This window comes from Diceros bicornis, chromosome 33, assembly GCF_020826845.1.
Source record: "Diceros bicornis minor isolate mBicDic1 chromosome 33, mDicBic1.mat.cur, whole genome shotgun sequence".
Lineage (NCBI taxonomy): Eukaryota > Metazoa > Chordata > Mammalia > Perissodactyla > Rhinocerotidae > Diceros > Diceros bicornis.
Window position 1 is genome coordinate 22,979,804 of NC_080772.1, and position 288,358 is coordinate 23,268,161.

General features: G+C 38.2%; 1 protein-coding gene across 5 annotated transcripts; it reads right to left on the reverse strand.

Moving 5' to 3' along the window:
- Positions 1-55,612: 55,612 nt before the first annotated feature.
- Positions 55,613-220,022, reverse strand: EYA1 (EYA transcriptional coactivator and phosphatase 1). Of its 5 annotated transcripts, none has more exons than XM_058528875.1 (18): positions 219,699-220,022; positions 214,616-214,665; positions 212,922-213,049; positions 191,089-191,166; positions 179,839-179,908; positions 179,370-179,512; positions 175,193-175,315; positions 158,011-158,093; positions 157,405-157,591; positions 128,010-128,149; positions 126,572-126,655; positions 104,288-104,377; positions 76,520-76,578; positions 76,247-76,407; positions 75,122-75,236; positions 74,892-75,013; positions 70,996-71,096; positions 55,613-57,623 (listed from the first exon to the last, which is right to left on the reverse strand). In XM_058528875.1, the coding sequence occupies exons 3-18, from the start codon at positions 213,043-213,045 to the stop codon at positions 57,543-57,545; spliced, it is 1,761 nt and encodes a 586-aa protein (XP_058384858.1). In that variant the 5' UTR covers positions 213,046-213,049; positions 214,616-214,665; positions 219,699-220,022; the 3' UTR covers positions 55,613-57,542. The 5 variants fall into 5 exon arrangements, with proteins under 5 accessions (XP_058384858.1, XP_058384857.1, XP_058384856.1 ...); XM_058528874.1 differs by having other exon boundaries at positions 179,370-179,515; XM_058528873.1 differs by having other exon boundaries at positions 175,193-175,330; positions 179,370-179,515.
- Between the last annotated feature and the right edge of the window lie 68,336 nt (positions 220,023-288,358).

The window sequence follows — 288,358 nt, forward strand, 5'->3', positions numbered from 1 at the left end:
TAACCATTATGCTACCAGGTTGGCCTTGAATCTGCTGTATTTTTTCAAGGAACATCTGTCTGTCTGTCTGTCTGTCTATCTATCTATCTATCTATCTATCTATCTACCTACCTACCTACCTATCTACCTATCTGTCCGTCCGTCCATCCATCCACCTACCCACTCACCCACCCACCCATATACATCTCACTTTGCTTCAAAAAGAATTTAAGGTGGACTGTTAAAGGGAGTATGATATTTTTAATCTGAAAGTTTTAAAATACAAGTTGAATTTAACTCAAATAGGACCTTATTTATGACAAATTAACTACTTGCCTCATACTTTAAAGCAAAGTGTGAAACAAGATATTTAATGATTCAAAACGTGAATGTAAGAATGATTTTTCTTTTATTAGTAACAAACCTGATACTTTTTGATTTTATAGGGGAGTGAATAGCACCCAAATGTGAAGATAGCACTTTTGTTCTGTAAATAGAAAATTCCAACGCTGACCTTTGGTTTGAAGGAAGTACAAATTAGGAATTTTAAAAAAGGGTTTGAGATCAGTCATTCAGAGAATAAAGGAAGTTAGGAGGAAAAACGACAGCAAAATGGTGATTACTGCAAAGGCAAGGGACATCTAGGAAATTTGCCTATTGCAAAGGCAAATGACATAAAAGGAAAATTTTAGTTCTCAGAAGGTAAAAGAAGTCAGCCCAGAGCAGCAGGAGCAGCAAAAAATGGATGTGTCAGACAATTGCACCTGGCATACAGCAACAGAATGCTTGATCGCTTGCCATAGACATAAGCAAATATATCTGTCCTTGAAGAGACTATTCATTAAATGAAGGTACCTAGTACTACAATTTAGCTGAATATCTATTTTCCTCTCTAATCATACCAACATTGCTAAGAAAAAAAACAAAAATTCTATTAAAGGGATGAATGTAGATTTTTGACAGGTTGGAAACTGCTACCGTGCTGGGAATTATTATAGCTACACCCAACCAGTATGTACCACTCATTACAACACAGCATAAGTAATTGTTTAGCACAGCCTATCATTATCTCTAGAAGAACGCATAATTTGTTAATATTCATAATGTATAAAATACATATAATGTACATATGCATTCACATGCATAATATATAAAAACAGATATGGACTATATTGTCTAGGACATGTCAGTATTTGTACCTTCCCAAATGTTCCTCAGAAAATTTCATTTCCATAATTCAATTATGTTCAAAACAAAAGAACATTTGCTTTTAGATATTACATGTTTATGTTTATCATCTGGCACCAAGCAAGCTTTTTTTCAGTCTGACTTGGCTCCAATAGAGTGATCTTACCTGCATGTCACAGCTTCTTTCCTTCCGTCATCCAGAAGCATCCGTGGCTGTGTGTTCGGGAGAGAAGCCTAGAGGGGAAGATGAGGCGGTTCTGGCCGATGGTTTTTCCTGTTGCCTGCTAAGCCTAGATTATCTGTGGATCCAAAAGAGAGCAATTGGAGAAACAGAATCCTTCCAATTCCTGACGCTGGTGCTGTTCATCATTTCCTAAAACCATTTAACACTTAGCACCCAGAAAATTGTCCATTAGATTATGATAGAAAAGTAATTCCATTCCCTCTCTTTCCAGTCACTTTAGCCCCTGATTTAGTCATTGGCACAGCAGCACATAAAATCAGATAGTCTAGGGCATGTGAAAAAACAGCAACACTTCTGTGGAGATGGCTCTCCTTGTCACTGCTCTAAATATGGACATTTCTAAACATGACAGGGAAATCTTAGCACAGGCAACTCAAGTAAATGTGAAATGACAGTATCAGTTAATTTTTTCCACGTCTATTTAATGTTGGTCCAAAATTAGGCGAAGATTAATGGATTTAAGATCAAAATGCCTACAGACACAAGCTCTTCTTTGAGAGCCAATGACTCTTGACTCTCCCTCAGATGAAATTTTCATTTTTGACCCCTGGGGAAAAAGTGATTCTCATGCCTTCCACAGTTCTTGGCTCACTTTATTTATGTGTCAATGCCAAATCTTTTTACTATGGGCTGTTATGTCTACCATTCTAATGTGCTTGTGTTTACTTTTGTACCACGGATTGAAGAAAAATTTAGGATAAATTTCTGAAAGTTATCTGGTCAGAACATGTCTTCTTGAGAGTATGTTCACACCAATGGAGGAAAGTAACTCTTTGCCTTTGATTTTTCATGCTAAAGGAAAGCCAGTAAGTCTGAAAAGATCCTTTCCTCCCCCCAATTCCTGGTAAAGTAAGAGGAAACCAGATTGATTTAATAATTGGCAATTGGTAAATATATCATAAATCAGTGAAAACTACAGAGATATCTCAAGTAGCATTAAAAACAATAGGTTTGTGTTTCTCTATAAGGTTCTTCTACTATGTATGTTTCAAAGTTTTCAAAAAACAATGAATAGAACAACAATATGAATTGGGATTTACCAGGATTTTGCAATCCTCACCTTCAGATTTTTGCTGAATATTTTGCCATCCCGGCTACCTCATGTTATTCAAGTACAACTAGCTGGGTCAGCTAAGAATACTGCACGTACGGTAGAACTAGGGGAGAAGCCCAAGACCGCTGTGCCATTGCACAGTCGTTAAAACAAGTTTGCATATAAAATAAGAAACCGTAACTAATTAACACCAGGCAGGTGGTCTCGATGGAAATTTAAAATCCAAACTGAGTCAGCAGGAAATACAGACTTGGCAGATAAAATTCTAACTGAAATGATCCCCCAAGACCGGCCAAATGAGCCTTGAGCCAACTGCCCTTGGAGAAAGCTTCCTGTGCCAGTCATTTCTGGGAAAATCAAGCCAAGGATAAATGACTGTAGATCTTAAAATGAGTATGATTACATTAAGACTTCAGCCCCCCTGCCCCCCACACTCACATAGAGTTTTCTGAAATGCCAGTGTCATTTTGTGAGACAAGCGGGACCAACATGGCTGCTGCTCCATATGTACTTATTAATAGCAGGGAGGATGCAGCAGGGAGGGGCAGGCTAAGCTTTCAACAAAGGAGATGGTATGAAGTTTTGCTGCTGGAGTTGAGAGGATTTAGACCCTCATTGAGTGCCAGAGCAAAAATCAGATCCCAATAAGAATTAACTATCTGAGTAACAGCCAGAATTTTTGAAGTGTTGGGAGTGAAAAATAAGTTTTACTGCTACATGATTGGCAGGAGAAAGAAGGCTGAGAGGGTGAGATGAAATAGAGAGGAGGAGGTCGTCTGAGGTGTGATTTCTATCACAGTGCCATGATAACATGACTCAGCAATGTTTCTCTGCTTTGCTTTCTTTTCCTCCCCAAAGGGGCACATAAAATGGAGGATATCAATCTTAGATGGGCCCTTAGAGATGATCTGGTTCACTGCCCTTGTTTTATAGCTAAAGAAGCTGCAACCTGGTGGGGAAGTGTCTCACCAAAGGCCACACCGTGAATTCTTGAGCAGAACCATCTGGAAACCTGAGTCTCCAGTTTTTCCATTTGTTGCCCCTTCTACCTCAAGACAAGCAAATGCTATTATTGACTTATTCGTTCACTTTATTTGTGTTTAAATTCAAAAGCAAACAGAGGTTCTGAAGAATATTGGGACTTGTGTAGCAATCAAAACAATAAATGGATAATTCCACATGAATGGATATTAATTTGCAATTGGTAGGTTTTAACTGGTCAGCATTGTTTAGAACTGAGGATGGACTCAGAGGAAAATGGCTGTCTTTCAGGAAGATTTTACTTTTTCTGACTATGAAAAAAATCAGTATACTTATTGTAGGAACTGGAAAACACAAGGCTCTTTAAAATAAGCATCATTTACAATCCTGCTAAGAAATAACCACTGCTAGTATTTTGATATTTCCTTCCAGGTTTTTCTAACATATTGTGTTTTATAAAAATTAAGATCATAATACACATATAATTTTTAAAAATCAACTTTATTGGGTAACAATTTACACATAATAAAATAAACTGCTTTTCAGAGAATACTTGGAGGATCTGGCAAGTGCAATTAAAACCCCCTCAGCTCTTCCTGTCTCCAAGAACTCCTCATTGTCTGTCCTGTTGAGCACAGCTGTGCCCACCCCAGGATCCTTCATTTCTTTCCTGGTCTCTTAGTCGTCCTCCATTTCAGGCTCTGTCTGCGTCTGATTGTCTATCTGCCTGTCTCTGTGGGTGCCTCTTTCCTTGTCTCCAGTCCTCCAGATTCTTAAAGTCTTCATGTTGGGAAATCCTTGACATTTCTTCTTCTTCCTTCATTTTAATCCAGAGTTGTCTTTGCGTGGGCTGGTGGGGTGAGTGAAAAGGAAGAAGAAAGAGGCTCCATTATTCACAACTAAAGACGTTATTTAGGTATTTTGCTTATCAAAAGACAATTCTGCTCCCTAAGAAGAAGTTTGTCTCTCTATTGCATGCTCTATGGAAATAATTTAGATATTTTCAATATTTTGACCTTCCATCCAAGAACCTGGTATGTTTTACCATAGTTTTATTTCTGTTTTTTTTTTTTTCTTTTCCAGAAACAATCATTTCTTAATTCTCTTTTCACTCCTACGTTACAGACTTACTGTTGCCCTCTTCTGAGTCACTGCCTTATCTTAATACTATTACAAGTGCCTTTCCAGTAATAATACTAATACTGACGATGATGATATTTAGAATATAGTGCTTGTAACATATCACATCACTTAATTCCTTTAGCAACCTTGTGAGATGGCCCTTGTCATTCTCATTTCTGAGTTGAGAATATTATAGCTGCTAATAGTTACAAATATTTCTTCCTTATTTTGTTAACATGTTTATATACATATTAATTTTTGTTTTTTCTTTCTCTTATTCTCTAAGCATCTAACATAAAATTTATTAACAATAGTGAACTTTATATCATAGTATTTAAGTAATAAGATATCAAAGGAGAAGTGTGAACTTTACCTAAGAACTTTGCATTCTCTTCTGGGGAGAGAGTTAGTGTGTTTTCAGTTGTATGAAGGGTAGTTGCATCATGGTAGGCAGAGGTATGACTTTATTATTCCCTTTATTTGATTTTAGGAGAATTATGATTTTAGGAGATCTGTGTAGGTGCCAAGTTGACAAGGTGTGGACTGTGATGGTCTTTTGATATGTCAGCTTGGTTAGGCTATCATCCCATTAGTCAATCAAACACTGATCTAGGAGTTGCTGTGAAGGTGTTTTGTGGGTGTGATGAAAGTCGTAATCAGTTGACTTTATTAAAGGAGTTTATCCTAGATAATCTGGGTGGGTCTGATTCAATCAGTTGAAAGGCCTTAAGAGCAGAGCTGAGGCCTCTCTGAAGAAGAAATTCTGCTCATGAACAGAGGCTATAGCCCATGCTCAAGACTTCCAGGTTGCCTTCCTGATGGCTTGCTCTATGGATTTCAGACTTGCCTAGCCAGACCCCATAATCACATAAGCCAATTGCTTGCAATAAATCTCTTAATACACATCTCCTACTGGTTCTGCTTCTCTGCTTGAACTGTGACTGATACAGGGGAAAAGAAACTCATCCACGGCCAGCCGGCCAGTAGGTGGCCTCGATGGGACTAGCACTCCACATCCTGGTTCTTCCTATCTAACTGCTTAGATGCCTTCTCTCTCAGTTGGTTTCTCCTCCCTAACCTGGCTCTCCTGGATCCTGCTTCACGTGCTGCTTGAACAATGTCCTCTTTGTTGAGCCATGACATAAAGGAGAATTTTACTGTTTATCAGGAGTTTATATTAAATACAGATGTCTTCCCAAACAGCTTAGGAATGAATTAGCTTGTACTCTTCACTTTAACCAATGACTAGCCAATGATTGTTTTATTAATGTTTGTGAATAATTTATTGCATCAAAGTAGAGAATATGAGATTTTCAGAATCTTAGCATGAAATTAAAGTTACTAGTGTGTGTGGAATTTAATTTGTTTTCATTAATTTCACTATAAATAACCATATATATTTTTCTATCCTATGTGGTGAGACTCTCATTGGGTATGGCTCCTTGAGGAAGTATTCCTCAAATTCATCAGACTGATGGGGACTCAAAGAATCTCCTACCCTCAAAAGGCTTTCTCCAGAAAATTGTTGAGGAAGAGGGTTTTCACCAATGGCTGAGTACTTAAATGGTTAAGGAACTGATTCTCAACTTATCAGATATAGTGTTCTCTCTTTACAAGAAAGGAGCATTTATTTTTATATCACATTTGCCATCTTGAAATGAGATTCATTGATAACATAACCAACCACACACACATTAAAACAACAACAATATAATACCCTAACTAGAATGTAGCTGAAACTAAAGGAAAGCAATTTACAATAAGATAATACCTATTACTGAGTGTAAATATTTGGGCATAGCTAAGCGAGAAAACTTAATGAAGGAGTCAAATGTTTGCCTAGTCGTAGAGTCCCTGTCAATGGCACAGCTACAAATACGGACTGGATAGACAAGTTATGGTGGTGACTTAGCTATCATGAGGAGTGATATGATTAATGATGTGGTTTTCCAATACAATGAACAGTTTTTGGTGGACTTCAGAACAGAATTAATTATAATTTTCCCTTGATTTGCATGGTGGTTGCATTTCAGGAAATGGTATCTTAAGACAGTGCAAAAGTATTTTCTGCTCATATGTAAAACTGAATTAGGTTCCAGGCTCAGAAGATTAAAATAGGTTTTTATAAGCTCCAGAGAGAAGAGAATTTCATTCACCCAGAATCCCTGAAAGAGTGGTTAGCACATGGGAGGCAGTTAGTTGATATTTGCGTGAATGTATGAAAGTTTTTTATCTCCGTGAAGTCAGGTGGGACATTTGAAAATCATGCAGGGTAAGGGACACTTAACCGTTGTGCAGGCCTGCCCCAAACATTGCAGGATGACTAGCATCTGTTGCCCTTGCTCACTAAAGCCAGTAGTGCTTCTAATTATTGTGAGAACCCAAAAAGCCGCCACCACAAATTTCCAAATTGCCCCTTTGGGTAGTCCTGCTGAGAACCACAGAATTAAGTAATGATGTGGGTACAGTGTCTGTCCATCAGATGCCAGAGAAAACCCACTCACAGAAATCATGCGTTAGCCGGTGGCAATGGGGCAGCCCTGTTAAAAGGACTGTCTGCTTTGGAATATGGGCACAATAGTGTGGATGTGGCACTGAGGGAAATGGAGAGCCTCTCAAGGCTTTGGGAAAGGGTGTGTGGTGCAGGGCACAGCTATAGTCACCTCGCTAGGACCTTTGTGTGAATTAAAGAAAGATACTCCCTCTGAGCAGACCAGTTGGTAAAAGGGCTCTGTCTAGTAGCTGAAGAGAGCACATGGAAGTCACGTGTCCTGCCAAGTGGCGTGCTGACTAGATGTCAAGTGTGTCTCCCGACCTCTCGGCCCATGTGCCTTTTTACAGGACTCAACTTGCACACACCTGTGCTGGGTTTCCACGTGAGACAGAAATCAAGTGATAAGAGCAAAAGATAAATTCCACACTGACTGCATGGGTGATTGGCTCAGGGTGGCACAGGCAGAATTACATTGTTCTGGGACAGTTAATCATGGTCTCAATAAGAGGACTTATGGGTACTAAAGGGAGTGAGAAATGAATAAAAAAGTACAGGCGAAAAGAAGGTAAGTTTAATGAATTCTACCAACAAGTTTAGGGACTTGCCTCCCCCATACTTTGTGTAGTAAAGGTGGGTAATGCTGGTGGCTTATTCTAGGTGGATTTCCTCATGGAGGTTTGGAACTTCAATGATCAGCGCTCTTTGGAGTGATGAAGCCTTGAGGTATTTGTCAGAATTTTGCTTGCTAAATACACACTTAATTGACACGTACAGGGAAATCTATTTAAAGTTTTCTATGGTAGTATATATTTTTGTGAGAACAGATATTCTTGTTGACTATCCAGGAAATCAAACTCCTAGGATGAAAGGGCCTTCCTGGTGAGAATGAAACCAGAGAAGGTCTTGAAGGACGTTTTCTTAATGCCACAATGGAACCTGTTGACCTGTCCTGCCTTGTGCCAAAACATATACTTTTGTGCCACTCACTCCTCATAACCTCAAGATTCTCTTCCAGCCCGACTAGCGTACAGAAACGTTGACAGATTCTTATTCTTCATCTCTGGTTTGTTAAGACTCCACATGGATCAGACTCTTTGTTTAAACTCTTCATTTCACTGTCAGTTTGTTTCATTTTCTCATGACTTTGTTAGGAGAATTTTCGTGTCATAGACGGCCCACAAGGAGATACCCCAGTAACACCTGGAGGTGTGCTCCTAGATATCTGTAGGGTGAGTATGTCAGTAACGATAGGCTAAGCTATGCTGTGTAAAAAATAACGTTAAAAATCTCAATGGCTTAACAGAACAAAGCTTATTTCTCTTGCACATGGTGTCCCCTGCAGATCCAGGCCAACTCTCCAGGGAAGTAGTGGTTTGGAATTCTGGGCTACTTCTATCTTCTGGCACCTCTATCTCAACAAGTTCTTTGATCACCTTGGTGTACAAGCGAGTTATAGAGTGTCTTGACGCAGCAATTTAGTGCTTTGGCCCAGAACTGTAATATGTCACATTATGCTTATAATTAATTCGTTGGATTGGAGGAATTGTCCTTCTGTGCCCAGGAGAGGAGAATCAGGTATGAATGAGCACTAGGAAATGAAGTAATGCCTACCATGTATACCATAGCTGGTATATTAGTTTGCTAGGGCTGCCATAACAAAATACTACAGACTGGGTGGCTTGAACAACAGAAATTTATTTTTCCCATAGTTCTTGAGACTAGAAGTCCACGATCAAGGTGTCATCAGGTTTGTTTTCTCTAGAGGCCCCACATCATCTTTTTCCTAAGTTGCAGGGCACAGCTAATTTTGGGTTTGTCCCCATTTGTACAAGTGGGATTCCTTCATTACGTTATTTGATGACAGCTGGCTGGACCAAACTGTACTAATGAATAACCTGGATGTAGGCTCTAGTCATGTCCTTAGAGAGTATGGTTGGGTTTTGGCAAAAACTGAAGATTGCAGAATATTATCTTTCCTTTATTCCTACTGCTCCCATCAGCAACCTTTTCCAATTTTCTTGTGCTTCTCTCTTCTAGTGTTCCAAAAGTGGGCTCATTCTTGTCCCTCTCCTGCAAAGAGGTTTAAGTTTTCCTAATGATTAGCCTCACCATGAAATTTTAATACCACAGACATATACTATATATCTGTTTATGTCTGTGATTTATACAAAAAGGAGAAAGGTTTTTTTCATCCCTCAAGGACCAATTTTTGCCCCCTTTATCATGCCCCCTTGAGAATGCATGTTTTAGGGCCAATTAGACGAAAGAAAGCTGGTCCAGGAGTTGATCCAAATTAGTGAGTGAAATTGTCAGCCCAGTGCCTTTCTTCTGCATTCTTGAGGTGCCAGCCAAGCACATCATGGCCCTCCACTGGTGCACAGATCAGCCTGTAGGTAGAATGCCCACCTTTCGTATATTTTGTGAAACAGAGCAGGGACTTGTCATGGGCCAGGATGTGGCAACTTCAAGAGGGGTTTGCAAAATCCCTTCTTCTGAAATTGATTAGCTTCATGCTTCAGAGTATGGTAGCCTCTGGCGCTCCAGGAATGGCGTGGTTTATGTGAGAGCAGTGCTAATGAATGGTCGCAGCCGCTCTGGGCTTCATTTATGTGGGCCTAGTTTCTTTCTCACGGTTTCCTTCTGGAAGAGCTCTCATTATGTTTAACCAGCTTAGGCAGCAATTTCAATATTAACTGCTCAACATCAAATGGCCCCGCCCCGTTGCCCAAACCTTGGATAGTTGATGCCTAAAGCGATGTGGGATTTTAAAAACATTTTCATCAAATTTCTTGTATTTGTTTTCCTGAAGGAATTAATCCAGGAGCAAGCTGCCTCCCTTTATTCTTTTGTCTCAGCTTGTATCTTCTTCCTCACACACCATGACCTCTTCCGACAGCTTGCTCTCCAGTGCCTTCACGGGTCTTTACCTGTACACTTAAGCTCCATCCGTGAGGGGTCATTTTATCCACAGACATCTTCCCGTGCTTGGAACTACCTCTGCAAACACAAAAGTACAGGCTAAAGATAGATATTACTCTCTAATGTCAATACTCTCCTTCCACTCCCTTGATGGTAGCACAAGCACAGGTTCTAATGGCATTTGGTCTCCTAAAGGAAGCAGCCCAGTTCCTGTGGCGACTGGTGGATTGCAGGTACAGGAACCTTTTCTGAGGTTCGGCTGGACTGATTTCCTGACTGTAGGGGGACAGCACAGTGTCCAGACTGTCGCTGTTTGCCATGATATATAGAACGCACGGGCTCTGGTTCAAATCTCTGTTCTACCACTTCCCGTGAGACCTTAGAAGTTACTTAATTTTTCTCTGCCTCATCTAAAAACAGAGACAGAATAGAAGCCATCTCCCATTGGTTGGTGTGAGGATTTAATGAGTTAACACACGTGAAGCATTTAAACTATTGTCTGCTACCTCCATCAGTGCTTGATCAATGTTGGCTGTTCTTCCTACTACTATTACTACAGTGATACTTCTGCCACTGCTGCTGTTCTCCTCAAGCATTGTGAGTGCTCCTTCATCCAAGTGTGGGAAAAGGGAGGGGTGTCTTGAGAGTTTTTCTTTCCTCCAACTCTGGCTGTGGCATTATGGACCCCGGACCCTACTCATATAAGTAGACAAAACAATAATCTGGAAGTATATACGTGTTTGCCTCATTAAATTCTTGCTGTGATTTCATTCTATAATTACATGGAGCTTTGGTACCAGTTGTAGCCTAATGGGTTTTGAAATTAGATTGGAATCTCCATCATGTCTGTCATTCATTCATCAAACATTACTGTGTGCCACCAAGCACAGTGGGGATAGAAGACTGAGTAAGGTATCCCCTTCCTCAAGGAGCTATGATCAGAAGACAGAACAATGCATGGATACAAATCATTTTAATAATAATTATAATAAGCATTTGAAACTTTGCTCCTTGGCAGACTGTGCTAAGCACTTTTCCACTTATTACATAACTAAATCCTGAAAACAATCCTATGGTGCAAGAAGACAGAGGTCCTAGAGTTTAACTCACAAGTGAAAAGTGAAGAATTGAACCTTGTCCATCTGACTTCCGAGCTTGTGGTCATGCCATTCCATGACACAAGCCATGAGAGAGTGTCACAGGCTGTTTGGGGATTCAGAGGAAGGAAAAATCACTTCTAGCTGCTGTGTTAGGTGCTGCAGGTGTGCTTTCAAGGAAGGTTTGGGGACAAAGGTAGCTTTTTAACATTTCAAGTTTGGGGACTGGTGGGTGGAATTTATGTGGGAAAAAAGCATCCTGAGAAGTAGGACCAGAATAGAATTCCCAGACACAGTGTGGGGCTGGGCATTTCCAGGGACATGCATGTAATTTGTTTTGACCAAAACAAAGGATATGGGAAGACATTCCCATACATTTGAAGGTCCATTTGTTGGACTGAAGATATTTGTTGAGTCCAGATTCTGGAAGGCCTTGAATGCCAGGGAAAGAGCTTGCTTTTCTTTTCCGTGGGGCAGTCTGGGAGAGTAGAGAGATCCCCAGCATTCAAACTGGATAGACCTGCATGTGAATACTAAGGTGACCACTCACTAGTCACTTTGGGAAGATTGCTTAAACTCAGATCTTCAGTTTTCTCATTGGTTACTTCTGTGAGGATTAGTTTATGCTTGTTTATTGAATGGATGAAGGGGCTACTCCCTACCTTAGGTTATCCTTGTGAGAATGACAATAATCAAGGCAAAGCATTGAAACCTAGTAGTCAGTAAATGGCAGCTATAATTGGTATATTAGGTAAAGACGCGTCCTGGAGGATGTTGGACAAGTGGGTGTCATGAACAGAGTCTGGCTTTTAGAAGATTACTCTAACAGTGTGTCTATGAGGAAGAGGAAATACTACAAGTGGGGAGATCAGGAGAAAGCTACTGAGTAACAAAAGGGAGAGAGAATGGGGACCTGCAGGAAGGTGCCTGGCGTGGGGCCCTTGACATGCTGGGGGCAGGGTGAATGCTGTTGGTTGCCTGTTGGTGACCAAGAATAAGCCCAGGAAGCCTCTGTGTCATAGTGTGTCAGGGTACCCCCAAATATTTTCTCAGTCCTTTTTAACCCATTGGATGTCCACAGTAAAGTGGGGGTAAGTCTCAAGGCAGAATCGAGTTCTGGATGATTCTGACTTCCCAGGCATTGAACGTCCCCACTTTAGCATTCTGTCTCATATCTATCACGAGACAGATTTCCCTTTGTGCTAATGAAGCTTCAGCAATATGGGGTTTTCCCAGCTCTGTTTTATTTAATTCAATGGAAAGCCACATAACTATCATGACTCAATGTTTATAATGGGGGAAAAATCATATGAATGTCTTAGATCCACTAATAACCCATCACCATGACCAAAGAGTTTACCCCAGCACTTCATGATTTCCTCACAACCAAGCTCCTATCCAGCCTGTCCCTTCCCACTCTGTGTCAATAGAAATCCGTATGTATTGTTTGTTGTGCACAGTTGCAAGCATCAAAAGGGAGACAATGTCTTTGATCCCTGCCATGTTATTAGTACTATCCATCAAGGTTGCATATTTTTGATGAGAAGAATAAATTCCAAATAATTGTTTAGATTTACTTTATAAATGCATCTTTATTGCTCGTGTTGTGACATAGCCACTGCATTTCTCTTTGTGAATGGACTGTCCTCTCACCACTTCAACTGTTTTGCTCATGACTCGGTCACAGGGAGCTCTTTTGGCAAAAGCGAGGATGAGGTTTGCGGGACAGGCCCAGAGCGCTCTGTGCGCCACCAAACACGAGGAGACGATGTTGCCAGGGAGAGGTCAAGCCCTGTTTCATGATGAGGCATGAAATACCAACAGCTGGAATTGCTGCTCCTAAGCCAACCAGGAAGGAGGCAGGCATGTTAAGACAGTTTTTTTTTTTTTCTTTCCTTTTTTAAAAATAAGACTGGGAATGTAGAAAAGCAGCATCCTGGACAAATAAGATGGGAGAAGAATAAACATATCCCAGGAAGTCAGGAGCCTGACTTGCCTGCTAGAGCCTTGCTGCGGCAGCACTTGGATTCCTCTAGCTGAAACCACTTACAGTTATCCCAGACTTTAGGATCTGCAAAGGGAGCTAAAAGATTCCCTGAGTCCACAGCTGTGTCTTCAGTATCCCAAACCTCCCGTGAGATCTCCTCCTGACCATTACTTTTATCAGCTGGTTTACTGTTGTATTATCAACCCTGACCGCTAGAATCAACACCTGACATACAGCACGTGTTTAGTCAGTGTTTTCAGTGAAAGGTCCCAATGCCTGCACTCTTGCTTTATTTCTCATGACCAGACCCTGTCCTCACACTCTGATCCAGGATGGAATTCTCTGGCTTCTTTCTCTTGCTTTGCTTTGGACCATTCTTTGATTCCTTGTATTGAGCTCTTCCTCTGGGACTCAAATCCTGTTATCCCAATGGTCTCCCTAGGGCTTGATGTTCTGCCTCTGAAATACATTTTCTATGGCCGTTATATGTTGCTTGACACCAGTTCCCCTCTTCCTGGCTGCTCCCCATGCTCGTCCACACATGTCCACCTGCCATGTCTAGGCATCTCCCTCTTCTCCACCACTGGAGCCTGCTCTTCTTAGCTGCCCTATGGAGTGGGGCTATCTAACTCCTGGCTCTGGCCTTGCCCAACCCCCTGCTGACCATGACCTGACTTGGCAGTTATGTAAAAATCTGTGGGAGGCAGTTGGACCTGGGGAGATGGGTTGACCAACCAATGTAAGACCTTTTGATTAAAGAGATTTATCTATGACTTCCAAATTAGAGAATATTCTAAACCCTTACTACATGACCTTTTCAGAACATGTGCTACGGGTCCCTAGAAGTGAGTACAACTTGGTAATCCACAATCTCTCTTCAGTAGGCTTAAAAAGGGCCTGACCAGGATTAGTATTGAGAGATGGAGTTGAAGGAGGAATTCTTATCCTTCTTCTCATTGCCCACCCTACCTACCCCTCTCCATCAGCAGGGCAATATCTGAGGATAATTTTCAATCACTTAGTTGAGGAAGTAAATAAAGGCCCTTGAAGGGAGCACCGAAGTTTGACTTTTTCTCCCATGTACCATCTCTGAAACAGGCCAAGGATAAAGCATCCCATACTTCTCACTGAGCCCTGGACGGACAGAGGAAGCTGATTAATATGGTCCTTTGGATTGGTAACTAGGATCTGGAGAGTTAACCCAGCGTGGCAGGGGATAGGCTGAGTTTTATGCTTTGACCTGGCAATTGCAGCCCTAATTGGGCACACAGTTGCACTTTCATGGCATTTAAACACTTGAAAGAACCTGTACTCAAGACAGAAGGCTACTGTGTGTTTTCCTGAGGGTGTAGTCAGGGAGTATAGAATGCAGGGCTCTTTGAGCATAATTAGGCATTTAATTGCACATCTAGACTTCACCAATGGTTTTACACATGCATGTGATTAGGATTCACTTGAAAACACTCCATTGATGATAGTCTGTATTCCATTTCTCTATAAAGCAAATTACGAAGGAAAATATTCGAAACATTTAATTCTTAAGTCCTATTTCTTTAGTTTCTTTTTAGTTGTAACTTTCCTTCAAGTTTCTAGAGAGTTAAAACAACCACCACCACAGGGAATTCCACATCTGACTCTTATAAAGCACATAAAACAGAATGTACATAACTGTGGGTAGTTTGCAATTAGAGCGTAAGTATCGTACAAATGTGGTGTCTCTCATCTACCAATATGCCCCTTCTTCCACTCTACCCACATTCTCAGATTGAGAAATCAAGGCATTGGAGTCAAATCTTTTACCTAAGTCACTGAGTAGCAGAAACAGGTCAGGACTATAAATTACCCTTGGCATCATGTTCTTTTCTATCGTCAAGTCATGAGACCAATGTAATATGTTTAACTCCATTCTTCTACTGCATATTGAAGACAGTAAACAATGGCTAACCTCTGAGACTTGAGGTATACAGAAATATGGACTTGGATATTTTGGCCCAATTTCTTTTTTAAACCCATCTCCATGGTAGCAGCACCCAAAAATTTCAAATGAAGATTTTGAAAATGGACCCATCCATTTTCTTCATCCCTTTTGCCTTCCTGTTTTGAGTACTTTGTAGAGATTAGTGTTGTTGGAATTTTTGCTTTTTGTCCAAGTACGTGTCCCATACTTTTAAATTTATACATTTCATTTCCCAAAAGCCACTTGAGTTGTGTTTGCATTGCTGCACCTACACCACTTGCTGCTGCTTCTCCCCTCCAGTTTTTTATAACTTGGCCACCCTCAGTGCATTCTGGAAGGAGTGTTCTTTAACCTGGTTCTGGCTTAATCTGACTTTGGCTTATTGCAATAGTCAAGAATGTGTCACCCAGAGTAGACATCAACCAAATATAAAATCAAATGGACCATTCCTATTATTATTCTGATAAATTTACCCCCCACACATCTTGTCCTTCCTGAAATATGTTTCCTCTTGCCATGGTGTTATGTTGGGAATCATGGAATTTAAAGACTTGGGTTCAATCTGGGACTGCATGATTTATTAGAAGTTGTGTGAACTTGGTCAAGTTTCTCTTAACGTCTTTCATCCCCAGTGTCTGTACCTTAAAAGTGAGACAATAACGGGGCTGTTGAGATTAAGAGAGGATATATGCAAGGCCCTTCGCAGTGTGTCTGGTATGTACCTGCTATGAGTAAGGCTCATCAAATGGACCATTCCTATCATTATTCTGATACATTTATGCCCCACACATCTTGTCCATTGCTATTCTGTGTTGGAGTAGTCAAAGTCTTGTATCAGGGTACTTATTTATATTTTGCAGAGATGTGCTACACCTTATTCCTAATAAACAATGTGAAAGTAACAAAGAAGCATAACTTCCCTCAAATATGCTCTGTGAAGTGCCTGCTGCCTGCTTTTACTCTTTGCCTCAGCTCTCCTCTGTCTTACACTAACCCCAGCATGGTTTTGTCAACCTAGGTAGGAGGATTAACTTCTTGATGGGTCTGAGCAGAAAGTGAATTTTCCCACTCGGAAGAGGCAAGGACATCTTAAAACTTCCTGTGTAAAATCATTCCACCTTCCTCTTGTAGGACAAAGGGCCAGCGAAGATGACCATTTCATGTCAATGAACACACTGCTCTGTGTGAGTGTGTTTGGATCTTAATGTTTTGTTTCCCAGCTATATTGTTGGTTCCTCCAGGACAGCCTTGTCCTGTCCAGGGCTTCGCAAGCTCTGCGAACAGGGAATGTGTGTGCCAGGCAGCCCTCTGGCATAGGCACGGCTTGTTTACCATTCTGGTTTAAATTGCCTCTCTTATGTACCGGTATTTATATGTATAACAAATGGGAGCTGGCTAATTATGTGGTTCTTAGGAATCGAGTTCTCTGCTGGAACCAGCCCAGTCTCTGCCCACTATTTATAGCCTTCATATGTCCCAAATTTTCCAGTTCTGATTTCAAATATTCTATCTCACTGTCTCCAGAAGTACACTTTATGCTTGTCAGACCACATGTCAATTTATGGTTTGAGAAATATAGTCACAGTATTATAACCACCACCCTAAACACCACATTTTCTGACTGTGAGATTGGAATCCTGCCTTTTAAAAACAAATTGGACATACTTAGGAAGTGTAAAAAAAATCTTTTCTTCTTCAAATGTTCTTGGTAAGCAATTGAGTCGAGGCTTCATCTAAAAATCGTGCACATCTGGAATTAAATGACTATGTAATAATAAAGAGCCTGATGATAGTTGTCCTTCTTGAGACACTACCTTTCACATGGAATGTGACCAATAGACAGTAGAATAAATAAGTAGGTTGAATGGTTATATGGAGACTTTCTTAGTACCATAGACTACAGAACTCTGATCTGGATCTTCCATTTCTTCTCAATCATATATGAAGGCAGAAATTTATTAAGTGTGAAAGGGGCAGATTTCTAACACTGTTTAGTCCCTACTTTGTGTCAGGCACTATGACAGGCACTCAATTTTTCTTAACCCTTAGAAGAGCACTAGGGCATTGGTAGCATAATCTTCATGTCACAGGTAGGAGAACTAAGACTCAGAGATGAAGGAGATTGCTCAGGACACTTAGGTGGCAGGCAATGTACTCAGAATTAGAACTCGGGCCAGTGTGACTACAAAGTCTCTTTATAAATCAGTGTTTCTCACATTACTCTTCATTTTTCCCAGAATGATAATAAATGAAATTTAACTAAACTCATTTCCTGTCAGCCCCAAGCTCACCGTTATTTGTTAATAGATATTTGCAAATGTAACCAGCATGATAAATGCCCTGCTGCCTTTATCATGGCTCCCTAACCTGTGTCGATGCTGGGGCAAACATGTGCGTGTTTGGGGGCACGCACAGGTGGGAGTGTTTAGAGGCCATGTGGAGAGACTGCCTTCTGCACTCTTGTGCCTAGTCCTTGACGAAGCCCTCCAGTGGCTCTGGATGACGGGACTCGGTCTTCAAAACCAGTATTTCCAACGGCACATAACCAAGCCCTAGTCAATGGAACTGTACCTCCACGTGTCTCAGAGACCAAGGGATGGCTTCCTATATGATTTCTCCCTATCCCACATATCCTGACAGGTATCACTAATAGAATCAGTACCAAATGGCAGTTGCTGGCTCCAGAGAACCCAAAGTCTTTTCAGATATGGCAACCTCTGTCCAGTCTGTGGAAAATGATCTCAATAAAATGCTTATATGTGTAAAGACGTGGAGTGCAGGCTCTGTGAGAGGAATGGCTCTAGGACCTAGAACAGTGACTGATCCAAAGTTGATGCTCGGTAAATATTGTTGAGTAAATGAATGAATGAAGGGCTCAATGGCTCTCTTTCAAAATTTATTACAGAAAAGCCCACAAGCGATTGCAGCATTTCATAAACTGGCAGACATGATGCCCAAGGCAGAGAAGAATCTTGATTAATCCCTTGTTGGTAATAGTCAGAGGTTGTGCTAGTTTCAGAGGTCCCTGGCTGCTGTGGCAAGCACACTATCTGTGAAACCCAAATATCACCATGCACCTAGCACGGTCCTGACATATAACAGGCAGGTGGTAGTACAATATATGATCCATGGCTTATCAATGGCTAAGAATAGGAATTGGAATCCTTCTCTTGGTTATGGGATAGCCATAAACAGAAAAACTATCTATTAAAAATACTGTTTTAGACTTAGCTGTGGAGGGAGCCAAGGCCAATAATATGTGTTCTTTATAGTTACAATGATCACCCAATTGATACTGCTGGAAGCTTTGCTTCATGTATAATTTTCTCCCACCTCCCTGCGAGGATGCAGTGAAGTGGCTTCTTGGGAAAACACTGGTAGTATTTAATGCTCATGACTTTCAAGCTGCTGGAACAATCTAAATAGAGTAAGTTACCATTAGATAATCCAAAATATTCTTGGAGAAACTGGGGCTGCATCTGGATTCAGCCATTATATCTTTTCATTTTAAAACTAAAAGTATGCCTGACTCTGGGGAAGAAAAGAGAAAGAATTTGAGCATGAAGTCCGATAGCGTGACCTCCAATGAGTCAGATGGACTTGAGGTACCGCACTGCTTATTTTAGAGAAAAAAAATCAAACAAATAGGGGCTTGTAGCTATTGTCCTTTGTGGAACTGTAAGATAGATTATTTGAAAAAAAGAATCATAAATTCTTGCCTTTCGAATATGGCTGACCTTCCATTATCAGACTGAAAACCTGTCCCACCATGTGGCATTGTGCCGGTAAGCTTTGGAGTGAGTTGCTGCTCAAAAGACAGAGACTCCAGCCTCCACCAGGTATGGCAAAGATGGTGATTTAAAAAAATGGAGGCAGTGTCCTGTTTTTATTTGCTCTGTATTTGGTATGGCAAGATATATTTTAAAAATCATCTTGCTAGCGTGAAAAGTGAGGAATTGTGGATTAACTCTTAATAGAAGATAATTAAACTTTCCCTTTACCTCCTGGAGAGCTGCCCCCACCACAAGATGAAGAAGTGATCATTTACCTTGGGTTGGGCTTGACAGCCGCTAAAGGGTAGACATCTTTTTGTTCTGTATCCAGTGGTCTCGCATAGAGGCGGTCACAGGATGGAGTTCCCTCCTGCTGGTAAACTACTATTCCATCTGGCAAGGAGGTTAGAAGGAAAGAAAGAGAAGTGGAGGATGGACACCAAGAAGGTGGGGTTATGTGTGTGCCAAACTGCACTGTGCACTGGTCCCCTTTAATGTCCCCCTTAAATGGACAGAATCAGGATCCCTGGTGCTCATTAATCATTTCCATCACTATCCAATCCACCACAAACCACAAGTTTGGGGGTAAGGAAGGGAGATGAGCAAGGAATGAAAAAGGTGAATGTTTAAAGGGAAATTTATAACAAACTGGTTTGGTTCTGACCAAAGACACTGAAAAAGGATTGAACAATTTTACTGAATTTACTGAAAACTGAATTTCCTATCACCCAATTTCCTTTTTCCTCACCTTCATAATATTTTGAAGCTGTCGTATAGATATGTAAATGACAAATTGTCTCAGATTGCATTTCTCTTTTCTAAGTTTGATTCAATGATGCCTCTATTAAGTGTAAGATTTACAAAATACGGCCCTTGCTTGATGCTTCGGAACTTGAAATGTGGGCTTTTTGAGGAGGAACGCTATATAAATGATCCAACGAGTTCTACTTTAAATTATTAAACAAAAAATGGGCCTTCTTTTCTGATCCAGAAAGACTAAATTCAGATCTAAAACACTGTGTTGTGTTTGTGGTACCCAAAAGGAGTTTGGAGGAAAATCAAATAAGTTAGGTTATAGGCTACCACAGTGCCTAGAATATAGTTGGTGCTCAATCAATGTTTGTGGAATAAATGAGTGAATAGCCCGGAGCATTTAGCATTAATTTAAGGGCGGAACACATCAATACTCTTGACACAGCTATGGAACTCAATCAACTGGTGGCCTGAGGGAACACTTTACCATTATAATTTGTTACTGATACAACTCACAGGGCAGATGCTCATTATAAGACAGGGAATTAATGAGGCCAAGGATCTCAGTTTAATGCCTCGAGGGGCCAGTTATCTTTGTTCTGTTCCATGGCTGCATCCACAACCCATAACCTTTGCCAGCTGTCACACACCAGGGCATGCTCTTTGTGACACAGAGGCCCAGAAAGGAGATTGTGAGTAGAATAGCTCAGAACCACTACCACTTAGGAAAAATAAAACTGAAGGCATGTGCTCTTTAGAGAAGTCAGTTGCAACAATTGAGTAAATGAAGAACAGTGCATTTTGTAGCCAACTGGACAGAGTGCTATAACAAGTTGTGGTTCTGTGTGTATAGTGCCCTGGCATGGTTGACTATAGACAACCTAGCCGCATTTGCTGAACATGGAGTAGTTCCAAAGCCCCAAGTCTAGTGAAATGCTCAACCCACAGAATTCAAAATGGACTTGGGCGTATTACAACCACTTACCCCTTCCAGAAACCCCCTTTGCTAAACCCATATATTTCAGATTATTCCAACATTACCTAGTAACATTCTTTGAATAATAGACTAGTATATTTTCTTCCTGGCAAGCCTCATCTTGATCTGTATTATCATTTAGGCCCCATCTGAAAACACCATTCATTTAAATAAGCAATAGAGACTGAAATAAAATTCCATTCATGCTTAACTCTCCAATGTGGTTTGGAAAGGCTTTCTTCTTCAGCCAGTCTTATGTTACATGCTGGATGGTCTTTTCTTTGACCACCTCATAAAAAAGGGCTCATAAATACTTTTCATGTGTTATTTAAACTAGCGGTACTCCCCGAGGCACTGTGCTCCTATTTTTTTTTTAAATCCTTTGTGTATTTCTAAAGCATTTCTAAACCAGTAGCAGAGGTAAGAGCATATTCTAACTTGAAAGGGCCATGTTCTATCAGTATCAGGCCACAAATTTCCTTTACTGATAAAAAGAATTCACTTCTCAGCAAAATGTTGCCTGATTCATATGCTTTCTTTCTAAAAATAATCCTTTGTGAGATACAAGTGCCAGAGTTAGAATATACGTGTCTTTTCTTGATGCTTCTGATACTGGAATTGTGACTTTTTAGCACACTTTTCCATGATATTCTGATAAACAAGAACTTTATTTTCTCATAACGATCTATTAACTTCTGCATAATGAGGCAGAGAAGACAGAAGAGTGGTTGCCTAGGGAATAAGTTTGTTATGCTGTGTGGTACTGTCTTGGCTAGGAGCTGAAATGGTCCAACCATTCTTTCTAGAAGGTTAGGGTGGAGTCACGACCAGCAGTTTTCCAGTGCCCTGACTCACACATGTTTCTTTTCCCTTGACTATCTTAGCTCTTGACTGTGTTTTTATTATGCTTGTCTTTCCCTCTCTGAAATAAATTTTGGTTAGCTCTACTGCTGCATCCAACTGCTATGTTCCTCATTTCAATTTTGCACGAGTCCACCATTGCTCCCTACTCCTTACTTACATCATAGATTCGTTATATATATATATTCGTTATATATATACACATGATATATAATAGAGTTAGAAGGGAACGGAGAGATCATCTAGTCCTGCTTGTCTCTAGGCACAGAAATTCTTCCTCCAATATTCCACATGGATACCCCTTCGATATTTGTTTCCCTAATTTCAGGAACAAGTAGTTTTCAGCTTTGCAGGTTGTGTTTTTGTTGCTCAAACTGAGAGATTCTAAACATGGATTGCATCTTCACCCCTCTGTTGGCACTTACCTATAAAGTTTATGAACTCAGTGGAATATTCTATACCTAACTTTGCTAGTCTTCTTAAGGATTTGAAAAATGTCAGCTCTCATGATTTTAACTGCCTTGTTTACAATCACTCTTCTTCAGTCTATATATGGCAATCCATATGAACTGACGCGACTTCTCTCCAAAATTCATGGACCCATATTTCCAACTGCCTCCTGGTCATCTCTACCTGGATTAATTTAACATTCTTTTATTCATTTAGCAAATCTTTACTGAGCAGCATTGTGCTAGACACTGATGGTACAGATGTGAACCCAGCAACACCCTTGCTTTCTTGGAGTTTACATCTAGTGGGGTGATGGATCATAAAGAAATATATAAATGTCCCATAGGTTCCTCAAACAGTAGATGCTTAGAAGTTAACCTATCAGCTTACTTCCTTTTTAAACTAACTCTCCACCCCCTAAATTTGTACATCAGTGGTTCTCAAAGTGTGCTCCCAAGAGTTGCAACAGTATCTCCTGAGAACTTGTTAGAAATGCTGACTCTCGGGCCCACTCAGATCTACTGGATTGAAACTTTGGAGGATGGGGCCCAAAAATCTGAGTTTTAATAAGCCCTCCAGATGATTCCGATGCATGCTCAAGTTTGAGAACCCCTGTCCTTATGGAATCACTATACAGCTTCTCAAATTAGAAATTCCATAGCCCCCTTGATTTCTGTCTCTCTTTTTCTTCCCAAGTCGCAAAGTCTTGTTAATTCTCCCTAAGAAATTTCTTCTGCCAGGTTTTAAATTCAGAAATTTCTCCTGCCATTAAAGTCTTCCAGGTTTTAGATTCAGACCTTTGCGTCTTGCCTGATGTAACGTCCTAATTGGTCTCTTAACCATTATTTACTTTCCGATCCAATTCATCCTGCAAATCAGCCAACAGAGTTATCTTCCTGGGTTAAAAATCTTGCCCTCCCAAACAACAACAATCAAACAAACAAAAATTCCTGTTGGCTCCTTGTTACCTTCTGGATAAAATCTAAACTGATGAGGCACATAGGCCCTGAAATTGGAATGGAGCTGATCCCACAACTTTGCCAAGCAGCCTTTGTGCAGTAATTCACCGCTTTTCCCTAACCCCTGAAGACACCATCACACCATCCCCTTTCGTGATCATCTCTGCAAATAGCTCTTGATTGTGACTACACAATCACCCCAGCCCCTCTTATCCCCACATTCCTGTCCCTGTCTTTTTCAGCTGGCAAAACTCTACTGACCCTTCAAGGAGTAGACCAAATCTACCTCCTCTGTGAAGTCTTCTCTGACTTCCCCTGGGGGAGTTATTCCTCCCACCCCAACTCCCCACAGCACTTTGTTTATACCTAATGGAGGCACACTTATGGTCAACATCTCTTTTGATAAATGAGAATGTGAGACCCAGAGACATATGATTTGTCCAGGGTCACACAGTTAGACAAGGACAGAGTCAAGAATTAACCAAGATCTCCTGGCTACTAGTCCAGGGCAATTTCCTCTGTGTTTACAAAATCCTGTTTGATGTGTTTAGTAGTGGGAGCAGTGGGTAATTTTTCTTTTCTTTAGACATTACCAGCCAAATCCAGGAGATTCTTCATAATCCCACTTAAAGTGGGAGCGTTTGTTTTTGCTAAATTGAGAGCGGGGGAAACTTGAGGATCATTTTATGCTGTTGGAGTCTCCTGCTGAATTCCCATACTATCAAGATTCTCTTACAACATCTGGCCACTTTACAGGGCATTTCATGGAGCAAATCAATTAACATTAAAAAAGTCGGGGCTGAGAGAAAGAAAGAAAATATTTGAATGGTAGCATAGCACACTCCAAATTCCCTAAGAGACAGTTGATGGCTGAATTGTACAAAACTTTATAACTAATCACTTCTATGTGACACAACTCACTCACACAAAAATATAAATATTTTATTTTCAAATTTAGAACAGGGTCATCAGATTCTTTGGACCATTGACAAAACTTAATAGACATTATTTAATATAAATACCCTTAGCTTTACCACTGACTTATCCTCTCTCTGAAAGTGGGGTCCGAGACTAAGACTGTGGGTTGAGAAATTAACAGTCAGCCATTAAGGCCCTGGATGAGTGGAGTTTCTTTCAAGATGTAGTCATTGGATTCTGGTGAAACAGCACAGGAAAATCTTGGCAGTGGCTACTGCAAGCACTTGAGCGGTGCTCGATGTACTGAAAACGTAAAAGCTGTTTCAACTTGTGAAATTAAGTCCTGGTAAATTCGCTTCAAGTGGTTCAAATTGGTTGCTCCCATGGGGCCTCAGTAGGTATGTGTGTACACACACACACACATAGAATAGTGAAGTCATTCATTCATTTATCTCCATTTGAAAGTGTGAACACCACAAGATGATACTATGTCTAAAGCACCTAGAATAGTCTTGACACATAGTAGGTGCTCAATACGTAGGTTGTTGAATAAATAAAGGAGTGTCTTTAAAGAATAGTGTTGATGCTCTGATGGTCATATTAACCTAGTGTGATCACCATTCTATAAATTCTGTGATATTTTGGAAAGTACCTAATTTCTCTGATTCAAAGAAATCCTCATCTGTAATGAGAGATGATAATGCTTGCAGCGCTGGTGTAAGAATTAAAAGAAAAACACTTACAAAGTGGCTCCATCACTAACTAGCAGTTCTATGGAAATAAATGTATTTAACTTGAGTCTGTTTATTTATCTGGGAAATGGAGCTTAAAACATCTGGCTTGTGACTCTCCTAGGGTGTTGGTGAGGGTCCCATAAGTCGTAAATGTGGACATCCTTACTAAATTGTAAATATTGTCACTGTAAGGCGCTGTCATCCCATGCCTTTGTTAGGGGGTGTCAAGCGAATGCCCCTCCCAGGCACTTCACCTTATTCTAAGCAAAGTGAGGGTCTTTAGGTAGAATGACTTTGAGATCACAAGATTTGCTCTGTCTTTAATCACCTCTCAAACATAATCAAATGAATCTACTATTAAGTACCTTTTTAACATAGAACGGTCTTCTCTATCATTTCACTTATATAAACAATACTGAGAGTAAAGGACAGAAGAAAGATTCAGGCGTCTCCAAGGAGTCCATAAAATGGGGGAGGGGTGGCCCTTTTTTTATCCATTCGGAACCTCTTTGGACCACACTTTTCATCTAGTTATTCACCACACTCCTTTCCCAATCCCTCCCCACCAGACTCCCCAACCCCAACATACGCACACACAGATATCGAGGTCATACAGGCTTCAGACTTTATTTTCTCTTTCTCCTTTCCCTAAGTATTTTCCCATGCTGTGGATGGTAATGGGCTATGAACTGTTGGAAATGGGAACATAGCAATAACTCCAACACAGAGCCTCACAAGTTTGAAAAATTGAGCCAAGCTGCATGATTTTCTAAACATTCCATAGCATTAATACCTTGTGGGTCTATGGGGACCTTCATCCAAATCTCTCCAAACACTTGCCCAAGTTTGGTTAATCCTCAGTGTAGCCCTCGTGAAACATTCCCACATTTTGGAGGGGCCGTGAATGAAGCCTCCACTACGCCAGGAACCTGGGTGAGAAGAGGAAATGTCTACCCCAAGCTCTGCTGTCTCTCAGCACATGCAGGCACGCCCAGCAAATTCGTGGAGCAGGACGTGGGGAGTAGACAGGGAAGTTTGTTTCAAATCAAAATAAACCTTCAAATGGAACAAGAAACATATTGCTTTATTTTTCATAGCTGAACGTTTCTGTATTTGCCAAACAATGGAACCAAAAGGATATGTCTATAATCAACTGTTCTCTGTGGCCTCTGTCTGGAATTCTCTCCATGACCAACTTACTTATTAATAAAGTTATTCAATAAACATGTACTGAGCACATTCCAGGTACTTTCATAGGTATTAGAGAGAAAAAAACATAAATGTGAACAAAACAGTGCCCTTGCTTTCAAGGAACTTGCTGTGTAATAACTGAGAGAGACACACAAATTACTAAAATACCATGAAGCAATATATATACATGGCATATATATGTTTGTGAGCTCATTTTTCAACCTTAAAAAATGATTTCTTTCAGGAAGCCTTCCCTGAACCTCGTTTACCTAAAATTATTTCTCTGAATTGCCCTAGCATTTTATCTGTCCTTCCCTGTGGTACTTTTCTCTTCTCACCTTGCTTTGTGGATATGCACATGCATTATTTTTCTTAGAAATCTCTCACTCTCTTGAGTGTAAAATTTCTGATTTATATTTATATTCTGAGCACCCAGCACAGAGAGGCACTTAATAAACGTTAGTTGAACGAATGAATAAAGAGTGAACAAGTCAAAACTTCACCAATAACGTAAGAGATGTCGTGCTTTAAAACACAGCAACTATAAACCCCTGTTCAATAACTATCACTAGAAGCTGGTCAAGTGTGGGAAGGGAGGGAAAGATGAAGGAAGGAAGTTTAAACTTCCTTCTTACATAGACCTGAACTTTTAAAGGGAGTTCTCAACTATGTTAATGAGAAGTTTAAATAAGGCAGTACAACTGGTTAAAATGGATTTTTTTCCTTATAATTCGTTTCCGTAAATAAATTAAACAACAAATGGTGAGATTCCTAAATCATTCAAAGCTCAAACATAAACCCATGTTGTGTGTGTGTGATCTGTAGTGTTCTTTTGTTAGTATGACAAATGTAAAAAATAGAAGCTTGTTCCCAAAATTCTCCCCTGCTCCAAACTAGTGTCTACTGAGTGGGCTGGTGCTACTCTAAGTTTCTCGTGGTAAGTCTTTGGTGCTACGTGAATCAATGTGGACCTCTGTAAATTTGGAGGAGAATTTGTAAATAACAGATAAAAAGGTAGGAGACAGTAGAAATCGCAAAATTGTATATATGAAGCAGAAAAGCTAAGACATGCATATGCAAATAGGCATAAACCAAGAAAGATGCTAACTGCTAGGAAATAACCAGCAGGATCCAAGTGAACAAATACATGCAGAGCCTGAGCGTGTGGGTGATGACATCATATTAGCCATAAGAGAGTAAGCATGCTCAAAAAAGTGTCAATTCATTTTCTGGAGTGCCTCACCAGTCTGGAAGCATGCTTGCATACAGCTTAGTAACCAAATGTCTAATTTTCCTTAGATAGATGTAGGACACATTTGGAGCATAGAGCTATTGCCGCCTACTCTGCTGGGCCCTTCTCATCTTATTAGGCTGAGGAGTCAGCTTTGTAATAGGTTTTTGGCATGGCGGACTCTTATACGAGATTGGGAGAGAAGGGGGCTGCTCTTTCCTGCTGTGAGAAAGGTTGGAGCTACTTCGTATACTACTGGGATTCCCTTTCAAGGAATATCTTGGACTAAACTGTCTTTTTCCTGATGGATTATGGTTTTTGGATCATCCTTGACCAAGGATATAATCATGGGCTGTTAACGTGTTTTTGGACATTGATTTGGCCGGTAACTACAGTGTTTTGGGAAACCTGTTTTCATTTAATTTCATTTCCTTTTTCCTGTTAAGCAAATCATTGGGCTAAAAGAGAAGAACCTCAGATTTTTGGAAGTCTTTGTGTTTTGTGCTGCTTCTCAATTCAGATTGGATACCGGAGGAGAAAAGAATTGGAACACACTCATGACTTCTGTGGTTCCCTCCACTGGAAAGCCAGAGTCCACACCCTGACCTGCCTTAGGTGGTTAGCACTAACATCGAAACAATAGTCATTTAATACTATCATAACATTACATAAGTCATTTCCTCCCCTTCTAGAATGTGGAGGGATATGTGAGAAGCAAAGAAAAATCTGTGACCCTACTACTCATATTTTCCACAGGCCTCCAATTACCCTTTCATCTGTACCAAAATATGGAGGGTGATGTTAAAAACTTGTGTGAGAACCTGGCAGAGTTTTGTATGTTAATGTTGTCTCTGGTCCGGTTTCTAAAACCATTCTGGTAATTTGGAAGATTTGCCAGCAAGAGCTGATTGTTTAACAGGAATTGTCAGTTTAATTCTTAGACAGTGGCTTTCTGTGTTTGGTTTGGTGTTGCTTTTAAAGAATACAAAACATACACAGCAGGATTCCTGATTACTTGTTTTTGGCAAATGTGTTTGGTATCCATGTGACAAATAAATTAGTAGTATCTAGAAAACACGGGAATTTTATGATACGAGAGAAACATGATGGAAAGGAATGGAGAAAAGTCTTAGGGAGTGAAATTCCTTCTCAGACATAACCTTGTGAATCTAATGGGAGATAGCTTTTACTTTTCCACCAAACAAGGGCTAAAATAGACTGATTTCATTTGTTCATTCGTATAACAAATATTTATTTGTTATTTGTCACCTACTATGTGACAGCATTATTCTTAAATTAATGATGTAGAAATTAATAAAACAAACTACTGCTGTCATGCAACTTTGTTAGTGAAATCATGTAACAGTGAAGCTCTGTTCGATTTGAATAGAAACACATTATTGTCTTGAAGCTTCCTTTTCAAAAGCCACCATGAAAATAGTCTGAGTGATATGGTTTTTTTTTTTAAAAAAAATGTGACAATGACATGGTTACTGGTATTCCTTTTATTCTCTTCAATTTTAAAGCTGAGATCTTCCAGAATAACTTCTGGAAGAGGTGGTATGCATTATGATGATAAAAATAAAGTGCTAAAAAGACAAGAGGTAAGAACAGGTTGTGCATGCGGCAGCATGACGGCAAGCACACTTTGGGGAAGGATTTATTGGTCTAGCCAGGTGTGGGTCTCAATTCCTTAATGTGCCAGCTGGACCCCTCTTACCGAATCTTGGCCCCAAGCGTTTGTTTCCCATCAGTGGGCTTTGCTATACTGACAGACGTGCTCCATGCAAACGCTTATCACTTGCAAAAGGTGGGCAATCCACAGTGGAGCCCACCATCTTCCACCTTCTGCCTTCTCTCAGTGCCCTTGATCACCACCATGCCCCCTATAAACCCCGAATCAAACAAATAAAGCCCTATATATTTATCAAACTCTTTAGGTATATGTAGACCATTAACAAAGTGATGGAAACATCTGGTGCTAAATTACAGTATGAATGGCATATCTTGCCTGAGCTAGCCAAGGATCAGACAGTAACTGGGCTTTGTAAATAGCCTCTCTCAGCATCCCCATCTTCCTGCCCCATACACGTAAAATAAAAATTAATAAATAAGCCCACATGTGCTCACAGATTTTCCCCCCTTTCTTTTTTCACCATTTGATAGATATTGGGACAGATTTGGTGTCCAACATACTTACCAACCAACCATTTCAGTGCTGACACAGGTTTAAGAAAGATTGCTGGTATATAACGGATTTTACTTAAATATAAATAACACCCGTCCTTCCGTAACATTATTCAGCAGAGATGAAAGTTAATGCCATTTTTTCCCATCCTTGTGCTCAAGTCAACATGATCACTAAATTGAATTTTTCAGTAGATCAAAATAGTCAACATCAGGCTGTGTAAATGGTTTTTAACATGTAATTTTCCACCTTAATCTTAGCGAAGCAGAGTCCTACCAACTCTTTTCCACCAGGAAAAAATTGTTTCCTCATAAAAGGGAAGGGGAGGAGTAATTAAAAAAAAAAAAGCTCTTAAATAGCATACTATCCCTTTTTTCCTATTGACAAGAAATCGGTTTCTCAGCTTGTTAATTAACTTATAAATACAGAATTTTCCTGGTTATTCTCTCTTCAGTTGTAGAGTGTTTGTGACTTTGAAGTAAGTCTCTCTGTTGAGTGGTTGGACGTTGAGCTAATGAGATTTTACTGTTTGGAACAGCTGGTCAAATTTGGAGGCCCCTTGAGTCTAAAGGCAACTGCTGATTTACAAGGATCCTGTAATATACACAGTCTTGGCTGATGCTTTTGTTGTTGATTTAAGCTGGAGCAAAGGTGTAGATTTTGTGATGCCGTAAAAATGTCAAGTGATTGATTTGAGAATATGTAATACCTATAGGTAGCCCCCACTAGGAGCCAGCATCTTGTGTGGCTCATATTTGAGAATGTTTTAGGAAGGTTTGGGTTTTCAATGTGGCAATGTGTTTTAGGGAAGAAGGGTTTGGATGAATTGGCTGTTTATGGCTGGGTGGAGCCGAAAAGAAATCTTTGAAAATTATAACTCCTGTTTGCTCCTTCCCTCCCTTCCTTGTTGGTATGTTAAAGCAAATTCCAGGACTCATATCATGTTACCTGTACATGTATCTCTAAAAAATATGGACTTGTTTTTCAAAACATAAACATAATTTTTTGGTATCATCAAATCTCCAGTCCATCCTCAAATGTTTTTGATTGTTTCAGTAGTATTATTTTCAGTTGGTTTACTCATATCAGATTCTAAACAAGGTCACAAATTATCTTTTGGTTGTTAAATCTCTTAATCCAGAATAGTCTCCCCCGAGGTAAGTGCTTTTATTTCCATTTACATACAGGAAAACTGAGGCGAAAGAGGACCTACAGAGAATGAAGGAGACTGGTCTCTGAGTGCAAATCTGTTCCTACACTGCTTCCCTCTTTTTCCTACAAATTCATTCTTTCTGTTGAGGTTGAGTTTATTTCCTCTCAGTATGCTTCTTTCCACCTTACTATTTTATCCTAATTGCACCTTAGTAGGATTTCAGAAGATTAGAATTCGGCTCGTGTTGCGTTCATCTTACATGTATTTGTAGCTTTCTTCTGAATTATTTCAGAGTCAAGAGTGGCAGAATCACAGGAATTATGCAGTGAGTCCTATAGCCTGGAGGTGAGATCCTGCTGTTTCCTTGGTAGTTTCCAGAATTCTCTTGGGCACTCTAGTCAATTCCTTGGCTCTTTGTGGGAGAAGGGAAGGCCTTCTTCCTGATAAGGAGATAAATAGGACGTTTATTTTTCTATTCTTTTAAATAGTTAGAGATAAGGCTTTAGTATTTAAGCCAGTATGTAGTCTAGGTACATATCAGGGACAGAATTTTTAAATCGTGTTTTCACTAGCGTAAGTCTAGAAAATATAACTTCCTTTCAGGTAGCAGTGAGAGCACAGAGGAATCCCCCACTGGTCCCCTTGCCTTGGTGGGGTGGTGGGATCAAAGAAAAACACAGGAAACATTTCACACATCCGTAAAAACCTATGTTTTCCCTCTGTTCAGCTGGCCCAGCATTCCATCTCTCCCAGACACACGCCTACCCCAATCCTACCCTCAGCCATATGCCCTCACATCCTGCCAAGAAAGAATGGTTTGCTTGAAATCACAATGCCAGTGTCCACCTGGCTCAATTCTCAGCTTTGCTGCTGCTTCTGGGACTCCGCCTCTGACGTCACTTCCGCTCTCAGATGGTGCCCTCGGGCCTCCTGGACACTGAGCCATGCCGGAGATTGCTCCAGTGCTAGGGCATATTGCGCTTTGGACTGGCTGTGTGCTTTTACATCAAACGGGCCTGAATTTGAATTACCAGTCAGCCACTTACTCCCTCTAGAATGTTGCACGAACCCCTCAGCCACTCCGGTCATGGTCATGCTGTGCCTGCTTTCTGGTGATAAAGCCAGGGTAGGAAGATCCATGCTCTTGGGTGAGGGCAGCTAGCCCTCTCTGATTGTTAGTCTCAGTTGTCTTAGGGAAACTCTGGTATAAATAAAGTTGCTTCCTTCCTTTGTTTCTTTTTCTCTCTCCGGAGCACTAATATCCTAAGTCTCTTCTTATCTAGTTAATGCTATTTCTTTGTATTGATGATGGTTTTGTTATTTAGGTGATCCAAAACCCTAACTCTTCCATTTAAAATCTGGCACTTCTTCTGTTTACCCCAGAAGAGAGTAAACTCTCCCTCCTATAAATTTCTGCAAGTTATTTATTTGTTTTTGATATATTCCATATGGTCTCCACTGTATCCTGCTTTTCTTACATTCCCAGGTGTGTGTATCCTTTTTCTCTCGGCCAGAATCCTTCAGAGCAGGGTCCTATCTGACAGTCTTGAACCAAAGCTCCTGCCCACCTCATAGTGCCTAGCATGGTATTTCAAGCACACAAAGTATAAGGAATGCATGAATCCTCAAGAACACTTTAGGAGCAGACTGGTATTGATTTCCACTGAATCGCTAGCTTTGACTCACATGCTAGTTTGGGAGAAGGGATGAAAGAAGTGGGTTGGAAACAGTTGGACAGTTACCTGCCTCTCCACCATTCTAAGGTTTCTTACTAGCTTATTTCATTTGCTTATCTTGTTGATTAGACATTTGGGTTTCTTCTTCAATAGGTAATAAAAATGGATGTACCTATAAAAAAGCCAGCTCCTTTTAACAGTGAATGCCATGTGCTCCTTTTAAGATCTCATCAGTCCATATAAACTCAGAAGCAAACGTTCTGAAGGATTTCAATATGTATCAGTTGTTGGTGCCTACCTCGGCAGACATTTCCTTGGTCCCAGAAACTGTGAGCCTGTTGTAAGCATGTTCTAGAGAACAAGACAGGCCTCTGCTGCACCTGAGCTTCCATTTTTGATAAGCTTTTTCTGCTCTTGCTGTGGTGAACTTGGGTGTGAATGGCTCTACCATGGGAAAGGTTAACTAAGGTATTGACTTCCCTTGATTTGAGCGTTCATAGGTCCCACCCCACCACTGCACATCAGGAATCAGGGGGCCTCCCATAGTTAGGCTTGCCCTAGCACAGAAGGTCCAGAAATCCTCAGACAACTTACCAGCCAACCCTTGGAGAGCTGATTGCCAAGGGTCCTGGGTGCTACTGAGCTCTGCTTGAAAGTGGCTACACAAAGGTCGCCAACTGTGAGGTTAAGGCACAGTCCTCCAGACTGCCAAGTCTAACCAAGACTTCTGACATCGACTGCAAGGAGTTAGGATCTAACCACAAAGTTAGAGGGCACAGTCCCAGGACTGCCTGACTTCTGACACCAACTGCAAGTTTAGCAGGGGGTGGGTTGGGGTCCCCAAACCACCTTCGGGTTTAATAATTTGCTAGAAGAACTCACTCACAGAACTCACCAAAAGCTATTACATTCATAGCTGTGGTTTGTTACAGGCAGAGGATACAGATCAAAATTAGTCAAAGGAAGAGATGCATATGGCAGAGTCTGGGAAGTTTTAAACACAAAGCTTCCTTGATCCTCAGGGACAGGTTACCCTCTGGGTATTGACGTGTGACAATATACATGGAGTACTGCCAACCAGGGAGGCTCACCTGAGCTTCAGTGGCCAGGATTTTAATTGAGGCTTCATTACATAGGTATGATTCATTCATTGCCCATGTGGTTCATCTCAGCCTCCAGGTCAACTGCATGACCCAAATCCTTCCCTCTAAAGCACATGCTTGGTCTCTTCTAGGTGGCCGGCTCCCACCCCACCCTGAGATCCTATGTGACCAGCCTCGTCCCTAAACAAAGACCCTTCTATCAGGTATGACATAGATTACCTCCCAGAAGCTGAGGGCAAAGGCCAGACCTTTCTTTGGACAAGGCCTAATTCTTTGCTAGACTGTGGCTTAGCAAATCTCTTCACTGTCCCCAAGTCTTCCACCTCTGGAGCTCTTTTCTCTGCAAATGCATTAAAATAAACCAGCAAACTTGTCACTCTGCAACACCTCTCTTTAACCCTTGGACCCAAACACATCACTTGCCAGATTAATGTATAATTTACCTAGCACGGTACAAAGTTGGCACTCAATCGACCAAGAGTTCTAGTCTATGAACTCCCTGAAATCATATGTAAAATTCTGCAAGTATGTTTGCATTTGGGTTTGGGTGGGGGATCAGAGTTGACATGTGTCATCAGATTTCAAAGAGGTCTTTGTCCCATGAAAGTTTGAGCCCTCCTGGTCTAGATAAAAGTGAATTCTCTTCCTGACATCGCCACTGCTGGACTGCTCCTTCATGCTCTAAGGGTTTTGTTTGCTGAGAGAAGGGGGCACAGCGGAGACAGTGCCTGGGCTGGTGGTATAAGGGCAGTTTTGCTATCTTGGTTTCAAGGCCTCTTGGGTTAATTGTGGAAGCATCAAAGTAAGTGTTTCTTCTGTCTTTCCTTTGCTCTGCAGGCCAAGAGTTTCTTGTGCTAAAATAAACAACTGGCAGTTTCATTAGACTCCACAGAGGGAAGGAAGAGGTTTCTGTTTCATGCTTCTTATATTATACAACAACATTAGTATGCGAACTTTGATTTGTCAATCTGTTTATTTATTTAAACTTAAAAAATAGTACAAAGGCTATAAATAGAATAGACCATGTCCAATCCTGAGCATTTACAGTAAGCATGCAGTGGGTAATATAGAACCTGAAATAATAAACCACTTATCCCTGATGGTCAGGCTTTATATATATATATCACCTTTAGATTTTCTTAAGCTACAGCTGGCTAGGGGGAAAGAGGTTCTACTTATTTTAAACTATAGAAAAAAACCCCACACTTTATTTTGCATCTGTCAAAGCTCTTATATAATCATGGAAATTATGACGTGTTTGTGCCAGCCAGGACCCAACTTTGTTTTATTTTACTGAGAAATTTGAAGTGTGATCATAAAGAAGAAACCTGTTTATTTTCAGTTCATTTTGTTCAGTTCTTAAAACATCTTGGTTCTTATCAGAGAAGGAAATAAGTATTTGATGCTCTGTAATCCTGATTCTTTCACAGCCATTAATTGAATTCTACCCAGCCTGTGATTCAATACTGGATTCTGAGGGGGATACAAATACGAAATGATTACCTTTGGAATGCTTACCGTTTAGTGGGGAAGATTAGTGGCTCCCAACACACAGTATTTTACCACAATTATCGATTTGCATGTCTTTATAGTGGACTCTTTCAAAACCCCAACAACTTTTTTTGCAGAAATAGAAAAATCCATCCTAAAATTTACATGGAATCTCAAGGGACTCCAAATAGCCAAAAAAAAATCTTGAAAAAGAACAAAGTTTGGAGTTCTTACACTTCTTGATTTAAAAACTTAATACAAAGCTAAAGTAATCAAAACAGCGTGGTACTGGCATAAAGACAGAAGTACAGACCAACGGAATAGAATAGAGAACCCAGGAATAAACCCTTGCATATATGGTCAAATGATTTTCAGCAAGGGAACCAAGACTATTCAATAGAGAAAGGACAGTCTTTTCAACAAATAGTGCTGGGGAAATGGATATCCACATGCAAAAGAATGAAGTTGGACCCTAATCTAACACCATATACAAAAATTAACTCAAAATGGATCAAAGAGTTAAACGTTAAAGTTAAAATTATAAAACTCTTAGAAGAAAACAGAGGAAAAGCTTCATGACATTGGATGTGGCAATGAGACTGTGTTTTATGTTTTAGTGGAGAAGAGCAGTTAAGTTGGGGGCTGGTGTCGGAGACTTGGGTTTGAACTCAAGACCACCACTCCCTACTTGTGTGATCTTAAGCACCTTATCTATCCTCTCCAGGTCTCAGCTTTCTCATCTGTAAAAAGATGACAGTAATAGAATGATAGTGGAAATTGGATAAATTAACGCATGTAAAGGGCTTAGCCCAGTGCCTGGCATATGGCTTACTATCAGCCATTACTATCCATTTGGGGGAAGTGGGTGGGTGGGAAGAAAAGCATAATAGGGTAGTTAAGTAGGTAGGTTTTGGAGTCAAATTTTCTAGGGTCATATCCTAGTTCTATCATGTATCATCTCTGTGACTTCAAGCAAGTGCTTTACATTTCTGTAACTGGGGACTTTTTTCTTTTTTATTCTGAACAATGGAATTAATAATAGTATTCATTTTATAAAGTTTTAAGGATCAAATGAAGTAATCCCCTTGTCCAGCTCTTAGAAAAGTAGTTAGCACTCCCCAGTGTTAGTTCTTACAGCTGCTACAGTGCTTGGTACAGCATCTGGCAAATAGTACATGCTTGTGTAATGAACTATCATGCTTCCCTAAACAATGACATTTAGGAAATGTGTTTGATGACATGGGTAAATTCTAATCATAAATTGTCATGAAAGCAAGATAAAAAGTTGAATATGCAATTTGATCTCAACTATGTAAGAAAAAAAGCAGACAGAAAGGGTTGAAAAGAAACTTGTTGACATAGTAACAGTGGTCATGCTCTGGATGGAAAAATCAAGCATGGCTTTATTGTTTCTTTAGATTTTTGTGTACTTTTCAAAATTTCTACCATGAGCATGTACTTTTACCATTGGAAAATATTAAAATTCAATTAACAAAGCTGGAAAGAGTGACAACAGTCAATGCTATCTGGGCACACTGGCTTCTAAGAGTAGATAGCAATCACCAGAATAGTGAGAAGACCATGGCCTTGAGGAGGTGGGACATAGACAATCCTCCTCTTTACTGCCCCTGTGTGTGTCCGAGTGTGTGTGTACCTTGTTTCCCAGGGAGTTTGAGATCTCCTCAAGGGCATGGGCTCTTTGCCAGCCAATCTCCCATGCTTTCTTTCTAATTTAGGATCTAGTACAGATATCCAAGGTCTACACACATAGATATTCACTGAGTACATGGCAAAAAGGTACATGGTATTGGTGGTGGAAAGAGAGGTTCAAGTGAAGGCTACCATAGCAGGGGGCTGGCCTGCCTGGGTGACCCAATGTTCTTCCACCTCACAGACTGGGCAGATGCAGGAGAAAGCAGAGATCATGGAAAATCAGAAAACTTCACCCCTTGGACTGGGTGTGGCCCTCACAACACCCAGCTTCAGGGAAGAAATTACCTCTTTGCAGAAGACATGGTGTTCGAGCTGAATCTTGGCTAAATCTAGTGATTTGAAAATAGGGAAAATTTTATTTAAAAATTAAAATAGCTTTAAATTATTTTAGATATATCATTTGCTCATTGGAAACTTCAGAAAATAAAGACATAATCAAGAAGTTAAAATACTTCAAAATTCCACCATTCTAATGATTATCACTGTATATATATATTCGTCTAAATCTTTTACCACGCGTGCGTGCGTGTGTGTGTGTATACACACTGTTTGTACCTATATTTTATTTTTCCTTGACTAAACAATATATTGTGGACCGCTTTCTAGGACTACAGGTATAGCTCTATATTATTCGTTTAATGGTTGCATAGTATTTCATTGCATAGATGTACTTTAATTTTTTTAAATCAGTTCTAACATGTGCTGTGTGTTGGAGATGCAGTGGGTGCTTACCCTCATAGAATCAAGGAGCTAGAGGGGACTTTAGGCAATTAAACCAACACAAAGTATGCTAAGTGTGATGTGGAGGAAATAGAAGGTTCTCCTAGAACGCAGAGACAGAAGTCTCCAGTTTATAGGCACATAGGACTTCTATATTTCTCATCAAGCATTCATTTTTTTATTGAGGTATAATTAACATATAGCATTATATTAATTTCAGGTATACAACAGGATGATTCCATATTTGTAGGTATTGCAAAATTATCACCACAATAAGTCTAGTTAACATCCAATACCATACATAGTTAAATTTTTTTTCTTATGATGAGAGCTTTTAAGAACTGCTCTCTGAGCCACTTTCAAATATGCAATAAAATACTATTAACTCTAGTCACCATGCTATACATTACATCCCCATGACTTACTGACTCTATAACTGAAAATTAGTACCTTTTTGATCCTTCACCCACTTCACCAAACTCCCAGTCCCTGCCTCTGGCAACTATCAATCTGTTCTCTGTATCTATGAGCTCTTTTTTTTTAGATTCCATATATAAATGAGATTATGAAGTATTTATCTTTCTCTGTCTGATTTATTTAATTTACATAATGCCCTCAAAGTGCATCCATGTCGCAAATGGGCAAGATTTCACTTTTTTATGTCTGAATAATATTCCATTGTGTGTATACACTATATTATCTTTATCCATTCATGCGTTGATGGACATTTAGGTTATTTCCATGTCTTGGCTATTGTAAACAATGCTGCAATGAATATGGGGGAGCATATATATTTTTGAATTAGTGTTTTCATTTTCGTCGAGTAAATACCCAGAAGTGGAATTGCTGGATCATATGGTAGTTCTATTTTTAATTTTTCGAGGACCCTCCATAATGTTTTCCATAGTGGCTGCACCAATTTACATTCCCACCAACAGTGCACAAGGGTTCCCATTTCTCCACATCCTTGCCAACACTTTTTGTTTCTTGTCTTTTTGATAATAGCCATTCTAACAGGTATGAGGTGATATCTCATTCTGGTTTGATTTGCATTTCCCTGATGATTAGTGATGTTGAGCACATTTTCATGTACCTGTTGGCCATCTGTATATCTTCTTTGGAAAAATGTCTATTCAGTCCTTTGCCAATTTTTTAATTGGATTGTTTGGGGTGTTTGCTGCTATTGAGTTGTACGAGTTCTTTATATCCTTTGGATATTGAACCCTTATCAGATATATGATTTGCAATTATCTTCTCCCATTCAGTAGGTTACCTTTTCATTTTGCTGATGGTTTTCGTTGCTGTGCAGAAGCTTTTTAGTTTGATATAATCCCACATGTTTATTTTTTATTTTGTTGTTTTTGCTTTTGGTGCCAAATCCAAAAAATCATCACCAAGACCAATGTCAAGGAGCTTATCATCTACGTTTTCTTCTAGAAGTTACATGGTTTCAGGTCTTACATTTAAGTCTTTAACCCATTTTGAGTGAATTTTTTTGTATGGTATAAGATAGTGGTCCAGTTTCATTCTTTTGCACGTGGCTGTCCAGTTTTCCCAACACCATTTGTTGAAGAGGCTGTCCTTTCCCTATTATATATTCTTGGCTCATTTGTTGTAAATTAATTAACCATATACACGTGGGTTTATTTCTGGGGTCTCTATTCTGTTACATTGATCTATGTGTCTGTTTTTATGCCAATACCATTCTGTTTTGATTACTATAGCTTTGTAGTATATTTTGAAATCAGGGAGCATGATGCCTTTAGCTTTGTTCTTCTTTCTCAAGATTGCTTTGGCTATTCAGGCTCTTTTGTGGTTCCATACAAATTATAGGATTGTTTGCTCTATTTCTGTGAAAAATGTCATTGGAATTTTGATGGAGATTATATTGTACCTTTAGATTGCTTTGAGTATTGCTTCTTCCAATCCATGAGCATGGAATATCTTTCCATATATTTATTTGTGTCTTCAATTTTTTTCCGCTGTCTTATAGTTTTTGATGTACAGATCTTTCACTTCCTTGGTTAAATTTATTCCTAGATATTTTATTCTTTTTGTTGCAATTGTAAATGGGAGTGTTTTCTTAATTTCCCTTTCTGATAGATCACTATTAGTGTATAGAAACACAATGGCTTTTTGTATATTAATTTTGTAGTCTTCAACTTTACTGAATTAGTTTATTAGTTCTAACAGTTTGTTGGTGGAGTCTTTAGGGTTTTTATATATAATATCATGTCATCTGTAAATAGTGACAGTTTTACTTCTTCCTTTCCAATTTGGATGCCTTTTATTTTTTTTTCTTGCCTCATTGCTCTGGCTAGGACTTCCAATACAATGTTGAATAAAAGTAGTGAGAGTGGGCATCCTTGTCTTGTTCCTGATCTTAAAGGAAAAGCTTTCAGCTTTTTGCCGTAGAGTATGATATTAGCTGTGGGCTTGTCATATATGGCCTTTATTATGTTGAGACATATTCCCTCTACACCCACTTTATTGAGAATTTTTATCAAAAATGGATGTTGAATTTTGTCAATGCTTTTTCTGTGTCTACTGAGATGATCATATGATTTTTATCTTTCATTTTGTTAATGTAGTGAATCACACTGATTGATTTGCAAATATCGAACCATCCTTGCATCCCCAGAATAAATCCCACTTGATCATCATGGTGTATGATCCTTTTAATGTACTGTTGAATTTGGTTTACTAATATTTTGTTGATGATTTTTGCATCCATGTTTATCAGTGATATTCGCCTATAATTTTCTTGTGGCATCCTTGTCTGTTTTTGATATCAGGGTAATTCTGGCCTCATAAAATGAGTTTGAAACTGTTCCTTCACTTTCTTTTTTTGGAAGAGTTTGAGAAGAATTGGTATTAATTCTTCTTTGAATGTTTGGTAGAATTCACCAGTGAAGGGATCTGGTCCTGGACTTTTGTTTGTTGGAAGGTTTTTGATTACTGATTCAATAGCCTTACTAGTAATTGGTCTGTTCAGATTTTCTGTTCCTTCATTATTCAGTCTTGATAGGTTATATGTTTCTAGGAATTTATCCATTTCTTCTAGGTTGTTAAATTTGTTGGCATGTAATTGTTCATAGTAGTATCTTATGATTTTTTTGTATCTCTGTGGTATTAGTTGTAACACCTCCTCTTTAATTTCTGACTTTATTTATTTGAGTGCTTTCCCTTTTTTTCTTGGTGAGTCTAACTACAGGTTTGTCAATTTTATTTATCTTTTCAAAAACCAGCTCTTAGTTTCATTGATCTTTTCTCTTGTCTTTTTAGATTCCATTTCCTTTATTTCCATTCTGATTTTGTTATTTTCTTCATTCTATTAACTTTGTGCTTCATTTTTCCTTCTTTTTCTAGTTCCTTGAGGTGCAATTTAGGTTTTCTATGTGAAATTTTCCCTGTTTCATAATGTAGGCATTTACTGCTATGAACTTCTCTCTTAAAACCGCTTTTTGCTGCATCCCCTAAATTTTGGTATGTTGTATTTCCATTTTCATTTGTCTCAAGGTATTTTTTGATTTCTTCTTTGACCCATTGGTTGTTCAGTAGTATGTTGTTTAATCTCCACATATTTGTGAATTTTCTGGTTTTCTTCTCGTAATTGATTTCTACTTTCATACTGTTGTGGTTGGAGAAGATGCTTGATATGATTCCAGTCTTCTTAAGTTTATTAAGACTTGTTTTGTGGCCTAACATATGATCTATCCTGGTGAATGTTCCATGTGCCCTTGAGAAGAATGTGTATTCTGTTGCTTTGGGATGGAATGTTCTGTATATATCTAGTAAGTCCATTTGGTCTAACATATTGTTTAAGGCCAATGTTCCTTATTGATTTTCCGTCTGGATGATCTATCTGCTGATGTAAGTGGGATAATTAAAGTCCCCTACTATTATTGTGTTGCTGTCTATTCCTCCCTTTCGGTCTGTTAGTATTTGCTTTATATATTTAGGTGCTTCTATATTGGGTGCATAAGTATTTACAACTGTTATATTCTCTTACTGGATTGACCCCTTTATCATTATGTAATGCCCTTTGTTTCTTATTACAGTCTTTGTTTAAAGTCTATTTTGTCTAATATAAGTATAGCTACCCCAGCTTTCTTTTGGTTTCCATTTGTATGGAATATCTTTTCCCATCCCTTCACTTTCAGTCTGTGTTTTTCCTTAGATCTGTAGTGTGTCTCTTGTAGGCAGACTATAGATGGGTCTTGTTCTTTTTATTTTTTTATCCATTTAGCCACTCTATGTCTTTTGATTGGAGAACTTAGTCCATTTATATTTAAAGTAATTATTGATAGGTATGCACTTATTGCCATTTTGTTAATTGTTTTCTGGCTGTTTTGTAGTCCCTCTCTCTTCCTTTCTTCTTCTCTTGCTCTCTTCCTTTGTGGTTTGACAACTTCCTTTAGTGGTATGCTTAGATTTCTTTCTCTTTATCTTTTGTGTATCTAATATAGGTTTTTGCTTTGTGGTTACCATGAGGATTACATATAACAACTTACATTTATAACAGTCCATTTTAAGTTGATTACAACTTAAGATTGAAGGCATTCTAAAGCTCTACATTTTTACTCTACCCCATTGTTTTCTATTTTTGATGTCACATTTTGTATCCTTTTTATCTTCTGTATACCTTAACCAACTATTATGGTTATAGTTATTTTTACTATTTTTGTCTTTTAACCTTCATACTAGCTTTATAAGTGGATTATAATTGATTAATCCACTACCTTTACTATATATTTAACTTTACCAGTGAGATTTATACTTTCATAGATTTTCTTGTTACTAATTAGTGTCATTTCTTTTCAGCTTGAAGAAGTCCCTGTAACATTTCTTGTAAGGCTGGTTTAGTGATGATGGCTCCATTAGTTTTTGCTTTTCTGGAAAACTATTTATCTCTCTTTCAATTCTGAATGATAACTTTGCTGGGGAGAGTATTTGTTGGCAGTTTTTTTCTTTCAGCACTTTGAATATTGTGCCGCTCCCTTCTGGGCTGCAAAGTTTCTATTGAAAAATCTGCTGATAGTCATATGGAGGTTCCCTTGTATGTAACAAGTTATTTTTCTCTTGCTGCTTTTAAAATTCTGTCCTTTTCTTTAACTTTTAGCATTTTAATTATAATGTATCTTGGTGTGTGGGTCTCTTTGGGTTCATAGTCTATGGAACTCTCTGGGCTTCCTGGATCTGGGTGTCTGTTTCCTTCCCCAGGTTAGGGAAGTTTTAAGCCATTATTTTTTCAAATAAGTTTTCTATCCCTTTCTCTCTCTCTTCTCCTTCTGGGACCCCTGTAATGTGAATGTTAGTCTGCTTAATGTTGTCCTATAAATCCCTTAAGCTATCTTCACTTTTTTTCATTCTTTTTATTTTTGCTGCTCTGATTGGGTGAGTTCCACTGCCCTGTCTTTGAGTTCACTGATCCTTTCTTTTGCATCATCTAGTCTGATGTTGAACCCCTCTAGTGTATTTTTCAGTTCAGTTATTGTATTCTTCAGCTCTTTAACTTCTATTTGGTGTTTTATTATATTTTCTATCTCTTTGTAGAAGTTTTCACTGTGTTCATCCATTCTTCTCTTGAGTTTGGTGAGCATCTTTATGACCATTATTGCAAACTCTTTATCAGGTAAATTATCTCCATTTCATTAAGGTTTTTTCCTGAGGTTTTATTTTTTTCTTTCATTTGGAAGATATTCTTCTATTTTTTATTTTGCTTGACTCTCTAGGTTGGTTCCTATGTATTAGATAAAACAGCTGCCTCTCTCAGTCTTAAAGGAGAGGCCTTGTGTAGGAAATGCACCTTATCATTCAACCCTGCCCTAGCTCTTGGTTGTCTCTCAAACCTTTGTGATTGTCTAAACAGCCTAGTTTATTTTTAATGGCTCCCAGTAGTTGAGGATGTTCTAAGACCTGTCAGTAGCCCAAAGGGGAGGAGGACTCAGTCAGCACCTAGATTCAGGCTGATGAGAAGCCACACCCTCAGACAGCAGCTTTTAAAGTATGCAAATATATATAGTCCTGTGGGACTGAAAGTATAAGCTCCACTAGCTGCCACAGCCAGGTGATATAGAGGTGTCCCCAGGATGGCAGTTGCAAAAATTAGGGCTCCAGACAAGTGTATAAGCTCCTTTCTGGATGATACCAGTAAGCTGTAGCAAGGCAGACGGATAGTGCAAAGATGGCATCCACCAGCTTATGTTCCCTGAGAGCCCCTCCATTGGCCTCTAGATGTGTGCGAAACCTGAAGCTTGCCACTGAGGCCAAAGCTCCAGGACAAGCAAATAGGCCTTTTTCACAGAACAACTGGGGATATCTTTCTGTCTGCCATATGTGCAGCACCCTGGGAGTGGCAGCCAAGAACTATCTTTCTAATTGTTACAGTCCTGTGGGACCAAGGAACACAAGCACCCCTGGCACCAGAGCCAAGTGATCAAGGGGCATCCCCTGGGCAGCAGCTGCAAAAACTGGGGCATCAGATGTAAAATCCAGGGCACCATATGCAGTAAAATCTCCCCTCCAGGAGATACTGGTGCTCTACAGTATGGTAGAGGAAGAGTGCAAACGTGGTGTCCACTGGCTGGAATGAGGCAGAAGGAGAGCGCAGTGATGGTGCTCGACACCCAGCAAGCCCCAGATGTGTGTTAAATTGGATGCCTGCCCCTCAGGCCAATGCTTTAAGATTAGCAAATGAGCATCTCTTGAAAGTCTGGCTGTCTCTCCATCAGCTGCCTCTGTGCTGAGCCCTCGTGTGGGTGAGTCCACATGAGAGCTCCTTAAGTGACCCATCACTAAAGCCTGTGGGTCTCATGGACGCAGGCCCATTGGTTTCCAAAGCTAGATGTTTTGAGGACTTGTCTCTTAGGTGCAAGTTTTAAAAATTGGGGTGCCTGATGAGGGTTCAAACCCTTCACTCATCGGAAAGAAGCTCTGAGTTTTGAGTTCCCCCAATTGTGCTGAGGATGTCGTTCATGGTGAGATTGCGTCCCAGCCTCTCCTACCTTCTTTGATGTGGGCCTTGTCTCATTCACTTGATGTGTAGGAGTCACTCAGCCAGTTTTTAGTTTCTTTTCAGAGGGAGTTGTTCCATATGTAGCTGCAGATTCAGTGTCTCTGTGGGAGAAGGGGAGTTAAGGATCCTCCTATGTTGCCATTTTGAATTGGAACCCAAGCATTCATTTTTATGCTCTGGCCATGATTATCCCAGCCAGGTAATCATTTTTGCTCCCCATTGTGTCCTCAGTGCCTGGCACAACTTCTGGTGAATAAATAAATCAATTAATAATATTCTTCTGAATAAATTCCCAGAAATGGAATTATAGCAGATTATTGAAATCTGATACTAGCATATTTAATATACAGAGGATACCAAAGAAAAATGAAACAAGGAATGAATCAGAGAGAGTTTTTTTTGGTAACATATAAATGTACCTGTTGGTCTACAATATAAATCAGTAGCACTTTCAACAGATACTTCCACATATTTACCATGTGATGTGCTAGATACTCTGGTGGTATAGGAAGTGGGGCACGATTCCTGCTCCAATAAGTTTAAAATGTTCAGTAGGGGGTTAAGAAATATATTTGTGAAAACCAGTCATTGATTCTCAAGGCAACAGGTAATACTAAATAAATGGCATATAGAGTACCTTCCTCAGTAATTCAGAGGAGTGCAGCATAATCCAATTTAGTAGACATTGTCAAACCATTTTACAAAGAGGCTGTATTAATTTATACTTCCACTAGTACTAAGTACATGTATTATTTTTCTTTTTCCTTTCAGCCATTCTGGTGGTATGTGAAGGTTTCACATTATTGTTTTAATATGCATTTCTCTGACAACCAGTGATGTTGAGCAACCTTTTCTATGTTTACCAGCCAGTTGGATATCCTCCTATACAAAGTATTTGTTCAAATCCTTTGCCCATTTTTTATCTTGGGATTTCTTGTTTTTCCATATTGATTTGTAGGAGTTCTTCATTTATTCTCTGTATGAGTACTTTGTCAGATATATGTATTGCAAATACCTTTTCCCACTCTGGCTTGCCCTTTCACTCTCTCTCTCTCTTTTTTTTTTTTTGGTGAGGAAGATTAGCCCTGAGCTAACATCTGTGGCCAATTCTCCTCTTTTTGCTGAGGAAGATTGGCCCAGAGCTAACATCCATGCCAATCTTCCTCTATTTTATGTGGGACGCCTGCCACAGCATAGCTTGATAAGTTGTGCATCGGTCCATGCCCAGGATCCGATCCTGCAAACCCTGGGCTGCCAAAGTGGAGCGTGTGAACTTAACCACTACACCACTGGGCGGGACCACCCTTTCACTCTCTTAATGGTGTGTTTTGATGAGCAGAACATCTTAATTTTAATATAGTCTAATTTATCATTTTAAAAATGATTGATGCTTTTGGTGTCCTCTTAATAAATCTCCATTCATCTGAAGGTCATAAAGATATTTTCATATTTATTTTTCTAATATCTTTATTATTTTACATTTGAACCTACAATCTGTCGGGATTTTATTTTTATGTATGCTGAGAGGTAGGGGTCAAGATCCATTTTTTTCCCAAATGGAAATACAATTGATCAGCACCATTTATTGAAAAGGCCATGTTTTCACCACTGTACTGTACTCTCATCCTAGTCATCAGTGACAGTGTATTTGTAGTTCCATTCTTCATCTCTTTCCATTTTTCTTTCTGTCCTTCTAGTGCCAATACCACACTAATTGCTATAGCTTTGTGATCAGTGTTGACATCTGGTTGTATGAGTCTTCCTGCTGATTGTTTTAAGGAATCAGCTTCTGTTCTCTCTCTCTGTCTCTCTCTCTCTTCCTGGACTTTGATTGGGATTACATTCAATCCACAGATCAATTTGAGGAGAATTGACATGTTTGTAATACATGTCTTCTATTTCATGAACATGGTATATCCTTCCATTTATTTAGGACTTCTTCAATTTCTGTCAACAATGTTCCTTAGTTTTCAGATTTTAGTTGCAATTAGATGATACACTATTTGATGTTCAGCTTGTGCTTAGATCAGTGGGTCCAAGAGCTGGCAAATATTAGAATTCCCTGTAGAGTTTTTAAATAATATAAACCTCCAGACCTTACCTCAGAACTGCTGCATCAGGATCCCTGGTATTAGGGATCTGGGAGTCTAAAAAGCCTTCCAGAATCCACAAAACTTTTGGTGGAAATATAAAAGTGGTGCAGTCTTTCTTTTTGCAGAACAATTGGCAAATTTTATTGCATTTAAATATTCATACCTGTTGACTTTGCAATTAAATGTCTAGGAAATTAACATATGAATTATTTGTGCACATTTATAAGTACATATATAAAAGAATGCTTATTACAGCATAGTTTGTAAAGGGAAATTATAGCAAACTACCTCAATTTCTATCAGTGAAAGAGGTATGCTACTTACATATAGTAAGCAGAATACTAGGAATACTAGGCAGCTATTGAAAGTGAAGAACTACATCTATAAGTACTAAAGTAGATAGATAAGGTAGTCAAAATTTTAAAAAATCAAGAAGCAGAAAATTAGGTAAAATAAGCCAATATGGTTAAACATACACATGCACACACACATTACACACAAACGTGTACATACATAAAGGCAGTCACATGACTGTATCTTCTGGGAAATCTGAAGCTTCTCTGCTTCCTGTCATCCCTTTCTCCCTAAATCCAATAAATGATCAGTAGGATAATCAGTGAGTTAGAGTCAAGCCATATGAAAACCAGGATGATTGTAGCAGAAATAGTTGGGGTTGTTGCTTATGAAATATCCAACATTGGGATGTAAGAGCCCAGTGGGATGAATTCCAAATAGTTTCTAAGGAGACTGATGGGAAAGAATTGGTTGGTTCATTGTACATTTATTTGGTGGCAGGTTGAGAACAAAAATCCTTTTTTAAATTTACAAATTTCTGTTTATAATAAGTAGGCATGACTTAGAGTACATAAACTTTTCTTTTTTGCCATGTTAATGTCTTTTAAGTGTACGATTTAGTGGCATAAAGTACATTCAAAATATTGTGCAACCATCACTATTGTCCATCTCTAGAACTTTTACATCATCCCAAACAGAAACTCTGTACCCATTAAACAATAACTCCCCATTCCTCTCTGCCCTCAGACCTTGGTAACCTCTATTTTACTTTCTATGAATTTGAATTTGCCTAGGCTAGGTACCTCATACAACATTAGAATCATACTACATTTGTTTTTTTGTGTCTGTCTTCTTTCACTTAGCACAATGATTTCAACATTAACCCATTATTGTAGCATGTACATAAACATTTTAAAACAAATAATAAGTTTGGGGACAAAATTCCCATGTTTGATTTAGTGTATAACTGTAGAGGAAGAAGACAAATCCTCTACCCTCTGGGTCATTCTGGCTGGTGTACGAATTAAATTGACATGAGACAGAACAACAGGAGAAAATCAAACAAAGATTTATAACATGTATACATGGGAGAGACTCAGGAAAACTGAGCAACTCAACAAAATGGCGGAGGATCGCATCTTAAATACTATCTTCAGCTAAAAACAAATGAGGATGCTGGCGGTAGTGGTTTGGGACTTCAAAGGGGAGGAAGGCAATTCACATGGAAATGGAAAACAGAACTTTGATAAGAATGGGCTTAGCAAGGACCCTCCCAGTCTATCAATACCCAGAGTTATCTATGGTGATGGCCCATCCTGGGGACAGGCCTTTTATCTTAAATTCTTTTAGCCAGTTAGGCGGAAGGCCAAAGTTTCTTTCAGAGTCTTTTGTTCATAAAAATAATCAAGCCAAGGCAAAGAGAACACCTTGGCATGGCCAGTGCTGATCCCTCATATAGCCATATGTGGAATTCCTGAATTATATGACTTTCTAAAGTATGAATGATGCTGTCACTTCAGCCCTTCTCCCTTCAGGCTCCTATGAGAGGCTGTCAGTTCTGCCCATAACCTCCTCAAAGGCCCAGCTTAGACATCAATTCCTCCATGAAGTTTTCCTAGACATTCCAGACAGACATATTTCCCATTTTCTGAATGTTTTCAGCTATGCCCAAAGTCATGTTTTAATCCATCTACAAAATTTTTGTTTTGATTCATAATTTACAAAGTTTTAGATTCCCACAATCAACTTTTCCCAATATCAGGATATCTGGCTTCTCTTAAAAACTAGGAAACCTGACACCCCGAGCCAGCATTCCCAGGTGACAACAACTGTTTAGAGTTGAGGAGCAGCTGTCCATGTTGTAGGGCCACGTTCCTTTCTGTCTGACACGGTCCCCACTACTTTTTGGTGCCTCCTTCATTCTGAGGATGAAAGCCTATTGCTGAGTACAATATACTTGTTCTGATGTTTTTCTTACAGTGTAGAAATACTTTTCTGAAATCCTGTCACTATCAAAAGAGGAATTTTTTTTTTTTTTACTAAATGAGAGGGCCCTGGGATTCCTAGTCTGGGCCTGTATCATTCACTCATTTATATTACTTACTGGGTTCTGTTGTCGTTTGAGTTTGCAACCCTTGGTGAACTTAATCCTGGGCATTTATGTGCATGGCACATCTCTTGGTAGTCTATGAATTTGTAGTGTATGAATGTGTAGAAAGCACTCCATAAATGGTTATAAATGACTATCTTGTCATCCCACATCATGCTTAATTTTTATGGCAACTTTAAGGCTCCGTTTCTGAAACTGTTAGACATTATCTGCTTTTCCCCCAGCTACATTCTTCTTTCATTTTTTCTTCTGTGAAACTCCCACTTGTTCTTCACAGGACAGATTAAGGTTCTCTGAGGAGTCGTCCCAAATATAGCACCTCCCCGTCACTCTGCACCTGAAGCCTTCAGCACATCCTGCTCCTTACTGAGGAGGTCCACATCACCCACTCACTGCCTTTATCTTTGCAGCACCCCTTTCCCCACCTGGAGAAACATGAAATTCTCAGGGCACAGACCCTGTCAGCACCTAACACAGGGCTGGGCACATAGTGGGTCTTCAGTACGTGTTGAAAGATTACATGTCTATTTTTTCAGCGTCTAACTTTCTTTAAAGTCTGTTGATCTAAGGCTGTTTGGAGCAGTCTGTTGTTTTTCCTGATTCCTGCATTTTCCTTTGTTTTTCATGGAACACGTAGCACCGATTTCCTGTAAGGCTTTGCAAATAAATATCAGGGTCAGGGGCTGGAAGCATTTCTGGAGCTTTCGTGGCACCTCTTTATTCCACTGGGCCAAGAAATGCTTTCAACCCCAGAGGGCAGAAGTTTTTCAAAACAAGACTGTTCCAATAAGGGCGTGTGCTTCCTCTGTCAACTTGTTCCCCACTCGCTTGCATTTTAACTACTTTGGGAAGAATGGAAATTCTGCAAAACCTTTGGTATTTTTGAACTACTAAGTAAGCTAGGTGATGGGGCCTGTGGTGATTTCTCAGTGAGAGGTTCCTACAGACAGGAGCATGGGGAAGCCGTGAAAGAGGTCCTTTCTGAAGAGCCAGGGGAGGGGGCAGGGCCTCCTCCCGCTCAGACCCCCTTCCCCCTTCCTCCTCCTCCCCAGAGGCTGTCTGGACGTGTGTTCACTGGAACTTTGAACTCTGCGACTGTGGGGGCGCCTGTCCAGGCCTCCAGCACATCAGGGTAGAGCAAGTGTGTGTGTGTGTGTGGGGGGGTCCTGTTCAATGGTTTAGTCGTTTCTAATGCCTAGGTTGACATAACAAACCTTCCCCCTCTCCTCGCCCACACTCTTTGTCTTGGTTTTTCTTCTCTTTCTTCCTTTTCTTTCCCTCCTCTTCAACACTTTGCCATTTGTCTGAGGTGGGCTCTGTGCTTGTAAACAAGGATGTGCAAAAGGATGTGCAAGGGACACCCTCAAAGGGGTCTTGCATTAAGGACTTAGGAGCAGCCTCTGGGTGCTTGGTTCATCTTGAAGGATGCAGCGTCCCTTAAAGGAGATGCGAGGAGTGAGTGTTTGTGGGGACCCATGTCCTCCTGGTGAAACTACAAAGGCCCTTCCTGGGATCATGGAAGTTAGGCCTGGGTACCCCTCTTCCCCCCACTACCACCTCCAGGTTATGTTTTTAGACGGTGGATAATAAAGACCTTCATGGGGAGGGTTTAGCTTCTTTAAAATCTCCTTCCACCAGCCCCCCTTCCCCCAATTTGAAACGGAAAAGTGACATTTCTCAATTATATGTAAAGGGCTTCAAACTGATTACTGCACTTTCTGGAACCATCAGAGAAACCAGGTCACTATTCTTGCTCCTCAAAACAGTTCACTGCAACACACACACACACACACACACACACACACACACACACACACACGTTCGGTGATATATAAAATTAGTTCCAAAGACAGCAAAGGCTTCCAGTTCTGGGTTAGAGAGAATATTTAGAACAGACCAACACCTTCCCCTCAGCTGTAAATTCTGACTTCATTATATACAACTTTGTACACGGCTGGATCCAGCCAGATCCTTTCTAGTGTTGGATGGAGAATCGGGGAGCAAGAGGATGTTGGAAGCCCACCCCACCCACTCATGACTAGCTCTGCCTCTGCCTCTACCTCTGATGGGCTATGTCAGTTTCATGTTTCTATCTCCAGGGCTGCCCTAGGACAGACCCTCCTTATATCTTGCTTGGATTATTGCAGCCACCTCCCATATGTCTCCCAGCCTGCAATTACTATACATTTCTCTCTCATTAATCTGGGGAAGGACTAAGTTTAGGAGCCTATCAGCATCTTATTCTTTTTATTTCATCTAGGCCAATGAAAGTGTCACCCCCTCAATGAGACTTCTCCTGTTTCTCCAGCCAACATTTGTTGTTGTATCTTCTGGGCTTGCATCACAAATTAAAATTCTTTGCGACTTTTGCCCCCATAGATTGTAGGTGTCCTTGCAATCCAGTGAGGCTCTCATCAATCTAGTGAGGCCCTTTATCACGTACCTCTGTTTCCCCGCTAATGGCCAGCCCGTTAGTGACATCCACAGTAGGAACTCCCCAGATGTTGGAAAGGAATTGAGTTGGGGTCACATGGATTTCGGGGGCATAGGCATGGCCAAGTGGGAATCAGAAGGGACTGGAAAGGAAAGGCAAAGAGCTGGAAAGCACACTTCCCAAATTGCCCAGCCCTGCGGGGTGACTAACAATGGAGGTCTTGGTCACATACCTGGTTGGCACAAAGCAATGGCTCCTTACCTTGGCTGCTGCTCCAGCCCCATCCCAGACAAGTCAATTAGAATCTCTGGAGCAGGGCTCAAGCACCCAGTGATTTCAATGGGCAGCCAACTGAGAACCCCTGGCATAAGGAAATTAGAACTTGCAGGGACCTCCTTTCTTTTATGCAGTTACACAGAGGTCAGTGCAGAGTCCTGCGCAACAGACAGCAGACAGAGGGAGGGAGTGATGAAGGTGAATTGGTGGATAGGACCAACGTGGAAGACATTGGGTAGCTTATCTCCTTTTACACCTGGTATACACCCTGTCCTGTACGGGCCTTAGAGCTTTATGTCAAGCCGGAAGAGAGACTTCAATTTCAGCTAACTGGAGGAAATCCATTTCCAGGGTTGTCTGTCTAGCTACTGTCCCAAGCAGCAAACTCCCCCAGTCAAACCAGCCCACAAAACCAGAACAGAACCGCCATGCAGTTGTGTCGTCACACACTCAGTGACTCCAGGCGTATCCTGTTCTCTTCGAAGGCTTTCCTCTGACAGGGCATCCGTTTTTCTTCTGTTGCCAATAAAAATCCCCAGCACTGTTCTTTCTCCTCCGCTTCCTTCTACTGCTTCTGACAGAGTTTGCCAGTTAGCCGAGGTCAGGATTTCCTTTTTACAAACAACCTGCTTTCAGTCAGCGGGGCCAAAGGTTTCCTAAATTACAAAGCCTTTCATTTCTTCTGCCACAAGTTATCCTGTCAGTTTGTATAATTGCACAGAATGGAGAGAAATGGAAACATCCTGAGACACGCAGAAATAAAGAAGGGCTTTTACTAACTCTGTCCTTTTGGATTGTCAAAAAACTATCCCGAGTTGGATGGACAGGATTATTCCAGCCGAGGCTTTTCTAGCTACCTATGTATGGGTGTATTCCCGCATCTGGAAGGAAATTTCTTACAGGTCGTAAGGGACCACAATGTCCGGGGCATCATCTTTACATTCTGTTAAACAAATGGCCTCCTTTATGTTCATCTGAATTGGGAAACATCCATGTCATATTCAAATGTTTTAAAAAGCAAATTTGAAAGTTATTACAAAATGTGTGTGTATTTTGACATTCGTAAATACTGATTGGAAGAGAAATTTTAAACCAACCTCTGGAAGGATGACATAGCACGAAGGAGCTAAGGTTAAAAAAAAAATTCAGACATCACTGGACAATTGTACTAACTGTGGACAGGATGTGAAATACGTCTTGAAAATGGCAGGGCTGCGGAAGCACCCCCTGTGAATGGTGATAGAGCAGGGAGGCAAGCCAGCTTTCACGACCCGAGCTCGTGATCTGTTCACGATTCTGTGTTGTATCCAAGAGTTGGTTGGGGTCGTGACACTGCCTTATTTGGCTGTGACCTCTCAGGCAAAGCATTTAACCCAAGTTTTGTAATCTGTAAAATCAGAGGGGCTCCACTAGACACTACTTAGACCTAACATTTTAAGTCTAGCTTAGTGTAGAATCACCGCCCCCGTGAAAAGTTCCAGGCTGTGTGTCTAATGCGGGAGCCTGAATGAAATTTCTCTTCCTTTGCTTTCTCCCGTGAAAGGGGAATGGTCATGCTCATGTATAAAAAAAGCACTATGCCTGAAGCCTTACTCTGAGAGGAAGGACAGTTAAAGCCCCTACCCCTCTGCTGGCAAGTCCCTCGCCGCCGCCCCCCTCTCCTGCCCACTCCGACCCACACTCTCTGCGCTCCAGTCCCATAGCCATGTGGCTCATCTTCCCTTGCCACACTCCTTCCACACAAGGCCTCTCTCGTGTTCTTCCTTCTCCCCGCTCTCCTCAGGCCAACTCCAGCCCTAAGGTCTCAGCTCAGACATCAGTCCTTCAGGGAAGTGTTTCCTGAAGAGGCTGCCCCACCTCTCAGTCCATCAATACTTCTCTTGAAGCCTGCTTCGTCACTGTAATTAATTCTTTTCTAATAGCCATTGTCCAAATGCTTGAGGCCAGGGACTAGACTGCCTTTTTCATCTTGTTTCCTAGACGAGGCCAGAATCATTCATTGCCCTTATGAACGGTCTGTGCAGTCAAGGAGCTGGTTCTCTAGTTGGGGAGGAAAAATATATGTGAATACTTAGCCAGCATAATAATAGGCAGCATTAAATAATATGCCAAGCAGCGTCCAAGTACTTTGTATATGTTAACTCACTTTGTCCTCATAATAACTCTCTGAAGTAGAAATTGTTGTTATCCCAATTTTACAGATAAGGAAACTAAGGCACAGAGAAGATAAATAACTGGGCTAGCAAGGACAGGGAGGCTGGGATTAGAACCCAGGCAGGCTGCCTGCAGAGGCCAGGCTCTTAACCATTAGGCCACACCATCTTACAGTGGGGGTGAGACCCCTTACTTTGGAGGTGTCCAGATTCCTCTTGTGTCTCACCACTCCCCCATCCAACCCATTAGCAAGTCCTGTCATTGCTATTACTAAAAATAAACCCAGGTTTCCGTTTCCCCATCCTAATCTGGATCTGGCCATTGCTCGCCTGGACCGCCCTACTAGCCTAGTAACTTGTTTCCCTGCTTCCCTTCTTGTCCTTCTACAACCCACTCTCCACCCAGCAGCAGAGCCATCATTTCTGAGTATATAGATCGCGTCACACCCCCGTGTAAACCCCTCAGTGGCTCCCAATTCCATTTAGAATAGCATCCAAATCCCTTACCTTCAGCTCAAGGCTTCCCAGTCTCTGTTCTTTTCCAAAGTCATTTCTTCTTGGACCCATGGGTGTGATTTCCACTCCTGGAACACAATAAATACAAGTATTCTCCTCTGAGGACCTTCGCTGTTTGCCCCCGATCTTCACATGCTGCCTACTTCTTAGCAGTTGGTCTCAGTTCAAACGTGTCGCCTCTGTCCATTCTTTCCAAGGAAGCTCATGCCCTGTCACTTACCCATATTCCCTGTTGCAATTTTTCATAAAGAACGTTTCCGACGGAATGTATCTTATTCATTCAGTAATTCATTTCTGGTCTGTTTCCACCTACTCCAATGTAAACTTCATCCTCAGGAGCAGGATAGGTGCTGCTATCCTCAGCACCTAGGGCAATGCACCCCATGGCAGGGGCCCCGCCAGTCTTTATTGAAGGGAATAATATGAACTGCCAATAAGCCTATGGACATTAGGTGGGAGAAATTCAAGAGAAGGAGCAGACACTGTGTGCCACGATGGGAAAGAAGGCTCTGCAAAGAAGGCACTGGAGCTGCACATGGTTCGGGTGGACTGAGAGCCAGGGAAGTCGATGGGAGTGCTTTGAACGAAGATGAGGTAGGATGCTTACGGGCTGCTGGGTCCATTAAAGAGCCCAGGTAATGTGTACTGAAGGTTTGTTCATAACAGTGATGACAGCTAATTTTGGGGAGAATGTAGAGACTGTATTTAGAAACTCTAGAATGCCAGGTAAAAAAATCTGGGCTCAGGCTGGCCTGGTGGCGCAGCCGTTAAGTGCGCACACTCCGCTGTGGCTGCCCTGGGGGTTCAGATCCCGGGTGCGCATCGACGCACCCCTTGTCAGGGCATGCTGTGGCAGCATCCCATATAAAGTGGAGGAAGATGGGCACGGATGCTAGCCCAGGGCCAGTCTTCCTCAGCAAAAAGAGGAGGATTGGCAGATGTTAGCTCAAGGCTGATCTTCCTCACACACACAAAAAATCTGGGCTCTAATCTATGGTCAAATGGGAGCCCTTTAAACATTTTGGCCAGCGGGTATCAAGTTAGGGTGATGTGTTAGAAAATTCATCATTTGAGGGTTTGTCCTTCATTTTGCCTATTTTTCAAACTTTCTTTACCTAGGAACTAAAAATTCCTCCGCTCCCCACCTCTGCCTCTCTTTAAAGACTTTGCCCAAACTTTTTTCATTCTTGGGGTGTCTGAGTATGCTCAGACACTTCATTACTCAAGCTGCTTGGCCCGGTGTGTGCATGTGAAAAATGATCTTCACGGGCCTAATAAATGAGTCAGACAACTGCATGTGTGATTCTTACATGTTTGTATGTATGAATGCTGTGTTTCTAAGATTAAATCCCAGGGGAAAGTAAGTTGTGCTGTTTTATAGCTCTCTGTCGGTGATTGATCTGGCCAAATCTTAGAGGTATATGTTGTAGGTGTTCTTTATAGATGAAACTGCTTTATATATATTGTCCCTCGGATATTGAAGTGGCTAAATCTATGCTCTGCCATCCAAGACACTTGATGCTGAATTCTGTTCCATCGTAGATGAATTTTTTGAGTGAGGGTCCAGTTTATACAGCTCTGGAGGAAGTAAAGAGCTTTTCCATCCTTCTGTTCATACAGTGATCAGAGAAACAGCTGTCACTCTTCTAGTTTAGTCCCCTCAAGGACTGATAAAGCCATTACTACAATTGCTTCATACAAGTTCCTTTTGTTGGACGACGAGCATTCTAATGCAACCAAGATCCTGCTCTTTCTTGTAAGCAAGAGCTCGAGAAGACAATACTGACACTCAAAAAGCTTACGGGACTTCACAAATCAATTTTATTAATTTAAACAGGAAATTAATGAAGAAAAATTCTGTACACAATTGTGGACACCACACACCTTTATACAGTAAGGTCAAGATAAGACTTTGTCTTGTCAATCTTCAGAGGACAAAAATGAAAGATGAAAAGGCTAAAAAATTGTCAACTTTCTGCTTGCTTCAAGCAAAAAAGAAAAACGGATTCAGTTGGGCTAATTTAAACAATTTGGAGAATTCACAACTGACTAATTCTAGCAGCAACATAAACTTCAGAAAAGCAGAGAGTAGCTCATTAGCTACTTTGGGTCAAAGCTGGTGTTTCTTTTTTCCCCAATGTAATATTAAAAATTCATTCGAAAAGTAATTTCATGAGAATAGAAGGCTTAGACGACAGAAACTAGAGCCCAGACAAACTGATCAATTTTGGAGAAACTTTCTTATGGTCTAACAAAAGTGACAGTTTTTATTTCCCACATTTATGCTTGTCATGTAATACATAACGGAGGTGAAGAGTAACATTATTTCCTCGGTGATGATGGCTGTGCCATGTCCACTGCCAGCAATGAACTTTCCTGGGAGCGCAGGGAGAGAGTGTGGAGGGAAACAGAAGGAACCTGAAAGTAGGTGTAATGCAAAGTTGTGATTTCCAGAGATGTGGTAATGTCCTTCTTTATCTAAACAAGAAAATGCACACACTATAATCTGAGCACATGAAAACTCTGCTTTGCTAGTCTCCAACTCATGAACCATTTTATTAATAAAATATATCTATCATCTACATTCTTTCTGTGGGAAGAAGCATTTGAATAATCATTTTTTTCCAAATAGTTACATATAATACATTAGTGTTGAAAATGAAAAAGTGAGGTTGTAAGAGGACTTTTTTTTTTCCCAAATCATTTAAGACACTGTTGTGTTATTTTACCAAGGCCCTCCAAACAGCATAAAAAAAGAATTGACAGGAAAAGAAAATTTGGAAAACAGAATCCTATTGACACTTGACATCCATGCTTTTGGTCTTGACACCATTATCCAAAAAAAAAATCCATTATCTACATATTTATACCCAGTACTTTGATAAGGCACTGCACAAGTCTGTGCACATACTGCCTCATACTTCACTATCAAGGCATTGCTACCTTTTAATATCATTTTCCTAAACAATATGTAAAAGAATCATCCATTATTACAAATTTACACCAAAAATTCTTTCTGTACATGATTGTCTCAGTGATGTACATATTATATGTTTAAATTAGACATACTTAAACTACTTTGCAATGTGCTAAAATTCAAAGTACTTGCTGTGTCGTGAGGCAAAGGCCTTTAATCGCTTATTTCTTATGCTATTGTCTCTTCAATTATTTGATGTCAAAAGTCTGTTCGAGTGAATTGTATGGTACTTGAATTATACCTCAATAAAGCTGTTTTTTAAAAAAGTCTGTTCATAAATAAGTAGAGATGTACAGATTACCCTGGGTATGAGACACCAAAAAGTAAACCTTCTTTACAAGAAAATTCCCCCACTGGTATTCAGGAAACACATTTCAGTCTTCGTTGTGCAAACAAGTTTGCTGTATTGGAGAAGCTGTTTATGTCACATTGAAGATGCTAACAACTTAAGCGTTTGCAGGTCCTTTCTTCACAGGTTTGAACCATGTAGTTAATGTGGCGAAGACACATTACGCTGTGCTAGAACATTCTCATGGCTTATTTTCATTGGATTCACAGTACTAGAGTCAACAGCTGTTCTGAAGAAATAGATGTGGTCCTTCATGTACCACAAGGGCAGACGTGAAGACCAACAGCAGCCGTGCGTCAATATGTTGAAATCACTAAGTTGGGTAGTCCGGCGCTGACTCGAGACTCAGGCCTGCTGGATTTGTTCCTGGTCACTGGGCAGTTGTGTGGTTTCAAAGTGCTGTGTGGCTGTTACAGGTACTCCAGTTCCAAGGCATGATGGAGGGCCATGAGGTCCGAGTGACTGGAGATCCTCCAGAAGGGCATGGCATGCTGCGAAAGGGGCAGACATATGGTGAGGACAGAGAACGCTCCCAGTGCACGCCCTTAACACTGCTCTTGAAATCCACTACAATGCTCATCTCTTTTCAGTATCATGAAACAGGCCAGTTAAGATCTTAACATTACATCTGTTTAAAACGAAAATTCAAACTTAATCCTCCCCTAAGAATACTGGACTGCATTTAAAAATGTAATCTGGGGCCAGTCCCGTGGCTTAGCGGTTAAGTGCACGCGCTCCACTACTGGTGGCCTGGGTTCGGATCTAGCTTAAATGATAGGAGTGTTTGAGACTAATAGGAGAATTTGGCATGGAAGTCAATGAGGGGTTTTTTGGAGGATTATCGTAGAAGCTACGATTTGGATGTAGATCACGTAACTGTTACTTTCTGGGAATGTAAACTATTAAGTTACTTATTAACAATGTCTTTGTCTCATGTAATCTGCTAAAAGCTTATTCCACAGTCCAATATCATATGTAGACCTTCCTGGACTCTCTACTATCTTGGAGTATCTCTAGATCTTTGTTACCCTTCAAAAACAGAATAGTCCAGAACTGAGTACTAGAGATCTCTTTTCAAATTTTTAGGATGATCCACTTGGCAACTTTAGACTATAAAAATAGACTGTACTATTTTGCATTCATGAATGAATGAATTTTTTGAGTTTACAGGCATGATGTAGAAGATCATCTCTCCTTGCCTGCCCTCTCATAGTCTGTGGGTGAGGAGTAAAAATGTACAACAATCATGAGTGTTTACCTGTGAGTTACAATAGGGGTAGGAAGGGGCCAGTTCCCATTGCCTGGGGATCTGGGGCAACACTTGATAAGAGGAGGTAATAGTTGAGCTGGGTATGAAAGGATGACCATTCAGAAGAGCACACACTTAATGGCTGTGTGTGCGTGTTGGGGGCAGAGGATAAAGAAGAAATCCATTATTAGGATACTGGCTGTGTGTAAGAGAATGACATGGTTGGTGGCGTGATGGGCTACAGGAGCCAAATGGTGCAGGGCCTGCTAAGCCCTGTTAAGAAGTTTATTAATAATAATGATAGGGGCCGGCCCCGTGGCTTAGCAGTTAAGTGCGCGCGCTCCGCTACTGGCGGCCCTGGTTCAGATCCCGGGCGCGCACCGACACACTGCTTCTCCGGCCATGCTGAGGCTGCGTCCCACATACAGCAACTAGAAGGATGTGCAGCTATGACATACAACTATCTACTGGGGCTTTGGGGGAAAAATAAGTAAATAAAAAAAACTGAAAAAAAAATGATAGGTAGGATTCATTGAGTATTGTGTCAGGCATTGTCCTAAGAACTTTACACAGTCTCTCTCATTTAAGCCTCTCTATAACCTCAGAGACAGATAAGTATTATTATCATTATTTTCCTGGTGAAAAACTGAGGCTTAGAGAAGGAGTAGAGAGGTTTAAATAATAGCTGGTGAGGAGTGAACCCAAGATTCATACCAGGTCTGGTCTGAATTTGGAGCCCACATGCTGTCATGCCTCCTAACTGTTCTCCTGGCTTTCTTATTCAGCCATGTAAACTATCAGCACCATAGCACACTTCAAACACACACATTTCCTTCCATGCCCTGTTGGGTAAGGGACACTGAAAAAATTGCGTTACTATGATACATAGATCGAGTTTGAAAAATAATCAATTACAATATAGAAAGCTTTCCTTCTTTTCCTCTGACTAGAATAGAAACCTATGCGTATTGTGAAACATTTGTAAAATGTAGAACTGTACAAAGAAATACAAATCACTTCTAACCCTACTACCCAGGCAACCTCCGTAAATATTTTTCTATGTTTCATATACGGACATATCTGAAATTTTGCATGTACAGTACATACAATTCAGCATCCTGCCCATTTTACTACTCAATCTCAAGTCCATTTTAACACATCGTTTTTAAGGAAAATCATTCACTCATTATTTTAAAAGTTTTCAAGTATTCAACTGTACATAGTGTTCTTTTATACTTAACCATCCACTTGGTATCTCTTTTAATATCCTTTTTTAATTTCTAATTAACTTGTGTGTTTCTTATTTTCTTTATTTTTGTATTTCTTTTCTCTAGTTTTCCAGAGATTCATTGTCCCTCCCCAAAGCTGCTTCTCCTGAACAGCTGAATAAAGGGAGCTGTAGAGTAGTTCTACTGACCTTAGATACCATTATTTCAGGCTGTAACAGAGGATGCTGAAGGCTCTTCAGACAGCCATGCAGAACCTTTCAGGACAACTATCTTCATAAATACATAGAAATGGAATGCTTTTTATCAGAGTAGAATGGAATGCTTTTTATCAGAGTAGGTTCATTCAAATTCTTTTGCATGCTGATTATCTGAAGTTAGATATGTTTCCCACAGACAACAATACAAATTTGAAAGCTATTCGCGCACAAAGCTATAAGCAGCATGTATTGTAGAATGTAATGAATGGCAGAGACTGAAAAGGGAACTGAAAAAAATCCAGCTATTCTTTGGGACATGGCTAAGGTATAAATTGGGCATTTAATTTCACAGTAAACAAAGGATCCATGCAATAGCTATGTGTCAACTTATCTTTACACATGTAGGAGTTGATGCTAGCTTAGATGTGCATTTAATTTAAACTGTTTCTTTTAAACCACACTCAAAACATGTTACGGAAAGGTGAGATTATCCACTAAGAGCCCTGAATTGGTTTGTTGACTGCACCAAAATTTTAATGGCTTTAGTCTTCCTAGATAGAATATTAATAAAAACGACATGGTGAAGCAGCACCCTGAAACGAGTTCAAATGATGAAATACGCCCGTGTGTATTACCGACAACTCATCACAATGCAATGATGATGGGTCATTCATTTGAGCAGAAGTGCAAAAGGTCCTACAACGATAACTGGCTAACCTTACGTGTATCAGAAAGAACAAGCGGTCTTGAGGACTCGCCCACACAAGGGCAGCACCTCCATCCTCAGCACTGTTCATCACGTGAAGGGTGCTGACCTCTGCTATCCTCAGCAGTTCCACTCTCACAAAAATTAGTGGGCGTCTTCTCTAAAAATGTACATTTAATATTAAGTGAGTGATTATAAGAAGATTGAGTCTAGGGGAGATGATAAGGGACTCAAATTTGTGTTAACAAATAATTAGAACTAATATTGCAAAATAATATTTTCCCTAAGTAGGCACATACTGATGTGAAGATTCTATGGACCTACAAGAGCTTCCTAGGACAAGTGGGTTGAAAGGAAACAATTTTTTTCACATCAGTGTTTAGCCTGGAACAAATATTTCTTATATGAAGTCAGAGAGTTATGGTGGCTAAAGAGGAAAAGAAAAGCAGGTCCTAGAATGAGGAGACCTGGGTTATACTCTCAACTCTGACATTAGTTATGTGACTTTGAATTACAACATAGTCTCCCTGGAGCCCCAGTTTATTTATCTGTAACACGAGGGTTTAGAGGAAATGACTCAGGCTTGCTTCTAGGTTTAATAAAGGCTATGGCCTGTACAGTACCGTAGCCACAGCAAGTGTGTAAAATAAGACACATACGAGACATATGTCCCCACTGCCAAGAACCACCAGGCAAGATCTATCTGCTGAAACTATTTCATTACAGTGTAAGGCAGTGTGGGATTAAGATTCAAAATGACCTAGCCAGAGCAATCAGGCAAGAAAAAAAAAAGGCATCAGAATTGGAAAAATTGAATATTCACACGTAAAAGAATGAAATTAAGACCCCTATCTTACACCACTCACAAAAATTAACTCAAAATGGAGTAAAGACCTAAATGTAAGACTGGAAACCATAAAACTCCTAGAGGAAAACATAGGAAAAAAGTTCCTGGATGGGTCTTGGCAATAATATTTTGGGTATGACATCTAAAGCATAAGCAACAAAATAAAAAATAAACAAGTAGGACTACATCAAACTAAAAAGCTTCTGCACAGCAAAAGAAATAATCAACAAAATGAAAAGACAATAAATACTTGCAAATCATATACCTGATAAGAGGTTAATATCCAAATGTATAAAGAACTCATACAACTCAATAGCAAAACAACAAATAATCCTATTAAAAAATGGGCAAAGGACCTGAATGAACATTTTCCTAAAGAAAACATACAAATGGCCAACAGGTACATGAAAAGGTGCTCAGCATCACTAATCGTCAGGGAAATGCAAATCAAAACCACATGAGATATCACCTCACACCTGTTAGAATGGCTTGTAAAAAGGACAGGAGATTACAAATGCTGGGGAAGATGTGGAGAAAAGGGAACTCTTGTACACTGTTGATGGGATTGTAAATTGGTACAGCCACTATGGAAAAACAGTATGAAGGTTCCTCAAAAAATTAAAAATGGAACTACCATATGATCTAGCAATTCCAATACTGGGTATATATTCAAAGGAAACAAAATCTCTATATTGAAGAGATATCTGCACCCTCATGTGTATAGCAGCATTATTTACAATAGCCAAGGCATGGAAACAACCTGTCTACTGACGTATGAATGGATAAAGAAGTTTGGTATACATATACAATGGAATATTATTCAGCCCTAAAAAGAAGAAACTCCTGCCATTTGGGACAACACGGATGGACCTTGAGGGCATTATGCCAAGTGAAATAAGTCAGACAGAGAAAGACAGATACTGTACGATCTCACTTACATGTGGACTCTAATAAAACAACAACACAAAAAACCAAATTCACAGAAAAAAGAGATCAGATTTGTGGTTACTAGAGGCGGGGATGGGGGGAGGGGGAATTGGATGGTGGTGGTCAAAAGACACAAAATTCTAGTTATAAGACAGTGATGACTATAGTTAACACTACTGTATGGTATATTTGAAAGTTAAGAGAGTAGATCCTAAGAGCTTGCATCATAAGCAAAAAAACATTTTTCTTTTTTGTATCTATATGAGGGGATGGATGTTAACTAAATTTATTGTGGAAATCATTTCACAGTATATGTAAATCAAGTCGTTATGCTGTACCCCTTAAACTTATACAGTGCTGGATGTCGATTACATCTCAATAAGACAAACAAACAAAAAAGAATCAAAATGATAAATTCAGAGAGAAGAGACCTCAGTTGTAAGCTGGAGAGGGTAAGTTGGGCCTGCAATGAATTTGAAGAACGGGTAAAGTTGGTTAGGTAGATGGGAAAGAGATGGGACTCCCAGTCAGGAGATGGTATGTGACAAGGCTGACAGGCGGGATGCACAGAGCACTTAGTGTGGAGGTGATGGGGCTGGAATGGTGTGTTCATGATAAAGGCTAATAAGGAAGAAGAATTCTCCAGGTAGAAGCACTTGGAATATCTAACTAGGAAGGAGGTATGTTAAGCAATTTAGTGCAGCACTAAGGGAAGGATGGATTGGAGGTGTGGCTGGCTGGTAGCAGAGAAACTAGGCAGAAGGACAGTGGAAATCAAGTGAGCGCAATGGATGGGAGACATTGTGAAGAGAGAATTCATGCAACTTGGTGATGGGTTGGAGGTAGAGAAGACCACAGCAAATCTGAGTGGGTGAACTGGTTTGGGACAGCTGAATTCATCTGCTGACATGAGATACCTAATGGAGATACTCCATTAGGAGTATCAGGTAACTAGAGCCATGGGACTAAAAGCAGAGCTAACGACAAATCTTAACAGAACGATAGCTGAAACTGTGATGTGTGTATGATTAGTTTATCAAGATTAGGTACATATTGAGAGAAGTGGGTACCAAGCCTAAATATTGGGAAGTAGCACATGTTTTAGGTCATTAGGACCAAAATATTCCCTGACCAGTGGGGAAAAAATGACACATCCTTCCTGCTCCTCTGGTGCACACATGCAACCTTCCAAATCCCCTCATGCCACCTCTCCTCCTCGTCTAGTGTTTTGCATTTCTCTTTTCTGGCTACACATAAAATCCAAAACATAAAAAGCTGGGTGCATGGACCCTCACATGTAAATTGAATTTGGCTGAATTATTAAAAATATATCAATAAAATGTTTCAAAAACATTAAAGCACATAACCTCTGGCCCAGGTTTTGCATTTCTAGGAATTTATCCCATAGATACACTTGCCCATGCACCACGCTCATAAAGACCATTCACCGCAGAACTGTTTGTAATAGTCAATACTGGAAACCATCTAAATGTTCAGCCCCAGGGGACTTGTTAAATTATAGCACATCCATGTAATGGAACACTGATGTGGCCATTTAAAACAATTAGAGACGCAGAGCTCCATGCACTGATATGGAATAGCCACCAGGATATACTGTTAAGTGAAAAAAGCAGGTACAGAAAAAAGTGTATAGTTACCATTTGTACAAAAACATAAAGAACATATCTGTGCTTTCAGATGCATATATTATCTCTAGAAAATTTGTATATGGAGGTAAAAATGCTTCCCAAATTATAAATAAAGAGATATCGGGAGATAGATTATTCTAAGAACTCATTATAAAACTTATTGCACAGCATTGCTATTTTATTGTTTGTATGTCTGCTTCCCTTCTAGACAGAAGTGAGCTCTTTAAGGATGAAAATGAAATCCAATTCAAGACCTGGCATACAGTATGTGCTCATTAAGTACTAAATGAATGTAATGGCTTTAGAATAATAAAATTCACTGTACGTGGTGTTAGTAATCCCTATATCTCACTTAAATAAATCTAAAAGCAAAAAGCTGCATTAAAAATGTTATCTTTTTTTTTTTTTTTTTACAAAAGCAGTTCTTATTTTTCTCCTGAATAAGCTTAGAATTGAGCATCATTAATCTGGTTCTCAGCTTCATCCGAGATTTCAGCACGCTTTGGAGTATACATTTAAAAATGGACATTTTTTGATGAAGCCTTTGTCATTATGCAGAATAATGGATGCTTGCCCTTTCCCCCTGGTGTTATTCAGAAGAGATTTATTTTTAGTTCACTGAAAAGTAAATAAAGTCAGTTGAGTTGTGTAGTTACAAAAAAAGGCCACTTTTACTCTAGAAACAGAAACTGCTATCAGCGTGCAGGAGACTATTACTTACATTTTGATTTTTTTCTGTCATACATATGCCTAATTATTTTAAACCGAGGTATTTTGTATTAGGAAAACAGAATTTTATGGTAAAAAAGAAAGCCTGAACAGCATTAAAAGCCCAGAAATAAAACCACACATGTACGGACAGCTAATTTTCGACAAAGGAGCTAAGAACATGCAATGGAGAAAGGAAAGTCTCTTCAATAAATGGTGTTGGGAAAACTGGACAGCCACATGCAAAAGAATGAAAGTGGACCATCTGCTATCGCCATTCACAAAAGTTAACTCAAAATGGATCAAAGACCTGAAGGAGAGACCTGAAACTATAAAACTCATACAAGAAAATATAGGCAACACACTATTTGACATTGGTCATAAAGGAATCTTTTCGGATGACATGCCTACCCAGACTAGGGAAACTAAACAAAAAATAAACAAGTGGGACTTTATCAGATTAAAGAGCTTCTACAAGACAAACGAAACCAGAATCAAGATGAACAGACAACCCACCAGCTGGGAGAGAATATTTGCAAAACATACATCTGACAAGGGGTTGATCTCCATAATATATAAAGAACTCACACAACTGAACAACAAAAAAACAAACAACCCGATCAAAAAATGGGCAGAGGAAATGAACAGACACTTCTCCAAAGAAGATATACAGATGGCCAATAGGCACATGAAAAGATGTTCAACATCATTAATCATCAGGGAAATGCAAATCAAAACAACACTAAGATATCACTTCACGCCCATTAGAATGGCTATAATCACCAAGACAAAAAACAACAAATGTTGGAGAGGATGTGGAGAAACAGGAACCCTCATACACAGCTGGTGGGAATGCAAACTGGTGCAGCCTCTATGGAAAACAGTATGGAGATTCCTCAAAGAATTAAAAATAGAGGTGCCCTATGATCCAGCCATCCCACTACTGGGAATCTATCCAACGAACCTGAAATCAACAATCCAAAGAGGCCTATGCACCCCTATGTTCATTGCAGCATTATTCACTATAGCCAAGAAGTGGAAGTACCTAAGTGTCCCTCGACTGACGACTGGATCAAGAAAATGTGGTGTATATATATATACAATGGAATACTACTCAGCCATTAAAAAAGACAAAATTGTCCCATTTGCAACAACATGGATGGGCCTGGAGGGCATTACGTTAAGTGAAGAAAGCTAGAAGGAGAAAGACAAACACTGTATAATCTCACTCATATGTGGAATATAAACCAACACATGGACAGAGAAAACTGTATTGTGGTTACCAGGGGCAATGGGGGTGGGGGGTGGGCACAAGGAGTGAAGGGAGTCATATATATGGTGATGGACAAACAAAAATGTACAACCCAAAATTTCACAATGTTAAAAACTATTAAAACATCAATTAAAAAAAAAAAAAGCCTGGCAGATTTTGACAACAAAAGACATATGTCAAAAAAAAGACATCTGTAGGTTGTTGGCTTCCAATTTTCTCTCCACACAGTCTTTCTAGGAACAAAGAGGTGCTCACAGAAAACTCTTACAAGAGATCTTTTTAGAATAATATTGTTCTCTTAAATAAGCAAAGGTATTTCTAACCTCTTCTCTTTGAAGGGGTGTTTTTTAATGATACGAATTATGGAATTAGATAAAATTACTGATGGAAGCCCTGGGACTATATTGGCAAAGAGAACAAGGATGACAGAAGAGACTTCAATGGACCATAACAAGACAGGCAACTAGCAGAATACTTCCTGGTTTTCATTTCTAGGCTTAAGAAAAGTAACTACCTCTAGCAAAAGAACATTATCTAGGGAGATGAAAGCCATCTCTAGAGAGAAAAGAGGAGACACTGTTGCACTAGATTTTTAAAAGACATAGGAAACTAGGAGAGACAAACTAAATGGTTAAAATCGATTTAGAAGAAATGCAAAATGTTTTGATTTTGCAAAACATTTTAGTGCTCAAAGTTGCAGAACTTCACTGGTTCACTCAATTTTATTCAATAATCTAAAACGCTCATGAACTAAATTATATATCAGAATTAATGATTTGTTTTTAAAATTTCAATCATGAATGTAAAATTAGGAGAAAGAGTGGGGCCGGCCCGGTGGCACAAGCGGTTAAGTGCGCGCGCTCTGCTGCGGCGGCCTGGGGTTCGCTGGTTCGGATCCCCGGCGCGCACTGGCGTGCTGCTTGGCAAGCCATGCTGTGGCGGCGTCCCATATAAAGTGGAGGAAGATGGGCACGGATGTTAGCCCAGGGCCGTCTTCCTCAGCAAAAAAAGAGGAGGATTGGCGGATGTTAGCACAGGGCTGATCTCCTCACAAAAAAAAAAAAAAAATTAGGAGAAAGAGGACTCTTACACAGTTATATCTACCTCCCAAAAGGAAAGAAACAAACACTGCACACTTCTAATAATTTAAAAAATAAGCATGAGGGCCGGCCCTGTGGTGTAGTGGTTAAGCGCACGCGCTCTACTGCTGGCGGCCGGGTTCAGATCCTGGGCGCATACCGCCGCACCGCTTGTCAGGCCATGCTGTGGTGGCGTCCCACATAAAGCGGAGGAAGATGGGCACGGATGTTAGCCCAGGGCCAGTCTTCCTCAGCAAAAAGAGGAGGATTGGCAGATGTTAGCTCAGGGCTGATCTTCCTCACAAAAAAAAAAAATAAATAAAAAACCATGAAAATTCTTTTTTGTAAATCAAATCATATTTAAGATATGTAAATAAAGTCTAAAATTTGAAGGAACTTTGTGCTAAATCTCATGGATACAGTTGGCTTCAAATCCTAGTTTGGCCACTTTCTAGCTGTGTGATCTTGGCCAAATTACTGGCCTTCCTGTGCTTCAGTTTTCTCATCTATAAAATGGATCTAAGGACTCCTTTCTCATAGAATTGTGAGAATTTAATGAAATAATGGATAGAAAGTGACCAAAAGAGGGTCTGGGACATAATAAAGGCTTTATAATCGATAGTAATTGTTGTTACTTATCATTATGATTATTAGTCCTTCTATAGCATGGATAACGATCTCTATTTCTTTAGCTTGAATTTTTATATATAGTTTTTAAAATGGGATATTGCTGAATTGTAGTCTTTTCCCCCTAAATTAAATATTTCTCCACAGTTAAGTATTAAATATTCTCTATTTCTGTGTAGAACTCCCCTTTAGAGATAACTCATTCTTTATTGTGAGTTATTAGATCCTTGTCTCTTCACTCATGCACCAAGTACTGCTATTTAAACACTAGTTCACCCATAAAAGCTATGCAAAATATAAGAAAAGAATGGTCAGTTTGTCACTCTGGATGATAGATTGATGACATCTGAATCTTATGCAAGATTATTAGGAATCTGAACCTTCTGAAAAATCTGTACATATTACATACACACAAAAAGAGTCTTATAACTCCTGGTCACAGTTTGTCTGAGATCCCACACTAGGAGGTCTCAAGGTGCAAAGAGTTTATTCGTAACAGATACTATTGGATTCTTTTTTAAAAATTTTTTTTGCTGAGGCAGATTAGCCCTGAACTAACATCTGTGCCAATCTACCTCTATTTTGTATGTGGGTCGCCTCTACAGCATGGCTGACGAGTAGTGTAGGCCTGCGCCCGGGATCTAAACCTGTGAACTCAGGCTGCCAAAGTGGAGTGCACTGAACTTTAACCACTAAGACATGGGCCGGCCCCTATTGGATTCTTATCACATAAATTCGTTCCATGAAATCAAAATAGAGAGTTGAGGCTAAGAGTACTCACTCACAGTCAAAAAATTCAAAGAGCACGTTCTTCATGGGCAGCTGTCTAATTCTTTTTGGTATAGGTGTGTGCGCACACACGTGTGTGTGTGTGTGCCCCGAATAAAAAGAATAACATGTCGAAAGATGAACAGTGAAATTTTAACTTTTCTTCAGAGAGAGCAAATACTCTTAGTTCTATTACTACCTTCAGTTCTAATATCAAACCAAGAATTCATTTACTTTTTCCATGTTTTGTTCACCCATGCCAAACATCTAAGAAACATACCTCTCAGAAAGGTTTAGGAGGGGACTCACCCACAGAAACCTTGCTAGGGCCCAAAGGATTTCACCTGTGTTCCTTGCAGTTTAAGTCATAGCTTTCATAAGCATTCTTCTGCCTACCACAAGCTTAAAGCCACATTTCAGCAACATTCTCCTGAAATTAAAACTTCTTGGGGAATACTAGAGGGAGAAGGACCAGCCTGGAGGACAGATTGACACGTTGGGTCTGGGCCACATTGGCATGAAATGCTGCTCTTTAATTCTACACTGCTCGGAGGTGCAAATCTATTCCATGCTCCCCTAGACACTAGGAGGTCCTGTCTAGGAATGGCAGGGGGGTTCCAGAGGCTTCCCAGGAAAAAGACTTGAGTCTGGATTCCCACCAAACACTCCCACTAACTTTCCAGAGTTGAGTTTTGGATATTCTAATTTAGTCTGGGAAAGACTTCATTTTATGAGGTCAGCCCAGAGGGCTAACAGATGTACTAAAGACAATGGTGGTTGGTGAAGCTGGAATGTCAGAGCTGGTGCTTAAATCACAAATATTGCTTAGCATCAAGCTCTACTGGAAGTGAAGTGTGTATGGGTTTCCACCAGCATCCATCACACTTGGGGAGCTTGTAATCCTGGGAACATTGTGTATCTATGAGTATAAGTGAAATAACCTATTATTTACAGATTTAGGGTCAGCTTCTATGCTTTTATTGGAATTCAGAGGCATTGAAGGTAAATTAAGTCATCCTTAGACTCTATAAGAAGGCTGGCCATGTGTCATGCTTAGTGTTGCACCTCTGATCTGGTGACTTTATTGTGCCATTTCTGGTATATACTGGAATATTCCAGAAGGGTTAAATTGTTGCATCCTTTACGGAAATATACAGTGATTTCTATGAGTAAGCATGTAGGAAAGGAAACTTATTCTATTGGTTAATCTCATAAAATAGTCAGTGCTCTTCAATTTAAGAAATATTTTTGGAGTACAACTCTGCCAAGATTTAGGGAGTCACAAAAAAAATTGAAGGCAGAGTTTCAAACAACAAACCAAGCAAAATAAGATCCCTACTTCTCTGGAGCTCACATTTTACTGCTGAAACAGGCACATACACAAATAATTAATAAAAATGGTTACCATTTGTTGCACATTTTATATGTATCAGGCTCTGTTTTATGGGTTTTACATATCTTAACTAAATCTAATCCTTAAAATAGCCCAGTGAACTAGGTGCTATTGTTATCCCCATTTGTAGATAAAGAAAGAGAAGGAGAAGGGTTAAGTACCTTGTTCAAAGTCACAGAACCAGTAAGCAACAGAGCTATAATTCAAACCCAGGCTGTCTGGCTCAAGAATCCAAGCTATTTACAACAGCTTCTCCAATTAAAGTATAAGTGAGTGCTACCAAATTGAGCTCTTATGAATAAGAGAAATTAGAAAAGGTGGTACATGAACTCGATTTTGAAAAATGAATATGACAGTAGGGCATGGGGAAACAGATTATTCCAAGGAGAGGCAACAGCAGGGAAGTAGTGCTGGGCACGGCCAAAGGAAGGTAAGGAGACTAATGTGACTGCAATGTAAGGCGCGGAATGACAAAGACTGGAAAGGTAGGTTGTTACTAGATTGTGAAGACCCTGAGTGCCAGGCTAAGGAGTGTGGTCCCCTTCTCCTTTTAAAAATGCAATGAAACACATTAATGAGAAAGCTTTTGCTAAGGGAATTGAAGGAATTACACTTGCAGGGATTCAGAACAAGACGTACAATGGGCAAACAGAGTCAAGGGACCTACAGTCGGGTCTGCTCTCTTCCTCCTTTCCGAATGTCCTGAGAGAGGCAAGGCTCATGACAAAAAGAAGGCACTGTACTCTACTCTACAGCAGCAAACACTTTTCATCTTGCAAGCCGTCTCGGCCCAACTGGTAGAGTCTTTCTGGACTGATGTTTGGAAGGTTCTTAGGCTGCATCTAGGCTCAGGTAACAAGGTTTTAATCACCTGGCAATGTCTGCCATGGGTGGAGAAAGGGGCATGTTGGCATGAGCATGGCACATGAGTTATCTCTGTTCTGGATGACGGCTACGGCGCTAAGCCTTCTTTTCTGCTCCCAAAGTCTTCTTTCTATGAAGACCAGCCATCCATGACCTTTGAGCTTGTCTATCCACTTTTCAAAAGTATCATATTTATTTCCTTCTACTCTGCCCCTTTTCAGCTTACAGTTCTGACCACATTCATAACGTTTCAGAGAAATGGCACTTGTTTAAATGACCCAGTTATGAGAATTTTGAGGACTAAGAAAAATTAAATGGCACAATATACACCATCTAGGAACACTCACCTTTTTTGCTCCTTGCTCTTCTTCCACACCATCTCCTATAACAACATAAACCACTTTTCTTCCAAACCTTTGAATTATCCTCTCAAAACAGCTTTCCTTTCCTAATGAACAAAAATAAATTATAAAAACTGTAAAGTTTGGGTAACTCAGTACTATAGCACTGGAACTTTTTATATGAAATGCTTTCTTCAGGCTTCTGATGCAACTCTCTCCTATCTGTGGAAACTAGGGGAAGGTTCCTTTTATACGCCATTTGGGTAGTATGTGCAATAGCATGATAAACAAAAAATTGTAAATTAATTAGCCATGTGGGGTCCTCTCCCTTGGAAATTGACATTTTTAATGCTCTTTTCCCAAGGACTCATTTATTAAAAAGTAGGATCTAGTTAATCACAGTACAGTATTTGGGGGGAAAAGTACTGTTTTGCAGCATTACTTTCTTTCCTACAACCTGACACTAAACAAAGGCATGCAATTCTAGAAACATATTTTACCTTAATTTAAAAAATGTTTTATGATATATCAAACCCTGAAAATAATATCTGATCCAAAGGCTATTAAGAAAGATGAAAAAAAGTGGGACTGGTTTTGTTATAGCAAGAGAAATCAAACATTGAAATGAGTTTATCCCTTCATTTTCAGCCTGGAATTCTATTTGAATTAAAGACCCCCCAAAGCCTAATGTGTTTACCTGAAATATTCTCGTAAAACTGTTTCCGAAATAAATGTCAGATAATTTGGGGCACTACTGAGAGATCATGCTTGCCTTACCCAGGCATCTAATGTTCAATAAAGCACTTTCCTAGAGGAAAAGTGGGATACAGGTAACAGAATACCTTTATCTTTCTATTATCTTTCCCATGTCAGGACTTAGTTTGGGCTCCCATGGCAGCTACGCTGTCAGCACATCCCAGCAGTTAATGCAGCCATTGTGGCTGCGTTGAGAAGAAACTAGTGTTCCAAGTCCTGGGCTGCCAATAGGGTCATTTTAATGGACAATGGGACAGTTTATACTTTTCAAATGTGAATGGCTGAGCGGGGCCTGCACCTCTTTCAAATAAGGATCAGATATACACACGAACAAATTGCTTGTTTGCTTAAACAAATGTCTGCTTTATATTTGTATTTTGCACTAAAATCTCTAGTTTGCATCTGACAGAATGAAATAGGGCCAGCCTTATTCAAAGGATGTAATTTCAATGCTTCTTTAGTTGCCCACTAAACTGTGAAATATTAAATCACTTTAAGAAACAAATACAAAGTATAGGTTTCACTGCAAAAATATACAACCCCAAACTTAGATGTCCTGAAACTTTTTTTCCCTCCTTACAGGGGAATGTTTATGTGTTTTTGCAAAGTTTCCTTTTCATGGAAAGAGGAAGGTAAACTCGATGTTATTTAAGGGTGAAGCTTTGGTGGACAAAAAACTTATATACTATCTCCTATAGGCTTCATTGCGAATTTTGAGTCATACAGAAATTTTCCACAATAAAGATTAAGAAACTGAAGCTGCTTTTAGAAGTTACAGGTCTTATATGAAGTTTTCATTTTGATGAATCCATTTTGTCTGAAAGAATATCATAGCTTTGCTAAATGACCCACTAGTCATCTCTTCCTATGACTTTGCCATTTTGCCTACAAGGAAAATTCCTGGGTTTTCTGCATTGATTTCCAAATTAGATTTCATTTGGTGGCAAAATTAGCAATAACCACAGGAGTTTCAATCTCTACTTTTCTTATTAAAATTATCATAGAAAAGTGATCCTACCACTGGTTTTGAGATAATTTCTACCACCACACATTTGTAACTCTAATTCTTATTCTGCACTAAGAAAAAAATCAAAGCCCAATATTGCAAACAAAATACCCATTAAAAATACTTAATACTTACTGAATTGCTATTGTAATTTCCTATTATCCTAACATTTTCAAATTATTTGGGATTAAAGTTCTACATACATGACGTATAATACACTGCTTGCACTTTGTTTCTGGGAAGTTAACTACTACCCCTTCTGTATGATATATTTCTTGGGAAACAGTTCTTTCATGTGGTGATAAGTCTTTACTATGGATCTCTGTTTATAAAACACAGTATGATTCCTCTTTATTGCTGGAGATAGGATAAACACCTGACTACATAAACTGATTGCTATTTTTATGGAACACGAGAACATATTAAAATTCTGGTTATATTGAGCTACTAGGAATTCTATTCTATTCTATTTGGTATATTCCTTTCATTTTATAAGTATTGGAGTATTATAAGTACTCCAGATATTTCCAACTTGACAGGGCTATCTGAATATCCCATAGGCATTTCAAACTCTACATTGATAGGATCAAATCCTTGTCTTTACCAACAAACCTGATTTCCCCATCAGTTAATAGGGTCATTACTGACTCAATCGCCTAAAAGAAACCTCTGTGTCAGCCTTCTTCAGAATAACTAACCATTTATTCACACATTTCATTCAACAAACACTTACTGAGCACCTACTATGTGCTGGGCACTGTAGCTACAATGATGAGCAAGACAGACAGACTCAATTAACAAGGATATTACAGTCCGGTAGGAAGTCCGACTATGAACAAATAATCATACAAGTAAATTTTAGTGATAATTTAGTAAGTGCTTTGAAGGAGAAGTATAAAATTGTAGTCAGATGGAGAGTTAGACCTACAGGGATTCCATTTTTGCCCCTTTTTCTTTAGATGGAGTTGAGCAGCTGGAAACAACCTTCTTCCCACGTACAAGGATACTCACTCTCTTCTCCAGGACTCACTAAAATAACACTCATCTCACTAGGATGACACACAAGGCCATTTATGACGAGACCTAAGTCTACCTTTCCAGCATCAGCTTTCCATGAGCATGGCACATTAGTCACCCAGGGCCACTCCCAAGTCCCTCAGCAGGGAACATGTTGTAACTCCTCTGTCCCTTTGCTCTCACTGGCCCATCTGCCTAGTAAACTCTTATTTACCCTTCTATACCCAGCCAAATGTCATTTCTTCCCCTTAGCTTTCACTGACACTTGCCCTCTGCCTCCCTCTGGTTGGAGTGAATGCTTCCTCATTCAAGTGCACATTCAGGCACTTAGTGGTAGGACCCCCTAAGGGGTGGAAAGGTGTTTGGACCTCGGAATCAGAGACCTAGTTTGACCCTTCTCTTTACCAATTATTAACTTGAACCATTTACTTAAGTCTCTGAGCTTTAGTTTCCTTATTTGTAAAAGGGAAAGGTTGTGAAGAATGATTTTAATATGTAAAATGCTTAGCACAGTTCTGGGCATCTAGTAAATACTTGATAAATGCTCATTTACATACTTCTTTATCATATTAGAGTTTATTTAGATGTCTGCTTCCCCTGCCAGACAGTGAATTCTCTAAGAACAAGAGCCATGTATTCTTTTTATCCCACTTTTATTTTGTCTTGGTTTATATTCTAACTAAATTTCACATTAGTCTTCTTTCTCCAACTATGTTTCCTTCTTGCAAGAACTTAATTTTTTTTGTATACATAACAAAAATGGGAACTCAATTGTTTATACATGTTGAATGAAAATAATAGTTCTAGTAATAATAAACAAAGCCATTATTAGAGTTCATTTCCACTTTGTGTAGCTCTACACTACTATTTGTTTTAGCTTATAAAATAAGATTTTTCTTGATGTTGCCTAAAAGAATAAAATCCAGACTTGACTACATGGATAATACTTTATATTTCTCTTGATGTCTAAAGCCAATTTTGACAATAAAATTGGTTAAATTATTCTTCTAGTTTTCTGACATTTAGCATTCTGAAAAAATGTCTTATTTACTGCTTTTCATTTTTTTTTACTAGCTGGAAAGAGAAAGGTTGATTGTTTTAAAAAAAAAAAAAAGCATCTCACCTATTTTAGTTGCACTGTAAATATTTTCTATTGGAAATACAATTCCTAATCCATACAGCAGAACTTTGGCCAATGCTGGGATGAGCTGAGTAGTTGTTACTAAAATATTCACACAGTTTGTTCTATGAGAAAGAAAAAAAAATGTTGAAAAATACATCTCCAAAATGAACAAGCACGAGCCAAGCCCGTTTTCCAGCAAAGGCACCATGGTATGACTTGGGGGCGCTTACCGGGAGTGGATGAGTGTGAGTGCTTTCAGGGCCAGTGTCAACCAGGAGTCCGTCAGGGCTTCGATCTCGGCCCTCAACTGCAGCCAGGCTTCCCTCTTGGCCGGACCAAGCAGACCTGTGAATTTAAAAGCAATGATTAACTATTTCCTTACCAATGTGTCTACTTGACTTCATAAATAACAAACATTTAATACTACTAACACTGCCCTCCAGCTTTATAGTACACTAAGTAATTTTTCACATATTATCATTCATTTGACAAACATTTATTTAGTACTGTAGGAAACATCTATTGTTTTTGTATTCCTAGCATCCCTTCTTCTGGTTACAGAAGTCATCATTTCTCTTTGGAGAGCCTACTCGCACCCATTCCTCTAACCATGTAGTCTGGGCAGAGCCGACCCTACTCTCTGGCTCCCAGGGTAGGCTTATGACCATGGCTTGGCCAGTGAAAGTCAGTCTTGGAACATTTGCTGAATCTACTGGGAAAGATGTTTTTCCACCCCACAAAGCTGTTAAAACTGGTAGAATACAAGCCTGGATCTCCCGTTGGTCATCTTTGCCACCTTTTCGGAGGGACTGACCTAGAATGACTCCAATGCAAAGGAAAACACAGGCCAGAGATTACTGATGGAGTCATTTGAGCATCTAGATTTAGCCGTGCCAGAAACCAACACCACCTCTAAACATTGCATCATTAAGTCAATATATTCCCTTTTATGCTAAAGCCATTTTGAACCACGATCAAAAGATCCCAACTAATATAGGCATCTACCCAGTAAAGAAGGAGCTTTACAATCCATCTCAAGTCATTTGGGCAAGGACTGTTAATCCTACTTTATTGGAAGGACAACTGAATGTCAGAGAGGTCAAGAAACTCACTCCAGGTCACACCACTACTGTTAAGTAATGGAGCCAGGACGAGACCAGACTAGCCAGGACAGCTGGCTCTAGTCTAATATTTCTGTCACTTAATCACAGCAGAGTAATCACTGGTTCAATGAAACTGCTTTAAAAAAGCTATTATGTCCAAAAAAAGTGTGCTGCAAAAGCGTGTGGTACTTTGAGAATTTTACCTAGACCGTCTTTAACTAACCCACTAAGATACTAGTGAGAGTCACTTGCCTCCAACATTATTTTTGTAGGTGTTGTAGATCTCTTTTACTCGTCGATAGCGGAAAGCCAACTTTCTCATCCAGTCTACACCGCCCCGCACGCCGGTTGCCAAGCATAAATTAGCACTGGTTGCTGCGGCAGGAAAGCCATCTGTTCCAAAGTTATATGTGCTATTTAGATGCAAGAAAAGCCCAAAGTTAACTGAATAGAAAGTTCATCTTAATTAAGTGAGCAATTAAACTATAAAACGGAGACAACCACGTCGCCTTTCAACGTGCTCACCTTAAGTCTTGCCCGTTATCATCGGAAGACACATCATCTATATGAACTTGGTCACATTCCTAAAACGCAATTCAAATGACACGTTGATTTTCAAAAAGCATCCACATTTTATTGAAAAACCACACATGGCTATTAAAAAAAGCCCACAACTTTAATTGGAGTGTTTTTCAACTATGTCAATCAGTAGGTGGCAGTCTTGTTAAATCGACATCTTTCCCTCTTTCAGGTCCACTTTTAACGTAAGAAATGAGCAATGTCATTAACGACTACTGTTATTCAGCTTCAGAAAACACATTTTTGTGTTTAGAAAGGAAAGTGATTGAAAACAATTAGCATATGTGTTCCATAAACCTCAGGTACCTGAAGACATCATGCTGCTCAAAGCTGATTCAGTCAATGCCTGAGCATAACTGAAACCAGACATTTCAGTAAATGTAACATGCTAGAAAAATTAAACCTGATGCTAACTGCCAATGAAATTATGACCTCTGATTGCTGTTGAGCCACACACCAACACAGCCTGAGGCCAGCGTGCTGAGGAGCCCAGACAAAAAATCTGTTACTGGTTTGCTATTGATTTGAGAGATGTGAATTTTATGCTTTCCCTCTCTCTCTCTCTCTCTCTCTCTGTGTGTGTGTATGTGTATGTTTGTGTGTAGGAGGAAAAAAGCATGGGAGACTTCAAAATCTAAATAAAAATAATCAAACCATGCAGTGTTTTTTAAATTTTTTTTTAAACTTTTCACTCTTATTTTTTACTGTTTCACTATTATTACACATTCATTTTAAGTATTGGGTTTATAGGTTTATCATAGAATAACATTATTTGAATAGACCCGACTTTCAAATCCCAAACCATGTGTAAACTGTTTAGAATAGGAGGCCCTAATTGTGGGCTAGAGCTTTACTGGACCGAGTTCATGTTTATGCACCTGTCTGCATATGGGCACCTCTGCATCTTACTGCTGTGTGCCCAGCCCTTGGCATAGCTGTGGGAAGAGCAGGCATTCAATAAACATTTGCTGAACGAATGAAGGCATACCAAGTCAGGGACAGACAAGGTCTCTAGTCCAGAAACAAGTAATACACTCTTGGCACGCTTTAGTATTTCAGTCATGATTCTTTTCTTTGCAGTCAGGCTCCAAATACCCCAGAGGCCTTTATTATACTCATTTCCATTAAAAGTTTTAGTTAAAAAATATTATTAAAAGAAATTTCCAGGCACGCATCCTGTATTTTAAAAGGTTCTTCTGACTAAAGCTCTGGTCATGTTTCTATCTAGTTAATTTTATAAAATCTAGCCTATCCCTCTAGTGCTTAACATTCGATTTGTAACAAAGATGACAGACGTGGAGCATCACAGTCATAGAAGGTGCATTTCTAGGCGGCCAGTTCCCTTCTAAACAAATTCTTTTCTCTCCATGGATTTGTGAGGAAGGGAACAGGAGATAGAAGTGGAAAGAAACTCAAACCAGCTGTTGCTTAACAGAATTAAAATCGTGACCCCTCAACCTCTTCACTAAAGCATCTATTTTTCAGGCCACCCTCTCCCAGCAAGCAGCAAGTTCCAAGGAGGAAAAGACTTTGACCTTGTCACCCTGCCCTGCTCTCCCGAGGTCCATAACCTCAGATAAGAAAAAAGGAAAAGCCAGTCCAGGAGGCCTCACAGGCGGACTGTGAATTTAACATTTTGAAAACAGGTCATTCCTGGAAAACGTGGTTGGGAACTTCTCAGAGTTATGAAATTATTCGTATTTTGGAAGATGAACGGTTGTTGTGTTTTTTCGACAACGTACTTATTCTGGGTTTAAAGAGTTGCTAAATCACAAGTAGAAATTTCTACCATTTATCTAGCCAGAAATAAAATTTTTATGTTGCTGGTAAGTGACTTTTTTAGGGTGCGTGGTTTGTGTACAAAACAAAACAAAAACCCAAAGAGCCATACCACCCTCTGAACTCCCCCCTAAAAAAACAAAAAAAAAGCCATAGTGTCACAATAGAGGATTTTTCTCTCCTGGGAGAAAGTATAGAGAAGAGGAGGAAGTTGAGGAACTAGACGAGGAAAAGATATATTAAAAAGAATTTACTTCAAGGAATCAAAGCTGACCTCAAGTTACTTGGTTAACTCGAGGGGTGGGAAGAATTCTTTGGAAAAGCAGTGTTAAGAGGCTTTTCTTCAACTGATGCAGTGGTAAATCTCCATTACCAACAGAGAACCCAGCTATCTCCTAATGACTGTTAATGACGCCACTGTTGCTATTGTGCTCCCACATCCTGTATTTGTTTTCTCCTGCTGGCTTTAGCTAAGACTTTTTGTTCCCAGGCTGAGGCCCTCATTTGAAGTATTGTTCAGTATCTTGGTTAGCTCTAATTAAGTGTTAACAGCTTCAAGCTTTTACCTGCGGATTCCACTCACTTCACAGTGATCTGATTAAAGCCAAGTTTGGTGTGGTGGCAACAAAGAAATCCTAGTTCTTTATCAGGAGAATTTTTGTAGAGCGATTTTAATGAAAATAGATTTAAAAACCAAGAGGACTTTTTAAAGAACCTAATGAGCACCTTTAGGAATAAAAAAGAAATCATTAAAATGTCTATGTAGAATGTGTTTTTGGAATTGCTGCTCATTTCACTTAGAAAAATACTATATTGCACAAACTTTGAATTAATAAGATACATACGGAAGATTCATTACCTATAAGTCTTTGCATGAGTTTACAAATAATGGTATAAACGTTTTGGGAAATAAGCTGTGTGGTTTTCAAAAATTTTAACGAGAAACTGTAATATGACTATCTAGATGCTTACCTTTTAAAAACTAATTCGTCAAAGAATGGAGAATATTAAGATACTGAAATATCATTTCACAGCAGAGCTGTGTAACGTGTGAACTTGTGCTAAGCGTATTTACTCTCAAATCAGAAATTGTGGTTCCCTGCATTCTGACATCCTGACATTCTGTCTCTTCCATGGGGATGAGACTCCCTTCTCCCACTTTTCAGAAGCCATCTAGCTTTTTGCTTGTCTTCTTAAGAGCCTAATTTTAGGTTTTCATTTTTGCTCTCTGGACTTGGTTGTTTTCAGTTTCCAAATTTGTTGGAAACCCTGAAAATTAGATAACTGAGGGCAGGGAGCAGAAGGGACTTTGGACCCATCGAAACAACAACAGCAACAAAGTTTAAAGCTCCACTGGAAGAATCTGTAAACATAGAAGAACGGAAGTCCCTATATTTTCAGGTGCCAAAATAGATTCCTAAAAACCCTAATTTGGTGCTTAATACACAGAGGGAAGAACATATAGAATTCCAAGGGAAAATAAGTTTCTATTCCAAAAAGACTGAATGTGCTGACATGTACTTTGGAAATAAACTTCCAAAAAGCACGTGAGGGGGTCTTAAGGAGTTCAAGTCATTACCGAATCCAAGTCTGGCGACAGCAGTCACACGTCCAGGAACCACCACTGCCAGTTCAGCCAGTTGAGCATATTTTATGCATTAATCTCAAGCCTCAGCTTGAGATGCCCAAGGGACCCCAAATGTGTTTGCGTGTCTGGCCTGAGGCTTCACTTGGGGCAGAGGTAGCGATTCCCAGGAGTTCTGGTAGATTCTGCACTCAACACCCCTCGTGCTGGCTAATGTGTGCCTTAGCTTAGAAACGTGGTCATTTATTCATTCATGTATCTGGCTATTTATTAAGGGGCTACTGTGTTCTAGGTACTGTTCTAAATGCTAAGGACATACCACTTAACAGACAAAAATCCTTCCTTACCATCTTAGAACTAACATTCTAGTAGGGGAGATACCCAAACCAGAAAATATGCAAAATGCACAATATGTTAAACAGTGATAAGGAGAAAAAAACATAGCAGGTGAGGAGCATATGCAGTGCTGTGGGGGTGTCTGGGGAAAGAACCTTGTGAGCAAGGAAAGATCAAGTTCAAAGGCCTTGAGGCAGGAGGGGAAGAGTTATATGGGCTAGCAGGTGACAGCAGGAGCCTGCTTTGCCTTGGAAGTATCATCAAGTTATCAGTCCCTGCCCTCAAGGCACTTCCAGTTTAGCAGGAAAGACAGAAGTCAATTAACTAACTACACATGTGATTACAGTTGTACATGCTGCAGAACCTCCCTGGTTCTGAACATCCTCTTGAGGAATGGCTGAATTCTATTTAGTCCAAGAGGGCTGTGGAGGTCTGAAAAACTGAAATTTGCTGCATCAAGGAGGGCCAGCATGCCCCTTGTTGCTTTTGTGATGAAAGCAATCAAATACAAAGATAAACGGTGGACTGCCAGAGAGAGGTCACAATTACCGAGCTGGAGTAACAGAAACAAAACAGAGCTTTTTGATCCCAGACTGTCAATGCTGGCCCTCTACTTTTGAATGCGGGAGGGGCACTTATTGGGCAAGCTGTCATTCTCTCTAGGAAATATACCCGAGGTGGAGATGCAAAGGAACTCAGTGGATCTAGTGAGCAGGTCCCAGGGAGGTGAGAGGGAAGGCTCTGGAAGATACTATTTCTTTTACTCCCCAAATTACAGATGCAAAAATTGGTATGGGAGCTGGAAAGGGATCAAGAGGTGGGAAAAGAGTTATTTTTTGTTAACAGCTTTGCAAAGGGATGTCAAAACCAGCAACATTTTTGCATAAAGGCTCTGTATCAAGTCAATACTGGAAGAATACACAATTAACATTTTTTTAAACCAATTTTCATATATATCCAGATAGCACAAACAGATGTGAAGGAGTCATGCCAGCGCTCGGCAAAGTTGTGATTATCCTTCGCTAGGAAAATTTTACAATTTATTACGGAACTTAGATATTGTTTGGTCTTCAGCCCACTGTTCCTACCCTCAGGTCAGTCCCTCCCTTTTCAGAACTCCTGAAGCGCCAGGGATACGCCACTTGCTGACACCTGTTACCAGAAGGTCCTATATTGACACTTTGCATCCCTCTACGAGTATATTCCTCCTTCCCCCAAAGCGCTGGCAAACTCCTTCAGTCAGAGTCCTTTCTTACACTTCTGTGGAGTTCTGCAGAAGCAGGCACATAGTTTCTGTAACTCACGCAGACTCCTATTTCTTGTTGAGTCTTTGCCAGGGTGGAGGGTACACAGCACAATTGTAGGCGGTGAGAGCGTAGATGTTAGCATGACTTTGACACTGCGTGTCCTAAATAGGAGATTTGAGGCCCAGGAACAAGGATTTGTGCACAGTCACGGTAGAGGAGTTGATGAGGGCAGGTGGCAACAATCAGAGAGGCGCAGCCTTGAGCCCACAGGTGCTAGTCTGCAAACCTCTGTTCTACATGACAGGCTCGTACAATTATCTGTCAGATAAACGCCACAAACCAAACGACCAAGGTTTACCTTCGCCTGGCTTCCCTTTATGTTCCACGGCCTGTGCTTCACAGAGGAGCAAAATAAATAAAATTAGCAAGTTTCAGTTACTACTGGCCCTCACCTCACAGACATCTAAGCGCTCGTGGGGCTGGATTATAAAACACCCACAGGGATGGCTGGGGAACATTGCCAGCCCATGGAGCAGCTGAACACCAGCTCTGGTGCTGGGACGATGAAGAAAGTCACATGGGGTGCCATCTCGCCGCCATGAGGCCAACGCACATTCGCCTCCAGAATTCTGGTTGCACTGTTTTTCTGCCTTTTTGGTCCCTTCTGTCATTATTCTTGGCTTTGCAACTCCAGCTGACCTCTCTCTGATCCATCATCTTCTCTGGCCTTCCAGGGCCGGGCCACAGACACGTTCTTTTGGACCAAGCCCCAGGAATAACTCAGATTTTGTACAGGGGCTCATATGCAAAATATTAAGTTATGGCAGAATTTTTCTGCAAATATTTATTCTGCTTTGATACTGTAGTGGTTGTACATTTCCCCCAAGCCCTTCACTTGTACCATAATTATGTAAAAATACACCATGCCATTCAAGTTAGTTTAGGAAAATTAATAAAAAAATTAAGACAGTTACAATGGGTCTTATTATCTGTGCCAAGCCCAGCGACGTAATAGCCAGCCAGCGCTGAGGCGTTATACTTCTGAACACGACACTAGAAACACAAACGCCGAGTAAACCTGAAGTCTTTGAATAAACAGAGACTCTAAGACGACTTTGAGGCAGCCTGCATGTTATGAAAGGGAACAATATGAAAATATTACAAATGCGTCTTTGGAGAAATTGAGTTACACAAGCCCGAATTCTGCTGATTGAGGCTATATTTGCTCCATTTTCCAAATTTACCATGAGAAAACTAACACCATACTGCCAACTAATTGTTTCAATACCTTCCTTTACAGAGTAAAAATGGAAGGAAAAAAGAGTCATTAGAGAAGGAGCTATTTTCATTGTCCTCACGTAGGTGTGCCTATTGAGACCAGCTGGGGTTGGCCAGGGCAGAGGAAATGATCATCGGGTTCTCTGTCCCCTCCTATCTGTCATCAAGCAATTACATCCACTGCTCTGACCTCCCCACTGAACAATAAAGATACTTGCTGGATACCTCAGACATCTAGAAGTCACTAGACAGAAGTTTTCCTTTTATTTGTAAACATGAAAATGTTTAATCATACAGAGTACAGGAGTATTTCCAGTACTTTTGAGACAAACTAACACAAATTGTCTGAAAGTTTTATTTTGATAAGTGATCAGCAGTGCTTTAAAAAGTAAAAAAAACAAAAGACATCCCCTGTGGATCTGCCCACACTCCCCTCTTTCTCAGGAAGCCCAAACTGTACAGATGGCATTACAGGGGGACCTGCATGGAGTGACAGAGGCTTTAAAGGGAATGATTTCCATAGCTTGTGGAAATAACTCCTGATTCCCTAGATATTTTTATAACTTCTTTGGAAAAATTAGGTAAAAAGGGTCATCCCCAGACATCCTCTGTGATGCAGAAGTTCTATGTAGGGGGAAGGGGCGGTCAAGAAATAAGGCAGTTGATGGGAAAGATGTGAAGAACACTACTTCTAACACACTGACAATTAGATTCAGTACATCAGTCTCCGTGGTTAAGAAATGCTGTCCATGAGTTGGTCAATTTGCGGAAACCAGGCTTTTACTTGCATATTTCTCTCTGTAAAAAGGAGACTGTCCAACCAACGTATTATGTATTTATACTTACTGATGTGGAATAACATGATTGCAATGGGCTTTCTAAAGGTATATCAAAGCCTTCACTGCACTTTCAAATGGGTGTAATAAAGAGCTTAAGCGCTGCTGTGCCCTTGTGCCCATCATTGTGGGCTGGCGGCTAGCCTGTGGGAATGGGCTGTGTGGGCAGGGAGGGTGTGTGGTTTGCAGCCCCGCAACTCTGACGCTCGGCGGGCAGGACCTGTCATGCCTGTCTGGGGTGCACTCATGGCCTTCCGACTGCCCTTGCTTTCCCACCACAATGCTTCCTGCAGAAGAAAAGGGTGCAGCTTACCCGTGGCTAAGACACAGGAGAGGAAGAACAAAGGGAGTTTTTGCAATTTGCCTCATTCTGTTTGAAGATTTGGGGAAATGCAAGTTAAGGAATTAAAACATACCTGGACAAATTTATCTTTAAATTCCCACTCTAAACTATCTACTCAGCAAGCATCAGCGCCAAAGTGTATTATAAGTCAATATTTAAATATCCCTATCTGTTTTGATACGAATAAGATGACACAGCTATAGAAGCCAACGGGGAAAAAACCCAGAATTTCAAATCTCAGAAACTGATAAGAGGAATTTTAACACCTATTTTTGAGATGTGGAATAAGATGCAACTTGTAGAGACACATGCTGCTTTAATTATTGTTTCTTACTTACAAAAATGGTATTTTAATATATTTAATGTTACAGTATGCTATAGGGATTATCTAAATGAGGGAGATAGTTTACTAGAATTATGTTTACATTAGCTAGAGACCTGGTACTTGTATTCGAAATCCAAGATTTGAATTAAGCAATTTCAACAAAGGTAAGATATTAGCTATTTCAATCTGATTCTATTTAGACAAATATTCATAAAATATTTAGAGAATAAAATTTTTACTGAAAGTACCTGAAGATGGCATATTAAGACAAAAAATACACTGAAGTGTTTAAGCTATGTATTCATATATGTACAAAGTTAAGATAAATTTTTAAGATCACTAAAGAAAGATTTACAGGACTCTCAAGATTATGATGAATAATAATTAAAAGATGAAAACACATTTTAATTTTAATATTTTCTTATAATAGTAATTCCTTTTCAAATGTGCTCATTAAAAATAAGATGTCGTGATAACATCACTTTAGCATGTCACTCAAAGAATCCCAAAGGAAGTAACATGGAGATGATTCCTTCTTAGCGAGGACAGTATTAATAAATATGGTATGTCAGTTCCACTCTGCTTCGAGTACTTTCTTTTCACCATGAATACCTTCTTTACCACATGATTATATTAAGTATATTTGTCTTTACTCACACTCTCAACCTTAGACTGAGCAAAAGAAAGGCTTACTAATGAAAGGCAGAAAGAACTGAAAATAAGCCTTTAAAACAAAATGGGCTTATTTAAAATTGTTTAGCACTGTCTCTCTAAATGTAATGGATTAATTTACTTGATAATTATGGCATATATTACATTTGATATAATGATATCAACACTTATAATTTTCTTTACTTTTTAAAAAGTTAAATATACAATGAATACTTAATATCTAATGCTACAAGATCCATCTTTTATTAAGTTAGGTTTTGTGCAACAGCACAATATATTTCAGTGCATTCTCTACCCCTACCACATGATGCTATACAAAAAACGCTTATGCTCAAATCCTTAGCTTCATTTACACTTCAGCTAATATAAGAAGATACGGCATTTTACAAATTTGCGTAGGAACCAGTGAAAATGTTGCATACCTTCAAATACAAAGTGAGCCAGTGCAATAGTGTTTGATAATATGTCGAATTGCGTTATATAATTTTATCATTAAAATATCATACATTTTTATTGTATAACATAATTTAAAATAAAGTATTAAGCTAAAAGATGAAAAGCTGACAATGTACAAAATAATAATTCAAAACAAAAAAAAAGAAAACTCAGCACACATCTAATCTAAATGTCATTCTTTACAATGTCGAGTCAGAACTACTCTTAAGAATAAGCCTTTGATTTACGGCTGAACTGATTTCTCAGTTTTCAATGGGTTTGCTCATCATTTTGCAAACATAATTTGTCACTGGCTACAGTGTTCTTTGTAACTCCTGTTGCCTTTCTTTTAGATCTATTATTCCTGCTGAGAGTATCTACTAAAGAAGAATTTTTCATAGTGACACCAACTGTAGTCTTGCTGTGAATAATCACATTCTCATAAAAATCATTCTTTTTATTGCAAACTTGCTGCCAGAAGCATGGAAAAATACCCAAACCAGGAAACCTTTTATCCTTTTCTGTAATCACTTTCCTTTAACTCTCACGGCCATTTGAAGAAAATGAATCACATACCAATTTATTCACAAAGCACTTAACTAGAGGTTTTAATTTACACAGAATATTTCTTTTTCGATCACATATAAAATAATGAACCACAAGCTGTAATATTAAATAGGTCATGTTTTCACAGAGTTTTTTTCAGGAGCAATTTTTCACTCTAAAATTAAATATTTGCAACAAATATAAGTTCCAGTTTATCACCACTCTATCAATTCATCTTTATTTAACTGCAAACCATATGTCATTACAATTTTTAAAGAAATATTTTAACGTAATTGGCTTTTTAAATGTCTCTTTGTGGGGGTGGGGAATGAAATTTGAAAGTTTAAAAGAAATCAACTTATCAATTTTAGTTAACATATCATACAACCAGGTGACTTTATAATAGTAAGAAATACTCAATTTTGCATAAAAGAACATATAGCTCAGAATAACATCCTTAGTTAATGTTAAAATTCTCCAAGCCGATTTCCTCTGCCATATAATTATTACTGACTCCGGAGAGAAAAGTATGCAGAACCGGACATAAGCGCTTAAAAAAAAAATAGGTTCCCTGTGAGCTGCAGGAAGGTTCCATCATCACCTTCCCCCACTGTCAGCCCGTCGCGGGGGAATGAGGACCTCTGGGGGGGCACGATCTTACTCAAAAAGTTCTCTCTTTCTTCCAAGTATCAGTGGGTCTAAAATTCCACTCCCTGAAACCATTCCTTTTGGATCTTCTTTTATAAGACAAAGACTTCAGGTAAGTAAATTATTTAAGCTCCATTATTTTGGTGTGGACTGTCCTATCTGATAAATTTCCTCCAGCATAGGGAGCTCTGGTGTGCCCCAAACCATTGCGAGTCAGTAGGAGAGAGGGAGAAGGAGTGGGTGCCTGAAGGGAAAATTAAAGAAAAATTTTGTTCATAGTTATATTCTCACTCCCTATAAAACCATTCCTTTTCCCAAGAATTAAATATTTAAAATGACAATCATGTTTTGGTTGTTTATATATTATTCAGGAAAATACAATATTATATACCATTAATATAGCATTAATATATGTTAACATATTAACTGTGGAAATATCTCTAGAAAATATTATAGGACACACATTCTGTATTCTTTCATCCATTTTTTCATGTATTCAACTAATAATGACTTGACCACCTACTTATATACCTGGCAGTAAGCACACAAAAATCAATGAGATGCAGATATTGCCAGAAAGGCTTTATAAACACGGGGAGGGCTGGAGAAAGAGGGTACAGGTGAGTGTCACTATAATCTTCTCTCAGGGAAGGAACTAGAGTTTTTGCAAAGCTATGAGAATGGAAAGTGGATTTCATCATGCTTCTAGCCCTTCTCCTTTCAATCCGTTCTCTGCATTAGCTTCAGATACATTTTTCTCAAAGTAGGTTTTGCTCTAGCAGGAAATACAACTTCCAACATGGAGTATAAGCTTCTTGGGGGCAGGTAATACATATCACTTCTGCTTCTGTCTAGCTCTGCCTTTTAACCAGAAGGTGATCAACAGAAGAAAAATTACATTGGAAACACTTAATATATTCCAATGCAAACGAGCACCCAGGGCCTCTATAATGAGCCTTAACCTCACCTATCCAATGCCATGTCTATCACTCTATCCCTCACATCCCATCACAAGTCACAAGCTCCTGCCAGGCTAGTCTCACTCAGCCTGGCCTGCACTCCCCTCTTTCACCAGACAATAATTGTGTCTATTGCTTGCTGGAATGCCTTCTCTCTCCTTTCTCTCCTATCAAGGCAATGTTCCTCTGTTCAGCTTTTATTGGTTTCTTTCTTTCTCAACCCGATGTATGCTCTGTAATCCACTGTCTGAACAACAGTAGTGACAATTAAGAGCCTACTATGTGTCAGGCACAGTCCCACATGTATTACATGTTCTTTCCAATCCTCCCTAAAATTCTACATTTGATGGATAAGGAAGACTTACACAGATAACTTCTAGGTATCCCACCAGATAACAAACTCTTTGAAGGAAGAGAGAAATTTTTATGTCTTTTTCTCCCTATTTATTTTCTAAATAGCAGTCTATTTCTCCCTATTTATTTTCTATGTGGACCAAGCACATGGACGATACTGAATGAAATCTTCCAGATTATCTGATTGACAGAATTTAATAGGAAAGAATGGATGACCCAACCAGAAGTCAATTGATAATATTATTGCATTTTGTCATTGCAGCATTAAAAAGTTTGTAGTTTTTTGGAGAAGTCCCGGTGGCACAAGCAGTTAAGTGCACGCGCTCTGCTGCGGCAGACCGGGGTTAGCCGGTTCGGATCCCGGGTGCACACCGACACACTGCTTGGCAAGCCATGCTGTGGCGGCATCCCATATAAAGTGGAGGAAGATGGGCACAGATGTTAGCCCAGGGCCAGTCTTCCTCAGCAAAAAAAAAAGAGGAAGATTAACAGATGTTAGCACAGGGCTGATTTCACACACACAAAAAAAAGTTAGTAGTTTTATGAAAATAAATTATTTTGTCTGATTATAAAATTATGATCATGTAGAAAATTTATGCAAAACAGAAAAACATATAGAAGAAATAAATTTCAACTGCATCTCTCAGAAGTAACCACTGTTAACCTTCTTCCATCATCCTTCCTGTTCTCTGTCCACTCAATTATCTAAAGTTCCTCACGTTCCTCACAGAGCTTACATGTTAGTAGGAGATACGCACCAAAAAAGCAGGTAAAACAAGATACGTGTTTTGTAGCTATTTCCCCTCCACTCAACAATACGTAATAAAAATCTTTTTATATCAATTGATCATCTATATTATCTTTTAAATTGCTGTATACTATTCCATTTTACACACATTTCATATTTCTTTTAACCAAGCAATGGCTGATGATTTCCAGTATTTTCTTGGACTGTTAACTTTAGTAGGGCAACAATCGTCAATCCTCCTTACAAGGCTATTTTAAGCATCTAAAATGACGCTTGGTGCATAGCACAGTCATCACTTAATAAATGTTTAAGTGAATGAGCATTGTGATGAACATGCTTGGACAGATTTATGACATTTACTTACCTCCTTAGGCTATATTACATTTTTCTTAACTGATATTTTTAATCACTCAGATCTCTGAGCCTTGTTCATTATATACCCTCTGCTTAGAACACTCTTTTCTAAAGCCTACCCCAGACAGCTCTGTTGATTCCCGTTAATCCTTTGTGGCAGTTTTGATGTCACCCTCATCTTTCTGAGTACTCCTACTTACTCTGAGAGTACGTGATTTTAATCTCCTTGAGAACATGAATATCTTCATCTTGTTTACTATCATCTCTGAAAACAGTTTTACAAAATTCATTTGGTTCTTACTTCAACTTAAATATAAAGTTTTAAATTTTCTCTTGGATTTTGGAAAAGCCCTTGTCAATTTCCTTAAGGCCTTAGCCAATTATGAGGAGTGACTTCTGCTTATGACCATTTGAATAGGTGATTGTAAGTAGAATGAAGTATTCATTTTTGCCATTTAGAATTTAAATAATTTTCCTTATATTTTAAAGAAAGTAAATGTTACAATTACTACTTTAAAAAGAGAAAATATTATTTCACCACACCTCTGCATGTTCTTATTACATACACGCTAAACACTCCCTTTCAACTGTTAATTTTCCAAGCTACCTATTTTTTTGCTTAGTAGAAACATCTTATCTGCAAGTCCAGTAGGAGTGCATTAATATGGGTTTAAAACAAACAATCCCACCAATTGAAAAGGATGACATCTTGGGCACCAGAGCTCCCTTTCAATCTCTGACAAAATGCCAACACCAGAAGATAATTCTTAGTCAATTATTATCGAGGAGGCAAACAAATTTACAAAATAATGTTGATCAAAAACAGCATCCTCTCCCCTGCCCCGGCCCTCCACCTGCCTTACGAAGGAGTAGCACAGAATTAGCAGCTGGAAGAATCCAGGTTTTAGAAAGCGTTTCCTTAGAAAGGCCGTTAGCATACTGAGCTGAGCTCAGCCCAGATAGAGGCCCTATTGTAACTGCACCGAAACGGGAGAAGTCGCCAGGGACTGCAACTTAAACACATTTTGGGGAAGTTGAAGTTACAGGCTTTCTCTTGCACTAGTCAATTTAAAAAAAAAAAAAAAAAAAGAAGAATTCCTTTCTCTGCTAAGCAGACTTCCTATGAAGGTAACCGAGTCAAATCTCGCTTTATAAAGTAATGACTCTCTCCCAGCTTGAAGATTAGTGAGCACCTGTCAAAATCAAGAATCTAAACGAAAAGTCTGTCGTATGTGACACCGACAGGTCAATTTCACAGGATCTTTAAATAAACCGACAGCCACCCAGCCAACTATGTGTAAGCTGAAGTGGCATTTCTACTCAACAAGAAGGGACGGCACTCCTGTTGGTTGAGGCCCACCATGGGTTATCTCCTAACTGCACAGCACCCCAGGGCCATCTCTGAGGCTGGTTCGGGTTGACTGCGTGAAGGTCGCACATTATCGAAAGCAAGGACTGAACTTAACGTCTCTCCATTTCTGAGGCGTTCACTCTTTCCTCAGACCACACCGCCTCCCTGCTGCTTCCTCCACAGAACAAAGAGACCACAGCAAACCAAGAAGACAGCTGTATGGGTTAATTATCAGTTTGCTAGAATGACCTCTTTTGCTTTACGTGAATCATTTAATTTTCTGCATCAGGAATCTTCAATATACATTTAGATTCTGTGTTTCCAAACGAAAATTTCACAAAGGGACCCCCGCTCTGAGATAACTTTTCTTTTTCATTCAACACATTCTTCCTGGGAAATTGTAACCAATTTCATGGATGATGACTTCAAGCTCAAGTCTCTCTTCTGCGCTTCAGACCTGCACACATAACTCCTTGCTGGACTCCACCTGTATGTCCATTACACACTTCAAATTCAACATTTCCAAACCAAATTTAGCGAATTTAGCATCTTCCTTCCAAAGCCAGCTGATTTTCCTGTTTTTTTTTTTTCTTATCTCTACCTTATTGCTCAAGCCAGAAACTAAGATTCTTGCTTCCCTACCCACTATGTTGAATATCTTTCCCAATCCTTCCAGACGACTTTCTTAATTACTTTCACATCTGCCCCTGTACTCTTCCCAGTACAAACCCTGGTGATTTCTAGCCTAGATTATTGACATCTCTGACTTCACGATTCAATTCATTTCCATAGTAATGCTAAACATTTTTTAACGATTAAAGAACCATTAACAGCATTCAATATGAAATCCAGCTTCCTTAGCAGAGTGTACAAAGCCTTTCAGGATCTGGCTCCTGTCTCCGTTCCTACCCTCTTATCTCACAACTGCTCTGCATGCACTCTGTGCTTCACACCTACTTGAACTCTGTTCCTAATGCCATGCTCTCTCAAGCCAAAGATCACTTCCTTGGGAAGTCATTTCTCTAACACTCACAGCCTTGCCACCTCTCCCTCACTCTGGGTTAGCCATCCTGCCTTGAGGCTCTACTAATGTGCTTATGTGTCTCCATCATTGCAGATATCATACTGTGATATAACTGTTGTTCTGCTGTCCTGTCTCCACCTGGCATCTGGGCTCCTCGAGGGCAGTGAATATAGTTCATTTCCTCTCCTCAATGCCTAGCATAGTGTCCAGAATGGAGCAAGCATGCGTCAATTTACAGCACAGCAGCTCTCTTTCTCTAACGTAGGGGCTGCTAATATAATACTTCTGTCTAGTCAACAACAGGAGTTTATAAGCACATGTCTGTCTGTCCACCGTCTGCCTGCCTGCCTGCCTGTTTACCTACCTACCTACCTATCTCCAATCTTTTTCAAAACAGATTTTACGTTGCTGGAGTGACTACTTTTTGTAAGACGTAATGAGAAACAAACAAAACTTGCAAAGAATACCCGTTATTGGGCTCTGCTGCATTACATCAACGAGTGACAGCACCAAGATGCCACAACTTCTTTTACGTTGCTGAAGAGGAATAGTCAAGAGAGGTTTAGTGCACTGATATCTGTGACAGGAAACCCTTATTTCAACCTTAGCTTTACCAGTAATTACCTAAGCAAGTGGCTTTGGGCAAAAATCACTTCACTTCAATTTCCCACGTGTATAAACTGGAGATGGTAAGACTGAGTTCATAGTGTTGATGGAGAATCAAAGTCAATGTTTTTTTTACTGACATGAGAAGAGTTTCCCTAATGCCTGCTGCCTTCTTGCCTCCCACCTTACCAAAGGAGGAGAGCAGGCTGACCCAGCCAGTGCAAGGGGCCTGCTACCACGGGATGCATCCAGGGAGGGGATGCTCTGCACACACTGCAAGGCTCTGCTCCACGCTGCAGACAGCAGCAAGTTCCACGAGCCATCCTTCAAAACACGAGGCCGGAATTGGACAAGGAAAGGAAAACCTAACACAACGAAAGAAACACGTGTCTTTCTGACACTCAGCCAGCATCCTCATTTTCTACGAAGGGACAGCGCAGCATGATGAAAGCCAGATACAGTAGCTATTTAACTGCCAACAGTAAACCTGCCCTCCTGGAACCGGGGGCGAGAGGAGGATGTGAATGAGGAAAGGCCAAGAGAAGTACTCTGTGATATGCCTGGAGCCAGCTGCATTTGCAAACTAAACACTGGCAGATTTTTTTGTTGTTTCTGGTGTGATTTCTGTCGGAATTCTACATGGGAATTTTGGCAGCAAACCACTTATTGTCTCTTACCCTTCATTCCCTAACCATTCCCTAAGTCACCCCTCTTCTCCATCCACAGCCCTGCTGTGCAGTGTTTTGCATCAGAAGATGCTCCACAAACAGTAATAGCAGCTGATCCTTCCTTCGTGCTCACTGTGTGCCAGCGCTAGTTCTACGCGCTTAGATATTAACATATTTAATCCTTGCTCTGACCCTATGAGGTGGGTACTGCCATCATCCAATTTTACAGATGGGAAATCGAGGCACAGAGGGGTTCCCCAGGAATGAATGAATTCATGAGTTCAACCTCTGGTACCTCAAGAACTGTAGGATCAGAAACCGCAGAAATCTAGGGCTTTAAGTTGGAATAGGTGAGTCATGACTACATTCAATTATTTTCTAGTTATAAGAAATATTAACTATAGAAAATCAAAATATAAAGAAAACTTATCGTTTAGTTAGTGATAGTGTTATCCTACTACCCAGAGGTAAATCTTTTATTGCAGAAATTATTTATTTTTTTAACATTTTTAATGTAGAAAACGTTTATCTTCTTTTTGATGTACGTACCTTTTTTTTTTAACCTTAAACTGGAACCACACTGTATATCAGTTTATATCATACCTCTTCCATGTATATTGTGTTTTGGCCTTACGGATTTTGAAAATATGACTTAAGAAAAGATAACATCAAAATTTAATATCTTGGACAATTTCATTTGTTTTTAAGATTGTGATTAATCATTTACTTTTAAAAATTAATGATTGTAAATTATAAAAGCAGTAGTTCACATTGTAGACTGTTAATTTGAAAATTTGGGAAAAAACTAAAGAAATATATGAGGGCCTTCCATGTACCAAATCGGGTGTTAAAAGCTTAGGATTCAAGCAGGCAAGTCATAGTCCCTGCCTCAAGGGACTGCCTAGTGGGGGATAGAGAGAGGCAGACGGAAAATCGTAATATAATGCGGTGAGTATTTCTACGGTGTGAACAGCCTCCTCTCATCACTACTGAACCCCACCTACCTGCCTGCGTCTGTGCCTGTCGATTCTGCCTTCCTTCTTATCCAGACCAGCCTGTAACTTGTGCTCTGCATCCCATCCTCGCTTGCCACCCAAGGACTTCATTCCTACGGTTGGTCCCTCTCTTTGCCACACCATATATCTTTTTGCTACCAAATCATTCCCACTGACATCCAAACATGCCTAAATATCTTCTATATAACTAAACCACTTTCCCTGATCCTGTGATCCCCTCCACACACCAGCCCATCTCTTCGCATTTTGTCACCATGGAAACACTCAATCCTTCCTGTCTTTACCTGGTTGACCCTCATCCTCTCCTCAACCCATTCCAATTGGGCTAATATCTTCCTGCTTCATTGAAATGGTGCTCATAAGAATCATTAACAACCAACATTCTTGCCAAATCCAAGAGTCACTTCTCTGTCCTCATCTTACTCACTTCTGCAGCATCTGACACAGTAGTGCCCCATTCCCTTGTTCTCGAAACACTACTCTCTAGGTTTCTCTGACACTTCGTACTTTCCCACCTACTTCATTGTCTATTCCTTACCACTCTCTCTTGAAGGATCTTCTTTCTTGGTCCTATTCTCACTGTCAGGGTGTCTAACGCTCAACCTGAGGCCTCTTCTCAGTCTGCACTCTTCCCTGTATGATGTTTCATATCAGACTCAAGCCTTTACGACTCCCAAAACCAAATCCTCAAATTCGCGTCTCTCCTCTGAGGTCCAAACCTACACCTACATAATCTCCTGACTTGGATGTTGAATATGTATTTCAGACTTAATATGCTCAATGCAGAACACTTGAGTACAACTCCTCTCCCTACCTCGCCACCCCAAACCCACTCTTCCTCATCTCAGATAACGTGACCACCCATCCAGTGGCTCTGGTCAAAACCTAGCAGCCATCCTTGATTTCGCTTTCTTTCTTCTCCATGTTTGATCCATTAGCAAATTCTGCCAGTGCTGCCACCAAATTATACTGTAAATGCTGCAATTTCTCACTGTGTCCAGAACTGCTACAGCCTCAGCCCAAAGCTCCCTGGCTGGCTGCAGCAGGCTCCTAATTGGTCTCACTAGTTCCACTCTTTCCTCGTATGATAACCTGACTGATCTTGTCAAGTGTAAACACTAGCCTATCATGTCCAATTAAAACTCTCCAATGTTTCCACTGCAATTACAAAGAAAATTCACCTCCTTTACCACAATCCACAAGGCCCTTTATGATCTAGACACTGTCACCTCCACTGTCGCTGTTCCAGCCACACTGATCTTCTCGTTTATTTCTTGAAGGAGCAAAATGCATTCCCACCTCAGAGCCTTTGCACTTGCCATTCCCCTTCCAGAATGCTTTCCTGCCATGGCAGCTGCTTCCCTCCCAACTTTCTGGTCCTCTCCTCAGAGACATCTCCTCCTGAACATCTCAGCTAAAGATGCTCCACTGCGATCCATCCCCTATCCAATTACTGTCTGATTTTCCCATAGCACTTATCTGTAGCTAAAATTATTTTATTTATATAGTGTTTATTTCCTACTTCCCCTCCAGAGTGTTAACTCCATGAGGAGAGTAACCTTGACTCAACCATTGCCATATCCTCAGCATCCAGAACTGTGCCTGGCACTTGATAGTTACTCAATAAATATTTATTGACTACTGAATGAAGGACAGAAGCAACAAAGTATAAAGTGATTACAAAATGCTATGAGCATCTCAGTTTTGGAAAATCACAGAGAAACAGCATTTATAACTCCATCATCCAGACTGGCAACTTTTGCTATATTTACCTCCAGTTATTTTTTAATATGTCATAGATGCTAAAATTAGGATCACATAGTATGATTCATTTTGTAGATTGCTTATTTTTAAACTTTAAGTTATATCATGGTAGCTTTTAAAAATATATTTACCTCCATTTTTTTAATATGCCATAATTTAAAAAGTAAACTTTATTTTTTAGAGAAGTACGAGGTCTACAGCAAAAGTGGGCAGAAAGTACAGAGATTTCCCACATATTCCTTAACCCCACACATACATAACCTCCCCTACTATGGACATCTCACAGCAGAGTGGAACATTTGTTACAATCAATGAACTCACATTGACACATCATCATCACCCAAAGTCTGTAGTTCACAGTAGGGTTCACTCTTGGTGGTGGACATTATATGGGTTTTGACAAACGTATAATGACATGTATCCATCATAGTAGTATCATACAGAGTAGTTTCATTGCCCTAAAAATCCTCTGTGCTCCATCTATTCATCTCTCCTCTTCCCCAACCCCTGGCAACCAACTGATCTTTTTACTGTCTCCATAGTTGTGCCTTTTCCAGAATGTTAAATAATTGGAATCATACAGTCTGTAGCCTTTTCAGATAATACGCCATAAATTTTAACATTAAGGCTACAATGTATCATACAGCCTATTTTTTAAACTTGAAATGGACCATGAATATTTTCCCTATATTTAATAAATACTCTTAAAACAATTTTCACTGAGGATATACTGTAGTTTATTTCATTACTAATCTATTTTTGGATATTTAAAATATTTCTATATTTTAGTGGTAAAAAAACACCATGTGGGAGATATAGTGTGGCATTGAGTGGACTTCTAGAAGGCATCAGACCTGAGTTAGAATCTCCCACTCAGTAGCTGTGTGACCTTAGACAAGTTTTGTTTTAACCACCCTAAGCTTCACTTGGCTCCTCCATAGAATGGAGATAATAGCGTGCTTCTATCATAGAAATATCAGAATATCAAGTGGAATAATGTATATAAGGCACTTAGGACAAGTGTTCCAGGAATGCTTATTACTATTATATCAATTATCTGTCTATAACTCTTTTCTTAGAATAGAAGCTAAAAGTGAAATTACTGAGTAAAAGAATAGCATATTAAGGTTCTGAACACATATCATTAAACTGCTTTCCTAAAAATTTACATCCTTATCAGCAGTGTACACAAGTGTTCATCTTACTGCATTGGAGACCATATTATTGATTTTAAATCCTTGCCAATTTGATGGGCAAGTCGCTGAACATTTTCTCTTTGACATTTCTGATTACTAGAAGTGAAATTCAACATTTTTTCATTTCTTTCTGCAGGTTGACAATTTGAATCCTTTTCTCTTGTGAATTGTCTATTCATGTCCTTTGCTCATTTATTCTATTGAGCTATTTCTTTATATTTCTCTTAACGAGTTGCAATAATATTGATTCTTTATTTTATTGGTTAAAAATAGTTTTGTCTTTTAATACTATCTATGGCTTTCAAAAATAGTATTTGTTTTCTTCCTTGATTACAAAAGAAATAAGAATATGTTACAGAGAATTTGGAATACACAGAAAAGTACAATTAAGAAATAATAAAACCCCAAATCCCAGATAAAATTAATGTTAAAATTCTAGAGTATATCTTTCCCATATATTTTTTCTTCCTCCATTTATTTATTATTCAACATATATTTACTGGGCGCCTTCTATGGGTCAGGCTCTGTGCTAGAGAAACGTAGTGAATGTATTATATATAGAACATATAATTTTTTAACAGAATTGAGAGCTAACTACATATGTGTATACTCCTCAAAATATTACTTTTTAAAAGTTAACTTTTTATTAAAAAAAGTATATATTACAGCTCAATGAATTTTCACAAATGGAACATACTCATGTAACCAGCACCTAGGTTAAGAAACATTATCAGAATTCCATAATTTGGAAATATTGATTATAAATATTTGCCTTCATCTCTGATTAGTAAAAATTGCTGGATGTATAATTAGTGCAAATGGTATCAAGCATTTTTAGGCTCTTGATGTTTATTGCCACAGGCTACCCCAAAATTTGCTTCCCATAAGCAATGTGAGATCTCCTCTTGATCTACCTACATTTTCTCCTTGCATTTTATTCTTTCATATTTTGACTCTTTAATTTACCTATTTCAGCATATAAACTGAATAATCCCTTCCTTCACTGTTAATTTGTTTGGTTTCCTTTAACACACAAAAAATTTTCTACAAGTTCAGTCTGTGTCTGAGCTCTCTCTTCTCCCCATAGTTAATCCAATGTCCACATTAGGCCAACATAAATGTTCATATTATTGTGGAATTATAAAACACTTAACATTTGGTTGAGCTGGACACTCACTATTACCACCTTTTGTAAAAAATTTCTAGGTATTTTTGCCTATTTATCCTTTCAAACGGACCAGAGAACAATTTTGTCATATTACAAAAGAGAAAACGAAAGGAAGAAATCTCATTTATTCAAATCTTCATTTATATCCCTCAGTAACATGTCATAGTTTTATTCATATATTTCTTACAGATACTTCTCACATAGGTTACTCCTTATCTTTCCTTTTTTGATTTTTTTGTTTTTGTCTTGTAGTTATCACTATTTTAAAATTATAGTTAAATTTTCTGCATGTTATGGCTCTAATATAGGAAGGCTATTGATTTTTAAATTTAATTCTACAATCTTTCACTTTTCTGAAGCCTACTGTAAATTCCAAGACTATTCCAGTAGATTCTCTTCAGTTTTCTACATATAGCAAATCTTCTGCAAAAAATAATAATTTTAGGGGCCAGCCCAATGGCGCAAGCGATTAAGTGCACGTGCTCTGCTGTGGTGGCCTGGGGTTCGCCGGTTTGGATCCCGGGTGCACACTAACATACCACTTGTCAAGTCATGCTGTGGCGGAGTCCCATATAAAGTAGAGGAAGATGGGCACCGATGTTAGCCCAGGGCCAGTCTTCCTCAGCAAAAAAAGAGGACGTTTGGCAGATGTTAGCTCAGAGCCGATCTTCCTCACACACACACAAAAAAATAATAATAATTTTAGGGGCTGGCCTCGCGGCCTAGTGGTTAAGTTCGGCACTCCACTTCGGTGGCCCGGGTTTGGTTCCTAGGCATGGACCTACACCACTTGTTGGCAGCCATGCTATGGCAGTAACCCACATACAAAATAGAGGAAGACTGGCACAGATGTTGGCTCAAGGCAAATCTTCCTCAAGTAAAAAAAGAGGAAGATTGGCAACAGATGTTATCTCAGGGTGAATCCACCTCAGCAAAATAATAATAATAACAATAATTTTCATCTCTTCCATTTTATTAATTATAGCTTAAGTCTTCTTGCATTGCCCCAAATTCCTAGAACAACGCTGAATAAAGTGCTGACAGAGGATATTCTCATTTTGTTTCCATTTGTAATGACAATTTGCCTCTATTATTTTATTGCTAAGTACAATGTTGGTGTTGGTGTAAGGTAAATGTCTTTTATGTTAAACAGCTATTTACTTTCTGATGAACATCGGAATTAAGTCTTTGAATGTATTTTTGTATTCCTATTTTCTACTTCGGATAAAAGAAAGATGACAGAATCTTGCGAGAAATGATGAAGAAATAGGAAGAACACTTAAAATTATTCATTTGCAATAATAATGGATAAAATATGGGCATTGCTTCTTTTCAGCCATCAGTTATGATATAGTTAAATTCAATACACATTTATTATATCTAATAATCATTTAATGCTTGAAAAACTTATTTATTTTGGCCCCTAAATGGGGGGTTTTGATGTTACTTTCGTTAACTGAGGAAATGGACAAGGCCAGCAAACCTACCCTAAAACCTAGGAAGGCAAAGTCAATTCTTTGTCTTCCTCGGGGAAGGAAACAGAAATCGCCACTCTATTCTAATGTAACAGACGAGAACTCAATCTAACAAATACCCATTTCATGGTCCACTTGTATAAGCCAATATTCTGCACGTTATGAAGAATGTTAGTAGGATTTAAAAATATGTGATTCTTGAGGCCAGCCCAGTGATGAAGTGGTTAAGCTCGCACACTCCACTTCAGCGGCCCAGGGTTCGCAGGTTCGGATCCCGGGCGAGGACCAACGCACCGCTTATCAAGCCGTGCTGTGGCAGGCATCCCGCATATAAAGTAGAGGGAGATGGGCACGGATGTTAGGCCAGGGCCAGTCTTCCTCAGCAAAAAGAGGAGGATTGGCAACAGATGTTAGCTCAGGGCTAATCTTCCTCACCAAAAAAAATAATAATAATAATAAATAAATAAAAAACATGTAATCCTTTATGTTTGCTAAATTTATCAAGAGAAAACAAATAAGCATACAAAAGCCTATGTACAGAGCTGAAAATGACAAGTGGCATATATGTGTGTGTGTACCTGTCTATGGGTACATTAATGTTTGGCATGTAATTATTGACATGCCGACACACTTTTTTGTAGCTATTCTTGGCTTGCAGAAGGGACAGGAAGCAGAAAACAGGTCAAGCTCTCTTGTTACTACTGTTACTACAAGATACTGTGAAGTATCTTGTTCACAAGCACCCAGGAGACCCTTTCTCTGGCAGCAGAGAACCAGAGCTCCCAGCAACCACACAAAAGCTGGATGCTGGTCATTAGGGTTTCTTCTTATTTATTTATAGACAATAAGGCACCTTCTAGGTGAATTATATTTATTCAACTCAAAAAATCAACTTCTGAATTAGTTTAAACTTTTCATGCTTTTGGAAGTATAATTATTAGGTTACTACAGAACACTTGAAATCAAAGCTACTTAACATTGGCATGACTGATATCCTGAGAAAGGGTTTTTTTTTTCTAGCTAAAAATAAACTTATAAACAAGATATATTATAATTAACAGATGATAACCTAAGTTTTAGAGTAATAAAATATTGCAAATTTAAAGACTGAATTAAACCAAGTGGCAAACTAATTTCTTTGCTTTGTAAGAAAAATCCTTACAGCTTACTTCCTTTAAATGATGGCATTACTGAGGGACTGCCCACAGCTCCTTTCCTTGGCCTTTGACTCATCAAACCCAGGCTCTACAGAGACCAGAACCTTCTGTCTCAGGCCTTTTCTTCATGGAAAAGGTGAAAATAAGGAACTGTAAGAGCAGGTGCTTAAAAACCAGACCTGGGGTCTGGCCCAGTGGCATAGTGGTTAAGTTTGCACTCTCTACTCTGGTAGCCTGGGATTAATGGGTTCAGATCCCGGGCATGGACCTACACACTGCTCATCAAGTCGCTGTGGCGGCGTCCCACGTACAAAATAGAGGAAGATTGGCACAGATGTTAGCTCAGCTAGATTCCAACGCAGCTTCACATTTAACTAGGTGGACGTGGTGTGTACAACACCTTCAGGTGTCTGTGTCTCACAGAAGACAAGAGGAAGGTTCTCACTACTTCCCACCCCTGACCCCTGCAGCGGGGGCGTGTGGCTGGAGAGCAGAGACCATGTCAATAACAGTGGTTAGGATGACCACCATAATGCCGGTGAAATGATATTACTTAACACCAGACCGAAAGAGGAAATTCAACATAAGCTTGCACCTTATTTTTATTTAGACTTATATCCATCTGATGAAACGTTTTCCTTTAACCGTGGAAAAATCCAGCAGGGGAACTGACCAACTGCGGCCAGTTAAACTGAAACACTACCGTGTACTGAAGGCCTTTCCTCACTCTGTTTGCAGATTACCTTTCCACAAAAAGCCCACAGAAAGAACTCTTTCTCCCTTCAGTCAGAAAGAGTCATACTTTACTAAAGGAGCTGAAAAAAACTCCATTTCCACACTGTCATTCATAAAAAATGACTTCCATGTAAGCATCATCGTATTGCACGTGGAGACCTTTTGGTAAAATGATATGCAGGACGTTACTCAGACTTGGAAATAGGAAAGCCAGAGGTACACTATGCAACTAGAGTCTAAACCCTTCTCTGGTGGGGAAAATATGTTTTCCTTTGATAATTATGTCTCCTTGTCAATCATGTTTCTTAACATGTCAAACATTTTTAATCGCACAAAAACCTCCAAATTTCTCCTTTTCATTTTTTTCTTAAGTGTCAACAGAATTAATTTAAATTGTGATTGTTTTTATTAAAACTTATCGTTAAGCAAGATGACAAGACTTTTAAAACTAAAAATGGTTAACTTTTTTATTTCCTAAACTTCAATTAAGATATTTCTAAATTACTTTAAAATCATCTCCTAATTTTCCTAAATCATATCCTAATAGACATTTTAAGCATACAGTTTGATAATACAGGAATTGTTACTGGAAGCCCCTCACATAGTGTATTGCATTCTTCAGAATCTCTTATAAGCCAAAACTGTGAACAAACCAAATCATACAGAGGGGTAGGTGGCAAAAAGTTAAGATTTGAAAAGAAAATGAGGCCAAATGTCAACAATTACATTTCAGAAATCTAATCGCCTTGAAATTATTCGTACCATAGATCTTAAGAAGTTAAACACATGTAATTTAAATATATTAAAATATGTATGTCCTCTACCACAGCACATTGCTAATTGGAGTGTGAAATCAGGCATTACCACATCATTTCTGCCTGATGAGATAATTTTGGTTTTCTTAGGAGTATTATGCCAATACATTTATTTTTGCCGGGAAATTATTTTACTTTTTATGTTGAAAGAAACGTATGCGACGACCCAGGTTTGTTGTCCCAGCTTTGTTGAATTTAAAAAACAGAAAATGAAATATTGAAATAAACATAAGAACCAATTTATTTTAAAAATATTGTATAAATCTAGAGCAAGTAAACAATTTCCAAAGACAGAGGCTAAACGAATCTTTCATTTATACTTCTGCTGATACCTTTATACCATTCTCACGTAAAATAACCTAAAATCAACTGTTGTAAGGTTATAAGCTTAAATAATTTTTCCGCTATTGATTTTTATATTTGCTTGGATTATATTTTTATTCTCTTTTCTACTTTAGTTTTACGAGTCCTCATGCCAAGCACAGAATTAGATATTTCAATAACTGCGTAGATCTCTAGTTATTCTTTTTTTTAACTCGGGCTTATGGAAAAACTACATCACCTACATTCCTAAACGAGAAACTTTTAATATATACTCTTAATATATTTGAGTACTATTTCAGACACTGTCTATATATAGTTCAGTGTGATTAATGTCAGCAAACAAATAAAAATCTGGCTGTATTACATAAAAACTATGTTTGGAAGTTTTTCAGTCAATATTACACCAAGTTATTACTTTGTGCAACTTCTCACTTTCACCACATAGTTTTGGCACTGTATAGCCAAGCTTTGGCATTTTTTCAGAAGGTAGACTTTAAAAACAATAACAAATTACTGCTAATTTCTTCTTGATGGATGCTATTAACACCTATTAACATCAATAAGCGTAACAAGGTTGTACCCAAGACAAAATATCAGCCTACTCTGTATCATTAGAAACAAATGGAAACTTAGGGAAGGAATTTTAACTTACTGGTAAAATATGGAATTTTTTGTGCTGTTCTCTTATGAAGTGAATCACAACCATAAATCAGAAGCAGCTTTTGAAAATAAGTATGATTACCAAGCTTTTCTAAAGGCAATTCTGATCTTGTCACTCACTTGGAATATTTCTACCTTAAATAGGAATGCCTTACACGTAATTTCCTTAAGGAAAGCAAACACTTTAAAATGCAAAAAAAAATTTGTATTTTACACTAAGTGTAAAAATAAATATTCACTAAGGAATGGAAAAAAAAAATGAAGCACATTTAAATAATTTTATTGCACTGGAAGTTGCCAATTCGTCTGCGAGTAGTTTCATTGCAGATGAAAAGAAATCAAAATACAGGACAGATGTTGAACAAACCGCATTTAGGTTCTGTCACACGCTGGCATTTTTCAAATGATTTTGGCTCATCTATTAAATAAGGTGCATTTTGCTTGATTTTGAAAAGGGAAACATCAGGAAATATTTAAAGGCCAATTGCTGCCAATTAACTTTGATCAGGAGAAGTTCTATCCGAATCTTTCAGATTCTTCTCCTGTCTGAAATAACATACATTTATAAAATCTAGCAAAACAACAACTTGATGATTAATGTCTGTTGGCAGCCCTACCACAAGCTTGCCCAACAGCAGGATTTAAATAAACAACTGTCTCTATTAAGAAGGGAGTGAAATGTAGTTATAGTCATGTTTTCTTATAATGGAGATATGAAAAACAATATTCTTTATTCTTAAGAAGGCTGTTAACTGAGATCATCATGTTTGTCATTGCTCATAACACATTTAAGCAGCCATCTTACAAAAGTTTCCCCTCCAATTATAATGGACAAATAAAACCATTAGCAGTTTGACATAAGAAATCCTGGCAACCCAAAGAGCAGAGGCATGATTAAGATGTCACCCAACTACTTGGCCAGCCAGAAAGAAAAGCATTCAACCCAACGTGATGAGTCCGACACAGACCGCATACTCAATTATCAGGAATTCCGTTGGATTCTAAAGGTAATCCACTCAACAGTGATTCTGCAACTGAGAAATCTGTACCTTCCAATAATCAACATAGTTTAATGTTTAAGATCAAATTTTAATCGTAATCAACGGTCACGTGGAATCTTAACTTTGAAACACAACAGCCCAAGTAAAGCAAAGCAGAAATACCGTGAAAGTAAAACGCATTACGGTATAATCAATAATTACTTTACCTCATTATTCCAATGATATATTAAAAAAATATCCCATTTTTAAGACCAATTGCCCATTTTCAGACGTGCAACATGAAGTGTGTATAAAATAATCAGAACTTACTTCTAAGTCATTAAAAAATAGATGTGTGTCTGCCAAGTTGAAAATCATTTCTTCCATTCGCAGTCCCAGGGAAACTGAAGTAGGTGGATCCTAAAAGAAGAAATTTACAGGTCAAGAACACACATACTTCAGGTTACAGGACATACAGTGTCACATTAAGAAGCAGTCAGCGTCAGGAAAGGCCGAAAGCGACCCACTGGGTGGCGTGGGCTCCAGCTGGTTTGGGTGTGCATGCTTTATTCTGTGTGCAGACTTCAGTGACTCTATTTAAAAAGTGCCCTAAATGTTGTTGGTACTTTGCATAATGAAGAAATAACTTGCTGCTTAAAATCATATGAAAAAATATAAAATCTAGGGTTACTGAGATATATAAAGTAGAAGAAATTCAGTTTTACATGTCTGTTTCAGGAGCAAGAAATTCAGTGAATTGAGATGTTGTTTATGTTACACCATGTTCCATAAACAGTGTCTAAATGCATTACCACAAATAGCAGAAAATAGATACAATGTGGATTAATTTCAAAAGGGTAGTAAATACTCATTTTACTCCCAATGATAACCATCATTTTTTTTTTTATTCATTCAGACTGCTTGCCAATTTTGAGTATACTCAAAGTAGGAAGGGATGGCCACTCTGACCACCCGGCACCATGCCCAGCTCAGGGAGCTAATCTTGACATTCATGTGACACAATCCAGTCACTGAACAGCCAGTACCATACACAGAGGGGAGGACCAGCATTCTGAGGTGTACAGTGGCTTCTACCCAACGCCTCAAGCCTTGAACACTAGTGATGAGCAGTCTGTCTGTCCCACACAACCCATATCTTGAAGACATTTACTGGCACTGAGACAAACCAGGGGGATATGGAGATATTTGCAGTTTTTATGGTGTTATTGTATTCGTAATGTATCAAATCTAGGAAGTGCCATGGTTTGTGGTGAAGAACTTGCATAACTAGTGAAGAAGAAAAAAATTTCCATAGAGAAAGCATACAAGGATATAATGTGAGTTTTTGAAAGTTTTATTGTCATTCTAATAACAATACCAACTTTTACATGTTTTACATGCATTTAAATTTTTCCAAACAACAACAATTTCTGATATGCTATTGTATTATCACAGCAAACCTTTGGAATAAGTATAGAATCTACCTGTATCATCATTTAACCAGGGAAATTATAACTAAAGAAATTATGCTTTCCCATAGGCCACCCATTTGGCTGGGGTGTACCAGTCTTTGAGTCTTATATTACAGTCAAAAACATAAAAGACAGAGAAAACAAGATCCTTACTATTTAATACTGTCCAATATAAACCTTGTATGTTTTCTGTATTGTCTTCTGAACACACTATTTTGATTGCAGAGCTCAAGACTTGCCTGTGTCTTACTCCCTACTCTCCATGTATCTAAAGTCCATTATGCCCTTGAGTATCTACCTCAAGTCCCCTCTCCTCATGGGCTTTGGGAAGCAGCTGGAAATGCTAGAAGAAGAGCCCTTGACCTGGAAGCCAGGCCCTATCCTTGCTCTCCCACTTTGGTGTCCTTATTTCGTTGAGATTCAGTTTGCTCATCTAATAAATCAGACGGCTAGATGGCACACATGTCATTCTCACATAGAATAATCAAAAAAATTCTCATCTCTTAATTTGGCACAGTCATATGTGTTTGCACACCTGGGGGAAAGCAGGGGGCCTGGGATGGAGGGATGAAGGCAGAGAGTCCCAGGTGTCTGTCACTGGCCAATCGGCTGTGTCCACAGAGGCGGAGTCAACACCACTCCCATCACTAGCACCACCCACCCCACTAGTACCACCCACCCCCTCTCAGCACCAGCACCGCTCATGGTTTATTTTTCAGGAGGCACAGAGGAGGACCAGAGGTCAGCTTGAGAAAACATGGCAGATGGTACCACTGGCCTCAACTCCTCTCCTACCTCGGTCTTCTCTGACAGCGGACTGACAGAGGAAAGGAGGCAGAGAACACAATATTGCCAAAAGTAGGGGGTTAGACTGGCAAAGGGGCAAAGCAAACACCCTGGGGGTGCTTAGGGAGGGACAAATGAAAACACTTCCTTCAAACGTCCTGTGTAATGATTCATACTCCTCAGCATTCTTAACTTGTCCCTGTTTCATATTACCTAAAATCTATGAAATTTCGTAAGTTGTAGAATAATTAAAAATACTTTACAAATAAGTAAAGAAAAACTCATTTAATCTCAGTTTTATAGGAAATTGCTCACTCACAAGGATTCTAAATATCAGTAAGCACTGGAAAAAGCAAATGCTCAAATACATGCTAGAGCAGAATTGACCAGAAAAGGAAGTTCAAACAGCTGTTTCTAAAACGAAACACCTGACTAAGGTGTTTACTCCTTCTAGTTCAGGCCAATAAAAATATACCGACCTGTCTCATAACCATGTCAATGAATCTTTTTATGTGGCAAAGGGGAAGAGACTCACCACATTTATTTAATTGCCAATTCTGGAATTTATGTGCCCTGGTATTGTTACTTTTGAAAAAGTATTATTTCTCCCTGATATGGTTGCTTATTTATACGACCATCAAAAGAATTACTCCATTGTTTGTTAATATATAGTATACTTTAACTTTTCTTCATAAATTACAGTAATGACTTGCTAGTTGGAATACTAATAAATTTTAAAGGCTTGTTCAGTCTTGTGGTCAAATACAACACAGATGTTGGCCTTATTTACCTTTTAATGTTTTTCTCTTTTGTTGTTAGCTGTCATTCCTTAGCAGTTTTTATACCTTCCACTCTAGGGTATTGTTATGAAACATTTACTACACCAAAGAACAGTTTGACAGTTGACCGGAATGAGGAAATTTTAGACTAGGAAGGGGCTCCAGTCAAAAGCAATGTTTCTCAAACATTTTTTAACAGCAATTCACAGTAAAAAATACATTTTACACCACGATCTAGAAATCTCTCTCTCTCTCTCTCTCTCTCTCTCTCACACACACACACACACACACACACACACACACACAGCTGAAATGTAAGTTTGGCAAAACAAGATTTTGCTCACCATGTGGAGTGTACCCTGATATTTTCCATTTCATAGCCCACTAATGTGTCTTGTTCTACAGTTTGAAAAGCAGAGCTCTCAAAGACACCTACTTTTGCATTTAGAGATAGGAAAACTGAGTTGCTGCAGCATCCTGATTTGCTTGTGGTAACAGCGCTGGCGAGTTGCAAAGCCACCTCAGCCCAAGTGTTTTACCTCAGAGGAAACTAGCAGGAGAGCAGAGAGATAACCATGTTCCCAGATTCGCTTACACATTCTAGCAAATGCAGTTCTTCTCAAATTGAGGTTGGATTTTATTTTCTTATTATAATAATCCTTTAATATCTTTCAAATTTTTCAAAGATGTCTGATACAAGTCAAATGTGACAAAAGCTAACATTGAATAGTTAATAAATTGGTTGTAGCTTGATGGCTTATTTTGGCAAATTTAGTGGAAGAAAGAAAAAACACATTTTTCAGACCCAAACTGAGACATTAAAATCACCATGCCTTTGGCTTAATCTTACTTTTCTTGTGCTTTGCAATAACAAATTCCAGAGCTGCTGTTATGAAATGGTTGGTTTGAAAACCAGTTTTTGTTATATCACTTTTGAAAAATTATTTAGAACTTCGCCTCCACTTTAAAGAAACATCTCATTTTAAGTAAACCTCACTGTCAGATGTTTTCATTCTTTTCTGAATCTGACCCCTCCTTGGCAGCTGCCAATGCTCTCTAGACTTTTCTTGACATTTCTCCTTTCCTGTTGTCTATAACATTATCAGTCTTTCCTGGGCATCTTCCTAGAATCTGAGTACTATCACCTATCCTTTACATGATGTTGGTCCTTAGGATGGTTTCCATCCATTCCTCACTCTAGTCACACTGCCTTACAGATTCCAACATGCTCACGGCTTTAACCACCACCCCACTCTCTTCTATTAAATCTTAGATCTTAACTGTAGGCCCATTATATCAATTAAGTATTAGTCATTTCTACCTGGATGTCCCATAGTGCACCTGAAACTCAATGTGCTACAAATTAGATTCATCATATTTCCCCTGGAAACCCACTGGATCCCTTCTTTAGGAGAATGCCACCCAACAACCCCAAACCTTGGCATTCTTCTAAACAGTCTCTCTTTGCCCCCACATCAAATCAATCACGATACCCTGCCCCTTGGACTTGGAATTCATGCCTTCCTTATACTCACCACCACTTTTTTCCCCAGCCATGTGTCTCCTTTGTGGCCATCTGCAGTAGTCTCCTTCACTGGGCTCTATGCCCAGGGTCTCACTGTGCCCATTCCATCCTCCCATCTCTTTTAGGAAACATCCAAACACTTTCATGCAAACAAGCATGAAAGGCCCATAAATGTCTGACTCTTGCTTACCTCCCCAACGTGTGACCTATTTATAGTTTTTCAAACCACCTCTTTTTTTATCATGAAATCTTTTCTTCAAGAGATAATTAGGCAGAGGCCAACTATAAAAGCAAAGTGGCTCTGGTGGAAGTTCCCACCAAAGACCTGTAAGAAAACTTGGGCAAAGGATCAGTCTCCCCCGGTTACTCACATTAATACATTGAGGTCTCTGATCAAGCCAGCATGCTCACATCCTACATCCCGGCACAGTGCTTCTCCCACTGCCCCTTCATCGACTCTTCCCAGCCGGGCTCGTCGTCTGCTGGGCACCACAGCTGTATGTGTTCTTGTCTAAGGAGGGCAGAGCCACATCCCTATATCTTTATCTTTACACCCTTGGGACCTAACACAATGCCTGGCACAAGGGCTTTCCCAAAGTTTGGTGGAGGAATAAATAAATGAAAGCAATAAATAGAGAGTACTTCATATAATTCCAATGAAGAAAAAATAATAAATATTAAATTTGGTCTTTAGTTAGTTGCTAGTGCTTGGTGTCAGTTAAAAAAAATCCTAGATAACTAGCTTAGGAAAAAAAATGGACATTTGAATCCTAAAATCATTCTATCTAGATAATATTGTATTAAACGTGTTCATTAGTAATGCCTGATTAATTTGTATCTGATTAAAGAGCAGCCCATTCTTAGAAAAGCTGCTTACAAAGCCTTACTTATTTAATGAAGTGGATAAGATTAGCATAAGATCAGCATACAATGACTTATTTTTTTAAACCTAGCAGTGGTATGTATTACAACATTTTGCAAAATATGTTCTTATGTGCTCTGCAATTTAGTTCTCTAGTAAAAACTGAAGAGTACAGTGAGGAAGCTCAAAAAGAGACAATACAATCAAACACATTATCATGTTTCTTGTTCAATGAAGAAACAGTGTAAATTTACTACAGCCCGTGCCCAGGAAATTCTGCTAGTGGAGACCTTCTTCTCAAGCTATTCCTTCCCCAAACAAAACAAATATCATCCAACACCACACACACAGAGACACACGCACAGACACACACACAGAGAGAGACACACACACACACACACAGAGACCCACACACAGATACACACACACAGAGGAACGAAATTAACCCTGCTCCTAGATTATTTTGATATGGTATTAAGTTGCAAATGTCTGGTTAAAGTCATAAAAGTAAAGTGAGGGAACTTGTTGCCATGTGAGGCTACCCATGGCTGTTTCGTGTAAGTCAAAGACAAATTCTGTCTACTGAACAGAAAGCAACATTATACAGAAAAACTAAATAACAATGAAATCTGCAGAGTGTAGACCCAGGCCTAAAACAACTGCTTTGCTTTCATCCTCTAGTAAGTGATCTTTAATTATCCCATTGCCTCCAGATCTTTTTCTCCTGTTTCTAGAACACAGAACTGTCCACAGAGATGAAAGTTGTCATCATCCTATGCTCAAATCACCAGTATCATCTCCGGCCCAATGTCATTCTTTCACCATTTCTTGATTTTTTTCAGCCTGATCACTGCTATTACACTATGTTTTCACGCGATAAAAATATTTAAAAAGGAAATTCTAGATGAAATAAATACACAGAAATGCCAAAATGCCATTAAATTCAGCCTCTAGAGAGACTTATGTCTGTCAGTCTTGAATTCACACGCTGAAAATCTACAATCTGGTTGACGTAAATAAGAGAAAAGGGTGTCTATAAAGGCATGTGGGTACTGGAACATTGGAAGACCAGGTTATGGCCTCTCGTTGCCTTGTTTTGTTTCACAGATGAGCTAGGGCATTTGAAAAACTTTAAGGCTTATTAAAAATGCACTTTTTAGTAAGCACAATCCATAACAATTCAGAAATGTGATTTTACCAAGACTCAACCACCAGTTAAAGGCATTATTGCTCCTGCAGGGCTCTGCCATTTGCTTCTACACTTGAGTCTAGGAATTCTTTCAGGATGACAAGTAATGAAGCTGCCTTGTAATCAGAGCTTACGACAAAGCCACCCAGCTTGTCTCTTGACTGAACTAGGTCTAATACTAGTCCCCATACGAGCCGTTAGCAGGGGCACTCTTGCCACATATCACAGAAGTTAAAGGAGTTTCTTCTAAAATAATTGTGTTCATAATCTGCAGGCAAAGAACTTTTGCATACAAGGTAGAAGAACACCGGAAGTGCACACTCTCCTATTGGGCACACCACAGGCTCTGCAGGCGTAGAGTCTGGGTTGGAATTCTAACCTTGCCATTTACTAGCTGTGTGTTGGGCAAAAGCTCAGTTACTCAACCTCTGGGCCTCAGGTCCCTCCTCAGTAAAACAGGAAGAAAACAGGTTTGCTTTAAAGATTAAATTTGGTGATATATTTAAAGTTCTGAACATAGTGCTTGGCAAGTATTACGCTGCTGGTGCTGCTGCTACTACTACTGGTGGTGGCGACGGTGTTATTGCTACTATTACTGTAGTACAGAAATGGCTGCTGGTCAATCCAAACATGGGACTCCATGTCCCAGCTACACCAAGACGCATTAACATTCTGCATTCAAACTGGGCGTGAAGTTCACGCTATTTAAAGATAAGGGCAACCCTCGGGGTCGGCCCCGTGGCTTAGCGGTTAAGTGCTCGTGCTCTGCTACTGGCGGCCTGGGTTCGGATCCCGGGCGTGCACCGAGGCACCGCTTCTCCAGCCATGCTGAGGCTGTGTCTCACATACAGCAACTAGAAGGATGTGCAACTATGACATATAACTATCTCTGGGGCTTTGGGGAGAAAAAGCGAAAAAAAAGGAGGAGGATTGGCCATAGATGTTAGCTCAAGGCCGGTCTTCCTCAGCAAAAAGAGGAGGATTGCCATGGATGTTAGCCCAGGGTTGATCTTCCTCACAAAAAAAAAAAAAAAAGATAAGGGCAACTCTAAATTCCTCATGCTGATATTTTTGAGGTGACTGTTTTTAAGAGCCCAGTCATCAGTAAAGCTGATTTGTGTGGAAGCTAAACTGGAACACGCAGTGTGACCACTCCCAGGAGGGGCTGTCATCGGTTCTCCCAAAGGATGTCAACCAAGCTTTTTATCACTAAGAGAGACAATCCACCTCTAGGACACTGGCGTAAGCGTGCCATACTCTGAAGATCTAGGAACTTCAGGGGAGACAGTGCCATTCGGGCAGGATTCAGGCACTGCACCAATTCAGTTGAACCCTAGAAGCGTTCTTTAAAAAAACTGCTTGTACAGCCAAGCAGTGTGATCTCCTTGGGTTAGTCACATATACCTGTTAGCTTATACCCTGTAACCATCACAAGGTCAGACTCTGTAAGCAGGCACTTAAGCACAGCCCAAATCCATTGGTTACAGTTAATTAGACTTGGGAGAACAGGTCTTGGCAAAATCTTGACCCTGCCCAAGTTTATCAACAAATGGCTGGTAGTGACACATGGCAATAAACAGTAATTATTGAGGTATATTCCAAATTGAGTAACTTCAATGTACAGTCCCAGAAAATTTTCAGTGCTCACAAAATGATGCTGTACTCTAGCATAACGTAAGGAATAACGTAATATTTTGAAGAGATCTTGCTGGTGGTAGGGTCAAAGGATACATCTGTGGGAGCACTGTAAGAATATAAACATAATATAAAATTATCAGCTATCATAATAAGAAAAATGGGGTCTTCTAGTATCAGTTCTTCCACAAATAGCAACTCTGATTGAGTCATCTCACTGACTATGGGGAAGAGGTATTCCACTCCTCAGCTCCCTGATGTGAGCATAGCATTCTTTCCCTAATGTAAATAGTTAATTACTTCCAAGTCAAGATTACACTGTACATAAACCTCTATTAAATATTATGCTTATGTTGGATTTACAAGGAAACTACCTGTAGGGAAAATGCCTAAGGCTAGACTCAAGCCTCAAGGAAGACAATGGGATCTACCTTTGCAGTTACCCGCCAAGCATCAAGCACACCTACAGATTAATCACATTAGTCACTGACTTGAAACTATGGCAGGTAAACTGAAATTCACTAGGCTGTTGAAAAGATAATGAAAGAGTGTGGCACCTGCCAGATTACTCAGCATGAGCACTGAGGATACCTATCTGTCCACTAGAGGTGACCAGGGAGTCTTAATCAAGGATCTGCAGTAATACTGTAGAGCTCTTCAAGGAGAAGAGATAGTTGAGAAAAACTCAAAATTCAGAAAGTGCTTTAGGTTCATTTCAAAACTTTGCCTCAACAAAAATAGCTACAGCCTAGTTATTTACAACAAGAACTATCAATCCTTTTATTTCTGACAGTGGATCTACATATACTTGGTTCTGCTGAATTAATAAACTTATGGTTTAAACTTCCTCCTTCCCAAATTCTTGAGTTTTCTCCTTCCTAATCAACAATCTTTGAGCCAAGAAGAAAGGATATACAGGATAAGTAAGAACACTCTATAATGGATTGTTTAAAGAGACTGTCCAACCAGAATACTGAAGATTAAAAATGACAGCAACCAGACATTTTGCATCTCTTAACTGAAGGATATATCCCATCTATAAAGTCTTGACTGAAAAAAAAAACTCAAATCTGAATCTAATTAAGCTTCTGGATCTAGCTACTAATTTGTAGGAAATACAGGGGACAAAGGAATATGTGACAAAGGAACACAATGGGGATATAATCAAGAAAACTCTGACCCTCAGAACTCTACAGGGCAAATGGTCTGGTTATTTCAACAGAAACCTTATGTAGGTTAAAAAAAAAATATTGAGAATCTACAAATTAAAAGACACTTAAGAGACATACAACAAACTGTAAAAATAAGTTTAAAAACCACTGGAGAAAAACACTTTACAAACTAGGAACAGAAGATAAAAAGAAACTATCTTAACACAATAAAGGTCATATATGAAAAGTCCACAGGTAATCACACTCAATGGTGAAAGTCTGAACACTTTTCCTGTAGGATCAGGAACAAGACAAGGATGCCCTCTTTCACAATCTCTATTTAACATAGTACTGCAAGTCCTAGCCAGAGCAATTAGGTAAGAAAGAAAAAGAAATAAAAAACATCCAAATAGGAAAGGAAGAAGCAAAATTATCTGTTCACAGATGAAATGATCTCACATGCAGAAAACTCTATAAAGATTCCACAAAAAAATTGTTAGACTAAATGAATTCAGCACAGTTACAAGATTCAAAATCAACACACAAAAATAAGTTGTGTTTCTATACACTAACAATGAACAATCCAGAAAGGAAATTAAGAAAAGAATTCCATTTACAATAGTATTGAGAGGAATAAAATACTTAGGAATAAACATAACCGAGGAAACAAAAGACACGTACAGCGAAAGCTACAAAATGTTGCTGAAAGAAATCAAAGACGACACAAATAAATGGAAAGATTCCATGTTCATGGATGGAAGACTTAATATTAGGATGTAAATACTACCCAAAGTGACTTATAGATTTAATGCAGTCTCTATCAAATTCTCAATGGTGTTTTTGCAGAAATAGAAAAGTCCATTCTAAAATTCATATGGAATCTCAAGGGACCCTGAATAGCCAAAAACAATTTGAAAAAGAAGAACAAAATTGGAGATCTCATACTTCCTGATTTCAAAACTTATTACAAAGCCACAGTAATGAAAACAGTGTGGTACTGGCATAAAGACAGACATACAGACCAGTGGAATACAACAGAGAGTCCAGAAAGAAACTCTTACATATACGGTCAAATGGTTTCCAACAAGGGTGCCAAGGTCATTCAACAGGGAAATGATAGTTTTTTCAACAAATGGTGCTGGGAAAACTGGATCTCCACATGCAAAACAATAAAGTTGGATCCTTACCTTACACTATATGCAAAAATTAACTCAAAATTCCTCAAAGACCTAAACGTAAGAGAAAAACTATAAACTCTTGGGGGAAAACCTTCATGACACTGGATTTGGCAATGACTTCTTGGATATGGCACCAAAAGCATAGTCAACAAAAGAAAAAATAGATAAAGTAGAATACATCTAAAACTTCTGTGCATCAAAGGACCCAATTAACAGAGTGAAAAGGCAACCTATGGAATGGGAGAAAATATTTACAACTCATATATCTGATAATATCCAGGATATATAAAAACTCCTATAACTCAACAATCAAAAAAAACAAACAAGCTGATTAAAAAATGGGCAAAGGACTTGAATAGGTATTTCTCCAAAGAAGATACACAAATGGTCAACAAGCACATGAAAAGATGCTCAACATCACAAATCATAAGGGAAATACCAATCAAAACCACGAGATACCACCTCACACCCATTAAAATGGCAATTATCAAAAAAAAAAAAAAAAAAAAAAACCCCAGGAAACAACAAGTATTGGTGAGGATATGAGAAACTGGAACCCTTGAGGGCCCAGGCTGGTGGCCTAGTAGTTAAGTTTGATCCACTCTGCTTCAGCGGCCCGAGTTCACAGGTTCAGATCCCAGGCGCAGATCTACACTACTCATCAAGCCATGCTGTGGTGGCGTCCCACATACAAAAAATAGAGGAAGACTGGCACAGATGTTAGCTCAGGGACAATCTTCCTCACCAAAAAAAAAAAAAAAAAAAAAAAAAAAAAAATTTAATATAGTATCTGGGATTTGCTTTGAAAAAGGACAGAGCAGGGCAGAGGAGGGTAAGGATACAGGTGAAACAAGCTGGCTAGGACTTGATAATTATTAAAGATGGAAGAGGTTACACTGGGTTTCATTATACTATTCCATCTACTTTTGTAAATGTTTGGAAGTTTCTATAATAAAATTTTTAAAAAATATTCAGTGAGACAAAACTGGTTGTCTTTTGGTGGTGAAACTGTGGATTAAAAATATTTATTTTGAAAATTTAAAGCACACCCAAACCATACTTTTAAAATGCCAAAAAAATTTTAAAAGTCAAAATTACAAAAGCCTTGCAAATTTCCTCAGCATATCACTTTTTACAGCTTGTATTAACTCTACTAATTTTTATCATACAGGATGTTCTTTTTCAGAAAACCAGAGGAACTCCTACATTTATAATTGAAGCCACAGGACCTACGTCTCATACATTTAAGAGTAGCAGTGTCGCACTGCAACGTTGATCAGCTGCAAAGGAGAATTCCCAGTGTAATTTAAGAATAGTAGAAACCCTAGAAGCATCTTATTTAGGGCCTCAGCATTTATTTTTTGGGTGTTCAGCTCCTATGGATCCTGATTTCTTTTTCTGATGTACAATGCTAGTGTTATCATCTGACATCCTATAATTGGCTATTTCTTACTAGTTAAATGATTGTAGCTACTAGAGAATGCTTGTCATGAATAATACAGGGACACTTGTTTCCTTCTTAATATTGTTATTCCTTTGGAGATTCTGTGGTTTCACCCTTTGTGGATTTAGAGTGGTGTTAGTTCAGAATAGCTTTGCACCAATGAAGGAATGCTGTTGAGGATTCCTTCATCCCCTATTAACAGCCTTCTTTATTCATTTATAAGCTCCCTGAAGGCAGCAATTATGGCCAGGCACCTACTACATGACTAGGTATGTATTCAACACATTATGGAAGACTGACTTTCTGAATGACTCGTTAGCGTCAGGCCAGAAAACAAATGGTGACTCAGACAGGAGAGGGCTGCATCCCCAGGTGTACGTCTTGGTACTATAGCGCACATAAGACGGGAGGTTTTGTGTGTGCAACTTGAGAAGGGTACCATTTGGCGTACAATTTTCTAAATTACTTCGGGGATGTTTTCAATGATCATTACCCACAACTAAATTACTATATGCTAGAGGCTAAAGTACTGAGTACCATCTACTACTACTCTTATGACAAATCCTTTTGATGGAGTCTTGAATGTGGGGTAGGCCTAACATGGAGACCACATGGTATTAGCAGAGGCTGTTACCCAATAGGGACACCACAGTGAATTCCTCCAGGTCCCGAGTGAGGAGGGGCAGTGGGTACTTTCTTACATGACTTTTGTTTTGTCCCAGTGACCAGGTTGAAGTTCATGCTGCTCAGATTATTTTCTTGCCCATTTATGTTGAGAAATATTATAATTACATCTGCATTGCTAATTCCAGTGTTTGTACATGATCTTTTATCTTAACTGCCTTTTAAGTAAGTCCCGAAAAAACTGTGTTGAAGGGGGGTCTGCACTCATCCGCAGTTCTCACTTTCTAGCTTCCAATGGCAATCTACTTTTAATGGCAAACATGACCTCCTCACGCAGAACTGAGGATGATTCAAAAATGATTTTCTTAACTCATTTTCATTTACTTTCTCAAAAATTCTACTTTTGGCTCAGAGTGTCCACGGTCCTTTGAGCCTCAAAAGAGAAAGTTTTAGGAAAACCTGCTTATCTTTTTTTGGGTTTTTAGAATAGGATCCAGAATGTTGTTCTGCGTATAAAAATAAACCACTTTCTCTTTTCTCTAGAAACCTTAAAGCTAACCATTTATCTAACCATAAAAATATCTCTTTCTTTTATGTAACTGTTTTAAAAGATACAGCCCAAGATTTTTAGCTTTGGTTTAACAATGCCACAAATGGCAAATATTACATTAGATCTTGTGTAGTCCAAAGAGAATAATTATAAGTCATTTCAGTTTTACTTTAAGAACTAAAAATAGCACCAAATGTTAATAAGAAAGCAATTTCTCTTTATTGCTTAGATATACCAGTAAAGCATCAAAAGAAAAATTGTTCCTATTTTTACGTGGCTCTGGTTTCTATTTATACACCTTGTACATTTTGCTCTTTTATTCCTTTGCTTTTACCATCTTATTTTTCTAAACTGAAAAGAAAAATATTTAACAGCAAAATAAACCAAGCAAACACCTAAGCCAATATAAATTTGTCCAATTTAAATTTTTTAAGTTGAGACCTTTAAAAAATATTTTAATACCTAAGTCAGTGTTCCAGTTTTAGACAGCTGCATTATTAGGTGTTACAAAGTAGCTATGGTGTTGGGGTTTTATTTTACTGAAAGCCAAAAAATTTAATTCTGCTTTTTGATTTTCACCTATTACTTTTTTCAATTTAAAAGTACATTTTAAATACACGATAAATGTCTTTTGTATCTCTCCTATTGGAATACATCCCCTATTACATCTATGAGATCAAATCTATACAAACTCCAAGCAATTGCTATTTTACTTTGGATCAAAAAGTAGACTATCTCATGTTTAGGAAATTGATATTTAAAGAATTAATCTTAGGCTAGAAAGAGCTATTAGAAGATGGTTCAATTACTTCAGAAAGTATGCCTAGTTCCTCAGGATATGTTACTGACGTTTTGAACTTGTGGAATAAAAGATAAGGTTCCAAAATTCTGTCTGCAGCCATCCTATCTGGGCCAGCTAAGCCTCCACTGGCAAGCAATTACCAAGAGTTGTAGGGACCCAGTGAGGTGTGATGCTAACAATGTGAGCAGGTTTACGAGGATTTGCTGGTCAATGTGAAAATCTTGTAAAGTATGCTCAAACCAACAACAAATCTTTGGGTGGTATCAATCAAATGAAAGAAAAAAATACCCTGTTTTGGACCCCTTAAACAATTCCTTATTTAGAACGCTAATATTACAGCCACAAACAGGGCCTGAATGTCATTCAAAAAAAAATGCTCCCCATTCAGGATCTTTTGTTTTGGGGAAAAAGAAGCTAAAAAGCAGGAGCTGGCACTCTGAGTACAGGAGTGGCTTGTTTTCAAGGCCCCATGGTTGGCTGTTCACAAGAGAAGGATTAAAGATAAGATTAGAAAATTAGCTCCCTCATTGGAGAGAAGAAAAAAATATATTCCAAATGTTATTTCTTTTAAAAAATACTACTAAAAGCATTATGTAAATGATATGTACAACCTATGAGACCCAAAGGTTCCATTGTTTTCTTTCCACTTACCTAAAGTTATCAATACCATCAATGAACATTAACTTTTGGCAAGTTTATAAGGCCCTATCACTGAACAGTTGGCATGAGATGCCAAGTTTTAGGAGTTGGGTGTAGTTCTCATGCCAATTAAGAAATAATCTGGATTATCACGAGAGAGAGTATACACACGAAAAATAAATCACGGTTCAACTACTGGCTGAACGATTTAAAAAAAAAAAAAAAGTCCAAACCTGGGGTGAGGCTAATCAGGTCATTTTTACTGATTAGATATGTGACACCCGACTGCTTTAATTTTCTCCTTACTTAAGGGACTCCCTTTCAACATCATGAAAATAATACCTAAGTAGAGAATGAGAGAAAGAACTTCACCATTCCAAGGATTAATTTTGATTGTGGAGAAAACCCAATGAATCCCAAACATGGGACGACTGCCAAGAAGTGGTCCAAAGAGGGAGGAGGAAGAGTAAAGCCAGAGTAGACCCGGCCAAATCAGCCTCAACATGAGGGGCCCACGCAGTGCCAACGAAAGGCCTCAGCCGCTAAATCCAATCAAAAGACCTATCTAGATTTCATTGGTAACCACTCTCCTATCTCTCTCTCCTTCTTAGTGTTACAGCCCTTTTCTTAGGCCTTGATTATTTCCTAACAGGAGGACTGCAATAATCTTCTCTGCTATCAGATTAAGCTCCAAATTGTACACTTCCATCATGTCGCTCCACTGTTTTAATATTGTTCACGGCATCCTCATGCCTACAGCACAAAATCCTGGCCCTCCAGGCTCCCTGCAACCCTCCTGTGAGGGCGACGGGCCAATGAGAAGAACAGATTATATTCCTGGTGTTGTCAGTTAATAGATGTGCTTTCTTGGGCCAATCATTTAATTTTTCTGAGACACAGTTTCCTCATCGTAAAAAAAAAAAAGGAACTAATTGGATAATAAATGTGAGATAGATGTGTAAAGCGTAAAAGCTGAAAAAAGGTGTGGCATTTTTACCATTTCAACTCATTTTCTGCTACTCATCTTTGCAAGCCTGATCGTCTAAATATACTTTATCAGTCTCCAGCCACTTTCCCAATCATTTCCCTAAATGGTAATGCTCTGCCCTCACCTCTCCCTCTCTGCTACCTGGGACAACAAAATAGTCACTATTGCCCCATCCCTCCTCTGAACCCCCAAAGTGAGCAATAATAGCTCTTATTTACAGAGTGCCTATGAGTATTTTTCTAGGTACTTTAGATTGTCCTCTTAACAGACCTGTGATCGCTTCTATTTTAGAAGCGATAGCAAGATTAAGACTGAACAAGTGAGACTCAGAGATATAAAGTGCTTTTCCCGGGGCAGTGGCAGGCCAGTGTGGTGGCTGGGAAGCTGTGATGATTCATATTTTTGTTTACTGCATTCCCTTTTACATGTATGAATAAGAAAAATAAGGGTTTATTCAATAAGGTAGCAAGAACATACATTTCAGTGATATATTACTGCCAGTTAGGAGGAAGGGGCTGGCAGTTAAAGGGAAAGGGAGCAACTGTCAGGATAAGGGCAAAGAAAAGGGACGAAGGAGGCTCTTTCAGCTGGAAATCCTTCTGATAGTCAAAACCACAAAAACAACATGTTTTTGTTTGTTTGTTTGGAGACTTTAGATTCCACGTCATTCCACAGTATCCAAGAGTTATATGTGGAACCATAAGTTATTTCATCATTTTGATCTAACTTGGCACTGATATAAAAAGAAGAAGATAAAATCAGGGAACCATCCTTTGGGATTGATCGGCTGCTCATCACTTTTCAGCACACCCGTCACACAGCCTTTGGACCCTGCTCTGCTGGGATGGCCAGAGCCACCATGAGGGTTTGAAAGTGTGTTTTGGGTTCCACTCATTTGACAAATAGTTCTTCACTGAGAACTGTGGCTGCCACTGCCACCCGTCTACCAAAACCCATTCTCTGTTTCTTCCTGGGCACACAACTGGGTTACATTTTCTAGCCTCCTTTACACTGGGCCGTGTGAGCAGAGGTTAGTTCCCCTTCTAAGCCTGGGTCAGAAAGATTCCCACTCATGCTCCTCCTACTTTTTCTCCCTGTGGGCTAGAAAGCTGATGACCATGACCACAGAGGCCTCAGAAGCTATATGGTGAGATGGCACAACCATTATCGGCACTACCAAAACTTGCCTAAACCAAGCAACCTGGGAGATCCACTTGAAACCATTAAATAAGAGAGAGAGAAATTTCTAACTTGTTGGAGCCCTGACATTTGGGCCTATTCGTTACAGCCCTTCACCTACCCTAAAAATCACGTGCTGGCTTATACTTCATGGGGACCCCAGACGCAGACACACGATACCTGCATTGAGTTTAGTCTAGTCGGCCACAGTGTGGCTGTCATTGAATTGTCCTGGTGCCCTGAAGGCAGGAGTAAAATTAATCAACACGAAGTTCAGAGCGTGATCTAGAGCAGGGGCAGGCAAGCTCTCTCTCCAAAGGGACAGACAATAAATATTTTAGGCTTTGCAGGCCATATACAGTCTTGGAGACACATTCTTCTTTTTTTTATATAACTCTTTAAAAATTTAAACAACATTCTTAGCTTGAAAGCCCTACAAAAACGGGCCACGAACCAGATTTGGCCTATGGAACATGATCTGTCAATCTCTAGTCTAGACCCCTCGTCCAGATTTTTAAAATCCAAAGGAAGAATAATATTACATGACACATGAAAATTACATGAAATTCAAATTTGGGAACTATAAGTAAAGTTTTATTGGAATACAGCCACATTTATTCGTTTACAGATTGTCTGTGTCTGCTTTTGCCCTAGTAGGGCAGAGCTGAGTATTTATGACAGGCATATGGCCCACAAAGCCTAAAATATTTATTATCTGACCCTTCACCAAAAACGTTTGCCAACCCCTGGTCTGGAGGTTCCAGAAGAGAGATCATTTTGTTTAAGTAACCAGATGCTCTACGGTCTGAGGAGAACACTCGGCGTCTGGCTGCTTTGGCGCCATGCTAAGAATTCAGCATCTATACCAGTCACCACTGAAGAGGGCCATTCCTCAAAAGATTTCAGAGTTTAGAATTGTGCCCTACGACAGGGTAAGAACAGCAATCTTGACTGGCTAACTGGAGTGTTCTGATGAAATGTGCTAGAAAAATTGCTGTCAAATTTTCCTTTCATCAGTGAACGAAATGATCACAGTAGTACACTTACTAAGGAGGTTTAGTTGATCTAAATTCATGGTGACAATTGGGATCCCTCTAGAAGACTGCTACATTATAAAACAAATGCTTAGACAGCAGATACAAGATCAATCAGTGACATGGGCTGTTTTTATTATTGGCTTATTGTTATTAATAAGACAGTGCCGGGCCTTTAAATTCATAAAACAACTTAAATCTTTTTCTTCTCCATCTTTATTGAGATATAATTGACACAATTTAATTTTTAAAACAATTTTGCAAGTCAAGTAGCCAGCTGTACAGATGAGGAACTTGAGGCTCAGTATGAATAAACAATTTGCCCAAGGTCAAAGAACTGAAAAGTCAGAGCTTGGATACGAGTCTAGATCTATTTGAATTCAAATCTGATGCTCTGTGTATCACACCATAAGGTGTATCACATATTGGTACTTCACAAATTTAACATATTACTCACTGGCCACCATGCCAGATTCAAGTATTCTTTTTGACAATCAAGGTTCAACTACGTTAAAATACAACTAATATTTATTTTGTGCCAGACATGGTGCTAAGTGTTTTTCACATTTGGTCTCTAACCTCTTATAGGTCTCAGTTTCCTCATCTGTAAAATGGGCTTTGCAATAGCAGTTTCAGAGCATTAATGTTGAACTAAATGAGTACTGGGCACATAGGAAATTCTTAGTAAGTAGGGCCTACAATTAAACTTTATGCTGTCTTAAGTGTTCATGTTTAGGTTTATTGTGTAAAATGAGGAGTGAGGCTCAATACTTTTAAGACCTATTCTAGCCCAAATTTGTATAAGACACATGCATTAAGCAACAATAAAAAAATAAGTACGAAACAGTCCAGACATTTGGGTGTAGATATCTTGGGGAGTCTTCTCATAAGAGGGGAACGTGCTTGGAACATCAGCAAAATACTTATTTGAAATATAAGTTTGGGGTCTGTGTGTTGATGTTAACAAATGGATTATATTGTCTATTTTAAAGAGAGCATTCAATGAAAAAAAATCAAGAGTAGTTTTCTTCAGTGAAATTGGGGACTTTGGATTTAGTTTGAAAGCAACTTTTAAAAGTGCGTTAAACGAAGAAAGCTAGAACAGATATTATTAACAACAACTTAATTTACAGTAACACCCATGGACTTCATTTTCCTGCTAATATGCTGTTTCTTTTCTCTTCCCTAGCCAAACCTGTACTGTACCTAGCACCCTCTTTTTGTTCCCATCACCTTTGTTACAAAACAACACTTCCTTATAACACCAACATGCCTGCTTCCCACAGCTAGGATTACATGGAAGGTGGGACATTCTCAAACTTTTTTTGTACATGTTGCTGTAACATGCCCTAATTTTGCATTAATATCAAATAGATCCTGTATCCCCTTACTGAATGGCCTACTCATTGGGTTGCCTAAGCTACTGTGACTAAGCTACTTCTCAAGTATCTGGTTCCCATAGAGACAGAACAGCTATCACATTGTCAGGCATTCATTTCTTTATATGCCTGTAGAACAAGGCCCAGCCGCACGCTTCTTTGACAACGCTCAGGAACACCACTAAATCTGTGCTCCAAGAAAGGGAACTTGCCCTTGAACTGCTTTAAGACTTCTCTCCTCAGTGCCCTGGGGAAACGAAAAGCATATAAGACATTCTGATCAGCTTGGTTATTATCTATGTTTGGAAGAATCCTTGTTGAACCACACGTTTTTACAAGGCATGATTATCAGATTTGAGAGCAAATTCGGCCTAACTCTAAAGTTCTCTAATAAAGAGAACATTAAGCAAGCTTTCTTGCATGCTTCAGGCTATAAAATTCAACGTTCTCAGCAATGTGTCTTCAAAAGTCAACCTGACGGGAAGAAACGCCTCCCAGCAATGGGACAATAGGCTGACTACAGTGTCCAGCACAAAGAAGGCACTCATAAACGTTTAGGAAGAAATCAAGCTAAGAGTGTCTGAAGAGCTACTGGTCCTGAGCTGTGCGCTGTTGGCTCTAAATCTGACATCTCTAGCCCTGACCACTCCCCGGACCCCGGGCTCACCTTCCAGCTGCCTCCTTGCCTTGGTCCAAGTGGATGTCTATTAGGCATCTCAAACTTGTCCAACACTGAACTCTTCATTTTCCGTTCAAATTAGTTCTTCCCCATCTCAACAAATAGACGACTATCCTCCCAGCCACTCAGGACAAAAATCCAGGAATGATCTTTTTACTCCTCTCTATTACTTATTGCCTACCAGCCCAACCCAAATCATTTACAAATCCTATTTCTCTACCTGCAATAGAATCTAGATTCTGATCAGTTCTCTCCATCTCTGCTGCTAGTGCATCAGATCACTTCTAAAATCTCCCCCCTGTTCCCCTACTCCTCTCTTCCTACCATTAATTCTCCACACACAGCCAAAGTAATCTAAAAATCTAAATCAAGTCTCATCACGTCCTCCCTTGAAGTCCTCCAATGACTTCCTATGGATGTGCAATGAGATTAACCCTCTTGACTATGCTGGGGAGGCCCTTTGTACCTGCCCTCATCCCAGCCCACATCTCCCTTGACTCTGCATCTCCATCACTAAGCTCGGCCACACTGGGCTCTTTGTCCCTGAAACGTCAAACCCTTTCTTATCTCTGCACTTGCTGTTTCCTCTGCTTAGAACAATCTTTCTCCTGATGGTCACATTATCGACTGGCCTGTTCAGGTCATTCTGACCTCAGGCTCAGTCATGCTCAGGAAGACCTTCCCCAACCAGGCCTTCCAAGGTTACTTTACCCCCAAGCCCCATTAACTTATAACTGAAGGATAAGCTTACATTTAAATATCTCAAATCACCCATACTTTAAAGAATATATACATCTGGCTTTTGGAAATTGTATAAGATAAAACTTTTTATCACATGCCCTAGTACAAGAAAACTAAACAAACTAACAATCAAAATACTATTTGATGAAGCCTCAAAATATTAAGGGTTGATACTTTTAAAAATGAAATTCTCGGTATTTGTAATGTTTTGTTTAGATATTGTCAAGAATCTGAATGAAAGATTCTAAGCCGCCAGTGGTTTCTAGGTTAGGTGCCAATCCATGTGTAAACCAATAATTTATGGCCAGAGATTAACACGAGGTCATTAGGTCATGGGATGTTCACCACCTTACGCTAAGCTGACCCCTTTCAATGGCCAACAGAGCACCGATGAGTTGAAAACAACTCTCTTTGCATCAATTTGGCTCTTAGTGAGAAAGCTTTTAAAGACTTGAGACTTTCTGGATGGTTTTCAAATGCTGGTTTTCTAAGTGCACGCTCTTTTCAACACTTTTGTGTGAGTTCCAGCCTGCTTTCTTCCTTAGGAGTTAGTTGTAGGGACATTAAAATGGTTTGGCTATGAAGATCTTCAAGATCCTTCCTACTAACTACACATTGATATTTCAGGTATTAATCTTAGTTTTCTAAGTCATAGTTTTTGTAGAAATAGGGATAGTAATAGTATTCATAGAAGAAATAATAGAAAAAAAACACAGCTAATATTTATTGAATCCTTATTATGTTCTAGCCACAAAGTAGACTTTCTTTGAATGATTAACTCTATGGCTTTATTTTTTATAATCTGTATTTTTGTTAATTATCTTCTTCTTATAGAAAATTTGTTTAACAATAAGATGGGGCATACTGTGTTTTACAGATCTTATTTCTGAATAGAAATTCAAATGGTGAAATATTCTTGCTCTTAGAAATGTGCATTTTTCCAGCCTGTTTTTGGATTAGGTAGATCTACAGGGTTATGAGAAAAAATGCTGTACTGTGAAGCTCGAATGGTAACTCCCCTGCTTTCACCTCCAGGTGAAATGAGAGTATGCAAATTTTATGGGTATCAATTTTAACACTTAATTGTGATAAACACCTGGAGTCACCAAAATGCAAAAATTCAGTTCCTAAGGCTCCAAACGAATAGCTTCAAGGATCTAAGACTTGTAATATTTCTTTAAAGATTAAAAAAATGATAAATAATCAAATTCACAGGATCATTTCAGAAATTACCTAAAGCCAATTTAAATAACATGATTTTTGTGTAGGAAAGGTTTATGAAATCACTAAGCAATATACCAAAAAGAATTTCCAAGGTTTTGGGAAACCCAAATGCAGAACATAGAAACTGAAGTTTTACTCATGGAAGGCAGTCTGTAATATTCTTTACTTACAACACCAAGAAAAGTATTGCAACAACTCAAACATGGAGGTACTGGTCCTGTTGTCACTCAGAGGCCGGATTTTACACACCATTCACGTAAATTTAGCCCCGTAGCAAAGGAGATAAAGACATTCACAACAGGTGCTTTGAAAATAAAATGCTAACACTGCTAATCACTGAAGATAATAGCAAGTAACATATTTGCTCCATTGAATATGTTGAGAATAAAGAGAATAAAAAAGTGGGGCAAATAAAATAATACAACACAAAAGCTCTTTCTATGTCATCTATACATTTTGATATTTCACCCTAGAATAGTATTCAATTGCTTTTATTCATTGGGGTCTGAAATAAAAAGGAATTTAGTTGCATAAAGTTTATTTCATTTTTAAGGACCTAAAAAATTTCCTTTTGTTCATTTATACATTTTTGCCTTACATATATATTTGACTATATCAATAAATCAAGTTATTTTCTTTTTTATATTTTAAATTTATTATTTAAAGTTAAACTGCATTCCCATTTGGACAAAAAATGCAATTCTAGGCATATTTACTCTAAAGAAATTAATAACTGATGCTTCTTGATACTCACCCTCCCGTATCTGTTGGCGTAGGACCCAGTAAGCAAGGAATGGAAAACAATGATCGTCTCGTCCAAGTCCCAGATGAACACTCTCTACAAAGGAAGAATCAAATCAATGTGTCCTTCCTTTGGCTGAGAACCTTTTATTCAGTTAACTTTAACATGAAAAGGTAGTCTTGAAATGGGAGACAAAAGAAAAATCTGAGTTTACTAGTTTTTTTTAAACACAACTGTTCCAAAGAGTATCTCCCAACTTTTCTCAGATATAACCTCAGATGTGGTACAAGAGGATAATTATATTAGCAACACTGACATAAATATAGGAAAGAAATGATAATATATGTCCCCTCTACTTCTGTAGTAGCTTCTCAGTCTTAGTTCTGAAAAAATGAAAAAGGAGCTAAAAATGAGTCTATTTATAACTTCTGAGACACAGGGGGACAATCAATTAAAAATCATTCAATTTATCTTTTCCTTATCTCTGCTCCCTGTTCATTAAGAAGTGTTAAAATACCTAATCTTATGTTTTATTCTTATCCAGCCAAGTATCAAAAAATTGCACATAAAAACTAAATCTTTACATCATGTATTCACCTTATGTACCCATTGGGTTGTTATCAAATGGATGGGTTATAGACTGCTCCTGCCTCATTTTCTTCAGATTACAGATAGTTAACAACTTAAGCTGACATATCACACATGCTCTTGACATACTCGGAGCGTGTCTGGAATTGAATTTGAAGGAACTCATTTCAAAAAGGTCTTTGAGATACCACAAAAGGCCTCCCAAGCCTGCTTTGCTTCCTCCCAGTCCCACTCAGACCAGTACATATTCACACAAATAGGTTCTGCTGGGAAATTTTTGTCTTTTCGGCCAAAATAATCATGTTTTCCACCATCAGATTTCACTTTGGCATAAAAACAGCAACTTAATTGCAGTGGCTTCAAGGCTATGAAATCTACCACCCTTGAAGGTTTTCTTTAATCTCTCCCGCTTTTCAACTCCAGCAAAACATGTCTCATAAGATGATTACCATTTCAGTTTAGAACATTCCAGTTTTCCTTTCTCAATATACATAAGTGTGTCTTTAATTTCAAAGTGGACTTTACTAAGCATTTTTAGTACAAGACTCGATTGAAATGGCAATGACAAAGAGCAGTACATGAGAATTTTGTTCAAACAGAATTATACAATTTACTATATTTCCTTAGACATAAACAGATGCTTTACCATATAGTTAAAGTGGAAGAGAAAACAAATAATTGTTTTACCTATAATTAATATAGAAAAGAGAAAAAATGCTTTAGTTATAGTTAATACCGAAAAGAAAGCAGTAACAAAAGCATTTGGAGACCTTGATCCCTACCATTCACATAGCAGGTATATAGAATCACCATTTAGCTACAAGACACCTTGTTATTTACTTGAGTGTTGGCAATGACATACCTCAAGATCAGAATCCGGGGGAGGTGAAGGATTATTGTTTCTTCGGCCCCGTCCACGTGACTTTCCATCTGAACCTCGACGCAATCGATCAGAATCTGAATCTTTAATGGGGGTTGACGGGCTGTGGATTGTACTGTACTCTGTGGAAATACGGGAAGGACTTTCACCTCTTGGTTCTACCACGATGGTGCCAAGATTAACCTTGTTTTAATGCATGGGGAAGAGTAAAGCACATTTTATTCTGCTCAAATTCTATACCACCTTTTACTTGCATTGGTAAATAATTTATGAGATATTTGATTCTAAGCCTTGTTTTGAAGGAATGTGTGATCAGAAATAACTAAGATTTTTTTGTGTGTGTGTGAAGAAGATCAGCCCTGAGCTAACATCCATGTCAATCCTCTTTTTGTTGAGGAAGACCGGCCCTGAGCTAACATCTATTGCCAATCCTCCTCCTCTTTTTTTTTCCCCCAAAGCCCCAGTAGACAGTTGTATGTCATAGTTGCACATCCTTCTAGTTGCTGTATGTGGGACGCCACCTCAGCATGGCCGGACAAGCGGTGAGTCGGTGTGCGCCCGGGATCCGAACCCGGGCCGCCAGTAGCGGAGCCCGCACACTTAACTGCTAAGCCACGGGGCCGGCCCCACTAAGATTTAATTGAGGGTGGGAGACAACAGGCTGTACTAAGTTGCCTAGATTTTCTTCATGGGTCTCTGTGATTAGACAATGCTCCTCCATTTCCACTTCCACATTTGCTTCTCTCTTTCATTCCACCAACAGCACCTGGCCATTCTGAGAGGCTCACACATTTGCCTTCCCAGCCACTCTCCAACCTACAAAAAGGCTTCTGGTTCACGGAAAGAAAGGAAAAGAAAAATCAGCTCTGGGGCAGGGAAAACTGAATCATCAGGCAGATTTTTCTTTGAAAATTTAAAACCTTCATTTTCTCCCTCATTTTATGTAAGCACAAGGGCGCGGACACACGGGCAATGCCCATACTCTACAACAGCAATCATCACAGGTTCTTCCTATGTCTTGGTCTCTTTGAACCAAAAATCCCAAACAGGCAGCATATTAAAATTACTCATCTGAGTAACTCAGAGAAACCATGGAAATAATTGTACAGAAATCACAAAATAAAGGACAACCCCCAAGCAGGCTGTGGTTGTGGAGTCGGGGCGAGATTCTTATCCTGTTTCCGGAATGAACAAAAAAAACCACTTACTCTCACCCCTTAATATGGTTTTTTCTCAGTCTATCCAGTTTCCTCATCAGATAATCTCCACCTCCCCAAACTCTAGATGTGCCAGCGTGCTGGCTCTCCCCTCAAAACTCTTTGCTAAATTTCTCTAGTAGTTATGGGTTGGAATCTCTCAATCTAATATGAGGAATGATTATTTTTACTGAGATGTCGTTGATGTCACATTTCACCAAAGAGAAAACTATGGAGAATGGGTGAAGATCCACTAACCTTTCTTAATGTACTGTCAGCCTCAACTCTACCAACAAGGCCATCCATGTGTCACACCGTGTGGTCACAATATCACCTCCAAGTTTAAGCTTTGTGAGTCAGGGTAGATAGGAATGGACTTTGACAGGGTAAATTCCATTTCTAAATGACATGAAATAGCCCTATACCTCTTGTTTAACCTTAAAACCTAAATAGATTTCTATCACTTTTAGATGAGACTTTTGCATGCCCTCTGCCACAGCAAACAAGACTGTGAACTTCCTCATATAAACCAGACATGTGATCCTTGTACCTAGAAACCACCAAGATGACTTACAAGCCTTTTAGTTAATTATGGCCAGAAAGTTCAAAACAACTCCCTTCAATGATCAGTTTATTTGGGATGCATTTTTCAACTAACTCGTTTTGTAGAACTGTTAGAATACAGTGCTGGCTGGTCAAAGGTAAGCCAAAGTCTCGAAGTCTACATTAGACCCTTTTCTTGCAGAGGCAGACGACTGTGCATCCTCTCCTCAAGATATTCCAAACGAAGCATCTCTCTTCCATGTTTTATAGAGAATTAGGAGCTCCAAGTGAATATATTTTTTAAGCAGTCCAATGGATTCAAAGTTGTGTTTTGAAAAAAAAAAGTCTTGGCCTTCCTTTTCTTTAAATACTCTGCAATCTACATCTCCATGCAGAACACAGCCACCATCTGAGGCAGAACAGACATCAATCTTTTTAAAAGTTTCAAAATGAAGCATTCCGCCCCAGCTGGCATCTAACTCGACTTATACTTCAAGTACTTGACTGCTAGTGTATCTTAAATTGTGAGCTCTCCTGCTTTTGGAAGTTCCTATTTGCAAAGAAGCTAAAAGACATGAAGCAATGTATCTATCACATTCTGTCTTTTGCCTTGACTTCCAGATAGTTTCGAGTTAATTTTGTCCTCAAAGTAGTTTATTTTATCTAGGTTTTCTTAGTCTAGATTTCCCCGTATTGATTGCCCATTCCTTTATTTCTTGGTGTTCACTTCTTTATCCCTGCTTTAAAAACCCAATTAAATCTTTAAAAATATATTCCATCTCAATTTTTTTTGGAAATAGCAAAGCTATAATTAAATCGATTACTCATTTCTATAAACCTCCCCCAAAAGAAAACAAATTCAGTGAGCAAAGCATACAGGAAGATTTTTAAATCACGTTATCTAAAGTTTTTCCAAGTAGTGAAAAAAGCCCTAAGAGACGGACAGTCTGACACCTTTAAATATTAACACACACACACACACACACACATGCCTTCTTTGCAGCCCTGAATTTATTAGAAGGAAGATGAAATTAAAATGATGCAAGCTAGTTTAAAAAAAATCTCTTTCTCTTTGTTCTATGAGGTGGAATTAAATGCTTGTTTTCTACTAACCAGCTCTCCTGACTCTGACTTCTCCTTCCTCCTACTAGTGCAAAATAACTCAACAAATAATTTAATCTTCTAATCCACCAACATCTCATGTTTCGTTAAAATCCTCTTCAAGTTGTTCAACTTTACCCCCACTAAGATAATGGATGTAAAAGAACTCAGAAGAGCATTCATTTCATTTAGCAAACATTGCTTGAATGTTCACACTATTCTAGGCACTGTACTAGGAACCTGAAGTATAATGATGTACTAAACAGATACGGTTCCTGCCTTCTTGGTGCTTAAAATTCAAAGCAAGTCACCAATTCATGGAAAAAAAGAGATTACAAAACAACGTGGAAAGGGTTATGACGAGGGAAAGGCAGAATGCCAGGACACCACAGAAGAAGTCCACGCAACTCAGATTTACAGGGTTACAGAAGTTTCCTGAAGACGGAAGACAAGCTCACTAGTAAAAAGGGAATGTAAATGTACTCCAGGCAGGCACATGAGCATGTGTGAAGGTGTAGATACACAGAGCACGTAGAAGAACTGAAAAAAAGAATCCATCTGACCTGAATCTCTAGAGGAAAAGTACAGAGATGAGACTGGAGTGGCAGGCAAAGAATTCAACAAGAGAGGGATGCAATCAAATTTACGTTTTACATAGATGACTCTAGCTCCAGTGTGGCGAGGGTACTGGAGGCAGGTGAAGACTGGGAAAGGGAGACCATCCAGGAGGATAATTCAGTAATCCAGGTGAGGGATGTCACTGGTGCAGATGCAGGTAGTGGGGATAAGGGAGATTTACAGATTTGAAGTGTCATTAGAAGGTGAAATCAATAACTAATTGAATAAGGAAGGAGGAGGAAGTCAAAGATAGTGCTCATGCCAGTGGTTTGGCAACTGGGCAGATCGTAATACAAGGTAAGGGACTTAGGAAGAAGAAGGGACTATAGGGAAGAGTGTAGGTCAGAATTCAGGTTCGGCTTTGGACACATTGAACTTGAAGAGTCTGTGGGCATTTGAGCAAAGATATGCAACAGGCAGGCTGTTCGATTGCTCTGGCACTCAGGGAAGAAATGTGGACTGGGTTTAGGTTTGGAAATTGATGTCATGCATACTATAATTAAAGAAATGGGTAATTAAAGACATGTAGTGTGTGTAGAAGGGATGGGCAGAGAAAGATGGGTGGGGTGTGCAGACGAAAGAGTATTTCAGGAAGGAGAGAGGGATCAATAACATCAGTTGGCCAAGAGATAATAAAATGAAGACTGAATCCAAGAGTACTTCAGTGTCAAAGAGGTCTTTCGTATACACGGTGAAGGTATAGATTTGATAAGTATTTGTGAGGTAGATTGCTGGGATAAAAACAAGACAGCAGAAGGCAGAACAGTAAGAGCCTTCAAGTAAGGCTCCTGTAAACCATTAGAATAACTTGACTTCCCTTCCTTCTGCTTCCCATTCCTCCACTCACACTATTCCTTCTCAGTCTCTTGGGAGACCTCTTCGTCTGCCCGAAGCTTAAATGTTAGTGTTGTCTCTATCAGTGATACTAAAAATGGTGATCTCAGACAAAATAAGGAGTTTGCATCAGGATGCAATGCAACGCTTCCTTCATCAAAAAGTCTTGCTTAGATTTTTTTCTACAAGTCAGCTAAAGTAAACAGTGTGCTTAGTGACAAGGTTGATTACATTCTCAAGTAAATCCCTTATGTTATCATGGACTAGAAATAAACAACTGGTGGACAGGAAGACTCTATTTTGAGTAGCAATGCACTCAAGTTTCCTCTACAGTCCTCTTATCCCACTAGAGGCTCTCAGTGGTTGGCAGTATCTGTAAGAAAGTTTTCAATAACCCCCAGGTGATGATTCTAAAGCTTTACCTTCTGATCTCTTGACCTGAATATCTCACTGTTTGCTAGACCTCTGTATCTGAATATTCCATGGACACCACAACTAAAGTTGTCCCAAACTGAATCCTCCTTCTCTATTAACAAGTCTGATTAATGGTACCAACATCTACCCAGTTTTCCAAGCCAGAAATTCCTTACTGGCTCCATCAAATCAGGACCAAGTTCTGTGGCTTTTACCTCCTAAATATTTTTGTTCTAAGTTCGGGCCCTCATCATCCCTTGCCTTGATTCTTGCAATAGGCTGTTTCCAAGCTTGCTACCCACAGCCTTTCAACTATCACATGCACCACTGTGACAGAGGGCTTTAAAATCTTTCAATGCTCCAAACCCCCAGTGTAGAATAGGAAAGACAGTCTAGATTTTAAGACACTGAGCTGTGGACTCAACTGCCACATTTCAAATCGTGACCCCACTCCTTATTAATAGTATGGCTTTGTTAAAGTTATTTACCTCTTCTATGACTCAGTTTCATCATCTGCAAAATGGGAATATGTGAGATAAAATGAAACTAACATACATGTAAAGGTACTTAGAACCGTGCATGGCACTAGCACTCTATGATGTTAGGTACCTTGAAAAAAAAAAAAGTCCCAATGAATCACGCTCTGACAGCCTTCTCTCTAACTGCTCTCTCTCCTTCATAGTCTGCACTTCAGAAAGACATACCTAGTTATCTTTGTTCTCTGAAAGTACCATGCTGCTTTATGACTTGGAACATAATGTTTCCTTTTTGTAGAATGCTGTTCTCAACTCTTACCCCCTCCCCCGATCTGTATGTGAAATTGCTATTAACCCCTAAAGATCAAACTCAAGTATCTTTTTTGTGAATTCTCCTTCTAACTCTTGGTCTCTGTTTTGTAACTATATTTATCTCTATTACAGGATTATACAATTTTTGCAATTATTTATGTTCACAGTGGATAATAAATAATTTGATTAATCAATTTGAGCAAATATCCATCACTATCACGCTTGGAGGGTAGAATCTGGTGGTATTAGTTTCGTATTCTGAGAGCCCAGTAATAGCCTAGAATGCAAGGCAGACATTAAAAAAATCAATGATTCAAAGAATGAGTGTTTCTCAAGTTTAGCTCTTACTTTATTAAACCTATGAAGATTACCTAATTATTTCTACTAGAGAGTCAAAATATTTACAAATGAGACATAGCTGTAATTATTTTTAAAGCTTATTTAAAAGTTAACGTTTACATATCCTACAATGTTAAGATCTACAAAAGATCATTAAAATCCTACTACCAAAGAGTTCCATAAATCCTTCAATACTGAAAAGAAAAACAGAGAACTGGAACTCAGAAGATTCCACCCAGGTCCTCTTGGATCCTCTAGATCCCCTCAGTCCATAACTCCTACCTGAGCCTTGGGGAAGTGACCTCCATATTTTTCAGTGCTAATTCTCTTGGTTTGTCGAATTGAGGACATAGCCTAGATTACTTAGCTTTAAAGTTCTATTATTTATGGATGCATAATATCTACCATATCTTTCTAACTGTTAGCTATTGGTCTCTCTCTGTTAGTCACCTTCAGACTAATCTATCTAAAATACCTTGGTCAACCCCAACCTTCAGAAGCTATCAGGGTTTACTGTTTCCTGTATCTAGTCCAAATTCTTTATCCAGTTTTATTTCTCATGACTCTCAATATGTCACCTACTTTCTCATACATCTTGCCAAATAGTTTTCAAAAGGATTGCAGCAATTTAAATTGTGTCAGTTTTACCCCAGCCACACACTGATTGTCACCGTTTTAAAGAAGTCATCACTATTTTATTAGGTGTAGAATAGGAATGCATGATTCTAATTTGGGGATACTGGACATGCTTATAGACGTGTGCTTGAAAATTATAATTCCTTCTACGAACTGTCCAAATCTTTTGCCAAATTTTTATATTCCTTTACTGATTTATATAAAAGTTTTAACCCTTTTTCAATATTTGCAGACACTTTTCCAAGTTAAATTATGCTGATATCTCTTTAATTATGCTTTCCTTCAAAGTTCTTGACTTTTCTGTAGTCCTGCTACATGAAGGCCTGGTTGGCCCCTTGACGATTTAGGGATAAGCGTTCATTTTCAGTCTAAGGATAGCAGGGAATTTCTGACCTAACTTTACACTCTGGACTGTATGTGTCGGCGGTAGTTGTAAAGGAAGAAGAACACAGGATCCCTGCAGGCTCCCTTCTCTGTGTTTCGGGAGGATGGAGGCCCTCCTTACTCATGTCTAACTGAGGTGAAAGACTACTCCCCCAAAACAGAAGTAAGTAACTGGACTCCTTGCCCAGAGAAGCTCTTGCCACACATATAATGACATTAGGTGGAGGCCAAGGGAGCCACTATTTCTAGCCAGACCCTGAATCTCTGCTAAAACAATACAGATTACAAAATGAAGTGCAGAGCTTCTCAGGAAATCCTTGTAAAGATGATCTGAATTTAGTGAACAAGAGACATGGTAAACAATAACTATATTCTATTTGCAGCTATGGGGGACTCAGATAAGAACAGGGTATATTACTTCCCTAAAGCAGATATTATCATGTTTGAGACTCAAGCCTTATAGCACATGGCACAGTTATACCAGTGAGTATGAAGAAGATGCCAGACGGCAATTGACATTGAGGTACCCTCAAACTTTGAGACTCTCAAAAATCAACAAGTACACGCAAAAGTCATCTTAAAAGGTGTCATATCAAGTCAAAATCAGGAAGATTGAAAGAGAGAAGGTAGAGACGTTAATTCTGATTCAATGAGGAAAGGCGATCATGGTGCCGCTGGTATTTCCCCCAGGGAGGTGGACGCATCATGCTCGATGCTACTGGCCGGAAGAATCATATACATCCACTGGGTATGTTTCTGTTCATAATTTTTTAAATTGGTTTTCCTATGGGGGAAGAAATTGCTTTGTAAAGCTGAGTTTTTGATTACTTTAAGGTAAATAAATGGGACTGCACCTTATTCCAGGGATGGGTTCTGTAATCAACGCACAAGGTGAAAACCACATATAATCAAAATTACCCAGAAATTCTCTCCACCAGCTACACTGTGAGAGGCAAAGGCAGTGAAACGGACTGGTGGGACAGCAGGGTACGGATGGCACAGGTCCACAGGGAGGCATGGGGCCAACTTGCCCACATTATTTAAGTCCCCTTTTGTTTGTTTGTTTGTACTCTGAAATGCAGACGTCAGCAAACTGTTTTGATAAAGAGTCAGATAATAAATATCTTAGGCTTTGTGGGCCACATGGTCTCTGTTGCAATGACTCAACTCTGCCCTTAAGCACAAACAATACGTTAATGAAGGAGTATGGCCGCGTTTCAATAAAACTTTATTTACAAAACAGATTAGGCTTGTGGGGGCATATAATTGTATTCATTAAAGTAATTGTGTGTTACTATGAGATTCAAGTAAGTGACTCCATTGTGACTATGAGATTCACGGAAGTGACTGTCACCTGACTTCTCTGGATGATATCTCTTCTTTAAAACTGTTGCAAACATTAAATGTTAAAATTGTATGGTGAAGATAAGAAGTGAAACGTTGCTGGACTAACTGGAGAACAAAGTGCTAATTTTTTTGGAAGTGATAATAAGCAGAAAAGGAATTTAATATGTACTTTTTTAAAGCCCTATCCCAGGTGGTAAGGGCACTGAGCCATCATGATATAAAAATGTATCTACCTTGAATATGCAAACAAGGCAAGAAGAGGATAAGATGTTGTTTTTCTCATGAACATAGTAACTTGACATGCAAAACAGATTACAAATTCTCCTTGGGTCGATATAGGCACCAGACACACACGTCTTGGGAGTGATTTTGTGTTCTCATCGCTAACAGAACAGCTCGGTGCAGGCACCAAGCCTAATGAAACTGCTATAAGATGGGCACTGTTCCAGGTGTGTGGCCCTGGGGACACCTTTTTACTGGGCTCTTTGTAGTTGACTGAGCCTGGAGGACACGATCACAAATGACATGAGCAGGCAAGCACACCAGTGACACGGGATGATGAGCTAAGCCATGTTTCCGAGAAAAGAAAAATTCAAAGGCCTGCCATTGTCAAGCCATGCTGTTCACTCCACAGGAAAATTAGGAAATTCAGATGAAAGGGCAAATGGAAAAGGGGCACACATGCCTTTCACACTGAAGACTTAGATTTTCCTTGACTTACAGTGACCTCTAACAACTGAATCCGACAAATTTTCCTCACCAGGCCTACCTCCAGGCCTCTGACAACATTTTGTAGATGGATTCTCCTCTCTCATAAGGCAGTCAGGGGGAAGGGCCGCCTGGAATCAACCTCTATAGTCAGAGATCCTCAGAGTTGAAAACTGAAATTCCTATTATTCTCAAAACTTGAAAGAAACTCCAGTGGTGGCCTAACTTCATGCGTGCATTCTCATGTGACAGAATGCAATACCACAGAAAACAAATGCTCACAACAGAGAATGGATGCATGTGTACACATTCATTCAGCTAAATTGCTTTTTTTCCCCCAACAAAAGGAGAACAATGCTGGAAAACTTCTTTAAAAAGGTCTTTATATACTGGGTTTCTTTTGTTGTTTTTTTTTTTTTTTTTTTTTTTGCTGAGGAAGATTAGCCCTGACCCAACATCTGTGCCAATCTTCCTCTATTTTGTATGTGGGTCACCACCACAGCATGGCAGCTGATGAGTGGTGTAGGTCTGCGCCCGAGAACTGAACCCAGGCTGCCAAAGCGGAGTGCACTGAACTTAACCACTAGGCCATGAGGCCGACCCCTATATACGGTTTTTTAAAAACAATCTTTGAAACGAATCAATTCAAAGCAGCTACAAAATAGGTCATCTTATCCTTGCACTGGATCTAAGCTTTCCTTCATTCTGCACCTTTCATTACGGAGTCTGAGGAATGAATGGGAGGATTTTCTTATGTCTTTTCTTTTTAATGGTCTTTCACGCCACATCTATACTGAGAATGGACTGCAACCTCCCACAGTGTCGAGTTTCACTTTTTCCCACCTTCCCCTTCTCCCCACCGCGACTTGCAGAATTCTGACTCAGGAGGCAACGCTAGTGAAAGTTTTTGGTCATAAAGGTTTCTAAATAGCTCTGATGCCTTTTCTGCTCACTTTCTTAGAACACTCCTATACTTCCATCCCTGTTAATCTGTGAAGATGGCAGCTTCTGTTTGAATTTGATCTTTCTTTTTTCTTAAACTTTTGACAGAGAGGTAAATGCGTAATGCTTCCTTCTGCGGGAGCTGTATGTCCAGCCAGTGCCCCTGTTTTGCTTACCACTGTTGTGTGCTGACCTTCAGTTGTGTTTGATCAGATTCAACTGGTCCCCATGTACCGGGCCAGCTTCACGGACGTGTGACCTCTGCAGTTACACGGCCGCATGCTCAGATGGGTCCTGCACCTGGTTTAACGCTCTGCTGTGCTGTCTTGAAATTCTTTGTGAACAAGGGGTCTGCATTTTCATTGTGCACGGTGGCCCACCAATTATGTAGCTGGTCCTGCCTGTGCTATCACAAATCCCTGAGCCAGTGAAGCATGCATTCCTTAGGGCCGTGTGGAAGACAGAGCACGTTCTAAGTGCCAGGCAATGTGCAAAAGCACTAGGGATCTGACTGAACAAGACAACAGTTCTTGCCCTCACAGAAGTTCAGTGCTGCCTGTATTTATGATGTCCTGGGGTGTCATAAGCAATAGCATGGGACAGCTTACCACTCTTCCATGACCAAGTTGACTTCATAGTCACAAGCAAGAAACCTGGCTTCTCTTTCACTGAGAAAATAGAAGCACCCACCCTCTACACTCTATGCCTGGGTAAACCCACCTACCAGTACTTTTTATGCACAGTGTGCCTTCCCTCGTTATGATGGATGAACTTCCTGGGCTCCTAAGCCCAGCCCCTCATTTGGGCACGAGATCCCAGCCCCCTCTCACCTCCTTCAGTCAGTGTTCTCTTTCTTCTGGATCACTCACATATGCACACAGGCTGGAGGTATTTCTTGCCTAAAAAATACCCCCGACTTCTTCCTCTAGTTTCTGCCCCATTTCTCTATCACCTTGTGATATAGAGCAAAAATAACTAAGAGAATTGTGACTATCTGCTGCATAAACTTCCTCTCCCCTCATCCTCTTTGAACCTACTCCAATCATGCTGTTTTCACCAACACTCCCCTTTGTCAAGATCATCAATGACCCCATTCCATCAAATCCAATAGTCAAGTCTCTATTTCCATTTTTCTCAAACTTTCACCAGCATTGCACACAGCGGATCACTCCTTCCTTCTGCAACAGTTACCTCCCTTGGCCTCTGGAAGGCCTCATTCTCAGCTGCAAGGCCCGGGGCTCAGTGCTCAAGGCTTAGCTGCGTGGATTACTGAACCAGCACTAACTCCGAAAATGTGACCTTCTTTCCTCTCAGTGTTTGGGAAATAACTCACCTGTGGATGGGGTGGATCTTGCAAATTTTGGTCCATCTCCACATCCTTCTTAACTTATAGAACAGAATAGGAAAAATTGAGCAGTTCAAATTTCATCGTAGTAGACAGCATAACCTACACATTCAGACAGTAGGATCTGAACAGGCTTGGTAACTTGTAATTTACATAATTACCTGGACATTATGTGACTTCAGTTTCTTCAACAGCAAAATGAGGACATCACCATCGTGAAGATTAAGGTAACGCATGCTAATGTATTTTGTATAAACATGTTAGTGTTGTCGTGTGATGTGAATTGTTCAGTCACCTCTCCAGGCTCAGTTATCTTATTCATAAAGATGATCATAATGTGATCTTCCAGCTCCAAAATGTTTTCATTCTTCAGTGAAATTTAAATATAGTTTAAGTTTGTTCTGATGGAAATGATATCATCAGTGAGCCCATTTAAAAGGGTCTATTTCTCTAGCCTTGAATGAATATCCCTTCCCTACTTCCTGTCCCGCACTCATCTGCATCTTTCAGTGCTGAGGATAAATTTCACTTCCTTCATTAGTTTTTTCTCCAGACACTTTACATAAGAAATCTCTGTTCCTGCATTCTTCCGGACACTTTGCTGCTGCTTCTAGCATGATATTTTTTTAATTCAACCTTTATTAGGTTTGGCTGTTCACAAAAATTTCTCTTTGAGGACAGGGAACACCCCTCTTGCTATCTGTATCCCTACAGAATCTAAGAGTACTTCATAATTAAGGGATGCTCAATGAATAGCTAACAGTATGTTGAAGAACATCATCAAACCCTCATTTACATTGGCAGTAGAAGAAACTGTGTTTTCTGCCTTTCCTCCAATTTGGGAACAATGGAATGCAATTTAATAGCAAGAGCCAGGAATAAATCCCAAGAGAAATGTGCCTCCTCAATAGCCTTTACCAATATCAAAGCAGAGTCAAGGGAGGTAATTAGATGAATAAATGTACCGAAATAGACACTTTAGGGAAAACACTAAATGGGAAACTGGAAAGGAAAGAGACTCCACAGAAAGAAAGTTCTTAGAATGCTTAAAGGGAGAACATTTAAAATGTCGTCAGGGATGCAAAATAAACCGCAGAAGTTGAAAACGATGTCGGTGGTAGAGAAAATGAATTCTTACATTTGGGAGGCATTTTACAATTGGCAATGTGCTTTTTTATACAAATTTGCTGAACTGAAATGAATAAGAAGCTGATTCATTAGAGCAGGTTTGGGACTTTGAAAAGCGGGAAGAAAAAATGGGGAGATGTGTGCTCTTGGGAGGCTATAATTATGAGAACCTTGAAAAGGTTTTTGTGCACATATTAACCAAAACGGCTACATTTAAAAAGGTGGTTGTAGGGGCCGGCCTGATGGTGTAGCAGTTAAGTTCGTGAACTTTGCTTCGGGGGCCTGGGTTTGCCCGTTCAGATCCTGGGCACGGACATACACACTGCTCATCAAGCCATGCAGAGTCAGTGTCCCACAAAGAAGAACTAGAAGGACATACAATTAGGATATACAACTATGTACTGGGGATTTGGGGAGAAAAAAGGGAAAAAAAAGAGGAAGATTGGCAACAGATGTTAGCACAGGGCTAATCTCCCTAAAAAAAAAAAAAAAAAAGTAGGTTGTAATGTAATTTGCAAAATAAGTGTTTCCTGAGCATGGAGTGGTTGTGGTGAATCTTTTCTCTGGCCCTTATTCTTGTTGAATAAAACATTTTAATTCTTAGTTTTATTTTCTGAGTAATTTATATCATACCTTTCTCCAAAAAGGGTTTAAGATAACCCACTAAATATATACACAATGCCTACAGAGCAATCTTTTTAAAAAAAGGAGTGAGAGCTAGTCCTATGGCCTAGTGGTTAAAGTTAGGCGTACTCCACTTTGGTGGCCTGGGTTTGGTTCCCCGGGTGCGGAACCACACCACTCGTCTGTCAGTAGCCATGCTGTGGCAGCGGCTCATACAGAAGAACTAGAAGGACCTACAACTAGAATATACAACTACGTACTGGGCTTTGAGGAGGAAAAAAAAAGATAGAGAAAGATTGGTAACAGATGTCATCTCAGGGCAAATCTTTCAAAAAAACAAAAGAATGAGTACATTAGAAGAAAAATTGAGGTGAGAGAGGTAAGATAAAGCCAGGAGAGAGAGTCGTCAGCACAGGTCTGCTCGCCCTAAGGAGTACAGTCAACTCAGGCAAAAGCAGAAAGAGTTCTACGGCTCATGCGTGCACCAGATGAGACAAACCCATTTCTCTACAGAAACGTAGGTGTTCCTGGTATAGAGATGAGACAGAAATGTTCACAGACTACTCATTGAGAGGACGTTGTGTGATGCCAGGAACATACCCTCATGATAAATAAAACAGCAAGTTTGACAAGATTCTTACTCCTTAAGGCTGATTATGGCTGACTCAGTATTTCACTGTGCAGAGCACTGAGGTCAGGCAATTTGCTTATTTTAAGGATAAAATTGAAAATATCTAGAAGAATGGGGCCATTATTTATCCTTCTGGCAGCTGACAGAAGCAAGTTTCTCCTTGAGTTTTAGGCAGCAATGGGGTAAGAGGTTATACTAATGACTTACTTGGAGTAGAGCTATTCTTGATTGCTGAGTTGAGTGGAGAATCATAAGCTTTACTAAGTTAGCTGTGCTGAGAACAGACATGACATCTCTTATGAAAATTAAGAGACCCAATCAGGGAAGATTTCCATGTGGAAGGCTATAGCCCTGAGGGAAGGCCTGTGATATCCCTCAACAAGTTACTTGGGATTCATGTAGACCTATGAAGTAATGGGCCATCAGGCCTTCAAAGTTACATGCCATACAGTGTGACCATAATAATTTTATATGGGGAGATTTTTAAAGTGAGAGTTATCTATCTTGGCAAAAAAAAAAAAAAAGTCGTACCTCAAGGCCTTGAATAAATTACGTTATTTTAGATTCTCAGTGAATATTACACCTTAGCAAAGAATAGGAGAAGATAGGAAATAAAGGAACCTTGATAACTTGAAATTATCAGCCATAGAGCCCTCCTGTAAAAACTTGTGTAAAATAAACCAAAGGCAAGTAAACCTGTTGACCAGTCTTACAGAGTTAACCAGAAGTGAGAGATCAATAAATCTTAATTGAATTAATTTCAGAGAATTGCTTTGACTTCTCTATCTGTATTCCATAACCATTACTTCCCTTTCACAAAATCACTCATTGAGGTCTCCCAGGTAAATTAATTCTTTAGTCAAGGTCTAGTAACTAAATTAAGAGAGCTTTATTGTCCCTGGAGGATGGCCATTATTCACTCTCTGGCACTCTATGGACAATCTTGCAGCAACTTCTATCATCCTTCTCACACATGTCAACCTCTGGTTCAAATCCCACCCTCACCCCCGTCATTCTATGTGAAGGAAACTGGTGAACCACATTTTGGGGGCTTTAGCATCTGAAACAAACCACAAGGCACACTGCACCAGAGTAATGATCTTTAAGAGGAATGAATACATCAGCCTCCTGAGGCCAGGGACCTTGCCTTTCTTGTCACCTGTCTATCCTCAGCACCGCACACAGTGCCTGGCACACAGCAAGTATTTATAAATACCTGTTGACTGTATGAATGGAAGAGATGAACATTGAGGGCCTAGTCAGTCACTCTGCTGGCAACTTACATAATTTCATTCTCACATTCATCCTATACACAAGAGTGGTATCATCCGACCCGCCCAGAATAAATAATAGTACCAGGATTCAGATCTAGGTTAGCTCAACTCCAAATCCGTAGCCACCACTCCAGTTTCTCTCAACTGTATTCCAAGGAAGTGTGGTGCCCAAGAGAAGGTCATAGATATTCTCTGGGGGGTGGGGGTAGGTGCAGAGTGGTACCCAGCCAGGTATGACTGGGAAGCACTGTGTATCATATTCAATTCTCAGTGAATATTACTGAATCAAACGATCAGAAAAGCCTTAAAGTAAAGGAATCCTAATAACTTTAAACCTGAGAACTTATGTCCCTAACTGATCCTGCCTTGTAACTCATTAAAGGGCATCCGTTTCTCTCTCCAGGTGGCAGTAGTGCTAGTGCTGCCCCGGGCAGTATGGGAAAGGCCACACCACATCCTGCTGTCTCCCAAGGCTGTGGCTCCAGCGTGTCATCAAGAGATGCCACCAATGATAGGTGTGCTGCTTTGGAAAAATTGAATCTTTCTGGATTCTTTTGTTCATAATCAGTAAAGTGAAGGTCTTAGGCAAAAGAATTCATAAGGTCACTTCAAACTTTAAAATTCAAAGCTTCCCTATTGCACAGTTGCTCAAGTTACTCGAGTGGATTTGGAGATATGAGAGAGTTGTCAATTTACAAATGAGCTATGTTCTAAATATTTTTAAATCAGTTGTTTGAAACTCAGAAGCTATTTTCTCACAGAGGCTATGGTCGACATGATTTCCAAACCAATCCATCATTATTAGATCAATAATCTAGGTGAATACTGCACACATACAATGTAAAATATTAGAAAATTGTACTCAAATATTAGCAGTTACATAAAAGTGAAAAACAGAAAAAATTGTCTTAAATAATGATACTGAAGAAAATGTAATTTTAATTTTATGAAGAGGTACTTAAAGTTTCTAAGGGGTTGTATAACTATTTTCAAAGTGTTAGAATGTGATTGTACTGGATTAAGATGCCTACTTTCACTTTAAAATGGATGGCTTCCCTTTTCCTTGATACAAGTATATCATTATCTCTACACTCAGTGCTCATCAACCATGAGCTGTGAGTGGAGAAATAAAGAAAAAAAGAAAGGAAGAAGTTGGTAATGTAGAGAATAAGGCCCTTGAGGCGGAAGAGGAGGGAAACGGTGAACAGATGTTGTGGAAAATTGTTCCCTAAGCAGGTCCACGAGGAGTAATCATTAAATAGGATAAAGGGGTTGGGGATAGAGCAGATTCAGCGAAGTGAAAGACAAGAGAGAAAGTGTGCAATTGGTTATTGGATTATCCAAGATATCCTCAAGCTGATCTTATAATTCAGGGCATACTTACAACATAAGACAACCTTAAATATACTACACGTTACTTCCTTACAATTTCAGACTTACGTTACTTTATCGGCAAATAGAGCTCACGCAAACATTTAACGCATATTTAACTGAATACCTCCTCATACATGCCTTTGCTGAGTGCAATGAATGATTAAAGAAAAACTACTGCTTTTTAAGACTCTTTGTTTATGTTTTCATTTTTCTGCTTGTTTGAAACTTCAGACACAGTGGTTTCGAGAAGCAGCATGCTTTCCTGATTAAGAACTCAAATTTGAAGCCAAGCTTCCGGAGGCTAAACCCCAGCACTGTTACTGTCCTCTCCTTAGCTTCCTTGTCTGACAAATGGGGACGATGACAACACTGCCTACCTTGTGCGGCTGGGTGGGAACGAACAGAGTTCATGCATGAACAGTGCTCAGAACAGTGCCTGGTACATAGTAAGGGCTCAAAATACATTAGCCACTATTATAGTTCTATATAAAATCCACAAGAAAAATACTTATTGAAATTTTATCTGCATATTAGTAAGTGAAAAACGAAAGGTACAGAATAATATGTATTCTATTACCTTTAAGGGAAAAGAAAAATAATAAAATGTATCCAAAGAGTATAGAAAAAATATACAAAAGTTAAAAAGAAAAAATAATTTATGGTGCATTACTGAGGAAAAAAAATTTTACTCTAGTAACAAATATATCATGCCTTTATTTTTAGGACACCTCCCAAATCTAATACTGAAATCATTGTTATAAAGATAACATAATTACTTTGCGGTTCAAAATTGAATATTTTTCCTCCATTGCTGAGTGTGCAACTCAAAAATAATCATTAAATATTTGCTGATTGACTGCTAAAACTCTCAAAGGAAGTAATATGTTTAGAAGAACACCATCAGGGAGGACATAATGAATTGATTCCAGATATGTATGTACCATTTTTATGAATTAACACCATCGGAAGCGTTGTATGATCAATTTTATGAAATGTCTAGAATTTTCATTCTATTCAAAATTTTGCTTAATTTGTTTATGGATCTCTTGTGTTTATTTCCAAATGAAGATTTGTTTCTAATGGACAATAAACACTTACAAGACCCCTTCGTATACTGATGTTAAATGAAACATTCTACCATGGGTTTCATGGTGAGAATATACACAACAGGGTAAACGAGCACCCAAATGGCATGATTTCAGAGGCCACAAGGAAACCCATACCCCAGACTCTAATGACTGTCCCGTTGATACACTGAATTTCGCCATAAGGCTTCATCATGTTCATTCTTGTTAAAACGCAAATATCTTTTAGAGGGCTAACTCTATAATTAGCTCTCACCGTACTTTAGAAAAGGATCTGTGAGGACATTTGATAGAGAACAGAGAAGCGCATAAGGGCAAGAGATGTACTGGAACATTTTGAGTGACAAAGACACAGAACAGGACTCAAGAGGCAGTCAAGACAACCCGTCTTTTTCATAACTCTTTCTAAAGGACATATGCTACCTAACCTATTTACAAATGTTATTAAGACCAATTTACAACTGAGTCTCCAAAAGCACTAATTAACTCAACAGTGAGATGTAGAAAACATAGTATTTTCATATTTGTGGAAAATCCTAAGAAACTTAATTTTCACCAAACACACACCAGGTGTTACAAAACACATTGATATCCAAATGATGAGTTAACTTATAAATATAGGCTCTAATTTTTAGTTCTGCTGCAGCTGGTTCCAGTGGAGTATATATAAGTGTGTGATAGACATAAATTAGATAGATAGAGCTATAGATATATATGTAGAGAGAGAGAGAGACATGTATAACAGACATTCGTAAAACTCTAAGTATTTTTATATTTGAATAATATATTTTTCCCTTATATCCCTGGCTGTTATTATAGTTAACATGCTTGTCCACAAAGGCCATTCTCTGGAGAAAGCCTGAAATGACTGAGGTGCTGTACTAAAAACACTGATTCTTGGACGACGACGACCACCACCACCACCACCACCACCACCAGCACCAGCACCAGCACCACCAGCACCACCAGCACCCCCCCCACCACCACCAGCACCACAACCAGCACCAGCACCACCACCACCACCACCAGCACCCCCCCCAAGGAGGCTGAAGTTGGCTCAGAAATCTACATTTTACTGAGTTCTCTGCCTGATTCCCCCTAACCCCCCTGCCCCACCCCCAGGTGCTTCTGATGCTCAGCCATGCAGGAGAATGACTTGGGTGGTGGGCATGGACTAATGGCTTAGAAGCATTATTTGGGCCAGACCCCAGATGAAACTGTCACCTCTCTCCTTTCTCTCTCTCTCTCTCTCTGGAATTTGGAATTAGGACCTGCAGGTACTAAGGCAGTCTGTATTGGCTGCTTGAACTGCAGTGATGTTAACTCTTGGGAGCCAGAGGGTAGCCTCTCTGGTCACATACACAGGGAAGCAGAGAAAACAGATCTACAGAGAGAGGTAAATGAAACTGACTTGCAAGGAAAAGTCAAGATTCAAAAACGTAGCCATACAGGCAGAGAATCTGTTAGCCTCACTCCTTGCTTCCTTGTGGTTTTCCAGTCCCTCATAAGGCTTGACTCCTTTGCAAAAAAAAAAAGTATACTACTTGAATGGGACAAAAATGTGGCCGGGGCAGGTGCTATGTATATGTTTATATAAGCAAAGTGTATCCCTGGAAAGATACACAAGAAACTCTGTTGAACGAAACCAAGGGGCTGGATGCAGAAGATGAAGGGAGTTTTACTCTTCTCTGTAAACTCTTCTGTACCTTCATAATTTTGTCCCATGGTCATGTATTTTTATTCAGTAAATTAAAAAGATATTAATTAAAGAAAACTTTTTTGGCGATCAAGCTAGGAATAAAATTGGTAGCCATTAACTCATCAATCCTACCTTTATTTAGAAGTTAATCCAAAACTTATCCACTAAACCATCCAATCTCAATTAAATGAGGTGGAGGGATGACAGATACAGATAATTTTGTCCTCTTCCCAACCATCTCCAGTTTAAAAATTGAATCAGTAGATGCTGATGTTCTCTAGCTTAAAAAAAGGAAGTTATTACATTGATTTGTGTTGTTCTCCAGGATGCTTAACACTTTACAGAAACAATGAATCAATTAGCTACAAAAGAAGATAAAATAATAAATGTTTGGGAGAGTTAGTAAACTTAATTATCTCAATAATATATGCTTTCTTTTTTTGATTATTTATATACAAATCATATGTTATGTATAAATACAAGAAAGAATTACATATTGGAATCCAAGTGTACTAAAAGTGACTCTAGAAGGCATTCCAGCTTCTGGTCAACCAACTGAAAAAATTACTTAAACCAGTTGAGGCACAAAACAGGTAAATGCTAATACACTGAATTTTTCACGTCTTGGAAACACAGTCCAAAATTGAAAGGTAAGGCAACTCATTTTTATTCCATTCCTGATAATATAAAACAAAGAGTGAACTTTATTTCCAAGAATTTTATAATCTCATTAAGGTTAACACTGTATATCCTCTGGGGGAAAAAAAGAAAGAAAAGGAAACAAATGCCTTCAAGACAAACAAACCCAACAACCCCAAACAGACATCTGTTTTGTTTTCTCACATCTTAATAGCCTGGCTATTTTAGAGACAAATATTTGTTTTGCTGACGAATGTTTCCAAAATGTGAGTTAAAATTGTTTCACTGAAATAATTTATTTTTTGAGCTGAACAAATCTCAAACTTCTCCAAAGTCCACAAAGCATGTGTGAAAATGAGCAAGTATGGCCTAAAGGTTGCTCACTCAGCAAAATGTAGGCAGCAAGATGCAGGCTATTGACACCTCAGGATCACTTCTACGGTGAACAGACGTATACATGTGAGGTAGGACAGACGTGTCCCCAATTTCCTGCATTTATAGGGAAGATGGCCGGCACTTTAGCTTCTCATCCTGCCACAATGAATTCCTGTGAAAGCTCAGAGATCTGCGACTTTGCACAAGAATGTTCCCCTGTTTTCAGGCTTTGCTCTACTTTCGTGTGCCTTGGCAAGGATCAAAGAAGCAGAGGGAAGAAATGGTTTCCCATGCATATTGAATTCCCTCTTATACTGATTTTTCCTCTGTCACTTGAAATTCAATATTGGCCAGATTCCTGTACATCACCTTAACCAGCAAATCGTCCGCATGCAGTCTGAGCATGAAAAGGTAGATTTCAACATCAAGTTTTTTGTAAGAAATTCAAATGAACAAATCCTTTGAAAATTTACTTTTCTATGGCATCCGTCCCTAAAACTCGTCCCTAATAAATAATTCGCTTTTATTTCATATTGACCTAAACTGTTGTATTTACCATTTACTCGTTTCTCTCTCTTTCTCTGATTGCTTTGTATTATTTAAAAAGTATAACGTTATAGGTAAATTGTCCTTTCATAAGAATTTGGCCTCAAAATTTTTGGTTAACTTAATAATACTTAACATTTATTGAGCATTTAAGAACTATGTGCCTTATTTTCCTCATCTGTAAAATGGAGACAAATAGTACCCACCTCATGGGTATAAGATTTCAAAGAATGTAATGTAAAGCTCTAAACACAACAATTATATTCTTACTATGTATTATTGTTATGATAGCTGTCACAATTACTATGAGATGTTCTAAGAGATTTTGGACAAGAAATATGCTTTCAAGCCAAATTATTTAAATACAGCACAGTTGGGGCTGGCCTGATGGCACAGTGAAGTTTGCACATGCCGCTTCGGCGGCCTGGGGTTCCCAGGTTCGGATCCCAGGCTCAGACCTACACACTGCACATCAAGCCATGCTGTGGTGGCATCCCACATACAAAAAATACAGGAGGATTGGCACAGATGTTAGCTCAGGGACAATCTTCCTCACCAAAAAAAATATCACTCCCATCAGAATAGCTATAATTAACAAGACAGGAAACAACAAGTGTTGGAGAGGATGTGGAGAGAAGGGAACTCTCATACCCTGTTGGTGGGACTGCAAACTGGTGCAGCCACTATGGAAAACAGTATGGAGATTCCTCAAAAAATTAAGGATAGAACTACCATGTGATCCAGCTATTCCACTTCTGGGTATTTATCCAAAGAACATGAAAACACCAATGTGTAAAAATACGTGCACCCCTGTATTCATTGCAGCATTCTTCACAACAGCCAAGACTTGGAAGCAACCTAAGTGCCCATCAAGGGACAAATGGATAAAGAAGATGTGGTATATATACACAATGGAATACTACTCAGCCATAAGAAATGATGAAATCCAGCCATTTGTGACAACATGGATGGACATTGAGGGTATTATGCTAACCGAAATAAGTCAGAGGGAGAAGGTCAAATACCGTGTGACCTCGCTCATAAGTAGAAGATAAAAACAACAACAAACCAACACATAGAGACAGAGATTGGATTGGTGGTTACCAGAGGGGAGGAGGGGAGGGAGGAGGGCGAAAGGGATGACTAGGCACATGTGTGTGGTGATGGATTGTAATTAGTATTTGGGTGGCGAACATGATGTAATCAATGCAGAAATAGAAGTATAATGATGTATGCCTGAAATTTATACAATGTTACAAACCAATCTTACTGCAATAAAAAAATTAATTAATTAAAAAAAACTTGGAAAATAAATAAATAAAAATAAATATAACACAGTAATTAGATTACAAACGAGTGTTCATATTTTTTTTTTTTTTTTTTTTTTTTTTTTTTTTTTGTGAGGAGATCAGCCCTGAGCTAACATCCGCCAATCCTCCTCTTTTTTCGCTGAGGAAGACGGCCCTGGGCTAACATCGGTGCCCATCTTCCTCCACTTTATATGGGACGCCGCCACAGCATGGCTTACCAAGCAGTGCGTCGGTGCGCGCCCGGGATCCGAACCAGCGAACCCTGGGCCGCCGCGGCGGAGCGCGCGCACTTAACCGCTTGCGCCACCGGGCCGGCCCCGAGTGTTCATATTTTGATTACAACATACATGAGTCATATGATAAAGAAAAATATTTTTAAAAGAAAGGTTTTAAGTACTCTTTTGAGAAAAGTCAACTAAAAAATTCCTTCATGACCATTACTCTCAAGTGGTTAAATTATTTTTATCACCTCTGAAAAAATTGTACTCACTTATGTTGGTAATAATATGCCTTGAGGTTTTAAGGTTCAGTACAAGGAAATTATTCTTTACATGTCTGTGGCTAAGATACGATAATATGTGAGTTTTGATATTAGCACAAAAGGAAAACTTCCTAAAATGTCTTTTTCTTTTTTTTGTACCTCTATATGTTTTTAAACATAGAAGAAAACATTGACATTGTAAAGAAGAATTGTTTTTAATAAGAAATTTAAAATTTAAAAGACATTTTTCTTTTAAAAATTTAAAAGAAATTTAAAATGAAATCCACTGTTTAAAAATTAATCACGGATTTAATTTTGATATTATCTTACAGTCTTATATTTGAATACGGAAAAAAAAAAAGAGTTGGCTCTGACCAAAACTTTCTTTTATAGATAGTGGTATTTGGATGTACCATGAAATATCCTTTTGTTGAAAACTAAACATATTATCTAACAATAGAAAGCCATTTAATTGGGAAGATGTGAATAACTGGATAACTGTAACAAATGATACATACTGCACACCATCAAATTTCTAAAATTTTTCACCAATAAAATGTTTATAAATGTATACCTCTTTTAAAGGGAAGGTTTCAATGATAATAAAAAAAATATTTTGAACTAAATGAAAATGAAAAACAACCTATCAAATTTTACAAAAGCAGTCCTTAGAGGGAACTTTATAGCACTGACTGCATATATTAGAAAATCAGAAAGATTTAAAATCAATAATCTAAGCTTCATGCTTTAGAAAACTAGAAAAAGAAGAGCAAAATAAATCAAAAGTAAGCAGAAGAAATAATAAAAATCAGAGAAGTCAATGAAATTGAGAACAGGAAAATAACATAGAAAAATCAATGAAACCCAAAGTTGGCTCTTTGAAAAGATTAAAAAAATGATAAACCTCTAGCTAGGCTAACCAAGACAAAAAGAGAGAACACACAAATTATTAATATCAGAAATGAAAGAGGTGCCATCACTAGCAATTCCACGGACATTAAAGGGATAATAAAGGAATACTATGAACAACTCTATGCCCACAAATTTTTTAACCTAGATGATATGAACCATTCCTTGAAAGACAATCTACAACAACTCAACAAAGAGAAACAGATAATCTGAATAGGGCTGTATCTATTAAAGAAATTGAATCACTAATTAACCTTCCAAAACAGAAAGCACCAGGCCTAGATGGGTTCACTAGGGAATTCTACCAAATATTTAGGGAACAAATAATACTAATTCTCTACAATCAGTTCCAGAAAACAGAAGCAGAGGAAACATTTCCTAACTTAGTCTATGAAGTCAGCATTACCCTAATATCAAAACCAGATAAAGATATTACAAAAACGAAAACTACAGACCGATATGTCTCATGAATATAGATGCAAAGATCTTTAACAAAATATTAGCAAAACTGAATCCAACAATGTGTAAGAAGAATTATATGCCATGACCAAGTGGGATTTATCTAGATATAAAAAGCTGGTTCAACATTTGAAAATCAATTAATATAATCCATCATATCAACAGGCTAAAGAAGAAAAATCAAATGATCATATCAGCAGACGCAGAAAAAGCATCTGACACAACCCATCACCCATTCATGATACAGACACTCAGCAAACTAGGAATAGAGGGGAACTTCCTCAAGTTGATTAAAAACATCTACAAAGAACCTACAGCTAACATATTTCATGGTGAGAAACTAGATATTTTCTCCCCAAGATCAGGAGCAATGCAAGGATGCCTTCCTCTCACCACTCATATTCAACACTCTACTGGAAGCCCTCCCTAATGCAAGAAGAAAAGAAAAGGAAATAAAGGTATTCAGATTGGGAAGGAAGACATAAAACTGTCTTTGTTCACAGATGACATGATTGTCTATGTAAAAAATACCAAAGAATCAACAGAAAAACTCCTGAACTAATAAGTAATTACAGCAAGGTTGCAGGATATAAGGATACTACACAAAAGTCAATTGTTTTTGTACATACTGGCAATGAGCAATTGGATTATGAAATTAAAAACACACCACCATTTACATTAGCACCAAAAAATAAAAAAGCAATACAAATCTAAAAAAATGTACAGGGGCCGGCCCAGTGGCGCAAACAGTTAAGTGCACGCGCTCTGCTGCGGCGGCCCACGGTTCGCTGGTTTGGATCCCGGGCACGCACCGATGCACTGCTTGGCAAGCCATGCTGTGGCAGCATCCCATATAAAGTGGAGGAAGATGGGCACGGATGTTACCTCAGGGCCAGTCTTCCTCAGCAAAAAAAGAAGAGGATTGGCAGATGTTAGCACAGGGCTGATCTCCTCACAAAAAAAAAAAAAAAAAAAGTACAAGATCTTATGAGGAAAACTACAACACTGATGAAAGAAATTAAAATCTAAATTAATGGAAAGATATTCTATGTACACAGATAGGAAGACTCAATATTGTCAAGATTCAATATTGTCATTCTTCCCAACTTGATCAATGCACTTCCAATCAAAATCCCAGTAAGTTACATGGTGGATACTGACAATCTGATTTAAAAGTTTATATGGAAAGGCAAAAGACTCAGAATAGCCAAAACAATACTGAAGAAAAACAAAGTTGGAGGACTGACACTACCCAACTTAAAGACTTACTATAAAGCTATAGTAATCAAAACACCGTGGTACTGGCAAAAGCACAGACAAATACATTGATGGAAAGAATAGAGAGCCCAGAAGTAGACCCACACAAATGCAGTCAACTGATCTTTGACAAAGGAGTAAAGGCAATTTAATGGAACAAAGATAATCTTTTCAACAAATGATGCTACAACAACTGGGCATCCACACGCAAAAAAATCACTTTTCACAAAAATTAACTCAAAATGGATCAGAGACCTAAAACGTAAAACGCAAAACTATGAAACTTCTGGATCACAACATAAGTGAAGATCTATGGTCTGGCAATGAGTTTTTGGACACAAAACCAAAAGCATGTTCTATGAAAGAAAAAATTCATAAGTTGGACTTCATTCAAATTAAAAACTTGTGCTCTAAAAAAGACATTGTTAAGAGAATGAAAAGATAAGCGACAGACTAGGAGAAAGTATTTGCAAAACACATATCTAATAAAGGACTGGTATCCAAAATATACAAAGAACTCTTAAAACTCAACAATAAGAACACAAACAACCTGATGAAAAAGTAGGCAAAAGATCTGAAGAGACACTCACCAAAGAAGATATACAGATGGCAAATAAGCATATAAAAAGATACTCGACATCATATTTTGTTAGGAAAATGCAAATTAAAACAGCTAGATACCACTACACACCTATTGGAAGAGTCAAAACCTGAAATACTGACAACACCAAATGCTGACAAGGATGTGGAGCAGGAACTCACATTCATTGCTGGTGGGAACACAAAATGGTATAGCCATTTTGGAAGACAGTTTGAGTTTCTTATAAAACTAAACATACTCTTATATAATCCAGCAATCACACTCCTAGGTATTTTCTCAAATGAGTTGAAAACTTATGTCCATACAAAAAGCTGCACACAAATGTCTTACAGTAGCTTTATTTATAATTGCCAAAATTGGAAGCAACCAAGATGTCCTTCAACTGGGAGTGGGGGAGGTTGACATTGCTAGTTGAAGAATAGGCATGATCTTCTTGAATCCAATAAGTGAATTAAAATGTCACTCAAGTACCAGATAAACCTCACTATACTTCTCAAGGCAGATGGATTCTTACATAGCTCCAGATGATATAATTTTATTTTATTAAGATAGTTAAAATATGGTTAACAAACTCATTTTTTAAAATGAATGCAAAAGATTTGAAAGTTGCTAAAAGAGTAGATCTTAAATATTCTCATTATAAGAAAAAAATTTGTAACGATGTGTAGTCATGGATGTTAACTAGACTTATTGTGGTGATCATTTCACAATATATGCAGATATCAAATTATTATGTTGTACACCCAAAACTAATATAATGTTATATGTCAATTATATCTCAATAAAAAATAAAAATGAATACAAAGGCACTGTTTTTAGGTTTTAAAATGAATTAAAAGTTTGAGATTCAACTTTCATATTCAAGTTACGTTATTTTTAATGTATTACACATCTATCCAAAGGAGAATCTAGTTTTCAATATTTAGTTATAAACACATTAAAATAATTTTTGAACTTAAGATTCAAGAGGAGGTACAGGTTTACAAGTAATACTGCATAATATCATGAACTTAAAAGATATCTATTCTTCATATAACCTTAAAAATGTACAATAAAAAAACGAATAAGTCTTTACATGCTGCCCTGAAAAAACCTTACAAAGTTATCTTTATGTGTTCAGTGTGACATAATAATTCTATGAACAAGACAAGAACAGATATCATAAAGTATGGGAGGAGAAACCCATGGACTGTGTATTCATCTGTACTGCATAATTCCGTGAAATTGAAAGGCAGAAACCTGGTTATACATAAGATCAGATAATGACTAGAGTCTATTAGAAAACAGTGACTTTGAACCCAACAGACTATTAAAAGAAAAAAGCACCTGAAATTATTTCAACAAAAATACACATTATTTTAACTATTTTTTATTTCTATCTCAAAATAAAAAATTAGCTTATATGTAATAAATCATCCTTCCAATTCTTTAGTTTAATGAATTTATGCACTTATCATCAAAACTTCCTTTTCATCAAGAATGACAAGTCTATAATTTTATATATGACTAGTAAAAAAGGAAAGTTAATGCCAAAAAACTTAGGCTGAATCCACAGTCTCACCGCAAATGTGGAAAAAAAAAATAAATAAACACTAAAACCAGACTAAATCTTCCTTGAAGTTTTAAAGTAATCCACGTTTTTTTTTCAATGTGGAAACTCACTGAAGTTTCCACTTCTAACTATGCAACACAAAAAAGACTTATCCATACACATTCATTTTAGTGGGAAGTGGTGAATATAAGAAATCTGAAAAATATTATTTTCTCCCCAGTTCAATTCATTCCTATTCTGTAGCCATAGAGATACTGAAATGGAAATAAATAACTAAAACACAAAGCATTTATTCAAATAAAACATAAAATAGATCATTCAATCTTAAAATAAAATCATATATACCTTTTGAAAATTATAATTTCGCATTTTTTCCCATGTAGCATGGTTTTTGCCCACTCACATCCCCCCTTCACACGGCATCTCTTTTATAAATCAAATTCATTTAGAACAACGTCAAGATTAGGACAAACTTTTATAACATGACTAAATGGTCTTTTTTCAAGAAGCTCTAATCAACCTTAATTTAAGAAATATAATTAAGTCTTCCAGTTTGTTTTATACTGTAGTCTTCACTGCCAAAATATCATGAATTAAGTAAAATTATTCTGCCGTCTCCTTTTCTCATTCTATTATTCCACAGACCCTAACAAGTTTTTCTACCTCTCATTCATACAGCTATCCTCGTTTCAAAACTCCTTTTAGTGCTCAAGAAGCTTACATGACCCAGATGGCTACTGTGAAAACATGAGATCTTCCTAAAGTTGGGACAAGCCATTATCCCTCCCCTCATGTTGCCTGTATGAAGTTTATGGAAGTTATGGAAGTATAGAGGAAAATTCACCAATAACTTCTACAATAACTTCAATGCCTTCTATAACGAAGTTTATTTTGAGTGTGATTATGTAGATGTGAAATCTAATTAAAAGGCAAAAGAGACAGGTACACTAGGCTCTATGAATACTGTACTTACACAGGTGAAGCGAGTGAAGAATATTACATCAAGCTTTTTTTTAAAATAAAGGTAAATGGAATATGATGATCAAATATAAAAATGTTTATAGAGTTGGGAGTGCCACAGAAATCCTGAGTATTTGCAGTTAGTTGGAATACAAGCTTAGGAATGATGTAACTTCCTACTCTAGAATAAAACAGCATTTGCATGCATTTAAGAGAAAAGATACAATATTAGAAATTTAAAGGAGTTTTTGGGAAGGTCATCTGCTAATATTTACAAGATAAACCTATAGTCAAAATTTAAATTAGTATCCGTTACATAAAACTTTTTTTTTTCATGATTTAGGATAACCACCTAGAATTAACACTCTATGATCACAACATCATAGAAATGAGTCTTTCAACGTAACACCATTTTAACCTGACTTGTAGAGTGGGTAATGGCTCTAGGAATAAAAGGCAAAGGAAGAAAACTCTCTGATTCTTTGAGGATAACAGCTCACCTCACAATCTAAGAAAGGAGAGATTACGTTTAAAAAAGTTAAGACAAGGATGTGATAAGTACAAGAGAAAATATAAGAAACATAGGCAAAGATCAATTCAGGAAATTATGCATACTATATTAAGAGTTCCAGAAAGAACTAATGGAAGGGAAGAAGCATCAAAAACTTAGTAGGAGAACTTCCAGAGGTGGAGATTTTCATTTGAAAGGGCCCATCAAGGGTTGTGCAGAAGTAAGAAAATTGCCCACGCACAGATACATTGTTATGAAATTCACAGTAGGCCATGATGCAAAAGGGTGGACAGGGGAATCACTGTTTTCCATGATCAACCCTTCGTGCTATTTGATTTTTTGAAAAACATTAAATATTTAATGATGAAAAACATTAAATTAAAGGTAATGTCATTTATTTTCTATTCAATACGTCAGCAAATTATTTATAATTATAGTTAAGAATTATAGCTAAATATTTAAAACTATGAATCTACAAAGCTACATATATATATATATCTTGAAAACTGAGTATATTTACAACTAAATAAAATCACTATTTCATGTGCTTTTGAAGTTACATAGTTTGTACTAAAATTTCTAAGCAAATAAAAATAAAGGTAAGGCCAGAAACATGCGGCTTGACTTATATTTAGGCTTGCCAAAACTTGCCAAAAGTATGCAACCACTGCATGAATATATGACTGTAGAAAAATTTATTTAAACCACCAGAAATATAGCCTGCAGGACTAATAAAATGCACATTTTACTTCTATTAGTAAAATTACCTGCTGCGGGATCTGTAACTGCTTGGCTGGTGATACCTGATGGAGGTTCCTGAAGCTGGTAGGTGGCATTTGTGGACGGCGTCGTGGGGCTGGTGTTGCTGCTCGTCATATAATGCGCTGGATACGGTGAGCTGTTATAATACTGTGCGTACTGCCCCTGGCCAAAACTGGGATAAGATGGGTAGTCCTACCAAATGAAACCACACAAGAACAACCTGTCAGAATATGCCTGCATATTTCTTACATTTCAGAGTATAACTGCAAATAGGTTTGTGTTTCTGTATCTTCGCTGAATTCACCAAGGAGCAGAGAAGCACACACTGAAGTGTTCAGACTTGCAAACAAATTTTATGTAAGACTAGATACACCCTTCATATTTCTTCTATTCCACGATGCATTTCTAGGTAAAATTAAACCAATCTGAAAACCAAACAATTCAGCATACAAGACTGCTCAAGAGGTTTTTAAAAGGGGAAAAAAAAAACTATTAAAAGGCTTAGGAAGGCTCTCACTTACAGTATAATATAAACAGATCTTTCTTTATATAAGAAAATCATCTGTTGCGCTTAAAAAAATTTCAGAAGTTAAACTGGCTTTCTAAATTACCTGCTGTGAACTGTTAAATCCAGAGGAATTTGTGAGTGAATTATTTCCTGCATATAATCCTGACGATGTTGTAAAACTGCTACCTAAAACAAAATGAAAAGAAATACGGTTGACTAAGCTACAGAGAATAATGAGCCTATAAGAAATTATTATTTAGATAAAGCAGAGTTGGATTTCATGGCAAATGCATTTGGTTTATCTTCAAACCCAGAATCCATTGCCATGGCTAAAATTTTGTTTTCTTAAAATGATCGACAATTTTAGTTTCACTATATTACAAAGGATTAAAAAGTCAAGAGGTTTAAATTTCTGAGGACATGAGTGACTCATATAAACTATGGACAAAACTATACATTTGTGCAAAAATATTAGACATTGAGCTTTCCATTTCAATTGGTAAAACACACCAGGATTTGTCATATCTTTACATTAAATATGCTTACTGTAAAATGATGGATCAGATTAGATGATCTTTAAAGTTCTTGCCAGCTCAAAAACTACAATGCTACTTCTAAGAACTTAAAATGCTCTCCGACTTGTACTTGTCATTACAATGGACCACTGAAAAGCTGATTATTTCATTTCACAGAAGAATGAATGGCAGCACGTGAAGTATTTGATAAAACAAAGATCAAAGAGGAACATGATCAGCGTTTTATGCATTACACGTGCTGTCTGGGTAACAATCTATTTGTTGAGCGTCTATTCATGTTCAACAATAAACGGTAGGCACCGTGCAGGATGCAAATGAAAGAGCAAATCTTAGTTCCCTCCTTCAATTTATTTACTATCTTATTGTTAAACTACGCAAAGCTACAATATACTATTTTTGATGATCATATTGGCAAAGATTTTTGAAAAGACAAGATCAGAGATTGGCAAATGTGTAAAAAATGGTATTCATATGCTGCAAAATGGGACTTCAAATAGGCACAACCTTTCTGTTGGGCTATTTGGCCAAAGATTGAGAAATTTTGTATACCATTTAACCTAGCAATTTTATTGCCAGGCATTTACTCTAAGAAAAAAATATGGATTTTTACAAAGAGATAGTTAGCAAAGATGTTCTTCATTGTTGCTTCTAATAAAACGTAGAAAGCATCCCCAAGTCCTTAAGGTGTTGTCCAGAAAACGGAATACTATGAAGCTGTTGAAACGGCATTATAACGATGTTTACCAACATGGGAAAAAATTTTCAAACTATTTTGTTAAAATAAAAACTAAAACAATGAAAATGTTTTTAGTGATCTCATTTGAAATATTTTTAAAAGCATACATCTCCAAAGAGCACAAAAGTCTCAGAAACGTTATCTATACAGTGGTGCAATCTATGATCACATAATACTCATGAAGTCAATGTACATTTTTAAATTTTCTACTCAGAACGTGTGTTGCTTCTGTAAATAGAAAAAAACCCACATTTTTTTAAAAGTAAAATTTTATGGCAAATGAATGGTATAGGCAATAAATGTGCTGGCAGTTCAAGAAGGAAGTCTTCAATGTGAACTAGCTATTCACAGATGCCTTCAGATATGATGTGGTAGTTAATGTACGACAATTATTTACTTGCTACTGAAAAGTTAAGTATTGGCTGAAGAGTCAGAAAACACAGATTAGAGTTCCTGGTTCATTACTCATGAGCTGTTTGGACTTTGGACAAATCACCTAACCACTCTACAATACAATTTCCCTCTCTGCACAAACTCTACTTCATAGGGTTCTTAAACAGATCCAATGAGGTCGTGTTTCGGAAAGCATAATGAACAATCTACAATAACACACAAATTTTAGGAACTGCTATTGTTTATTCCAGTGTACATTTGTAAAATTCTCTACTGTGTTCTATATCTTTTCCCTCTTTTTACTTTCTCAAACTAGATAAATATGATTTAATCACTCTGCATATCTAAAATTCTCTTCCTACTTACTTATCAAGCATCTCCGAACTTTGAAAACCTGATCCAAGGATTTGTTATATTTTTTTTTTATTGATGTTTTAATGGTTTCTAACATTGTGAAATTTTTGGGTTGTACATTTTTGTTTGTCCATCACCATATATATGACTCCCTTCACCCCTTGTGCCCACCCCCCACCCCCACTGCCCCTGGTAACCACAGTCCAGTTTTCTCTGTCCATGTGTTGGTTTATATTCCACATATGAGTGAGATCATACAGTGTTTGTCTTGCTCTTTCTGGCTTATTTCACTTAACATAATACACTCCAGGCCCATCCATGTTGTTGCAAATGGGACGATTTTGTCTTTTTTTATGGCTGAGTAGTATTCCATTGTATATATATACCACATTTTCCTGATCCAATCGTCAGTGAAGGGACACTTAGGTTGCTTCCACTTCTTGGCTATGGTGAATAATGCTGCAAGGAACATAGGGGTGCATAAGCCTCTTTGGATTGTTGATTTCAGGTTTGTTGGATAGATTCCCAGTAGTGGGATGGCTGGATCATAGGGCATCTCTATTTTTAATTCTTTGAGGAATCTCCATACCGTTTTCAAGGATTTGTTATTTTTATTAAGAAGGGAAAATATTTCCTAAGATAGTTTCAAATTTAGTTATCACACTCATATTTGAGGTTTCCTCATTTGTACATTTCAGGAATATCAATTATTCAAAGTTCCCAAAACATGTATCACAGATACACAGAGAGTTCTCACACTACGAATATTCATTCCACCACGACTATGGGGGCGTCAGTAGACAAGCTTCCTATATTAATATTCATTTGCATGTGGCAATCACACATGTATTAAATACTGGGCTAACGGTGATAATTACATGAGGATAAAAGGATGACTAAGACATAGTCTTGGACCTCACAGGACTGATCAAGTTGACATGAGTTTTGTTTTTTTTAATACATTGGACCTCATGGGCATATGACTCATGCTTTATGTATTTGTATATCAGTGAACAATTAATTGATATTATATATAAAGCAAACTTTTAACAAGCATTTAAAAAATTCCTTGTAAAATAAAATTTAAATTTCTTTTGGATAAGAGTGTGAATATCCATACCTTTTTTGAACTTGAACTACTATATACATTTGATAGGAAAAATAACTTTGGGTTATGACTTGTTACTTTCATTTAAACTACACATTTTTAGGTTATGACTTGCTACTTTCATTTATACTACACATTTTTGAACAATAAATACTGACCTCCATAATCCCTATCCACTAAGAAAATGAATAAGATATAGAAAATATATTTAAAAAATGGATGTTTTCATTCCATAAGTTATTCCCTGGAACAAAGTAGAAAAAAACATGGAAGCTATATTGGCACATATAGGCCACTGGGGTATGACCAAGTAAATCACAGTTCAGTACTCCAAATGGGACCCAAGTGAATTTCCAGACTTAATGCTACTTCTAAGACTGTACATTAGCTGGAATTCAACATGTTATCCTCATTTACTGGCTCACTGCAGGCTGAGATTCCATTCCATTTAGTACGCTGAAGTAGGAGTTTAATGGCACTCCAGCAGCCTAGAGACTTAATGTAACTACCAACAGGATCTAACTCACTTCAGGGAGAGGTGTACATACTAAAGAATCAGGCTCAGGCAATATTAATTTTTCACAACCAGAATCAGATCTACAGGGCTGCCCCCTCTGCCTTCATGTAGGCCTTAGGCAAAAAGAGCTGCTCACTTTGAGTCCAGGCCACCAGCATGGGATTTCTGCAACAGCCTCCTTTACTGGTTTCCTGCCCATCTTCTGGCCCCCTCCAGTTCACTCTCCACAAAGGCAGTTGAATATTTTGTCTAATGTGCATATCTGATCTTTTCACTCCCCAGCTTACTAAGAAAGTAACCGTTAGTGGCTCCCTATTGCTCTCAGGATAAAATTCAAACTCCTTACCAGGGCTTATTTATTACGCCCCGGTCTGGCTCCAGTTTATCTCTTGGATTTCTTTGGTGTCTTCCAAGTAACCCCAACCCCAGCCCACCCAGATACACATTCCAGCCTAATACCAGTGAAGCAACATGCAGTTCTCTTAAGGCTACTCTTTGCATCTCTTACTTCCTCCTGTTGTGTCCTGGCTAACTTCTAATCAACGTCAGAATTCAACATGAACTAGAAACACTTTTCCTCAGAAAAACCTTCCCTGAATTCCCCTCTTCTCCTCTTTCCTCCTAAGCCTGGGTTACTGAATCAATCTATCTATCTATCTATCCATCTATCTCTGTGAAATGCATATATCATATATATATTAGACATATATATCCATGACTTACTAATCAGTATTTTAAGCTAACAATTAATTAATAAATACAAATTATCAAATACCCACTATACTTAAACTAATTAGTCCTTTCTCTATCAAACAGGCTAAAAAGAAATCTTAGAGCTTAGATAAACAATTGGATATTTGCAGTCAATCCATACAAACATCCCCAGAATACAAAATATAATAACACTAAAAACAGATAACATCCACTGAGCACTTACTATAGGCCAGGAGTATGTTCATCTTTTACATGCTTTATCTAGACTCCACAACAACTCGATACTCTAAGGAGTATTAATACTCCCATTTTGTAGCTAAGGAAACAGAGGGCTAGGTTAAGATAATATTGCGTCTATGGGGGGAAGTGAAATGCAAACGTAGCCCTGTCTGGTTTTAGAGTCTACACCATGCTTTCTCACATCCTCTTACTCTATTCTATGCTGCTTTATGGGAAGTTCTGGAATTCACTACAGTTTTTCCAGGGGTTATTCTATAGGATTAGCAAAAACATATTAGAAGCAAAATAGAAGTAACAAGAACAAATACTAGTACTTAAAAACACACTGAGTGGTAACGCTGAGCTAGGCCCAAATAAACTACTTTACATGTTATAGTTAAATAAACTATCTTACATGTTATAGTTAAACTACTTTACACATTATAGTTAAACTGTTTTACATGTTATAGCTCACTGTGCCCTCACAACCACCTCACATTATATCCCATTTTACATGTGGAGACACTGCCCAAGATTATAAGCAAGTGTGGCAGATCAGGATTCAATTCCAGGCCGTCTGGCTTGAGAGTCAAAGCTCTTCATCTCCACAGTATATTGCTTCTCAAAGTAACCAGAGTTTTTTTCTTTTAATATTTATTTTTTACCAACATATTCAACTTATGGCTAACTAACTCTCATAGAATCACCAAGAGGTGCTTGTTAAAAGGCATATATCGGGGTCCTTCCTCAGACACAGGAATCACCACGTTGTTGAGGCAGAAGAGGGAGAATGTGACCTGGAAATCCACAGGGTTACCAAACACCTACAGTGCCTGATTTCTAGTACCGCTATGCTTTAGTACCAATTCAGTAGGTGTCTTCGCAACGGCTTCAAAAACATGTGACCAGTATAAGCTTTCTTTTTCTGCTAAGAAAGTCATCACACTCATCAAGCATTTACAGAATGGAAGCTTCTCTGGCACTTTTTGCTCTTCAGCTGGGCTAAAGCTCCGAGGGAGTAAAGGGTCCCAATTTGATAGCAGATTTGATGCAGATTTGGGGCCAATACTACCAGATGAATTTCACTGAAGCTTAGGAAGCAAAGGCAAAATAGCAACAACCCTCCCAAGAAAGCTTCCATGTGTAGCTGCTAACCCTACTTCCTACTCTATGCAGGCCCAGCAGGAGGGGCACATTGTGTAGAAGGCTGCCATGCACCAGACTTGAATATGGATGCTATAGGGGAGAAAGGGCAGAACACGACCAGGAAAAACAGACGTTCTTCTTCCATTAGATCAATCCACTGAGAGTTTCTGTTGATTTACAAGAGTCTTCACTTACAACTTTAGGACATAGAATTAGGTTTAGTATTCAGAATTCCTTTATCAAAATAATATAGAAGTATTTTCCTTCCTAGACACAAATGACTTTACATGAAAAGTCACCTCTAGATAAAGAAAAGAGAGAAATATTCTATGACAAAATGTTTTACATTTTATGTAACACTGTATCACAAAAATTCCCCAAAGTAGAAAGAATTCCCACATAAAACCCATTATTTCTCAATCAAGGAGTTTGGCAGAGATGGGTTCAGGTGAAGCTCCAATAATGCCCAATATTATTATTGGTAGACTTTGGAATTAAGTTATATTCCAAGCAGGGTGGCAGTGGGGGTACCTTCTTACCCACTAGCTAAAAGGAAAATCTTATCTATTTAAATAGTTTACTATTGTGAAAAATCATAGCCATACTTCTTTTTTGGCAGGGAGAGGAGACATTAATTTCCAGAAGAGAACACTGGAAAAATTTTTCCTTTCAGAACATCTCTAAGAGACAAAATTATTTTTCATTCCATTGCTCTTTTTAAAGGTTGGAACTTTTATATTCTGAGTGGGTAGATTATATATATAATATTATGAAAAAAAATTTCAAGTTAGTTCAGTCAACAGCATCTTTACAGGCATAACTCCTTCTCTAAAGGGTGTTGTAGGACCAAAAGAAGCAGATGTGACCAGTCTATCCCTTGAGGAAAGTTTAAAAAACAGACACACACTGAAGACAACACCAAGAAACACTAGCTTGTGTTATCTACCCAGACATCACAAGTTCTGACATGGAGCTGCTCCGTGAATGAAATGAAAACACCTGGTTAGATTGGCAAAGAAAATACAACACTACACAGAAAAGGGCAAGCAATGCATTTCTGGCACGGGGTGAGGATAAACCAGCCGAGAAGAAGATCAGGGAGTGAAAGGTTTACAGGGGAAGTGGCGGGGAGACTAAAGGCAGGTAACAGAAGTCTCTTGTCATTTGTTTAAGAAAAGAGTAACAATTCAGGAAAAGAAAAGGCATTCTTTAATTAAAAAACCCAAGAATCTGAAAGTCGAACACACCAACATCAGCATATTGAGACACAGGAAATGTTATGATTCTGAGTCTCCTTAAGGACTGGAGGCGGCGGGGGGAAGCTATTATAAATGCAAGGAAATGTATGTTTATGTAACTGGGCCTGGAGATGGGGGTTGGGGTTACGGTTGGAGAGCCGGGGATGGAGGTGCCGAGGAGAGGAATACGCCGACCAAGCTATTTCCTACGGCTCGCCCATCCACAGCCCACTACATTAATTCAGGATGGGGTCACTGCTATCCTGGAAACTCATCTTACTCATTCTCACTCCTCTGATTTAATGCTGCCCTCTATCCGTTCCCATTTCCCATCCTTCAAGATCTAGCTGAAGTCTTATCTTTTCAATAAGCTTTCCCTGACTATTCGACACTGCACTGATTTTCCCTTCTGGGAACTCGAGCTCACTAATAATTGATACCAAAAATTTACCTCTTCATCAATACTAAACAAGCCCTCATTTGTCTTGTTTCTATCCTGACCATAAGTTCCTTAGATTCACATGTTATATTTATTCACCTGTCTCATATAGGGGAGGATAAACTGTATCTGACTCATGCCTTTGAAGGATTCCATTTAGGATTAAGGGAGACAGAACTGTGCGTGAGAATTTCAATCCAGGGTCGTAGCGACAAAAGGGTCCAGTAAGAATATGACCATCACAAAGAATCAGGTGTAGAAATAGGAGGAAGCCTTTCCATCACTTTTTCTTTTGTGGTGGTGGGAGGCAGTTTGGAAGGGCAACTTGAAGGTCAATAGACATCAGGAGAAAAAAACATCTCCCAATTTCTTTATTTGTTCAGCAATGAAAAAGAGTGGGAAAAGAAAAATAACCAAATAATAATTGAGTTTATTTCTCAGATTTTATCTAGAGGACACACACTTTGCTGGTTTCTTTTAAACTAGATGGTGTATAAAGCTTATCTTTAAAAACTAGATTATAGGGGCTGGCCCCATGGCCGAGTGGTTAAGGTTCCAAGTGCTCCGCTTCGGTGGCCCTGGTTCACAGATTCGGGTCCCAAACACAGACCTCCTCCACTCACCAGCCACGCTATGGTGGTGTCCCATGTACAAAAAAAAAAAATAGAGGAGGATTGGCACAGATGTTAGCTCAGGATGAATCTTCCTCAGCCAAAAAAACAAACAAACTAGATTATAATTACTACTTTAGATTGAAATTATATGAAGAAAATTAAATACAGGAACTATAAGCACCTTTTAGAAGGATTTAAAATATTTCTGAATCTCCAGAAAGAAAATCCAGCAGAGTTTTAAATAAAATAAAGTTTTTAATTGATTAAGCATCATGGATTTTGAACAGCCCATAAAATCTCACTGATCTTACATATGAGTACCACTGGACTCCCGAGACAGTACAAGGGTGTCACATCCATATGCCACATGGGCATCCTAACAGAACATTGACCTTATGGTACAGATACAGGCCTCCTAAGAGGCTACTAACACTGTTAGAACAGATATTGGTGTATCATGGGTATATTAATGAAATGAAGAGTCTTGCTTGCATATGATAAATTTCAATTTCAGAATGCAATAATATCCTACATTTTTACAGTACATTTATGTTTGGTATTTCCACATCTGTTGTCTCAGGTTATTTCCAACATCAGTATGTGAGGTAGTTGAGGCAGGGATCTTTGCCGTTCCTCAAAAAGCAGAAAGAATGGTAATTTCCTTGTGCAAGGACTCTCAGTTAGGGAATGACCATTACCTCCACTTCTCACTCTATCACACCAAATCCACCTATTAAATGTTCTGATTCAGGAATGTGGAAAGTAAAATATATATTGTGAAAAGCAGTATTAATTTATGGTTACACAAACATCACAAACACACAAAGGGTAGTAGAGACAAGGGCACCTGAGAAATTTAATAAACTTGAAATCAAACTATCTCATTTCTAAAAGACTTCTTCATTGTAACTCTCTTTTTAGGCTAGTAAATAACTTTAAAAGTGGATTATATAACGTCACCTACGGATACTGTATCACAAAGATTTTTCTTTCTTCTTGTCACTCTCAGGGGTTCCTACAGAGAAAGGGTGGTGGTCTTGTCAACCGTAACAAACAAGAAACAGTCTTGCTAGAAGACCGTGTGTGGGCCGCCCAGTTCTATAGGTGCTAAGCAATTGTAGGTTAAAAATAAACGAACCCCTCAAAGCTTTAATTAATAAATTTCTACTACTTTTTCATAGTTAAGAAGATCTCAGTCTATGTTGATTTACAACACGGTTTAAAATATTAAATCAAAGTTTTGTGTGTGATTTAACCTGGAGAACACTGCCCAGCTATAACTTCAAAAAAGTTAAAAAAAAAAAAAAAAAAAAAGGTAACATGTAGGTCAAAGGTCTACTTCACAGAGAACAAGGACTCACATTAAAAAGCAGAATCCCAGCCAGCATAAGAATGCTGGAACCTGCTGGGGCCTGTCTGTACTTCCCATGTTTTAGAGCGTTTTCTAGCACTTACTCGGCGAGCAGGATGCTATTTGTCCCTCGTGTATTTTCACAGAAGTCCATTTGTGTTCCTTCCCTGGCCTCTTTGCCATGGGCTATGTCCATCATCGGGCGCGATCTCTGTGGCAGAAGTTAGCGCAGCTCCCTGGGGAAAAACCTCTGAGGCCAGATGGGCTATTTAAAACCAAGGTTTTCCCCCTTCCGTATAAGAAGGATTTTAAATGACCAAGTTTTCCTTTTTATCCCACTAACAGCTTTTATATTCCAAAGAGAATTTTTAACTTAGGTAATAAGGATTGCAAAGTCTTTACACTTATCTTTCCCGATCTATTTCTATATATTTTAACTAAAAAACAACTTATAGATAAAAATATTGGTATTGATCACTGATTAATTATTACCATAACTGGGTTTCAAAAGATTTCCATACAATTTTCAACACTTGTCACGTGAATTAACACAAGATGCCAAAAGAAATGAAACAAAATATTACTTTTCAAAACATCAACTTAAGCAAAAAAAAAAATTTCTAGAACACAAAAAAGGACACAAACTAAAACACAAATATGAGTAGACTGGCAAAGCAATTAAGGAGAAATTTTGAACATCAGTGAAGCTACAATATAGCTGGTCTCCAATTCCAACTCTACATGTCATTTTACACCAAAAAATGCAAATCTCAAATGCTTTTATCATAGCAGATTATAAGAAAAGTTTAATATATATTTTCTTAAAACCATACACTTTGGAGTTTGGTATTTTTCCTTCTGAAAAATACCATTTCTATAGATAATGAAAAATTTCAACAGTACATTGTGCTAAGAAATTTTGAGGGTCTAAATGACTGATAAACTGAAACACTTCAGCTCTATACTGAAAAGCTATCGACAGGCAGAATAAAGGAAATAAGGGTGATTTCCCTTATTGGGTTATTGTTAGATCATTCCCACTTCATAATGAGCCCCAGATAAGTGAGGGGTGAGGGCTGCGGAGTCGTGCGACCTGCCATGGACCCTTCAACAAACCTCTGCCCGTATTGTCTCTCCTCACTAGTTTGAACCCCAATCTCTTTAACAGAACAAACAACATTATATACAAAGAGGCAGTTAGAATTTGTGTTATTTTCTTCTCTAAGTGAGAGCAATAAAGCCTAAAGGAAAATAAACACAGCAGAGTTTCCAGAGCCTTCTGGGTTTCGTACATGTGCATCTGAGCAGCCCCTCCTATCTATCATGGCAAATCCTGACACCTTCCTGGTGCAGAATGACAGGAATGTTCCGCATGGTCACTGCTCTTCTGGGGCAATAAAACACTCAGAAAGGCATTCTATCCCACCACCGATTCTGTGGTGCCTTCAACCAGCTCTGCCTACCAGCATGAACACAAGGGAAGACTACTTTGAACATGCTACAATAACAAACCAACCAAGATTTTTATTAAGCTAAATTCCAAATTCATTTGTCCAAATGAAGACAACTAGAGTCCTTATGAATCTTAATTTCTAACTTCCATTGTAGCATAGACCTCTCCACTCCTAACAGAGATTTGCATATTTTAGACATACTACTAGAGAGTGGAGATGAAAATATGAGTAAAGAGCGTCACTACCTGTAACTCTCTAGAATCAATGGAACTAAGTTATTATGGAAAGCTGGGTTTTCCTCAAAGCTGAAGCTTAACCAGTTAAGTGGCCCAATTTAATTTTAATAAGCTTTTGTGTTTGAAAATCTTTTGCACGTCTTTCCCTCAAACAGACTGCTGAACAAAATTTCATATTCTTCACATGACTCTGCCTCAAAAGTATAAACACCGTTCCTTGTTTTCTGAGGTAGATGGAACTATAAGTCTATATTGTATGGGACGTGGGGGTAAAGGAATGGTGATGCTAGCAATAGGTCCGGAACTTGCATTTAAAAAAAAAAATTGTAACTAAAAGCTTGATTTCAAGCCAGATGCCTCTTTTACATAGAAGGAGAATAAAACGTGCTATGATAAACTGGGCAGATATTCTGTGAAACTGGTCAGTAAATCAAAGGCTGAAGCAGTTTCTCAGAAGTGGTTTTCTTACTCTTAGCACATGCGCGTGCACACGCACGCGCGCACACACACACACACACAAACTCACATACAACACCTCCAATTCACTCTAGCTGGCAGTGTCCTGTGACTGGTGAGCAGCATTGAAAACACTATTCATACTATCTGCACAATTGACCCTGGGGTCTCCAGGCATCCTTTGTCTATCCACACTCACCCAGTTCAGCTAACTCATTTGCATAAGGTTTGTCAATGGTGTGTGAAGAAAAACCTCCTCACATCACTCAAAACTTCTTCCAGAAACACTTCGGCTAACCCTGGAAACAGGAAGGTGTCAAAAACTAAAAGCAAGGATTTCACTTTTTCAGGGTGAAGTCTACAGTTGTCCAGGAACAGAAACATTTTGTCTTTCTCAGTTAAACTTAAGTTTCTAATCTTTCCTTGTTGTACAAAAGAGATAATTAAAGCAGAGATAGAATTTTCCAGCAATCTTGCAGGAAAGGTGAAAGCAATCGGATTTCCCAATCCCTGCAGTTTAACTTCACGGGCTTTCAGTATTAGTGCATATAAAGCGAAAATCCAGTACTTGTTTGGCTTTAAAATGGCAAGACACTGGTTGGCAAGCCATGCTGTGGCGTCATTCCATATAAAGTAGAGGAAGATGGGCACGGATGTTAGCCCAGGGCCAGTCTTCCTCAGCAAAAAAGAGGACTGGCATTGGATGTTAGCTCAGGGCTGGTCTTCCTCACCAAAAAAAAAAAAGGCACAAGCTGGATTCACGGAATCCTGCCATGACAGAAGCATTAAACGTTGGAGCTGGAAGCATCCGGAAGGATCACCTGAAACAAACGAGGGCACCAAGGCTAGCCTGGTTCACAAGGCTAGGCAGTGACAAAATGCCCACAAATTACCAAATAAATCTGTTCCTTAAGTGCCATGAAAGTGTTAAAGTACAGACAGTGTTCAGAAATGAGTTCTCTAAAAAAATTTTTTCTCGAGTTTCATAAGCTGGTATTTTTGACTCATTATATAGCTATTTGTGTAAGGCAGTGTCTCAGTTATTTAAAGAACAAATCTGCCCTTCAGAAAATACACACTACAAGCAACTACATTTTTTTTTTTGTAGTTTTCTTTAAAAGCCTCCCCTATAGGTGCTATAATTTAAGTATATTACAACAAGGCAAAGTTCTAAATAGTTCTAAATCATCCTCCATTTTGATCCATTCTTCAGCATTTTCAGGTTCTTATCCTTTAAAGTCATTGTCCAGGGTTGCTGTAAGGATTAAATGAGATAATATATGTAAAATAATTAGAATAGTCCTTGGCATATATGAAGAGTTGTTATTTTCTTTTGTTGCATGAGCACTAGAGTTTTCCATCTCTATATAGCATAGCTTGTCACATTCCTATATTCTTTCCTAATCTCATTTTCTGAACTAAATAATTTGATGTTTAAATGGCTGCTGCCTCCTCTTTTTCCACCAGTTCTTCTCACTCAGAGTAGAGACATGACTATGGGAATTATTGAGGCATAAGGACCTGGGTGACACCTCTTTCCCACTTCTGCAGAGCTGAGTTTATTTCTTTGCCAATGGCCCTTCTGTGCAAGACTTATTACCACTGTTGCCAACGAAGCAACAGTGCTGCAGTCTTTTTCTCTCTTCTGAATTTCTTCATCATGTTGTTGGTTGTTTCCTTTTGTTTCTCCCATTAATTTTTATATCATGTACAAAGAGCCTGACCTTTGTTGCTAGTGATTTTCCATTTTTGCCAGGACATTAGTTAGATTTGGCTCTTTTTTTGCTATGCTTATTTGGTTACTGGGTTCTTGGTATATGTATTACTAGCAAAGAGAACTCTAAGAATCCAATAATGAAATATTATATCTAATATATATATAATATTATGTATATATTAAAATTTTAATATACATTTCATTTTTTTCCTCCTGGGGAATAGGAGGGAGGAAGCATTTAGATAATGCTTCCTAATTTGAAACTATTTCAGAAAGCTGGACCATAATAATAATAATAAAAATAATAGTAACCACATCACTATCACAACGAGAGCAGTAAAAATGAAAACAACCATTTCAGTTCTTACTATACGCCAGATGTTGGTCAGAGTGATTACATGGATAATCTCAATTAAATCTCACAACACTACTGTGGGAGTAGATAATATTATCCCCCCATTAGAGATGAGGAAATGGAGATGTGAAGAAGTCAAGGCCCAGGCTGAAGGCCCGCAGATAGCAATGGCAGGGCTGTTCCCCGGGCAGTCACTCCAGAACCTACACTGTTATCCAGAGTGCAAGATTTCAGTACACCTTTAGTCCAGTCCTTCTAAATCTGTTAGAACCAAAGAGGTGATCACCATAAATTTTCTTTAAATTAATCAGCATAACATAGCAAGCATACATACCACACTTCAATTGTTTGAGTCACATGGGTTACTAGAATATTTCTTCTAGTATTATGAAATCTTAATATTACGAAATTCTAGTAGCTAAGTCTGTGAATAACTAATCATCATACTTTATATTTTAAAGATGAAAAGATCTTGGAGAAAAAGGTAAAATATTCCCATATCACCAAAATACATATAATCTCATCTAGGACTCTAAGAAAATTTAATAGCTATAAGATGAAACTGATATAAGCAAAAATCACTGTTATTCATTAAGGATGATAGAATTTGGAGAATTTTGAAAATAATTATAGACATTACAGAAATTTTTATATTAAAAAAAGACATAGCAAAAAGACACTCAAAGGTCAACAGACTCCCACAACTGAGCACACAAAATCATTTACTAATGGTGAAACATTTTTCAGAATGCCTTTAATATTTAAGAAATACATATTAATTAGAATTTGTCCTAATCTGGCCATAAGGAGTCTATAGCATACTATATCATTATCCATCATCATATTAGCAAGTTTCAAGTTAACAGCATATTATTATCTGGCTTGGTATGTGGAAGTCATATTATATTCAACAATCTAAAATTGAGTGAAGTGCCCCTTGCTTCATATGGGTAGAAATACCCACACGAAACAATATCTCTGTCACGGAAAACGGGTTCTAAAATTCCACTGGAAAGATCCTTCAACTAGGGGATGCACAAAAACACAAAAAAGTTTTAATGCAATAACCAATAAGCCCAGATGCAATAAAATCCATGGCTAGAAAAGCAATGCTCTATTTGGTGCTACACATGCCCTTATTTCCCTTTTGAAATAGTTTTTTCTCCGCCAAATTAACTTTCTTTTCCCCTCCTGCATTTCCATTCTTTTCTCTATTCTAACGCTACGCTATACTCGGATCGCTGGCTAGTCCTCTCAGGAACCGTTTCTGCCACATAAGCGTTTGATCTGAGAGGAGAGTAAGATAAAAATAACTCTCAAGTGCAGCATTTCTCAAACTCTCTGAGTTGCAGGACCAGCTTTTTCCACTAATCCTTCCCGGACTCACAATTTAGCAAATACAATAGCAGTGCATTACTAAAAGAATAAAATGAAAAAAGAAAAGACAGAGAGAGTCCCATTTCTTACAATTATCATTTGATTTAACCAACATAAAGTTTACTATCGACCTATTATAAAAGTTTCTAAATGCTTAACCCGCAATTTCTGCACTTAGCTCATTATGGTCTGGTAACCAAGAAGCTGCAGGCGGGCTTGGGCCCAGGAACCACACATTAGGGAGCTCTCCTCTAGGGAAGGCACTCATCTGTTTCCTTCTGACCTTTAGCACCCACTTCTCCTCAAGGAGACATGGGTGTCTGGTACAGAATGGGACCTACCATGGCGCCCTATCTAGTTCCCTCATAGCTCTCGAAGACTCCACAACTATATCATTTATTTGTTTGCCTGTCTATTTCTCTCCTTGACAAGAATGAAAGCTCTACGAGCAAACAGACCTTGTTTGCCTCATGAACCATTTTATTACTAGAGCCTGGGACTATTAAATTCATTAACGAAGTCTCTTCATCACTTTTAATTCTTTTTACTCAACTGATATTCAGCACATGTAGAAACACAGTTCTTTTCCAGGGCGCTTAAAGGTTTTGGAATCAAGCACATAAGTAACATCCTTCTAACAATACATACTATCTGTTGTAAGAGTTTTTATCTTGTAGCCCCTAAATATATCAAAACTTTATAATTCAGGCCTTTTTATATCCAACGCAAAACCAAATATAAAAAAGATTAATGGATTTGGTCCCATAAAATTTTAGTTTCCTGTACAGAAAAAAAAAAAAAAAAACTCTTAAAAATGATAACTGGAAATATAACTAAAAAATATTACAAAAGTTTACGAAACTTAATATAAGAAATAATAAGACAAAAAGGAACACAACCACAGAAGAAAAAATGGCTTATCTTCTCAACTTTTAAAAAATGTGTATGAAAACAATAACATCTTGTACCTAACAAAATGACAATTTTTTTAAAGTAAAATATTTAATGTGTTCACTCTAAATCACAGCCGTTCCTTGTCTAAATATATAACAAATCCTTAAAACAGTCTAAAACAGTTTACCTAGCAATTCCACACCTAAATTTACCCAAAGGAAATAATTAAGGAAGCACATAAGATAGCATAGCATTGTTCTAGATGTCCAATAATACTTGGCTCACTTAAATAAGATTTATCTATGAAACCATGCAATAGAAGCATGCTGTAGAATAAAAGGATGCTGTGGAATAAAATGTGTTGATGTGAAAAGATATTTACAATATATTTGTTACTGAAAATAGCAGTTGCAATATTGTATTATACCATATGGTCCCATACTATACATCTAGAAGAATATATATCAAAGTGATAATAATAAATGCGTGGGATATCTGATTACAATTATTTTTCCTTCTCTGTATTTTGTAATTTATCTGCAATAACCAAATATTTTTAATGAAGATAAAAGGGGCAAAAAAGATAAAAATCACAAAAAGAACCCCTTCAACCAAAAAGTAGTGATCAATGATTTAATTCAACTATGGCTTGGCACTATTAAGAGGCTGAATACGATTTGTTAAACTGATTTGTAGTAAAAACAAGATACTAGGAGAACGTTTAAATTATGTGAGAACTATTTTCAAGTACTTCATAGACACATTTACATGACAATCTGCTAATTACAGTGATACCTATGTATTCTTGAAAACAGCTTTGACAATGTTTCAGCTGTCATTCCATTTGACATTCCATTCCATTCCATGGCACCTGTATTATGTTTAGTCTATAGTTTCAAAATCAGAACCCAGGTACTGGTCCTTGGAAGCAATATCTTGAAGATGCATTGAGTGGCTGTCCAATTCGGTAGGTCATTTAGTCAACACATATCACATACTCTATTTCTAGAGCTGTGATAATGAAAATGAAGAAAACAGCCTTTTTAGAGAGGTTGGTTGGCCACACCAAGTGCCAGAGTTTTAGCACAGATCATACCACAACCTCTTATGTCATTGACTTGTTTTTCATTCTTTTTCAATTGACAGAAGCAAAGGCAGAAAACTTCAACTTCACAAAGAATTTTAGAGCTTTTTGAAAAGAACTTCAGAGATCATTTAGTCTAACCCTTTGATGCTATTAATATGGAAATTTAGGCCCAGAGAGCAGTGAAAGTGAAGAGCTGCAAGTGAAGAAAGCAGAACTAGAATCAGGTATCTAGCCTCTCAGCCCAGTCCACTCTCCACCATCGTCCACTATCTCCACAGAACATCAGATTCTACTTTAGAAAGCACAGGATTAATGAAAGCAGCAATGCCAATGTGTATACAGACCTTGCATCTGGTAGCTGTACGGGGCTTGTCCGGGTTGAGGGGTACCAAAGCTTGTGCCATAGCTGAGAAATCCTGTCTGTCCAGGGGACTGAGACTGTGACAATCCACCTTCAGTCTTGATGCCTGCCCACAATGCACCTAAATCAGTTAGTGATAGCTTATCTATTTGTTCATTTTCAAAAGCTGGTAAATACACAGAAACACTCCCACAACTGTTCAGTCACAAACGCCTCCCAATACTATCTCAGGAATCAAGGGTATACGTGTTTAGAGTGAAATTCCCTAAACTATAACTTCAATTTTTGAAAAAAATAGGATTATTACAGATTTGAATGCCTATTCACACGGTTCTTTGTTGCTGTTTTTTTGAATTCCATTTTCTATAAAATTTAATTCCAGGGATATCATTTCTATACTTAGTTTTGTTGTTTTACAAGAGTTTAAGATCATCTCCTTTATAGTTAAGAAATGGTCATAATTAAACTTGAGCTAAGCTACTGCAAAAGTTGCTATGTTGATCAGTGTCATAATCAAAATCCTTTTTCCAAAAATTATGATTGGAGTCTCATAGCCTCACAGCATTCTTTTCTTTTCTTATTCTTTCTACCATAAAGCTGATTTTAGTGCACAACTCATTTTGAAGTCAGAGGAAGCACTATTGGGCACAGAACAAAGCAACACACGGGAAAACCTTCTCCCAAATATCCAGATCCTACCAGAAAGCAAGCACAAAGGAAGGAGAATATTAAAGAACTGAATCCTATATAACAGCATAGTGATTTAGAAACACCTGAAGTTGACCAGAAGTTCCCTTTCTGTCTCTTGTAGTTTCAAGTATTTATTCAAATATAATTATTTTAAAAGTAGTCGGAATTATACTTTCTTTTCATCATGTCGCAATATAAAAATAATGTATTTGTGGACCCCAAACACTTTCCAAAGTGCCAGGCTGACATTCCAATTTCAGGACTTGAGATTGGCAGTATTGTTGTACAGGGTTCAGCCCTGGATCATAATTAAAGACAGTCATGAAAGTTAAAAACTGTCCCTAATTCCCACGGAGGGAGGGGAAGAAAATTTCTGCCAAGGGCATTCACATTTTTGAACAATTTTACTTCGCACTTAAGATAAATGGTATCTTTGGGATCTAGAATACACAGTAGTCTCACTGTTTATTTCCATTTTAGGGGAATTTCATCAGTAGAATGAAATTAGGTAACTTTCCTAAGGCAGTGGAAGAATCTGACTCTTGGCTGAGAGCACCTACTCTAATTCCTGGAGTATCTCTAAATAACCTCATCATGACCTTAACATTTAAGTCTTAACAGAACCTTAACATTTTAAAAAATGTGATTTTCCTTCTATAGGTAATCCCAACCCAATGAATAACCCGTACATATAAACGGTCCCTGGAAAAACATCTGCCCAAGACAGGTGGCTTGACGGCTCTAGAAAATCTCTATTGGTGATTTTCCCAGCAGGGATTTTCTCCCTTCTCTCTCAATTTGAGGATATAATGATCTGCTTCCAGTCTTCACCTGTACCACCTCTGTTTTTAGCCTGGAGGTTCAGGATGGGAATCTTTGCGATAAGAACAGGTAAGAAAGAGCAGCAAGAGGCAGGAAAGACGTCCACAACCACACCTATCTCCATGCTTTCTATCCGCAAGCTGGCCAACAATCTCACTGGTCAACTCTAAGCAGATCCAGTGAAGGAAAGAGTCAGATCTCCCTCCCCACTGATCTACTGTTCTCACTATGAAAAGATTTGCCTATCTTTTCTTACAGGGGCTAAGTAAAAAGCCAGGGGTACAAGTCCTTGGAGCAAGGCTTCTAAGACCATCAGGCCCTGGACTAACAGCAGTTAAAAATCCTAAACTAGGGACCGGCCCCGTGGCTTAGCGGTTAAGTGCGCGCGCTCTGCTGCTGGCGGCCCAGGGTTCGGATCCCGGGCGCGCACCGACGCACTGCTTGTCCGGCCATGCTGTGGCAGCATCCCACATATAGCAACTGGAAGGATGTGCAACTATGACATGTAACTATCTACTGGGGCTTTGGGGAGAAAAAGTGAAAAAAAAAAAAAAAAGGAGGAGGATTGGCAATAGATGTTAGCTCAGGGCCGGTCTTCCTCAGCAAAAAAAAAAACAAAAAAAAGAAGAGGATTGGCATGACTGTTAGCTCAGGACTGGTCTTCCTCACAAAAAAAAAAAAAGAAAGAAAAAAGAATCCTAAACTAGGTGTTCTTCCTTCATGAGAAAGCAATGGGGAGATGGCTGCCATATTTTTCGGTGCACTGGCTCAAGAAAAATAGAATGCCTGGTCAGAAGTGCTGTGGGCATCTCCTTGTCAGGAAAATGCCAAGCACTGAGAACTAGTCCCAGGAGATTTATAACCATGGAAGGCCCTGGGATCAAAGCCCTTGACAGAGCCTTGCTCTCACCACCTCCTGGACCTCCACCTGTCACATTAAAATCCCCAGCCTCACTTGACTAGTTTCGATTTTACTCTCAGAGCCTCTGTTCATCTTATCCTCCTGAAACGACTATTTCAGAGAGCAGGGACATTCACTAATAATTTAGAACTGGAGGAGTCCCTGCCCCAGAGCCCAGAAATTGGCAAAGGCCCCTACCATGACTGAGCAGAGAGGAGAAAGAAGAAAAGGAGAGGAGTTGTGTGAGCGGCACCAAGGTAGTGACAGGAATGGCACATTCCCACAGCAGCATTGGTGGGTCTACAGTACTTTAGTATTGTTTGCACTGGAAAATATATTTATACTTCAAATAACCAGCTCACAAATAAATTTTGAGAATATAAATTAGGGATTGTCTTAACTCACATTATAGAATTGAAGCTATGCAATTCGAACCATAGATCCTTTTTCCCCTTTTAGTGCAGGAGTAGCTTAAAATTAAATTACAGACAAATTTGATTTATATCTAATATTATTTTGAGAAATTTTGAGTAAAAGTTATGAAAATGAAAGATAATTCTAGAAAGTCCATTTTAAGGCTGTTTCTAAAGTCTGATTTAAAAACACCTAGCTAGATAACATTCAGTTCTGATAGTTTTGAAATAAAACTACATAAAGTCATATATAATTCAGATTTTAATTTCTATATTTTTTATAAGAAATTTATATATGGTTGATTCGGTTTGGGGTAAAGACAGAGAAGGAAAAGGAATAAAGTAGTTTGCGTCCTAATTATTAACGAAATGCTCAAAGAACATTATTTCTTTCAATATACTGCAGAAAAGAATATTACAAAACAACAATAGCAGCAGCATATTAGAATATTGATCAGAAAAATTCTGTGTAATTCTGAACTTATTCTATCAGCGCTTTCCTCCAAACGTCCATGTACATTTTCTTGATCACTAGGTTTTCCTTTTTTTCCTTAATAAAATGCCAGTAATTCATATTTTTTTCATCAAAGTGCAATTTGTTTAAAATTACAACTCAATTGAAGAAAAGGTATTTTGAAATTCTAAGATGTTTTTTTAAAATTAAACTTTGGGGTTTCACTGGATTCATTTTTAATTTACAGGTATTGACCCTTGTAACAACTGAGTTCAATTACACCAAGATAAAGATAATCTCCAGGTGGGAAGGAACAAAGGGAGATGTGAGCTTTAAATGCTTCCTGATTTGCCTCTTTCAAGTGAGGCCCAAGCCCCGATATATAGATCACTTTTCCTAATGGTTGATAATGCTGACATTTGATAACACCACCACCCTCGAGTTTAGAGCAAGGGTTTGTTGAATTCCGTGTATGATCCCCTAATCATAGCTCAGCATCTGATAAATAGGAAATGAATATTTACCCCAAAAGACTTCATTCACAGGCGTTTTATCGCAAATATGTACCAAAATACTTTGGATTCCAGAGCCAAGTGCTCAAATGGCAAATTAAGAATTGAGATATAATTGGAAAAAAATAAGAGCGAGAGAGCACACGAACCAGGCAATCAATTTGTCACCTCTGACCTCAAGATAAGTAGCCACCTGTTCTTACAATGCTCATTAGGAACAATCATATTAAAAATTTAGACGCGAAAGGTGATGACACTTTCTAAAGTGGCCCAGGATAACAGTCTTCCAGTGCCACTCCTGTGAAACTTTCACACACACAGGCATGCCCACTAGACAATGCCACCACTAATACAGAGGGATCACTCACCATATGAGGAAATTCCGTAGGGCTGTCCCGGCTGTGGGTACGTGGCATACGCCGTAGCTTGTTGCATTCCTGTGGTAAACTGAGTTTGCCCATATGCAGCCATAGTTTGTGAGGAAGGGGTAGGGAGAATATGTGGGTATGGTCTGCTATTTGTCAGAAATGACAGAAAACAGAAAGCCCATGCATTAGATGGAAACATGCAAGGTAACTGATTAACAACTATATCACAAATTCCAGTTAAAGACTGTCTCTTAAAGTCAAACTTTCAAATATAATACACAAAGTACTGAAATACTTCAGCATCTCTACTAGGGGATGCTCAAAATAAATTTGCATAAATACATTGAAGTCTGTATGAAACACTTTGGTTTAAATTAAGATGTAACATATGGGCACAAGACATGATTTGAAATAAGGTAAAAGACTACTCAGAAAAGTTATGTATTGATTAAGAGAAAATACATCTTACTTGGAAGGATAAATCTGTGGTGGGGAGAACTGGTGAGTTGGTCTTGGGCTGAAGCTACTGCTCCCAATTGCTGGAAAAGAAACAATGCAGAATAATCAAAGAAAAATACAAATTATGTATAAAGTATGGACAGAGTTTGAACTACCGGTTGACCATATGAAATTGCAGATATTTGACCCTTTCAGCCTGCAGAAACGCCAATTTCATGTGGTCAACCTAATAGAAAGTTAACCTATATTAAGGAACCTATAGGAACTAATTAAGTGGTTCTAATTTTGAATTAACTCTTAGAAAACGTAGTCACAACCCATTAGCACGCTGTGATGGTTTTTACAGTGGCAATACTTGAAGAGTACAAAAAGTCCTCGTTACTGTTTGGAAAGACACGCTGGAAAGGGAGGGATGAAGTTGAAGCGCAGGGCTGGGCAGGACCCAAAAGCTCATCTGGCCTATTGTTCATGCTCCACGGGAACGCACACCTGAGACTACTACCCGGAAACACGATCTAATCTTCTCTCAGGTGAGTAGAACTAGGACAGATCCTCATTTGCCTGCATTGATTTAGCAACGTTTTTTAGTAAAAATGCATTCCTATAACTATCTTAAATTTCTCAAGTTGCAACCTAAGCCTGTTTTTTCTTGTGCTGAGGAGGGTGTTCCCTTGCCTCTCAGTTATATGTGCTCAACTTCAGGGTCCAAGTAAAAAGTATTGTTTTGTTCTGTTTTGTTTATTTAAAGAGGTTATTTAAGCATTCAAGCATAATTTCATCTCTTTTTAATTACATATACCTTCAATATGTCTCAGAAATGCACTAAACTCTCCTATCAAATGTTCTTTTATGTTCATTCTGAACTAAAGAAGCAAAAATTCATTTTCATTAACATAAAGCCATAAAATGGTAGTTTTCAGCTCCTTTCATTGTAAATAAGGGCTACCTATCTATGTATGTCGCTACACACATTTACATTTATATTTGTATATATACACACAGATATATATATATTTTTTTTTCTTCCCTCAAACTCTCTGTATCCTCTACCTGGCTAAGACGCATATTCTTTGGGTACAATTATTATAAGATATAATAAGCTTATTTTCTTTTTCCACTAATAATCATTTTCTTCAGAGGTTCTAGTATTTATTATCTGTATTCTACATTAAAGCCCTTCATAACATTCCATGCATTCAAGGTTTTATACATTTTTCATGATGTCACATCAGTTCATTTATGCCTCTCAAATTTAATTTTCCAGCTTTTGTTTGGGAGAACAGCAGTAGAGTTGAACTAGAATCTCAAAATCTATGAACAATCCTTTCCTTGTAAAGCAAACAGGCCTAGCGCGGTGACAATATAACAGATCTAGATCAGCACGGCTCTTGCAGGTTGCCAGACTTCAACCTTCTGGCCGTCAGTTTGGCAGAGATGGAGTCCATAATAAAGAGACGGAAGGCCAACTCAGCTGGTGTCCCCCTGTCTTTTGGCACATGTTGAGTCACTACTCTGTTCCAGGCGCTGAGCTGGAGGCTGCAGATGCAGACATGCAAAGACAAGTTCTGTCTGTCACACGCGGGGAGGCCGACACACAAATAGCCGTGGGAGGATTAGTTCAATATTGCAGTTTATAGAAGAGAGGGATTAGTGAGGGAACGCGTGGACTACCACTTGCCCAGGTCATCTGCGACTACAACCTTTTCTACTCCCCTTTTCTAAGGCTGAAAAGAAGCCAAGGGCAAAGTGGACTTCTCTAGCAGAGTTGCTGGAGGACTACTCTCTTCCCCGGACAATCACAGTTAAAAATAAGTTTTAAAAAAATGAAACTACAACAACAACAACAAACCCAATGTCACCTGATGATGGAAGCCACAGAAATCCCTTTTATTCTTTTCTAGTTCCATCTCCATGTTTTTCAAACTGTAGGTCACAACCCACAAAAAGACCATAAACTCAACTTAGGTTGCATCCATCAATTTTTTACAAAGAGAATGACAGAATAGATGATATCAGAGTTATTACACAGGGTAAAGGAGATTCTGGGAAGCTTTGATTTAGATTATATGCATGGTATACGTGTGTACACATGAAGAAAGAGATTTGGGAGGCTGCAGAGTGTGGTAATTAAGCACAAGTTCTGAAATCAGAATTTAATTTCAGCTCAGATTCAAGTTTCAACTCTTCTAGGTGGTCTTAGTCAAGTTACTTGATTCCTCTAGGCCTTGACATGATCTCATGTAAAATGAGGGCAATATTGCTACCAACAACTCATAGGATTGTTGTGAAGACTAAATGAGATAACTGACACAAAGTACATAACACAATGTACAATAAATGTTTGTGATCTCAGATTCCCAGATTCCTACTATCTTTGTCTCCAAATTGGCCCCTCCTTCTGTATTTTTAATTCTATTCAATGAAAAGTATCACCATCTGTCCAGGAAAATGCTTAAAAGCAGGATTCTTTGCCCCCATTTTACATATGGGGATAGAAATTAACACGTCCACGCAAATAAATAGGAAAGCTGGTATCTGAACTCACGTCTGTCTAACTCTTTCCGCCAAAACATAGCTACCTCCTACACAGAAACTAGAAACCTTAAAATCATCTCATTTTTTTCGCTCTATTTCATGACTCTCAAGTTATTCATCCCAAATCCAGAAATTGCTTGTGGATCTGTCCTGCATACTCCATCCCTGCTCTCCTGTCTCTGTTCATGTTCTCATCATGTCTCATCTGGACTACTGCAACCGTCATCGAGCTACTTGCCCTGTGTTCCACCCATCTCCCTTCCACTGTCACTCTGCCACCACAGTGAGCTTTCTTAAATGGAAACCTCTTCATGTCCATTCTCTAGCTTACAGTCTCTCAATTGCACTCACATCACCCCGAGGAAAAATTCCAAATTCCTTGGCAGAGTAAACAAAAAGATTCAAGCTTCCATTCTACTCACCCCCCAGGTTTAGTAGTGTGTAGCCCTCTCCAGATGTGAGGACTACCCTACACGCCGTGCATTTTCACGTCTGCCTCGGCTGTTCTTCATACCAGACTCTCTGCCTTATAATGCTCTTTTTTCCTCTGCCTGACAAACACTTACTCCTCCATTGGGACTAAAACATCATTTTCTCTTTAGCATAATGTCTCCTTTCTCTGTACTTTCTTGGAATGTTGTAAACACTGGCAATTACAGTCAGCATATGTAGCCTATAGATGCGAGTTTCCTCTGCTAACCATGGGCTGGGGACAAGGACCTCTTACTCTCCTTTATTTCCTTGGCACCTGATAGGCCCCGACATGTGGTAGGTAATCAATAAACGATATTTGTTCAATGGGAATGCAAGATTTAGGTCATAAGCAAAGTAGACTTTTTAAACCATAATGACTTGAAGGATGGTTTAATTATTTTAAGTTATTTATAAACATACATAATAAACCTGATTCAGCTCTTTGGCAGTGAGCCAAATAATAAATTGGAGTGAATACTATTCCCTATGAAACACACGCGAATAAGAACGCATGATGCCGCCCGAGTATCTTGCTGCTACTAACCTATGTGCACCTAAAATTATTGAATATTTAATGCCATATAAGAAGCCATATCTTTTGTGCTTTCTCTAAATTCAAATCCTTGCAATCTCTGTGTGGCCTAAAGTCAAAAAATCTTCCATCTTCTATTCAACTATTTTTTCTCTTAATTGCCTAAAACACTTTTAACTTTTTAAATAATAATCTAGGAATTCAGATTAATTTTAATTTCATGGGACCAAAATAACCTAAAGCAAAAAGAATGCTCCCAGATCATTTACCAAGGTAAATAAAATGGTTATCTTATCTTTAGTGAACTCCAAATTACACAGGCCAGAGCCTTGGGAACATACAGACAACGAATACCTCTCTGTCTGTTTTAACACGTTTGTTTCCTATTATTCCATCTTTCTCCTCCTTCTAACATATAAGTTAAAGAAGCTGCTCAAATCCTGTTGTAGAAAGGGAGAAGAGAACCCACGATAAATAACATCCACAAACTTGAGAATCCACTGGGAAGGGCAGTAGAAATCTCAGAATTATTAACTCCTCAGTTTACTGCCCTCCAGATGCCCCTCTCATAAACGTCAGCATCATTCTGCTGGAGAATCAGGAAAAAAGCCTGGAAGTAAGTTTCGATCCTTCTTTTTCCCTCATACCCTTTAATCATAAAGTCCAGTCAGCTCTCCCTTCACAGACCCCAAATCTGACAACTTCTCACTTCCTCTCATCTACCACTCTATTCCAATCACCCACACTGTGGCCACCAGAGAACGGCAGTCGTGCACACTTTCACCTCACCTCACCTCCCTCCCCTCTCTCCTCCACTCCCTTCCCTAATAAAATCCTGGCACATTTACCCCTGCCTCAGTGGCTCTTCCAAGAAGGACGTGGGCTAATACAGTCATCTTTCTTCTGAACCAGAGACACGCTGGTCTCCTTGCTTCTACTACCCTCTCCCCAGTCTCCTCCCATAGAGCATTTTCCACACGACAAATGGTGATCTCTTAAAAATATAAATTGGATCATGTCACAACCCCTCGTTGCCCTCAGCCTTAAGCTCTGTTATCCTACTGCATTTAGATTAACCCAAACTTATTCCCTCACTTCATTAAGATCTCTGTTCAGATGCTCTCTCCTCAGAGAGTCCTTCCCTCTAAAGGAGACCCCCATCCACTCTTTCACTATAGTCTCTGATCAGCTTTCTTTTTTTTTTTTTTTTTGTGAGGAAGACCAGCCCTGAGCTAACATCTGATGCCAATCCTCCTCTTTTTTGCTGAGGAAGACTGGCCCTGGGCTAACATCCGTGCCCATCTTCCTCTACTTTATATGGGATGCCGCCACAGTATGGCTTGACAAGCGGTGCATCGGTGCGCGCCCGGGGATCCGAACCGGCGAACCCCGGGCCGCTGCAGCAGAGCGCGTGCACTTAACCGCTTGCGCCACCGGGCCGGGCCCAGCTTTCGTTTTCTTCATAGCACACTACCGCTTACCACTTACCTACCTATTATCGCTCTCTCTCACAAGAATGAAAAGTCCACAAGGGCAGGGACCTTGTTTACTTTCACTGCTATGTTCCCACCGCCTAGAACATCGCCTGGCATATGGTAGGTGCTCAATACATAATTGCTGAATGAATGGATCCAACCCAAAAAGTTACGTCTTTTTGTGAACAATTAAAACAATAAAGAAACCACATTTTTCACACATATTTTTTTCTCCTCTAGAGGATTCCTGTTTCCAATTTTTAAATACCACCAGACATCAACTTTGTGTGATCAATATCATCAACTGCCTTTTATTTAACGAATTAACAACAAATTAGGCTTTGTGGAAACAGAAGCAGCAGCAGGCAAAGACATTTTGCAATCCCTTAAAAACACATTATTTTCGGCCCCAATTGTTCTTAACATTTAAATCATTAAAATAGTGCTTTTCATTGGCAAATAGTAAATGAGCAGAACATCTTTTAATAACTTAATAAACAACCTTCCAATTTTCAGTTCAGCCACATGCCTTGGAAACTCAATCCCTCTCCTCCAGTCTCCCCATACCAGGGTACCTGGGGCTTTCCCCGGAAAAGAGTAAGCCTCACTGCCTTCTTACTGCTTTAAGATGCTCGGATTCCTTGAAGGACAGAGGTGGAGGTAGCTATTACCAATGTCAGAACGGCGGCTCCATTTCTTCTTTGTCCCTGCTATTTCCTCAAGACACCCAGAATAGTCGGGATGTGAATTTTTAAGCCATCAGGGAGAAGGAAGCAGGAGTAGTGACCACAGAGGCAAAGACCACCTTGGAGTTAAATGCTTGGAGACTGCTTTCTCCAACCTCCTCTTTCTCTTATAAACCCCAGGTCCTGTTCATGGCCACTCAAGCATGCCATGGTTTTTGCATTGAAAGAAAGGGAAGGGAAGAGAAGGGAAGGGGAGGGGAGGAGGAAGGGAGGGAGGAAAGAAGGAAGGAAGGAAATGTAAGACAGTAAATGAATGCTCCGCCCCATGGTGCTCTGTGCTTCCTACTCCTTGACCCAATTCCCCAGCTCATCCAATCCCTTCCTCTGTGTCCAACACAGAGAATTGATCTATGGAAAACGAGATCCTCTCTAGCTTCCGTCTTTTCATCAAACCATCCCTCCAACTTCAGCTAAGCCCTTCCCGAAGGCCCTTGCTTCTCCTACATATCGCTTCCAAGTAGAGGCTGCTCATTGTCTCAGATTCCAAATATCATAAAGATCTGAAAACATATTCTCATTGCAGCTTCTTCTAGACCATTGTTCTTCTGCTCTCCCATAAAACCCTCTCTTTTCTGAGGTTCGTGACAACTCTTGAACACTTCCGGGAATGACCCACCTCCTAAATGCTGCCTTGCATTTGTCAACAACTTTAGTATATGACCGTGTTCCTGACAAGTCCCAACATTATCTTGGGTTCCATATCCAACACTTTTCTCATTCTGCCTAGGCCTCACCTCTGACCTTTGATGTCAACCATCAAGCTCAAGACCACATCTTGCATCTTTCTTCTTCCTTCCACAGTCTCACACCACAACAGCGTTAACTACTTCATGTGTTTACTTAAACATTTACTGACACCTCCACGTGCTCCATTCCATGACGGCCACTGGGACCGTAAGTGTGAACAAGACAAACAAAATCTCTGTTCTCATAGGGCTACGGGCGAGCAGGAGGAAAGACAATGAAAAATAATTTTACAGGTAGTGATGAAGGCTGAGGAAGGAAATACAGAGAACTAACTACAGAAGCACGTGGTAGAGGCCCCCCTGAGTTTTGAAATTAAGGAAAGAACATCTTTTCTTTCCAGAATTCTCATTCCTTTATTCCCATCTCACCTGTTCTCCAATCTCATCAAGAGATACAGGACTCCTGACACTCTTATCTTCTCTCAATTTATTATCTCTCCTTGACTTTCTTTCCATCCTGGATACGTGAATAATCACTTTAAACCATTCTTTTACTGACACCCTCAATTCTCTCCCCTCCATATTCTTCCATGCCCTACCTGGAAAATCCTCAACCCTGGATCAGGATAAAATGTCTTTTTACCTGCGCAGCTAAGCTCCTGTAGAGAAAAATCTCTCTACCGTAAAGGTTCCACGCTCATTAGTTCCACCTTTGTTTGGACCAGCGGGTCTCCTGTCAATCTTCTTTTATGTTTCGAAACAGCCTCCAACTTCCCAATTCCTTCGGGCATCTATTTCAATCTCCTCCCTCTCTTCAAGCTCATAAGCCTAGCACTACTCTCATTTTGAGTCACTTCAGAGGAAAAAGTAGAAGCCAACACTCATCCATTCATTTATCCATCCATCTAGCAAATATCTGAGTGCCTAATACATGCCAGGTACTTTTTCAGGTGTCGGGGATATGAATGAATAAAGCACAAGAAAATCCCTGCCATCACAAGCTTACATTTTGGTGGGGGTGAGAGACCAACAATAAACCTAGTACACAAGTAAATGATAGAGTTTGCAAAGGGTTCTAAGTGTTCCTGGGTAGGGGGCGTTTAGCATGTTAGAGAGACTGGAAATCTATATATAGTGAGTTCTGTGACACAGAGTAGGGTGGTCAGGGTGGGCCTCGCTGAGAAGGTGAGATCTGCGCGCAGACTGAAGGTGGTGAGGGAGTCAGGCAGGTGTATAGGGAAGTATTCCAGACAGAGGGAATGCCACCACCAAGGCCCTGATTGGAGGAATAGCGGGAAGCAAGGGACGCAGGCAATAAGGTCGGATGGGGCTCATAGGCTATGTAAGGACTCGGCTTTTACTCAGAGACAAATGGGAGCCCTGGGAGGGTTTGAACAGAAGAATCAGGCAGGAATTCCCTCAATGCATTGCCTCCTCCTCCACTTCAAACTCATTTGCATTACTTCCCATTCCATCTTCGCTGACCCTTCCATGTAAAAGTTATTCGTTTTCTAGGCTGACCCACTTTTGTTTTGGATTTAAGCCATCGCTGTCCCATCAGGGACCTCCCTCCATCAATTACCCCGGTTTTGCCTACACCTTTAACCTCCAGCTCTATAAAGTTTGTGTTGGCAGCCAAAACCACCCTGACCTTCTAAACGCCATCCTCAACCCTCTACCCCTCTTTCTAATGGACTACCCTCTCTTCTTCTCCTTTTACCACTTACGTACTTGAAAGACATTTTTCTCTTTCTTGTCTCCACTTCCTCATGTTACCCATTAAATCGTCCATCCATTCAGGAAACTTTATGAGCACATACTATCTGCTAGGAACTATGCTGGAGACACAGAACTGGGGCATGTGGGCCAGTGGGCAGCAAAGCCCACCCGTCCACTGAAACTGTTGTAGGCTGAACACACTGGTGCTGCTCATTTTTTTATTTTTTAATTTGACATAATTTGACACTAGTAGAAAAGTTGCAAGAATAGTAGAAAAACTTCATAGATATCCTTAACCCAAATTCCCCAAATGGTAACATCTTATGACATTAGCCTTATCCTCCATTCTTTCTTTCTACATATGTGTGTATGTATACACACGTATAGCTCACATTTTTTTGGAGTTGCAGATATGATGTCCCTTTACTCATAAATACTTCAGTGTATATTTCTTAAAAACAAAGAATTCCTTCACCACAGTACTGTTATCAAAATCAGGAAAAACAGTGATGAAATACAATACTATTATCTATAGGTACTTTCAAAAAACTTTACCTCTTTTTAGTATACGATTTTTAACTTGTACTTTAAAATTATTACTTTTTAAAAGTATGAATGTTATACATGTGCGTTGTAAAAAAATTTTGAGAAAAGCAGAAGGAATAAAATTCTAATTATATTCCACCACCCAGAGAGCCACCATTAATTTTTGTACACATACACACAGACATATATACATACACACAAACATCTTTTATTAAAAAAAAACTGTGATTATATTGAACATATTACTCTTTTGTAACCTGCTTTTCACTTAATATAGTTAACATCTTATGTAATTTCTTTTTCTTTTGGGAGAAAGATCGGCCCTGAGCTAACGTCTGCCAATCCTCCTCTTTTTGCTGAGGAAGACTGGCCCTGGGCTAACATCCGTGCCTATCTTCCTCCACTTTATATGGGACGCCGCCACAGCATGGCTTGCCAAGCCGTGCGTCGGTGCACGCCTGGGATCTGAACCTGTGAACCCCGGCCCACCGCAGCGGAGCGTGCACACTAAACCACTTGTGCCACCGGGCCGGCCCTCACGTGATTTTTTTAAAAAACTATTTTTAAAAGCTGAATACAGATCTATCATTTAGACAGCGCTTCCCTGAAATTCTTCTTGCCTTCTCTTCCAGTTCAAACTCTCCCTTCTTCCCCCAATCACCTGTGTTTTCATTTCATCCTCCGCCCATCTCCTATATACTGGTTTTCCCTGGGTTCTGTCTTCAGCCCTGTCATACGCCACTGGCTTTAACTCTCTGCACACTTTCAGAACTTCCATTCCAGATCTTTCCTGAGCTCCGACATCTTCAGGTGGATGTTACTTCACTGTCAACATGCCCAAACCCGAAGCCACCACCTTTCTGTCTCAATCATGCTCCTCTTGTATTCTCTTACTCTTAACTTCTCTCTGCCTCACTCATTCCCCATGCTCACTGGTCGTTATGACCATAAATTCTATTTCAATAAATACATCTTAATCCATCACCTTTCCACACCCATTGCCAGCACCTTATCTCAGGTCTTCAGAATTTCTTAATTAATGCAAAAAATCTCTAACTGGTCTTTCCACTTCAAGTCTCCAGCTTCCCCTCCATCCTGCCACAGTCATAATTCTGTATGTGACTATGACCATGCAACCCCCTTCCTCTGATGCCTCCCACTGCACTCAGGATAAAATATAAATGCTATGTGGAACACACATGCCTCTTTAGATTCCAGCCGCTGCCTCCCTCTCCAGCACGCCCCTCACTGCTCACACCGTACACACCAAGAATGCTGAACCATTAGCAGCTCCTCAAGTTCCAAGCCTCTTTGCCTTGGTCTCCTCCCATGGAATGCTTCATCCGTCCCACTCCCCCCACCCCGCCCCCAGTTCTACTTTATTCCTACTCATTATTTAGGGCTGAGTACAGGCATCTCCTCTGGGAAACCTTCCCTGACCATCCCACCCCAACTCCATCTCTCTTGAGTCTTTGCTGGGGGTTTTTGGGGATCCCTGGGCTTCCCTCTGGCATTATCAAGCTGTATAATGATGGTCCAGTCATTTTTCACCCCATTAAGCCCCAAACCAGGACCATTCTCATGTATCCTTGAATCCATAATAGCGCCAAACACATTGCCTGGCATAAGTCAAATTCTAGTAAATGTCTTATGAAAAAAGTGTAACACCTTTTGTTATTTCCTTATTGCTTCCATCTGGTATCATTAGTATAAAAGTTATGCATTTACATTTTATACCTATGTGTAATTCCTTTTAATTTTGGTATGTATTAAATGATCCTGAGAGCTAGATTAAATCAATCACAAATTTATGAAAGTATAGCATTTCTGATTGAGAGGTTTTTATAAGCACAGCAGACAATATGAAAAAGGTTAAAAACTTAAGAACTACTTCTGATAGAAATAATTTTTAACTGAAATAGTCCAAGCTGGGTGATTTGGCAAATATACAATCATATCCTCACAGTGACTTTATTATCAAAGTCACTTTCTCATCAGTAATTTCATTTTCACTTATGTGAAACTTGGATATTTTGTTTGTTAGAAGCAAATTTTATTAATGTGAAAGATATTAAAAACTAACTTAAGGATTCAAAGCTGCTTTATAAAGTCTATTTAATTTAGATCTCTAGTTGACATAACAGTTTCTTAGGAGGATGGCTCAGTAAGACTGCTTAGGGGGTATCAGAAGCCAAATTCTGCCTACCTAAAGCTGTGTGATTGGAAAAATCATACAAATGAGAGACAAAGGGAAGGAGTCATTAACATAATAAAGATAATTTAGTAGAAGAAAGGAGAATAAAACCCCTTTTGATTTTATCTCCTTTATAGGATACCATCATTTTCAGCAAACACTTCATCACACTAAGTAAAAACATCATAACTTCAAATATGTGACTCTGAGAAAAGCTATATTATATATAATATATACATACACATGCATATACATACATATATATACACCCACATATATATATTTGTATATAATAAGTAAACTAGGAAAAATAATGTTTTGTATTAACGTGAAAATCTAATTTTATTCCTTACCTGAACCTGAGAAATTGTCTAAAGACCCGTCTGCTGTTGTTGAAACTATTTCACTGCTGCTCATTGGCTCTGTTTTAACTACAAAAATAAACAACATATATCATACCCCAATTAATAGTTATTTGTAAAAGCATGGTAGGGAAGATATAACATTCAAATAGTTACAAGAAAATCATTTAAAAAATCAATCTTTTTGTATTTTAATATAAATCAGATTAATATTCCTAATAGAATCTTCTTAAAAAAACATTCACATGTTAAGTTGTTTCTCCCTAAGGAAACAATCTATTGTGACAAGTTACTCTTTAAAAGAAACAATTTAAACTAAAAGTAGTTAGATTCATTGTTATCTTACATATTTACTAAACTCTTTATTAATAAATAACTTATCTTTCAAAATTTACATAATGTGGATGTGAAATTATTTCCTTGGATTTGTAGCCATTTGACCAAACAGAGTCTAAAGGATAGAAGAGAAAGACATGAAGAAGTGGGAAATAACTCTAGCAGGTTTTCATGATGCTCAAGGACAGGTGCACATGTGTGTTGTGCACACCCACATGTACACACACACACACACACACACACTTTCTCGGTTATCCAGCATAACCGAAAAACAGAGTTCTCAATTGAATGGATTATTATTACCACTTTGCCGTATCTAGCTGCCAGTTCATCAATACCTGATGTATGCTTAGTACAAAAACCACACTAAATGTAAATGAAACAGAAACGAAATTTTCTAATTCAAAATAATACTGATAGCAAAGAGTTTGTGGAAAACATATATGATATTTGGTAAAATCCCTTGGGGTATAAAATAAAAACATTTAGATTTATGCTATAGGTTCTCCAAAGCAACCCACTCCACTGGTATAGTGATGGTATTATTATATCCCCACCAAACAGATAAGCCAGACCACCTCAGAATATTTGCTTTTTTTCCCTAGTTTTAGATTTTTTTTTTAATGAAGAGATAGCATTATTGTTTTCCCTAGAAACTACTGGTGAAGTGCTATCATCAGAATTTGCCTAGGATGGAAGTTATACATCCCTATTAACTGGTTTTCAGAAAGAGTACAATAATATTTTAGAGGTTACCTAAAAATCTATAACATGTTTTCCAAAATGAAGGCCCTAACAAGAGAATATTTGGGGAGGCTTCTCTCAGAAAATAAACACATTCTGAAACGAGAAAGAATGACGGAGAAAATGCAGCTTTTCCTTCTCGCAACATTGCCAATCTCTCATAAACATCAGGCCAAGGACAAATTCGCCCTCTTGGTCTTCAAATCTTTTACTAATGCATAATGAGTAGTTCTAAAATAGGCATTATAAATAGTTGCAGCAGATAGTCAGTTTCAAAAAAATTAATTATTCAGACTGTTTATAAACAAAGTTGGAAAATAAAACCAGTGAGTCTAAAGGGAATCACTCCAACTGATTGCTTTAATGTAGACCAAACAACAGCGTAACTGAAGTTTTCACTTTTCCATCAGTTGTTTTGGGTTAAAAGTCTTAGTCGATGCTAATAAATTCTGACCTAAGCCTCTATTTCCTTCTCGCTTCACGCCTCCAAGCAACCTAATGATCTTGCTCTTCATAACCATAATATTGCCACAGATTTACGAGAGCAGGTACACCACTGCTAGTGCACAGTTCCTAAGTTTCCTACTCAGCTGTCCACATCCTATCTTACCTTCCTTAAAAAGAACTTATATAATGCCCTGTACATATAAAGCAATAGCTCTATTTCTCTCTGTACCAGACAAATTACCACTGGGGTCTGAACTCATAATCAAATACCACATGCTGAGCAAAAGATTAGAATTAGGCCCAAGGGAAATAGGTAACAGAAAGTGCCTACTATGTGTCAGATTCTTTATAGACATTATGATTTGTCCTTTTATAAACAATTCTACAAGCAGGACTCAGAACATAACTCACAAACTCATTAAGTAGCTACTGTCTTCATGTTTCACATGCAAATATCGAAACCAGAGGGGTCAGGAAATTGCTCAAAGTCACACTGTCGGTGGCAGAAATGGGATTTAATTTTGGATATTTTTCATTTCAAGGCTTAAAGAAATGACAGTAAGTGGCACTTGCCAATAATTAGAGCTACTCTACAAGAGAGTAAGGCAACTGAGGTCCAGGGCCACCCACTGTGGATTTAGTGGGAGGGAAAACCCCCGCACACCTTGCCTTCCTAGAGTGTTAACGCTTCCAGGCTAGTGAACTCACTGGAAGATCTCAAGGGGAAGCCCCACACCACCTGGCTGGGAAACATGGTGAGAAAGAAATTTTTCCACAACATGAGATGTTAGCCCAGATTGCTTTCAAGTCTTTGCCAAATCTAAGGTCTATGATTCTGGACCTTGGATTATAAAATTACTTCAAAAGCTTGACTATACCAAACCTACTCCTACTCTTGTACCCCTAAAATCTGCCCCAGCTACTCTCCACATGATTAGCTTGATCCAATATAGCTTTCACTCCCAAGAGGCACACTCAATTATACTTGAAATTCCATTAAAAACACACAAAAAGAATAGGAAGGAAAAGAAGAGGATACTTTTTCTTTTAGGCCCCAAGCATTTTGCTTTTTGCCATTGTTCAAACATAGCCATCTGTACACTAAGGAATAAAGACTCCCTTTTCCTAATGAATCCAATTTTTTAAAAGGCTCACTGTTGAAGAGAAGAGGATGTACATAAAGTAACCACCAGGATATTCACAATTTTATCAGGTCCTGTAATTGAATACTTTGATCACCAAGGACCTGATGCTAAAGAGACTGGTGATTTATTGTGATGTAAAACAGTTTCTGAATGAGAGCCAAATGAACAGAGACCACTTCTGGCTTTGTTGTTGCCAAGAATACACCCACCAGAAAGTTAAAAAGACAAGAATAATCTCCAGCCACCAAAACTTTACCCATCCTCACTAGCGCAGTCACATTTATAAATACATGTAGGTGATAACAACAGAGCACCTCTCCAAAGCTGTGAATTTAAAAATACTACACACTGAATTTTTTTTTCAAGTCTTGGAGATTTAAGGTACTGTCATGTCTGAGAACAATTATCCCATCTAAGCTACCTAACCAAAAAGAAAAATCTATGAATGATCTGTTCTCCTCTAAATAACTGTACAACGCTTTTATCTCCACCATACTTATTCCTTCATTACATAACTTCAGTCTATCAGAGAACAGCAACTTTTATTCTCTTTTGCTCAAGAGTCAAAATTCACTCAAGAGTCCATCTTTTTCTAGCACTCCAAGTTTCCAATCTTCCGTCTGATACTTAAGGACATACTCATCCTTTAAAAATATTCAGAAATTCTCCTTTGACCCTTTAATTTTCCTGGTCCCCCCAACAGCTTCACTCAACCATGCACTGTAGCCCTGAGCTATGCTGGGCAACTTGCTCCTCTCCAGAGGTGCCACAAAATTCCATCTATCAACGCCCTTCTGCTTTGGTTTTGAAGTCAAAGTATCCAGTTAGACCTGCTATAAGACTTTATAAAAGTTATTTGCTCTTTTTAACCTTAATTATCTCACATACAAAATTTTTAAAATGATATCTACATTATAGGAATGCAATAAGGATTCATAAAAATTTATGTAAAATACCTAGTATAAAGCAGGAGCTGAAACCACATTTCTCATCATCATTAGTAGCAGCAGCATTCTAGTACTGCTACACTGAATGCCCTTCTCCTGGGGAGTAGCAGCAGGGAGTAGTACTGAATAAAGAGTTAAATGCATCAGCTTTGGAATTACCAGCTGAATTTCAATCTAGCTTTGCTATTAACGGTACGAACCAGGAAAAGTTACTCAACTTCTTTGTGCCTCAGGTTCCACACCTGTAAGTGGGGATAACAGACTCACGACAGGATTAAAAAAGTGAAATGCTGACCCAGCCCTGATGGCCTAGTGGTTCAAGTTCGGCGTGCTCTGCTTTGGCGGCCTGGGTTAGGTTCCCGGGGTGGAAACACACCACTCCTCTGTCAGTAGCCATGCTGTGGCAGTGCTCACATAGAAGAACTAGAAGGACTTACAACTAGGATATACAACTATGTACTGGGACTTTGGTGAGAAAGGAAAGAAAAAAAGAGAGGAAGATCGGCAATAGATGTTAGCTCAGACAGAATCTTTCCGAGAAAAAAAGAAATTGTGTAAGAAGGGAAAAAAAAGTTAAATATTTATAAATCACTTAGCACTGTGCTAGGTCCAGAGGCCATGCTTTTATAGTCACTCTATCATTACAGTGTCTTTATTAAAGTAATTATGAGAAATCAAAGGGTTTCTTATGGGACAAAAGGTACTATAAACTTCACATTGAAGTTAAGCTTACCCTTTGAAAAGCAAATTAGAAAAAATCTAAAGCTAAGTGACTTGTCTAGGATCAACCATGAGGCCACTGCCTCAGGAGAGTCACAATCAAATCAAGGTAACTTGGATGTAACTCAAGAACACAGGATCACATTGTGATTATATTAAGAAAATTTATACCTCAGTCATTACAATCAGTGTACACTCTTTCTGCAGAAATAGGCTAGCAGGAAGAGGATGGTGGACACGGCAATTGTGATAGAGGGTTCCAGGAGAAAATGTAGGCATCTCTCTCCAGCACTGTTTAGGGTGAGTATACTGTAACTGGCCCATAAAAAAGAAAAACCTGTCTTCCTTTACCATAAATTTAAGTGAAGACAATTCCCAGATCCCACTGGAGCAGGTGACATTAGCTGTCAAGATCACCCAACTAACCCATCACACCATGAGTCCGTGCTCATCAAGCAACTTCTTGTTATACTTTGAACATTACAGTCACATAAGTAATCTCCTGGAAGATGACAGGCTGATCAGAGGAGACAAGTACCCAGTCCATTTGGTTAGCTATATTTCTCACTATAAATTAAGATGGCAGTTAAAGCAAGTTCACCCCTAAAGGACAGCCCTGCCTGCTGGACTGGGAGCTAACCTCTGTGTTAGGAAGAATTCACCCCGGGGGGCTGGCCCCATGGCTTAGCGGTTAAGTGCGCGTGCTCTGCTTCTGGTGGCCCGGGTTCGGATCCCAGGCACGCACCGACGCACAGCTTGTCCGGCCATGCTGAGGCCGCGTCCCAATACAGCAACTAGAAGGATGTGCAGCTATGACATACAACTGTCTACTGGGGCTTTGGGGAAAAAAAAAAGGAGGAGGATTGGCAATAGATGTTAGCTCAGAGCTGGTCTGCCAAGCAAAAAGAGGAGGATTGGCATGGATGTTAGCTCAGGGCTGATCTTCCTCACAAAAAAAAAAAAAAAAAAGAATTCACCCAGGATTGCACAGTGAAGGCACCAGCCCGGGTGAGCAGTAGATCCTCCCCATGCAGTATCTAAGCTCATCTCATAACTTTCTTTAAATTTTAACAGCCCAGCTTCTCTTTCCTGGCACAGGCTTGGTCTTCCTTTCTATTTTGTTTCCTGCTAAACTGCTCAAGGACTTCAAAAACTCAGTTCACCATCCTCTACTGCTCTTTACGATTCCTTCACTCTTCTATCTCAATGAGATTTACTCTCATTCCACTCTGGTTATTAAACAATTCAGCTACACCACTTCCTACAACTGCATTACCTCTAAATAATGTCACCTTTTACCTTTTTCATTTGCTCACTCCTGCCAGACTTGCTCTTAATGTTCATCAGAATATCCTGACTTTCCAAACCGCTATCCACTCTCCCATTCCAGCTTCACTAGCCCAGTCTGGAACCCAGAGCTCCCACCATAGAATCCTGTGTCACTTCATTTTTCCAAGCATTTTTTTCTTTTTTTTTTTTGCCAAACTCTAACCCCAGGATTGGCAATCTCTTGCTGTTTACTCTTTGGCTGCCATTCTGGATGGTTAAGCAAGGGACAGGAGACCACAACTCACATGCTCATCAAGTCCACTAAAATTTATGCTTTCTATATTCTTTTGAGTCATCCTGTTGCTTGACAATCCCCCTTTTCCATTTCTTGTGCCTGAGTTTCCACTGAATCTTTTCCACTTTCCTCCAACCCCAGAACCACACCTCATTCCCCATCCTCTTTAGCAGATGCGCTAACTATTTTATAAAGAATGTAGAAGCTGCAGTAAACCTTTCCATTACCTTCCTGCCACATTTCCCAGTTTCCCACTGAGTAATCTCAATGGAGGTTTCCTTTCCTTTAGCAGGGTTTAACTTTTACATCTTTACTCTTAATGCCACTTCCACGCCTCCTTTGCAACAGCTCTCCATTATTTGTTATTTGGTCTCTCAACACCTTCAATCATTCCATCTCAAGAAGATACTTCCCTTCTACCTACAAACACAGACAGCTTTCCTATAATTTTTAAAAGTCTTCTCACAACCATGATGCTTCTTTCCCTTCTTTCATCACCAAGTCTCCTGAAAATTTGCCTTCAAATCCTTATCATCTATACTGTCTTTAATCCTTTGCATCATCCCTTTCTAGCTACTATTTTACTAAAAGGACTTTCCTAACTGCCTAATTCAAACTTTTCTTCGTTCTGCTTTTCCTCAATTCTTCTGTAGAATGGGCATTCTTCTGACACTTTTCTCATCATTGATCAATACAACACAGCAGTTTCCCTTTTTGCTCCTATATATGTCTTTTCTCTGGATTTTCTTCCTTTGCCTACTCTGTGGTTCTATAATTCCACCTCAGTCTTATCTGAATTTTCTCTCACAATTATTTCTTTCCTTGCCAGTTTAAAAAAATCACCTTCATGTAACCAACTCCCAAATCTCTCCCCACCCGCACATCTTTTTCGTGGGGACAAATCCCCACATCTCAATTATGCAACGCCTTTGCTTGGCTCAGGGTCAAATTCAACCTGCTGGAACATAAAAGCATCATCTTATCCCTCTGTAATGGTCATGTCACCTAGACTGAGAGTTTCCTTTTCACCCTGATTTCTCCCGGCTCCTTTTTCCTCACACCCTATTGCCAAGTCTGTAATTTCTACCACTCTAATCTTCCACAACCATCTTCTTTCTAATTTCATAGCCACTATCCTAATTATCTTATACCTCTTCTCTTGGCAAAGTTGGCAAATTGGCCTTTCAGCCTCTACTCTCTCTACTTTAAGCAGAGATATTTATCTTTCCATAGCCTACCTTTGTGCCAGTCACTCCTGGCTCTGAGGTCTTCAGCAGGCTCTCCATCTTCTCCTGAATTAAGTTACCATTCCACTCTTTAATCATGTCTTTAAGGACCTCTACACTCTAACACCAAGCGCTTCTTTCTTTTTTTTTTTTTTGCTTTACTTCCCATTTCTTCCATACGTACTTTATGCGTATTTGTAGTAACAACTAGTAACTTTCAAGAATTCAAGAGTATTACAAAATACACAGTCACATCTAATTGTCCTAACTTTCCTACATGACACTACTACCCCCATTTTACAGATATACATGTCCATATATAGAGTCAACATTTAAACTAAACTGGCCGACTGAGATGTAGCTTCCTCAAATCCACAGTATTGCCAGTGTTTTCCTTCTGATGTTAAATGTTCTACAAAATTTCCATCTGACTAAATCCCACAGTTCCTTCAAGGTTCAACAAAAGTCCCACCTGCTTTGTTAAGTCTTGCCTGATGATCTACTACTCAGGGGGGATTTTTCTTTTCCTTGAGCTACTAAATCTGAGTTTATACCTCCTTGAGAACATATATCCTATTCTACCTCATTTTACATTTCATAGTCATATCCATTTTAATTAATTATAAATTTTATCATGGTAGGAATGACATCTTTTTACATTATTATATCCCTACAGAACTTAGCACAGCACTTGACACATAGCTGGAACTCAATATTCATTGAGGGAATGGATAAAGGTAAAAATGTACAATTAACTTTAAAAACAGATTACAAGTGACTTCATATCACCAGGCACATTGCATAGGGCAATTAAACACACTGTATATGGGGACTGGCCCCATGGTGTAGTGGTTGAGTTCAGCGCACTCTGCTTTAGTGGCCCGGGCTCACAGGTTCGGATCCCGGGCACAGACCTATACCACTCGTTAGCCATGCTGTGGCAGTGACCCACATACAAAATGGAGGAAGACTGGCACAGGTGTTAGCTCAGGGCTAATCTTCCTCAAGCAAAAAAAGAGGAAGGTTGGCAGCAGATGTTCCCTTAGGGTGAGTCTTCCTCACAAAAACAAAACAAAAACCAAACAAAACAAAACACTGTATATGCTCAAACATAAGATTACATTTTATTCCTTCCAAATTATCACTCAGTCAATTTATGTGCAGGTTCTTATAAAGCCTCTCACTTACAGGATGCATGTCCATTATATTATTTTGAACAAGGTACTCTTTGGAGAAGATACATTAGCCTAAAGTAATATCAATCATCCAAATTTTTTTTTTTTTTTTTGGTGAGGAAGATTTGCCCTGAGCTAACATCTGTTGCCAATCTTCTTCTTTTTGGGCTTGAGGAAGATGAGCCCTGACCTAACATCTGTGCTGATCTTCCTCTATTTTGCATGTGGGTCACCGCCACAACATGGCTGACGAGTGGTGTAGGTTTGCACCCAGGATCTGAACCCGCGAACCTGGGCCGCCAAAGTGGAGCCCACTGAACTTAACCAATATGCCACAGGGCCAGCCCCAATCATTGGAATTTTTGTACATTTAGAGAGGACCCTGCCTGACTCAGTAAAAACAGAGGTAAGTTACATAGATTTAATAATAATTCATGGGCCATGACCACCCAAAGGCAAACACTAATACTACTGTAAATAAGCCTTAAAAAAGCCCTTTAAAAAGCTATGCTGCACATAATTATGCTGTACAGATAACAAATATCAACCTATAAGACAAGAGAAGAGTACAACCATCGTAATGTTATATTATAGTTTGGATTCAATGACAATATCACTCACAGATTTAATGAGTACTCTTTCTCAAATCATGAGGCAGAAGTGGAAATGTATGTGGTTTTTTTCCTCCTAAATGTATGTTTTTAAAAACTATGTCAAATGACTCAAAAAGTGGCAGCAAGGGATACCTAAAGGCATATGTGAAGAGAACGAATAAAATTATTACATGAAATATGAAGGTGGAAAACAGCAATATTTCCAAATTTATATATTTTAGATATTTTATTTTAAAGACATATAATTAAATTAATAAATTAAATATTATAAGCAGCCATTTAACTATTTCTTCTTTATCTTAAAGTGTATAGATCCATGAACTAAATGTTTTTTCTTTGGGTAATTCCCATTTGGAAAATGAGGTATCCGTTTAAGTTTGGATTGGCTCTACAGTACGGAATATGACTATTAACCCTCCAAAATTCCAAAATTAAAGTCATCCTCTTTTTCTTAAAAGAGGGTAGAAAAATATTAACTCTTCAAAATAGCACACCTTGTACAACATTATGAAAATCAAATCTACACATATAGACTAAACTTGAACTTACGGGTTTAGATGGCCAACAAGAAATGTTAGTCGATTTCAAAACTGGTTATTCACAGAAAGTACAGCATATTGCAGTAGCATTGTGCAGTGACTTATGTAGAGGTCTAGAACTAGCTGACTTTTTTTGTAACAAAAATGATATATGGTAAATGATGACTGCTCCCTTAAAATGTCTCTTGCAACTCCACTTTTTTTTTTTTTTTTTTTTTGGGCAACTCTCATTCTTGCCACACTAGCCCAGATTCCTAACACACAAAATCTGGGTAGTCTCTGTACCGCTGCTCATCTCTCCCCCAATCCATCCTTGAAATTGCTGCCAGACTGACACCTAAATCACTTTCACCATATCAATCCCTTGCTCAAAATATTCAGTGGCTTCTCTACTGGTTCCAGGATGAAGTCCAAATTCCTTAGCCTAGTATTCAGGGTCCTCCACAGGTTGGCTCCAGCTGATCCTTCCAACCCTATCTACTATCAGTTCCTTCTTCAGTTAAACTGGTCTCCTCACAGTCTCTACACTATCCTACCTTTGTTCACGTTGGTCCCTCATTTAGAATGCATTCCATCTCTTCTCGATCTATTCAAATTCTACCCATTTGCCAACACTCAGCTCAGATGCCATCTCCTTCTTGAAGCCTGGCCAGACCTCAGCAAGCTGAAGAGCTCCTTTCTCTGAACGCTGAGAGCACTTTTGTTTGGACCAGTGGCTTCTAACCTTCTTGAGAACGAAGTCCTCTTTCTAACACCAAAATATTTCAGAACTCCGATGCTAGCCTATTTTTAATCCGTTGCTTGAGAAAGTGCATAATGACAGAAACCTACTGTGAATTTTCAGACAAGAAAGTTTATATTTTAATATACAACAGAATATCCATATGTGAAAAAGAGTTAAATATATATGTGGTCTGTCAACTTCCTCAACCTTCAGACAAAACCTTCTTGTACAGAAGAATTTGTCGACCTTTGGTACTAGCTCTATAACTCCTGGGGATCTCTCAGTCACAGATTGAAAATCTCCGGCTTCATAATTTAATTGACATATTATAACCTTTTAGTTTTTGTCAAATTTTTTTAAAAGTCTTCTCTCCCCCAAGCAGACTGTGAGCTCCTTATGGCAGGGGTAGGGTCACACACTTCTTTGCATATCTGCGCAAATCTGGCAGAGTTCTTTGTATACAGTAAAAACTAAACAAATGTTTCCTTCCTAGGACACTTTAAGTATTTGAGGTTCACTTTTTTGGCCAGTACTTTGTTACAAAATTTTTCACATTTACAGAAAAGTTGAAAGAATTATATAGTGAACAGCCATAAACTTACCACCTGGGTTTCACAACTAACATTTTACTATATTTACTTTTCCATATCTAATCCTCATAAAACCATCTTATTTTTCCTGCATTTCAAAATAAGTTGCAGACATAATACACTTCCGCTAAACACTTCAGCACCCCTATCATGAACTAGAGTTCCTATTTGTTCATGGTTCTTTTTTCTTTAAGTAAAATTCATATATAACGAAAAGCACAAATCTGAAATGTGCCATTTGATGACTTTTAACAGATACCTACATTGAGATTCCAAAGTGGTATCTAAATATTTTTAGCTTGTTATAATAAGGGAAGCATGGCACAACAGTACGAGAAGATCGCTTCAATCTTAACAATTAAGGTGGCAATGTAATATTCTCAATTTATGGCACAGGCCATACTTAAGTAGAATTTTAGCATGGCAGAGTAATAATTTTAAAAATAGTTTATGTTTATCGAGTACCTACTACATACCAGGCATTGTGCTAAGCACTTTACAAGCAATAGCTCATTTGCTCCTCCTGGTAACTTTATGAGATATTTACTATAATTGTCACATTTCAGAGATGAGAAAACTCCAGCTTAAAGATGTCTAAAAACTAGCCTAAGGTCACACAGCTAGTTTCAAATTTCTTGTATCATCATACCTTTTATGAAACCACTAAGAAGTCAAACATTTTCCAATTAGGGTTTTACCATTCTTAATGATTACTCTGATGGAGACCCGAACAATCAGTGAAAGGCACAGCAACAGGAAAGTTCCAGAACACCAGGGCATTGAATAAAATTGTATCAGTGTATGTTGCAAATTATCGGATGGTAAAATAAACTAGTGTATGAAGATTGGAAGCAGATGAGCTGGCTCTGACTCAGAGCCTCCATCATATCAATCTGGAAAAATGGTTTACTTGCCTAAAACGTAATCAACCTACCAAATTTATGTCAGATCATACCTCTTTCCCTTCTTTTTCCCATTCTTCACCAACTCACAGGAGCACCCAGACATAAACACTACCCACCCTGAGTATTAATTGAGCAAGTACTTATTGAGTACCCCAGGTACTCAGAGTACCTGCAAAGGCCATTACGCAACGTGAGGGATCTCAAAGGCGGAGGAAATATCCTCTCCTCCCATGGAGACACTACAGTAGCCAGTCCCAGGGGATGTGTTTTTCTAAATATAACATTATTATATAATAATAGCTGCTATTTTTTGAGCATGTAGTAGATGATAGTGACTGTGCTTAGTATTTTAGATAGACTAACTGTCATAACACCCTGTGACAAAGGTGCAATCTCCATTGTGAAGAGGAGCAGAAGCTCAGAGACCATAGATGATGATGATGATGATAATGACAATAACAACAGCCAGTGGATATTAAGCACTTCCTAGGAGTCAGACCGTTCTAAGTGCTTGACCGACCCCTGTGACCATCCTCACAACCCTACAAGTAGGTACCATTGCTCTCTTCATTTTATAGACCAGGAAGCAGAGAGACAGAGCAGCTCAGCGATTATTCAGCATCACACCAGCTAACTGGTAAGAGGCAGAGCTGGCAGCCTGGCTTCAGAGCCCTCTCCCAAACCCCTTGCTCTGCTGCCTCTCAAAATCCACATGTTAGTTACATGGTTAGTAAACAGCCGAATTGCAATTTTTTAAGCCCAGGTTAGTCTGATTGCAAAATCCATGCTTTCCCCATCGTGCAATACTGCTTTCCTATATTTTAAATATTATTTATTCTCCACTTTCCTAAGGCAAGTATCAGATATCAATTTGTGCTGAAAGAAATAATATAAATAAGTACATGATTTCAGATAAAAATGCCCTCATAACTTCTTACCTGGAGTCTTCTCACCACTTACCACCCCTTGAATACAGTTTCAAAATACTACCTGAGTGTATTTCTAAAACACTACGGACTCAATCACATCACTCTCCTGTTGACAAGCCTTCAGGTCGCCCAGCTCCTGCAGGATTGAATCCAAACTCCTGAACCTTGTACCTAAGGTCCTTCATCATCTGCTCTAAGCAACTGTCTTCACCCCACCTCTATGCACCCTGTGCATGTCCCTACACACACACACACACACACACACACACACACACACACACACACACAGCGCCCCCAGGATCAGGATCAGGGATGTCTTTGCTACAGCTAAAGAATCCTTTCTCTTTCTTTCTTCCTGGCTTGGCACCCAGTGTTTTTCTACCTCTCCTTCAGGACTCAGTTTAAGCGTTACCAGCATGCAAAAACCATCCCCCATCCTCAGTCACCTCAGTCATGATTAGGCACCCCTCCTTCTCTGCAGAATACAGCCCTTATCATCAAGTATGGTAGTCATCTGATTATAGGCCTGCAACTCACAGCAGACTATGAACTCCTCCTTGGCAAGAATGGTATTTGGTAAATTTCTAGACACAATCACTTAATAAATATTACTTGAATTAATTAACAATGCAATGGTTGATAAACAGTGTGATATATACTCATATATCATATATATATATATTTTCTTCTATATTATACATTTTTTTTTTCACTGCAGTGTGTAAATATCCTTGCTCCTGCATTTTTTCCCACCTTAAAAGTGTTTACCTCAAGGCCGGCCCAGTGACGTTAGTGGTTAAGTTTGCACGCTTTGTTTCAGCGGCCCTTGGTTACCGAGTTTAGATCCTGGGCGTGGACCTACACAACGCTCATCAAGCCATGCTGTGGCAGCCTCCCATATACGAAAAAATAGGAGGATTGGCACAGATGTTAGCTCAGGGACAATGTTCCTCAAGCAAAAAGAGGAAGACTGGCAACAGATGTTAGCTCAAGGCCAATCCTCCTCACCAAAAAAAAAAAAAAAGTGTTTACCTCCAATCATGACTCCTTACCACCTTATAAAAGAGACTAACCTAAGTGTACTAACTGCCTGATCTTCGTATCATTCAGTTGTTTCTCGGACTATACGGAAATTGAGTCATCATTGCTAAATACTATTAAGTCCAAGTTGAAATTTCCATTTACGAAATAGTTAATGAGTAAAGGTCAAATACAAGTTGGTTACTATAGATCAAATTCAAACTCAGCAACAATGTTGACTGTGGATGTTCTCTGGACGGATAGCCTATGGCTACCATATGAATTGGTCTGTGAAGTAATCATTTTCAAAAATTTGAAAAATGGGCTTTAGATACTTACTGAATCTGTTAATGATTTGTAAATAAAATTAATGAGTCTCTTCTCTTGCAATCATTTACCTACATTATTTGCTTAGTAACATGAGGCATTCATTCAACAAATATTTGTTGACTGCTTAATCACTGCCAAGCCTTCTGCTAGATCCTGAGGACACAGAAGTGAACAGGTCTGTCCCTGCCTCTAAGGAACTCTGAGCCTCAATTAGGTGAAATACACATATAAATGGATGTTGCAGTTCCTTCACTGGGTCATAATCTTAGATAAGGTAACATAAAAATTTCTTATGGTAATAAAATATTCTGGTAAGAACCAAGCTTTTTGGCTATTGGGGAGGCCATGTTTTAGAGTGTAAAGAATATGGGCTATGTGGGGCCGGCCTGGTGGCATAGCGGTTAAGATCGCGCGCTCCGTTTCTGGCGGCCCAGGGTTTGCAGGTTCGGATCCCAGGCGCACACCGACGCACTGCTTTTCAAGCCATGCTGTGGCGGCATCCCATATAAAGTAGAGGAAGATGTGCACGGATGTTAGCCCAGGGCCAATCTTCCTCAGCAAAAAAGAAGAGGATTGGCAACAGATGTTAGCCCAGGGCTAATCCTCTTCACACACACACAAAAAAGAATATGAGCTTTCAATCTCTCCTCCAACGCAGATAATATGCTGTGTAAACAGAGACTTAAACTCTTTAAAATGAGGTGTATAAAAGTTACCTTAACTTTTTTTGAGGATAAAATAAAGTAAGGTATGCAGAGGGCATAAATGATGTGCTCAATAAATAGTAAGAACTCCGTCAATTCAGTTCATATTCCTTATTTCGCTAAAAAGTATTCTCTCCACACAAAATTCCCCTTATCGGTAATAGATACAATGATAAAATAGGTAAGCATTTTAGATTTTGATTCATTTACACAAGAAAAAATGTTTCCAATTTGTGTTATAGGCAGTAAATAAACAGACCTCCTTGGAATGTATTTGGTAGAGTTCTCTACCTTTTTTGGTGTAATGGGATATTGGAAGCATAGAATAAAACTGAAAAATCTGCAAAACCAGAAAATTGTCTTGTACATACTCATAATAAGCTTTTACTTGTAAACATTTAGGGTTCTAAAACTTAGCGTAAATCCTTGATTAGCTTCTCAAAACTTACATTCTTTTAGTAAAGGCAATATTCAGAGGTCATTGAGGACAGCTACATGACAGATACCTTTTTTCCTACCCAAAGTAAAAATGGAAAATCTGTAATTATATATATATATTTTTTTCTATTATATTGTATGTTTGGAGCCAAAGAAAGGAGAATGAACTACTCTTGGACCTTACTCCAAGTGAGCAAGGTGAGAACGAACAAACGAACACACACACACACCACTTTATCTATATACTGCTCACCCGAAAACATCCTTGGCCATCATAAGAAATTGGGAATTACTTAAAGCAGGGAATCCATGACCAAAGGGATAAGGATTAGCCTAAATACTAGCACTTACTAAAGGTTCGCACATCTCCCTGGAGGGAACCAGAAGTTTCTCCCAGAAGATAGGATGTTCTTAGGAACATACATATTTCTTCTCGTACCAAGGTTTTCGCCCAGCTAGGGGAGAGATGCCACAGAACTGTCATTCTCCGAACTATTAGGTCTGGGGAGTAGGCGAAAACCATCTACATCAGGTTTATCAAGAAGCCTGGCTCTCTAGAAACTCTGAGCCTTGTTTCAGGCAATAAGTATTGAAGTTCCTATCCTTACTATGCAAGATACAGTTAGTGGTATTTAACTGGCCAGATTATATTTGCCAACCTTCAAGGCCCTGTATACACCACCCCATTATTCCTCCCACTTTGTCTCTTACACCCCTTGTCATTCTTTCTCCTCCAGCCACATGGAGCTCCTTGCTGTTCCCAGAACACAGCACGTATGTTCCCAACTCCCGGCTTTGATAACTGCTGTTCCTTTGGAGCCGCCAACAAATGCCACAGAAACTTCTTCTTGGAGTTTTGCTTGGTTAATATCATCTGGTTCTCCAAGTCAAGAGAAATGTGATCAAATTTATCACCCACTTAAAAATATTTTCTGAAGTAGAAAAGAGTTATTCTGAGCAGTAGCAAAACTGCAACTGCTTTTGAAATTTCACAGTAATAGTGCTCCAATCCAAATGTGCATACAATAATGACCATTATAATGAAAAGCAGAGATGACTTCCCTTCTCCGTTTGATCCCAGAGAGGCTTAACATAGACAGACGGCTGAGAGAATTATAATTAAGTCTATGGTTTTGAAAAGTAGTAAGAGTCAATCCTCTAAAAGTTAACCTATTGAGGCAAGATGCTGTGCACGAGCAACACCAGGAGGAAATGTCACACACTCACACACACAAGAACTCCAAGACCAGAGGATAACTACCCTGGGGAGTTGTCCTTATAATGAAGTCTTTTTGTCATGAAAGCCTCTGCCGTTGGTCCTTTTACAGCTCTGCTGTTTGCTAGGGAATGGTGTTCGCCATCATGAAGGCACCCGTGTTTAGCATGAAGGTATTAGATAAGGCACTGGTAGATGATGGAATCACATCTTCTCTCCATTAAATAATACAGTGATTTTAAACCCAGGCTCTGGACTCAGACAGAAGTCCAGATTAAATAATACCAAATACCATTGATCAAATGGTATTTGATTAAAATACCAGGTCAGATACCAGTGGCACCAATTACAAACTATGTGCCTTTCAATTTGGCATTTAATTTTCTAAGACTCATTTTTCTCATGTGTAAAATAGTAACAGTACTATAGAAGGGACTGTTGTTTACATATGGTCTAGAGGTTAATGAATACAGAGTACCTAGTAGGTTCCAAGTGTGCTACAAGTTTTACTTATCATCCTCAGAGCCAGCCTGATGTAAATTCTGCTATTATCCCCATTTTACAGATGAGGAAACTGAGCCACACAGATGCTAACTTGCCTGAGCTCACACAGTTAGCAAATGGAGCTGGAATTCAAACCTAGTCTCTTAACCATTATGTTGGCAATCTCAAAGGAATTTTCTGAAGATTAATGAAATAAATCATGGAGAATAGTCAGCATAGTGACTAATAATGTTATTCATAAAAATTAGCCATTATTATTATTAATTAGCAATAGGCATGTGAAAATTACTCTCATACACTATACAGGCAAAACTAAATCCTAATAAATTATCTTGCTCATCCTCTCACGGTTTTTGCTAAAGAACAACCTATAAAAGGCCAATTCTGTGGCTACAGACAAACTCTAAAAATGTCATTTAAAAACTCCTTAACTCACAATGTCCCTTAATCTTTCAGAAACTAAATCATGTGCAGAATGTAAACAATAATAAAATTATATTTCATTTTTCTATTGACACCAGAACATTTGACCACAAATATATAAATATAGCCTTTAAAATGCAGCCTCAAACCATAATTTTATACACATTCATTCCAGTTTATGTATTTCTCATGAATAAGATTTCTTAAAAATATTCTAGTTGGATATAACTGTACTTTAGTAAATTAAAATTACAGTGAGAAAAACAAATTTAGATAATTTTTTAGTGTTCTAAGCTTCACAGAAATGATAAAACAACTTTAAAATAACTTCTGATCATATAAATTTGAAAAACTGAATTAACCTACCATCCTAAAATAGGCAATACACAATTAAATAAATCTCAAAATGCAGAAAATACAGCCACCTAATTCAAGATTGTCTCTCTCATCATCTTGGAAATCTGATATACCAATTCAAAATTACTATTTGAATTACCCTCAGAAGTTCTCAAACCCTATTTGTAGTGAAGATTCTAATGCATCTGGTTTTATGTCACTTAAAGGCAAATTCATCTGCTTTATGACAAGTTTAAGCGTCATCTTGAGTTTGCATCTAAATTTACAATAGAGAAAACTTGGGATTAGAGCTCTTAGTTCCGCTCACTCACACCTCTTTTTTGCCCTTCCCCAGTCCTCACCCTCAGACAACCAAAAATAAACACTCCAACTAGCAATATATGAACCCACCAATCTGAGGCTCCCGTGGACTTAAGACTACCAGAGAAAACAAAGATGGAAAGAATCACTGCTTTGCAAACAAGGCCTTAATTAGGTACGTAAATAAAAATCCTTTTACTGCTCCAGCCTTAAGTCCTTCTGAAGGAAGGTTTCCCAACCATTTCTCACATTTACACAACACAAACATCAACACACAGCCTCTACCAACGCCTGAACATATACCCACACACTGGAAATCCTCTCGGATCTGACACTTTAATATTTATCTAATAGAAGCAGCACCACCAAAAAGCCAATGTCTAAAAAATTATGCTCTAACAATCTCTCTAATAAGAAGTTTTCTATTCCATCCTGGCCTGGAAGACTAACAGCCCAAAAGACTAGGAAAAACTGGTAAAAGAAAAGCCACAATTGGTGTTTTCATAACCGTCCATCAGTCTCGTCCAGGTCAAGCTTTAATTGTTTAATAGTAACTAAAATATTTATTAATTCATTTGGAAACACATCACTTCTAATAGTGCTTTTCTGAACACAACTCAAGCATTCCTTTATGCTACTATTTTGTACTTTTACCTATTTATGCTTTATATTTCAAAAATTTAGAAACTGGGTGAAACCAACAGTTAACTGCAACAATAATGATTCACAGAGAGGCTGGAACAGAATATAAAAACATGAATCGTTGAAACTTATGAAATATGAAACATTCAAACAACGATTCTAACTTAGGAACATTTCATCTAGGAAATAAAAAAGCACAGAATTTGAGGCTGTAGCTCAGTGTCTTTCTGTCTTTATCCCTGAGATGAACCATGAAAATAGGCACTAGCCTGTGAGTACAGAACCTACAAACATTGAGTCTTATGATAATTTGGCAGCAGACTTAAGAAGAAACTTAATATTCTCTGCCTCTCCATTCCATTCCCTTCTTGTTTGTTCTTCAGATGAAGTTATGGTTTTTGATACAGGAGATTTTCATGTTTTCTTAGCCTCATTATAGGGACAAGCAGTGGCAGGAAGCAAAAAAGGCTCTGAGTGAGACAAGACAACCTATAAATGCGGGCAGAGCCAACAACTATGTCAACTCAATGGAAGTTGTGTTGACCCAATTAAGGAGACTAGTTTCAATGATGGTATATACAGCTAGAAATATTTGTTGTGGAGATAGAGGAGGTGACTGATATTTTAAACACTTTTAAATTTTAATGAATTTCTTGTTTTTCATTCCTCTAATTCATTGGTAAACACTGCTGGTTTCAAAATAAATAAAATTTCAAAGAAGGAATAGGAAAATCTATAATGATTACATCCCAGGGAAGCTTGCCAGATATTACGAATTCACTAATTTTAAGCTTAACTCCTCTAGTGGTGACTGGGAGGAATGAAACAAACGCATTATGGAACATGTAAATAGCATGAGAAATTGATTCACAAACTTAACAAAAACCCAGAACTTTCAGAGAGTATTTGGATCTAAACAGGCATGTAACATGGATCATGAAGAAAGTTTGGGTCTACATTTTCCAACTGTATACTAAAATAAAACAGAATATCCCAGTAGATTGACTAAGATTCCATTTATTTTTTGGATAATTTATACCGATGTGTTCTAACTTCACTTTCTAACTACCATACTCCTTGTCAAGTACACCAATGAAGAATGCCTGAAAACAGAGTGAGATGAGTAACTGTGTATTTGTCTAAAAATTTCATTTCCAAGACATAAGATAATTAAGATTTTTTTAGGGTAAGGAATAAGTTCCAAGTGTTTCTCAGATTGAATGGTTCAGCAGATTACACAGTTATCTAAAATATTTTATTATTTGAACTTATTCTACTTATACAAAAGTCTTATAAAATATATATTCCCGAATACGAATATGATATCAAGCTATTAAATGTAAATACTCAGAAATACACTGTCGCTCCACACGTCCTTAAAAAACAAACCACTCATCACTCACACACAGCCGTCCAAGGGGACAGTCCCCAACATATACTCTGTTTCCATATTGCGTGGTTCTTATTTTGTAGGAGACAATTTGCCAGTAAATGAAGACAAAATGAAAACGTCTTACCCCTACTTCATTTCTTCACATATAAGAAAATTAACTATCATTATTTCATAATTACTCCTACCAATATGCATTAGTATATACCATTAAACAAAACAATCTAACATACTAAGTCTTCTTTATCTTTAAGTTACTTTAAATGATCTTATTTGGACTTCTCAGTGATGAGAACGACCATTATAGGTTTGCATCTATGGCCCCTCTGACACTCCCATCAGTGGCTGCCTGCACCATGACGCTGGCTCGGGGCCCGCCAGCCCAGGGCCTTGCAGGGGTCTCTGTGACCGTGCACACACCCAGTCTACACCATGCAGCAGCCATGTTTCCACCTGAAGCCAAATGCCAAGGGAGAGAAAAAAAGACTGCCTGCTTTTTTATTTGCTCTATAAAATCTACCTAAATACTAGAATTGCTTTCCTATAATTTAAATTTCTTTTTGCTTGCCTATCAAAATGGGAAGAAAAGAGTTTCCAATGAAAAGGCATTTTATTCAGAGATGAATTTTTTGCTAGATCAACAAAGTTTCTACTTTTGACAGTGACCATTTTTCATAAACACTGGTAATGAATGTACTCACTTGAAAAGGAAAATATAGACTGTTTACACGTTAAAAAACAATCATTGTTGGTGATTAAAAAATAAGATGTCTCACATCAGAAACAAGTGATTTTATATTTTTTCTATTGTCATAAATTTCATGACATTACTAGTTGCAAAAGGTTTCACTAACACGTATTGGAATACTGCACCAAACAAACAATTTTATGGCATTTAGTTTTGTATATTTTTAAGAACTGTGATAAAAGATCACCATGGTGATGGGGAAATGATGGTTGTTTATGGATGGATTTCTAACATGGATAATTCATTCAACTTCTAGTGAAACATGCTCTAAGTTCATCAAGGTCCTGGGGCTTAGTAAGGAATAAACAAGCAAAAATATTATCTGTGAAGTAAATTTTCAATAGGCTAAAGTAGAAATAAATACAATGCAAGATGTAGCATATCCTTCTATACACTAAGGTTTTAAAAATATGCATAGCACCTAAATAAATGTGCGTAACAGCTAATAATACATACATATAGTCTTACTTATATGTTTAGACAGGAAAAGTAGGTATTTATAGTTACATAAAATTTACATAAATATTCATGTGTTAATTATACAAAAATAATTCTAACAGTACTATGTTAAAAGTATACTATTTAATCTTTAAGAAAGTAAATTTCATGTATCGTCGAAATAAGCTTGTATATTTGTAAACAATTTTTTTTTACTTATTTATATTTTAATAGCCAAAGCCACTAGAACACTAGGCACACAAATTATTTTATTGATATTTAGAAACAATCCAGTCCAATGTTACATTTAAACAAATGTGGTTATATTTAGCAACAAAAGGGAAAGTAAAGGACATAATCCCGAATTTTCATTGCTCATAGAGCAAAACAATGCCAATTGACACTGTGCTGAGGAGAATATCAACAAGGAGATAAAACACACTCAAAGGCTAAAAATGTTATACACACACGTATATATGTAAATATATATCTATGCAACATAAAACCAGTCTATGTAATGTTATAGTAACCTAGGAACGTGCAGCTCCTAACTAACGGTGAATACTGATTCATAAGTCAAATCACCTAAAGGGGAAATAGAACAGTAGTTTCATGGATTTGACAACTGAAATCACAACCACCTAATAACAAAGCATAGACTGACGAAGAAACAAGGTGCAAAGTAAACAGTGAGAAGGCAGACACTCACCTTCGGTGCCATTGGGAGTCATGGAATTACTATTTATATGAGAGTTATCGAGTTTGGGACCACTGGGGGATTCACCACCAGCACTTAGACGGCTATGCGGGCTGGTTAGATCCTGCATTTCCATAGACCTAAAGACAAGAAGCCTTCCGTTTGACAGATGGACCAAATTCATAACACCACTATTTAATGCGCTAATGACTTGACACCTTCTTTGCAACACGTGCGCACAAAAGTCCCATTGTATCTCTTTTCTTAGACTCAAACTAGTTCATCTTACATTTTAACTTCAGTCATCCTTTCATAACGTGTACTATTGAAAGATGTCATTTGCCTTACCTATCCAGCCAAACATTCACATGGAGTCTTAAAAATCTCTTTTTTTCTCTTATCTGGCTCATCAAGTCACAAGATCTAATGAGACAATTACATCTATTTTAATTTTCAAAGAAAAATGCAGTCACACTTTTCTTTTTATATTGAAAAAAACCAAAGGCAATAATTTTCTAAAAGAACAGACAAATGTGTAAACAGCTATCATAAAAAAAAATCACTTTTCTGTGGAATCTGTTTCATCTAATAAATTAGCACTAGATACTCCCTTATAATTTACCACCCAATTGTAATTTAATGGGTCTCCAAACCAAATAAAACACTTGAAGCCTATAGTCCAGTGACAGGGAACGAGATAGTCCTGATGCATGTGTTTACTCTGGCAAACTGCTTAATTGTTCCTCTGTTTCCCTTGAAACAAATGCAGCATTAAAACATTATGATGTCGGCTCACTTGTTTGCTTTGTGGATTACATACAGCGTGCCCAATTGAAAAGGGATGAGGACAACATACAGTGAGCCTGTGAGCATTAGCACTCGAAATACCTCAGCTGTCACTTACTCAGGGAAACAAGAACAATTCTGCTTCACTGCTGTAACTTTGCATTTTTCCCAGATAAAAACAGTTAAATCCCCCCTGAAAGTTCTCAGACCCAGCAGTTACTTATTCTCAAAAAGGTACAGGAGCCACTGCTCACATTCACAATTGCAAAACCATCCATTTATATTTAATATTCTACTAATGAAGAGAGGACAGGGTTTATTTAAAGTCACTAAAAACACACCTAGATACCATTCTGTTTTCTGACAGCCAAGTTTTTGAAAGTCTAAAGCCTATTCATTTTATTGTAAACTTTAGGTGTTTTCTAAAAAAAAAAAAAAAAAAAGTGGGGGGTTAATGTTACATTTATGAAGCTGAAACTGCTCCTCACCCCCAGCAGGTCAATAAAAGCTACAGTCATTTCAATTTCGAGATGGCACTTAAACTGACTGTGAATATCAGTTTTTAAAACAGCTTAACATGAACCATTTTACTTCTAAAGTGAGTTTTTACTTCCCCAAATCTTCTGACTTCAAACTAGAAACGGCTTAAAATTCAGTTTTTCTCTCCTAATTCTCATTACACATTCACAGTTTTCCTAACACCAGAAGCTATAGCCCCATAATCATTTTCAAACCCAGGCTCCTATTCCCTTTCTATATACTTAAAATTTTTTACAAGCACACATACACACAAAATGTTAAGTAATTTCCAACCCAGGCTGTTGCTATTAATAGAAATAATTAAGAAAGGCTAGACAAAAATAGATATGGGTCACAGAAAGGTAATCTCCAAAAATGTCAAGTATCAACAATATCCTTACCTGCAACTTGAGGAAACAGCAACATCTGAACTGGTTTGAGATGTCTGCACCTGTGATCAGGGGTAAAAAAATTAGAAGCTGTTGTTACTCTGCGGAAGTGTCAGCTCTTAATTATACAGAGCACAGGGCTGAGACCGACAATGCTCTCTTTTAACCAAAAGAGAAAAAGGAGGATACTGCAGCAGTGAAAGGCATATTGTCTTTAAGTTGAGGTCTCCACTGTTGTTTCCTCCTGCAGGTCTACCCTCCTCCTCCCCTTGTCAGGGGGGGAGGCAGCCAAATGACGGGATAGTGATTCATCACTGGCCTATGACAGCTGCAAACGGGATTACCCCTCCCCCAATCAACATGCAAAGCAGCCTGGCCCAGGCAGCTTGGAAAAGGTGCTTGGAAAAAAATAGCTATTAGCAAAATGAGTGTGTTTCACAGCGGTAGTTCAAGCATTAATCGGCCAGCATCCTCAGAAGATCTTTCATCTTCTGCTATCACCAGCTGAAATAGAGTTCCCGCCCACGCCTTTGACTCCTGACAGTTCTTATCCTTATCAGGATGGTTTTCTCCTATATTTACTATTTGGCATTTAACATTCAGGAAAACAGCTTCTGGGCAACTTTCGGGCAATGCTGGACTAAGTATAAATGGCCAAAGGAACTTCTCATACCCGAAGTCACATCACTGAGCAATGTGCTCAATTACCCATGCAAATTTCAAATTCAGTGACTGCTTATTCATCACTGCCTGGTAAAACAGAAAAAGCAGTTACCTTTTTAATTTTCCATCTTTTAAAGCAGGAAAGAGAATGGAAAGTTTAATAATATCCCAGTTAGCCAGAATTTTGGTCTCTTTGTCTCCAGATGAATCTGCATTTTGGGACTTCACCGAACAACTACCTTAACGTGCAGCCTTTGCTAGTTCCTGCCCCTCCTCCAGAGGCAGCGCCAACTGCCAGCAGGTGATAAACTCAGGTGAGGGTGGGCTGCAGGCTTGCAAGGGCAGGCTAATGCCTCACAGTAAAGAGCATTCTGCATAACGTTTAGAACGACTCAGAATTCCAAATCTTGGATGTGCATTTTCATTCAACCTGAACTGACATCAATTAGGGTTACAGAACAAAGATGAGAATTGGAGCATCTCAAATGGCATTCAAGTTATCCAACCAAATATCTTCTATTGAGTCCTGTTATTTTTTAATTATGATTTATGAAATTAAGAAATACTACCTTTTTGGCAAGAATAAAGCATCGTTAAAGTCTAAATATCTTGGTGTAATGTTACATGAAATTTCTAGGTATGCTTTTCTATAATATGTGCAGGACGAAAAATTTTTCAGAGATGCCTGAGTATTAAATGAAAATTTAATTTTAATGCCTGCAGATATGTTATTTTGTGATAACAGCCTTCTGCAATTTTTGTTAAAACTAATGTTCTCACACAAGATTAAATGTTTTCCTTTAGAAACTGCAACAATATACCTCAAGGATAAATTTCCTTTTTTTTTTTTTCCTTTTATACACCTGGAATAAATTATAGGTGAGAACTAAGTTTTAAGAACTTTCCTGGCTTAATTACGTGAAAGAGTAGGTAAAACACACTTTCTGTTAAATGTTAAAATACGTTCCTATTTTAGCATTAGCTAGATAGCATAATCATAGAAATATAATTTTAGTTTCATTATATACTTTGAAAGCTTGATTATACTTATATTTGAGGTTTAACCTATCATATTTAAATTTCAATCAAACTGTTACTAAAAAAGTGAACTTCAAAATAAGAATTATTCTAACACGTTTTCTCCCTGAAAAAAATGCATTTTCACAACATATTTCTTTTATGCTGGCTCGACTCAGTTTCTACTGTACTTTCATACACTACAATTTTTGGAAGTCCATATCCATGATCTTCATTTCATTAAGTATACTTCAGATATATTCTTTTGTGTCTCAAGGATTATTTAAACCATGTGTTGTGTGTTACTGTATTTAAAAATGACTCTTTAATCAAAATAACTTTAAAACAACTAATCCTCACTTAGGCTGGTCAGCTGAATCCACATCGAGGTCCAGGAAAAATAAATCTCCTCTCAAGAATGCGAATGCAGACAACAATTAGACACAGATGTGAGCAAAATTAGTTACAGTTTACAAAATGCTACACTTCACATGCTTTTAGTTTTTTATGTGTAGTACAAGATTACAGTGCAGTAAAGAAACATACTCTTATAATGACTTATCTAAAAAGAACACCTATTTCTGATTGGTGTTGATTTTCTCTTATGTTGGACAATATCTCTGGAAGTTTCTGTGTTTTAAAGGTCTAAAACGGTAATGTGTTTCAAAACTAATTAGGCATATTTCCATTCAAAAGAGAAAAAATTATTTCATGGTTTTCAGAAAAATGCTATTAGGCATTCAGTAAGCTCACATTTTCTGCTTTACATCCATAAACTTAATGTTTCTTGTCTTTCCCTAATCTGGTATTTTTAATTCAAATACTCCTATGAGTGCAAAAATATTTCCCATAACATTATAAATGGTCATCTTATATTACGATGAAGTCATTTCACTTTAATGCTTTTTAAAACTCTCTGTGTAAAATACCCATAGTAGCACACTGACAGAGTTGTGAAAATACAAAGGGAAAAAAGATAGCAGAACTTCTTAGAATTTAAATTCAAGAATCCCAAACTAGTAACTTTGACTTCTGATTAGTTAATGAGGTCTTTTAAGTTTGCCTTTTTTCTAATTAAATTTATAATTCTTCACAGATGTAACTTTTGTTGATGTTCAATTTGTCTCTCTCATTTTGTTAAACCTCACATAGTACTTCGCCAATCCATTGAATAGCCACATTAAATCTGTTAATACCATGCTCTTCAACCCCAGAAATTATTTCCAGAAGGCAAACTTGCTTTGAGAGATCATCAAACAAGACTTAAGGTACACATTTTATCACATTTTCCCTACCACAGAGCTCAGGATGCAGAGCAAAATTCGTGACTTTTGCACTGTTTATTATACTTTGCTAAATTACAAATCAAAAGCATCTGACAGAAGATCATGTATGAAGCCAAAAAGTTAATAATGTTCTGTGAAAAGTAAACTGTAAATGGGAAAGGATTCTAAATCTCAGCAGCACAGAGCAAATAAAATGTAGGTACTTGTCTAAATTATGGGTTTTCCATAGGCTTTTTTGCTTGCTAGAAGCAATTTTTATAAAATGACTATAATTTTAAACTTTTTTTCAAACTAAAAAGAAATTTTCAAAGTGAAAGTACTGAACTTATCTAAATAAATAGAGTTGGCAGGCAAGCTAGTTTTGCCCAACCACAGATCAACCTGAGTGCTCCCAAATTTGAAAGACAATGGTAATTTTCTAATCAGAATGTATTTTAATGTGCCTTAGGCATAAATCTGCTTTTTAATCAGAATATATTCTTGCTAAAATTCTCCTCAATCAATATTTCTAACTACACTGTCAATGCTGTAATAAAAACCTAAACTAAAATTGAAATGAACTTCTAGGAAGAGGTAGAAATGCTTTAATACTATTACTGATTTTTAATGTAATATACTGTATTATTTTTTTAAGTATCTCGTTTAAAGAAAATGACAAAAGAGTCCCCAGGAAAACAAAAACATATTTAAATGACACTGATTCTACCTATAATTTTAAAGGATTGTTTTCAAAATTGGCATTTATTTAAAATGTTGAATGCAATACTTTGATATCTGATTAAACGGAAGTGGTTTTCTTCTCGCTGCAAGTTTTTTCTTCTTTCCAATGTATTCTTATAAGATAAATTTTCGCATTCAAATGGAAATTTTCTTTTGAGAAAATCATTTATCATGTCTATGAAACTCACGTAGCAATTGAGTTCCTCTGGCACTCTAAAACTGAACAGTGGCTCAATTAGGCTTCTCTGTCTGTCACCGCGAAGAACTTGGAGGATTGAAAATCCATGGCTGCTTTCTCACTTACTGAACACTTTGGGCCTTAGAAGAACTCTAGCAGCGAGAAAGTAAAATATCAAATATTTGATAATGTAAAAAACCATGACTATTTATGTATGTGTGTCCTCAAAACCTGAATGGTGGGCAAACGGACTCACACAAGCCTAAAATAAAACCCACTCTGAAAGATACATTAAAAAACAATCCCAAACCTATAAAACTACACTATGTGCTTAAATACCGACTTTTTGTACCCCTTGTCATTTTAAGAAATGAAACATAAAAACGCTTGTCTAAATTCAATGACAGCTCTGAATTTACTGAATTCTTGCAAATGCTATGCTTAAATGTGTTCAAAACTCCTCCCTAGAAATATAAGCCCATGAGTCATTAGCAATTCATATACTGATTTTGAATGACAAATATTTTTAAATAGTAATTCAAAAGTTTAAGAATCTTGTTTTTAATTTCAAAGTCCTTTCAAGTCATATAAAGTGTCAATAAGTGAAAAATATATTAATTTGGTAAATGTTTATTATTTCACCTTTTGAAGATGAGCCAGCTTAATATAATGTTTGGGAAATTTGTTTATTGAAGCAAAAGGATTTCCTTCCTTAAAAAGTGATATCAATTTATTTTTGTTATCTGTTGTCCTTTCAAAATGTGAATTCCTTCTTCATTTTCTCCTATCAACCTAAAATGTGTAGGAAAAGTTATCTGTGTATTGGAGATATATATATATACACTGCTTTATTCAATATCACACAATAATAGTTAAGGTTTGTGCAGCAATTCAGAAAAGAGATGAAGAAATCTCCCTCCAAGAATATAGCTGTGTTGTTATATTTATTTATATACATCACAAGAGTAATTGTTAACAATTAATTTGTAATTATCTCTTAATGATTCTAATCGCTCAGATAATTTGGGGGTTAAGAAATACACTTTTATGATGGAACCCTGTGGCTAATAAAGTACCAGGTACAAAGTGTCATAATCTTCCCGATGCCCTCATGTTTTTATTTTAAAACAAATCAAAACAATACTAAAAGCGCTCCTGTTATCTTGGGCTTTGCCCACAGGCCAGCTGTTGTCAGTCACTACAATTTTTCAAACAGTCAGCTTGTACTTACAGCGCTTACATCTGCTGCGTCCACCAGTTTAATGTGCTCCTTCGAGTTTTCTGGTTTAGCAAACCTCCATTCCTTACATAGTTTTGCTCCTGGGTAAGGACGCGGGAGGGCTGCTAGGAGCTCTCGGCGGAGCCCGGCGCTTCTGGAAGCGGGGCGCCTCCGGAGGGGAGAGCGCGGCCGCGGGGACGGGCGCCTGGCCGCTGCTGCTCGGGCTGCCGAGCGACTGAGCGAGATCGCTTTCCCCAGAAACAAGACCGCCACAGCGGACGGCAACAGGAAGGCTTCGAGTCGGAAGTGGCACTGGAGGGTTTCTAGCTCGCCCCAAACTCCAAGCCATCAGCTCCCACCGTTCTGCTTAGTAACCGCTCTGAGCCCCGCGCTCTCTCCCCACTACACAGCAGCAGCAGATAGCATCTGAGAACCCCAGACAAAGAAACGGCACAATCTCATCCCTCGATTTGTTTGCGCAGCCTTGTAGGTCTGCCCGTGGAGCCTCGGGGCTTTTTTTTTGTTTTTGCAACGCAAACCACAGCTATTCTCTCGTCCTAACCTTATTGGTTTAAATGCAACAATTGAAGGGAGCACTGCTCTGTCTGACTCAACCTTGCTGCCTAAAAAAAAATTTATTATGTAAATGAACGCGCCCCTTGCTATCTGAATCAACAGCTGTGTGAGAAGAACTTCTCTGAGACACTGTCAACACACATCTCTTGCTACAGCAGCTACCAATTACGAGCTTTGGGGAGTAGTCACACGTTATCTTTTATACTTTTCCAAAACTTTTTTCCAGGCTCTGAAACTTGGAGAATCAATCCTTTTCAAAAGATTTTTTCCAAATGTGCCAGCTAACAGGTCTGGGGAAAATAAAAAATAGAATGGCCATTTCCATATTAAGTAAGTAAAGGGAGAAATAAAGCAAACGTGTAAAGTATTATCAGTTTAACCATGAAAGCCTGAATGGTGATTCTGCAATGATTTCTAGAATGGCAAGTTTTACATGAACAATTTTTTTTGGCTATGAACCAGATAATATTTCAGTGTAGATATTTTTAAATGATTTTTGGGGAAAGATTTATTTTATCAAGATCTCTTTCTTTACAGTCTGTTCTTTAAAAAAATTCTAACAACTCAGAATCTGCACAATCATCTAACCCTCAGCGAGTTGAGCTATTCACATTATGACTAAACTATAGCTTTAGTTTAAGATATTTACTTACTATCATGTTTTAGGCAAATAAATTACTTCAGTTATTAGATAAATGACAACCATTATACTGATTTCAAATATTTAAAGAAAGCATCACTTATGTGACTAATTGTTATATTTTAATTTGCCAGCTCTATACCATAGTTCAAATATAAATGTTTATTTTGATTCTACTCACTCATCAAAACCAATTTTGTACTCTAAAATAAAATCTTTATGCCCACTGGATTTTCCTTAAAACTATTTTGTCATTACCGATAATACTATTCCACGTATTTAGTCTTTTCATTAGTAATAAAAAATAAATCTCTTTTTTTAAATCTCTCGCTTTGGTATGAAAAAACATTTTTAAAATTACAGTAACTTTGTAAATGATTTTATAATACATATCCAGATCATCAACTAATAAAACAGATAGACACATTCTTACCTTTACTTTGCTAATTTGTAAATGAAAGCACCCTTCCCATGCAAACAAAACAAAAAGCTTCTAATGACCAAAATTCAATATGGACTTCCCCCACTCTCTCCCCTGAAAGGATGCCAATCTAAATTCCTCAGAAAAGAACGCTTTGTCAAACCTAAGAGACAGCTTAAACTGCAAACTCACCTAGGATTTCATTTTGTATGGTACCGGCAAGGAATCATGGGTTAGTCATCTACCATATTTGGGAAGCCAGGTCAAAAATCAGTTGATTGCTCTTGGATCTGTTCATATTTGCAGCAGAAATAGAATTACATTATCACCTACAGCACTTTCTCAGATCAGAAGGCTCAGTTATTCAATATACTAAGGTATATATGCAGAAAATAAAATAGAGCATATAATGGAGGTGTCTAGTGCCCTGAGATAAAATGTAATGTTACATTAATTCAATCTATGATATCACACACCTGCACAGTAACTGCTTTGGTTATCATATTTATTTCTAAGCTCCATATGTATGCATGTAATTATGTAAAATTTGAGGTGCCAGTTGGAGAATTCAACCCTGTTTGAAACTTTACGTTAAGCTATTGGACCCATGCTTCCTATAGTTTAAAAATTATTTTAGATATAAAAGGGTAAAATATTATTTTTTCATCCATGAAAGATTATAATGGCAAATCCAGAAGGCATAAAATATATGAAGTCATAACAGCAGGAATATCATCTAAAGCATCTGACTTTTATATATAAATTATTTGCCTACATTATAATCATATGTATCATATTACATTAGTTTTTATATTGAAATTCAATTATTTTTATTTATATAACCAAACAAGATACCATTAAAGAAATGATGCGTGTAATTATGAAGAAAATTATGAAAACCATGATGAAGGTAATGTGACCACTAATTGATATGATATAGGCCATTCTTCATAATTATGTAACAAAGAGCTTAGTCATTGGCTAAAAGAAATATTCATGTGCATATATACCACTTTTAAATGGTTTCCTTTTCTAAAGCAATATTAGATGAATTAAAAACAATCACTTGCTTATCCATAAATTTTGTCTGGTTACTACTTCTGAATATCAAATAAGTAATAATTACCGTACAACTTACACCAAAAATCAGTTATTCTCAGATAAATAGTCAGAATGTAAGCCATTACTAATAATATCCAGTTTGTAGTGTACTGTTAACTTCCTATTTCTAAATTTTCACCAACTATAATTACATAACCATATACTTTAAGGATCAAGGTGTCCCCTAAAGTCATACACATTACAAGAGATATTAGGGAAAAAATCCTGAAAATTTGCCATTAGTAAAGACAGGTAATAGTGGAAAACGTTACTCTCTGATATTTCCTGCAGAAATTTTAACACATAAACATATGAATAGAAGTAAAAATTTTCTAATATGCTTTTTCCCCAGTAAAACAAAAAATAAAATATAATTTTATCTGTCTTATCTGGAAATAGTCAACTGCAACAAAATGTCTCAGTACCCTCAAAGAGACAATATCTTTCAAATACTATATCTCCAAACAGGTTTTATCTTACAGAACAAGCTGTTGCCTAGATACATGCCTGGTTATACAGAAGCCTGCAGTTTTGATAGAAGTTGTTAGTGCTTTTCAATTAAGAGAGAATTTTAAATAAAGACATGCTTACAAAAATAAACAAATGTCCCTAATTAAAAAAAAAAAAGACAAGCGCAGATATAACGGATTCATTAGAACAAATGAAAAGGAAACTTGGAACTTTTCTAAAACTTCATGAATAAACAGCCAATTAACCAAATTCAATATAACAAACAAACATTGACAAAACAAAGGATAAAACACAAAAGTCCCTTTCCCTTTTCCATTCCAGTAAAAATAATAAAGTTCTTGAGTAGTTGTGAAGTTTCCAACAAACGATGTACTCAGAAGTTATTTTTCTTCTATTTGTGTTTACTTTTAAATAATTGCAGAATGAAGCATGCATGCTATTACCTGGTCAGATGTAAACCATCTCTCATCTCTGTTTCTACCATTCTGATGAGATTATTTCTCAAGAATGATGGTATAGTAAGTTGCCAAATATAATTAGCACTTAAAGACCAATGCTTTTTCTTCAAAAGCAAAATTCCAGTTATTATTTCTCCCACATTATTAAAATCAAAAATATCTGGAAATATTCAACATTTTGCGATTCAAGCTGTTCAAAGCAGAACAGCAAAATAGAGTCCAAAATACTGTATGTCTAGTCCTTCTGCTTCCAGATAGCTCTCTTTTTCTCGTGGTCCATGCCATGGCACTACATCTGGCTTCTTTATGAAACTGTTGGAACGGTGTCTGGATGGCTGACATTACGATCCTTGCTGGCATTTGGAGTGGTCACTTCATGACCTACTCATTCCTACTGGCACGAGACCTACAATGAGGGCCCTACTCTCAGTAGCCTTCTGCTGAAATGCAACCAAGTAAAACATCCTCTATTTATTTTAAGAATGATATTAAATCCGCCAAACTGAATGTCTACCAGTATTTTGCTAAATGTTTTCCATTCAAACTCCAACATGAATAGCTTTTAACAGTAAATTTAAAGAGGCAATTAGTAACTATTCACTGTGCCATGGAAAATTATTTTAATAAATATTATAGTCTTTATACCAACACAATATGGAAATATAACCTATTTCCTGACCCCCTAATAAGCACATTGGTTATTACACATGAATAATAACCATTTATTTATGTATGGTGGGAAACTTGTTATCATATGTAGTAATGACTGCCCATAGGATGTTTTTTTAAAAAATTATTATTCTTAATAGAAACTTTGAGCAGCACTTCTTGAAACTAATTGTGATAACAAGGGCAGGAGTAGATTTTTAAGAAAAGGGAATGGGATGATGGAGGTACTTTATCTAAGAAAAATATAACATATCAGGTTTTCTATTTCAAAATCAACTGATTTTCTAAAATGGCAAACAGAGTTACTTTTTCTACCTTCTGCCAAAAATCTGAAAATAACTGGTCTTGGAAGCACATGCTTAATCTCAGCAATAAGCTATTTTGCTTTCTCACACTGTAAAATGGAGTTCTGTTAACATGAAGCAATCTAGAAAACCCAGGTTGTCTCTTCTTCAACATTTTTTACCTCTAAGCCCTGGGCGAAACGAACCTTGTCAGCACCTCCCAATACATGTAAGAGGATCTGGAAATTTCCTTTTTGTTTTCCCGGTTTCATGACAGCTGAGTTCACAGTGGTTAAATTCTTCAGAAACAATGACTATCTCATGGAAGAAGGAAGGGAATTAGCATTTATTGAGTGCTTACTACATGCCAGGCACTCTGCTAGGCATTTTATATACACTCTTCATTTATTTTAACAGATAATGTAACAGTCAATCTGTATGAATCCAGTTTTAAAAAAATATATTTATCCCCTCACTATTCGTTCTGGAATCTGCCTCATTTTTCTAGCACCATCCAAGGTACCACTAAACTATAGATGAAGCACTGGGACATTCACGTGTCCTGATTGTATCATTATTTTGGGGGAAGGTGACACTTAATAAAGTTAATAAATCCAGAAAGGTGTGTGGTATATTGAAATGCTATATATTGAAATGATATATTCAATATAGAATAGACACAATCACTATACAATATCAGATTATTCACAAACACATTTGCAAGTTAGTTTGCAGGTTCAAAAATAAAGGTACATTAAATGGTCAATAGGGAAAAAATGTGATGAATCCTTAAACTTGAAATTATCAAATCAGGAGGTATATTTTTTCTCAATATTTATGAAAAAGGTGAATTATCTTCCTAGAGTAAGGATTATAAATATTCCCAACTTTTTCATTATAGTAAAAAAGAGAAGCTAAGGGTTTGAGTTTACAATAAGCAATTATATGGATAACTTGCTTCACAGTTCTATCAATTTCCTCCCTTTTGTATTCCTTAACTTCAGTTATCCAGCGTGATATGCTTTGATCTAAATAGCCATTACATCATAAACACTTGATTTGTTCGCGGAGAAAATAATTCCATTCAAAATGTACTCCAAGTCTTCCTTATGCATTTGGAGGTATAGTTTAAGTAATCAAGGAGCTCAATTACTGTTAGAAAGGAATTACCAGGAAGGGGAAAAATAAAAAACCAGAACTTAATAACCTATAGAATTTTTTTCTTCCTTCAAGCAGCATTAACTTTTTCCTCCTCCAGTCTCCCAAATCGGAAAAAAACAGTAACCTTTAAAGCTGTTTTAGACACAAGGTCAGAATTCAAAGGATCAGTAACTTAATCCACAGTGCACTGCAATCACATTGCTATTGGAAACACAACCAGAAGCACCATTATTCTAGATGTTTTGATTAAGCAATGTTAATAGGTATACAACCTGGACGTTTGTCTCTACTGTAAAGATTCATACTTGCAAGTGATCAAGTTGCTTTGGCTCCTTGAATTTTACTTTAGAATGCTATAGAATAAGGAAAAAAATAGACTCTGTATTACATACCAAGGAAAACAATAGCTTCAGTTTTTTCAAATACTGAAAGAGACGACCTTTATATGGTCAGAATGCAAATAAAGATTTAAGGTTTTTTAGTCTTTAGATGCTCACAATTAAGCATTCTTGTTTCAGATGGTTTAGTATTTGAAGTATTATATTGATTTTTTACTTTGTGGTTCATGTTCTTTCAAAAAATAGAAGTCTGGAAGCATCCCGTGCTTCTTTCAGGGATTGTGTTTTAACATCATCAATGATCTGGTTTACCTGAATTGCAAAGTAAAACAAAGTCAAGGATCTGGGGTTCACTGAATTAGTATATTTTAAATGTGTATGATTCTTAAAATCAACGCCCTGGGTGATAGGGAGTTACAGGCTGGTGCCGTGTTTTTTTAATCAATACAAGGAAAAACAAATAGTTTACCAAGAGGTCAGAAAGCCGGTGGAGGAGACCTCTACCGCACGGTTATCATTGACAACCCCTGCTGACAGATCCGAGAAGCCCCCATTAGCTCTGCCTCCTGGGACAGCTGTTCACTTTCCTTCTTGTCCTCACCCGAGAGGATGATCTTCCTCACCAACAGTCAGTGGATGGAGAGGGGTGAGGAGGAGAGGAAGGAGGGACAGGATAAAAACAAAGTGAAAAAAGGAAAGAAGTTATTTAAGACAATAACCAGAAAACCAGCTCCAGGATCCCAGTTCTTTAAAGAATGAGTGTCTTTGACTTAGAAATCCTAAAGGGAAAAGATAACGTTTTTAGATGTGCAGATTTTATATGTTTTCCATTTTACAGTACTGTTACTAGTATAGCTATCTCTTTCAGGAGGAATGCTATTTGATAAACTTAAAAATGAAAAAAAAAATGAATAACCTAACTCACCACCAATAAATTAATTCGTGATTAATTACTGAAGACTATTTCAAAGGAGGACCCACATCTCTAAGCTCTTTATTTACAATTTCCCAAAATCATGCCTATTACCAACCAATGAAGGACCTACATTTGAAAAAAGATATTTTAAATGAGATATTTCACATTAAGACCTTCCTGAAGCAGCATCTGATAACCCTGCTTTCCTTACCCCATATTTCTATATTTTTGGATTTTATGTCTATCACTGTTTAGGGTTTCAATGCTGTTCTATTGTTAAATGTATAGCATTATTAAAGTCTATCATTAGACTAAAACAAATGCACTAGAGATTTGAGTTCTAATTCTGGCTTTAGCATGAGTTTTCTTTGTGCCCTTTGTTATCACAGTATTGTTTCAATTTATAATCTGTAAACTGGCTAACTGCAAGATGGATGTAAGAAGGTTACACACCTTACCAAAATGGCATGGGGACAAAAATGTTCACTGCTATGGTAAAGCTCTCATGGATAGAAAAATAGTAACAGAAAACTGAATTTCAAATCAATTTAATTAAATGAGTGTAGAATGAGTACCCAGACAGGGCATGACGAGTTTCTAGGTTTTAGCTCAGCTTGGTACACATAGTGGGTGATAAATAAATGTAATTTAAATTGATCAATACTTGGCTACTTAATGGAACATGGCCCTGGTTTGTGAAAGAAATATGATTTCACTGAATTTCCTATGCTTCTATTTGTTCCTTTATTTTCCTCACACATTATTATTATTTCCCCCGCCCCCCACTGGAAACTCTAAAGTTGGCCTGGCTAGGACATTTTCATCATAGGGGAGTTAATTTCATTCTCATGTTCAAAAACACATTTTAAATATTTTATGGAACAAAATCGAGTCACTGAAACTGTGTTAAGAATTTGCCATCCTGACAACAGGGAACAACCAAACTCCAAGAAAATTAATTTAGAATAGACCTGAAATCACTGTATTCACAAGGTGTATGTCTTTGAGTGGGACAGGAAAATGCAAAAAAAGTTAAGGTTCAGTAAAAAACGCTATCATACACTGTATTTTAGTTATATCTATCATATTCTTCCCTAAGTACTCCGTTACTCCAACATCAGTTCATATTTCCCTTTTAAATTCTTAACCAGAAAAATTAATAAAAAATTTTAAAAGGATACACAATAGAATAAAAGCATCTTTAAAGAAACTCTATATCTCCTGCCTTTCAGAAATACCTCATTGTAGATGTATCCACAATGCTGTTATTTTCAAATTTTGCAGCTTTTAGGCTACTTACAAATACACTAACCAAGCCAGTTAGTTGGTCTGTCAGCCAGTAATCAGTCAGTCACTCAGCCAATATTTATCACGCCTCTAGCATGTGCCAGGTACTGTGGGCACTAGGTGATGAAGCCATAAACAAGACAGAATTCCCACTTACCATGTGTGCATAAAAGAGTGTAAATAAATTAAAAGATGGCCTACTGGACATAAGCATTCATTTTTGCTTTCTCTACAAACCTCACAAAAGCAACGGTAAATGGATTTTTTTTAAAGCATAAATCCCGAAGAACAAAGAGGGCTGGTAATCAGAAAACAGTAACAAATTTTGGCAGTGAAAAAATAGGCAGACCATTAGGGACTGACTTAGCAGATCTGAGAAAGCTGAATCCAAAGTCGGCAATGAGGAAAGCTGAAAAGCAATCCAATTGACACCACCAAAGCCCCCACGTCTCAGGAATTGGTGGGAGTAGGTACTTCTGGAAGTGGAAGTCAAAGAAAGGCTTTAAAAAAACGAGGATTGAGTACACGTCAGTGCAAGAAACAGATTCCCTTCACCGCTGCACATAGTCAATAAAACAAGTCGAGTCGGGACTGAAGGAGAAGCCCTGGAATGTGCAGAGGAAGAGGTGCTATACTAAAAACAGGCAGATTCAGTTTGCGGAATACTGAACGCTGGGACACACTGAATTCTGGGAAAACTACCCCGGCTCCCCCCTCCCATAACCTTTTCCCCACGAGGATTCCTAGAACACTGGCAGCTAGATCAAGGTTAACCAGGCAGGAGCCTAAAAGAGACTTCACTAAGAATTGTGAGCAGCCCAAGAGGAAAGACTTAAGTACTTATACCTGGGGGTCTCCCGAGGGAAGGACCCAGCCTGATCACCCTACAGTACAAACCATGGTCTATAAGTCCTTACACACTAGCCAACTTTAAGGGGCCCCACTCTTAAATATGAGCCAACCATCACAGATTATCAGAGTTTGAGGGGGACAGTCTCTACCAGGAAACGTAGGAACCAAATGAACAGAGAAAAGCCGCTTGCAGGAAACAGAGATCAAGCAAAAGCAAGAAAAACGAAAACAAAAACAAACTCTCATTAATATCCCCAGAGAAATAAGATACTGCAACCATGAAACAAGATAGGAAAATAACAATAATGATATTTTTTTAAAAAAAGAGGGACATCTAAGAACAAAAAAGAGCCTTTAGAAATAAAAAGTAGGATAACAGAAATGTGTAGTTCAATAAGATTTGGAAAATCAAACTGAGGAAGTTTCCCAGAGGACAGAGCAAAAGAGACGGAAAATAAGAGCAAAGAACAGAAAATATGATGAGAAAATGAGGAGCTGTTAGAAAATATGGTGGTCCAATTTCCAAATAACTCAAGTTTCAGAAAGAGCAGAGAAAAGGAAGGGTAAACTTTAAATAAATAATCCTAAAATATTTCCTAGGACATGAGTTTTCATATTGAAAGAGCTCAATGAATACCCAACAACAGGGATTAAAAAAAGACCCACACCAATGGACAAATTTCAAAACACTTGGCAAAAGGGTAGCCCCTACAAGCTTCTAGAGAAAAAAATAGATCACATACAAAGCATGGGTCATGACTTCAGACTTCTTAATTGGAACACGTATTTCTGGAAAGTAATAGAGCAATGGCTTCAAATTTCTCAAGAAAAAATAATTCTCAATCGAGAATTTTGGACCCTAACAAACTTTAGAACAAGTAGGAAAATTAAAGACATTTAAATTAAGTTAAAGATATTTACAGACACATCAAGTCTCAAAAAATTTATTACCCAAATATCCTTTCTCAAAAAGCTAATAGAGGATATGTTCCATCAACAGTAGGTAGCAAACCTCCTTTCTGAAATAAGTAATCCAAATAGGAGAGAGAAGATTCTAGTCCCCAGTGCTGATGGTAAAGGGAATTTCTAGCATGATAGCTCTGTACCAGACATGGCAGTTCAGGTTGGAGAAGGTCAGAAGGCATCAGGAACATTTTCAAGATGAAAGAATTGATAGAATAATTGATACATCTGAAATATGGAAAAGAGAATTAAATGATCGGGAGAGAGTATGAAATTGAATTATTAAAAGGAATCATAGACTATTACATGCTGCTGCTATAAAGAGCAACCATGGAGATGGAGGAATGCAAATACCAAAAGGGATCTAATAACAATCAGGAAATACCCTTCTGGAAGGATAGCAGGACTGACGGGGTTTGCATATGTATGTGTTGGAGTGGGAGTGAGATGAAAGAGGGACAATCTTCACCTTCTCCAGTGGCAAGGCAAGACATAAAACATAACACATAAAAATGAAAAAATCAACAAGGCACAGTATAACAAGATTCAACTGAAAGGTTAGAAGTGGTTTTCTCTGGAAAGGGCAAAGGAAGATGAAAGGGAGGTAGGAGACTTCCCTCTTCACAACAATTTTTATAGAATTATTTGACTTTTAAAATGATGTACATATAATTTTTATAAAGTAAAAATAGAAAAATAGACATCTTCCTGCTCCCGTGTGTGTATGTGTGTGTGTGTGTGTGTGTGTGTGTATTAGTTATTGACAAGCAGTAAAAAAATTTCAGGTAAAATTTGGTAGAGTGGGACACGGAGGAAGTGGTGGGTGTTATGTTAGCTAGTCAAGGGAAGCGTCTTTGAGGAGGTGTCACTTGAGTTGAGATATAAATGGTGAAAAGGTGATAGATTTGTAAAAAATTGGGGGAAAGGGAGATGTGTTCTATACAAAAGAACAAGCTCAAAGGGAACAAACTTGACAAGTAGGAGGGAAGAAAGCATGAATTGTGGAGGATGGTTAACAAGGAGGAAAGAACAGAGCCAGGTGGAGGGTGGGGCACTGCAGGCTAGGTAAAGAGTTGGGATTTTATTCTAGGTGTAATAGAAAGTTACTAGAGGTGTTTTTTTGTTTGCTTGCTTTTATTTTGTTTTTAAGCAGAAAAGTGACACGATCTGATTTACATGTAACAAAGACCACTCGGCCGCTGTGTCCACGGTAGATTATAGGAGAGCAAGAATAGAGGCAGGGAGGCAAATGGGGGCTAGTGCAGCAGTCCAGGTGAGAAGAGGTGGTAACCTAGACTGAGGTTTTATCTGGCAAGATGATGACATGTAGTCAGATTTAGGGTATATTTTGGAATTCGAGCCAATAGGACTTGTGGATTGGATGTGGGTTTGAGGCAAAGGAAGAAATTAAGGATGACTCCAGTCTCCCCGCACAAAGAATAAACACCACTGATTTGACTTTCATCTCCATTCATTTCTTCTTTCTGCTTTCTTGCTCATACAATAACATGACATAAACACAGAGCCTGAATAATCAGAATCTAAATAATTGAAAGTCTTTTCATGACTATCTAGTCAAACTATTTTACACATCCCCTCCCCCACCCTCACTCACTCCTCGCCAGCCTCCTTTCTGTCATCCTGCATACTATGCTCACTCCTGTCTCTGTATGTTTGTTCATGTTTCCCCATACCCACACTGATATAAACGTCTTTACTCTTCTTTTCTACTTAGTCTACCTCTTATCCACTGCTGGCTTCTGTCTCCTCAGGGTAGGCTGTTACTTTGGTGGCCCCCACTGAACCATGACTAAAAAGATTAATTCTGGGCTTGGTAAATGGGACATTAGCAAGGATGATGTAAGCAGAGACTTGACTTGTGCTTGCACCTTGGGGCTCATCCTCTGGGAATGCTTATGCTTTGGATCTAGCCACCATTACAGAAGCCCAAGCTAGCCATGTGGTGGAAGACAGGTCCCAGTCTACCAACCATCCTACCGAGGTATTGGACATAAGAGTGAAGCCATCTTGGACATTCCAGCCCCAGCCACCTTTGACAGCAATTGGGAGAGATTCCAAGTAGTACCAGTAGAAGGGCCACCCATCTGAGCCCAGGCAATCCACAGCATCATGAGCAAATAAAATGATGGGTTGGTTTGTAATGTAGCAATAAATAATAAAAATATTCATCACTATCTTGAAGCTGCTCTTGCAAAGGTTACCCAATGTTATGCATATTGTCAGAACCAATGGACACATTTCTGTCTTTATCTTAATTGTCTTAATTGTAGCATCCTTTTTTATTGTGGTAAAATAGACATAACAGAAAATTTACCATTTTAACCATTTTTAAGTGTATCATTCAGTTGTATTAAGTCCATTCACCAAGTTGGGCAACCGTCACCACCATTCGCCTCCAGAATGTTTTCATCTTCCCAAACTGAAACTCTGTACACATTAAACACTAACTTTCCATTTCTCCTTCCCCCAGCCCCCAGCAACCACCATTCTACTTTCCATCTCTATAAATTTGACTTTTCTAGGTACCTCCTATAAGTTGAATCACACAATATTTGTCCATTTGTGTCATAATTGTTGCATCTTAATCTTAACGGTACCATCTGACATTGCCACACATTCTCTCCTTGAAATGTTCTCCTCCCTGAGGCCTTGCCATAACAACTCATGTTTGGTACTTTCTCCCCCATTCTTCTGATTCTTCCGTCTTGGTCTCTTCTGAGGGCTGCTCCTTCTCCACTGACTCCACTTCCTCTTAAATGCCACGCTCGCTCAGGCACTCTCTCCCGTGTGATCTCATTCCCTTCCATGCCTCAGTTACTGCCAATATGCAGTGATAACCAAAGCACTGTCTCTGATACGACAGAGCTAGGTTTCAAAAATTTTAAATAGGCTCTGCTGTATTTTCCTTTTCAGCAATTATGGTTTCCCCCACCCCCTAAAGTCTCTCTCCCATTAAGATTAGGTTCTGAGGCTAGGGTAGGCACAATGGAAGATACGATGTAAGGGAAGCCCCTTTAAGACAAGCAAAGAAGAGAAAAGTCCCCCAGTTCTGGGCACCAGTTGTTGGGAATGGAAACTTATGCAACTGGTTAAGGCTCAGTGGGCTTAAAAAGAGGTGGCTATAAGACCAAGCCTAACTCATGGGCTCAGGTTGGAATCTCTTTAGAATGTGGAACTAGGTCCCATGCCTCAACCCAAATCAAATGGTCAATAATCAAGAACCAGTAACCTTGCCTGGTATTCTTTTCAGATCTGGTACGATTATCATAAGCCCAGGAATATACAGAAATACATTAAAAAAAAAAAAAAGAGGTGTATACGGGTTATGCTTCACAATAAAAATGTAAAATGTAAAGAAATTAATGAAGAAATCAGAAACTTTTACTATTAATACTTAAGGCTTGAGGACAGGTCAGGTAATATATTTTATAATCATTGGGTTGCTCTGTACATTCTTTTGTCAACTTTTTAGGATATTGGCAACCTTAAGAGCATCCTGAAATCATAGACTTGTGATCATAATTTGAACTGGCTAAGGGAATTTGATTAATTAGGTGGAGTTAATGTTTAAAGAAGATTTCAATCAGTTAAACTTATGAACTAATTAAACTAATTAAATAAGTGAAAGTATTCGTATTTTGTGAAAAAACAGATTTATAAGTAAAATAAGTTCTGTAAATTGACTTATAAGCTTTGAGATAAACAACCATTTATTAAAACACAAGTGAATGTGTGAATTCGTTTCTATACACAAAAGTCTTCTTCAGGGATGAAAACCCACCCTAGTATGGCAGAGAGAGGAGGTCTCCAGCGGGCACACAAAAGTGCTGAGAAACCTGAGGAACTAAGTAGAGGCCTTTTGTGAAAACAAAGAGGCCAAAAATGGGTCACTTGAGCCTAGAACCACGGTGAGGACCAAGGACTTGAAGAGTAAGGACCAGCATGATGCTGGACAGGACCATCCAGGACCAGCCACACCTGTGCCCACTACTAGGTAGGATTCCCAGCCATCAAGCAAGACAAGGATATCTCCACATGAGCCAAAGACAACACCCAGCACAGCACATGGACCAGAGGCGCCATTGCTATGCCTACTCCATGGCCAGGATGGTACATGAATGAGCCCCCAGCACTTGATCATCCCAGGAGAAGGATGAGCAAAGGAGTGCCAGAGCATCCAGAACCATCAGGGCTGACGTCCTGAAAGGACTACAGATCTACCTAAGAGATTCTGTTACCTTGAAATAGACACTTTTAAGGATTTTTGTTGTTGTTGTTGTTAGTTTTGTTTTGCAACTGTGTGCTTGGAAGCAGCATGCAACTGGTTGTGGAAAATAAAATTAACTTTGATTTCACATCGGAGTTGTGCATAAACTGTAATAGCACTGCCCTAACAGATGACATCTTCTAAGCTCCAAACCCAATCTACCCACAGCACTGTGGCCACACTGCCAGACTGTATATATAAAATATAAATCTCATCATATCGCTCATTTAAAAATCCTTCATAGATTTTAGTGTAAAGTTCAAATGCGTCAGCTTATCGCAGTGGCCCTGGGTGATCCAGCACAAGCCTCCTTCTCCAGCCTGAAGCCCTAACCTGCTGCACATCCCTGCTTCCTTCTAGTCATTCTGAGACATCAGTAGTTTCCAAACCTGACCTATGGGTTCATGCCTTTGTGCTGTTCCCTGCGCCTGGAATTTCCAGCCCCTACTGTCTATCAGAGTTCAGCTCAGCATTATCTGTCTATGCTTCTCTCATAATCTTACCCTTTGTTAGTGTAACCAGCTAGCTTCCCCATAAACACTTCAAATGCAATCTGTACCAAAGTAAACTCATACTCTTAGCCCTAAACCTGCCCCTCTATTTCTCTATTTCACTTGGGGGCACAACCAGTAACCCAAGCTGGAAATGTAAAGGTTTTCTTTGACTCTTCCTTTTCCACACCCAAACCCAAAGCCAAGTCCAGCCAATGCCACCTTTACAGTCCTCTCGTGTCTTGCTCTATTTCCACTGCGCAGCTCAGGCAGCCTCCCAGCCGCTCCCACACCTCCAGCGTTCTCTTCAATCCACACTGCAGCCAGCGTGGACTTCATACACTGGGATTCTGATGATCTCACTGCAGATTTAAAATCCTTTAACAGCTAACAATACTCCATTATCAAAGATTGACGACTGAATCCCTAAAGCAGCTTGCAAGGCTCTCCATAGTCTGGATGCTTCTACCTTTCCAGTTTGGCCTCAGCGTTACCTGCTTGCCCTTAGGCTCTAGCCCTAAACCACCTGTGATTCCCTGGGCACACATGATTCTCCTCAAGACGCCTCTTCTCCTGTTGGCCCCACCACTGGAAATGTCCTTGAAACCTTCGGTCAGATACCAAATTAAAAAAGGCGTATTAGGGCCATGGTGCACCTTCAGATACATTTCAATGGGAACAAAAACAGAAGGAAAGAGCGTCTTCTGCACTTTCTGTCTCTGCATTAACCACCAATCCCACTTGGTGCCCTGTCTACAGCATGCCCAAGCCATCTCTGTGCCAACGTGAGAGGAAACTTCTCCCCTTAACTTCTTGTGCTATTTTACACTTGCCTGGAAATTGAGTACATAGAACACTGGGAAACTGGAACCAAGAGGAAAGAGGAGAATATAACCAGGGGTCAGGTTGAGGCCTGGGACAAGATGCACACAAACAATGACTTAGGAGCAACTGGATTGGCAAGGTTTTGGTTTTCTGAAAGACAGCAAAAAAACTAGAATTCATTTTTATCAGGGCTAAGGTAAATATCTTTTATCAAACTTTTCCTTGTGGTATTATCTCTAAAGCCAGGGTTCTATAGTTGTGAGGACCAATTGTGCAGACACGCATTAGTGCTGTGGTTCTAAAATTGCTTTGAAGATCTCCCCCCTTCTAGCCCTCTTAAAGGAATGCCAAGATACTCCAACACACTCCCCCCACACTCACACTCACACTCACTCACACACTCACCCACACATATTGCCCCCATCACACATGCTCTAGTGTGCAGACACCATTTAGTTATTTTGTTGTTGTTGCCCTGGAGGAAGATTCACCCTGAGCTAACACCTGTGCCCATCTTCCTCTATTATTTTGTATGTGAGTTGCCACCACAGTATGGCTGATGAGTAGTGTAGGTCTGCGCCCGGGATCCGAACCCACGAACTCGGGCTGCCAAAGCAGAGTCCGCCGAACTTAACCACTACGCCACGGGGCCAGGCCCTACAGATACCATTTACAATTATCCCCTGCCATGTGTCATTTGGGAATTTATTGGTATTTTAGTTAACAAGTTGATTCTAGACTCTTATAATTTAAAAGTACCTTGTATACACAACATGGGCACAGATCCAGAGTAATGTCTGTAAAGCCCGAGGCATTTTAAAATTTGTTTTACATCAAGCTAATCATGTTACGAATCTGCATTTTCATTATACATCACAACCATCCTTATTTTTACTAATGACATACAAGATGAGAAGAAACAGAAAGCATATATTAAGGCTACCATCTGATCTTCCATTTGTTAGAGTAAAACTAGACATTTTAGGAGAACCGCAGATGAATTACATAATATTTATGAAGGGATCTTACAATAAAAATGCAGAAATTAAAACCAGATGAAAGTAGATAAAAGCTTTATTTTTGTAATTAAAATTATATTATACTGAATTGAAGTAGTACTTATACAGTGGTAACAAATTACTATATAGAATATTGAATTACTTGGCATTACAAGTTGCTAAAATATATACAAAAAGCGGTCAAGTATCCACCTTAAATTGTAAGTCTATTAAATTTAATTTTAGATTCACTTCCCATGTATTTCAGCACACAATATTATTTTATACTACAAAGATTTTTTTTTTCTAATTCCTTAAAGTTGCAATTTATCTCCTTAAAGATTTTCATTAATAGGAAACAGATAAGCAATGTTTACATTTTAAAGGGCATGGCATTTTCTCATTAACTAGTAAAGGATATATATGCTTGTTTCTTAAATCACTGCACAAAATAAAGCAGAGTTGATGATAAACTAAGGACTCTACAGAGCGGATGGTCAAACTCGATAAATCTAGACAAAAATTTGCTGTGATTACGCACCAAGTCAGACTATGTATCTCTAAGGTCACCTTAGTTATAGAATTCTAGGATTTGGTGGCCCTACACTCTAAATTCAGCAATTCCCTGCTTGAATCTGTGTGTTAAGTCATAGTATAGAGTAAACGGACAGCTTATAGAAAGCATGTCAATTTCTAGGCTCTCAAGAAGATTCTATAATAAAGGAATGATTTTAATTCTTAGTACTATAACAGTAGAAACTTACATCAGTCCTCATTTTGGAAGAATGACATTACTAAATGGATGTGGCATGTCAGACTGACACGAATAAGAAATTGTGATTCAAGAGTTCTGATGCCCTAGTTTTGGGGGGAAGTTGCATCTTTGCTTAAGTAACTTTTTTTCCATGGGACAGTTAAATTAATATATGATATCCTTAGTTATACTGTTTTCTAAGAGTATTTTTTTTAATACCAACTTTTAAAATAGTACCTAATTTAAGAAAATACAAATTAAAATGGCATACCATTTCATTCCCAGCTCAACCAAAATTATAAATTCTGACAATTCCAAATGTTGGTCAAGTGGGAGCCATAAAAATTCCTATCCACTGCTGTTAGGAGTATGAAAGGTATACCAGTTTTGTTGAAGGTAAAGATACCGTTGCACGCAGCAATTTCGTTTCTAGGCATATTTCTTAGAGAAACTCCTATACATGAGCACAAAGGAAAACACACAAAACATCCACCACAACGTTTTTTCCAATAGTTAAATATTTTTTTAATTTTTAAAAAGGAAGAAAACTTAAATTTCCATCGCCAGGAGAATTAATTTTTAAATTGGGGTATATTCTCTATTCTATGGCAGTAAAACAAATGAACTAGAGCTACACACATCAAAACAGGTATATATACACATACTGATATATATGTGTGCATGTGGATGTATATATATATACACTCATACTTGAAGCGATAAAGCAAGTTTAAGGATGATAACAGGCTACTTTTTTTTTTTTTTTTTTTTGCTGAGGAAGATTGGCCCTGGGCTGACATCTGTACCCATCTTCCTCTACTTGATATGAGGTACGCCTGCCACAGCAGGGCTTGATAAGCAGTGGGAAGCCCGTGCCCGGGATCCAAACCTGTGAACCCCGGGCCGCCAAAGCAGAGCGCACGAACTTAACCACTACACTGCCAGGCCAGCCCTCATGACAGGCTACTTTTTACTTAAGTTTTAGAACATGCAATAATATGAATTGCCTATAGATGCCTATTTGTAGTGAAAACAAAGACACGAGTGAGAACGATAAACACCAAATTCAGAATAGTAGGTACCTCTGGGGAGGAAGGAAGGAGAGTAAAAACTAAGAAAACGCGCAAGGGGATTCAACTGCTTCTTTAACGTTTTATTTCTAGAAAAAAGAAAAAAGACGTTTGAACAAGACAAGACAAAAATGTTACATTTTGGCACTCTGGGTGGGTATATACAAGTATTAATTATATTATTTCTAATTTTCTGTATATATAAAATATTTCCAATTTTAAAGAGCAAAACAATTACCTCTTCACCCCAATAAATATTACTAGAACTTTTGTTACTATATTTACATTACTTTCTAAAATTCACTACATCTCAGAGATAGCAACTACAATTTTAAGTGTTTTCCACATTCATAATCTTCTCTAGATCTTTAAGAATGCATTCAATTTCCCAACCTCACTAAGAGACAAGCTTAGACCGCTGACGATACACTATCTGATAAGGTAATTGGTTGTTTTCATGTTGCTTACATTATCAGCCTGCATACATTTTAAATCGGTGCATCTGTTCCCCACTGAAACATTTTTAGGAAGGTTTATTTAAGGATCTTGACCTCTTCATATAGATTTCTTCTTGTCTAATCATTGTAAGATCCAGAGTGGGGCTTAATCTTTAATCTTTCCCAGATCCCACTGCCCATTATCATTGGGACTCCCCATCCTTTAGGACTTGCCTCAGGTGGGGCCTACCCTGGGTTGCCTTCTCTGACCAACTGAGGCCAGGTTGGGGCCCCTCCCCAGGATTTCCTTTGTTCCTACAAATATCTGGATGGGGGAATATATCACCCTGTTGTTCCAGCAAATACTCCATTGCCTCTCCTGGAATACAAGCTTCCTGAAAGCCGCAATTGTGTTCTGCTTTTACCTTCTCAAGGTCTTAGTGCAGCCATATATTTGCTTCATAAGTGTTTGCCGAATGAATAAATGAAAGAAAGAAGCTGTAAAAACACCAGCATCAATCTTTTCCCACTAATATCATTCTTTAGACACTGCTTTTGTTTCTTAGAAAGGCGAAGAGCAAAATCAGCATTGACTCCTTCTCTTAGGAAATGGCAATGCTCCCTGGAGGGAGAAATGCAACTTATTCTTGAATCCAAGTTTTGAGCATTAAGGCACATAGATGGCAGTGCTTTGATCTGATAATTAATAGTTCTCAGGATGACATGTTCACTGATACAGTAATTTTTTTTTTTGCTGAGTAATATTTGCACTGAACTAAAATTCACTGCCAATCCTCCTCTTTTTTTGCTTGAGGAAGATTAACCCTGAACTAACATCTGTGCCAATCTTCCTCTATTTTTTGTTTGTGGGACGCCACCACAGCATGGCTGGTCAGTGGCATAGGTCTGTGCCCAGGATCTGAATCCGCAAACCTGGACTGCCAAAGCAGAGCACATGTAAATTTAACCACTTGGCCACGGGGCTGGGCCCTGATGCAGTAATTTTTAAGTAGGTCTTATATACTCCTATTCCAAACTGTGGCAAGTAGACGCTCAGAGATTTAAAATATTAAAATATGAGTCAAAAGATTTTTCTAACTTACTCTCAGTAATTGAGGAATGAAGCTTTGTAGATATAATGTTAGCACTTAATTTCTAATACGGAAGTAAGTTAAGAATTATTATTTAATTAAAATGAGGGATTAGAAACATTTTCAGGAGCAGCCAGGCAGCGGGCGAGTGATCGAGTGGATGAGCCCAGGCCTCAAGATGACTGAACATCCTCTAACCCTCAAAGAATAAGGGTCGATCTCACGCTAGCCATCACGGGAAACAGGAATCGGGAGAAATGAAGGCACAGGGAAAGAAAAGAATTAAGAAAACGAGCAGAAGAAACATCTTACCTGTTACAATTCCTACTGATTAAATAGCAAAATCTGGAGTTTATGCATACTTTATTTTATTTACAAAGTACTTTCCCCCACGTAATCTCATTGATTAGAAAGTAATCCTGAGATTAGAAAGATGAGGTATATCTGTTCTATAGATGAGCAAACTGAGGCTGAGAGAGGCTAAGAACAAAGAGATAGAGTCAGAAGAGATACTTAAACCCCCAATTTTTTACCTTTAATCCAATCTGTTTCCAAAATGTGGCACTGTAATTTTTCCTCAGTTAAGGTTCTTAATGTTCCTCCACGTAAAATAATACTTCTATGTGAATATAGCTGCAGCGGAATTTAGAAAATTTTGAAACTCTGCTATAATTGCATAGTATTTATCTGGGCTATACTTAGCTGTGCATTTCACTTCTGATTGCATAAATATTCATAGAGAAACACCTAAGAGGAATTTTCAAAGCATGGAGTGGTGTAGCTCTTATTAAGACTAATAGAAATCAGGTGGATACATTCCCATTTAATGCTTTGAAAATCTGTCTCCGACTTTTCACCATTCAGGTGAAAGTACACTCCTGCTTGTTTTCGGTTTTGTAGTAAAAAATATGTATAACTGTATTACTCTCACCACTTCGGAAGACGTTTCTGTTTTTCAGTAATGCTAATTCTCTTAAGTAGGTCAAATTATTCAATCATACTTCTTTAATTTCTTTAGTTTTACTATCTTCTGAATCTCTGAGCCTCACAAATCTAGAAACTCCCATGCATTTAAGATCAGCACTGTCTCAAGACCAGAGTCAACACCTACAATGTGGTTGGTAAAGTGTGAACGAAGAATGGCTGGGGGCGGGGGGGTGCGAGGTGCAATGCAGGGTAAGCTCTCATGAATGGCGCATTTGCTGTTCAACCCAAGAGGGTTGTTGTCATGCAAAAATATGGATTCACTGTTACTGGATCTTCCGTTTTTGAGAGAAGCCAGAAATCCATATTTTTCCATAAGAAAGTTTCTAATCTTTAAATGTTACAATTAAAAATAATTTTTTAAACAGTGTATGGATCAACATTGTGTAGAGCAAACAGGATTTGTGGGTCATGAGTTTACAATCGCTGATTCAGTTTTCTATTCTAACAAGGAAAACAGTTGACCCAAAGTCACTTCATACCGTTGGTTCAGATTTCAGTAGGGAAGACTGTTTTTGTCCATTGGTTACAATCCAATTCTTAGGCAAATTTAGGGAAAAAATAGGATGATATAAACACAGTTAGAGTGTTAGAAAGCTACAGAAAGAACATGGAGGAAGAAATTGCTTGCTCATGCCAACAAAAGTGAATGTTAATGAGAAGCCAAGAATAAGGAATTTTAAAAAGGAAGAGACACAACCTTCTTTTATTTCATAACAGTCTGATACAAGGATTCAAAAAAATAACTGTAAACAGAAATTTTCATTCTGAATCAGACTACATACTTAGTATCATCTTACTGACTATGGGCTTTGTGAAATGGAATTTATTGGGCAGACGAAGGTTAGTTCAATTCACGTTAATAAACGTCTTGTGCCCCCTCACGTGGGCCAGATTGTGCCAAGTGCTGAGAATATAGATGAATGAGACATGTTCCCTGCCCTTGTAGGGCTCATGATCTAATAGGCAACCAGAACATATGATGTGGGTGATAGACTTATTTGAAGGCTGCTAGGGAAGTATAGGAAAAGATTTGGGGACATAGAGGAAGGGGAGTATGACAGTCAGTGATGACTTAATGTAGGCGATGATGGAACTGAATATTGAAGAATGGAAATCATTCAGGTAAACTGGGAATGACAACAAAACAGCATTTGCAAAGGGATGGAAGACAGAAATAATGTGATGTCTTTATCAGTGTACAAGCAGAAAGCTGTAGGCACTGGCCCAGTGGTGTAGTGGTTAAGTTTGCGCACTCTGCTTCAGCAGCCCGGGGTTCGTGGGTTCAAATCCTGGGCTCGGACTGACACACCGCTCATCAAGCCATGTTGTGGTGGCGTCCCACATACAAAATTAAGGAAGATAGGCACAGATGTTAGCTCAGAGCCAATATTCCTCAGCAAAAAAAGGAAGATTGGCAACAGATTTTAGCTCAGGGCCGATCTTCCTCACCAAAAAAAAAAAAAGGAGTAACATTGCCATCTATTTTAGATAGATCATCCTGGTGGGCTGTGTAAAGGATAGAATTAAGATAGACAAGTAAGGGGTAGAAACATCACTGAAGAGACTATAGCTGTGGTCCAGTTGAGAGATAAAGACCAAGACCAGAGAAAAAAGAGTAAGGGACTTTAAGAGAAAAGGGAGAGATCTGAAACATATTGAGAAGGTAAATTGTTGGAACTGAATGATTTATACGATGGTAGAGCTGAGGGGAAGCAATGCCAATGACTCACAGATTTCTACCTTTGGGTGATAGTGTAGATAGTGGTCAAAAGATCAAGAATAAAGAAGAGGAAAAGGTTTCAGAGAAGGTGATACATTCAGTTTGGATGCTCTAAATTAGTGATGCCTATGGGATATTCAGGTGGAAATCTTCAGTTGTCTGAATCTTGGGGATAAGATGTGAGCTGGAAATATCCTTTTGAGAATTCTTAGAAACCAGGTGGTGGTTAAAGCATGAGAGCAGTGGAGAATTCATGGTGAGTGTGTGATGTGTGTAATGAGAAGGGTGAGTGTGTGATGTGTGTAATGAGAACAGGAGCTGAACACAAAAGTCTAGGGCAGCATCATAACTTAACACACCCAAGGAATCATCAGAAAAGTGGAAGAACCGATAGAACACATGATGAGGTTTCAAGAAGGGAAGACCAGTATTGCACAGCTAGCACAAGCCAGGAACTGTGCTCAACCTGTACACATTGCCTATAATCTCAAAAGTTAGTTATCATTGTATTGTACTCATCTTTCAGTCAAGAAAACTGAACTACCTGAAAAGGTAAAGTACCTTGCTCAAGGTCACTCTGGAATTAAGACACCTGTGATTCAAACCTAGTCCTGCCACATTTCCAAGACTGAAAAATTTCTACTTCATCATGACGCCAGTGATCTTCAAGGTCATATGCGAAGTGGTCAAGTAAGTTAAGGACTGAAAACTGTCCACAGGATTTGCAATATGAACGCCACTGGTAATCACAGCTAGAAACTCTAAGCATCTGGAATAACTGGCAAGTCAGGAAATGGAGTCAGCAAATGCATACAACTCTTGTAAAGAAGCTTGGCTATGATGATAGGAAAAAGAAAGCGGTGGGGGGCACGGGTTAGAAAGTGAGGGTGACCATGGTTATTCAGTGGGCTGTTAAGAATTTTACAAGGTGTTCATTATTATGATGGCTAATGTCTAGTTTAACACACAGACAGAAAGATGGCAAGAGAAGCTTTCTGGAATTGTGATTCTACTGATCATCTCCAGCTAGCTTCAATTTCAGCTACTTAGGAATAGGAACTGGAGAGGATGATAATACTATCCAATCTTCTAATTAATGCCACATTAAATAAACAAAAACACAGCCCTCCTGTGACCCTCTATGATGCTGAAGCTCTATCACACATGTTTGGGAAGAGGAAGTGAGCAGGTCTTTCTTGGCACAGTAGCTCATACCAGAGGAAGTATATTTTAATAAGCATGAGAATGATAGTCAAAATCAGCTTGGAAATGAATTGAATTATCTAAGTCAAGTCTTACGAAGACTGGTCCTGATTATCAAACATCATGCTGGCAACTTCACAGCATCCAGCTAGTTCCAGGGGATTCGGGAAGCCAGCCAGTTCCTACACACTAGTCTCTCTGTAGACTAAAAGATACAGAGCATTCCTCTCCTGGGCTCATCTGACCCCTCTACACCAGGATGCCTGACAATCTCAAGACTTTACCAAGACAATCAAGCAACAAAAACAACAGCAACCAACAAACAAAAACAAAAAAACAAAACAAGAAAAGGAGGAGAGAGAAAAACAGCAAAGTTTCTCCTGCCTCCCCTGCCCTTTTTCATGGAGAAAAAAACATTCCTGCCAGGAAACTCTCATGATCTTTTCATTCTTTTTACTCTAACAGGATTTACCATTCAGTATACAGGGCTTACTTGTTTATATTTTTTTTAGTATTTGAACATATTATAAATATTTAAAAATATAGCAAATTGCATTTAATTATATTGTTAAATCTTTACTTTAGAGCAAAAATGTCAGAATATGTGTTCTCTCTTCTATTAATTATTAACAACAACAATAAAAAAAGTAGCTCCACATTATGCTGGTAAAATGAGACCAGAAATGCATTGGAAATCCCCTTTAATGAAATGTATTAAACACCCTGCATATAACCACGAGCACTTGGCAAGATTTTCAGAAAGTGAGTTGGCAAAGCAGATTCTGTATTACTTAAACAGCTCTTATCAAAGAGGGTCAATCTAGAACTTTCACATTCTCTTACTGGGCTTGGCTTTTTTTACTCCATCTTTATTGAAGTATAATTGACAAAAATTTTTTATATTTAAGGTGTGTGAGTTGATGTTTTGATATACCTAAGCATTGTGAAATAATTGCCACCATCAAGCTTATTAAGATATCCATCATCTCACATAGTCACCGTTTTCTTTTCTTTTTTTTTTTTTGTGGTGAAAACACTTAAGATCTACCCTCTTAGCAAATTTCAAGTACACCATACGGTATTGTTAACTATAGTCACATTGCTATACATTAGATCTCCAGAAATTATTCATCTTCAATAACTGAAACTTTGCATTTATAACTGAACTATGAATTTTAGGATTGTTTTTACTATTTCTTCAAAGAATGCCATCGGGATTTTGATAGGAGTTGCACTGAATCTGTAGATCACTTTGAGTAGCATGGACATGTTAACAATATTAATTCTTCCAGCCTGTGAACATGGGATAATTTTCCATTTATCTGTGTCTTCTTTAATTTCCTTTATCAATGTTATATAATTTTCAGTGTACAAGTCTTTCACTTCTTTAGTTAAGTTTATTCCTAAGTAGTTTATTTATTTATTTTTTGTCACTATTGTGAATGGATTGTTTTCTTAATTTCCTTTTTGGACAGTTTGTTGTTTGTGTATAGAAATATGACTGATTTTTGAATGTTGATTTTGTATCCTTCAACTTTACTGAATTTGTTTATTAGTCCTAACGGTTTTTCAGTGGAGTCTTTAGGGTTTTCTACATATAATATCATGTGATCTACAAACAGATGAGGTGTAAAGTTAGGTTATTTATTTGAGATATCTCTTCTCTTTTAATGTGGACATTTATTGCTATAAACTTCTCTCTTAGTACTGCTTTTGCTGCATCCCACAGCTTTTGGTATGTTGTGTTTTTCTTCTGTTTGTATTGAGAAACTTTTAAAATTCCCTTTTGATATCCTCTTTGACCCACTGGTCATTTAAGAGTGTATTGTTTAGTTTCCATGTATTTGTGAATTTTCCTATTTTCTTACTGTTATTGATTTATTGATTTCTAGTTTTATTTCACTGTGGTCAGAAAATATACTTGGAATGATTTTGATCTTGTTAAATTTAAGACTTGTTTTGTGACCCAATATGCAATCTATCCTTGAGAATGTTCTGTGTGTGCTTGAGAAGCACATGTAATCTTCTGCTCTTAGGTGGAAAGTTCTGTATATGTCTGTTAGGTCCATTTGTTCTATAGTGTTGTTCAAATCAGCTGTTGTGCTTGGCTTCTGAAGGCAGAAAAAGCAACATTATGAAAAAGTCCTCAAACAAAGGATACTAACACCTGGAAAAAATTGATTCCAAAAATATCTTATGGTCCATGTACGAGTGACAGATTCACATTAAAATCTTTTTGAAGATGATTCTGGTACAAGATTCTAATCAATTAGTCTCCAGTCCTTGTAGGGTTTTTGTGCTGTCTACCAGATTCCCTAATACATAATGCCAATAGTTCAATTTGAAACCTTGAAAATCTCTAGGTCAATATTCAATTCTCTGCATTTACCAGTCTATCCCTCTGTTTACTTAATTATATTTCATATACATCTTTTCCCTAGTTGATGCTTAAATTTTTTGTAGCATTATTTAATGTATACTTTGAATGCTGTCAAATTTACCAGACAGCTTTTTTTTTTTTGCATTTACTGATATATTCATAGTGATTTTTCTCCTTTAAATTTCTGATGTAATGACTTATATGTTGATAGATTTCCTTATGTTAAACTATTCTTAAATTCCTGGAGTAAACCTGACTTGGTAACAGCGTATTATGCTTTTAACACACTACTAGATTTTATTTGCTAATCAAATTCCTTTAAAGATTTGGAAATCTTGCATTTACTAGTGAAATAGGTCAGTTTGTCTTTCGCAACATTTAGGTTGTGATATTAATGTGAAGCAGTTTAATAATATGAATAGGATAAATTACCATCTTCTTGTATGATGTAAAATAATTTTAAAATTATAAGAAATATTCTTTCTTTAAAGATAGAGCCACCTAGTCTGGTGTCTTTTCTCTCTAATTTTTTTATTTTTGTGTGTGTGTGTGTGTGTGTGTGTGAGGAAGATTAGCCCTGAGCTAACATCTGATGCCAATCCTCCTTTTTTTTTCTGAGGAAGATTGGCCCTGGGCTAACATCGATGCCCATCTTCCTCTACTTTATATGAGATGCTGCCACAGCATGGCTTGACAAGTGGTGCATCAATGGGCGCCCAGGATCCAAACCCGCAAACCCCGGGACACCGAAGTGGAGCATGAGCCCTTAACCACTACACCACTGGGCCAGCCCCCTCTTTAAACTTTTTCTGCACCAATTTCTCTTACCTTTCCTTCTTGAACTCCAATGGCATAAATACTACACCTTTTGCCACTGTTCCATAGATCCCTGAGTCTCTGTTAAATTTTTCCAATCTCTTTTCTTCCTATTTTCAGATTAGATTATATTCATCTGTGTCAAGTTCATTTATTCTTTCCTCTGCCATCTCTATTCTGCTATTGAGCCAATATAGTAAATTTTTTATTTCAGATATTTTATTTTTCAGTTTTAAAATTTCTAACGTTTTTTTAATAGTTCCTGTTACATTGTTGAGAACTTCTATCTTTCCATACATTTCAATACTCTTTACCTCATCTAGCACACTTATAATATCTTCTCTAAAATCTTTGACTATTCTAATATCTCAACTTAGAGTCGGCATTTATTGGTTTCCTTGAAAAATGGTCACGTTTTCCTTATTCTTTGTATGTCAGGTAATTTTGGATTGTATCTTGGACATTTTGATTATTATGCTGTGAAAATGTGGGTCCTGGGAGAATGTTGATTTTTTGATGTAGAAGACAATGAATCTGGTTAGTTTCAGACTGCAAGTTCTATCTTACCTTTTGTGGGTGGTGGTCCCGATGTCAGCTTAGGTGTCAAGGCCTTTGCTATGGTGCTTTGGTACTCACCCATGTGTGAGCCACTCAAGGGCTAGTCTGGGAATTGGACGGTGGTTTATATAGTAGTGCAATTCTCAAAGCCTCTGCTATGTTCTTTTTGGTCTGTCCCAGGAATGTAGAGTTCAGGTGTGAGCCCAGAATGGTTGCCAGTTTATACACAGAATTAGAGTCCCTGGCTAAAAAGATAGTTTCTCTCAGAACTGCAGCTGCAGCTCGTTGACTGGGGCCTGCCCATAAGTCAAAGCAGAAAGATTCAAGTGAGAAAAAGAAAAACTAGGGATTTTCTCCCACACTTTTCAGACTACAGGGTTCTGTTTTCTCAGTTCCTTTGCACAGAAAGACAGGCTTTCTCTGAGTTTTAGTGGTTTGCACCTTTTGCTCCCCCAGTCCCACAGCTGAGGCTGCCATCGGGGGAGGGAAAGATGAAAAGAGAGAAAAAAAGAAAAAATCCTGAAGATTTTAGCTCCACACTCTTTGGCTGGCATTGGTTCCTTTTCCAGGTTTTATGGCCAGAAAGATGGAGTTTTTCTCCATTCTTGCTTCCTGTATCTCTACAGTTACAGAATCATGCCTGGGGGATCGCCGTCAAGTTAAACCCATGAGAGGAAACAGAAAAAAAATGGGACTCACTCCTATACAATTCGCTTCTTAAGTTTTGACCTTCCTTTCCAATTTTCCTGCTTTTATTGACTTTTCAGAGTCCTACGTGGCTGCTATTTGTATTTTATCCAGTTTCCCTTGTAATCAGTGGAGAGATAGGCTATAGTGGGTTTACTCCCTCTTGGCTGTCCTTAGAAGTACTGATGCCTTTTAAAATACAGACTTTTACTTATCTTTCTAATCTGCTTTATGGTTTTTGGTCTTTTCAGGGTTTTAGTTTCTTCTTGAGTCAATATTTTTAGTTCATATTTGGCCAGAAAATCACTTATTTCTTCTGAATTTTCAAATATATTGCTATACATTTACTAAAATAAAAAGTGTTTTCTTAAGTCTCTCTCTTCCATATATGTGGTTATATCTCCTCATTGTTAATGTGGCATATCTTTGTTTTAACTCCCTTTTCAAAAAATCAGGCACAGCAAAGTTTCTCTATTTTGTTAGTCTTTTCAAAGAGCAGACTTCAACTTTATTCTTTTTATTCCTTTAACTTCAGTCTTTATTAATTACTATCACCCCAATATCTTTTGTTTATTTTGTTAGTTTCTCATTACTGCAACTAAATAATTTATTTTCCTACTTTTTTGAGAATAAAATCATTTAAAGCTATAAACTTCCCTCTGAAACATATCAGTATATGCATATGAGCATATTACACAGGTTTTGCTGTGAAATATTCTATAGCATGGTGGTTGAGAGTGTAGGTTCTCTGAACTGCAACTCTTGTCCTTTCTTATACTCCCTTGGGCAGGTTACTTAACCTCTTTATGCCTCAGTTTCTTCATCTGTCAAATGGGAATAATAATATACATAACTCCTAAGATTACTCTAAAGGTTGAGATCTTTTTGGTAAAAGGGCTTAAAAACTGTGCTTGGCATTGAGTAAGCATTCAACTATTGTTTGTTGTTGTTGTTATTACTACTATTATTTTCTGAATAATTTTTACTTTCAATTTTATTCCCTCTTTGAGTACCAGTTATTTAAAAATCGATTTCTAATACTTAAGAGTTTTTTTGCTCTTCTCTTAATTATTTATATCTAGTTTTATTAGCTAATGATCTTAGCTAATCTTGCAAGAGGTAAAACCTAATTACTTTACAGTGTTAAACTTTTCTTTGTGTCAAATATATGATAATATTTTGTAAGTATTCCATGAAAATAAAAAAGGTAAAAAGGCTTATATAAATGTATATGTTCTATTAATTCATGCTTATAGACTATATAATTCACATGATCTATTTATTTGCTTATTATATTTATTTACTATACTTGTCAAATTCTGAAGGAAGTTTATTAAAGTCTTCCATTGTAATTGGGGGTTTCAATAAACATCTTACTTTTCTAGAATTTTTTTCCTTATATATTTGAATACTATGTCATATGAGCACCTTTGATTTATTAGATCTCTGAGGTATGGCAAAATTTCTAAAAATTTACCTTATACTTTCCATCTATTTTTGTTCTATGTCATGAGATTCTTCTCCCACTTGATCTTTCAGACCACTGATCAGGTACCTAGAAGTGGCTATTTTCTTTTTCAGTTTACTTATTTAAAAAAAAATTTGATAATAATGGCTTTTAGTTCCAGAAAGTCCTTTCCATGGTCCAAATGCAGCTCTGATATTCTTTTTGCTTTTTTATTAAAGTTCTACCTCATTGGAATCCACCTGTTATAGATTTCAATTTGCTGGTCTTCCCTCAGTTTACCGAGTCCCACTTAAATGAATTATAGTTTTTCTTTGCTTATGATTTTTGTTTTTCCCCAGCATTCATACAAGCCAGGCTATTAAGGTCTCTCAAGTAGAGACAAATGAGTGAACAATGGCTGCCAATGATATTTATGTTCTTGAGGGCTGGCTGTCCAATCACTGCCCCCCTGTGGAAGACAGTCTCTGCTCCCAGGTTGGCCTGGTACAAGGAATGGTCTTTTCCCCAATCTCAGGAGCTGTGGGTTATTCTGCCCACCAGTGTAGGCTCTCTCCACGTTCTGCGGAGCTGGTAGGATTGAGCTATCTGAGAATCATATGCAGCCGATGGGTAGGCTACTACCTCCTGAGTTCCCTCAGGGAACCACAACTTGTGATCTACTTCCCCTAGACCTCTATGAGAGGCAAGCTTTTCCTCTGCCATTTGTAGCCTTGCTCTCTCTCAGATTCAAGAAGATGAAGCCCAGGGTTTATTAGCAATCACAAGCTGAAAATAGAGGGTGGGAGAAATCCCTAGTTGAAATAAAAAATTTCAACCAAAATAGCAACAAAAATGACAAGATACCAAAGAACAAATTTAATATGAAAAGTATAGGGGCTTATAAAGAAAACAATCAACTATTATTAAATGTTATAGACCTAAACACATGAATAAATATAGCATTTTCAAGGTATGAAGGCTTAGTATTCTAAAATTATAAAAATTTTAAATATTAACATATACAATAATGTAATTCAAAGAAAAGTGTCTCAAATGGAGGTGATGGACTGGGTAAAACTATATGGAAATTTTAAATGTTCAAGAATATCCCTCAAAATTTTGAATTGAAGACTAAGGTAGGACTTGATTTTCCAAATAATAAAACTTACTATAAAATTACTCTAATTAAAACAGTAAGCTTTTGGTATAGGAATATACACAGAAATTAGTGGAACAGAATAAAGAAGACCAAAATTAAATTCAAGTATAAATGGATATTAATTTATGACAAAGGTGGCATTTCAATTCAGTGGAGAAAGCACAGTTTATTTAATAAACAGTACAAGCATAACTGGCTAGAAAAAAATAAAGTAAAACTTTGCTTGTACACTCTATACAAAAATTAATTCCAGATGGATTAACAATTCAAGCATAAATGATTAAAAAATATTAAAAAAAGAAAATTAAGATACCATTTGTACAAGCTTCGAGTGGGTGAGATTTTCCTAGGCAAAACAGGAAACCCCAAATCTCTAAAGTAAAAGATTAACATAATGGACTACATAAAGGTTCTAAATTATTATATGGCAAAAGATGGCATAACTGAAGTCAAAGATGAGAGACTGGGAAAATATTTGACAGAAATTGAGTTAACAATCGTAAACAAGCAAAACTCCACATATTGATTAGAAAAAGACAAGCAACCAAAGAGAAAATTGTTCAAAGAATATGAGCAGGCAATTGTTAGAGGAGGGAATCCAAGTGGCCAATAAACATATGAAAAGAAATACATCATTACTGGCAAACCAAAGAAACTGACCCGAAAACGTGTGCAAGGGGTAACAGGCAGGGCTGGTGGAGTTGTGAAGAAATGGAGATTCACATATGATGTTGGTGGGAGTGAAAAATGCCACAACATTGCAGAAATGTAAATTGGTAGTCTTTATTTAAACAAACTTTAGAGTTTGCATATGCTGTGACGAGCAATTCCACATTTGAGAATGTATCTTACTGAAATAAAAAGGACTACACAAAAGGACTTCCATGGCATCATTTTGGTAATGGCAAAAATAGAATCTACTTGATCATGTACCAGTACAGAAATAAACAGATAAATTGTGAGTGATAAGAACTGCACGCTGCTTCTAAAATGAATAAGATAGAGCCATATCTATAAACCTGAAGGAATATCTATGTTCAAGTAAAGAAGCAAGTTACAGAGTAGTGTGTACACTATGATACCATTTTTGAAAACAAAAACAAAACATTATAAATAATATATACGTTTGGAAAAGGATGGAGAAAGTTATGAAAGTATACACCCCAGGCTGTTAGCACTGGTCACTTCAAGAGGATGGGAATGGAAGGGGGTGGAGGAAAGGTTAGTCACTCTTTAAACATGTTTAGATTGTTTCACTTCTTAAACTGCATACTTGATTTTTATGACTTTAAAAAACATTAAAGACATTTGAAAAAATAATTGTGCTTGTTTGGGGAACCAATTGTCGTAAGTCAATTTGAATACAGCACAGTGATTGGGAAAGAAAGACATACTGTGAAGTTAGATTGAAAATGGCAGTAGGGTCCAGATTATAAAAGACTAACATACTTCAGCTCTACTCAGGAATCTGTTGTATTTAAGAAAGAAGATGATCTAATAAGAAACATACATTAAAAAAGCAATAACATTTTGGGATAGGAGTAGATTTTGGAGGTGCCCATATCATAGAGTTATTAAAAAGTCCCAGCAAGGAGAGGAAAGAGAAATGGAAAAAGTGTTTTTCAAACCTATTAATGGACCTTGAAATGACTTTAATGGCTTGCTATTAACATTTTTGCAGAATAAAATAGAATATAAAACACCAGAGGGCATCATCCCTAATAAGGGTAATTATTACTCCGTTAATTTTTTTTTTCAGGCATATAGATATTTACACATATAAATGTGTTTGTACTGGATTGTGATGAAGTATGTTTCCAACTGTGGATTTCAGTTTAAAAAGTTTAAAAGTCACTGCTTTGAGAGATAGAACTGACAGAACACATCAACTGATAGATTGCAAAGTAAAGGAAGAGAGAATCAAATGATGTTAAGGTTCAGAAGTCTATAAAATGAAAGGATAATACACTTCATCTTATTTTACATAGCCACAACCACCTCCAGGACTCCATCTCTTTAGTTAAAGTCTACTCTGAGATCCCTGAATAAAATTAGGATCCAGGCCAATTCTTGCAAATAAGAGCAGTATACAGGTGCCAACATGGTATCATAGTAGGCATTCCAAGAAGGCAAATGGCCCTAAATAGGCCCCCTCTTCCAGGACTTGATATTCTATCATTATTATCTTACCTTTTCTGGATCAGCGTCCATTCTAGGCCAGTTCTTTTTTTTTTTAAACAAAAGATTCCATTTAGAGCACTGGTTTCTTAAGCCATCCCCACTCTCTCCTCTCCTCACCAACCTTTTTCTGGGTAACTATCTCTTTAACACAGAATGTGGGCCAGTCATAATTTATCTATATTTCCCCAGCACTATGTCTGGTACACAGCAGGCAAAATAATTGGAATGGGTGAATAAAGGAATTCATGCTAAGCCACTCGCTAAATTCTCTTTCCATATCTAACAAGCCTTTGCTTCATAAGTGTCTCTCTTTCCTGTATCTTAACCTTCTATCATCTGGATCTTTCCCCTTATTATTCAATAAGCATGTACAAACTTTCCATAAATGGTTAAGCTACTTCCTTCCTTCTTATCACAGCCAAACGTTCTGGAAAAGTAGTCAAATTTTGCTACCTTCCCCCTTTCTCAACTTGCATTCACTCCTCAAGTCTTAAAATATGACTCCCCTGATCAAACCTTTAGATCCAACTACAATTTACAGGAAATACACAGATGACAGAGGAACATGTTAAAATACAGCATAGGGATGCAATCAGCAAAATTCAGACCATGGCTAACTCTACAGAACAAATGACTCAATTTCTTTAACAACTAATAGCCACAAACGAAGGAAGAGAGAGAGAGACATGGAAGTAAACACAGATTTTGAAAATGTTAAACAATCTCAATTCATGGAGCTTTTTTGACTCAAACAAACTTTTAAAAAGCAATTTATGACATTTATGCAAAATTGTGGAAAATGGCAATTATATAAATTAGCATTAACTGGATATTTGATGATATAAAGAAATTATTATTCATTGATTTTAGGTGCAATGATGATATGATAATTGTATATTTTAAAAATGATCTTATCTTTTAGTGATTCATGTTGAAATATTTATGGATGAAATAATATGATGTCTGAAATTTGTTCCAAAACAATACAGGGGGAAGGTGGATGGAGGGTTCTATAAAACAAGTCCACGAGTTGATCATTATTAAATCTGAGTAATGGATACGAGGGGGTATTATGTTATATTTGAAATATTCCATAATAAAAAGTTAAAAAGAAGCATGGCTTCCATCTCCAACATCCTATTTAAACTGCTCTGGGCATAGTCACCAATGACCAATATGGCCAACTTCATGGGCGTCTTTTCAAGTCATATCATGATCCCTCTTGTACCTGACGCTGTTACCTATACCTATGTCTTGGCGCACTCACACTTGATTTCAAGGTCACTTCTCTCCCCATTCTCCTCTACTCCACTGTCCTGATCACAAAGCCTGGTAGAAATACCTCCTGGGGACCTGTGCTAGGGTAGGGGATTCCAGGACTGAACTTGAGAGGCACTTGTGTGAAGCAGCAGAGTCAGGTTGAGAAAACAGAATCATAATCCAAAGTCAATGTCAGAAGTTAAAGAGCCGTAGTTTCATTTTACAGGATGAGAGAAGGAGCAAAATGGAAAGACATGGCAAAGGTAGAAGTTTGGAGAGTCAGAAGTAGAATAGAATCAGAGACGAGCAAAAAGTCAGAGATTACCTTTAAAATGTCAATGAAAGTGTGTTCTGAAACGCCCTTCTTAGGAGCCTCCAGCACCTGCATGGTGGCGGTGATGACAGCCCAGTGCCACCCTGGGCCAGCAGCCCACCTCCCCGACAGGAGCTGCTCAAACTCCTGCATTAGCAATTCCAATTGCCCCTGGATATTCAGGAAGTGTTGGAGTGCCTTCCAAACGCTCAGTATATTATCCTAGATCTGCTTCTCATTTTGCTTTATACCAATTGTTCTTAACCTTTTTTGGGTCATGAACTCCTATGGGAATCCAATGAAAGGCATGAACCATTTCCCCAGGATAAAATGCCCATAAACACCTATGCACAAAATTTGGCATGCCATTTATTTTATTGCATTGGAAATTTACCTCAAATACGCAGACAATAAAACAATCTTCATGTCACAAATAAAAAAATAGCCATTTTTTTAATTACGAAAACAGGAAAATGCATATTGTATATGCAAAATAAAAAGTAACCTAATTTTGTTCGAAAGTAAATCTCAACGCTGTTGTTGAGCTTGAAAGCAATGCAGTCATTGTAGCGTGAGTCACGATTCGCTACGTTGGTGTCATCTTTGGATACTCAATCCATTTTGAATTTCCATTTAGTTAATAACTAGTGCTAAAAGTCTTACTCCTAAAAGTATGAAGCAAGAAAGGAATTATTTTGCTTTCTTCACTCTGTTAGTTGAGGGTAAGTGTCACAAGTTGGGTTTCCTAGAAAGGAGAATCTAAGACAATTAGCACTCAGTATGTTAATTAGGGAGTGGTGTTGGGATCCATACTGTGTAAGGTTGGGGAGGAAAGTAGGACGGGCAGAGAAAAAGGTTGACTGCAAGGCAGTCTCCAGGAAGGCCTGTGCTGCTCCAAGGCGAAGGCCCTTCGGAGGCATCCTGACATGGGGCTAGAAGCCAGGCCACAATACTCGCATATCAATTAGTCCTTGGACGTAGGCTGCCCCAGGAAGGGTGTGCCCTTGGGCGAGGCTGTGCTTTTCAGCTAAGGTGATTCCTGAAGAGGGCTGGTAGCCGAGGAGCATCTTCCAGCAGCACTGACAGCGGACATTCCAGCAGCTGGGGAATAAGCCCTTCATTTCTGAAGGGGGATCTGGGCAACACACGACAGTGTTCACTACAGTAGGCTTCCATCAAGAAACATCAGAATTCTTTAAGACTCCTCGAACAGAATCTTTGACCCATTATTTCCTGTGTGCCCAAGCGTACACAGTCATCTTTGACAAGGTTTGCAGTCTTTCTAATGTCGACTGCAGGGAAATGGCTAGAGCCTTATCACTCTTGTCTCCAGCCTGTAGACACACTTTCCCAGCACTAAAAATTTCACATTAAAACTCACCTGCAATCCCCTTTCCCAGGGCGGCTAGTGAGCTAAAACAGTTTTCTCAGCCTATGTTATAAGAGTTCCTTCAGATTCTTTAATCAAAATATTTACCTCAAACATATATGTCAAAATTTTCCACATAGTAAGCCAAGCTGTGTTGGAATTTTGTCTGGTCAGATATTCTGAGAGTGGCTTCCCTTTCCACTCAGAGAAAATGAAATGTCCATCTGATGATTAAGTGCTTTAAAGCCTTGACCTCTGGAATATTTGTGAACTTCAGGTATTCAGATATTTAGAAGAACTAGAGAAAACCCTTATATTGTTTTTCCATTTATGAACTAAACTAAACACTAACGATAGTGATTTAAATCTGTAGGTCAAATCAAGTCCATGACTCTCATGTCAGATGATGTATTGGGAAAATTCTTCACTAAAACAGCAAAATATGACATATTCTGCAGCACTGCAGATACTCCATTTATTCATAGAAGATCAATGTTTTTTTATTACCAAAAATGCATAAAATAAGAATTCTTTTTTGATGGCATCAGTATGCACACAGCAGAAGAAAACCAAGGACACTGCACGCTCTGAGAGACATCAGCAGTTTAATCCAGTGGCACTCTGCAGGGAATTAGAGAAATGTCAGTGATTCTTTAGTAGGTGACATCCTTTGACAAAGGGACCATTTCAGTTTTCTTCCTCTGCTCCTTTGAATATTTCCAGAGCACTTAAAGTTCTCACTAATTTTTACTCCTTTTGTTTGGATAGAAGGCAATCAATCTCATTATAACAACAACAAAGCTGATAGTTACTGAAGATCTTTCATATGCCACATACAGTTCTAAGTGTTTTACTTGTATTATCTCAATTAATTCTCATGATAACTCAATGGAGTAAGTACTACTATCATTCCCATTTTGCAGATTCATTTTGACAGATGAGAAAATTGATAGCAAATGATGTTGAACAACTCGCCTAAACTCACAGACCTAGCAAATAGAAAGCTAGGATTCGAACACACACTGCGGTTCGACTTCAGAGTCTGCTTAAGCTCTTAACTACACTACACGGTGTTTCAAGCATCTTTTGGGGACAAATGTTAGTTTGGGAGTCATCCCAACATGTTTAAATCGAGCCTTCCTCTCATCGAAGAACTCTACCTTGCCTGGTATGCTTTCAGGGTGACACACACAAGCTGCCTTGTTAGCTTCGTTGGCTTCATGCTTCCGTAGACAGGACATGGCCACAAAGAAGTCTTGAGGCTGCGTGCTGCCTGTTCAACAAATGAAAGTAGAACCAACGAGAGCTGAGCCCTGTCTTCCTTCCATTGACATTTTTCAATTAAAGCCAGAACCAACATAAAAAAGACAAATTTCTAGGATCATAATAGCAGGGTCTTTTATTAAATCCCTACATGTAGGAAACTATTCTCAACATCATCATGTGGGGATAATGACAAATACACATTGCCTGAGTATGTACATTTTATACTTCTTTGGAGTGTGTGTTCTTCTTTGCTTGTCCCCTCCTCCCTCCAGATCCATTTTCTGCTCTCCTCCACTCTCTCTTGCCTCAGGAGGCTCATCTCTATAGACTATATCACCCAGGCTCCTAGGCCAACAGGCTTCAACTGGACTCGACCAACGGAAGCACCCGGAGGTTGGTCCAAGGGCTAGAGGAGAGAGAAGTAGGGATATTTCTTCCCTGCTCCCTCCCGCTTTGTGCTGTGGTTCTGCCAAGGGCTGCATCCCCCAGGACTGCAGTTCCTCCTCAGCAGTCATCATCCATGGCACCAGCTCTCTGGACATGCCAGTGTTGCCAGCTCTTGGTGCCTTGCCATTCTTTAATGGTTTCCTTAACCCTGCCTACATCTGTGTAAACAGTTCCTTTATTAAATGCACTTAAGTTGTATCACCTGAGTGGAATCCTATCTTCTGCTAGGAGCCTAACTGATCCAGAGTAAAAGAGAACAATGCTATTCTAATTAAAATATTTCAGATGTAAAAGAAAAATAAATAACTTTTTAAATAAGAGGAAGAAAATAGTCATTTGAGAGACCTAATTCATAATCCCCTTAAAGCCCACTTTTGTGACGTTAAACTCCCTACTCTACACAATCTTCCTGGGTGATCCTCATCCATTCTCATAATTTCAAGTGTTATCTGTAATTTTGTACTCAAAGTGTGGTCCTTGGACTGGCAGCCTCAGCATCATCTGAGATCTTGTTAGAAAAGCAGCATCTCAGGTCCACTCCAGACCTACTGAATCAGTATCTGTATTTTAAAATGTCCCCAGTAATTCATATTCACATAAAAATTTGAAAAACACTAGACAAACGTGATGAGTCCAAATTTTATATCTTTAGTCCAGTGATTCCCAATTGGGGGCAATTTTTGGCCCTCACGGTCGTTTGTTAATGTTTGGAGACATTTCTGGTTGTCACAACTGGGAAGTACTATTGGCGTCTAGTGGGTAGACACCAGGGATGCTCCTACACGTTCTACAAGTACCAGACAGCCCTCGACAGCAAAGAATTATCCAGCCCCAAAGGTCAATAATGCCAAGGTTCAGAAACCCTGCTTTATCCGTACCTCCTAAGCCCTTAACCCATATTTTTGATGGCCTAAAGGATATCTCTATCTTGATACATAGAGATAACTCAAATCACATTCTTTTTCCAATCACCATCAGCTGCTAAGCCTGTACCACTGCTCTCCTAAGTTAGAAAGCTGGAAGTCCTCCTGAATGCCTCCCTTTACCTCACCCAATTGCTCATAAAATCTTGTCACTTCTACCTCCTCTGATACCACCTTCATGTGCCACCTCCATCATTCTTGCCTCATCTAATTCAGTAGCCTTTTAGCTAGATTCTCTGCCTCGTAGCTCTCACCAGGTAAGTCCACTCCTCACAATGATACCCAAGTCACTTCCCTAAAGGACAAATGTGATCCTCCTTTTCCCACCTAAACAGTCATTCTGGTCCCCAACACTTAGTGTTGAAGTTGCAAAATGGCATCCCCTAGATACGATTAATTTGGTTCATACGGTGTTTTCAAAATTGGGAAATTTCACATAAAATTCCACTTTTTCAGCTTCTCTTGAAAAATTAGAAGATCGATCCACTCTGAGCCCAGAGTCTCATATAAACTGCTTCTTCTACTCTCTTTTGATGGGTCATGAGCTCTTCTGTTTTCCCCCAGTTCCCATCATACCTGAACCCAATTTTTGCCTTGACCCCATAAGCAACTTTGGCTTACAGAATAATATCTTAAAGCTTTAAATTCGACTTATAATATTGGTGTCACTAACTGGTCCTAAATTACTTCTCCATCTCATCCTGCCCCACCCCCACACAAAACTGCTATATAAAAAACTACACTGTTATGAATATTCAAACATATAAATTATCTCAGAAAATTGGATAAATTATTTTCTTTCATTTATTTGGCAATTATTCATTGACTACCCTATTATATGCCAGGCATTGTTCTAGGCGTAGGGGATACAGAAGAAAGCATTATACAAAGACAAAGTGCCTCCTCTCATGAAATTCATCTTCTGATAGGAGAGGCAGAAATAAACAAATATCTGTGTCAGCTGGTGATGAGGGCCATGAAGGCAAGCGAAGCTGGGATGAGGATGACGAGCAAGGTGGTGGGGAGGGAGGCGCTGTCTTACACAGGGTGTCAGGGAAGGCCTCTTTGATAATATAACGTTGGGCAGAGAGCTACAGCGAGCGGGAAGATAGGCTGTGGAAATGGCTGGGGGGAGCAGGTGAGAAGGCCCTGAGGACCGAATATGCTTCAGATATCTGAGAATCTGCAAGGGCACTGCTGCCAGAGTGAAGTAAGCAAAGGAAGGAGAGGTGGGAAATGAGACCAGAGAACCAGTTAGCGAAGAGATTATGTGGAGCTTTGTAGGCATGATGGAGACTTTTTATTTTACTCAGAGCAAAATAAAGAACCATGAGAGGGTTTTGAGCAGGTCATGACATAATAACTCCTTTTAAAAGGATCCCTGTAGCTGCTGTGTGGAAAACAAACTTTAGAATGAATGGCAAGGGTAGAAGCAGGGAGACCAATTAGGGAGCTATTACAATAGTCCACCATCTTATTAAAATATAATATATACATTAGGGCTGGCCCCGCGGCATAGTGGTTAAGTTCAGCATGCTCTGCTTTGGCGGCCTGGGTTCTCAGGTTCGGATCCTGGGCACAGCCGTACACTACTTGTCAGCCATGCTGTGGCAGCAACCCACATACAAAATAGAGGAAGACTGGCACAGATGTTAGCTCAGGGCTAATCTTCTTCAAGCAAAAAAAGAGGAAGATTGGTAACAGATGTTAGCTCAGAGCAAATCTTCCTCATCAAAAATAACAATAATAATAATATATACATATATATGATACCAATAGCATGCATATTATAATTTTTAAATCATACGCTTCCTACCACCTTGACTTAAGACACAGCACAAATCATACCAGAGAATAATTACAAATTGATGAGACCTCATAGGAGAACCTATGCCACAAATGGACATTTATTATCACAGCATTCACTAAAAACTCACTCCACTGTAAAAAAATATTTTGCCTTTAAGATACTCAATTTTCTTTTCACAAAGATTATCAAAAGGATATCACGTCTAAGATTTGCTTCAGTTGAGGGGGAAGAGGTGAAAGGTGACAGTTGAAATAAGATTGCCTATGACTTGAAAATTGTTGAAGCCGGAAGGTGGTTCCCTGAGTGGTTCATTATACTATTTTATTTTTCTACATTCTGAAATTTTCCATAAAAGCTTTTTAAATCAGCACTTAAGATATTACTAATTTTAGCATTTTAATATAGGATTGTTTAAAAACTATATGATTTAAATACATACTTTACTAGTTCTATAATTACTCCTATATGTTAAATTTAAGCTATATTTGATATATTTGCTGAGTGCATAATAATATAAAAATCCTCTAAGATGGACTACAAGCTATATTAGGAGGATTTATAAAAACTGCATGTCTAGAACACTGGAATATCAGACAGCGAGCGATTCTCTTGTCTATTTTTCAGACATAGTAATTTTAATTCTTATTATAGTAGCTTTTAAGAGGGCTAAATACTTATTCCCATTAAGGCCTGCTAGATATAGTATCCCAAATGTGCTTAATAAATTGCACCTTCCCTGAAAAGAAAAGGCGATGGATTGAAAAATGTTTAGCTCAACCATGCATAATTGATAGGTTCCCTAGTGCAAATAAGTGTCTAATAAATAATTAAATTTAATCTCATTATAAGAGTTTTCATAATGGGATAATTTAATTAAAAGAAAGCCAAAAGGGTTTCTAAGGGTTGAAAGATGCTAATGTTGCTATATTTGGCTAATAGTCTGGGGATACTATAGTGAAGAAAGTAATTCACATGGGTGCATGCATTATTTAATGAATCCCTCTGAGATGGAAGAAAGGACAGATCAATGATAACTTGTCATTTTATCATTGCTTACAAAGCACATTTAAACAACCTAGGATATGTTAAAGGTAGAAAACATGCAAAAAATTGACAATTCTTTTAAACGACAAAGTAGCTACATTCATAATATTAGCCTGGAAGTTTTTATTAGAATACACATTTTCTAGGCACTAGTATTTCCACTTTTTATCTATTAGTAAAATAAAAATAAATAAAATCTCATAAGCTACTATACAGCCAGGTCAGATCTGGCTCTAAGTGAAAGTAATAATGGATACAGCATGTATATCCGATACTAAAAAATTGATAGCTAAGTCATGAGGGACCCATTAACAAGCTTTTTGAGTGGGCAGAGTTTTGTGCTTCAAGTCTCCAGAAGCACTTAGCCAGACTAGAATAGTAAAATTGTAGTCTGAGTAGTTATCTCAGTTACAGGTGATCAGTGACGAATTAATAAGAATGAGAAAAGGCATCATTCTTCTCTCAGATATGATTTTGAAAAGCATCATTTTGTGAGAGACATAAGTGAAAACCCCACAAAATTTGAGCCAGGTGGTCCGGGCAGGTTTTTTTTGTTTTTTGCTTTTTTTTTTTCCTACCAATAACATGGCAAATAACAATGTGTAGACCAGGCACCCTCTGGAAGTTTTTAAAAGTTAAACCCAACCTCATGTGAAGGGCATGTCCACATTTGCATTTAAAACAGCACAGAACTAACCCATTGGCCTTAGAGTACTAGGTCTATATCTGGGACAAATGGTCTATCCTCTGAAACCTGAGTCCTGGGGCTCTCCAAGTCTTGAGAAAGAGGCACCTTGTTTACAGGGAAACTCCTTGTTTTCATCAGGGATAAGGAGATGGATGAGCAGTGGTCGCTACTTCAATCCCCAACGGTGATCAATCAATTCCTTTAATGTTGGTGCTGTTGCAATGAAGCCCATTGAAGCTTTGACGAATCTTTCTCCCGGCTAGGAGAATTACAGATGAAAGGACATTAGATATCTCCTAGTCCCACGACTTCATTTACAACGAGGAAACTGAAGGCCAAGAGCAATAACTTGCTCAAGGCCATCCAACTGTTTAACGGCAGAACTGAATCTAAAATCCAGGTTCTCTGAGGGCCAGTCTGGGTTTTTTTTTACTACGCCAATTTGCCAAAGGAATTTTTTAACGATGGTGACAGAATAGTTAGTGTTTCTCAAAATTTATATCCATCACTACAAGCTCAAGTGTGTGTGTGGCGGGGAGGGGTAATCTGCGGATGGGAGAGTCCTAAAAGGTTGAGGAAATAAATGATGCAACCCTTTGAACAACTGTTTGATGGTGGCAGCGGTCAACCGTAGGTTACATAAATACAGTGAATTGGCTTTATCCAGCTCTTCACTTGGCCTCCTCCAAACTTCCTCCCTTCTCTCTAACCTTCAATTAAGACATATGGGATGTCAAAAAGGTACCTGAAACTGAATTAATGTGCTCTCACCAGCTGCTGCCACTGCACCTGCAAAATGAACAATAGGTTGTGTGTCCATGTGTATACACGTGTGCAAAGGGGGGAGGGGGCCAGGGTTGTCATGGGGCAAAGGGTATCAACGATTTGAAAAGCACTGGCATGAATATTTTAGGTACATGGGATAGTGTTGAGACAAGTGACTACCTATAACTATCAATTTTTAAAGGAGATTTTTCAGATATCTCCTTTCAGATATTTTTTATCTGAATGTCTGGTTTCACTTCACGTAAAGATGAGAATTCCATATCTGGGAATTTCTTATGCAATAAACATGATTTTGAATGATTCTGAAAAAAATGGTCCCTTTACTTTGATAAGGGAGCCTTCCAGTTTTCTTTTGTTCTGTTTTTCAGAGAAATCGGTAATAACCTGGTGAGCTTTTCTCAGGAAAGGCACAAGATGCTTGGGACAACTTTTCTCATCCATCTCCCTCTGGAGGCACTAAAGGTTTTATTCTTTGGCGTTGCTGTCTCTCCAAAAGCAATTATTTTGATTACTGGTCCTCGGTAATGGGAATGGGGATATCCAAGCTGCAGAATATTTGCTTCAGTTGTTTCTCAGGCATAGAAAGTACAATGTGCTAGGCAGACTCCCTCCTAATCCGTTCATAATTAGGGTTTTGTCTTTGACTGTGGTTGTCAGAGGATCTCAGGGAAAGGAACTTGTACACAGACACCGACCTTTCCTATGAACAATATTATAAGACACGTATAATTAGTTTCATTTTACTCACAAAGACTCTAAACTCAGAGACCTGCAGAAACTCATGCACGATCACAAAAACAAATGGCGAAATCAGGATCTAGGTCCCGGGTTCTTTTTAAATTTAAAATATATATTTTTTCACTGTAAGATGCTATAAAATACTATTATTCAGAAAGGCACTATGTCTTCATATTGTTGTGGTTGGGGGGGAGTGGTGTCTTTGCTACCAATCCAAAGTTTAGATCTCTTACAGGACAAAATTAAGTTGACAAAAATATTCTTAAAGACTGGATTTAAATAGTGACAACAGCATACTGTTTTAAATGTCTGAAATAATTTCCCCTGACAACAACAGTACAAATAGGATTGACACTCATTTCAATGTCCCTAATTAGAATGTGACTTTCGTGATTGTTCTTGAAATGGTTTTATCTTTATATTTTCTGATCCATCCCATTCTAATGGAATATTATTTGGTTTTACTCTTGAAATTTGCAAGAGAAATCCATAATTAAATTGATTTTATTTCTTCAGGATATCCAAATAATAGTAATAATTTTCAACAAATGTCTAATATTTCATTGTCTTTCTTGTTTAGTTACCCCCATCTTCTTTACATTGCAGATTGTATCTCTGCGTATAGGATTAGTGATCCATGACAGATAAGGTTAGGAAAGGAACAAATGTCTCCTTTGGTGATTTCATTTAATGTAATTCAAATATACAACACCTCCATTTGAAAATGCCTAATGAAATTATTTTGATTTTCTTCCCTGTCTATACACACTGTTTTTTCATAAAATAGTTAGCAAACTATAGAAGACTCTTGATTCAAAGACACACATTCCCAAATACCTCTATAGTATATAAGTTTTTCCAGAAAATGTATAAGCAAAACTTAAAAGAACTGAGTAGATACAAGTCTTGGAAAGCAGGGTATGATCACATTCTAGCGAGGTGAACTGTTTTTACTTTGCTCCCTTGTCTTTTGCTGATGCTTCTATTTTTTTGCAACCTTAGGTTGATGTTAAACAACAGCCTCATATATTTAGAAAAACAGCTTCCTCCTTATAGAAGTTGCCAGCTTCCTGCTGCTTTCAAAAATAAAAAAAAGTTTGATGAAAGTACCTAAAAGACACCCCCTACTTGTATAGGAGCCTCCTGAGAACCACCTATTCCAGAAAGAAGGATTTTTCAATAAAGATTGTTGCCAAGAAAATATACATTTTGGGAATCACATAAGCAATCAGATTTCCTACAACTGTTATAGTCAGATCCATGATCTCTAGTTAATATATTCAGTCCTACGACATACTTAGGTCCTCATGAATCAAAATTCAGTGATTCAAATGGTAGTGATGATTTATAAAGTATATAAGAAAATAGGCAAGATTGTTGGTTCTAAAATTAAAATTCTAATATTGCACTTAAAATATCCTAAAATGCATTACCTAAGAAGAATCTTGGGTTTTTACATCCAAGAACATACTTTGTATACGGGATATTTATATGCAGACATAAGTTTCCCCAAATCCAAGACTCGCCTTAATAAAATGTGAAGCCCATTCAAATAAAAATTTATTAGAGACAGAACTCTTCTGACTGGGAATGTTTATCTCACTAAGATGGCAGAACTGGTGAATGTCACCTTGTCTGCACAGCTGGAGAAGTATATGTTTGCAGTCTACATTTTTTGTCTGCTCTATGCGATGGATGCTAGTTCCCCTTGAACTTTCTGCCTGCCAAGAGTTTTCATTTTAATTTGTATAAGGCAAGAAGTCTTTTATGATATTCCAGGTGTCTGTCCTCACACTGCCCTGACAGATGGTTTCCTACGGCCTGCCCAGTTACCCATGCATCCCCATACTCTTGACTGGAAGCAGCGACATCAGGCCTCTAGTAGGAACTGTCACCAAAACTCTTAAAGAAAACCCTGTAAAATTCTGCAAAGGAAAAAAGAGCTTCCTAAGTCATTTTTCACATTGTTTCTAGGAAAATGCACACTTGAAAAAATTTCTTAGAAGAAGAGATTGAGAAAGCAAACAAACTTTTGAAACAGTAAAATATAATTTGTAAAAATAAAATGTGCTAATGAATTTTACAAATCTAAAAAAGATGTCATCCTTATTTTTCAATAAGCCTATGAAATTTTCACATTATTTTTAATTATTACATGTTTTGAAATGTGATTAAACATCGCTCTTATAACACATGCACAAAGGGAAAAGCGTCTTCTGTGTACAACCAATTAGCAGGAAATGCCCCTCATCTAAGGAGCTTAATATTCATAAGTACCTGATTCCTTTCCAGATTTGGATATTCTTGGATCATATAAGGATATCTTCTTTAAAAAGTGGATTCTCCATTAAATCCTTAATGTATTAGTGTGTGTGTGTGTGTGTGTGTGTGTAAGTGGGTGAATGTACTTGTTTGCTTTCGTATCACTGGACTCAGGTCTCAGTATTCTAACCCTAAACAAGCATGCTTGCTGGAATGGGCTGCGAGAAGGACAATGTTCCAGGGAATCGGGGGCAGGCCAGCACCGAGATTAGGCACTGCCAATGATGGGCAAAGAATCCAGAAAGGGAAGTTCTGAGACAAACTCAGCTCCAAGCTGGATGTCCAAAGGCCTGGGACGGCAGGAAGGTGACAAGGTCTTGATTAAAGCCATATAGACCTCCTGAGGCCGAATTCGATAGGATACAACTTCACATTGATTTTGCTGAGATGTCTGGATTAGGGGAGTGAGACTAAGGAAGGAAATATGATATCCTCCATTCTGGTTAATATTTTATAACATTGACTAATAATAAGAGTAAGCATTTAAAGTTAATCAAATACTTTAGGATTGCCTAAACTGACTGCTGTAGGTAATTTCCTAATTTAATCATAGGATGCAAAACATAGCTCTTAATAATGGGACTTCGTGACTTCTAAGAGAACTTTAATTGCAATCTGTTCATTCTCACATGGAAATGTTAACAAGAAAAGTAGAATTATCATTTACATGTGAAGCATCCTCAAATGGTAAGAGCTAAACAAGGATGGGAACCACAACTAGATGGCGGGGGAGCAGATGCACAAGATGTATTTGATGTACAAGTTCTACCATTTGCCAAAGAATCTTACAAGAAGTACCACTGGAGTTTGGATGAGAGAAATAGCTGGGGGATCGGGGAGGGCCAGGTGTGCAGGTAACCAACCACACTGAGGGGAATAGAGATGCCCCTCTGCTTCCTGGCTTCCCCAACGTCCCCCTCACCAGGTTAAGGAACTAGGTCTGCAAAACAGAGATCTGGTTTACTCAACAAATAAAAACTTTCATAATGGAAAGATAAATAATTTATAATTTTGCTTTATAAATTACAAATATTGATTCCTAAATCTAACTTTTAATATTGCAGTGGTTGGCCTTCTAATTATTAATTGGGTTTTTTTTTTCTAAAATAAAGAGTTGTTTTTAAGAAAACGACTGTACGTACGACTGAAAACTTTGTCCTACTTAAATGATAATTCTACTTTCTACTTAGAATTTATACATTAACCCTGAAGATTCTTAAAGGAGAAAAGAAAACAACAAAACAGGAAGAAGACTCAGAATGAGAAATTTGAAGCCATGACCTAAAATTTGCATGAAATGGAATGTATAATATAGTATTAATCATGATTACAACTCGGGGGATAGATGTGATTTCTAACAGAGTGTTAAACTGGTCTGCTCTGAAGTACTGTTTTTCCTTTCCCTTCTTCAATGTGACTGATCTAAACTTAGGAGTGGTTTTGGAGCTATGATTTTTGTCCTTTTGACACTGCAATGTTTTGGGGTTTTTTTCCCCCATTTCTTGTTGGATATTAAAGTTGGCCGTGACATTGCTCAGATGGGAGTTTCCACGAGGCAAGCCCTGCTTAACTACGACAGCTCGTGGATGCTCTCCTTCCAATACTGTTCCCTTAGCCTATTATATCGTCTCCCCTGCTGTTTAATAACCAGGTTGTAGTTTTGTTCTGGAAGTTTTCTTTTTAAATGATAAAGATTCAAAACAAGAGAGAATAAATTTCCCAGGCATCAAAATATACACAGAAATAAAGAGACATGGAACGTTTAAGAAGATACGTCCATTCAGAGCACTGAGTAGCCTGAATTTGTATTTCTATCATTACTTCATTGAAAGTTCCTGAATAAATCACCTATTTCTATCACCTTGTTGTGGGCTAAGATTGTGCCTCCTTTTACACCTTATATAATGCCTAGCGAAGTCGTTGATTTAAAAATTAATAATATGTTAACAAACTAAATGTTTTATCCACACCCTCCCTCAATATTTTTTCCCTGTCTCTATTTTTTCTTGCTTTCTATCATTGTAGTCTCTGGAACATATATGGTTAAATAGAATGCCAGGTGCAGTTCAATACATATGCTGAAAAAACCCCCCCCCCAAAAAAAAACTCCCACCCCAAACCAGGGAAAACGAGTGCATCTCAAAGCGGGTTAACGCCGGAGTAGTAATATAATTTATACTTTCAGGAAAGGGTCATGTGGGTGAGTCTGCCTTGGCTTGTGACCATTGTTTCCACTGAATGACTCAGTTGAGATAGGACAGCAAATTTTTGGTGCACAGAAGAAATTACCACTGATTGATGGACTGAAATGGATTGCGGAGAAAAAGCTTTGTTTAGTGGGGTTTTTTTTTTTGGAGGGAGAGGGTTACGGGAGAGGTGCGGATAAGCATTTTTTTAGGGGGAGGAGGGTGTTAATAACATGTAATTAATTTAACATCAGTCGTTGCTCTAAAACATCAATAGCAACCTATGTTGTTGTGTGGCAATTATGCATTTTTAAATAAAACCTAATGAAATGCCAGAATTAGATTTATGCAATAGTTACAACACTAAAACAATCTCATGAATTTAAAATGTACAGAACTTCCTTGGTATAGAACAAATTAGTAATGCACAATGTATGAATAAAATCAATCTTCAAGGCTTAAACTTTCGAATGCGCACTTTTATCTAAATGCAGAAAAAACGAGGGGAAATACTCTGTACAAGACAACGTGAAATATACAAACTTTCCTAGAACAAGATCCTGCTGTAGCCAATTCCACCCCACTGGCTCGGCCAGTTACCTCAATCTGAATAAGAAACGCTGTTAAATTTAACAAAGAACATCTGTTTTTCATTTGAGGTGCATTCAAGTGTTCATTAAAGCGTCTTAACTGCTCTTTTCTTTTTCTATTTCACAACGGCTTTCCTTTCTAATACTATTGCAAGTTCAGCACGTGACTTAAAAAACCTCAGAGTCATTGTGGCATTTCCTTTGAAAAATGCCAGGAGAAACAAGGGAGAAAGCTGAAATCTCGAAGTTTAATAATATTTTACTACCATTCACCTTTTCCGTACTTCCTAGGGGTGTTTATTTTCGACAATTATTCAACTAGGCTTCACTGAACCTGAATACCCCAGAGGCCTTCACTCCCGTCTGCAGGGAGGCCCAGGAACACTGCGCTTGAAAGTGAGTTATTGGTATTAGCCCCTTTGATGGAAGTATTTGGTCACCTTCTATAGGAGGAGAAATCAGTTCAAAATAGTTTAAATGCAATGCCCCAGACGGCTTCGTTCTGCCAAATTCATTTGAATATATAATTTATCCTGAATGTCAAAGTCATCATTTTTCAAACATTTCCTTTGTTTTCTTGCAAGTGTTAGCCCATTGAAATTAACAAATGAACTTGGACATTTATTTCCTTGAAGGAATAGAAAATATTTTATAAACATATGGGGCAGATCCATCCGATTTTAACCAATAAATTCCATCTAAATATAACCAAAACCAATTTTCATTTTAGTAAATCATTACTAATGATAACCATTGACCCAAGTACACATGTAAGTTGATTCAGGAAAAAAAAAAGCATATTTTTAAGCACACTTAAAGAATGTTGATAAATACATTTCTAAAATAAAAATATTTGTATTTTAGATAATTTAGGTTGAATTATAATAATCAACTACATTGGTAAGAACCTGGTAATAAGGGAAATGTTGAATTACCTTGTGGCTGAAAAAGCAGCGCGCATCACCAATCCCATCATGAAATAAATCTTTGTCAAAGATCACTTACCTAATATGATGAATTGCTCAAGATGTCAGAGTTGGAAAAACAAAGCCTAACTCATAGCAGGCTCTCCATAAACATCGGGTCCTCTAAGATATTTATCGAACAGAGACGTGGAGGTGATGAACGAAGAATCCATCATTCCATCTCATGGAAAAGAGACTCACCTATTTCCTGATAGCATTTCTGATTCCCACCCAATTTGTCCTTTTGGGATAATTTCTTTTTCAGCTTTTCTGAGATATAATTGACATATAGCATTGTGTAAGTTTCAGGTATACAGTGTGATAATGTGATGCATGTATACATTGCGAATGGGATAATATTTTGCATAGAGAAAATGGTTCTCATATGTGTGCCACTGCTACTATATTATTCCCGTTGATTAAAAAGGTGAACTACAGGGGCCGGCCCGGTGGCGCAAGTGGTTAAGTGCGTGCGCTCAGCTGCGGTGGCCCGAGGTTCCGGGTTTGGATCCTGGGCATGCACCGACGCACTGCTTGTTAAGCCATGCTGTGGCGGCGTCCCATATAAATTGGAGGAGGATAGGCACGGCTGTTAAGCCCAGGGCCAGTCTTCCTCAGCAAAAAAAGAGGAAGATTGGCATTGGATGTTAGCTCAGGGCTGGGCTCAAAAAAAAAAAAAAAAGGTGAACTACAAATACAGCAATTATTAAGACATTCCAAATTAAGTTTTTTGATCATTTGGGCAAAAACCACACTGTAGTTTAACTTTGGTATTATCAATATGATCAAGTGCTCTATGGAAATTCGTTATGAAAATAGGATCTTAGGAATAAGAATATATATATATATATATACCTTTAAAATGAAAGTGAATTAGTGCTAGTAAAAATAACTGACAAATACCAAGGAATCAATGCTTTGTGGTATGCCCTGAGCCACTGTACAAATTTGAAGAAATAAATATATTTTACTTAAATTTATTAATCCTATAGTAAAAATTTTAATTCGCAGGTTTTATTTTCTCTGAAAGTCCAATAATCACTATCCTTTAATGAACGACTTATGTGCCAGCAACTCTGATAAATTCTTTATTATCTCATTTGATCCTTCCCATAACCATAAGGGAGATATCATAAAGATAAAATAATTTTTATCCTCATGTTACAGAGAGGTTAACACATTGCCCGGAGTCACACACAACCAGTCAGCGGCAGGGCTGGAAGTCTGAATTTACAACCTGTTAACTATACTTAAGTACAAAGATTATCCTGAGAATTCAGTTGGACAGTAGAGTAAACTAGGTAAATGAATTCTGGGAAACCTGTATTAAAAATCGTGAAAAAGAGGGGAGATAAGAATAAGATGAAAGTCATGAATCAATACTATTTGGAATAGTGCCCTGCGCCATCATCCCTGATTTGGGCTAAGAACATCCAGTTCAGTCGTGCCTAGAAATAACTCCTGGTAAATAACTCATTCCCTTAGGAGAGGCTGGAGCCAGCCCATCTGGGATGCTGGCCAAGGGGTTGTTATCCCTGAAACCAACTCTGGCCGGAGCTGTAAAGCTTCCTGAAGTAGCCAGAAAGGAAGAAGCCAAAGGGTAAGAACGGAGTCCTTGTAGAGTGCGGAGTCAAAAGCTACCTGGGTCACTTTAAGATCAAGCCCAAAGGGTAAAGTTCGATAGGAAACAGATAAGGATAAGGAACAACCAAGAGATGGATAATTGGAAATAAACTGGAAGAGAATAGGAAGCACAAACAAAATCACAGAGCCTAAGAACATGAGACAAGAGAACTTGGCTTTCACTAAGAGGATAAAGGCTTTGCAGAGTCAAGGTAGACCCCCAAAACCCTCTAGGATATAAGAGAAATTTTTAGTCTAGCTTTGATAGTTATGGGTAGCTTAGAATGTAACGTCTAAATAGTCCTTTCCCTGGTATTAACTCAGATACTAGACAAGAAATATATTAATAACTATTTGTTGTGTATTGATCATGGTCTCAGTCCTCTGTTAAGTGCAAAAGGAAAGAGAAAGGAAATAAGATACAGTCCTTGTTCTTTAGGAACTTTCTGGCTAAGGAGGGGAGAACAATCTCCCCGTCTCCCTTCCTCCAAACTTGATAATCATTCAGTGAGCACCTCTCTCACTTAAACCATGGAGAGATCACGTCAACTCACTCTTCCTTTGAAATATCTTTTGAACCAACACACTCTTTAACTTTCCTTTTTCATTCCTCCAGTCTGGACCCACAAGCCTGGACTAGCAATTCCTAACGTTGCTCTTCTGTGGGTGACCAATTCCACTGGATATTTAGAAGCATAACTCTGCTAACCCCAATAACAACAACAACAACAAAAAGGTCCCACGGTTACATAAGTGTTAGAAACACAGAGTTAAACATAATTAAACAGATATATTTACTGAAGAACTACTTAAGGCCTTTAAAATATGCTAACTTGCATTGTGCTTCCCCACGAACACATGACATAACTTACTTAACCATGAGTCCCTTCTTTTGTGGAAACTCAGGATAATACTTTGGGAAGCATTAGCCTGTACTACTGAAATAGATCCCAAAGGGTATTCTCCTCATTCCCTTCACCAACACTACTCCACACATTTCTACCATATTGTTTTTCCAAAGGTATCATTCTGCAGGTATCATCCACCTAATCAGAACCTTTAGAAGCTTCTCTACAACTACTTGATGAAGTCTAAATTTGGCAACCTGTCAAGATATGACCCCTCCATTCAACTAGGCTGCTCTACTCATATTTTCTAGATTATCCAGCGTCCACATATTTCTGTGCTATTTCTATTGCATGGAATTCAATTCTGACTACTCCACTAGCCTCATTCTCCCCAAAATCTTAAGATTTTGCTTAAGTGTCACTGAAGCTTCCTTCTTTGAACTTTTGCCATGCTTATTTTAATGGACTATACATATTCTGTTTTCCTAAATAAATGATAAGCCTCTCATGGTTAAGAAACATGCTTGTTTTTTGTTTTACTTATTTGTATTGCTAGGACCTAGAACAATGCTCTACACATAGATGTAAAACATGACAATATGGATCTTCCTCAACTTACGATGGGGTTAAGTCCTGATAAACCCATCAAAGTTGAAAATATCATTGTTGAAAATGCATTTAGTCCTCCTAACCTACCGCACATCATAGCTTAGCCTAGCCTACCTTAAATGTGCTCAGAACACTTATACTAGCCTACAGTCGGGCAAAATCATCTAACATAAAGCCTATTTTATGAGTGTTGACTGTCTCACATAATTTATTGGATACTGTACTGAAATTGAAAAACAGAATGGTTGGAAGTGAATCAATTGTTTATCCTCGTGATCACATGACTGACTGGGAGCTGAATATCCCTAGCCCGAGAAAAGATCAAAATTCAAAATTCGAAGTTTGGTTCCTACTAAATGCTATTGCTTTTGCACCATCATAAGCCCAAAAACTATAAGTCAAATCATCATAAGTCAGGGACTGTCTGTACAAGGAAAATAATAAATGTAAACAATTACATTTTAGCATCCAGCAAAGCTTTGTTTGCCTAACATCTGCCTAACAAGAAGGCTGGATGCAGTGTGCTTTCAGAGTGGCTCATCTGGAAAGAAAAGGGCTTGTGCCCACCATACATCCTCACATGGCATTCATCAATAGGATGCTGTACTAGCTTTCTAGGGCCTCCATAACAAAATATCGCATGCTGGTTGGCTTAAACAACAGAAATTTATTTTCTTACAGTTCTGGAGGCTAGAAGTTCAAGATCAAGGTGCCTTTGGCTTCTTCTGAGGCTTCTCTCTTTGCTTGCAGATGGCTGCCTTCTTGCTGTGTACTTGTGGGGTCTTTCCTCTGTGTGCAGGCATGTCTGTGTCCTAATCTCCTCTTCTTATAAGGATACCAGTTAAATTGGATTAGGGCAAACACATGTGACCTCATTTTACCTGAATTACCTCTTTAAAGGTCCTATCTCCAAATACAGTCTCATTTTGAGGTACTGGGGGTTAGGACTTCAACATACGAATTTGGGGGGGACACAATTCAGCTCATAATAGATGCCTGTGAATAACTTATTCAAATGAGTGGAATCAACCAGAATGAGATGTTGAACAAAGACTAAAAAAAGACAATTAGACATTGTAAGAACCACCTACTATTCCAAGTTTTCATTTTTAGTTGCTTTAATTTTTTTTTTTACTTATATTGTTCTTTACTCAAAAATATTGCCTAGTGAATAAAAATAAAACTTTTGAAACTAAAAGTGATTACCTTCCCTGTTTCAGGGAGTATATAAGCCAAAGGTAAGCTTAAAGAGACATAAACTCCTGCTAGGATCAATCAGCCATGAGGTCAAATACCAAATTGTCCATGCTCAGGAACCCTACATAGAGGAAGTCCCAACTACTGTGGCTTCTGGAAGCATGAAAGGTATGTATTTTTCCTTAGAATTTTACATTTTTGCAGATTTTTGGTCTCTAGAAAATAACAGTCTATTTCACATAAGAGAAGGTGAGGAGAAAGATTTGAAGAGGGAAAAAAACATGAAAACATAAGGATTTTCTAGTTTCTCTTAAGACTTCTTACAATATTTCAATATTAGGAATTAAATAAGTATAAGAATATACTCCAATGTCGCATGAATGGTTTTAAATAAAACAGACACAAATTCTTCTCTCATGGAGCTTACCTTTAAACAGGGAGAGAGGAGCAAAAAAAACAAGAGAAATATCTAGTATATTAGATGGTGATCAGTACAATAGAAACAATAGATCCCCATCGGAACTTAGAAAGCTGAAATTTAGAGCCAGCCCTGATGGCCTAGTGGTAAGTTCGGCACGCTCCACTTAGGTGGCCCCAGTTTGGTTCCTGGGCGCAGAACCACACCACTTGTCTGTCAGTAGCCCTGCTGTGGCAGCGGCTCACATAAGAGAACTAGAAGGACTTACAACTAGAATATACAACTATGTATTGGGGCTTTGGGGAGGAAAAGAAAAGACAGAGAGAGGAAGATTGGCATCAGATGTTAGCTCAGGGTGAAATTTTCCCAGCAAAAAAAAAAGAAATGCAAATATCATGGACTTTGATTAAAAAAAAAAAACAAAAAAAACGAAAGCGGAAATTTAAAGGGGACAGAGGCAAGTAAAATTTCACCAAGAAAGTACCATGCTAGCAAAGACCAGAAACTAGAGAGGGAATGAGCCACAGGGATGTTAGAGAGAAAGAACACCCTAGAAAAGGAGAACAGCAACTGCAAAGGCCCTTAGTGGGAATGTGCTTGGTAGGTCTGGGGAACAACCGAGAGGCCAGGAGAGTTGAAGTAGTTAGTGGAGGGAGAAGGTTAGGAGGTGACGTTGGTGAGGTACCTGGGGGTCAGATCATTCAGTGTCTTGAAGGCCATTGGCTGTTACTCTGAGCGAGGTGAGAAGCCATAGCAGGTTCTGAGCAGAGGAATCACAAGATCAGACTTGCATTTTAGGAGGAACACTTCTGGTTACGGAGAATAGCCTAAAGCAGATGGAGCAGGGAGTTAATAGGCTATTTCAATAACCCAACTGGGAAATGAGGGTGACTTGTACCAGAGCCACAGCAGTGGAGTTGTTGAGAAGTGGTCAATTCTCGATATGTTTTGTAGGTAGACTCAACTGACTTTGCTGATGGATTGGATATGAGATGTGAAGGGAAAAGCAAAATTAAGGATAACTCCAAGATCTGGAGGCCTAATCAACTGAAGGATGGAGTTGTCATTAAATGTATATTGAAATATTTACATGGCTATTACTCATTCCCAATGATATTAATAATTTTTCAGATATTATTTTAATTGCAAGTTGAAACCTTGAGAAATTACATGCTTTAGCTCCTAGCACACAATTTCACACATATAGGTACTCTGTTTCCTTAATAAATACAACAATGAAATGTGTGTATGTAATAGAATAAAACATTTCAGTTTTCTGTAAACTTGTCTCTCAAAGGACATTCTTTGCACATTAACTAGGTGATAAGACGATTTTTGCAGAAGGAAAAGTTTTATACAATTAGATAAGTTATGGCATTAATTCAACCTGAAAAGTTATTCACATTGGTTCTCTTGGTGAAAGACAAGTGGAATAACAGAATTCTTACAAAAAGAAAAATTAGAGGTTACTTAGAAGGTTGAAAAAGGTTGCCAAGGAAACAAGGTCCTTCAGAAATATGGCTACAATGCCTCACCATGAGTGTCAGACATTTTAACTAAGTTGTCCAGCTTCTAACTAAATACAGGTAGATGTGAATTGTTATTGATAGTTAGGGTTAAATTAACTGATCAGCCATATAAGATGGAGAAAAAAGTTTGGCGATCAAAAAGGTTTTACTAAATCTGAATTAAGAAAACAAAACAAAGGGTTGCGAGTAATTTCTAAAAAAAGCATGTGTGCAATTAAAAGCCTCAATATAGAGGCAATTCAAGGTTTCTTAGTGCAAGCACCATTTAAGTGGAAATAAAAGGGTGTATATATACACACAAATAGCTATTTACTGAATAGTATTATATATATGTACAAACATACGCACAACACACACACCCCCACCATACAGGCCCACGCAGCTTCCCTTTTATACACTCATGAAACACTTCACAGCTCTGAAGATGAGGCAAATGCATCTTTCAAGCAAGCAAAGTCAGTTTCTCTAGACTGATGCTTTCCATGTATCCAATTCCTATTCATCATTCAAGGCTCTGGAAAGCCTTCTTAGATTTTCCAACCCACAACCATTCTTCTCTGAACTCACTCTATTTCTATGATTCAACTCACAGGATCCATAACCACAGCTGCCCATGACATCTCTTACACTGCAAAACTATACTTTTAACCTGCTTTTATTGTTTGTCATTTCAGTGTTTAACCTGTGCTCCCAAAATGAATTGTGAGTTCCTGAGGGCAGACTACATGTGGCTTATTCCTTGAGTAGCTAATAAGTAGTGGTATAGGGGCATTATGATGCTTTATTGAATAAATAAACTGATTGATATATAATCGGTAACATATTCATTTTCTTTCTTTTAATTATTAAAATCATCAGAACATAAGCTTAATAAAAGTCAGCCTTAAAATAAAGGTTTATCTTTGGGATAAAAATGTATACGGAAATGATCTGATCACTTAAATAAGAATTCTGAAAGAAAAAAAAAAGCTATTAAGTTAAACCAGAAGACTGTTTAGACTCTTTTCTACTTTTTCCTAACTATGTTTATGGTATTTTCCATGCTGCTTAAATATAAAACATACATAACTATATGAAACCATAATTAAAAAGAATTTATTTAGTGTTATCCTGTAAAGGGGATCTACTCAATTCTATGGACAGGCTCTCTAGTTATTGCCTTCAGTATCAGCCCCTTAGAAAATCTCCTCACCCAGGGCTTTGTCTCACCAATATTCAACCCATTTCAATAGTGTGTGGATTCAAATACACCAAGAGTCTAAAGACGAAGATCCATAATCCATTCAAAGATCCATAAAGTACCAGTTTTGGTACTCTCTCTCTACTCCATCGTTAGGAATTTACATGAAACTTAGGCATGATAAGTTTCAAGTATCTGAATATATAAATATATTTATCCCATATCACCAAGATCATTTTAATTTCAGTCCTCTAAATCTTTTGCTACATATTGTCAAGAGTATTGACACTTAATGAAGCATTTTTCATTGTAGTACAATAAACCTATACAGCTATAAGAATGTTTTGGCAAAACAGTGGAAACACCTGAATATTCCAAAGCCTTGACAATAGAACCTAAGCATCTTAAATGATGTGAGATAATGTACATGAGAATAGCTTATAAACTATAAAACTCTATGGAAAGGCAAGATCGGATGACATAGCCGGCAGACTATCCAATACAAGATTTACATTTCATTTATACGTATTTACAGTAAGCAAAACTAAAAAAAAAAGAAGTTTTCAATAACCCATTGCAAGGAACATACCCTAAGAGAGAGCCATTATTTATTTGCCTGATGTATATATGGTACACTTACACCATGCCATTGCCCTTCCCCAATAGTACCATTTAGTACAAACAGAGAAATAATTTGTTTAGCTATATAATCAGGAGAGGCTGCACACAATAAAAGAAAGCATTCTGGTTTTTAAATGAATAAAAATTGATTGTGTCCCTATAAAAACTAAATTGGCGGAGTGTTAACTGCATTTCACATAAACATCTGTAGCAGGCTGCGCCTCTCTGCTGTGCTGTAATGCAATATGGGACACTTAGGAATAAATGCATCCTCCAGATGAGTTCATGGAGGTTTTCTAAAAGCGCCTGATGAGATTGTAAAAATCGGATTAGTCAGGACTGCTAATAACACTTAAAACAAAGGGAAATCTTTAAACAAAATTATTTTGCACTTCGCTCTTGATAAATTATATGCAAATTCGTGTTGATTGAAAAATGTTTGCCTTGAAGGTAAATTCACACTAATAAAGGAGAGGACATACTGCCCCAAACACAGTCCCTCTCACCAGGGGACTTTAAAATTAACCACGCTATTCCCTTTTTCCAAACTATTTCAGTAAACAGTATGATGATGTTAGAGACATTTATATGTTATCTTTAGTGCATTCCTGAGTATTATAATTATGATGTGCATGATTTGACATGATGCTTAGTTGCAGGTGTGTATATATGTGTATGTGTGTGTATACTCATTCTGTGTGTATACACTTTATATATAGTATATACACATACAAACATGTATATACACACACATACGTGTATATACACACTATATATGTAAAAGTCTGTATATATATGCTTTTAAGCTAACAAAGTTTTCCATTTTTTTTCAGTCCATTAGTTTGAGGAAAAGCTGTTGTTTCAGTCAGAATTTCTTATATTTTTGGATAGTTTCATTCTTGGCACAATTTTTTAGAAATTCGGTCCTGATGGTTTGTGTACAGATTTTTGTGTTATTTATCCTCACTACTAAAATATCAATGTACTGTGTTAGAAAGAGCAGAATTCAAATTCTAGCTCTCCCTGTGCCAGCTTTAAAACCAGGGACAAATTTACAAAGGAGTAGCTTTATAATCAGGAACCTGAGGCTTATTCTCGAAGCCTCAGTTTCTCCATCTCTAAAATATGTAAGATAATGCATAGCTCTTCAAAATGTATAAGATTATGCATAGCTCATAACCAACTCATTTGATCACAATCAAATTGTCCTTAGTGAATTAAATTAATTTACATAATATATTTATGTCTAATAAATAACCTAAATGAATAAAGTAAGTAAATTCAAACATTTACTACTATATACATAACATTGTGCTGGGCACTAAAGAATGACATAGACATAAGTCACAACTCTTATCCCCAAGGATCATAAGATCCCATGGAAGAATTACAGACACTTAAAATATTTAATAGGATTAAAGTGAGTGATATAGGCAGGAAGTGCTGTCAGGGTTAATCAATGCAGAGGGAAGTATGGGTGATAACTTCATGAAGGGTCTGAGGGTTGTTACAGTGATGCCTGGAATGTGGAGAGGGTACAAAGCTGGAGAGAAAGGAGGGTGCATCCAAGTGAAAGGCCCGGGAGAACCTGGAGTAAGCACGGCACATACAGGGATGTGGCTGAGACTGGCCGAGCCATAGTGAGAGCTCTCAGCAGAAGGAGAATACAAGAGATGGATCTCTTACTGTAGCTTATATGACAATGGGGCAAAACTTGCAAGGAGGGGCCAAATCTGTGTCTTGAGGTTTGGAGAATGTCTTCATGGATCTTACAGATCAGAGCAGTTCATAAACCTGGAGTCCGGGAGGAAAACCTTGAGGAAGAAAGTATTGGCCAGGACATGCAATACCTCAAACCCAAACAGCCAGGCTACACTGGATCAGTCAGGTTTCCAGGAGGCAGACAAGCAGGAACCCAAAGATGAGTTCGGAGATTTTCATACAGGGCCCCTATTCAGTTGTTGAATCAGCAAGACCAGTGGAGGCCTAGATAACTCTGTAAAGCTGAATGTCAGAAAGGTTAACATCTTTTTCCATGCTCACAATATGAGATGCACCAAAGCTGGCACTAGAACCCAGAATGCTTAACTGCCTCTTCAGAGCTCTGCCCAAACATCACCTCTCAAGCTCCCTGCTCCCCTGAAGTTAGCTGCTTCACTCTTTGAGTTTCTTTGGCCTCCAATGAGTAGGAAGTATTGTGATCAAGTAGTAACCCCAGCTACTATAAGTTGGAGAAGGGCATATGTAATTAACTTAGGAGTGGCTGTTCTACGCTGAAGTTTAACAGAAGTTATGTATTAGCTGGGATGCTGGTCATCCAGCTGGTATCCCAGGAAACACCTTGAGTGTTGTTAAATGTCTTTCTAATTGACCATGATTCTGGGACCTGTACTTCCAGGTAGATTCACATTTTCCAATTAATTCGTTCAATAAATACTTATTGGGCTCCTCCATCATTTCTTGCCTTGATGGAATTACTTGGCTTGCCATTCATTTTGGTGTTGGTGGCATGGAAGTAGAGTTGTAAACCTTAATGGGCCATGTCAATCCTTCCCATACTGGTATTAACTAAGTTGAAAGAACATTTGTTAATTTATTCATTCCACAAATATTCACTAAGCACCTACAAGTACTAAAGGAAGTATGGCGAGTAGTATTATGCTTAATGAGTAGGCAGATTCTTGGCCCCTCCACTAAACTAGCTGTGTGCCTTAGCTCTGATTATGAGTACACTCATCTTACGAGGACGAAATGTAAAATGCCTAGAACGTGGCCTGGCACATAGTACTCCTGAATAAACGTTAGTTATTATGATTATTATGTTTAGAGACTGGGTAAGCCAAATCAAAGATGTCTTGTAAAGGTACAGACATTTGTGTGGAACTCTGAAGTGTTAGTAGGCATTTTCTATTTAGAAAAAATAGGAGACGGTCATTTGAGGTAGATGAAAATAACCTGTGAAAATAATGGAGGTGTGAGGCCACAAGATAAGGACTGCTCATTCTAAATGGAGCCTAAAGATTTGGAAGTAGAAGCCAAATTGCAAAGGCCTTGTATGCTAAGCTAAGGGGTTTGAGTTTTATATTTAAAGCTATGGGAAGCCATCAGAAGATATGGATGGAAGTATGACATGATCAGTTTTGTGCTTTAGAAACATCGTTCTGGCAGTGGTGATAGAAAAATCATTTTGGAAACTCTCTGAGCAACAATGGCAGGAAGTGACAATGGCCTGAATGAAGGCAGGGCTGGTGCAAATGAAGACAAGGGGACACAATCAAGGGGAGTTTTGGAGGAAGCCTTCGTATCACTTGATAACTAATTAGATATGGGGAATGGATGAGAGAGAAGTACAGGATGACAAAAGTGTCAAGTCTTGGGCAACTATGTCAAGGATGGGCCATTTTCTGAAACAGGGAAGACTAAACATGTAATAGGCATAGGGATGGGGATGATGAGTTCAGGTTCAGACCTGCTGAGTCTAAAACGTGGGACATGCAGGTGAGGACACGCAGTAGGCATCTGGATATGAACTTGGAGCTCATACATCAAGTTCCTGTTGGTCATCTCTCCCTGGATGTCACTAGAGACACAAATTTTGAGTTTTGAGTTTTTAATGTTTAGGGTTTTTTTGGCTTGTTTGTTTGTTTTTTGCTGAGGAAGATTTGCCCTGTGCTAACATCCACTGCCAATCTTCTTCTTTTGTATGTGAGCCACTGCCACAGCATGGCCACTGACAGACGAGTAGTGTAGGTCTGCACCTGGGAACCGAACCCGGGCTGCCAAAGTGGAGCATGCCAAACTTAACCACTAGGCCACCAGGGCTGGCCCATGAGTTTTTAAATTGTAGTTAACAACATGCATATGGATAAAGTTGCTCAAGAAGAGTATATAGAGAATAAAGGAATGTATAAATGAGAGAGAGAGAAGAAACAAGTCCATGTGATGCGAGGTCCTATTAAGGTCCTAAAGGTGGAGAGAACAAATTAAGAGCACTCTGCTATAGACACACACATGCTTAGGAGGAAGGACACTTAAATCCACATGTGGACCATTTTACAGAGCACGTTGTATTGATTACGAAAGTCAAAATTTTTCTAGGATTCATCAAAACCACTGATAAGTCCAAAAACAGACCCAAGTATACACACATGATGGAGAGGAAAGAAACACAGGAAATTCCAAGATTTGGGGCCTGAATGACATGAAAAATTGTAATATCACTGTCATAAACTGGAGTTTTCACAAGAGGTGAATATTGCATCTCTGTAATAGAGAGAGCTGTGATGATAGAGATATACCTGTAGTTTTCTTTGGAGTCACTTACATAGAGAAGACAGTTAAAACCACCCAAATCAGATTGGAAGGCTAATTTCTGTCTATCCTCCATAGAAACAATACTAAAATAGCAAAGGGGCAAGTCCAGCGCTCAGATAACCCACACTTATGGACTTGAAGCAACATAGTATGGTATATATACATAGAATGAGAAAGAATATTGGCTTCTAAGTTAGGTATTTCTGGATTCAAAATCCAGCTCCTCTACTTACCCACTATGTGATTATGGACAAGTTAATGAATTTGTCCATGTATCATTTTTCTTATATTTAAATAAATATAATAGTATAGTCCACTTAAAGTTTGTTGTGAATGAGGATAAAGTTAGATAAATAATAACAGCTAATATTTATTTAGCTTTTAGTATGTGTAAGGCAATGTGCTAAGCTCTTTTCATGTGCCATCTTTTTACTTCTCCCAACAGCTCTCTGAGGGAATGGACTGAACCATTAACCAATGGGTCTCATGGGAAAAAGACATTTTCTTTTGAAGACATTTGAATCCTGAGGCAACTGAACTGCTTCCTAGATAACGGAATCCTATTGTCATGATTGTGTAAACTATTATAACATATATGCATGCGACCCTCTCCAAGTTTAGCTAGAAAGTTATTGAGCTATAAGCCTGTATCTCAGAAATCCATTAGGTGTATGCAGCTTCTGGTCTGCTTCTTTACCCGAGGATAGCTGTAACGCTATGTGGACCACTTTACGCAGCAGGTTGTATTGATTATGAAAGTGAAACTTTTTCTAGCATTCATAAAAACTTTTGAATTGATAGATTCTCAATTTATGCTTTATTGAGCACTAACTTAGACACTATGCTAGGTACTGTGCTATGGGTTCCATACGCATTAACTTAGTTTATCTTTGCAATACCATTATGTGGTTGAAGCTATTACCATCATGATTTTACAAATAAACAAACTGACATATTTGAGGTTACTTAACCAAAATCACAGGGCTAATCACACAGATTGGGGACATGTGTACCCTATTTAAACATGTCCTGGCCAATACTGGTATCATAATACTTTATCTCTGAAATACTCTTCTTATGGGTATTACATTTTGCTTTTTATTCTCCCATGCTTTACATTCACAGCCAAATGAGAGCCAGTACAGAGCACTAGATTATATACTCTCAATTAGTGAGAATTTATGCACCATACACAAATACTGTCAACCAACCCAGCTATCTACTAGACTATTCTAAATGGACTACTTACAGTAGGATCTGCCACAAAGAAACAGAAGAAAGAATATCATGCTAGGTATTAAAACACGAGCTCAAGAAAATGGTCCAGGATAAACAGATAATCATGAATAAGCCCTCTGACATCATGTAGACTGGGATAAGTGATTAACAGTTCTGTGATTCTTACCTGGAAAAGTCTATGGCCAGAGACAGGTCAGAGATTTGAAGAAAATGAAATAATTATTTTTACTGCATAATATGTATCTACAAGAGAACTGTGCTATAATGATTACACACAACCCTACACAGCGCTGATTCAATTACACTCCCATTTGCAGGAATACTGCCTCCACGCCCATCCTCCACACTAAACTGGCTGTGCACATTTAGTGTTTGCCCTGACGCCCCACTGAATGATATTACTCTAACTCCCATCGGGTCCACCCTCAAACCCTACAAGTTCTGAGACCCCTTGGTAAAAGATATCTTAACATCTCATTTAAGTTTTGCCCTATGTAAAACAAAATTTTTAAAAACAGTAGAAATGTTAAAGTTTTCGAGAGCAAGTGAACACTTTCTAGAGTATTTCTACAAATACTAATGAGATTAACGATTTTCTCTAGGACGATGAAATACACAATCGCATAATTTGATTCCAAAAGCCTCTATAACCTGGATTCCTACACATGTGACAAAACCATGTTTTCCATAAATATCTACTGACTAAATGAATGATTGGTTTGCTACTGGTATAAATTTCCAAAGAGAGGAATAAGCAGCAGTCCTGTTTATTCTGCCCACTTGATACTCAGGTGACCTCCATCACATAAATTTACTGCAACTTAGGTGACGAGTGTACATAATATGAGTTGTCTTCAAAGCCCAGAATGAAAGCTCAACATTCTGTCTAACAAAGGAGAAGCGGTTCACAAGCAGGATACGTCAGAATGAGTAGAGTTAGACTTCCACGATTGAATCTAAACATGAGTCCACAGTCAGGCATTCACTGTTCTAAGGAAAGACATGTGGGGACACAGATTCAGAAAAGACAGCAACAATAAGAGAGATTAGTTCGAGAGCAGAAAGCGCAATCAGAACTTAAGTACCATGTGCCAAGAACAGAACACGTGATCACGGATTAAAAGGAATCAGAGAGAGCGACCAAGAAAGATTTGGGTACTAAGGGTATAGAACATAGTATTGAGAATTTAGTCAACTAAGATTAAGATGTAAGGACAGAGGGTGTTACCACATAGGACTGATATTAGGTGGGAACCAATTGGTACCAAGGCAATAGGAGAACTAACTTGGTGCTGAGGAAATGAGCATCCTTACGTGCTTGTTGCTCATAGCACTAAATCCACACAGAGACGTTAGAAATGTAGGAGACAGAATTATACATCTGAACTTACAACCTTAGACAAGACTATACCCTTAACCACTGAAGTTGGATTTGAACTGTCTGCCCCATCAACTAGATTTCACATTGTGGGAGGTAGTGATAGTAAAACTATCTTTAGAAGAATATTCCTCAAGATGGCCATTACCGATCTATTTGTGGAAAATATGTAGTTTTAAGTGCAATTTTAAAATGTAATATTTTTTTCCAAGAGCTAGAGATGTTAATTCAAACCATGTGTGAAATTGGAGAGAAATGGAACTCAAATCAGACCCTATCAAAATAAGACTCTGAGTTTTCACAAGATAATTAACCCAATGTTTTAACATTGCCACTAGCAGAATACCTTTCATTTCATTTTATTTTATTTTGCTTTTTAGTAAAATGTGTATGTGTTCTGAGAGATTCTGAATGTGTTTCCAGAATCTGGCTGAGTTCAGCAGTTGAAAATCCACCTCCGTCACCCACCCATTCCTTTTCTTTTTAAATCTCCCATATTCCTTCCACTCCATATTACCTGTTTTACTGCTCATTACTATACTGAATGATTTGTGCTGGGAAAAGAGATTGGATTTTATACTTTGTCTAGTGATTTAATATAAGTTAAAATTGGTAGCTGAAATAGAGACTTTGTATTAACAGAAAATCAAAGACTGACTATCCAATTAAATGCTTTTTAAGAAAAACCATCAGTTAAGTAAAATGCAAAATTGGACTTACCCTTAATACATGCTGAACACAAAATGATATTTTTGTCTGGCTTGATATCTAATGATAGTAAGAATGTAAGCATTAGGAGCTGACTTTTTTTAAGTAATGACATTAATCAGCATTAATTTGGGCTCATTTTCTAGATGTGTATTTTGCTTTAAGATTTTTCCTATCACAAATCATCCTAAAATTTTCAGAAATTAACAAACATGTGAGTGCTATAGGCCTTCATTTTGCATCATAACCTCCTTTCTACTCCCATTTCACTCATTTCCTGTTAGAACTACACACTAGGAGAATATAATTGACTGAAACAGGTAAGCATGAAGTACACCAGTTTCAGACATAAGAACTTGGTCAATATACTTTTTTAGAAACCATTCGGCTTTATTTCTGAAAAGACTTCAGAATTGTTTGAAAGATTTAAATCACTATTTTGCAATATCGTTTATTAAACACCCACATGCCCTCAAGTTCAAATAACTTTTAAAACAATATCCCTTACCTCAAGATAATCCCATATTGAGGTACATAGAATTGCACTCTGTCTTTCCTATTATGTCGCAAATGTGGATAAGAAGATAAGTGACCAGCAATTCTTTACACTCAGCACAAATGCTTAAAACTACCTTTTGAATTATGATGTCAGCTGCTATTTTCAGGACTGTAATTTCTGACTACCCCTCTGCATCTTTCATCTGCCTGATGCTTGTTTAGGGTGAACCATTGAGGTTCTCATTGCTGTTAGCATGACTATTTGCCCCAGGCTTTCAGAAGTTGAAAGCAACACTAAAATATTTTACATTATACTTTGGTGGGTCTTGATAAAATATTCCTGTCCGTACCACTTAAAGCAGCATTTAAGATAAGCTGATATCTCTCTCAGTTAGCAGGCACAGAGCATCTATTCTACGTCCAGCAAAAGTCAAAGAATGCCAACTAGCACCTACGTTGCTCTGCGGTTGGTAAAACTGTCATGCTCTGAAACCTCATTATTGATATTTCTGTCTTATTATGTATATTACACAAGAGTGGCATACAGATGGGCTCAAATTTTTTGCCTCCTCCACCATTGAAGGCAGTAGCCTTCTTATCTTTTGTCATTCACTCACCACCAGGCCTTCCACCTCTTTGAGTCTTCGCTTCCCCAGCTTTCAATCCATCTAAATGTATCTTGCCTTAAACTATTGCTAAATGGCTACCTGTCATCACCCCCAATCCATTCTTTAAAAAGTCTGAAATATAAGCAACTGTAAAGTCTGCAAAAGGCCAGAAGTACCTCTGCAAAGGCTCTCTCTATGTGCTCTGTGAATTTGGTGATAGTTTATCTTTTCACTAAGGCTATTTCACAATGACTGACATTACCACATAGTAGAATAGCATTTGTTCTCCACTGTCCCTAGTTGTCTGCTAGAGAACTGTCTTCTAGACTATTTGGATTAGTCTGTTTTGTGCAGTTCACATTTATAGAAATTCTATCTAATTGCACTGAATTAAACTGTAGTATTTCATAGCCATTGAATGCTAACATATACAAAGAGAACTAGAAAGATGCCACAGAAGACCTCACCAAGGGAAGAGATTGCAATCTGTGGCTATTGGATTCACTATAAAATTATAACCATAAATGTATAAATTAAAATGGAATTACATTTCTCTAATGCTTTTTTAATTTCCTTAAAATGATTTCACAAGTAAGTAAAGATTATGAACTAAAAATTATTCAAAAGAAGAAATGCAAAAAGCCAATAGACAGGAAAAAAATATTCATTTGCGTTAATCATCAGAGAAATGCACACTATAATACTATTATCAACCATTAAACCGGGCAGTATTTAAACCATATTTTTAATGTGATGAAGGTAGAGTGAAATTATAGATAATTTTGTTTATTGATGATGGGAATATAAATTGATAAATTGTTCTGGAAAATGATTTGGCACTATGTTTTAATAGCTTTCAAAGAGTATATGATTCTGGACCTAGTAATCACACGTCCTTGTGTACACATGTTCATCACAGGAATAAATATAATAGCACAAATATAAAACAACCAAAATATCCAAAAATAGGGGAATATTTTTAAAATTTGGTATGAATGAATTAAATATTATGCTGTCATTTAAAATTACATCTTCAGAGTATTTAATTATATGGAAAAATGTTGCAATATCAAGAATAAGAGCAGAATATAAAACTATATATGATATGAGACAAATCTGTAAATTATATATGCACACACACACAACTCCAGAAAAAAATATATGAAACATCAATTTGGCTACGGGTTTATAAGAAATATTTTTTATTTATTTTTTCAAATTTCCTTTACATTTTTTACTCTTATAATCAAGATATTTTTTTAAATTGTTTGTACTTATCTTTACCTTTTACCAGAGAAGATAGCAATTACGTGGTTCCTCATTTGGAAAACTATCAGTTGGTGGAGTGGACACATCTTTATTAATTACCTTTTCTGATTTATGAAGTTTTTATCAAGTCACAGGAGATCATTTTACCAATAATTAGCATACGTACCAAGAGTACTTTATGCTAAGTCATGGACGTGAGTTTGACTCCCGTCACCTCTGGATTCTAGGCTCCTATTCTGTTAAAGTGAAATCCAACATTTGGAAACTGTAAATTCTGAGTGAGTGACTAAGTGTGCACATATTGCAGTCTTCAGGGTAGAGAATGAATGCCTTGTTCTAGCTGAATGTATCGATATTTTACTTTAAAAGATACAAGAGAGACTAGAGGATATAAACAAAAAGAAAATAGAAGAAAGTTTTAAAAACTTTTATCAGTGCTATTCAACCCTGGTGACACATTCAAGTCACCTGAGAACTTTAAAAAACTGCTGTTGAGATTAAAACCCTAAAATTTTGACTTACCTGGTCTGATGTGAGCCATTGACTTTGGAATTTTTCTTTGCAAGTTTATAAGGTTATCCAGGTTAAGAGTCACAGTGGTACTTCCTGACACTTTCCACATTCATTATTCGGACAAGAATTCACTAATTTTTTGTCTTTTCACCTCACACAGCCAGAATACGCTTTCCTTGTCATC

Coding starts and splice junctions, on each gene's coding strand:
- EYA1 (XM_058528873.1), bottom strand. CDS start 213,045: ATGGAAATGCAGGATCTAACCAGCCCGCATAGCCGTCTAAGTGCTGGT. Junction 191,167..212,921: donor GACTCCCAATGGCACCGAAG/GTGAGTGTCTGC, acceptor TTATTTTTGTAG/TTAAAACAGAGCCAATGAGC. Junction 75,237..76,246: donor CTACAAAAATAATGTTGGAG/GCAAGTGACTCT, acceptor TTAAATTCACAG/GTCTGCTTGGTCCGGCCAAG.